The sequence below is a fragment of the Antennarius striatus genome, chromosome 4, assembly GCF_040054535.1.
Source record: "Antennarius striatus isolate MH-2024 chromosome 4, ASM4005453v1, whole genome shotgun sequence".
NCBI classification, from domain to species: domain Eukaryota; kingdom Metazoa; phylum Chordata; class Actinopteri; order Lophiiformes; family Antennariidae; genus Antennarius; species Antennarius striatus.
The window spans coordinates 14,383,588-14,671,945 of NC_090779.1; the positions used below are offsets into that span (position 1 = coordinate 14,383,588).

Below are 288,358 nucleotides of genomic sequence, written 5' to 3' on the forward strand. Positions count from 1 at the left end.
TTACCGTTTACTAGTGATCTCACAATTCCAAAAACTGTAGTGGACAGTCGAGAAGTTGAGTAAAATGAAATGTATACTTGATTTTTATATTTCTACATATTTTGTTGAAAACCGACCTATAAACAAGAAATGCTTTACTTGAAACAACATAAACTGAGGTATACTTGTACTAGATTAACAGGAAACAAACCATAATGCAAAGTTCATATAAAATTGTTATATTATTGAGTAAAGAGCTTAACACTATCTAATAGCAGTACATATTCCATACATTTTTTTTGAGTACATGACTTTGTTTTCCTGTTTGGCAAATTCTTAACAAAGAAAAAGCAGGGGGAGGGAAAAGCATGCCAGCTAATTGGAAATAGATGAGAGTTGGCAGCCTTGTGTCTATGAGGACAAATATGAAAGGTAGCAGCAAGCTGGTGTATTTTCCCAGTGGCGTATCCTGCTTTCAAGAAAGTGACAATTCTACCAGAAAGAAAGAGCTCATTATACTTCCTAAAACATCTCTTTTTGTCTGGCTTATGATTGCCACCACTGGGAGCCCTTTCCATAACTGCCACAAGGCCAGCCGTGTGCCTTAGAGTATTTTCAGGGAAACATTTGAATCTCTTAGGCCATGATAATGTTTGAAGGTTGAAGTTTAATCTACAGGCCTCACATCTTGTTGTTACAGGGATTAACTTTTTACTGTACATATTTATTAAAGAAAACCATCTGTGTCTTAATGTGTGTGTCTAAGGTTGTCCACACGACAACGCAGACCCAGCGTTTCAAAAAGTTGCGTTTTCGTTAAGGATGTCTGCGTTGTCGTGTGGATGGAAGGAGTAAACGCAGCAAAAAAAGTTGCGTTTTCAAAAAGTTCCGGCATCGTGTGGACGGGGCCTTAGTGGCCACCTGTGTCTGTCTCATTTATCAGCAAAGACAGTGTTTGCTTTAGTTTCAGTGGGCAAACAAACCCGTAGTGTTCCAGTCAACTGTAAATATGTGTAACTTGTTTAATTCTCAACAGCTATACACATTTTAGCATCTTGTTCATGCCGGGGCAGCAGTAGCTCAGTCTGCTGTCTTGGACTTAGGACCGGTGGGTTGCCAGTTCAATATACATATACGTACATTTAATCCTTACAGGCCCGTGGTGTGTGTCTGTGTGTTTTATATGCATGTTCAATATATAGGAAGAGTGAAAAGATAATTTTCCACAATGTATTATTAAAGTGTCTAGTGGTGGTTGGTCTTGTTTCAGCTGTTTAACCATACGAGGTGTGGTCAGTGCTATTCTATTCCAGCAATCATTGTAGAGACCCGTCTAGCTCCTCTACAATGGTTGATGGGAGTGCCAGAGGCTGTCAAAGGCAGGCTACTGAAATGTGCACCAAGTGTTTGTTTAGTAATGGCTGTCATTACCATGAGAGACCTGGGACAATCTTGTGAGTCGTTCTTTTGAGAAGTTTCGAAAAGACCTGATTGTAAATCGGCGAAAGATGATGTGGCAGACCCCTCATCCCCATTCAGAGATGGATTCCCCAGTACAGTATTGTACTCCTTTTTCACTCCTCTCTCAAACCATCAGTTCGTCCTGTACAAAATCGGAACATTAGTATCCTGAGTGTAATTGTATATACTGTATGTTACCTTTTCCTATTAAAGATCAAAAACAAAAACTTGTCTTGTCTTGGTTTGGTGGTTCTACTTGGCATTTGGCTAAAGACGACAGTACCAGAAAGTGTCTGTAAAATTATGACGTTTATGACTACAAAGATATTTGCACCACCACACTGTGTTTTAAAAAAAAAGGTATTGAAAACAAATTACGAGGCAACAAAACAAAAATATTTCGAGCCAGCCAGGAGTCGAACCTGGAATCTTCTGATCCGTAGTCAGACGCGTTATCCATTGCGCCACTGGCCCGATGCGTGATTCATATGCTGTCTACATATATATCACTATCATTACGGTGATATGCCATTTTCCGAAGGCAGATGGACCAGCAAGCAAAACAAATCACAATATAGTTCATAAATCGGCTGGGGACACTAATGATATACTTCTTTTTAGGTATACTTAGTTTAGAGTTCTTTTGATGCAGGGGTTAAGGAGCTTCTGGTTTTGTTTTTACTTTAAGGTGAATACCTCTTTAGAGGAGTTTGGATCCAGAACCGAGCCGCTGCTCCTTCGCGTGGAAAGGAGTCAGTTGAGGTGGTTTGGGCATCTGGTGCGGATGCCTCCGGGACGCCTCCCTAGGGAGGTGTTTCTGGCACGTCCAGTTAGGAGGAGACCTCGGGGCAGACCCAGGACCAGGTGGAGGGATTACATCTCACCACTGGCCTGGGAACGCCTTGGGACCCCCCAGTCAGAGCTGGTGGATGTGGCCGGGGAAAGGGAAGTTTGGGGCTCCCTGTTGAAGCTGCTGCCCCCGCGACCCGACTACGGATAAGCGGTGGAAGATGGATGGACATCTTTAGAGGAAGACCAAAGAGGAGGTTTATGGATGTAGTGAGGGAGGACATGAAGGTAGTTGGTGTGAGAGAAGAGGATTCAAAGGACAGGGCTAGATGGAGGAACACCCTCGTTTTCAAAGTTGACCTGAAACGAGGTAAAGTGCATTCAGTTTCTGCACTATCTGGATTTCACGGGTCATTATTTTATATTTTAATGCTAGATTCGTCCCCATGGCGAACAAAGGAAAACAGCAGGAGGCAGAGGGTCTGATTCCCGTTGGTCACCTGTCGCTGGCCGTAAAGTCAGTCGTTGTGACGTCACACTTGTTGCAGCACACCTTCGGTCCCGATCAGCTCCTCTCGCCATTCCGTTTCCTGGCAGCGTCGCAGTCCATTCACCACCATGGACTTGTGTGTGGACCGAACCTTCTTCGGAGTGGTCTCAGTTTTATGTCTGAGTGTTGCGGCAGACCTGCACGGTGAGTAGACAACAAGTAATTTGCTGTCTTTACAGTCTAATCCAATCCGATCTTTATTTGTTGAGCACTTTACCACAACCGCAGTCGACCAAAGTGCTGTACAGACGAATAAATAAAAAGAACAAACATTATAGATAAAAGACAAAGTGGCTCAAATATTGCAAGTAAAATTAAAATCTATATGCTTACAAGGGGTTCAGGGGGCCTGTATACTGTTAAAAACTAACACAGAATGTATATACTATACCTGAGTGACAATGTAATTTCCCCTTGTGGGATTAATAAATTGTACTTCTTCTTCCAACATTGTCCTCTTCTGTTCAACACTGTCCTGTCCAGCATTGTTCTGTCCTGTCCTGTTTTGTCCTGTCCAACACTGTTCTGTCCTGTCTAACTGTCCTGTCTTCTGTTCAACACTGTCCTGTTCACTACTATCTTGTCTGTTCTGTCCTGCCCACCTCTGCATGTGAGGAACATGAACATATACTCAGTCTCCTTACAAGGTCATTCACTTCAATAACAGTTAAGGTTAATACAGGAAGTGATAAATCTTGCTGAAAAGCAGGGGTCAGGTTTCATGCATAGGGGCCACGTATACAGTATACCCAACATCAACCAGAATATGAATTAATTATAGTCTAACCTAGAGAAATCTATGGTCTTGCCTACAAGTGGGCCAGTTTTTCAAATTTTATCAAGGAAAATTTGTCCCCCAGCCAATGATGTTCATGACAATATAACAAGGACATCCAATAGGCAGCTATTCACATTATTGGCACTACACCCAATGCACCTATTCAGTGTAAACCTACATGAACTCTGCCTTGTACCTACTGAAACCTTTTACCAATAAACAGGTAGTGACACAGGGTCCAAAGGTGAAATCCCAACAGGTTGGGACTTGTTATGTGTCAGGTAACTAGTTTGCTATACTTGCTTTATTCTGGCCATAAGAATTTAAAAGTATGAGTGGGTGTAAAAAAAAAAGGTCAAATTGGTTAAAATCAGAGATATCTGAGATATCAGATTACATTAACAATTATAGTAGCAATATATTCCTGGATGATTGTTGCTATCATGTCTGAACTGATGCCTTTAGTACATACATTCACCGCAACACTTTCAGCTGCCTGAATATGAACATTCATACATCCACATATGCTTCATATCCTATCTAACCCAACTTTATTATTATTATTGTGTTTACCCATGTGTTTTTAATGTATATCCACATGTCTGTAATAAAAATCAAAAAATAACAACCATTTGCCACAGTTTTAAAATAGAGTGAAGCTCTACCGTGACAACCACAGATGTAGAGGTACACTTCACCGGTTTGCATTAGCAGTGCAATAACTATTTTCTTAAAGGCTAAAGCAATTGAACTTTTGTTCATCATAAATACGATTAAAGTCATAATTATTTATAATCAGAAAATATTTAATTACTTTATAATTATTTGTCAAGAAGAAGTATTGATTCAGTCATAAGAATAAAATCATCTGTGAAACCCAAACTGGATTAACAGGTTCATATTCGATAAACACGGTTTATCTATTGCAATAGTTGTCTGTTCGCTAATTCACCAACTGTTTTCTTCAAGTCTATTGTGCCTGTTTTAAGATGAGCAAGCATCATGAGACGTGAAGAATAGGGCTTAAACATAGCGTGGTGCACCAAGCTACCTCCAACCAGATAATGCAGTTTTTTAGGATTTCATTCATATATATGTTATTGTGATCTTTTTGTGATTTTGAGAGTGTTCTAATATCCTGACAGCACCACAAGTCCACACAGAGCTAGGCAGCCTGACAGGTGAGTATGTAAGGTTGAAAGGGAAGGAGACTGGGGTCCACGCCTTCTTGGGTGTCCCGTTTGCCAAGCCACCCATAGGTCCTGCTCTGAGGCTGGCTGCCCCTCAGCCTGTAGAGAGATGGGGGGGAATGAGGAATGCCACCCATCAGCCACCCATGTAAGGCAATCATGTGCATCAGTGATTGTATATAAAATAAAGAGAAATCATATCCAATATTTTTTGGTAAATTGTGTCTTTTTCAGGTGTGTTCAGAGTATGGAGGCTGCTAAGATGGTGCTCAAAGCGCTTGATATGGAGACAGAGCTCCAAGACATTTCCGAAGACTGTCTTTATCTCAACATTTACACTCCTGCAGATCGAGCTCCTGATGCCAAGCTTCCAGTAAGAACTTTTGCTGCAGTTTAGACTTTCTCTGTACCTGAGATTCAGCCCTGGATAATCAATAATGAACTAATAATTACAGTATGAAGCAGAGTGAAAAACATCTACCACAAAATACTAGTTTTGTCAGCATCATGTTTAAAGCTCAATTTTTATTTTGTTGAATGTAGTTCTATGCCTTCAGTTAGACTGAAATGAATTTGGGCCTTATGCTCAGTTGAAAGGATCAAGGCTTTTCATTACCTTTCCAGGTTATGGTTTGGATCCACGGTGGAGGGTTTGCTATGGGTGCAGCTTCCGTGTATGATGGCTCTGCCCTCGCTGGATACCAGAATGTGGTTGTGGTTGTTATCCAGTACCGCTTGGGACTTTTGGGCTTCCTCAGGTAAAATGAGTGCTTCTGAAAACAAGCTGGGATTTCAGCCAAGTTTTGTATACTGTATACTTTTACATACTGATACATTCTGGACGGTTTATACCTTCAAAAAAGGTGATGGTGACAGGACTGGAAGCCAGTCAGAGCACTTAATATTGTAAATACACATCCAGAATTCATTCATTCATTTTCTAAAACTGCTTCATCTGCTGTCGCGGCTCGCTTGGTGCTGAAGCCTATCTCAGCCAACCGGGGGCGTGAGGCAGGGGACACTCTGGACGCAATTTCAGTGCACCATGGAACCACATATATACACTGACAAGGACATGTAAACAGACTCACACCTACAGTCAGCTTGGGACTGCCCAGATCTGAGGCCTTTCACATTCATAAACTAAAAATAACAGTGCATTTAGTTTCAGACATAAATGTCCTCGTGCAGGATTAGCTTGTAATGTACAGTATGTTACAATAGTATCCAGCTGCTGGTGCCCCTTATTACACCACCAGCAGCACAAATGGATTGATTGATTGATTGATTGATTGATTGCAAATGAGAAATGCTTATTCCAGCCCTTGCGATACTTGTGTGTATTAATTGTAGCCCAATGACATAAATACTATGCTAATAAATGTTCTTTTGACTTAATTATAGCTTCATTTTTTTTGAAGTGCTGCTCAATTATGTTAGAGCAAATGTCTAATAATGCATAAGCATGATCACGTTCTTCTAGTTGTTATCTGATCTCCACAACCACGGATCAATCAATCATTTTTTCCCAAATAATTAAACAAAAAAACTAAATGCTTGTTCTATCCAGCACTGGTGATGAGCACATATCGGGAAACTTTGGTTTGCTCGACCAGGTCGAGGCACTGAAGTGGACTCACAAGCACATCCACAATTTTGGAGGAGATCCAAATTTAGTTACCATATTTGGGGAGTCTGCCGGCGGAATGAGCGCATCTCTCATGGTAAGGATCAATCTATATTAAATTGGCAGTTGTTGATATTGTTAGTGCATATTTCCCTACATATTGCAAGCACTGTATACAGTGCCTTGCCAAAATATTGGCCCCCAAAAAACTTGTTGATATTTTGCCACATTTCAGGCTTCAAACTTAAAGAAAACAAACTGAAAATATTTTTCAAGAATCAACAACATGTGAGACACAATCATGAAGTGGAACCAAATTTATTCAACATTTTATATTGTGTTTACAAATAAAACACTGAAAAGTAGGACGTGCAAGTGTGAGACCAAATGACACACAGGTGCACTCTGTTTGTTATTGTTAGTCATTTAGGTCAACATTGGATCATTCAGAAGTCATCAGAGAACTTCTGGAGTTGTTTAGCTGAACTGAGAGAACAGGGGACCAATATTTTTGCAAAACCTACGTTTCAGTTTTAAATATTTGTAAACACAATATAAAATGTTGAATAAATTTAGTTCCACCTCACGATTGTGTTTCACATGTTGTTGATTCCTGAAAAATATTTTCAGTTTGTTATCTTTTAGTTTGAAGCCTGAAATGTGGCAAAATTTCAAAAAGTTCTTGTGGGGGGGGCAATATTTTCGCAAGGCACTGTAGTTATATCTCAAACAAAAATATTGCTGCTCATTGAACTGATGACTTTTTTTTTTTTTTTTGCAACGTGATCAACAGCTTCTCTCACCACTGTCTGAAGGCCTGTTCCACCGTGCCATCGCTGAGAGCGGCACTGCTGCATTGGGTTTCATTTTTGATTCAAAATCCAAACTCAACGATCCTCTACCTGTGACACAGGTTGATGAACAACTTCTTTATTTTGACGTATAAACTGTCTGTAGTGCACATCATTGAATTTATTACATTAACTTTGTTCTGTAATCTGTTGTCCTCAGATGGTAGCAAATATGTCCGGCTGTAGCCAGAACAGCAATGAGGAGATTGCTGATTGCATCAGAAACATGAATTTCGATACTATTATAAATCTTGCAAATGATCAGAAATTGAGATTTCCCATAATTACTGATGGACATTTCCTGACAAAGCCTGTGGATGAGCTCTTGCGGAAACATGAATTTCTCACCGTCCCTTTTATGACTGGTGTTAACGATGATGAAGGGGCCTGGCTACTACCTTCTGTGAGTGTTTACACTTCATCCATTCCAATTTGGACCATGAAAACAATATTTTAAGTGTCTGAAATGTTAATGCAGCTGTATCCATGTCTTCCCGTAGTTCCTAGCTCCTCCAAACTGGACGGAGGGAATGGATCAGGAGCAAATCATGAACTTAATGTCTATGTTCTTCCCTGATGTAAGACAGACACTGCCTGATGTTTCAACATTATTATTTTTGTTCATCATGTTCAGACAACTGACAGAATGCTCATTTGCTAAAGCCCAAAGATGCCATCTACAAGAATTTGATTGTAGAAGAATACACTGGAACCGGCGAAGATCGGGTGAAAAATAGAGATGGGCTCATTAAGATATTAGGTGATCTGATGTTCGTCATTCCAGCCATCATGACTGCTAATGCCCACAGAGGTAGTACATTTATACAAGAATATGCAAATCGATTACAGAACCATTATTTAAACTTTACGTCAAATATTCAAAAACATTATGATGTCAAATGTATCTACTTCTAGATGCAGGCGCCCCCATGTATTTGTATGAGTACCAGTATGCTCCAAAGTTCCTGCAGTCAATAAGACCTAGCTTTGTTGGGTGTGACCACGCAGATGAAATCTTCGCTGTATTGGGAGTTTGCTTCACAACTAGTCATGTAAAACTAATAAGTAAGTGGAATATTAGAGTTACATTTCAATGTTACACCAGAGATCTGGTTGTTCCCTGGTTTTCCAGCAGTACATTGCAAATTTGTTTATCATATACACATTTATTTGAGGTGAATGCTCTGAAGAAGAGGAGCAGCTCAGCAAAAAAGTGATGAGCTACTGGGGCAACTTTGCTCGCACGGGGTAAGAAGTCAGTCTCAAAATATATTACTGACAGAGAAAAGACAAACATGCCTAGAATTTATGTGTCTGTCTTTGTATAGGTCTCCTAATGGGGTTGGCCTGGCCCACTGGCCAGAGTATGGAAACGAAGAAAACTACTTAAAAATTGGGTTGAAGGAACAGACAGTCGGTCAGCATTTGAAGAAAGACCAGTTTGTCTTCATGACTGAGACCATCCCAGAGAAGATCAAACAAGAAGAAAAGGAGCACTCTGAGCTGTAGAATCATCCCATCTTTCTGCGTTCCTCATCAACCACAAGAAATCTGAAAACTGTTCAACTAACATCATGTTAACAAGTTTTTGAGTACCTTCTGAAACCTATACAAAGGACGATACTTTGGATTTTCTACAAAGTGAAAATCCATGACAGAGAATTTAAATGCTCAATATACAGTATATATGCTAGGAATATATAGGAGCACCACATAAGCATGTAGACAACAGGATCCCACACATAATAATGAAATGACTACAATATGGAATAAAACAATTTTAAACCATTTTGCCAATTTTTTATACTTTTTAGATATGACTCAATTTGGTCCAACAGTTGTTTTTTATCCAAAAAGCACAAGAAACACAAGATTCACTTGCACACCAGCCGTGATTGTCACGATGAGTCCCCAACCCAACCTGTGGTAAGTCTCAGAGGAGAACAAGCATTTGGAATATGATGGCTGAAAACTAAATCACCACTAGTTTTTGCCCTGTTTAAGGAACAGGAAACAGGAGAAGAACCGTCACCTATAGGATCTGGTGGGGCTTCCCGTTTCAAAAAGCAACGGTGTATTAGAGCCATAGGCGAATGCAACTCCATGCAATGCATAAATTACATAAATTTAACACAAATTCAAGAGTAAAAAGTCAACCAGTGTAGAAGTATCAATAATTGAAATATGTACTATCATTTTTGTAATTATCCATCACTTCCTGCAGCAGAATTTTCTATTGTATAGCTGAGCATAAATAGTCTGGGGTGCTAAAAATAGAAGAATCTGCAGCTGAAATGCAAATGGTTTGAGTGATAACATGGCGTTAGACTACCCACAACTGATTGTTTGCTACATAGACACCACCAAGATATTATTCTTTGAGATAAGAGTTATAAAAGATAAAACAGGCAAACCACTGAAAAAAAAAGACTTGACAAAAAAGATATTTTCAGATTTGCATTTTTTTTTATTACTGAGAATGCTTAAGCTGAAAAGCTCCCTGAAGTCCGTTGTGAGCAGTTCAATAGGCCAAACTTAGTTTTTCACAAAATTAGGTATATGGAATTGAAAATAGTACCAAGCAACATTATTCAAGAGGTAAATCATTCAAAAAGCTGGGTAGCAAGGGCTTACATGTAAGAAAATGTCAAACAATTTTTCCAGAAAGTTCAGAGGAAATAAAATGTGATAAAAAAATTACGTTGATGTTTTAATTGACACTTTTTTTTTTTTGCAAATGTTAGTAAAGCTGCAATTTGATAGAAAAGTGCTGGCCTGTGGTTTAGACTGATCCACTCTCGCCCAGACAAGTGCACTTGAGTAAGAAAGCTACTGGGCATCACCATCAGGCCCTGTTAAGACATACACTGACTTCGTACTTTGAGATGCACTTTGAGCTGTTAAGTGTCTTATCATGATCAGCTAGTCTAGTCTGAAGTTTCAATTTATTGAAAACTAGAGGGGACAGCTTTGCAGGTATAAAGCCAAGCAAATGTTACACCATTTAAACAAACAACCAATGCAATACATTTCAAAGGTAAGAGACACAGCTGTTACTAAATTATGTAAGCACAAAAACGGTATAATCTCATATAAATCCACCTTATGCATGGGTAATGTTATTCTATTACAGTACAATAAGTACATTTTTCCAACTTATATATTATCATCTCAGGTATTCTGACAATAAATGTATGATTAGTACGGGACAATGAACAAAAGCCTTTTATTGAAACAAAAATCCTCTTATTAATGATTAGAAAGTTGCCCACCTATAAAACAAATAATCTGTTTTACTTCGTACATTTTAGTAACACACATGAATAATTCCATCCTGTTTTTCACTGACATATGGCAAAGAGAAAGCACCTGAGATGCTGTGTGTGGTTAGTCATAATGTTTCTAAAGCATAAAAATGAGGCATGCTGCTTACTGAAAACATGTTTAGGTAATGACTCCGAATGCGATGTCAGATCAGACAGAAATGAAACGCAGCATGCAGTTTAGTTTATAGGGCACTAAAATTATTTTACTATTATATAGAATACATGGGAAACCTTTTATCTTCATTAAGCACTACCAAGTACAGACGTTTTTAGAATTATAGGCACGAAGTTTGATCTATAAGAAGTGGTTTTAAATATCACATAAATAAATACATAAATAAAAAGATTAATATGAACTGTTATCATGCTGTATGGGAGGATTGTGTTCTTATTGAGTCGAGGCGATAAAAACTGTTGGAGGCCTTTCAAAGTGCTGAGGGTTATTGAACTAGCTTAATTACATGGTAAAATCAAATACAGTGAGTAAAGATCATGACATATTGTAATAACAACAATGCCAGAAGAGTACAGCAGTGACTCTAAAATGCATTCTGGTTGGAGACGTGGTGCATCAGGATGTCCAGGACTGCATGTTGCACAGCATGGCCTCAAATTGCTCCATGTTGGGGGCATGAGCGTGGGCCAGGTGGTCTGTCAGACGACTGTACAAACTGAAAGACTTTAAGTCAAGCCAGATGAAACCAAAATGATCCTGATCAAACAGCACAAACAGCCCCGGGGTGCGCTCTGGACTTGTAAAGCCGTGCCCAGCAATTAGGCCCGTCCCATAGAAGCTGAAAGAGAAGAACATTGGTTAATCAATCAGAAGGAAAATTTCATGATGATCCTGAAATACGAAGCATGAAGCCAATGTGTAATAATAACACTGGGAGGTATTCATTAAACCTGGTTTGAACTTAAAAGAATCCTGTTACTAGAGCAAAGTCAGCTACATTTAATTCGCCTACATGCATGTTTCACGACATTTAAACCAAGTGCTGACCATCTCCTGCAGGTACGGGGGTACATCTCATTCCGGGCTGTGACCCCCATGGGCAGGACAAAAGGTTGGGCTTCATGATGATTGGTAGCAGCTCTGCTGGGACCGGGCTGACAGCTGTCTGCACAAGCATCGTTCTCCATCTCAATACATTCTGCTTCGCTGTCAACACCGCATGCTCCGACCGCTGCACCTTTGACTGCGGCAGAATTTCCTTTGGATTGCGTTGCTTCTCTCTGTACTTCCTCGCGCATCCCGAGTACAAGCCGGGACAGCTCCTCTATGTTGCGCTGTTGCTCCAAGTCTGGGAGTACAACTGGCCGGCTCAGGTCGACATCTAAAGTCAGCTGCCCTGCAGGAACATTAGGGTCTCCCTGCAAGAGGGAGCAAAAAACAATGCTGTGTCAGTAGCAGATGAATTTGGTGGGTTGAGAATACTTTTGGGTTTGAGGCATTTGACTAAGCGATCACTGTTAAAAACTGAGGCAAGATTACAGTACAAGCAAACCTTGGTTTTCGAACGCTTTACACATCGAACAAATCAGAATTTGACCAAAAAATTTGGAATTTTTTTTGTCTTAGAAGTCGAACAAAATTTGGAAGTTGAACGCGAAACGAACGCCTTTTTGGGGCAACTGTGGCTCAGTGGTCCAATGATTCAAGATCGGTGGTTCGATTCCCGCTCCCCTCCGAGTCATTTGTCATTGTTGTCCTTGGGCAAGACCCTTTACCCTCCTTGCCTCCAGGGGAGCACTCGTTGGTGTGTGAATGTGTGTGATTGTTCCGCTGGTGGTCGGAGTAGGCGCAGATTGGCAGCCAAACCTCCGTTCCCAGGGCAGCTGTGGCTACACACATAGTCCACCATCACCAAGTATGAACGAGGAGTGAATGAATAATGAATTCAATGTAAAGCGTCTTTGAGTGTCCAGAAAAGCGCTACATAAATATAATCCATTATTATTATTATTATTATTATTATTATTAGTTCTCGCTGCCAAGCACGAGAAAAGGAGAGAAAAGTCGAGAGAAAACGTGACGGTAATGTGCTTTTTTTTTTGTTTACTGTATTCAATAATTTTTCACTTAATTTGCGTTCCATTGCCTATGGTACGAGTTATGGTACCGTAAACTTCTGTCCAAAAGACGACGGTAACTCGTACCTTAGGCTAACCTGATTACATCGATTTTTTTTTTCTTTTTCTTTCTCATGTTTGCTTCTTTCCTTTACATTTCTTTGATATGTTTCATTGCTATACAATTTGATATATAAATGACATTATGACATAAAATATGTTGAAAAAAGGTAGTTTTCTAGCGTCTTGGAACGGATTAAGACCATTTACATTATTTGTAATGGGGAAAATGTATTTGGAATTCGAACAAATCGGTATTCAAACAGCCTTCTGGAACGAATTGTGGCCGAAAACCGAGGTTTGCCTGCACAAGTAAGACCAGTGGACATCCCCTTTGAGACTCAGCGTCATCTGCTGGAAGTCAGTTGTACTACCAAGTAGGTAAAATATACTGTAAATACTGTACTCTGAGTTACGTCTTGATTATTAAAAGTCGGTTTTCAAAAAAACAAACAAAAAAACTTTGAAAAATAAAAATCAAGTTAACATTGTTTGACATAACTTTATGTCTGTCTGCCATAGATATTCCAATCATAAAATCACTAGTAAACCCTTAGACACACAATATCATGTTACTGTACAATAAATAAGAATAATATATTATTAACCTGTAGCAACCCCCATTACCCGCAATGCAGAAGAAGTAGCTGAAGAGGAGACGGCAAAATTTTTTCTGTACATCAAAAAATAAAATTTAATTGTTTGTAAGCTTAAAATAAGAGTTGTATGCATTTATAAAATACAGCACAGGGATTGGTTATTTTCGGTTTAGCCTTGAGACAAGTTAATTTGACTTACATAGCTTTTCGACTTACGTCATTCACATAAGACAATGTCCAATGAATTTTTAAAAAAAATCATACAGTAGTGCATGAATTAAATGACCACGATGTTAATCATGACACATAAAGTAAAAACAAACTATTTTCTGCTCGCAAACCAACATTCCCTTGGTTGTCTTGGTAGAAAACCTTTTTTTAAATTATTATTATTTTGAAATCAAATGATTTATGGTAGAAATCTCCAAAGCATGTGATCAAGAAATATTCTTCGAATTGAAGTCACAGCAGGCAGCGCCAGAGGACAAAAGACAAGATGATGGAATCCTGTCACAGTCGCATTTATTGTACCTCCTCTTAATTTCTCTCCACCCTGGAGTCAATATTTTAACTGACATCTGTTGTTCTGTATCAATCCAGGATTACACAAACTAGCCTATTTTCCATCCAATACTAGAAAAGAGATTTTGATCAAACTAAGAAAATAATGAATAAGGGGGCAGATTCCGTGATCTTTTTGACTTTTTAATTTACCATTACAAGACTTTGAGAATGTTTCTTGATTTGACAAATTATTTTAAAGCTTGTGGATGAGTGGGGCATGTGTCAAAGGAAAAATGTGCTTTCTAGATTCATTTATTTTCGCAATGGCTGATATTTCAGTTATATGCAATACACAGTACTTTTAGTCTGACAGTTATGACATATAAAGTTTTATTATGCTAATAACTGGAATTTGGATTCAGGGTTACATCAATCTAAGTTACTGTTGAGCTTTGGTGGAGGTTTATGGTTGACTATTTGCCCTTTTAATTGATACTGCAGGTCCAAGATCCTTACAATTTACTTCTGTTTGTTGAAACAATTTGTAAGTCATGACCTGTCATTCACCAACTTACAGTGATCTTGGTGGCTCTTGCAGAATTCTCATGGAAACTGAGCATGACAATCTCCAAGCCATGACTGCCATAGGTGCCTTTGAAGAGGCCGGGGCACAGCAGGTCAGAGGGCATTGCAGGAGGCAGGTAGATTCTCCGGTATGTCAAGCAGTTACTGTCAGAAGAGAACAGATAAAAGCTGTATAGACGGGTTATCCATTAACCCACAGGGCTCAGTAATAATCCCTCAGGATAACAAGCCATTGCTGATACAGGTAGTCCTCAACCTATGAACACAATTGTTTTCCGAGAGGCTGTTTATAAGGTGAATATTTTAGTAAAATCATTATTTATTAAATTTCAATCTATAATAATAGCCACTTGAGGTAATTTAAATGCCGTTACAACTCTAAAAATGAAAGCACTTCTGTATTCCCTTAGACTTACCAGAAACAATTCCAGGAAATTAAAATAACACATAAATGAAATAAAATACTGCAATACCATAATTTAACTTTTACATCTCTACCTCCACTGGATGATTTTTTTCCTCTGGGGGTGTAGAGGCTAAGCTGGGCTTTAATCCACCGAGGCTGAGTGACACAATGATCTGCTTCCTAGTAATAAAAAGTCCAACATACTACTTTATATTCATCGAAGAGCAAAACATTCAGAGTTCAGCGCTTCCAGACAGAAACTTAACCCGCCATACATTGGTTCCTAATTCGTTTAACTGCTATGGGGGACAACCTCATCAATAGTTTCAAAAAATACAAGCTAATACCCAGGTCGCCAAAGTTTTCTTACAGGACGCCTACAGTCTACATTGCTGGCATTAACTTTCAATCTGGTTCCAACTGTCTGCAGTCTCAATGTTCACGAACATTCTCACACACATAAAAGCATTGTACGTTCATTCACTGCTTAGAAGCCTGCGGAGATGACCCATCGACAGGAACGCCACATGAAGTACGACAGCAGAGTAAACTGTTCACTTAGTGTTATTTTGATCTGACGTGAAATCTTAATGTTACGCTACTCAACGTGGGTGGCCGCAGAAGGAGGAACTATAGTCGTCTGACATGGTGGCGCTTGATTATTTGTATCTGCGAATGTTCTACAGATGAGGTTGAACTAGTTGACCCTGACAGGGAGTGTGTGATGTAAGACACATACTCGTATTGGCTGGTATAAATGAACTTCATCAGGATCAGCTCCTGCATGTGCTCATGGAAGATTTCTTCAAGTGTCCTGCCCCATTCTTCCTCCAGCCAAGTCCTGAACTCCTACATACATACGAGAGGGCACACACACACACACAGACACACAGACACACAGACACACACACACACACACACACACACACACACACACACACACACACACACACACACACACACACACACACACACACACATAAACAGTAAAATTACATACTTTGAAATTATACTTGACTCAAGTAAATAAGTTTCAAAAACAAGAAAAATTAGTCAATTAGAGCAGGTTAACAGTTTTCATTTAGTATTTGTTGATGGATTCCACTAACCTCCTGCCTGCCCCCCGGCATGCGGTGATGATCAGTCTGGTTACATTTTGTTGAAAATTCATCCTTCTTCACAGTCTAAAAATGACAATGTGACAAATTTATTCACTTCTGGCACAGAAAATCAAATATTCTTTGATACGCAGAGCATGTCAGTGCTCTCCTGTACCTGGATGTCTCCCTTGTGAGGACCCTTGTGTCCATACATACACTCAACCGTGGCCTTTTTGCTTTCCCACATGTGGATTCGGAAGAGTGGCCGTCTTCTCATGGGATCCTCCACACGAGGGTCATGGGGTGGCAAATACATCCATCCGATGATGAAAAGCCCATCCACCTGAACAGAAGATGTTAATGATACATAATCCGCTGAAGGGATCCATCTCAAACATTACTACACCATAAATGAGAAGCATCTGCCTCTGCCATTTTTCATGCACTAGAGGAAAGAAACCTGTACATTGCAGCTATTGCCTTTCATCTAGAAGCAAATGTATTTACTGGGAACCACTACTTACCACAACATTAAGCAATCCACCATAAGGCCCTATGTCAGGCTGCCATAAACCCAAGATATGTCTGTATGGGTGAAGCACTGCAACAGAAGAACACAACGTAAAGATCAGTTATGTTAAATCCATGTTTTATTATGATCTGCCCTATGCATGGTTAAAAAGTCACGCAACGTTAAAACTAAGATTCAACACAACTGCCTGACGCCTCTCAGGATTGGCCATTCCAGTAGAAGCAAAGCACTTCAACTACATTCACATCAGTCAGTCTCAAAAACACACAACTCACCAGAATGTTCTTCCTCCAATTTCACACCTCATATGAAAGCAAACCATGCTGAGAGGAATTATTCACACATTTAATGGTCACATAAGATGCAAAAACTCAAATTACAGCGTTAAGAATTGCCTTCAACACAACCTCTCATGCGGCACCAGCACATACAGTGTGTGTATACATCTCGATAATCCATGTGCTCGTAATCCGGGAGGAGCTTCATAAAGCGCCCAGACTTCACTCGTGGATTGATACCTGGACAGGTAGAACAAGGGGGTGTGTAGGAGAGAAACCACCAGCAGCAGCTTGAGCTCAGTACAAGGCAGCTGACCAGTGAACGCAGTTACGTGTCACATAAAAATACTGCCACAGCTTTGGTCAGCATGTTTTTAGCAGCTGGAATTTCGAAAGACAAGCTGAGGTATATTTTTCTATTTATACACAAAAGAAAAAGAGATGGGAGAGACTAAGCAAAAAAAAAAATGTTCCAACAGAATTGGTTTCGGTGGAACAGAAACACCACATTCATATAGTAAAAACAAAAAAAGTCATTTGTTAGTATTTAGTACCATCTTCTGTGAATATAAATCAGATTTAGGGATGTCTAGCGTGAAACCAGTTCAAACGCATGAAATGTTGGTTTGCTTATTTAATGAATGAGTGCAGGATGTGTGCATACTCCTATTTATAAATGACTCGATGGAAGAGGAATGACCTAAACAGATACTTCACTGGATCATTTCAGAGTCTAATTCTAACAACTGAGTTCATCACACAAGGGGTAGTTTGTTTTTTAGAATTGGAATTGCTCTTCTTTTTGGGGAACATTTACAGTTTTATCTGGATTCTGTGACGGTCGACCCGTATGGGAAGTAGATGTAGATGAGATTCTTTCCACTATTTGACAATAAGAATTTGTCTCATTCTATTTGATCATGACCTTCAAAAGGTCATGATAACGGACATTATTTCCTTTTAATCATGCCAAAAGAGAGAATTTCAGCAATTTTAAGGTTATTGAAAAAGCCTGCTTCTGGTCCTCGAAGAGACGTATAGATGTCCTCCCTAGTAAATCCAGCCTACATAAGAAAATATGAGTGTAACACCATCCAAAGAAAATGTGTCAGCAGCCTTCTACTAAAACCTTAACGGAAAAATTCAACTTGTGGATAAATTTGAGAAACTCTTGGCCAGCCACATCAGAAGTCAACAGGCTATTCATGCCATCCATAGGATTAAAACCAAATCAGGTGCTTGCTTCAAAGATGTCTAGAAACATTAATATACCAGTCTAGTAAACAGTAAAATTATTCTTTAATAATTTGAATATTCCTCAACTAGTCAACACATTCAGAGATATTTCCCACCAGTCAGAACTGAAGATGCCTCCAGGATGAAAACCCTAAATAGAAGGGCTTCAGATTAATCTTTCAGGAACCATGACCTAAATGAATGAGAGTCAACACGATCACATGTTAGAGACTGTGAATGACTCACTGATAAATATGAGAAAACATCTGTTTGCTTGGTAGGTTTTCATTTTTTTAAATGTTTGACTGCTTCTAACTACAATATATTCTTTTTTAAAGAACTTTATTTTGTCAACTTTCCATGGATCATCACCAGAAAGAGCATCAAATCAATTTCAAAGAAAACAATCAGACTTTCATTAATATCCAAATTCCATTGAACTGTCATCAAAATCAAAATTATTCATCATGAGTGCTTCCAGCAATACAGTCCGACCCCTGCGTCCCACCCACCGGGGGCCATACATGTTTGAGATGCTGAAATTACAGTCTTGGTTTTTTTTTGGGGGGGGGGGGGTATTTGAGAGTTTCTTTAGCACGGGTGAAAATTGCTGAATACCAAGGTGCATGAATCTTTTTCCAAACTTCTGGAGCCCATTTACAGAAGAACGGAAACAGCGTGGCCTCGATTTCAGAGCTCTGCCTTCCTTGAAATAACTACATCCATAACTTCATTCTCATAACCCTAAAGATACTCACCACTGCAGCGCATAATCATTTGTTGAAACCAGAACTGATAAGGCGCTTTTGGACCGGGTGGAGAGGAGGTTGTGCTGTTTTGGAGATCTCAATATAAATCCCATTTCTTTCCAACATTTTCTAACCAAATATCACTTTCTCACCACATTTTTTATCACCAACCACGGGTCGAGCATTTCATACAAGAGTGTGTCACGAAATCAAACCACACTGTTTTATGATTCCCTTCTCTCACATTCAAACATTTGATTTCTCACTTCAACAACACCAGCCTTCACCAGTCACCTCAGTGACAGCTGGGGGGAGGAACTGGGTGTTATGTCACCAGGTGAACTGTGAGGAGGGCGTGTCGGCTGTACAGACCTGTTCTCTTCATTCTAGATATGGGTGAATACAAATTCAAGTCACATGCAGGCTGCAAATTTAAACTTTGCAAAACGTTGGAATCGGACTCAATACAAGTCATTGTTATTACGCAAAGAAAGAGGTGATACACTCACGTTTAACATACAGGTCGTAGCTGGATATTCCTCCCACTTCCATCTTCCTCAGATCATCCTTCATACCAAACTCTGTGCAGAGACAGAACTTATTATTCATGGAATGAAAAACATCTTAGCCGTATATGCGGTGGCATAAATCCAGTGCGACTCTTCTCCACATAGATGACATTACTGTTTGTCAGCTGCTGAATGTGAGTCTACACCTCTGTGGTTGTGTGAACTGGAACTTAGTGATCCAGAACATGCCAAAGGGGCGACATGTCTGGTTAGTGTCCATGAAGAATTTAATTCAGCGGCATGAAGTGCGACCGTGTATTATCGCGTTGAATGGAATGGTCTCTTGACATAATCATATCAAATCACCTGAGGTGGGGGAAGCCTTACCGTGACAAAAAAGTATTTTCTGCACTATAAGGCGCACTTGGACTATAAGGTGCACCTTCAGTGAATGGTCTATCCTAAACCTTTTTTACATATAAGGTGCACTGGATTATAAGGCGCACTGTGGGTTTTTGAGAAAATTAAAGGCTTTCAGGTGCGCCTTACAGTGAGGAAAATACTGTAGCCAGTGAGATTAATTCAGTTGTTATATCAGATAGAGAAAATTTGGGGCAAAAATCAAAACCAGAGATTCACTGCTTTAGCTGTGATTTCTTAGTCACATCGTGGGCTGATGATGATCTACTAACGCTGAAGGCCCGCAACAAGCCTCTTCCGTCCATGTATCAACAGTTCTATCAGATAATAGTTCCCCCAGGCCTCGCAGCAGTGACGAGGCCTGGGGGGGGGGGTGTCAGCGATCAATGGAAATGCATTCACAGTGGAACACATCCGATGATCAGTAGCTGCATCGATTCTAAAACAATTAATCGACTGATTATTCGAGTCAAAATGGTATTAATGTGACTCAATCAGAGGCGTTCAGATTGACTCCGCGTCCAGCATTATTATCGTTATTATTATATTATTATTATGTACCTTCCATGCACCGTCTCCTCCATATGGTTTCAGTGTTGATGATTTGTTTGAATTTCTTGCAGACGAGGGCTACATTTGGTAGAGCTGTTCCGGGCAGCATGGACAGTATTTCTACTAAAAGCTCCGGCGGTAAATCCGCTAATGACTGCGGGTGTGGAGGTCCGGTGCTTGTGCCTCTCCTGTTGACATGACTGCTGCTGGATCCACAGGAGTCACTCGGCCCCGCGGTGGGAACGCCGCTCTCTGGGCCTCCGCCGACGTAGCTTTGTCTCCGGCCCTCGATCCGCTCCTCTTCCTCCTCGTCCATGTCTGAATCGCTGCTCTGATCCTGTTGGTTCGGCCGCTGTCGCCTCCTGCACCTCCGCGACTGGCCCACTCCGCAGAGCCTGGCGCACACAGCCATCCGTAGTCACCAAACAGGCAGCATTACATCACTACAACATGTCAGTCAGCTGCAGTCTGCTGCTCAGTCCGCGAGATCAGTCAGAAAAATTCACTCTGACGTCACATCTGCTGACGTCACGAGCGTAGTGCGTCCCTTCATAGCAGTACAGTTCTACTTCTTATCCTTTCGGCTTGTCCCTTCAGGGGTCGCCTTTTCCAGGACAAATCTCCACCTCTCTAGCTTTTCTACCACCTCGGAAAAAATAACTTTTTAAAATGCAGAATTAAAATATTATTGTAATATTTGTTCATAAACGTAAGTGAGCTAAAAAAAAAAAAATCAGAAGTCCAGCGAAAAAAAATTAGTACCCGTGTTTGTGTTTTCAACGCTGAGCTAAAGTCAACATGACCCCGCCCCCGTGAATAACGTTGCCAAGTGTGAAGAAAACAAGATATTTTATCCGCCGAATAATAAACCAAAACATTATGTACTATTAACTTTCTCAACAGTTTCACAGCCAATGAACTTAAAATATATTGAAAATATATTAAGTGTTATAATATGGAATCATTTCAACCTTAAATCCTACTCCTGACGTTGTCTATTAAGGGGGATGTGGATAGTGTGATTCAAACCTGGCAGCCTCAAAGCGAAACCGGATGTGTGCTCCGGCGGGAAATCCGTCAAATTATGAAACCGTCGACAACATAAAAGAAATACGACATAAAAGAACAAGATTCGTTAATCTCCGCTTTTTCCGTTTAGCAGCCATTTATTCTTGTGTTTTTATTAATCATGAGGAATGAAATTGACAAAATTGTCACACTGTCAGACGAGGACCGTGCTGACGAACTTCAGAAGTACTTGTCTTCCCTCACAGATGAAGAGGTGACATCGTTTTACTAATGCAACCCTTAGTATTGCACAAATTTAATGTCAGATTTCTTTTTTAATGCCCGAAAATAATGCTATCATGAATAAACTCTGACCATCCGTTCTGTTTGTAGCTAATGGCTGTGATTACCGACGGTGCTCTGAAGGGTAAGAATGTCGGGACCATGATTAAGGGCATTCTAAAGGGTAAGTCCTGCTCAGTTCTGATAACACGCTGTCATTTCTCCAGACACGATGATTATCATCTTAAATCAGGTGTTTTGTTTAAATACACGCGTTCTATCCCGTACAGGTTCCCCATCCACTTCCACTGAGGGGTCTAGCCGCAGGTTTCTCCTCTATCAACACTGCATCCCTCTGTGTGAGTCAGGGGATCTCCAGACGGAGGTGGCGGCTGATATCATTGGATTACTGATGCTGGAGGTAAATAATACGACAAAACACTAACGTGTGTGATGACAGCTCTCTTGATTTCTGCAGAGCTGAATACTTTTGGGATCTGACATCGTGAAAAAGGACTTTGGTGGTTGGGCGATGGTTTGCTCGGTCACCTTGCAGAACAAATGGCTCAATCCATTGAGGCGGTTACATGTTCAAATTCCAACTCCCAAGCCCTCACTCTTTCCTCATTCCCTGACACAATGTCTTGATCTGTTTTTTCTGTTAAAGGCAATGATTGCCTGACAAAAAGCACATTGTCAATGTCATAATGAGGACAGCATCATACAGGTGCTGTCCTCATGCTGTCAATTTTGTTCCCAATATAATAAAACTGAAAGAGGTTTTGTTGTACGCTTTATAGAACTGTTTAATAATAATTTAAACAGTTCCAAATAGGGAAATTCTCTTTACATTTGCATAGTTTAAGACAGATATAATCCTAAATACACACAATAGGAGAATAAGTGAAATGATCAAGTGAATAGCGGCCCGTACGTGGTAACATACGTGGAGGTGAACTGGTGCTCCTCCAACTACCAGTGCACACACCATACTGTGGTCTGTACAGGTCTTGATCCAGCCACCTTCTGGTCCCAAAGCTAAACTCGTGTGGCTGCTGTTGGATGGTTTGAGAGCAGGATTACTCAAAAACAACAGATTTCCATTGGTGAGAAGAGGGGCCCCTTAACACGATGATGATGATGATGATGATGATGAAGTGGTTTTTATAGAGGTTGATCTGTCCTGTTTAGACTGACAGTGGGGCTATCATTAAATCTTAGGCATTTCTTCACATATTGTGCCCACTACCATTTGTTCATGTGTCTAGCCAAACAGAGATGTACACTGCCCGGCCAAAAAAAAGTCACACACTTTAATATATTTCGTGGGACTGCCCGTAGCTTTGATTGCGGTGCGCATTTGCCGCGGCATTGTTCGACAACGTCGTACAACGTCACAGCATTTATTTCTGTCCAGAATTGCATTAATATTTGGCCAAGTTCTTGTATTGACGATAGGAGTCAAACCACTCTGCAAGGTCTTCTCCAGCACATCCCATAGACTTTGAATGGGGTAAATCTCAGGACTGTGGGGCCAATTGATGTTTCAAAATGATTCCTCAGCTCCCTGGACCACTCTTTCACAATTAGAGTCCGGTAAAGTTTGGCATTGTTTTCCTGGAGTATGATCATGCCATCCGGAAGAAAAGAAGAAAGAGAAGAAGCAGAACTTTATCTAAAAAATCCATTTATGGGATTGCCTGGTCATTCAGTACATTCAGATACTCAGCTGACTTAATTTTTTTGCTGAATAATATTGACTTGACCAACCGAAGCAACCCCTGATCATAACACTGCAATTTACATATTGAAACCCAAACAGTGACTTTTTTTTGGCCGGGCAGTGTATGTCTAAACACCATTTTATACCTTAATTGTTATACACAGACTCACACGCTGTCTGGACCTTCCCTTGCACAACTGGCTTCACTATTTGTTGAGGCCATCAAGGTTGGCAAAATGGGCAATGGGAAATCCATGGAGCTATTTCCGACTGTGCTCACTGCCCTTTCAGCCTGTGAGGCCTTGTCCTATGGTAAAGGTAAGGGCTGGCCTTTATATTCCCTTATATTAGTACTGTATTACTGTGTTTTGGCATCTGCAAGGTGCAGGTTTTACAAGATGTTTAATTTCTCTGTAGTGGTTGCTTTTTAATTTCTATCATACCTGTAGGTGAACTCAGTGGAGAGGAATACAAGAAACAGATGATCAACAGCCTCTGTTCAAGCAGGTAAGGATGTGTTTCATGGAGTTATGTGAGGGATCCTGACCATTTTACACAATCAGATGTAACAACGATGTTCCCAGTCTCCTCCTTGAGATGAAATATTTAGGCCAAAAAAATGGATCATTAAAAATTTTAATAGGACTTAATTGCATATTTTTTCCATGCAGATGGGACCCACAATGTGTTATCCACCTGGCAACCATGTTCAGGTGACACCTTTGTCTATTTGGCCATCATTTCAAACAGTTCACTTCAACATCTAGTCTTCTACCTTCCTCTGTTGGTTTTCATAACAATATCTTGGTGGTTTATCTGCTGTTCTTTCTGCTGCGGTGATGTTTTAATGTAGGGATGTACCATTGTCAGTGGAGGAGCTGCGGTTTTTAGTGGAGAAAATATTGATGATGTTCACCAAGCTAAATCTACAGGAAATCCCACCACTGGTTTATCAGCTTCTGCTATTATCCACAAAGGTGTGTATGTGTCATAATTTTAATTCGCATGTCTGGTTGTCGTCTTTTGTCTGATTAGATAAATGTGTACCCTGCACTGTGTCTGATAGGGATGTAAGAAACAGGCCCTGGATGGAATCATCAGCTTTTTCAAAGAGCAAGACACTCATCAGGAAGAGGAGCAGAAACATGGAGAGTGAGTTGCTTCCACTTTACTCAAAAACTGTTTTCACCCTAAATCCTTTTTTTTTACTCACCTAATGTTTATTTTTTTCTTTCCTAAGAAGTCTGGATCTGGAGGTTCAGTCCATTCCACAAGACCAGCTGAGGCATGTAGAGGGCACAGCAATCCTCCACATAGTGTTTGCTATACGACTTGACCACGAACTTGGCAGAGAATTCCTTAAATGCTTTAAGGTCACATTACTCTTCTGCTTTCAGTTATTTTTTGATTAATTCCTCTTGAAATCTCATAACAAAACATAACATAACGTAAGTCATATCTTAAACTGCATTCTTGCAGGCATCTTATTGGGACCTGTGCCCTTTCAGCATTGCCCTGCTGCTCTCAGTGGCACGCATCCAGCGTTACGAGGAGCCGGTGAGACATCTACGCTATTCTCTTTTTTCTCATTTGACAATCATTTATTGTTTCTGCTCTATTATTATCCTTTCCTCTCATTGGTTTGGACAGGTGTTTGACCTTTTGAAGGTTGCAATCATTAAGAGCTTCAAGGATGGACAGCTGCAGCAGGGATCAAAGCTCCTGCAGGACCTCCTGCCTGGACACTGCAGTGTGGCGCTGATGATAGTGGACACGGTCAAGAACAGGTCAGGATCTAAGTAGAGTTATAGTTTGACTTTTGGCTCAATTTTGTATACAGCATCATAAAAACGCTTAAAAACACCAGTTAGACTGCCTAAGGTTCACACAAGATTATTTTAAAAATTATGTTTGTTTGTGGGGGTTTTTTTCCAATTGTTTAAAATAGATGTAAATTAATTGTCAAGATAACAATAACAATAACAATAACAATAAATCATTACAATATTTCATCAGATCACAGTCACTGTAACTACTGAAAAGTTTATAACAATAAAGTTTAATTTTAGTCATTGCTCAATGTCATTGCAACCCTGTGTTGCCATGACAACCGAGTGTTCGGCCAAGATAAATAAAAAATTTGTTTTGTACATAATACAAAGTTGGAAAAAAATCCCATCTTACTCTTGTCGTGAACACTATTTGGAGTTTTTTTGTCAAACTAATTCTCTCCTTCCTCCTATGTAGCGTATTTGGTTGGGATCATGTGACCCAGGGACTGGTGCAGCTAGGCTTCTTCCTCATGGATACGTTCGGACCTAAACCTGGACCTTTTGGCAAGGCCACAGAGGTGTCTGCTGCCACAGCTCGGACTCCTGCTCAGCAGGCATGTAAGCTTGGAGGACAGGTGCTCTTGCAGAGTTTTAAGGTATTTTATTTGATTGAATTACCACAGCGTAAATATCTGATAATGGCTGTTATTCCCTTTACTGTGTTATTCTCACTGGGCAGTTTGTGTTTCTTTTTGGACAGCTGCATGAGTCTATCAGAGGCGAGATCCTGGAGCAGGTGCTGAATCGATTGGTCACAAAGACAGCCTCACCTGTCAGTCATTACTTAGGTAACACACAACCTTTAAGTGCGTCTGTCAGTTCCATTAGATGGTGCAGAACGCTCCCACCAGCTCATTGGTTTCTTTGTCACTGGTGATGCATCATGTGAGGACATAGTAGCTCAGTTCCTACTTACGTTATGAGCAAACAGACATGGATGGTTGGAAATTGCATAATGAGGTAGTGCTAATTTTTTACTTGTATTTCCTTCTGTCATCAGAGCTGTTCTCTGACATCGTGGTCTCGGCTCCCATGATCCTCCTGGGGTCATCCTCCAAGCTGACAGAGACTTTTGACCTCTTGTCATTCCTGCCTTTGTCCACTGTTCAGGGGTTCCTAAAAGCTATACAGGTACCAAAACACGCACGCACGCACGCACACACGTACACAATGTAGATGCTTCTGCTGTTTAATAGTACTTTTTATTCTCCAGCCTCTACTTAAAGTCAGCATGTCCTTGAAAGACGCTTTGATTCTTGTTCTTCGTAAGGCTATGTTTTCCAGGTGTGTATTTCTTTTTTCTCAATTAGATGACATTAATCTGTATGGGTAATAAATAATGCTCAGGTTATCACACTTTACACTTTGCTAGTAATAAAGTTTACATCTCATCTGTATGACTCCAATAGCCATCTGGACGGCAGGAAGTCTGCAGTAACCGGCTTCTTACTGCTGCTGAAGAATTTTAAAGTCTTGGGCAGCCTGGCTTCGAGCCAGTGTACCCAGACCATCTCCTCCAGCCAGGTAAAACATCCGTTTATTCTGTAAGCAATCCAGGCACGTGGATTTTGGGAAAAAATCCAGTTCTGTGGAAATAATGACATTTTAAACATTACGTTAACTGTCTGCCTGAACCCGTGAGTAGATCCAAGTGGACATCCATTCTCGTTACAACTCTGCTGCCAATGAAGCGTTCTGCCTGGAGATCCTCAGCGGTCTGCGGCGTTGCCTCAGCCAGCAGGCTGATGTGCGCCTCATGCTCTATGAGGTCAGAGGTCTCTCTTACCTGCCCTGTTAAGTAGATTTAGTTTGTCCACTTACAATTACAAACGCAAACCGTGGTTTTACTTAAGGAACAACCTCTTTCACTCCAATTTTAGATTTAAATTTCAGATTAATTTTAAAGAAAGTCATAAAACTTTTGGTATGATTAATATTCAGGAAGTGAGACAGTATTTCGTTCTCTTTATATTTTAATCAAAGGGCTTTTACGATGTTCTCCGCCGAAACTCCCAACTTGCCAGCTCCATCATGCAGACTCTGTTTTCCCAAGTATGTGTTTTTCTGCACATTGTGTTACTGTAATGGCCTGTTTGTCAAGTCATGTAGAACATGGACAACCAGCTTTGCTTTTGTATCTTCAGATGAAACGGTACTATGAGCCTGAACAAGACCTCCTGCCCCCAGTGAAATTAGAACCGTGCATCACAGCTAAAGGAGACCAAGTGTACCTTGAAGAGCCACTGGTACTCTTCGCTGCACTGCTGCATTATTTTGACTGTTTGTTTGTTAATGACCCACTCTTAATAGTGTTTGTTCCCTCTCAGGCCCATTTGGTTAGCTGTACGGTGCATTGCCTGCTGTGGCTGCAGAATATGCAACAATCAGCGAATCTCAATGGTGACGGCAGCGAGGAGGAAGAGGAGGAGGAGGGATACCAGTCTGAACTTCATACAATTCTAGAGAGCATGATAAGACGCATGATCAAGAGCGAACTGGAGGAGTTTGAACTGGTAGGAATTCAAGACAGGATCTTACTGTGAAAATATATTGTGTGTGTGACTTCCAATGTTGTGCTGAGTGCATGTTGATTAGGACAAGTCTGCTGAGTTCTCTATGGGATCCAGTGTCGGCATGAAGAATAATATCTACGCTGTGCTGGTGATGGGGGTGTATGAAGTCCTCATGGAGTACAGCTTTGTAAAAGCGAACTACAGGTAACAAACAACATCTTTTTTTTTTTAATCATCAGGATGTTGAGTTAACATGTTGTTAAAATGGTGATTTTTTTAATGTACTTGTCTCTGTGTGTGGCAGTAAAAGCCGCTTCGAGGATCTCATGGAGCTGTTCAACCGTTACCACAAGCTGTCTGAAATCCTGAAGGAGAAATCCGGGAAAGTTCGAGTTCCCTCACACAAAACTCCCCGCAGTTTGTTGTCCATGGGCTTCGTATCGAGTCTCCTCACAGCGCTCTTCAGGTAACTCCTTCTTGATGTTAGCTTTTACTTGGATTACTTTTGTGCATACCTGATTTATCAAGTATAAAGCATCACATATCCTTAGATTCAATTTGTAAAGTTGTACAAGTCAGATTTTTTAGTACATTTATCAAAAATTACAGATTGTACTGAGATTCAAGAGTAAAACTGACAATATAAAATCATTTAAATTTCTACAACAGAATGTCTTTCTTTTTTTCCAGAGATAACTCTCAGAGCAGGGAGGAGGCTCTCTCAGTGCTTCGCAGAAATGGAGAATTTGTGCGATATGTGGTAAACGTGGCAGTACAGAAGATCCAACAGCTGGAGGACACCAGACACACCGACGGACCGGATGGACAGAACACGGATAAAACCTTCCGCTTCCTCTGTGACGTGACAAGGTCTGACTACCTCCGCCAAGATCATACCATGCATCCATGGTTCTGTTTTCTGACCAATGAGAGATGCTCTTTATATAACTGTCACCCCAGTGTCCTGATGTGGAGATATACCAACGTCCCCAGCGTCGTGGAGGATCCAGGAAAGAAGGAGAAACGCGCCAGCCTGTCCTTCCTGTGTCTGGAGGGTCTGCTCAGGATATTCACAACCTGCCAGCAGAACTATCCAGACAGGATGACCCAACTTCTCTCCACCATGGGTCAGACACACACATCCGAACTGTGCAAACAATGGATCTTGGGTTTCTCACCTCTAGCAATTCATCACTTCTTGTGTGTATTGCAGACACCTCAGAGGGCAATGAACCAGATGACGATGCAGAGATGAACTTTTTTTACATCCGACAGTTTCAGGTGCAGCTACACAAAATGTTTTTGTTTATGCTCTACCTTCACCTTTAATGTGACGTCTGTGATAATCAGAGAAATTCTTCACTTGCTTTAGTCACATGTAGTATATAATACAGCACGTGTTGGTCTGGTTATACCTGACAAGGCATCCCCAAAGAAAACAAGGCAGTCAGAGACTACAACATCCTGCGACACCTCTGAATTCAACATTTTACCCTGACCTACATATTTTTGTGCCTATGGCTTCCTAAAAATGTTGCTTTTTGTTTTGTGATTACATCTCATCAGGTTTCAGAGATGTGTACCTAAAAAGGTATACAGTGCGCCGTCGCTGTTAATGCGTTCTAGGAACCACACGCAATTAACAAATTCTGCAATAGAGCGACAAACTATTTATCTTATTATTTACGGTAATTTAAACGTTTATGAACCCTCCCCATACTGATATTAAACCACCTTCTATCTGTATTACCTTTTCCTACACTTTTATCGACTGTTTGAAGCACTTTTGTGTCTCACGGAAGTCGGAGACTCACAGAACGTAGTGCACTTCCGGATGCCGTCAGCCAATAGATTGCATGTATGGTATCACATGACCGCGACGAGTACAAAAGTTTAAATTTGACCTAACTTAACCTAATTTTCTCATAATCTCATTTTCATCCCCTTTGCCGCCTGTGTAATGTGCCTTTTTTTTTTTTTAACCTTTCTATCTTAAACGGTTGTGAAGATATTCGGTGGACGGACGAACACACAAACACTGTCAATTACAATATATCACCGTTTCACAGGATGTAAAAATCACATTTAATGTCATTTATTACGATGTGTCCTTCTTTTGCCATCAGAGGGCGCTGTTTGCACAGCTGAGCGGAGCTGAGGAAGACTTCAACAACAAGGAGGCTCAGCTGCTGGTCAGCATCTTGAGTGTTCTCTCTCGCCAGCTGGTGCCTTCCTCCCAGCAGGTAGTGATCCTCTGTTATATTCTGCTACGTTAACGTACTCACTTGTTGCACTGACACTCCTCTACTCCTACAGTTTGCTCAGATGATCACTTGGACAGTGAAAATCTGCAAGGAGAACAGCTTTGGTGAGCGAGTGGAGTGTTTGTGTCTATATTCTGTAGGTCTGATTTGATCTGAGGTTTCTCTTCTCTTCAGAGGATCCATCGCTCTGCAAAGGCCTTCTGTCGCTTCTCTTCAGCCTGCAGGTCCTCCATAAGAGCCCTGTGAACCTGTTGCTTGAACTCTGCCAAGACATTCACAGCCAACTGGGAGATATTGATCAGGTAGAAATACACTTTGTGTTCAGAACAACAGCAGTTTAGGCTCATACCTAAAAATGAGTGCAAGAATACCAGTCCCACAGTTATGTTAAATGTAGCGGCTTTTTCTCAAGGTTAGTCTGACAGCTGGCTTCTCTGGGGTTCAAATTGAACTTGTGAGCATTACCTCATGTTGATCTAAAGGATGAGTAGATGCTGACCATGCAACATTAATATATGAAATGATTTCCGATAGCAACTCCTGATTCAGACTTCATTTTGTAGGATTAACTCAATTATGACAAAAACAGCTTCTTTTATTGGGACTTTTCTGTATGATCAGGATGTGGAGGTGGAAAAACAGTCTCATTTTGCCATCGTCAACATGAAGACTGCAACCACAGCAGCAGTGAGTTGTTGTCTTTTTTTTTAACTGGTGGTGTCTTGTAACATTCTGTGCGCGTGCAATTTTCGACATCATTTCAACCCACTACCACAGGTCCTGGTCCTGTCGCAGGCGGACAAAGTGCTCGATGAAGTCGACTGGCTGATTTCCACAAAGAAAAGCCAGTTGGCATCTAACATAACAGCCTCTGGTAAGAGAAAACAAATCAGTTAAAGGTGTGAGTTGAGCAGTAAAATGCAAGAGATGCTCCCCTATCGGAGGACGATGATACAAGCCGGCGTGTCGTCGCCCAATCCGTAGGTGAGGCCACCCAGACTGCAGGCCACCACGACCCAGTAGAGAAAGCAGTGGCGCTGCAGGTGGGGACGCTTCTGACTGCATTAAATGAACTAGTCCAGACGGCCCTGCTGCCCGGAAGCTGTACCGTTACACTGCTGAGAGAGCTGACCCGAACGTACAACATCCTCACCACCCTGGTGAAATATGTACGTATCCGGTCACAGTGAATGGAGTTTGTGAAGTCCACTGTGTGTCATGGTCATTTTTCTTTTGGTTGTTTCAGTACATCCAGGTGTGTGCAGGCCAGCGGGGCATCCTGCCTGCACGCTTTGAGAAACTGGTGAGTCCAATCTACTGTCCGTCTGTCTCCCAGTCATCATATCTGGTGTTAATCTAGTGATTTCTGTGTAGGTTAAATTATCTGGCTCCCACCTGACCCCACAGTGCTACACCTTCATCACATACGCACAGGTACAGCTCAGACCAGTTTTAAATGGCTCTAATATCAACATTTCTGCTTGAGCTCACTGGTGCTTGGCCTCAAGAGGGGGGGTAACAAGTGTGATTTATCTACTAGAGTGGAGAATCCAGTGGTGGAGGTGCAGATGACAAGAAGAAAAAGAAAAGAAATGACGTCAACACTGCTGCCTCTGTAAGAATATATATCCTTTAATCATGTAATAGTACAAATGAACAATGAACAAAGAAAATCACTGGACCTTTAAACAAAACTGTTCATGTAGTCCCAACTTTTTTGTCTCGGTAGGCAAAACTTCTGCGCGAGACAAAGGACATTCCAAACTTGATCTTCAGCATCGAGCAGTACGAGAAATACCTCATCGCACTCTCAAAAAAATCTAAGGTAAGTGAGGACCGGGGTGGCCGTCAGTGGTGTCTGTTAGAACGCTGACAAAGTTTGTGTTTGTCCAGGTGAATCTGATGCAGTACATGAAGCTGAGCACCTCAAGAGATTTCCGCATCAACGCTGCTACACTGGATGCAGCGCTGCAGGAGCAGGATGGCAGTCAGGAGGTAACGAATCACACGATGGAGCTTGTTCTCCGTGTGTTTTAGTGACACGTCAACAACAGTTTCCTCCTTGTTGAGTTGATGAAAAGTGTCATCACTGCATTTTAGGCAGGTTCCATCCCAGTGGGCTTCTTTTGGGCAACATTCCAGATTTTCCCCTCCATGTCTTACAGACTACAGAGTCACAGGATGCAGAGGAGACACAGGAACCCAAACAGAAGAAGAGAAAACATTGACTACAGACTCCTTAGATGGTCGCACCTCCAAATTCCACACTGCTCTTCGGCCTGACGCGTCGTTGATCGGCCTCCCGCTAGTTTTGCTTCTGAATTGCTGTTCTGAATAGCTGTGCTAACTCCCTTTGTCCAGACAGCCTTTGGTGGCGTTGATGATGTCGTAGATATCCATGGCTTCACCTGTGGAAAGTTTGCACACATAGTGTTGTAATGTGATTGCGTTCCTGTCGTTCACTTTATTCAAAAGAAATGTGTTTTTGTGCACGGAACATGTTCCTTAACACGTCAAACTGTCAGCTTCACATTGTTGAAGGTTTGCCCAGGACTAACTGGACTTAATCAGAATTACTTTATTATAAAGAAGCTGCTGTTATTTTAAAAACTCTATTATAACTACAGACCTACTGTAGTTCCTACTTTCGTAGTCATTGGCTACAGATGAAGTGAATCTGTTTTCCAATATTCGTAAATATTGCAAAAATAAATATTGACAAGTTCTGTCAAATGTTTCCTTTTAAAGTAAATATGGCTTCCTGTTTTGTTATCAAGTCTTTTTTAAAGTTGCTTTATAATTTTCATGTTTTTCTTCTATTTGACCATAAAAAAGTTCCTGTCATTTGCATATCAGAGATTAAAAGTGACATTATCCTCTTGAAAACAAAAAAAAATACATAAAATGCTTGTTATTGAGCTACATGTTTGACACCATCCGAGACCAAATCTTTTGTGGGTTCAGTGAGAGTCAGATACAATTGGGGTTCTTGCAAGGTTTTATAAGTCTAATTTTATGCGTCACACTACAAAGCAAAATACAGGCTAATGAAGCTGTGCAGAACTCACCAGGCGGTATGCCGTATCTTCGTTCCAGACCCGTTGGGTTGGAAGGGGTCACACAGTCCATTGTGACCTCCTTCCTCAAACATTGGTCAATGTCGACTGAACTGAAGAAAGCTACTGACTGGGGAAGGTCCTGCATGCCTAACACATAAGCAAACATACTCCTGCAGGAGCGAGAAGCACAAAGTCAGTCAGTCACAGCAGTCAGATTAATTTCCTGTTCTCTAGAGAGATAAAGAGAAGCTGTGAGCTCACCTCGTCAACAGATTTGTGATCTGAAGCGCCAGCGCTGCTCGATGGCGATCTTCGCTGCAGACGAGGTACCGCACCTCATCGTGGATGCTGATGGAGAAACGGGCATCGATGTCATACTCCTCACACAGCCACTTCATGGCCACCAGCATCAGATGTAGGTAGTCCACTGCAGAACTCTGGACCACCCAGTTCACTCTGCTGGTTATAAACTGGGAACACGTGACAACGTTTTAGCACCAGACCCTTCATTACCAGCAACAATCAACCTGATCCATTCAAGGCTGCTGAGTTACGTGAGTCACAATTTGATTAAGAACAAAGAGCATTTCTATGGTAAGACTTCATTACATCATCAGGTTTTATCCCACCATTAATGACAAAGTGGGTACTTGGCTAAATCCATATATGAACATGAATCTCTAGAATTACACTAATGAAATATAAAAAGTGCAGATCTGTATTATGATTGGGATTTGGATCTAACTGAACATGATAGAAAATCATTAGCTATTCATGCCTGTGTATTTTCGTTTCAATTGGCCAGTTACAGTATTATTCATTATATTGGCAAAATGATTTTTAAAAAAAAACAAGCCCTGTCTCGTATTGAAGAAAGACAAAAAGGGATCAATGAACATGTTTACTCGGATTCTCCTCGAAATTTACTCAACTTCTTGATCCACAATTCAGAATCTGATTCATGTCAAGAATTGCTCTTTAGCAGCGTTCAGCACCGCCTCACCTCATTCCTGACTGCTTTGGGCTCCAGCGCTCGGCTAATCCTGCATCTGAGGATAGGAGTTGCCGGCTGGGCCGAGTGAGCGATGCTTTCCAGTTTATTGAACATATCCGACTCAGTTCCTCCAGCCCACAGACGTTTGTCCACTATGTCCCACTTCTTCCGCCGAGAGCTGAGAGTAAACAGACGCATAGAGAGGGTAACAGTCATTAAGCTGGGGTAAGAGTGTGAGTGTGTGTGTGTGTGTGTGTGTGTGTGTGTGTGGTGTTTATCCTGCTTCCTCACCACTGTGAGCTCAGTCTAGTGATCCTTCGCAACTCCTGCAGAGTGATGCTCCCGTCTTCCTCCCTCTCCACCTCAATACCCAGCTTATTGGTCAGCCACTCACCCTCTTCTGTTAGATGGTATCTGAAAAAAATAACATCTCAATGAAGTTTCTAGGAAATCTTCTTTTCCAAACTTCTTTTTTTTTTTCTCCTTTCTCAGGCTTCATAAATTTAATTCACAAATTATCAAAATTATCAAAAAATTATTCACCATCATGAAATTCCTCTCTTGCCTAACCATCGGTGCCAATGTTGCAAGTCTGATCCCTTTTTACTTTATTATGGTGAAAACACAAATGAGGTGTATATTTGCTCATTGAACAGACCTGCGTGTGCCCTTTGTCAAAACATACATCTGCTTGGCCTTGGCAGACGCTTCTGCCTGGCTGAGGCGGTGGTTGAACTGCATCAGCAGTCTCTCAGCAAAGGGTTGCCCTGCACCATAAATGCGGCCATAATTGAACACCTTTGCGTGTTCTCGGCTGATGCCCACAGCTTCAGCGGTGCGGCTGTGCAGGTCTGTGCCCTGACTCCTCTTTCCCTGAAGGGTCATCCAGCCAAAGGCCGTGCATCCTGAAACACCAGAGTGAAGTCAACATCAGGTGTTTGTTCACGAGGAAACAGAAACAGTGTACCGCAAAATCCAGCATTCGTATCCAACTTATTGTTTTGTGTGAGTTACCATAGAGACGTCTGCCTTCTTTATAATGCAATGGGACTACATGGCTCATTTGGTGGTGAGGAAATATGCTTTCACTCATGGACAAGAGCCTGGTGCTTGTAACCAGATTGTGTCTAACATAGCTAGTGAAAAGAAAAGTGAATATTAAGAGCTCACCATGCATGCCAGCAAAGTGCGCCTCTCCTAGCACCGCAGCGATCCACAACTCTTGAGAGTCTACATCTGCTCCTACCAGATGATACCCGGGAGGCACCTGCACCATGGCCTTCATCTCACTGCCTACTCGATCCCGCTGTGGGTAGAACGTAACAGGGCACATGAGCATGACCGACCTACCGGCTGTTGACCAAAGCAATTGAATTCAACGTGGCGGCTGAATCTGGGACTTGTGACTAGAAAATTTCCTTGTCGGCTCTGACGCTTACCCGAGCGTTACTGGCAGTCAGCCACGTTGGCTCCACAGCCCGACGCGTCACTGTGCCAGCGGTGATGACCTGAGGTAATATGGCCCCATACTGGGCCTCCCCATCGAAGTCTTTGTGTCTATGTGAGACAGAAATGTTGTCATATTCAATAATGACTTCTATCCAGTAGATGGTTGATTAACAAATAATGATCATCCACTGATGTACCGGACACACCTGCTGACAATACGAGGGAGCTCTCCTTTCCGAAGCCACAGCACCATCTGGGAGCTGTGAAGCGACAGTAAAATCACCATCTTTGTGAAAGGCATCAGTGACGTTTTGATGCCACATAACGCTACCTAATGCGCTTATGGGCGTTCCTCCAGAATGACATCATTTTGTTGATCTCCAGAGCTCGTGTAGCATTGGTTCCACCGCGTCCTGCTGTCAGAGTACCGTCTTCCATCTTAGCCAGGAAGTCTTTTGAAAAAGGACTGCCGACATTATTGTGATTACCATCCTGAAACACACATTTATTTAAGATGATGGTGTCTGCAGTATAGCGACAATAACAGTTCTAGTTGTTATGGACATTCCAGGTAAATTTCACCTTATGAGGTAATTTGAAAAACCAGCACCCTGGAATATCTACATCGTTGTAGGGGCCGTTTCCATGGTGATAATGACACTGACTCTCCCTTGGGATGTTATGTAAATCTTTGGACTGCGAAGAGAGAACACAAATTATATCACAGAACAATCACAATAATTAGTTTTTAATTTCAAGACAGTGGGATCTCGATCTGAAGTTTTCATCACACAAAGTCATAAAGCATGAGTAGGTAAAGAGGACAACTGCACTCACCTTGTTGCTTCTCCTCTCTCCATTTTTTGTCATTCTGGCTCTATTTATCTCAGTCAGATTTTCCAGGGAATCCAATTCCTCCACCTTATGATGAATTAAGAATCACAACGCTGTCATGATACATTTTCTGTGATCCAATATAAAGTGTCACTGATTGCCCACACCATGTCACTTCAAACCTTGCGTCCTCATACTTCTGGATATTTATGCAGAAGCTACATTACCAGAGTGAATTTTGAGTTGACAGTCTGTACCTTTGCCCACACTGTGCTGTCTGTCCACAGGTCATCTGAGACATCGCTGTCAAAATACTCAGGCTGTTCTTTGCTGTTCTGCTCACAATACTCTTTATAAATACTCTCAATAGCTCTGTGGGGCAAATAAAATGATAATAAATGCATTCACATCACATGCAGTGAAGGTTTAAGTCTAAATAATAAATGTCCAGTGTCTTACTGTCCAAAAACAGCACATTATGTACCTGTGAGGACACACAGGTCCTGTATTTTCCTCCTGAGATTCTAAGTTATCCTTGCGTCCAGGCACCAGGTAACCCCACCCGTGTTTCTCTGAGAAATGTAGGGGGAAGCCATCCCATGTCAGACCCATCAGCTTAGGAGTCATCCTCATCTGCAGACTGATGAGGCTGGCTCCAGGTGTCCAGCTCCCCTCTTCAGACATCTTCTCACAAAGCTTACGATACCAGCTGAAGAACACAGAGTCTGATTTAAAATGTAGGATGTGGTCGATGGAAGTGGCATTTGGAAGGTGTTCTCACGTTGGATGTCCAGGCAGATGTTGTCTTCTCTTAGGAAGTCTTGTCACTGTTTCCTTCAGCTTCTCCACAGTCAGTGTGCTGGGACAAGGGCCTGCCATCTCTTCCTCGGAGGGGGGACCTGGGTCTGACAACACAATTTGTAGACTTAATCTCATCTTCCATTCTTAAACACACTTTTTTTCAATTGCTATTACAATGCATCAACTAAATCAGATGAACTTGTACCTTCCGTGCCGTCTTGAAGAGGGGTAGCACCTTGTGTTTGAGCAACTTTAACAGAACTTTTCTTTTTAGATGCTGCTTCTTTCTTCTGCTTGAACTCCAGCACAGTCCAGTCAAGATCCCAAAGCCAGGGATCATCTTTGTACCTTAACACAAGCAAAGAGACTTCTTTACTGCAGTAAAAACAGTTCTCGGCACTACTTTTCAATCTTGGGCTACTGTAGTACATAATAAAACAGTCCATAACATTTTCTCTTATCTTTAATGTTTTTTGAGAAAAGCTGTTAAGCTTGAAGGGTGATGCAGGCAGTCAGAAAGTAGGTGATAAACACATGCTTTTTCACCTGTCACCCTCCAGCAGCTGGCAGGCATCATCTGCCAGAATCATCAGAGATTTCTTCATCTCTCTCTGGAGCTCTTCATAAACGTCCTGAGAATCTTCCAGGTAATGCCCCCAGGTCTGGTTGACAGGAAGGTAGCTCACGCCCATCTCCAGCATTCCTGCCAGCGTCACTGGGTGAGGACACCTTGTGAAAGACCAAAGTCAACTTGTTATGTTGTGATCAAAACGTAGACATGCATACTATATGCTGGGATTTACTGACCTCTCCATGAAGAGGGGTAGCTGTTCTGTGAAAACTTCATGAGTGGCCAACACATCTGTGGCACAATACTGCATCAACTCCTGCAGGGGTCAGCAAAGCCCACATTATTTGTTAACACTTCACAGCAAATCGCTCATTTAGAAGACCTTGGAAAATAAATATATTTAGCTCCTGATTTCACACAGTCTGATATGGATTTGTAAAAGATCTCTGACCTGGAAGTTATTCCGGACGTCCATCATGCTTCCCTTCACAAAGGTTTCTCTGGCGTCCTTCTGGAGTTGGGGCCCTCCCACATACAGTGCATGGACATCAGCCAGGTTATTAATGCTGCTAATATTCACCCAGTCCCAAGAGCCAATCTTTGTAAAGAACATCATAAAAACTGGGTTTCGAGTATGGACAAAAGGTATTTAAAACATCAAGAATAATTTAAATAAACACAAAATGAGGAGGAAAAACATTAGATGCTGTAGTTGAAATAAATTGAATTAAGCAGGCTTACCATTGAGCCGTCTCTTCTCTGTCCAGCTTTCTGAATGTGATCCTTGACCACCTGAAGACCCTTCTTTTTACCCAGCTTACTGGCCATCCACAACGTGCGCTGAAAGCCTGTTAACCCAGAGATAGCCATGTGGAGGCTCATGGTGTCCATAAAGCGTACCTTGGAACCCTTTACAAAAGAAAAAATAATACTTGTTGCACTATTCAAGGGCTTTAACACAAAACACAGGCAGGTTTATACTTCTGAGCACATGCTAAAAGAATTATAAAAACATCTGACATAAAGTGGGAACAAAAAAATTAAGCAGGGTGCAATGCCTCCCTCTGTAAATACTGACCTTTAGTAGGTATTGCTCCTTGATGAAAGATCGATCAAAACTGACGTTATGACCCACTACAAGCCTCTCCTTCCACTGACCACCTGGCGGACGGGCAGAGCTGATCAGTGTCTCAAGGGGGATAAGATCAGGTAAGGTCAGCTTGTTTGACCACGAGTAGCGCTCTTCAATCAGTCGCTGACTGCACCAGGAGTACCTAGTAGGTGAAAAAAAATACATCAGACCAATGAAAATCTGATTGTTGCCTTTTTAGTGCATATCCATGTCTTTTTCTACTATAAAAACATATGTGTCTTTGACAGTTTCAAGAGTATTAGCAAGAATCTCATCCTGTGTCTAAGAAACCAACAACTCGACCCATAACTGTTGTTACATTTATTCCCTGTACAATCTACAGTATTTGTGCTCGTTTCTCACCAGTTGGTGGGAGACACAGCAACAGCCAACGTGGGACACTGTCCCTCCGCCATGCACACCTCCACATCAAACACCAGCGCCGTCTCCTCCGGGAAATCAACCTTCTGACTCTGCCCATCGTCTCCATAGCGAGTCCAGCCGACTTCCCACCTCCATTCCTGAGGCATGGACGGGAGCTCAGCAAGCTGCAGCTTGTTGGCAGCTTCGAGGTAGGGCAGACTCTGCTTCTGGGCCAAAATACGAAAGTGTTCATCAATATTCTCGCCGTACATTTGTGGAAGCTTCAGTTCTACATCAGGCAGCAGTGACGTTTCTTTCCCCCACAGTCGATGTTTCTGCAGGTGCTTAATGCTGCGCTCCACATCCTCCTCATTAAACTTTGGTTCGAGTCCCCGGAATATTTGCTTGTGGAGGTTCTTTGACAGCATCTGAATATTAAGGGGGTTCAGACGGGTCTCTGCAGAGTCGTCCCCTTGAAGGCTCTGTGGTTTGGTGGAGTAGAGTAAGCGTAGCCATGTCCAATGTGGAGATGGGAGAATCCTTTGCAGAGTGCAGCCCAGCACATGCAGCATCACTTCAGGAGAACCTCACACACAAACTGGGAGACAAACAATAACACAAACAATAAAATACAACCAAATTTAGCAACAAAATCAGATACAGACCAGTGGCTTTGTTACGTGTTGTGATGTTTGATATGGATATATCAAATACCAATATGGATAATAGTCAGTGTTCCTAAACTAAAACCAGATCAACTAAGATTATTGTGTAAGAAGAACTGAGTCAAAACAGTCAAAGTCCACTCTTACTTCTAATATCTAGCACTAAAGTACCTTAGCTTAGCCTACTGACCCATGCAAGTAGCATTTACAGACAAATACTACTTATCAAATGTTAGTTAATGATAAATTAATAGGCCACTAACACACAGTTCACCGTCTCGTTGAACACATGCTCACCTTCATGTAATCTGTCGCTAAATCAGCGGACGAACAAAAAATAATTCCTGTTCAACCCCACGACAGCACCAGCCGCATACTCACGTATTAATGACAAGCAGTACAGTATTTCAAGAAATCGCTCCAACGTAAACGAGGCTGTAAGACAACGCACAGTAGAGGAAGCGGTATCGCCCCTAGCGGTCCGGAGGACAGTACAGTTTTTGTTTAAATTCTATACAAGCACAGAAATGCTTGACACACATTTGGAGGAGCAAGTTGTAATATGATATTGCCAAAATAACTACAACCATAAAACACGGGTTATGTTAGGTATAAGTATTTTATCTGCTCTAGTCATCAGGAGGCCGCGTGGCCTAATGGATAAGGCATCTGACTTCGGATCAGGGGATTGCAGGTTCGAGTCCTGCCGCGGTCGTTTTTTATTTCATTCGCTTCACGATTCTGTCTTTTGACTGCAGGTGTCGTCGTTGTACCTGTACCGTTTTTTACGTTATTATTCTAGTAACGAGTCAAGGAGTCAAGATATAGTGATGTAGATATATACTTTATTAGATATGTAGACATATACATCATTAATTCATGTATTTATACCAAAGGAAATGAAATTGTCTTGAACTTCACTTTTTAACTTCAGCCCAGGTAACAGTCAGGTTCAGTTTAGATAACACTTTGGATAAGATTATGCCTTTACATGAACTCCAAAACACAAATTCTCTTTTAAGGGGGTCTATGCAATTCATTTCCTGTTATCTTTACAAATCTATTTCACACCCCATAAATCAACAGATTTCCTGCACAACAAACCTGATGCTGCCTACTGTAATGCAAGTGCATCAATGGAGTTTTTGGCTTATAATCACTCCTGTATATGTACATTCAATTTGGATCATTTCCTCTGTCCTTACTGGCTTTTCTTTTGCTGCTTTTTACATCCCGTTTCAAAGCGGTGATGTACGTAACTGTCAGTGTTTGTGTGTTCGTCTGTACGTTAGCTTGTCCACCAAATATCTTCGCAACCATTGCAAATAGAAAGATGAAACAAAAAGCACATTAGTCGGGCAGCAAAGAGAATGAAAATAAGATGATGACCTTGACCTTGGGAAAAGTAGGTCACGGTCAAGTTTCAACTTTTCTACTGTCAGGAGCCGGATAGGATAGAAGGACAACAGAGAAGGCCAGTGTAAGACCATAGATCAAAGCTTGTGTTTTGATCTACCTATGCACTAGCTTTGATCTACGGTCAAAGGTAGTTCATAGCTTTGACCTACCCTGAAAGGTCAAAGCTATGCACTTGTCAGGTACTACTTTCAAGGTACCCTGACCTACCCTTCACAGGATGTTGCGGTCTCTGACTGCCTTGTTTTGCTTTGTGACTGAAAAGAGAACTTTACTTCAGTCACAAAGCAATCAGGCATAATGTTTTTTTCACCCCAGAGCATTACTTTCTGTAAACTTTTGGTTAAAGTTTCACACCTTTCTTCCTCTCTTTTTTACACCTCACTAGTTTTTTTTTCTCATATTTGGTCTCTTTCCGAATGTAACTTGCAGATTCCACTGGTATTATCAGATTGACTAAATCGAAAAAGTCACGTGGTGTTTGAGGCCTGAGAAGTAAGACACTGTCACAGTTGTCACTTATCTTGAGAGTGAAATGGCATCTGGGGGATGAATTGGATGTATCAGAGTGAAGACTCTTGGGAATGATTCTTCATCACCATTGGAAATTATTTTATTGCCAGGCCTCTGTGTATGAAGATAACCCGGGGAAAACATTGTGACAATGGCAGAAGCAACGTCTCATTTGTTCTTTCATATGGATATTCTTTATTCCTTTATTTTCTTTCAGAAAATAAAGACTACTTAGTCATGTTTTGCTTATTTGTATGCTCTGTGTATGAGGTATTAATATGTCTTGTGCAGAAATGTATGTGTTGGTTTTTCCCAGTCATTAGTGGTAACAATTTGCCTCTAAGTGACTAAACTCCTAAACTTTGAGGCAGTGGGAGAGGACGTTCAGCCTCGACACAAACTTTTTCATGAGGTGCCTCCTGCAGCGTGTGACCAACTGACTACAGCATCAGCTCGCTATATTATTTCTCTCTTATAGTCGTATACTGTGTCATCTTTTAATTTATATAAAGTTTTCTGCTGTGTTTGTGTATGGTTGTGTATGAATCTTTGTGACTGCAAAAAAAAGAGAAAAGGAGTGAAGTTTAAGTTTTGAAGTTTTCACAAATTGCATCCTCTTGAATGACTGACTGTGTACACACCTTATTGTTGTCAAAGAATCAGTCGGGATATTATGTCAATAAAAGATAAGCAAATTTTTAGCCTTTTTTTTTTATTCAGTGAAATGTTGACCTGGAAGCAGTGAAATCTTTCATGGTGCCCACTGTAGTGTACACGATTCCTGTTATACTTTCATCAAACATCTCTGTAGTGAATGTATTCGCTGGAAGGACTCCACACTCCAAGTTTCACTGAAGGATATCTGAAGTTTTCCCTTAAGAACATTGCTTTAACTGGAGGACAACATGAGTTGGCATGTATCACCAAAATTAAATGGCAACCCCCGTCTCTGTGTTTGACTGCAGTTGTTCAGGAACATCTCTAAATCCTTGAAGGTTGAATCTGAAGCAGCTGAATGTCTATTTATTGTTTGAAGACATGTGAAGTGTCTTTTTTTTTCTTTTCTTTTTTTTTTACAAAACAATCAAGTTTCTTCCAAGTTCAATCTTCAACAATTACTTTTAGAAAATAATGATGGCACTTCATACAGTTTAGAACTTTTACATATGTGAACTTTAGTCAAAATTATTTAACAACATTTTAAAATCATGCAATCAAAGTCTACTATTACAGAAGTATTTAATTTGAAACTTTTGATGCCATGAATAATTTCACAATGAAACATTCAGTAAGTTCATAAATGAATATTTTTAAAGTCAACGTGGATAAAGAAGAACAAGATAAGTGATATTGTGGTCCAAAGTTCAAAAGAAGGTTACTGTCCGATATATTCATATAATAACAAAAATAATAATAATAAGGATAATTTTATTATTATTATTACTATTACTATTATTATTATTATTATTATTATTATTATTATTATTATTATTATTATTATTATTATTATTATTATTATTATTATTATTATTATTATTATTATTATTAGCCGTGGTAACAGTATTATTCCAGGAATTAATAAAATATTACTGACGTGACGGAAACCGTCTCTCTCTACTGTTTGAAGTTGCTGGACGCTGATTGGTCAACGCGCCTCGTCGATTCTGATGACGTTAGTGCGGGAGAGAGAAGAGGAGGCGCGCAGAGTGAAGGAGAGGCAGAAGCTGAAGGTCTGAGGATGGAGGTGGACCCTTCTGACAGCCGCGGCACTGACACTTTACAAGGGCCCGATGTAAACACAGGGATTCTTCTGAAAAACTCATCTGGGCCTGAAGTTGAAGGAAATTTCCCTCCAGAGTCCGTTTTGCCTCTGGAGCAGGTAAGAAACGCTCCTGGAGACCTACTAGATTTCAAACACCTCGTTACGTTTTAGCAGCTTTGGTTCTGCTCTCAACCTGCGTCCATGTGTGACATGCAGAGAACCCAAGGACTGAAGGCTCAGCACACCTTTATGCTTATTTTTTATAAACGTTCAGTGGTTGTTTAACCCTCACCAACTCCTTTGCATTTTATTCAGGGTTTTGAGGTGAATCGTCTTCGGTTCCTAAATAGAAACACATACTTATCGTTTTGGAATGTTACACAATGCTTCTCGGCCTCTTATTATGATCACTAACAAATATTTCGTGTAAATCGCTTGTGCGGATTATCCACGTGTGGTGAAATAGTCGAGTTTTATAAGAAGTAGGCCAATCGCAACTCTCATTATAAGTAGGGACTCGTTGCCCCCAGAGTGCTAAAGAGCATTTCAAATCAAGTTAAATGTAGGTTTCACCTCAGTTCACATTTAAACAGATATATATGTATATTTTACAGAGTCTGCTGTTTATGATCGGTTTAGCACCACCGTTTCTGTGCCTCATGCTGTCTCAGGTTCATGGCAGTGGTCATGGCGTTTTAACATTTAACAGTCTGATGTGACAGTGTCACTTCTTGTATTACACAATCTTACATGTATACAAATTAAAATCCTAAAGCTCAGTATTGTCGATTGTAAAATTCCACGCCAGGTTTAACTGTGTAAAACAATAGTAATAGTCAGTCTTGTGAGTGTTAAGATGTCATAGTTGTGTGAGCTATAAAAAAAAAATAAAATAAAGAATGAGGTGAAATAAAAATGTAAAAGTAAGATAATAGCCCTGCTATACATAATAGATATATAAAAGGTGCCTTTTCTACTCTCAAGAATATTTACACATGGACACGTTAGATGTGGTTGATTTCAAAATTGTCCTTTAAAAATTTTCGACAGATTTTTTAACAAGTAGACAGCCACTTTGTTCTTGTCTAAATTATGTTATATAGATATAATATAGATATAAAGATCGCAAGAGATGCCAAAGCAGTAGTCCTTTCTCATGAACATTGCCTTTTATTAAAGAGCATAAAAAATAATAATTTAATTGCTAGCTAAAACGTAAAGTGACAAAGGGGAAATATTTTGAACAAGTTTTGTTAATTATAGCTATAAATACAAAAAAAATAAATGCTGGTCTGCAGAAATTTAATTTACACAAGTGATCAGGCCTTCAAACATACACAGACATGAATGTGAGTTTTAAATGAACAAAATGTTCACTACCTAAAATGTGTCAAACACATCTGATCCAGGTCTTCTTTCTGAATATTTCAGACCCACTTTAACTCCTCATCATCCCTGTCCTTCTGGATGAGGTCAGCATCACGTGTGTGACAGGAGGTCTGTTTCTGTCTTTGGTTATCTAGCTGTATGAGTGTTAAATACCTGTCATAAAGCTAGATAACCGAAAGTAGAAATTGCTTCCCAAACATTGTGTCCAAAGGAGGCTGGTTTTGAATTTTACCCCTCAAAGGTAAGAAAATAGCTTTTCTTTGTTTTTCTTTTGCTTTTCTCGACATTTATTAATAACAAAAAACTAATTACTAATTACAAATCAACAAGCAAATTCTATTAAATGCTTTTTCAGAATGTGGCTTTAGTTTATATGTGTGGCAAAAAATTACATTGGTTTGTGATAAGATTTATTAAGTATTTTTCCATTACAGTAAGTCTTCTCATTATCTCTTTGTATACATACAAACAGAAAATAAACCCATATCGATCATCTGGAGATAATAAAAATTAAGGAAAACAAAAATATGTCAAATCGAATAGATGATTATTTTTTCATCCCTTGGAGGAAAAATAACATGTTAAGTTCATCCAATGCTTATTGATCATCCAACCATTTGATTTTGAGGCCTTTAACTATTTATTCCTGATTTTTCTTTTAATTTCACATCAGTGCATCTTTAGGATTCAGTACAGGAGTTGTATAAATTGGCTAGGGTCTGCAGTCAATCACAGGCCCTATATTGTGGAGGGTATAAGGGTAGCTGTTCATTGAGGTTCTCTTCCGCATGGTGCTGAATGTTAAACAGGATGCCCAGTGGGTGGACAGGAGCTGCATTAAGCAATATCTCACAAATTTTCCCAATTCCAAGGGCACTCAAATATTTGGGATTTGATAACATCATCTAAAAAAGATAACATATTCCAACATTCAATCCTGAGTTACAGGCAAACATTTTTGGAGGTATTTTTATTTGTCTTGCAGAGCGCAACAGTAAAGGAGCTAAAACAGTCAAATGCAATCCAGCCATACGGCCTTTAATTTTTCTGGAGTTCATCCTATTATAGAAAGATAATCTATTTTATCTGACACATACTCTCCTGTTCACCTGTTATTAAAAAAAAAAAACAGGGAAGATTAAATCCCTCATAATTTGTCAAGGATCATTTGCTGCCTGCTACCATGTGGCTACAAGTCAGTGCTTTTTTTTTTTTTTTTAATCAAAGCACACATTCTTGATATCTAATTCTTAAACTGTTGTTATTGAGATCAGGATTCTTTAATACATTTCAAGTAATGATACAAAATTTTTGATTTAACCTGTAAGATCCTTGTATAGAAGAAGGACACTAATGTCTCTAGGACTCTTAAGAATGCAGTTAAGTGGTGTAGCAGCCTACATACACAGGATTAAAAAACACACTTGGCATTAGTGTTAGGAGCTGTAGAGAATCCTGGGACCTTTGGGATACATTGTGTCTTGCCTCAATGAGACGTTCAGGGCCGTCCTGTAGACAGGAGCTGAACTTTTCAACTTGGTACTTCAGTGCTGTAACGGCGCATACGCTAAGCCTGCAGAATGCTGCTAAAGCCTGAAGAACACAAAGAGATTAGTTTTCATTTCTGTTAACTACCAATTGCAGAAGATCCTGCTGTCAAAGTGGACTAATTGCTTCATTACACCACGATTTATTGTATATGTGAAAAGGCCATGGTCCAAGTCTTTCCTGCATTTCAGCTGGTATTGTGTCATCGTGGTGCGCTTTCTCATTGAATGAGAATAAAAAACGCTTTATTTGTAGCATCCTTGTTTCAACTTGTGTGCATGCATGATGTAAAAGATTTGTTTTGTGCTTCTATAAAAAAAAAAACATCACAAGGATTTGTGTTTGAAAAAGCAAAGTTAGCCATCAGTTGTGTTGTCCATTAAGAACCTCGATTCAAAAGGCTACACTGATAACTAGTACAGAAGTACAGAATGTTCTTTTCATGTTTTATTCCTCTGTTTTCTCTCATCCGTCTGCTCTCAATACAGCCTTTCTGATTGATGACAATGAATAATCGGAGGATTCCTGAAAAGAGGGTAGAACCATAATTAAAAGAAAAACAAGGAGAGAAAAACGGTTGCTCCGGAACTGCCACCTCCCCCCCTTTCCCCCTATTCCTCATCCTTTCTACCCAAGAGACTCTAATGCCATCTGTACTGCCAACGGGGGTACGCTGCACCCGTGCCAGGAGGCGGACAAAGACCCCGCCAGATCCTGGGAGTATGGGGGTGCGCTCGGCGGAGCCATCTTGGGGAGATGTTGCTGCGACAACTAAAATGGCTGGACTGGCATACGAGGTGAGCAGCATCATGGTTTACTGTTGGGTACCAGTGGTGATGGAGGTGGTGTGTGTGTGTGTGTGTGTGTGTGTGTGTGTGTGTGTGTGTGTGTGTGTGTGTGTGTGTGTGTGTGTGTGTGTGTGTGTGTGTGTGTGTGTGTGTGTGTGTGTGTGTGTGTGTGACCGATGGGGGATGGAGGTTTAGGAGGATGAAAAAAAAAGAAAACAGTTTCCCATTTCCTCCCTAGTCACATATGGTCTCTCCCTTTTTCTCTTCTATCTCCTGCTCCAGCTAATTAGCAGTTAAGGGGTGATGTGAGGGTAGGGGTGGATGAGTAAGGGTGGTGATTGTTGGTGGTGGTTGAGGTGCTGGTGGTAGGGTGGGAGGGGGGGGCAAACGAAATTAATGAGCTGGCACCGGTTAAAGGAAAGCTGCCATCCTCTCTTGTCATGGTGCTCCTTCACTCCCTGGTGCTCACCAAGCAGCGGGTCCATCCTGTTTCTACTGGACAAACCTGGTGGGTTCTGAATTCACATATCTCTAAGCACTGAGTCCCTCAGGTGAATTTTGCTGAGGGGGGGTCGGGGTGGGGGGTTGACACTGTCATGTTTGGAAAATCACTTTTTTTCTTAGTTAATGATTTAATTTATTACATATGAACATATTTTTTTAAATAAATCAGCATTTATGTGCACAAAAATCAGCACCGAATGACAGCTGTGACTCTTAAATTCTACGTAGAAATGCTCATCAGAATTTCTGATGCTTTAAAACTGCATTTTTGTAAACACTTTAAATTCTTTTGATTGACTGTTCTTTGTTCTTCTTAATTTTTTACATTGTTTCCAACCCTCCATCAATCCTCCATCCCCTCGACACACACACACACACACACACACACACACACACACACACACGTGGATGTGACAAAAAATGTCAGACAGTGATGTAACTGAGTCACATTCATCTAAAATCTGTTACAGGATTGAAGGGCGTACCTTTTCAGTCTTGTAACCACACACACACACACACACACACACACACACACACACACACACACACATCATGTCATAGACGTGTTCAGTACCCCCGGTAGCTTTGGCAGCGACCTAGAGCAGAGAGGCGACACGTGAGCCGGTGCGTTCAGGGCCAACATGTGCAGCTGCAGCACTCGTGTGTTAATGAACAGCGCTTTGCGTTTTCACATTATCATTCAGCTCCGCTCCCCCCCCCCCCTCAATAGCTGTTTAGCACCCCCCCACTCCTCCTCCTCCTCCGCCCTTCATAAAGACCTGCTTTCCCACCATTGTGGGAAGCTGGTGCTAGGCTGGGGCTGGGGGGCAGGGTGGGAAAGACCCTCCAGACTAGACATGAGCAGATGCCTGAGACATTAGACCGTCGTGCAGATCACTGGGGTCGGGCGAGCTGCTGAGTTTTAATGTGTGTACATGTGGGTGGTTGTTTGATATGTGTGTGATGGGGGGTAGTAGTCCAGACCCTGGACTGCCACCTGACTGTTCATTAGTCTGTTCAGCCTCATCTGCATGTCTGAAGGGCATGGAGATGCTGTTGTTGTTAAATGAGTGGGATTTCACTGGCGTTCATACATCATATGCATTTAGGTGCACCTGCTCAGACCTGCACAGTCCATCACGCTGTTTCTAACAGCCATGTTTCTAACTCTGAGAATCAGATTGTATTTTATGCATGGTGCCTGTCATCATCCATGCACTCCTTTATCATTGCTTGGTTGAGCAACTGGATATGAATTGTCCTTTGTGCAAATAAAGGACAAATCATAGCTTGAGTGCATCTTAGTTTTGGGGGTTGGCACTCAGGTGGTAGAAAGAAAGACGACGTGGAACCCTCAAGACGGTCGACAGCGTGATGCGTCGCTGACAGTGACTCAGCTGAGGTACTGGGCGTGTTAAACAAGCCCATTGACGTAACCTGCTTAAAATGGTTATTAATGAGACTCATACTATACATGTAAGTATGAGTATAACACATGAAAGGAACGAGCAGAGCACATGTCAAAAGATTAGAGCCTGCCCTCTCCTTACTCATTCTTCTCATCTGTGATACACAGCACATCGCTCCAGGCAGACTCCACAATAAAGACACAAAGAAATGTTGAAGGTGGGAAGTTAATCTTAAAGATTCCATAGTTTTTTTCTGTACCATGTGATTGTTTCAGACGCTACGATAGAGGAAACACAGAGGAGGATGGAAATGATGACATTCTGCTTTTCTCTCTCAGTCTTGTTTTTAACAAGTTATCCAGATCCAGGTCGCGGGGGAAGCATTAAATGCTGTCCAATCCATACTGGACCCCTACGGCTCCTCCTGTTGGTGGGGGGCCCATGGGAGGAAATTTTCAGTTTTCACATACAGTATTTTCCCCACTAAAGGTGCACCTAAAAGCTTTTAATTTTCACAAAAACCAACAATGCACCTTATAATCCAGTATCCCTTATATGTGGAAAAAGATTTAAATAGGCCGTTCATTGAAGGTGTGCCTTATAGTCCAGAAAATACTGTAGTAGAAAAAAAAATATTTTGTATGAATGAAAAGGAGGGGTTAAAGATAAATGTAGATGTAGAGTAGATAATAGCGTATTGGAGCCTTCAGTGTTAGCTTTGCATCTACTGATGAAGTTAGCTTGCTGATGCAGGAAGGCCTTGCTGAAACAATTTTGCAGCCGTGACTGACTGAACTTAGAAGAGCAGACAGCGTGTGTGATTAGTCGGCCTGCAGCTGCACGTGTCTCAGCAGCAGCCGAAAGAGACAGCGTGGTCACACAGAAGCGGTGACTCCAGCAGATCTTTAATGAATATACTGCCCCTGAGAGAAGAGCTGAGGATGTGCAGCTGAGTGACACACAGAGAACATTTATTGATGTAAAGATAACCGTTGGTAATTCTGTTCAATCATGGAGACAGAAATCAAACGTGGATTTAAATTGAGCTGTTTGCTACACTTTGGTTCCACTGCAGGACTTACGCTGTCAACGTCTGTGAATGTTTCATCTGTAATCTTTAGTTACATGAATGCAGAAGGATGCAAATAGATTTTGGTGAACCAAAGTTAAAGGCAAATATATTTTTCTCAAAAAAATTGAAGAATTTTTAGATGTTTGCCTTTCCTTTTTTGCTGTGTCCGTTATTAAGTATATATTGTTTTGCTGTATAAAGTTTTCAATGCAGCAAATTAACAATGTGAAATGAAGAACTGACAGCAGCCAGAGCTTACCTCCAATTCTTTGTGAGACAAGTAGTTCGGCCACAGCAGTAATAAAATGTTAATACCACCTAGCAACTGGGTTACCTCTTAGGATTCTCCTCACTACGTGTGAACATTATTAATGTTTTAACGACTCCGCTGTGATATAAAAAGCCCAGCTCACGGGCTGCCCAGAGTCTTGGATCAAGTCCAAATGTGGGTCAAATGAAGCTCATCCCCATTTTTTTAATGCAACTTTGGCCACGACTAATCTAGCACAAAGCCTGACATTAAGTATCTTAGAGGAAGATGGGGAGAAGTTTCTACATCCCAGGCTTTTCAGATTACGCTTGTTGGCTGTGGCGTGCCTGCGTCGGGGTCTTGTATGCACCAATGAAAGTAGAGGAGATTTAGGTGACTGAGCCTTTAATATAGTAGCCCTTTGTAATCATAGCGGGAGGAGATGAAGTTCCAGGGTGGAGAGAATCTGGGGGAATCCTTAATGTGACCTCATTTATGCCCATTGTTTATTCTGCTGGTGCATAATGGGAAATGAAAGAAAGTAAATGAGGAAATGTTGACTCAAGAACTGTCATCATTGTCTTAGTAGAGAGACGTGTGACCTGGTCAGTGTCAGATATCAGTTCAAGTTCAAGTTCATTGGTGCAGCCACTCAGTCTGTGGCCAGTCAGGGAGCAAAGAGTGTGTGGCCACCCTGGAGTACAAGAGGAGGAGGAGATGTGGTGGGCGGGTGGATGAGTGGTACGTAGCCTTTGACCTCTGTTAGGGTTGCTATGGGAAGGAGGCCGGCCGACTCAGCAATGTAAGTCTGAAAAGGCCGAACTGTCAGAGCTGTCCAGCACATGTCAACCCCCCACCACACACGTACACGCACGCACACACACACACAGGCCAACTTGGGAATGTTACTAGTGACAGAATGCCTAATGTACATCAGACGCTGTTATATTTCATCCAGTGTATAGAGATAGACATTACAGGTGTCTTAAACATTATTGTCTCCTGTTTCAGTCTTCTGTGTGTGTGTGTGTGTGTGTGTGTGTGTGTGTGTGTGTGTGTGCGCGTGCGTGCGTGCGTGCATGTGTGTGGGTGTGGGTGTGATATGAGTCTGTACAACACTGAATTTCATGCAGTGCAACAACATTTCTCAGAAAATAAAATGACTTGGATTGCAAGGGAAGATTTAATCTTCTTCCACAAATTCTAGAAAATAAAATAAAAATCATGCACTTCACAGCTGAAGTCTTTCATTCTTTTGAAGAGTAATCAACAGAGATGGACACGTGATCAAAAAAGAGGTTGCCATACCTGTTTATATAAAGCATATTTAAAAATAAAATATTCAGTCTTGACTTTTAAAAAGTTCTTTCCTTTAAGAGAGTTCATTTGAGCTGCATGTGAGCTTCTAGGAAATGCATTGCAAGATGTTCTGTGTGCAGATTATGACTCAAAATGTTACCTATTTTGAAAAATGAAAAATAAATAAATGGTCCACACTTCCATTCTTCTGTTGTATTTTCTTCCACATTAACCACATACGCACAAATTTAGATAAAAGAATTTCCAAAACCATGTATTTTTGTCCTCTCATGTTAGTATTCACCGTTTGAGTGACCACATGTCCCAGATGATGAAAAAAACACTGATATAAATATGTGAATGTGTGCAAGTGTGTCCTCATTTAAGGTTGCATTCACTCAGGGGAGGGGTCCCAGGATTAAAAGAGAGTGTATTTGCATACGCTGCATGCTGTCTGCAGGAGAGGGAGCAGTCAAAAAAAGATATCAGAGGTGGACAAAGAGAACGAGGACAAATCCTTCATTGTGGGGCTGGTGGGAGAAAGAACTTGTCTGAATTGGGGAGTGGGTGAAAATTGATAGAGAAAGAGTTCGTGCTGGTTCCCTATTGGGATAAAAGCCTTAAGATCCCTCCATGCATACAGCGTATAAGAGAGAAACAACATGCACAAGTAGGGTCTGTTTTATACTGGGAATGAAAGAAAGTTTGTTTTTCTGAAACACTGCATACAATGTTTAAAAGGAAAAAGTCCTGCACAACAGCAACTGCAGCATTTTCACCAGTCTAACCAAAGACCTTCGAATTGTTTCAAATACATGTCTGGGCATACTTTGTACAAATGTGTTTGTATGTGTCAGGTTTTTAATCTCACGTTTTGTACTTGTTTTAACTGTTTTTATCTCGGAAATTTGTCTTGACAATAAAGCCCCTTATAATTATAATTTATATCCAATTTTCTCTTTCTTTCTTTCTTTCTTTCTTTCTTGTGGAAAATTATTGTCTGTATGCAGACTGTTAAAAGTTTATGCAAAGATGTTGTGATTGATTTACTGATGAGTCCCTCTTTTATTTATCTTCAGGATGAAACAGAACCTGCAGGCCCGTCAGCATTCTGTTCTGGAGGAAGATGGAGATCAAACCAATAAAATGTCCTCAGAGATCAACGATGATTATCAGTCACTCAGAGGTTAACAGGGTGGAGAAAGAGATACAAATTCTTTCAGCCTAAATCTACACGACATGGGTTCTTCTGGTGTCCCAGAATTATTTTAAAACATCGTATAGGTTGTCATTAGACGGTATTGTTACACAGATGTATTTCATTTTGAATTACAATTAAAAAATCCTTGAATTTCCCTATACTGCCCTGTCAATACATTATTTTATGAGCCAATTCTCATTAAAAGTATTTATTATTATAAGTCTCAGTAATAATTGGCTGTAAACGTATAACTTTGCTGTTGTGTCAGGTGTACTTGTGTCGACTACAGTCGTTTGATTGAAATAAAAATGCCGAAAATATTGCACGTCTTGTTTTTTCACTTGTTTACAATTCTGTGATCGAACAACAGATGACCACGTGATTAGTCGTAAATGATCGGGATGTTTTCGGCAGGTTCTTGTCTGTAAACTTATCGAAAAGTGAATCATTGTGAGCATTTAACTGACAAGCGCCGTGGTGGGGTTTGAATGACCCTGCATTACGTTTTAATAGGGGGGGGGCAGACAGGACGTGTGCTGAATCAGCAAAATTCATCAAATGGACAAATATATAATAAGCTTTTGCTCATTCACACATATTTTATTTATCGGGGAAATGTTGATTTTTTTTAATTTTATTTTACCGTCAACGTACAGTCAAAGTTTTGTTTTGTTTTTTGGTTGTTTTTTTTTGCTGCGCAATATTAATGATGACCAAAAAAAAAAAAAAAAAAAAGAAAGAAAAGAAAGAAAAGGAGGAAACGTGTAGAAGATTTTAACGCAGTCGGTGAAATGAATGAAGAACGAGGATGGATTGCAGGCCTGCGTGATGTTTGATTTAAAGCTACATGTGCTATTTCTGTCCAGTGTTGAGGGTTGTTGTTGTTGTTGTTGTTGTTGTTGTTGTTGTTCTGGGGGTGTTAATCAGGTTTGGGATTACAGGCTGTCCCGGTGCCACAATCCGGGTCCGGACTCCAACAGCAGATGGACAGACACGGGGTCAGCCGGGGATTAGATCTGACCGATGAAAAAGGGGGGGAAAATAGATTTTTTTTTAATGTGCCATGTTTTATAAATAGGATCTATCATTAGTATATGCTTTAAAAAACGAAGAATACGTTTGTACATGTTTGATCCTCCTTTTATATTTATTTTAATTTTAACTCAAAAAACCTGTTTTCTTAAATATTATCGCCCATAATTTTCGCGCATTCCTTTTTAAATAACGTTAAAAATAAATAAATTAAAAAAAACAACTTCATTGATCTGATGGAGAGGAACTGAAGTGTCACTGTGGTAGACGTATAAGAATATGTGGCATGAACGTTGATTTTAAAGGAGAACACAATTCTGTGCCAAACGCAGAAAACAACAATAAAGAATGGCTGCTAAACGCCCCATATGGGCTGCAGTAAACAGTAGCCACAAAGAGATAAACATTTCCAGTAATAATTAGGGAATGAAGTTTGAAAAATCTAATTAAATAAATCACTTATGTGTGAGCAGCATCTTCACATCTGCTTGAATCTAAAATCATACTCATGTAGCAGTGGAAATGGAATGCATGGAGGCCCCCGCAGGAGTCAGCATGTTTTCATTCCATCATTCCAACACTACACAGCATCTGATTTTGGTTATTAGTTCCCCTTTCTGGATGAATGGAAACCAATTAGTGAAATCAGCTTGGCTGAAATGAAAGCGTAAATGTTCTAATGATTTTGTTATACTGTTACACTGTGTGATTTTCATCATTTAAAAGAGCATGTTCTGTTGAGTTTGCCCTGTACACTTTGCAAATATGTGTTTTTTGGATTTATTTATACAAACAAATGACACAGAGCTCCAGGAAAAACCACAAAATGGTCTCATCGTTCGGCAGGGTTGAAAATTGCTCTTTGATGAGAGACTCATGCAGTAGGTCAGCTCATCAGAGACCTGTTGGTGGAGTTCCTACAGGTCAGCAGGGGTCAGAGGTCATGACATGGACAAAATCCCCTTGAGGACAATAAACAGGCTGCAAACATGCTGAAGTCAGGAGCCATGTGAGCCAGGGCCACAGGTCAAGGGCTACTAATTGAGTGGCCATTTCCTTCTATTCCCCAGTGGGCTCTGGACCCAGAGCCTGACGGGAAGATGCATGAAGAAGTATATGTTAGGTTTTTACATATTTTTAATAGATAAAATTGTTTAACTCATTAGAAAGGACACTTTTATATCTAGAAAGAATAGGTTTTGTAGTGAAACTGCAAATCTCTTAACACTTTATCAAAGCTCAGGTGTGAAAATATACAGATGAGTGAAAGACTTCCATTTATTAATCAAAAACAGTTTCCACTTCAGAAGCATCAACCAAAAGAAACCAATAGGCAGGACATTAGAGCTCGAGTTGAAGAATCCTAACGTTTTGGAGGGAAAGTCAGTCGAGGCTGTTTATGCCTGGCCTGCCACTGAATGAGCCTATGTGTGTGTGTGTGTGTTTCTTTAGCATAAGAATGGAGATGGGGCCTGTGAACTCCTCTGACACTGACCTTCCTCCCAGGATGTGAATAGTATCATTCAAGTACTATCCAGCAGCCTTTCAGCCAGACATGAGCCTTCCCCTCATCTAAACTCCTAATCAGGCTGATTTAATGTGTCCTACAAGTCCGCCCTCGCTGAAAACTCTGCTACAACTGCCTCAGAGGAGTCATTTTCAGGCGTTTGCTGGAGGCCCACACACTCGCTGTGCAGTCAGCCTCATGGGCCCCCGCACCTCGGAAGTTAGAGGAGACAGTTTGAAACGACAGGGGGGCTTTTTCTCTTTTCAATTACTGAACCTCTTTGTAATGGGTCGTTTCCTCCATAAAAGAGGTAATCCAAAATACTCTGGATACCTCAAATTATTAAACTGTAAATAAAAATTAATGTTTTAAAGAAAGCAAATTGAAATTTCTAAGGGATCCGGCAAATCAAAGAGACAGGAAGCTACAAACAACCATTCATTCATTCCATTCATTTTTTAGCCACATGCTACAGATAAAATAATATACAAGGGACAAAATAGGCGAACAAATCTACATATACTGTATAATGAATGATCCACATGATTTGAAGTTTTAGTGCTCCTCTTGGCGATTGGTTGGAGAGCCATATTGAATAATTAATTTAGATACAGAGTGAATATATGCTTCACTTTTTGTAATCAAACAATCTTCACATAATAGAACATAAAATAAATGTTTGTTTTTTTATTGTGAAATGATCACACTAATTATTTTTTTTCCAAAAACAATTAAATACAATTCCTTGTGACAAAAAGCCAATCAATTTATTTGATCGTTCTTGTTTTTGTTGAGTGGGGGAGTTTTTATTCATTTAATGTGTATTTACAGCTCCTTCCCAAATGTGTGCATAAGAACATCAGTGCAACATACATTTCCTCTTGTAGCGCATTCCCAGCCTGTTATACAGTAAATAGCAGCCAGTGTGACATTCACTGTCTCTGACAGGCAGCCTGTACGAGATCGGGGTCATCCATCAGTCCTGTTACAGGCTACTGAAACATACGGGATTATTTAAAGGATGATCATCTCAGGTTTGATGCAACAGGCAATAACATCAAGTTAAAATAAAGAGACATAAATAAATAATATAAATAGGTTTTGTTATTTGATGATCCGCAGTAATGCCAAGTTTTAGTATACATGTATGGTTGTAGACAGCTGGCAAAAATGCAACACAACGCAAAAAACTAAAATGAATTACAGGGGCGTAATTCGGGGCGTAATTCATAAACTCTAATTTTACAGACTTTTATGTGTGTGTGTGTGTGTGTGTGTGAATTTTTTTTTTTGCAGATTGTCATTTGTTTGCGAGGTTTTATAATGGCAGAATTTTTTTTTTACACTTTCTTTAGCCAGAAAAATCCCTTTGAGACACAAAAGCTCTTCTTGCAGGAAGTTGTGGATCAATCCCATTTGGAATTTCAAGTTGGCAGCACTCAGGAAGTACAAGACATCAAAGTTTCACTAGCATTAGCAGCTAAAAGTAAAAGTCTCATTATAAACTGACACTCATTGTACAGCTCATTGACTGTTTGCGATTTTAATAAACAGAAAATCAGTTTTGTCATAAAAGACACCAGCACATGAATTAGGACGATTTTAAAATTGAAGAGCAAAAAGCACAAACATAATTTAATAATGACATAAAACCACCATTGGAGGGCATTTTATTAGATCAACAATGATTAATCATTTAAAGTAAAAAAAAAAAAAAAACAAGTTTCAAAATGTAAATAATTACAGCAGGCTTTTAAAAAAACCAAACAAATAAGTTGACAGCTTGCAATGAGGGCTTTTATCCTGCACAGGAAAACAGACATGGTATCTGAAACAGTAAAGGCATTAAACTCTGCTTCCAGTATGAAACTAGTCAAACAGAGAGAGTGTGAATAATGTCAGTAAACCATGAATGTGTCTCATTCTTAATGTGTTTTATGTCACGATGACTGCTGGCTTTGTCTGACCCCGTATAAACATCGCTCTTCGCTCCACAGACTGTGCTACACATCCAGATCCAGATGGGAAATGCTCCATAAATTACCTCATTTAAATATAAAACATCTTTCTTGATCTGAATAACGAGGTGAAAGATAAAAAAGATACACAAAGTGATAACATAAGAGATGGAGAGAGGAGCAACAGTCATTGTGCGCATGGTCAAGCAACTAAATGATGCTTTTCCTCGTGAATATAGCCAAATAATAGATCTGCATTTTGAATCCCTATTTTAATATTAATTGGAAAAATGTACATTTTCTTCAACTCCAAATTACTGAAGGATGAGACATAAAAAACAATAAAATCAATAAAATGTAATCATTTACTTTTTTCTTTTATCAATAATTTGTCTTCCTGAGGATTTTGGTCCATCTCTGCAGGAATTCAACACCACATTCCAACAGGCTGATTTACCATTCAGCATTTATATGGACACAGGGGACCTGAACCGTGTCTGATGTGTGACTGCTGTGTTAGCCTTTGACCCCAGACTGTCTGGAGGGCCACAGAGACATAGAGTCAAGGTCAAGGGAAGGTGGGGGTGGAGTGTGGGGAGGGTTTGACGTGTGCAGGGGCTCTCTGTCTGGGAGTGTAGAACCCAGACAATCCCAGACGTCTATCTGAGGCGAGACAGCCATGTGGGGACCCCTTTAGGTGCTGTCGTCCTATTTCGTCTCTTTCCCCCTCGTCTCTGATACAGACACTGCATATGTCCAAATCACTGGAACGGTATCGGTTCCCAGACTGGAGGGGAGTAGGGACCTGAATATGAAGTGGGAATAGTGATCCCATGCAGTAGGGTCTAATTGCTCTTAAAGTTTCTACCTGACATTTGTTTAAATTGCATATTGGACTGCAAGTCACTTTCAAACTAATTCATACTTACAAATCAAAAATCACTGTGAACACAGAATAAATGCACTCGAGAGGCATTTTAAGATGGACTCTGAATGTAGTTTTTCAATAGATTTCGACCATTGCCCCCCAGGTATGCAAATGTCCAGAGTCCAGCTCCCTCTACAGGTAGAACATACCTGCTGGCGTTCATGAGCCCTCTGCCAACCAACGTAACCTGCACACATCCACAGTTCTACCCACACACAAGTACACCCATACACACAGTCAGAAATACTGTAGAAGACCCCCCCAGACCTCCTGGGTGATCCGCAGTGGAGCGTGTAGCCACCTGTCAATCACCAGATGCCGGGTGCCTTAAGAGAGACATTTCTTGGGGGACAACGGCAGCCCGTCCCTCCCCATACATTCTACCTCTCCTAGCAACCTTCGCCGAATGACTGGGGGGCTTTGTCCCCTCACAACAGGAGTCCACCATTGAACCCAGAAGCCCGTAGCAACCAGAATTAGAGGGTGTCAGATAGGGGTCTTTTCTGTGAAATGAAGGTGAAAGCTCTGTTCTTGTCCCCACGTCTGGGATTCATATCAGGGGTCTGAATGACATCCCCTCCTCCTTTTAAACGCTGGTGTAACGGAGCGTATGAAGGGGCTAGTGGTGAGCGGATAGGATCATGGCTAATCTGCTGTTCCTCTCCACTGTGGTCTGACAGGGACACTTTAGCAGCCTCTGCAGACAGTCTGTGGCGTGGGGAGGCCCGTGGGTACCCTGAGCAGGCAGAGCTGGGATGTTCACCAGCAGGCGTATAACAGAAGAGAAAGAGGAGATGTATACAATATACAGTAGAACATTCACACACTAGTAAGATGCATACAAAAACCTGCTGGAATTATTACATTACACTCCCAAAATCTACTTAAGCTGTCTAAATATGTTCACAGAAGTTGAACAACTTTTAACTGATGTTAATTGAAAAAGATTTTCCCACAAATGTGTTATACATGCATCAGTAAAAAATAATAATACTCAAGTAAAGTTACAAATTCTTAGCTCCTTACATGCTACACCAAAAGACAAATTAGAGGAAAAAGAATGTTTTACTTAAATCTGATCTCAGCCTTCGTTTGTGAAATGATTAATAATTTTACTTCTTTACACCTCAAAAGATTATTAAATTAAGTGACCGGAGATGTTACAATGGGAGCTAACAGCTCATCGGAAAAGTGATGAACTTCCCCGTTTATTGGGGATGCTGAAGTTGTATAATAAGAGAAGTAAGGACTTAAATAGTTTATGAACCGTTCTATGGACTTTAGTTGCTTTCAATAGAGACTTTTACTGCTCTCTTTATGGGGGAATAAACAGGGATCCCTGAATGACTCTCTAACAGCAGCAAACCCCTTTAACTATAAAGTGAGTTTCACTTGCAATTCATTTGCGGTTGGAGCTTCACTGTGGTGACTGATACATATCCACAAAGCCTTATTAATACTTTATTTTCTTAGAGATATAAAAATAGAAAAGAACATTGAAATCCACAGCCAGGTGTTCCGTGTGACCTCCCAAGTTGTATTTCTGTCGTATATATTTTACACGCTTTGAATAGATTACAAACTAATCTCACCGACAAACAACATCCCTGGGATGCGGAGAAAACATTGCTTTTCCTGGTATGCTCTTTATTATTAATGAGTGTCTCCTCAGCCCCCCATATGGGACTGTGTTTTGTGCAGCGCCCCATTCTAAATCCTTGTCCTGCACCCTCTTTCCCAGCCTTTCCTTCCCCTCCACCTGTCAATCAAAGATCATGATTGAGCCGGAATGGCAGTCAGTCGTCAGCCTTCTCTTTCTGCCCCTCCTCCCTTTTCACCCCCACCCCCCCCCCCGGCTGCCTCCTGAAGTTTTTAAACCTCAATTTCTCAATGGCTTCTCCTGGCAATCGTTCTCCGCTCTGCCCATCCAGTTTCCCTGTGGCAAGAGCCTCAGAGCTGACCGTCGTGATGTCATAGGCTTCCACTGTCTCAAATCAAAAATCATCAATAAATAGAGTACATCTGGTCTGGATTTAACAGGCCCCTGCATTTGCCCTCTAAGTGATTGATGAATAAACATGAGCAGAGTTGAGGCGGGAACTGCATTGGGGGTAGGATGAGAAGAGGCCCCCGTTTTTTTGGTTTGTACGTGAATATACATGTGTGGCGTGTATGTATTGGGGTAAGGTGGGAGGGTGTCAAGGGCACAGCCTTTCTTCTCAGCAGGGCTGCATCTCCTTTAATTGGAGCACTTGTGGTACCATTACCTCCTTTACTCAAACACGTTACTGATGACAAAAGAAAACAGCACTAAGCCTGCCTTTGTTAGTGAGGAGACGGGACGGGGAGGTGGATTCCTCCATGCTACTCATGTGTGGGAATCATCCACAGTCCCACCATGAGCTGCCGCCGCCTAAGACCGATCATACGTCGCAGCCAGGTGACCTTATGAAATAAATGGATTGAAGGGGTTGTTTATTAAATACAGAAATAAACTGTGTTCGGAATCAGTATTTATCAGAATTATCTCGTGAAAGAATACTTGTTTAATACAAAATCAATAACACCGACTTCCAGTGTCTGATTTAAATGAGTCGAATGATTGACTCCAGCATATGTGGGCATCCTTGTCCGTGACCTTGCTGAATTGTCAGCCTTTGACCCAAGAACACGATGATGAGGCCGGTCTGCAGCTCGTTGGTCACCACAGTGTCCTGAGAGAGCAATAAGGGTGTGGCCTTTAACCCCACTCTGACCTAACAAGAAAGGAAGCAGGCTGTTCAGTGGTAAATTTAGACATTTTAATTACAGTACTTTCCGCACTATAAGACGCACCTAAAAGCCGATAATTTTCTCATAATTCCGTGGTGCGCTTTATCAGTATTGGTGACAAACAAGATCGCTGAAAAAAAGCCGGCAGTCTGGCCGGCAGTCATGCTGCACCGTGTCACCAGGGGCACCCTCAGACAGTATTCAGGCCGTACTACGCCCCCTAACAACGGTAGTCAAGGGTGCCGACTCTCACTCCTGCTGTTTGACGGCAGAGCAGCCTGCTGAGAACAGGCTACGTGATCGGCTACGATAACGTAGTAAAACATTGGGAATTTTCAACAACTCTATTAATAAAGTTTGACTGACTGACTGATCTCAGTATTTCCCAACTATTGTGGCACCGGAAATAACCCACTTTAAAGTTAATTGGTCTAAAAAAGCTGTTGTCGAGTGTCAGTACTGGATTGTAGTGACGGTCTACTCTATTAGTTTGCGGAAAAACACGGAGAAACTGGCAAAAAGGTGAATGAAAGACCCTCAAAGCTGAACTTCTAGCCTTTCCTGAAATTTCAAGAGCAGTCACTGCTAGACGATGGTGCCTGGTGTGCATTGATTTGATAGCTCTGGGCGGGCAGCGGAGGGGCGCATTTAGGCTTGTGTATTCTGTCTGCAGCGACGTGCTGTGAGATTCAGGGCGGTGAGACACCGACGTTAAAGTCAGTTCTAGGAGTAAAACCATCGTCGCATTTGCCAGTAAAGTAGCAGACTGACATTGAAAACTGGTTAAAAAATAGTTTAGGACACACAGCAGCAAATAGCTGCACCTCACCTCCGACTGGACTGCCGATCGGTTGAAACAATATTTAATTAATAAACAAAGACGAACGTCAGAGTTTAAACATCTGCTTTAAACTTCAGATCAGGAAATAATCTTCTCTCTTCGAACTGAGCGCACTCAGTTTCATTGTCAGGTTTTTTAATATGCGTGTTGACGTCTTTCTGAGGCCCCGTCCACACGATGATGGATTTTTTTGAAAACGCAACTTTTAAAAAACGCATCGAAAACGATTCGCGTCCACACAACAGCGTTTTCAAAAAAATCTCCGTCCACATGTAAACGCAGCAGTGCGTTTTCGAAGACGGCTATAAGCATGCCAAACCATGTGGTGTCAGTATTGAGTCAAATTTTATCCAATAGGAATCCTCCGTGTTTTGTTGTCACAACACACGGCCTATAAATATGACGTCACAGAGGTTTTCGTCGCAGGCAAGACGTCAGCGCTTTTTAAAAAGTTGCAGATACACCGTCCACACGACAACTTAGACCCAGCGTTTAAAAAAAAATCCACCTAGACCAGCATTTTTAAAAAGTTGCGTTTTCGTTCCGGATATCTGTATTGTCATGTGGACAGAAGGCGCAAACGCAACAAAAAAGTTGCGTTTTCAAAAAGTTCCGGCATCGTGTGGACGGGGCCTAAGATGGCAAAGTGATGAAGTGATCAGGTTCCTTGATGAGGCTTAAACTCCGACAGCTATAAGCATGGTTTGGCATGCTTATAGCTGTCTTTGAAAACGCACTGCTGCGTTTACGTGTAGACGGAGATTTTTTTGAAAACGCTGTTGTGTGGACGTGAATCGTTTTCGATGTGTTTTAAAAAGTTGCGTTTTAAGAAAATCCGTCATTGTGTGGACGGGGCCTCAGAATGGCTTCATTGAAATAACAATAGGGGCCATTCACAGCTGACTAAAGGTACCCAGTCATGAATGTTCTAGCTAGTGGACGGATAGCGCAACTACAGCCACTAGTTTTTTAAATCTATTTTGATATTTTTTATTATATGCGCCTTATAATCTGGTGCGCCTTATGTATGAAAATAAATTATAAAATAACAATTCATTAAAGGTGCGCCTTACAGTCCAGTGCACCTTATAGTGCAGAAAATACTGTAATTGATTTCAACAAATGATTAAAAAATTCCATTACTTAAAATATGTTTTATTTACTGAATTTACATAAATTGGACATAAAATCTATCATGTAATTATAGCACGTCATTAACAGCTGTTAATTAATTTCTGAAGTCACATGACAACTGAAGTAGCACAAACATTTTTCCAAACAAAGTGACATAAATATTCTGTTTAGCGTTTAAATGTACAAACAGCACATCAGCACTCATCAAACTCATTCATTTTAATTTACTTAATTAAACCAGTAAATAAATAATTCATAAATGATTGGATTAAATATGATAGGGATGTGAGGATGTTATCATTGAGCAGAAGTTGGAGTATAAACAGATATTAAATGAAAAGAAGTAACTCTAGAGCAAAATGGTAATTATAAAGAATATGTTTTTACAACACTATAGTTATCTAGGAATAAACATAGATGAATCTACATAAGAGTATCTTTTAAAGCATTCATATTCATTCTTTCTTTATTTCATCTTCTAAACCCACTTCATTCGCTGTCACGGGTTGCGGGGTGTTGGAGCTTATCCCAGCTGACTGGGGGTGCAAGGCAGGGTACACTCGGGCACGATGCCAGTGCACCGCGGAACCACAGACAAACATGCAAGGGGACACACTCTCTCCTACAGGCAATTTGGAATGTTCAATCCATCTGAGGAAGAATCTGAAGAACCCGGAGAGAACCCACGCAGACACGGGTAGAACATGCAAATTCTGCACAGAATGGGACTTGAACCCGGAACCGCCTTCTACCCACTGCGCCACCGTGCCACCCACAAAGAATTACTATAGTGTTTATAAATATCAAGATTGTGTGGGGGGAATTAAAATGAATTTTTTCAGTCATAATTTCTAAAACAAATTTCACAACTCTTATTTTTTAAAATCAATAAAGATTGAAAGGATAAATAACTTTTGGTTCTGCATGAAGACACAGAATGGCTACTGTAATTCTTCTGTTTTGTTTTAATGTGGCAATAATAACGAGGGAGAAACAAACATGTATCCAATCAATTTGACAGCACAAGTGATTTAATAAGTCTACAATGTCAGAAACTTTTAAACCAGGAAAAACTGACATGTCAAAGCTCAAGCAGAAAATTGCTGTAGTGCAACTCAAGAGGGTGTGAAAACAAATAAGCACAAAACACGGCTCAAAACGATCTGCCCTCAACCACCATGATTATGTCCTGAATGTCATGTTGTGATTCAGCACCGGTCCATTACATCCGGTTTATCATTTCATTTAGTCTCAGAATTCATATTTTTGAAAAAATGGAAATCCTGTTATTCAGACAACCCCCCCCCCCCAACAAACAAACAAACAAACAGACAAACATAATAACCATTAAAGAATCGAGAACAATTCCAGGTCAAACAGGCCTGAAATCCATCAGAATGTGGGCACAGCATCAAGTCTGTTCCATGCTGAAATTTGACTCCGTTCTGGAAAGAAGAAAAAAACATTAAATAAGGTGTGAAAAACAGATTAACTTCATTTAATGAACAAATCAAATATCTGTCAGTCATCTACACCCGTACAAACTCCCATCAGTCTTCACTGGGAGTTTATATACAAACTCTCCCATTCAGAAGTCCAGCTCTAAAGTCAGGGTCTGACTTTAGAGCTGGTTTGATCTTAAAGACGACTCATTTCTTCAGGAGACATGACTTCTGTTGCACACCTTCAAGGTCACTTTGAAGATTTCACATGTGGATCTGTGCTGTGAAAACCCATATCAACAAACTGCACAGGTGAGCTTGAAATGGAACAGCACTGGGTCTGCATCATCATTTCATAACCTAGCCTAAACAAGGGGGCCGCTCTGGCCTCTGTGCCAGCAGAGGCCATGCTGCCTATAGCTGCATGGTGATTTTGTGTTCATACCATTCTACGCTATGAATAGATATGCCTAACAAAGGGTCGAAATTACATCCAGTCACATGCAGTCTCCACAAATTTGGTTCTGCTGCCACCAAGAGGACACTGCAACACATTTCTTTGCAACAAAAGCTACAACCCGTATCCTTTGTTTGCTGTGAGAATCGCATGTCTCCATGACCAAAATACTGTTGTCAGATAAACTAAAAGGACACTTACACAGCTTTGTTCCGCATGTGGTTATTGTACTGAAGGACTGGTGGGACGCTCTCTTCATCCTCAGGCACCTGCAAACAATCACAGCTTTAACACAATGATTCAGGTGGTGAATTACAACTGAAAAATCAACAAATACAAAATATATGATGCTATGTTCACATGCTTGAGTCTTAAAATGGTCAGTTATAAGCTGCTTTTCGTAACTTCATGACCAGAAGCAGCAGGATAACTAGCACGCCAACTGAAAACAGCTTCAAGGTAAAGGATGAAGCAGCAAAATGTGAGTCAGCAGGAAAATCCTAATCTAAAGTAAACCCATGATATCTACCTGGAATGTCTATTTATATATGTTCAATATTAGTAAAACAGAAAGGCATAGTTTGGTAATCATTTTTCACAGTGCTATTAAAAAACATTCGATATGTAAGACAATAGATTTAAAGATGTGCCTGAACTGGAATTTTCTGAACACATTGTGTGCTTTTTTTTGTTTTAATTTTTTAAAAATAATTCAAACAGTAAAAACTGGACAGAATGCCACTTTCAAAATGTAAGAAATCCCAGGAAAAGTGATTTAACAGTAAAAAATTAACACATTTCTCACATTTTTACAATTAGGACAAAATTTAGAATTTACATAAACTTTGACAAGGAAAATTTATCAGTTTGAACCTTTAACATCTGATGTTAGTTCTGTTTTAAAGGACATTTATGTTTAAAGGGAATTTACAGTAAATGATTGCATTCAGTTGTGTTTGTTGGCATTTACTCAATGTCCTAACTGTTGCGGCGTTCGGATTAAACTGTGTATCTGGTAGTGCATCGCGACTGGAATTTTACTCCACTATAAAACTAACACTTAAACAACATTTTGAGCAGCTTCATAATTCCTGCTGAATGAATGTCTAAATTGTGATTTGATGTCATATGTATAAAAACTTTACGACAGTAAAGCCTCATATCTCACCTCCCAGTAGCACTCATCGTCAAAACAGTTGTCATCTGCGGGATCTCCCCAGATTGGTAATCTCAAAATACAACCTGAGAAGAATACAAATAAACTCATTATTAATTTAAACAAACAGTCCCTAATCTAAACTCATTAGAACTGTTTTCTACCGGTAACAGCACAGCTATGTACACTCATGATGTACATTTGTGTTCATATATCTTTGAAGGGTGATTGCAGAGTTTATTCCTTACCCACAATGATGCCTCCACCTACACCAAAGCAGATGGCCACACAGAGGCCTGCAGCCTGGTGACCGCCCTGCCGTGTGGGCACCATGTCTCTGAACTCCCCCTCGAAGTCAAACGTGTTAACCAGGCTGGAATATAAAGGAAGGAAACTCTTATTTCAGAACACAAGACTACAACTAGACCCCTTACCCACACAATTTGTTAAAGCCTGTCTCGCCTCCTTGATCCCTCTCATCTCTGCCGTCATACACTCCTCACTCACCACTGGATATGTCCCTACTTCGTTCAAACCTGCTGCCATCACCCCAATAATGAAAAAACCTCGCGCCAACCTCTTCGACTTCAACAACTTTCTTCCCGTCTCCAATCTACCCTTCATCTCCAAAAAAACAACCCTAACCTTAACCCTGGCGGGCCGTTAATTTTTACACCTAGGCCTTCAGTGAGGTCCTACTTACTCAAACTTGATTAAATACATCCCATAATACTGTAAGCGGTTCCCACCGCTGTCACCAATGTAGCGTTCAAGACTGAGGCGTTTTTTAGCGTCTCTCAAATGGGACAAAAACCATCACTTCTGAAGAGGCGTCAGCGTTACTCCTTTTATTGTCACTGGCACAGAAGAAGCCGCGGCCACACCTTTTATAGACGTCACACAACTACGTCACATCAAAACCGACTGAAATGACCATCATTTATGACACTACAGCTAGCCTGTTTCTCATCTTACTTCTCTGGATGCACTCAGTTCATCCAACTCAATACCGTTAAATCCTCCCCCACCTCCGTCACTTCAGGCGTGCCCCAGGTCTAGTCCTGGGGCCCGTCCTTTTCATCATATACCTCCTTCCCCTCGGCAATATTTTTTGAAAATTCAACATTCATTTTCACTGTTATGCTGATGACACCCAGCTCTACCTCACGACTAAACCCTCATCCACTCTTCCGCCCACCTCCCTTACTGATTGCATCTCTAAAATAAAAATCTGGTTCACCCTAAACTTCCTTAAATTAAACTGCAACAAAACCGAGGTTCTCCTCATTAGCAACAAATCCAACATTTCCAAAACGGACAGCTTTTTTCTCATCATCGATAATTCCATCATTTTGCCTTCTCCCCAGGTTAAGAGTCTGGGTGTCATCCTTGACAGCACATTATCCTTCCAGTCACACATCAGCAACTTCACCAGGTCTGCCTACTTCCACCTACGCAATATCAATCATCTCTCGCCCCTCCCTCACGTCCCACACTGCCGTCACTTCTTGACTTGACTATTGCAATTCTCTGCTATTGCAGGCTTTAAATCCCTCCATAAAGTACAACTGGTCCAGAATTCAGCTGGCCGCATCATAACTCGAACCCCCTCCATTCACCACATCACTCCTGTCCTCCAACAGCTTCACCGGCTTCTGGTCCAGTTGTGCTTTCATGTCAAAATTCTCCTCCTATCTTTCAAGGCCATCCACAAACTCGCTCCTCCATATCTCTCTGACCTTCTTCACGTCACCACTCCCTCCAGCTCCCTCAGATCCTCCTCCTCCTTACACCTGTTTGTCCCTTCAGCCCGTCTCACTACCATAGGGTGCATAGCGTTCAGCCGCTCTGCTCCCCGTCTCTGGAACTCACTACCACCCCAACTTAGAAACATCGATTCACTCCCTCACTTCAAAGCATTTCAGCTGAAACCTGCTGTTCTTTTTTTATTGATTTTATCTATTTTTATTGATGATTCTTTAATGGACTTTCTATAATTCTGTACGGTGTCCCTGAGTGCCAAGAAAGGCGCTTTAAATAAAATGTATTTTTATCATTATTATTATAACAATACAAATATTCCTGCTTTATTTTTCTGACTCTTTATTACCTGAGAACATCTACTGTACATTTAATTCAAAAGGAGCTACGATGACCCTTGGGAGCTGGTCTTCACTCACCCCTCTGGGCCATAAACTGATTCTGATGCTGCTGCGGCGGTGATGGCTCCCACAATCCCACCAATGACTCCTGGCAAAGCATGCAGATTATGGATTCCACATGTATCCTGGATCTTCAGGTGCTTCTCCATAAATGGCTGATGGGATTTTTAAAAAGCTTAGGTTGGATACCCTGATTTCTGATAGCTGACTTAAGCATGTTCGTTACAAAAACTAACACGGAACCTGGATTTTCTAATAATTACAATATAAAAGTTTAATCGCATCATGTCATAATTGTCATAACCAGAAACACTCCAAACCGTGATGTAGATGTATCCCAGTGTGGAAATGACGCCGCAGCAGAAGCCTACAATCAGAGAGCCATAGGGCATCAGCATGAACTCTGCTGCCGTTCCCACGGCAACTCCTCCAGCCAGAGTGGAGTTCTGAATGTGAACCTGGGAATCACACATAAAACATCTACCTGTTTGTCATGGAAGAGAATAATAGTTTGATCTTTCACCGAAAAGTCATATATGGTGACTATATCATATTAATCAGACTATACATGCCATAGCTTCAAGGTACAGTCAGGTTTCTTGTTTGCATGTTGAGTTTACTCAGCAGTGGCGCAACTCATCTACATTTCACAGTTAAACAAGTTGATGATGTATTTGTGAGATATATTCTATACAAATAAACACATCTCCTAATAATGCATACTTTTCACGACAGAAGCCTTGAGACTGATTTTAAAATAAAGTTACCATGTCTAGTTTTCCATGCTTCTGGAAGAGGCTTGAGATGGCCACAGTAGTGAGCACAGTGGAGGCCAAAGCCAGGTAGGTGTTGATGGCTGCTCTGTGCTGCCCGTCTCCATGGTCTGTGATGGCTGAGTTAAAGCTTGGCCAAAACATCCACAGGAAGAGGGTACCTGAGCAGACAGAAAGGTGGCACATTAAAAAAAACATGCATTACTTCCAGATAGCATTGCAAAAGGTTAAGATGCTGAAAAGATGTCTTTTGTATGTAATCATAAAAATCACCAATCATAGCAAAGACGTCTGAGTGGTACACGGAGCCCTGCAGACGGTTGCTCAGCTCCAGGCGCGGCCGATAGAGCATCCATGAGATGGAAAGACCATAATAACCTCCAAATGTGTGGATCACCATGGAACCTCCAGCATCTCTGGCCTTCAAGTAGGAATGTATCAGAGTTGGTGGAAGTAAATACATATTTACATACAGTACATATTTACAGCTGCCCTATCAGGAAATAACATACCTCCCATCCCACATGATTAATAGTCCACTGAGTCTCCAACTGCAGTAAAGTTTACCGTGGTGACACATACTATGAAGCAAGAACTCGCTGAATAAATTTATGATCGTGTGGATTAAAGTTAAAATCATCAACTCTACTGTACAGCTGAAAAATGTTAATTTTCAGTTTTAATGGAACTGTTTCTCCATGTGATGTTAAGTCAAAAGTAGGTAATTTTGCCTCCACAAAAGCATAATTGAAATGGACGGAATTTTTTTTCTTCTCATTTAAAAATTATTGACATGGAGTTAAAATAGTGGGATTAAGATTTTTAGATTTTCAAAAAATGTTTCCTCACTCCTCTTCAATTTAATGAAAATGTTTCTTGAAATTTAATCTCTTATCGTGGAAAAAACTAAAACTGCTTTGGAAAACTGCTGTGAAAAAAGAAAGTTTTTAATGGGGTTGTTACCTGAATGTACCGAAGCATTCAAATGTGCTAAAATTTTTTGGAATATTTCAGAAAGAAAATGTAAACTATTTTACATAACAAAAAGTGCCACTTCAGCATCAGGCTGATATATTAACCAGGATTCATAGTAAAATTTTGAACGCGTTCTGAGTAATGCCCTGGACAAAAACATACAGAATGAATGACAGACTGACAATCCCATAAGGTTCCACACAAAGGAGAAGCTGCGCCACTACGTGGGAGAAACAGTAGAACCCACTGCACAATAAGATGTATTTCTAACACAGGGCAGTGAACCCTTTGGTTCTAATATGAGTCATAAAGCTCATGCTATGCTAACACATTTCACAAACAATAACACACATACAAATAATGACAAAGAGAAATTGACAGAATTTTCAACAACAAAAGGAATGTGTTAATCAGTGAATGGGATGTGAGATAAGATGCTTATGTGATAGATAACCTACAACACATACATATGTTCGGTAAGCTGTCAGCTGTGAGATTGAATGCTGGATACTGTCCTAAAATTCTTTTGCATGTAACTTATTTAAAGTGTAGTAGTGTCAGAATCTAAGAAAATAATTTAAAACAACAGACAGATGATTTCATGGCACCCACTTAACAGGTGTCCATTATTAGGAGTGAATAAACACAGCAGAACCATTCGGAATGGAGTATTCACTCAGCCATACACTGATACACTAACATCTAGTCAACAGTTTCTGAGTTTGGTGATGTGAAATAATAATATCAATGTTATGGAGAAAGATCAACATATATTATAGAATGTCTTTTCCAAACACCATTGCTTCAACTTACATGTATGAGATCTAGGATAATATATTCCTCTACAGCAAACAGTGTGATCCCGAACAGAGTCAGAACCATCAGCTGGACTGGGCTGACTTTGCCAAGCACTGCCCCATAGGCGATTAAGCAACCCGCCACGCAGAAGTCAGCATTGATGAGACTAAGGGGGGGGGGGGAGGGAGATCATTGGTTAACAAGTCAATATACCATAATGTGCCATCTGGGCTAACAATTAAGACATGAAGACAATAGTAGACTTAGTAAAGTGTATTTTGGACGAATCGTGAACTGATCTGGCTCTCCTGAAATCCTTTGTCTTTTATTCACCCTTACAGCCACATACAGAGTGACTCTTATCATATCTGTGACTGCACCACAACACAATCTCTACTTGTCATTAAAGTTTCTGTTTACCATCTGAAATTGAGACTGTGTGGGTCAAACTGGTTTTTCCACCCACTATGCATCCCCTTTTCCTAAATCACACAGGGACAGAATCATATTCCCCTCAGATATATTCTAATAAATAAAACTGAATTTGAGGTGAATAAAGTTACTTTATTTAGACTGTCAACTGGCATGATTTTATTATTACATATAATCATTGAGCCTTGATTTTCTATTTGTAGTTGTTTACTTTCATCAAATTGAAACAGAATAACTTGACAAGATCTTTTTCAATCATTTTGAGAAGAATTGAATATTTACTTTTCAACTCCAATTTTGATCTTTCCGTCTGTGAAGTCCAAGGAGTGGAACCAGCCTTGCATCAGCAGCGCCCACTGGAGACCAAAGGCCGCAATGAGGAAGTTGAAACCCACTGCGCCAAAACTGTACCGCTTTAGAAAGGTCATCAGGAAGCCAAACCCAACAAATATCATCACATGTACATCCTGGAAACCTAAGAAGGCAGAGATGAGGGAGATAAGAAGAATGAACACTAAAGGACTGAGACGCAAACCTGTCTGTGTTGAGATGATGAGAATTTCTCCAACTGGGTGTCTTTATTCTCAGTCAGTCTGCTAAAAAAGTCACTATGATGATATAAGAATCATGTTTCAATATTTAATACTTTTTAATTATTCTTCCAATTCCTATAATAATAATAATTAAAAGCTCATTGCCTTTTGAAACGATGTACTGGGGATTATTTTATAGCCACATGATATCAGAGGCATAAAATGATCTTAAAATCAAATCAATGTCCTTTGCCACAATTATTTCAGAAAGAACAAAAATATTTACCATGAGACGTCCAGTGATGGGAACCTGCATGTCACACAGACGTCTGACATGAATGACTATCAATTATACTGATTAAAAACTCCGGAGTTGGGATAGCTCACAGTATGGAGGTCCACGTCCAATGACAACATGACAACTAGAAAGTGGAGAACATGCCTCCACAAAGGCCCAGCAGGGTAAGGACACGTGTTATAAATGTACATTAACATGGCTGGCGTCAGGGTTATAGGAGCTTAAATGTATGTTTATCTTGTACAGTATAGAAATCATCCACTTTAAGTCACTGTCGCTCCTGCTGGGAGACACAGGGGTGTGGTTTTATGTTATTTACCCGAACACTTGAATGGTTTGGATTCACACAAGGAAGAAGAAAAGAGTTCAAAAGTTTTCTGTTGACGTTGACAACATCTCTCCTCATTTTCAGCGATTGTTGTTGCTCACTCCTTTATCTAGATCTAGTCTACAAGTCATGGTTCCCTCTTTGAGACTACAGTATACCCAATTTTTCATCTGGTTTCATCGAACTCAAGTCATTTTTTATACATTTTAACATTCAGAGTTAAAAAAAGAAGAAGAAAGAATTCCCAAATTTTCCAGATCTACTCCAGAATTTAAGGTGTTCTTCCCTACTACTTGCCCAACCATTATATCAAAGGTCATGAAATTATGTTTTGTGTAATACTGACAAACAATCAAATACACAAATAAAAACCAGACAGAACTAATCACACATTTTGGTTGAAAACACTCCTAACCCATTGAGGCAGGGACTCCACCAGACCTCTGAAGGTGTGTTGTGCTATCTGGCACCTAGCCATTAGCAGCACGTCCCATCGATATTTAGCTCATTTAAGATCTGAGAAATTTAGAGACCAACTCGAGACTTCAAACTTGTGTTCCTCAAACTTTCTCTTGAGTCATTTTTCTTTGTGACATTGTCATGTGGGAATTTCCATGGAAGGTTCTCTATGATCCCCAATGGTACCAATACAACAGTAGATTGCATGTGTGAAAGTAGCATCCTCATGGATGGCAGGACAGTGCAAACTTGTGTCACATGTTCCATAGGTAAGCGACGCACAGGTAACCGGCCATCAACGGGATGTAGAAGAAAACATGATTCATCAGAACAGACTCCCTTCTTCCATTGCCTCATAGTCCAGTTCTGTACTGTGACAGCTGTCAGAACCAGTGTTGATTTCTTCAGCAGTCTGAGTTACAGTGGCCTGTCATGGCTGAACAGTGAGTCTTTGCTCAACGAAATATGTTTTCAACATGAAAGAAAACACATTATTTACAGCGATATAAAAGGAAATTTCAACATATCATTGAATGATAATTGCATCCAATGGTGTCAAGAGTTTGCCAATAAATTCAAGAATCAGGGTTGATGTAACATCTGTAGTACGACAATAGAGCGCATACAGACAGTTTGTTTGTTTTCACAACAGATCACCCTTGGTGCACATGAGGGACGTGGAAATCACATGAAGATAACTCAAGGACACATTTACCTCTACTTTCCAGTTAGGTGGTGGGGAACAAAAAATAATTCTGAAAACATTGCTCATTGAAAATCAAAGCTTGTTTTTGACATAGATGTCACAAGAAAATAACTTTAATCCATTGGTATGAAAATATGATATGAAGAGTGAACCATTTCTGGATCATATTTAACCATGTGGATTCCTAAATAGATAGGCTTATGTTATTACACAAGAGAGCACCGTGACTGACACCTCTCAAAATAATGTTTCCCACTCTGTCTTGAAACATTATAGTGTGTATAATAACAGTTTGTAATAAATTAATTCTATAGGAAGACCTTATTCCCCACAGATCAGGAAAAACAAGAGTTACGCAAAGGGGAGAGGAGGTCTTGTGACTTTTCGATAAGGTCTTAAATATTTCTATGTGCACAAGGACTAATTTGTTGACACTTTGCTTGAGTTGAACTGGAAAGAAAAGCCTAAGGGATTTCAACCCCATGGGATCTGTGAACAGCTGGGTGTCAGCATTGCAGGACTAATCTCATCCACACTGTCTCTTATCAACATGGTGACTCATGTAGAATATTTAACTGCTATCGAAACATCCAAGTTATAGTGGAATACTGTGATAAGCCAAAAGGGTCCATGTGCATTGATGTTATATATAGTATATTTACAGGACAGAGTGTCAAGATTTAATTATTATTATTATATTAATGTTGAGAGAAAATAAATAAATAAAAAGACACTTACTTGGATATCTGAAGTAGAAGTCATTTTCAATGTCACTTGATATGTTTTTAGATTTTCTGTATTCAATCCAGTGTGTATCTGATTCTTCATTGTATCGGATAAAAACCCCAAACAGGATGATCATAGCAATTTGCCACACAAAGCAAACTGCTGGAAGACTGAGACGAACATTAGTATTTTTGGTTCGGTCACATAATTCCCTGAAGCTCTGAACACAGCCCATCGTTAGCCGTAAATTTTAATTGTCGTCTATTTTTTAAGAGGTATAAGAGTAACAAGAATTCTGTCAGAGTTACACCTGAAGGATCCTGAGCATCTTAAGTACAAGGGAGGATGAGCAAAGGCATATGTTTACTTAAACATGGAGATCCTCCCACAGTCCCTCCCTCCACATTTACACTTGATTTCATTTTCACATGGTATCATGTCTTAAATAAACCAAAAGTCTCATTATTTGACCCCAAATATGCTATCATAATTTGATTTGATATTTATTGAAGCTTTGTTGTGAGGGAATGAAATCCTGATTTCTACTTTATGGAGGAAAAACATATTTACAGACATAAATCAATTGTTTGTGGTTGACATACACTTAGCTAAGTCTTTTCTTGAGCAGGTATTCAAGGAAAGACCCCAGCACTCCCGTGTCAAAGTCATGTTACAAAAAGGCAAAGATGTGCTTGTGAGGCTTGTGTCTTTCCTCTGTGCAGGACAGATTATGTGAACCATGAACTGTAAATAATGTGTATCCATGCTGGGTCTCGTTAGAGAGATGCAGGACATGACAAAGCTGAATTTTTTTCTTACTGACAAAAGTCCACCGTTTTACTGCATCTTTAGGCTTAAATAGTCAGAATATATGTGCAAAATACAGAATTTTGTTATTGAAACAACTACGTTTCAATAATTTAGGGTGTGCAGTTCTTGGAAATGTGAATATATAATGTAGGACTTTACATGATGACAGGAAGACGAATGTTTTTGTCACACTTGTAATAGTAATTCCACTTATCAGAAGCATGTCGTATTCTATTATAGGTATTGGTATAGGTATTGATTTTATAACATGATAACAGTTAACCAATATAACACAAGAACAGAAATTCCCATTGAATTAAGGAGGCTACACTTTAGAAAGAAAGGAGATGCTGGGGTAGACCCACAACCAGAGGAATGGTAGGATATGTCTCATGGGGGGGCGGGGGGTGACATCTGGAACAACCTGCTTGGCTTGCTGCCAGCATGATGTAACCGCAAATATGCATAACAAGAATGGATGATCAATATCACTCACTGTGTTGACAGACCCAGGAGCTCACTTTGTCTTGTAGACCTGCTGTATATGGGGTAAACAGACTTCACCTCAACAAAGTTAATTTTACCTAAAGAAAGCAGTGCATCCCTGGGATGCGCTTCAACCAAAATTTGTGCATCCCAACATTACATTTATGCATCCCAAAAGTTATAACAGAATATACAGTAGAAGTGTACGCAAGGTTTTGCCAATATTAAAATGTATAAACAAACTGTTAATTTGAATGATTTTAACTGTTCAGTAAAAAGGAAAAAACAGGAAAATTACATATTATTTTTATCAAAATGTTACAACCTGGTGATATTTCTTAAAAAGAAGTGTTTAATAAATAAATAAAGATGTAATATTGTTTTTTTTCTCCTTTTGCTTTCACTTAATAGTTTTCTTTGCCATTAATTCATATATTCTCCTGTGGACACTGCACTAAGCTGAAAGAACCTTCTCCACACAGATTTTTTGTAAGCTGCATTTTGTCTTTGGTGCTGACATTTAGCAATGCCTCACCCATGGAAGCAATCATGTCCATTTAAAAAAAAAGATAAGAAATCTTCATTGGTTAAAAAAACTGGTCAGCTTCTTCTGCATCTTCTTCTGTACCATCCACAGTAATATCTATCTCTTTCTTTTCATTAAATTTTGATTTTTTTATTCAGGAAAGTACTCATTGTCACTTGGGTTTTCACCAACTTTTGCATCTTTTTCGGAGGCATGGTGATAATGTGAGACTAACTCCTTCACTGCAGCATGTAAAATGTGCAGATGTCGATTTTATTCATTCATTGTCACAACCGCTTCATCTGTCTATCCAAGCTGACTAAGGGCGTGAGGCGGGGGAAACTCTAGGCGCGACGCCGGTGCCCCACGGAGCCGCACAGAGACGCAGACAAACACGCACGCACACAAAACACATCTGATTACACAAACATAGATAGCAGAACAGTTCCTCGTCTATCACATAATGTTCTAAACACAAAAGCACATACAGCACATAGATAATAACTGATACACGGTAGGTTGAGTCAGGCTGACCCCATGAAGACTGTCTGACCCAAACAGAGGTTCTGCTGCGTCTGTTGAAGAATTCAGCGCTGTATCCTCACCGACTTCGTAAACCACTGAACTTCTTCAGTAAACCTTGTTCGTATTGATGATACGCCTCTCAACCAAGATCAAAGAACCATAGAGAGTTTTTGCTCTGAGTGACACGCTAACAGCTTACATTTACTTTAAATTCTAAAGTCTGTCAACTTTGGAAGAGGATTGAAATGCATGTGAACACATGGATGTGATTTGGGAAAAGTGATCTATATTTTTAATTTAATGTCATTGTGAACAAAACAGAAAAAGCTTATCTGAATGTTCAGACCTCAGCAAGAGAGGAGAATTGACTTTATGACACCTAATGTAAATTTAACTGAAAATTCCACAATTAATACACCTCACCCTCAATCATCAAAAGAGTGAAAGACTTTTTATCCCAAGTTACAACAATGTGGCGTGCTGCTCTGCCCACTAGACACGTCTTATCACAGAAGGACTAATCTGTGAGCAGAAACCATTTGAGCACATTGATGGCATTGAAACACAGCACCAGAAATCATGTTCACTTTTTGACAAGTAGAATGTCACCATTAGATAAGTGAATAATTAGATAATACAGTTATATCATAGGAGATACCTTACATCACACACTTATTCTGAGTGTGCTAAAATGGGTATTGTACTAGTTTCAGTCCATTTGGTTAAAAATTATAGGGAGGTGTTTATTGTTGTTTAGTATTTATTCATTCATCATCTCAAGTACTAGCTAAAGCTACAGTATATGTTTAGCACTTTCTTAGACAAATATACACAAAGAAGTATTATCTGAACACACACTCTTAACAAACCCAGAAACTTACTTGTGATAAGAAGGAAATACTATGAAAATCAAGCCCAGCTCAAACTGTAAAGTAAAAATGTAATTTATAATAATTAATTGTAAAATTGCAGTTAATATGTATTAATCAATGTTAAATTTATGTTAACAATATTTCCTGCTTCAAATGCTTTCAAGAGCACATTTCTAAGGATTTCAGCGTGCAACTATGTTATGAGAGCGGTTTCTCTCAGGACGCACTCGAAACAAACCAAGGACTCACGTGCTGAATTATTTTAATAGAGTAAGAGCACATAATCTGCTTGAGCTCAGACCAGAACTGACTTTCAAAACTTACTTTAGTTGTGATACTAAGATTCTACACTCATTATTTAATGTGAGGTCAGTCTGCTGTTTCTGCGCATTCATTATTTTGCACAGTGGAGTTCAAACATAATGACTGATGTGTGACTGATGTGTCAAACAATCAGCTGTGGTTGGTAAATATTTACAGATTTGTTATTCAAGTATATTTGTTTTACTCTCATAAATCAAATGAAGAAATGTGTAAAACCATTTTTGCTACTACATACCTGCCATTGATGTAGTTATATGAAGGCGACTCCCTTCTGTGTAAACCTCCTTCAGATGTTAATTCAGTGATGTGTTTTAATATACTGGTATTGTATTGAAGACATGGCGGTGGATTTTGCTTGTACAGGTATATGACCATAGAAAATGCTTTAATTACATCCTTATCTTGGAATAAATCAGCATGTCAGTAGCTAAACACACAGATCAATGCACTGAGCTGATTGTAATCTCAGTGATCTTAGCGTTTCCCTAAGCGACGCAGCTTTGGTGATGTCATTCCTGTGGATGAGGTGAACCACGGGGATGAGTTGATCTCTTAAGACAACTTATTGCAAAGTTAAAATTTGCAATAAAGTCTTATTTTATTGGGATCTTCCAACCACAAGCCCACTTATTCTCACAATTTGAGACTTGACGCTACACGAGATGTGAAATCCATCCGAGAATCCGTGTCTACAAATAGGAAAGAGGGGTGGTGACTAAACTAAACTTACACCTTCCAAAAGAAACTAAAAATTAATTTCCACAATTTGCACAAGCTGAGTGAAGTGATATTCTGTCTGAACAGCCCACATTTATACTCCAGTCACTTTTACTGCTGACAGCAAGAAATTCACCTTGATTACCAAATCCAGAGGTGCAGTTCATTAAAACTGTTTATTCTGAATATTTATTCTTAATTTACACTTGAACTTCTCCTGTCATTACATGTGGAAATGTCTTCTATGACCAAGACCCACCGTACTTAAATAATAACTAGCTTCAAGTAGTAATGCCTGTGGACACAGTCACACTGTAACCACCCACATAGGAGTTTTCAAGAACTGAAGATGATACTCAGGGCTGTGTGGGAGTGAAAGCCTGTACCCAACTGGCAGTTACTGAATTCTGACAGTGAAAAACACTGAAGAAAATAGAGTGACTCTTGACACTAGATAAACCTCCCATCATCTTTTTAACTTTAGCTCCGAGACTCAATCTCAACACACTGCTGACAGCATCATGAGTCATTTTCAGTTCTCTTGTAGTGATGGGAACAGGCAGAAGAGTAGGAAGAACCATAGTGTTTAAGATAAAAAGAGATCTATCCTTCATCCCAATGGAACCTCCTGTCATAGAAGGAAATCCATTTGAGTCCATATGACTCAGGGACATTCTAGTGGCAGCATTATAATGTAACCAAATACAATGTAAACCCTGGTCAGTCACACTCAGATAAGGAAACCGCTTGTTGTTTATCAAATAGAAAAAAATCAAGTTGTTATAGTAAAGGTAACTTGGTTAATCTACCTGGAGTCCACCATATAATAAAAGCAAATGGAAAATTATTGAAGTGGTAAAAGAGTCAAAATATGTGTGAAGGTTCCTGGTGACCTGGAAATAAAACATATGGGTTTCTGAATAACATATTTACTCAATTTCTGTAACCAGTTTTAACACAACACCACCATGAGACCATTCAATACATTCAGTGCCTTTATGCAAAATCAATGGAATATTTACCAAAGATGCTGGAAAAAACAATGAGCATGTATTACACCCAGTATGATGATACAATTTCATTCTCTTACATGATTTTGTCACACAAAAAATAACTCCAGTGGAGGACTGAACACGGATTTGAAGGTGGTAAATTAAGACAAATTTAAGGCCAAACAATTATTTGAAATGTTAAAATTTAAATTCTGACCAACAAAACCATAAATAAAAAAATAGATTGACCTTTTTCATGTGACAGCAACTGCAATAAGAGGTTACAATATTGTGCAAGTGTATTATGAACCCAAATCAACAGTAAGTTGATGTTCCAACATGTTAAACTCTGCATCAGACAGAAGATACCTCTGGATGATATCTATTACATCCTTTTCTGTGGAAAGCTCATAGTCATTCTTGTTCTTGAATGGTAAATGTCCAGCCAGCTCGCAAAGGGCAACATTGAAGGCAGATTCCTCCTTGGTGCCAAAGCTTGACACTCTGGGCCACACAGCAATGCGAACACCTTTTCTTGAAAGGCGATCCTCTTCTGTCTGTATGTGATCACAGGGCGGACATCCTCGAGTGAAGAACAGGTTGTGAGCAATATTACGCATCACAAGAAAGTCTGTGACTTGACAGATGGATTTGGCAACTTTGTCCACACATTCTGAATCTGCATAAAACAAAAAGCCTCCAGGAAAATCTAACAATCGATAGAACCCTTTTTCAGGAACCAGCAGTTTGACAGGCCTAGACTCGATTTTGAGCTCATGGTCCAGGTAATACCCGTGTAGGTGCAAGTGATTGACAGATGCAAATGCTCCAAGACTGTTGAATCCCACACGGAAACCTGGATTGGAGCTCAGTAGCACAGATTCAATGCCGGTCTTAGTGGCAAACTTTGTTAGGACCTGTGGGAGACAGAGTGAAGGATCTGGAACAAAGAGACAATGTCCAAACTCTAAAGGACTGACATTTACCAGAACAACCATCCTGCAGGCTTGCTGCAACTGCTCCCCTTCATTTGATCCCTCAGTGTCCTTTATCATCTCAAATATAATTTCATCTGGATTTATTTTATTGAAGTTAAACTGCTTGGCATTGAACTCTTGTTGAATACTCAGAATCTCCTGAGGCTTTCTTCTCTCTATTCCTCTTTGAATATTCAGCTGGGCCACATAGCCACACGGGCCCGGCAGGTTTCGTGTTTGTAAATCACCTAAATGGTAACGAAAGAGCCCCTTCTCCATCCTTTCTCTCCAGCCAACTTGGATGATCCCGTCAAAACCTTCTGTCATTAAGGTCATCCCAAAAGAGCTTCTACTGCTCCAATGCACATCTGTGACAAAGTCCCTGTGGCTGTACACAAACTGAAGTTTCATGGTTGACCTGTTGGGAAACAGAGAGGTATGAGTTTAACAATAGGATTCATTATGCTAGTTCATTTAGATGTAATCCTTCTGGAGCATCAGGGAGAGAATCAAACATGATCCCAGCAAACACTGGAGATAAAGTGAGATAAAGATAACTAACATTAATAATCTATCCACTGTTGTACTGATAAGTGCATTAAATGTACTGTTTCATCAGAAACGTATCAGTAAAAATAATCGTTCAAATACCTGTTCAACATTTTAAGAATACACATTCTGTCTAAATCATCAATTAAAAGAAAAACACGTCAAGGGCAATAAAAATCTGACGTATATATAGTTTCAGGCCAGGTCATGCTGTGTAAACAACTCCCTTCTGATGTGAATACGTCTCTCAGTCATCGATGACGCGCCTCTGATGAACAGCTGCTGCAGGAGTTCTCAGATAGCTGGAGTCTGACGACCCCGCAGCCAAATGTCGCTGACCTTTAAATGTAATCTCTGATCTATAATGTCAAAGGCAGCGTCTTCAATAACACGACAGCAGATTAAACACATGTAAAATGTTTCAACAGCCTCTTACTCAATAGTACAAATGTTCACCTGAGTCTTCTCCTAGCACCGGCTTTCTAATTTCGCCGACCTACGTCAGCATGTCAACTTCCGCGTACGTTTTCTTCTTCGTGGGTTTTTGTTTTCCTTATTTGGTCACACATCCGCTTGGGCTTTTCAGAATAAATTGATCTAAAAATGAACTGAGATACAAATCTTTGGAATGATCGTGTGAAAAGTGTTAGAAGTACTAACTGATTTATAAACAATATATTTAAATGTTTTTAAATTTTTTAAATATCATATCTATATTTTTATTTTCCTTTTTGAATTGGTAATGCTAGATGAATAACATTATTCATTCATTCATTCATTCATTCATTCATTCATTCATTCATTCATTCATTTTCTCAATCTGCTTCATCCGCTTGTGCAGGTCATGGGGAGCTGGAGCCTATCTCAGCTTGTCTCAGGGGTGAGGCGGGGGAAACTCCGGGCGCCACGCCAGTGTACCGCAGTGAATAACATTACCTTTTTGTAAAAAGTCTTATACTGTACAGTGCTTGCCCTATAATATTACCGTTTCAACATTAAAAAAAGGACATGCCCAAAAATGTATGAAGATATGTAAGTGTAAAAGCCATATCATAAACTGCGATTATGATCAAACTGTAATTGCGTGTGCTGAGTAACTCTCTGGTTTTTCCCAACCACATTCTGTAGGCTCAACTAACTAAGAGAGGATGAGCAGCTGGCCAATCCGGCCTCATGCTTATTTTAGTCACCACATGCTTCCAGAGATAAAACAGGCAGTAACTGGCAGGGGTGAGTGTCTAGCACAAATTTTGGGCTCACCAAGGATCACAGTCAACTCAATTTACTTTTGTTTTACAGTACAATTTAAATTTTGTTTTTAAATATAAATAAGAACAAGAGAGAGGATGGAAGACAGCAATGACAAAGTAAGTAAAGCTGTATTTGGAAATATAAGCTACTGATTAAAGCAACTAAAAATGACTTATGATTACTAATACCCTGCGACCTGCATTAGCGGATTAAGCGGGTTGGAAGATGACTGACTAATTACTAACATTTACTCCTGTTTCTGTGGAAAAAAAAATATTTTGAGATTTTTAAGTGTACATAAAGAGTACAGTTATAATTATACATGGCAAAATGTTTGATTTCCTGGTCTGTCATATCACTAATTCCTTAAAAAAAGATTTTACATTAATATTGAAGAGTTCTTGTAAATCAACATGTCACCTCTGTCTTAAATTTGATTTTCTCAGACAATTTTGTACCATTTCCCTCCCTATAGAGAGAAAAGAAAGCAGAAGATGAAGGTCACACTCTAAATATAAATATGACACCAGACACCAACACAGAGCTCACAGGAAAGGATTCCCAGACACACTGCAGAGTCACTGTCCAAGGTATGTCATGAATTTATGCTGTTTGCTCCATATGGATGAATATTAATAATTCCCTTTGAAAAATTATCGAAGGATATATTGATATTATAATGATTTCAATATATCAACATCAATATAATATTGAAATATTGATACCACAGGAAATATCAAAGGAAATATTCATAATTTCTCTTGAAACAAAAATGAAGTCAAGGTTATGTACACACACACACACACACACACACACACACACACACACACACACACACACACACACACACACACACACACACGGTCCCAAATTGATCGTAAGTGACTCAGTTGTAATGAGGTTGCTTGGGGACAGCAGGTCAGTGGCTCAATACCCAGTCAGGACTGCCTTGGAATAGGAGACATGTCAGAAATATGAGATCAAGAAGTACATGGCTTTCCCACAGACAGATGGAACACTGACTGACAAGTCATCTGTGAACTGTATAATCTTAACAATTAGATGAAATTGTGCAGTTATATTAAGTTCTCAACTGGGCAAAAACTGCTTCAGTAGGTAGAGTTGTTGCTTCACAGCAAGGACTTTCCAGGTTTGATTCTTTTCTTTGTAGTCTATATGTTCTCCCTGTGTCTATATGGGTTCTCCAGCTTCCTCCAACCTCCAAAAACTTAAGATAAATTGTCACCTAAATTGTTGTGTGCGTGAGTGGTTGTTCCTGTTTCATGTGCTGATGCACTGGTGACGCACCCGGGGTGTACCCCGCCTCTTGCTCATAGCTGGCTGGGATAGACTTTAGCAATACCCCTGGCCTGCAAGTTGGAAAGTGATTGAAGACGAGTTGATAGATGGATGGATGGATGGATGGATGGATGGATGGATGGATGGATGGATGGATGGATGGATAGATAGATAGATGGATAGATGGATGGATGGATGGATGGATGGATGGATGGATGGATGGATGGATGGATGGATGGATGGATAGATGGATAGATGGATGGATGGATGGATGGATGGATGGATGGATGGATGGATGGACACGTGGACACATGGATAGATGGATGGAAAGATGGAGGAATTTCTCAACTGCTTCTCCTGGTGTTTTTAATGTGACGTGCACTACTGAAATGCTAGAATTTATACTATTTAACTTGGATTTATTTATGTTTATTTTTGCCAAACATCCAGAAGATGTTTCGTTCATACATTCATTCATTCATTTATTCATGTCTTACCATTACTTAATACAAAGCATACAAAAATGTATTTTCAGAGAAACCATCATGCAAGAACAATACAATACAATAAAATATACACAAAAATAAACCAGAATAATTGAACTCACAAGATTAAAATGTTAAATGTGTTTAAAATATTACAAATATAATTTCTGTTTACAACTTATAATCATATATAACTTTGTTTCCCTCCTGCAATCCCTTCTTATGCTCTGCTTATTTGATTTCATTTCCTCACAGCAGGTCAGCCTGTTACTCCTTCAGAGAACAGAGAACACAGCCCAGAAATCCAACCTGACCAAGCCACAGATTTGGAAAATGCTGTTAAGCCAAAACTCCAAATAACTTTGAATACATTTACTGTCAAGAATGGCGAAGATCTAAAAGTAGAGATCCCAGTGGTTGGGGATCCCACACCAAAAATGGAATGGAAAAAAGATGGTCAGGCAGTCAAAGAGACATCAAGGCTGGAGATTTCAAATACATCATCATTAACAGTTCTTCATATCAGACATGGTGCCAGAGAGCATTCTGGTCAGTATTCAATCTCTGCAAGCAACATTGCTGGAAAGCATACTGGAGAGATCTCTGTGATTGTTCTTGAAAAGCCAGACCCACCCAGAGGGCCTGTGAGGATTGATGAGGTCAGTTCTGACTATGCTGTCATTTCTTGGGAGCCACCAGAATACACAGGTGGCTGTCAGTTAGACAACTACAGTGTTGAGAAACGGGAAACTACAAGCACAGAATGGCAGACTGTGTCAGCAACAACAGTCAGAAGCACTATCAAAGTCAGCAAACTGAAGACTGGAAGTGAATACCAATTCAGAGTGTTTGCAGAAAATAGGTATGGAAAGAGCACTGCAATCACCTCACCTGTTGTAGCCGCACAATACCCTTTTAGTGTGCCCACTGCTCCTGGCATCCCCTATGTGTCTACAGTGACCAAGTACAGCATGGTGGTGGAATGGGAGCCTCCAGCCAATGATGGAGGGAGTACCGTCATTGGCTATCACCTCGAACGCAAAGAAAAGAACAGTATTTTATGGACCAAGCTAAACAAATTTGTTATAACCGATGCTCGCTTTAAAACAAGTGGACTGGAGGAGGGTATTGAGTATGAATTTAGAGCCTTTGCAGAGAATACTGCAGGACTTAGCCCTTCAAGTAAGACATCTGAATGCTATGTGGCTAGAGACCCCTGTGATTCACCTGGCAAACCTGAAGCTGTTGCTATTACAAGAGAGAACATCACACTTCAGTGGGCAAAACCCAGATATGATGGTGGCAGCACCATTACAGGTTACCTTGTGGAAAAGAGGGACCTCCCAGATGGCAGATGGATGAAGGCAAACTTTACTAATGTTATTGAGAATAACTTCACAATTACAGAACTGACAGGAGGTCAAAGTTATGAGTTTAGAGTAACTGCTAAAAATGGTGCTGGTGTTTGGAGCACACCTTCAGAAAGTATAACCGTGATTGCTCAGGATGTTATTGAAGGACCCACAGCAATCATTGATCCTAAGTTCAAGACTACTACTGTTGTTCAGGCTGGTGAGACATTTGTTATTGATGCTGATTACTTTGGGAAGCCCCTCCCTTCAGTAGTGTGGCTGAAAGAAGGAAAAGAAATTGATAAAGTTACACCAAGAATGGAGGTAAAAAATACCCTCATCCATACGACTTTGACTGTCAGAGACTGTACACGAGAGGATGGGGGGCACTTTGTGTTGAGTCTCGGTAACAGTGGTGGAACAACATCGATCGCAGTTAATGTGAAAGTTCTGGATAGACCTGGTCCTCCAGATGGACCTTTGAAGGTAAAACTTGTCAGTGTAGAGAAATGTAATCTTCACTGGAACCCTCCTTTAAAGGATGGCGGTGCCAGTGTTTCCCACTACATCATTGAGAAAAGGGAGACCAGCCGTGTTACATGGACAGGGGTTGAGTCTCATGTTGAAGCTTTGAGTTACAAAGTGACAAAACTGGTACGTAGTAAAGAATATATTTTCAGAATTGCTGCTGTGAACAAGTTTGGTATTGGTGACTTCCTAGAATCAGAACCCTTCATTGCACAAAACCCCTTTTCAACGCCTGGTGCGCCTTCAACTCCTACAGCCAGCACTGTGACTGGTGACTCTATTCTGCTAACTTGGGAGAGGCCTGAGAATGATGGTGGCTCAGAGATTGATGGTTATATAGTGGAGAAACGTGACAAAGATGCTATCAGGTGGACTAAATGTAACAAAAGAAGACTAAATGAATTGCGTTTCCGATGTACAGGGCTTGCTGAGGGACATTGCTATCAGTTTAGAGTAATGGCAGAAAATGCTGCTGGTGCGGGTACGCCAAGTGAGTCCAGTGATTATATAAAAGTATGTGAAGCAATTTACCCACCCGGCCCCCCTACCAACCCCAAAGTAGCAGACTCTTCCAGCAGTACTGTATCTCTTACATGGTCAAAGCCAATTTATGATGGTGGAGCAGCTGTCAGCGCATTTGTTGTTGAGATGAAAGAAGCTGGAGAGGATATGTGGATGATATGCTCACCTAGCACAGGTGTTGAGGATACAAGTTACACTATTAAGAGGTTGAGAGAAAATGCAGAGTACAATTTTCGGATTCGTGCAATTAACACTGCTGGACTTGGAGAGCATGTGGATGTACCTGGATCTGTGATAGCTTCTGAAAAACTAGAGGCACCTGAGATTGAGTTAGACCTTAGTTTGAGGAAGATAGTAAGTGTTCGAGCCTGTTCCACATTACGTCTCTTCGTCACCCTCAAAGGAAGGCCAGTGCCTGAGATTAAATGGTTAAAAGAGGGTAGCAGCCTCAGTGAGCGTGCACAAATTGAAGTAACAAGCTCATACACAGAGTTACTGATCGAAAATGTCAATAGAAATGACAGTGGAAAATATGTGTTGACTGCTGAGAACCACAGTGGTTCTAAATCAGCATTCATCAATGTCAGGGTGTTGGACTCTCCCAGCGCTCCAACAAACTTAAAAGTCAAGGACGTAAAGAAAGATTCTGTGGTCCTCTCTTGGGAGCCACCTCTCATTGATGGAGGGGCAAAAGTTTCACATTATATTGTAGAAAAGCGAGAGGAGGCCAGGAAGGCATTCACGAGTGTCTCAAGCAACTGTGTCAGAAATTCATACAAGATTGAAAATCTCCAGGAAGGAGCCTTCTATTATTTTCGTGTCTTGGCTGTGAATGACTTTGGTACTGGAGTCCCAGTAGAGACAACTGAGGCTATTAAAGTGTCTGAGGCTCCTCTGCCTCCTGGCAAAATTACACACAGTGATGTTACCTGCAACAGTGTTAAACTGTCTTGGGAGAAGCCCGAACATGATGGAGGAAGCAAAATCACAAGTTACATTATCGAAATGCAGACTAAAGGAGAGGACACATGGACAATTTGTTCACAAAGTAAAATACCAGGAGTGACTATTTGTGGGCTGACTAAAGGAAAACAGTATTTCTTTCGAGTCAGTGCTGTCAATGAAAAGGGAAAAAGTGAACCAAAGTCCCTTTTGGCACCAGTCACAGTAAATTATACGAGTGCTGGGCCCATTATTAATTTGTTGTCCAACACATTCAGTGTCAAAGCAGGAAATGATTTAAAGATTGATGTTCCATTCAAATGTGCACCACCACCAACAGTAGCCTGGAAGAAAGATGGCAACTTGCTAAAAGAGACAAGCAGGGTAAATGTGTACACATCTGACACATCATCTCAGTTAATTATCAGGGATGCAAATAGAACAGATGTTGGCATGTATGAAGTCACTCTAGCCAACTCTGTTGGAACCACATCCTCTGAAATCTTTTTCAATGTCTTTGAAAGACCAGGACCACCAACTGAGCTCAGTGTGGATGAAGTAAGTGCTGATTTTATGTCACTGTCGTGGCAACCCCCACTTTATGCTGGTGGATGTCAAATTAGTAATTATATTGTTGAGAAGAGGGACACAGGCAGCACAATTTGGGAGATGGTATCAGCTACAATAGCGAGAACATCAATCAAAATTTCCCGTCTGACACAGGGCACTGAATATCAGTTACGTGTTGCTGCAGAGAATCGATATGGAAAAAGCCAATTTGTTGAGTCTGAACCTGTTGTTGCACAGTATCCATTCAAGGTCCCTGGTCCGCCAACCAAACTCAGGGTTGTAAATTCCTCCAAGTCTGCCATAGTGGTTGCATGGACCAAGCCAGATACTGATGGTGGCAGCCCTATCACTGGTTACCATATTGAATGCAAAGACCAAAGCAGCATTTTGTGGACAAAGTTAAACAAAAGCCCAGTGACCGAGAACCAGTTTAAAGCAACGAGCATTGAAGAAGGTCTTGTATATGAGTTCCGAGTCTATGCTGAAAATATAGCTGGTGTTGGGCCACGCAGTAAGACATCTGAGCCTGTAGCAGCGAGAGATCAGTGTGACCCCCCACTTAACCTCACAGTCACTAATATAACAAGCAGCTCAGTTTCTCTCTCATGGGACAAACCTGAATATGATGGTGGAGCTAAAATAACTGGGTACATTGTTGAGCGTAAGGAGATGCCAGACAGTTGCTGGCTGAAATGCAACTTCACCAACTTACTAGACACCTTCTTAGAAGTGACTGGCCTCACTGAAGGTGAAGTGTATGACTTTCGCGTGACTGCAAAAAATGCAGCTGAGCTCTACAGTCCACCGTCTGGCACCACAGGTCCTGTTACAGTACAACATGATGTAAAACCACCAACAATTATCATGGAAGACAAATTTAGACAAGCAGTGGTTGTCAAAGCAGGAGAGCTCTTACAAATAGATGCTGACATCTGTGGTCGCCCCAACCCCACAGTGTTTTGGCTGAAGAATGGTAGAAATATTGGCAACAAGGGACGGGTTGATATAACTGCATCAAATACCCATACCTCTTTACTTATCAGACAGAGTGCAAGGAAAGATTCTGGACAGTATACTCTGACTGTACAGAATACAGGTGGCACCACATTTAAGTCTATCACCTGTAAGGTCCTGGACAGGCCAGGTCCCCCTGCTGGACCTCTTGAAGTTTCTGGACTCTCAGCAGAGAAATGTACCTTGTCATGGGGACCTCCTCATGAGACTGGTGGCACTGAGATTATTTGCTACATCGTCGAGAAGTGTGAAACCAGTCGTGTAGCTTGGACCCTTGTGTATGCAGACATGATGGCAACAACTTGTAAAATAACTAAGCTGCTCAAAGGACATGAGTACCTCTTTAGGGTAAAGGCAGTGAATAAGTATGGGGAAGGTGAAAATTTGGAAAGTGAGCCTATCAAGACCATGGATCCCTTTACTATCCCATCACCTCCTTTGGATGTTGAGGTCACAAGTACCACCAGCGATACTATGACTATCTCCTGGAAGAGACCGGCCACTGATGGCGGTAGCAGGATCAGTGGTTACATCATTGAGAAGAGGGAGAAGCAAGGTGTTCGATGGACTCGTGTCAACAAGAAACCAGTCTATGACTTAAGAGTCAAAGCATCTTGCCTGCATGAAGGACTTGAGTATGAATTCAGAGTTTTTGCTGAGAACGCTGCTGGGCTAAGTGAAGCTAGTCTTCCATGCCCACTCACTCTGGCAGAAGATCCAAAGTTTCTGCCTTCTCCTCCCACAAAACCAACAATAATTGATACATCCAGGTCTTCCATCACCCTGTCATGGAGCAAACCACTATTTGATGGTGGAGCAGCAATCACTGGATACAAAGTTCAATTCAGAAAATCAACAAATGAAGAATGGACTGTTGGAGTCAGTAACACAGACAGAACAGAGTTTACAGTGACTGGACTCACATCAGGAACAGAATATATATTTATTGTCAGGTCCATTAACAAGATTGGCATAAGTGAACCCAGCTCTGAAACAGATCCTCAAGTGGTAATGGAGCGAGAAGAGGAGCCCAGATTTGACGTTGCAACAGAGATGAGGAAAACCCTGCTTGTTAAAGATGGCAGCTCCTTCACTTTGGCTGTGCCTTTCACCGGCAAACCTGTCCCCACTGTGACATGGGACAAAACAGATGTAGATTTGAGAATCAGAGGGATGATAGTTACCAGCAGCTCAGCCACCTCTATCACAGTGGAAGGAGCAACACGGGACGACTCCGGCAAATATATCGTCAAACTGCAAAACAGTGTTGGGTCTGCCTCGTTGATGCTGAATGTGAGGGTTTTGGATTCTCCTGGTCCGCCATCTCATGTGGCCGTGAAAGACGTGACCAAAACCTCTGCCACTGTTTTCTGGGACATACCTGAGAATGAGGGAGGAGCTCCTGTCAAGAACTACTTTGTAGATATAAGGGACATCAGCAGACATGGGTGGACAAGACTCACGGATAAATGCCGTAGACTGTCCTACAAGGTGTTTGACCTGGTGGAAGGAGGAATCTACTTCTTTCGAGTCACTGCTGAAAATGAGTACGGGGTTGGTGTTTCAGCTGAGACCAAGGAAGGAACGAAAATGGCAGGTAATGTCCAAAAATCCACAGTTATACATGAAATATATGATAAAATATCCACAAAATTGTGATAGGACTGTTTCCAAAGAATGCAAAATATAAGATTTATTAAGCACCTCATGCTTTTTAATGCTTTGCTCAATATATTTATAATAATAAAAGGAATTATCTCTGTTAATTTCAGATACAACAGACTGGGAGACAAATCCAGGAGCTTAGATTATCTCACGGCTGAATTCATCATCTCCCGATCTTCTTGTCAAGATTCTTGTCTACCACTGATTCTAATCCAAAAGACTTTTGAAACTTTTCTGTGTATTATTATAAAATCAGGTGTGGTTTTGTAGTTTGTTTTTTTTTTAAACTTGTTTTTATACTTATAAGCCCTACTAGACTTAAATTATAGGAGAAATACTGACGTCATGACCTTGTTTGGTTAAAATTATTGTGATTTCTTGTGTTATGTTAGTTGTCACTGATCACTGATAAAATGATTAAAACCATTTTACCTTGATTTTGGGACGTTATTATCACTCATAGTTATTCTTATTGCTATTGTGCAGAATGCCATTAGAGGTAGTTGCTACTCATTGCAAAATTTTATTAGCCACATTGGGACAAGCTCTCACAAAATAAGAGTAGGGCCTTTTAACTGTATGGTTGTACTGCATTATCAATCATCAATCAATCAAGTTTTATTTATATAGAGCTTAATCATGACAGCAGACATTTCAAAGCGCTTTAACAGACAGAGAAAACCAACGGAACCCTCCAGAGCAAGCATAAGCGACAGTGGCGGGGAAAAACTCCCTCGATGAGGAAGAAACTCCGGGCAGGACCCAGACTCTTTTGGGCGGCCATCCGCCTCGACCGGTTGGGTGGAAAAGAAATCAAAGGAAGATAAGAACAGCATCAGAGAGAGAGACAGAGAGAGAGTGACAGGTAGGCCAGATAGAGACAGTGTCAATATGGTTAAGGTTGCTAAAGTCAAGGCACAATTACAGCTGTGTGGATGACTGTATGGCGGCACGGAGGAAGAAAGGAAGCAGGACCCCAGCCGATGGATAGTTGAGGGGTGGTACTGGTGGGCTTGGAGAAGGTCCACAGCACATGGAGAGATGGGAGTGATAGTTGTGGGCTCAGAGGTGCAGGTCCACAGAGGAAGGTCCACAGCGAATGGGCGGATGAGGGGTGGAACCGTAAGATGACACTAAGGAAGAGAGGCAGAAGGACCCCAGTCAATTTTTAGGTGAGGGGTGATACTGGTGGATGGGAGGTGCAGGTCCACAGCAGATGGTCGACAGCGGATGGGTGGATGAAGGGTGGAACAGTATGGTGGCGCGGAGGAAAAAGGAAGCTGGACCCCAGCCGATGATTAGGTTAGGGGTGGTACTGGTGGGATGGGAAGAGCAGGTCCATAGCAGATGGGTGGAGGAGGGGTGAACCTGACAAAAACCTGTGAGGACATAGAGCACAGAGACTCCAGGGAAGAAGTTTAGTAAGTAGGGTGTGATTGGAGACTTGGAGAGTGAGATCAGAGAAGAGGAGGAGTAACAGAGATGGTTGGAGAGAAGGGGGAGGAGAGAGGAACTCAATGAGTCTGGATGTTGAGTCTCCAGCAGTGTAGGTCTATATGAAAATAAACGTAGTAACCTAAGTTGCCATTAATTGTAAAATTTATGAAAAATAATTTTTTTAAGTCTAGTGCATTACAGGCACCACGTTGTCTAGAGCAGATAGTCCTTGTCAACTAATATTTGTGAGATTGATGGGGTGACATTAATCAGACTGGGAGTAAACTGTTCACATAAGAGTCAAAGAGATGTCAAACTGTTCAGAAAATATCACTGTCATTATGTTTAACTGAATACAAATACTTTAACATTAAAAATTGGCATCTAAGTAATGTTCTATTTGGGGTTACAAAAAGACAAATACAGTACAGTAGCTAAAATTAAAGGGAGTAAAGTTTTAATATTTGGTTGGTAACAATGACAATACCATACTGAGGCATAGGCAAAAACACATTTTACAGCAAATACACACATTCATACAGGTTTCTCTGAGAAATTCTCAGACATACTGCAAAATAAAACTTTGATAACGATGAGGGAGGAAAAGGGCACATAAGGTTTGATTGTATTATACTGCTGAGGGACTGAGAAGTATGAAGACATCTTTCCTCCACATTCTTGATATCGTTATCTCTTAAAAAACATGACAATTATGGGAATTGGAAGACAATCGGAATTAATGTATTAACAATGAAATAGCAATTTTATATTCTCATTGCCCAGATAAATTAATTTGACTATTTACCCAAATTAAAACATTGTTCATTCCACCTCTTACAAAATCACCTAAATAATTTGAGCAGTGCAGAAATCATTCCAAATAAATTTGGGAATACAACCATCTGAGTATCATGATGTATGCAGCATGTTGGATTTGCTAGGGAATCTCACACATAAACTGTTTCAGATATGTGCAATAAGATCTGCAGTACAGTACAGACACAAGTCAGTGCTTCAGCAGAGGAGGCAATCTGAGGGTCAAAGGCAGCATTGATAGTGTAAGGCTTTACCTGTCAACTCTCACCAATAACTGTCAACTTCCTTCATACTTGACAAAGCAAGATCAAAAAGAATTTCTAATTAACAATTTATAATGTTTAATGCATAATTTGAGGGAAAGTATCAATTTTATTGTGGACGTTTTAAACCCCATTTCAGTCGAATTGGAAAGTGACAATGCATATACAGTATCAAAAAGTACAGACAGCTGGTGTATTCAATGACATGTACCATGTGTTTTCAGAGATAGGTGTCAACTATGAAACCCTTATGCAGAGATGGATCCAGTTCCCACCAACGTTGGGGTACTGGATAGTGGAATTGCATGAAATGTGTAAATAACAAGACAAACGCTTTGCTCATTCTGAGGCACATTTTGATCTCAAATGTGAGCGTCTCCAAACATGAAAGGGGCTATGGTAGTGTTTAAACTGAAACCACAACAATGCAAACAAAAAAGGGGAACAGTACTTATAAAACAAACCTACTGTATAGTTTTTAGAAATACTACACTTGCGTACGAAAATACATTTTACTTTTTGTAAAATGCATGTAACACACATTTTGGCCATTCCACTATGTCACCAATAGCCCTTCATGCTGCAAGGCACTTGTCTTTTTTGTGGGTAGGACTGTGTGAATTAAGAATTTGTTTAATTGTAAAATCCATTGTTTTTAGCACAACTTATTTTAAATGGACCTTTTAAACTAAAGAAAGCCCACTGATTAAAACATTGTTGATATTCAACTCAAAGGATGAGGGTCACTAAGTGTGCCAACTATGAACACTCAATATTTCTAGAGCTCCTTGTCAAGATTGTTGTATTGAGCAGAAATTACATTATGACTAAATAATAAATAATTTATTTATTGCCCCCCTCCTATTGGCTGCATACACAGACTATTTCTGCCAAATAAAGTGCTGAAATAATGTTGGTTGGCACCAAAAAGGGGGAACGTATCAGACAAAATTGAAAAAAGCTTGTTGGAAAAATGGCTCAGTCCAATCAGGGAAGGTGAAGATGACAATACTTGTGAAATACGAAGTCAGCGAGTCATTTAAAGGGACTGAGGGGAATATCTATTCAAGAGGAATCATTGGCATTTGTAAACTTTATGAAAAACAAGATCTGCACAAAATAGTAAAGTACTGTCCTGGTTTCTTTGGCAGTACTACCCTGCCGAATTTAGAAGGACATCAAAATGAGGTGGATGAGTTTTAGCCCCCCTGAGGTCCTTGGTAGTTCATTGTGTGTGCTGGTGGATATTTTCCTCCAGCCTCACCTTCTGTTTTTAAGGCCATTGGTGGTAGATGCATGTCCGTTTTATTAGATCAACATTTTTTGATGGCTTATACATTATTGGCGGCATCAAGCAGGGGGTGGCCGCAGATTTTTCAGTAAGGACTGGACCACAGGTAATGACAGAAAGGTTCTGCCTAAACTCTTTCCAGCACGGTAGCATGTGTATCCCAGCATTCCCAACACGACACCTTTGATGACTGTGCGGAACACCCAGCCGAATCGTGAGGGAGGAGCAACACTGAGGAAAAGACAGACACTCTGAGCTGCGTATGACAATGTTAAAGTACTATTATTATTTGTGCATTGTGTCAAAACTAGACAAAGATACCTCATGATTTCCTTTATGTTAAGCTGCTTCTCCCAGTTTCTTTCTATTCCAGGAACGTGACCCATACCTACAACTCCCACCACCACAGCAGGAATTTCTACAGAAAAACGTAAAATACTTTGTTACAACAACATGCATACTTGTGAAAAAGGAGCTAAACATGTGAAACTGTGAATTATATGAAAGGATTATACATACTCTGGGCATTATGAGGGGCCTCAACACAGCATGTAGCCTGGCGTAGTGTGTGTGTGAGGTAGATGTCTCTTTCAGCCACGATGGTCTGGTGAAGAGCAGGAAACTCTCCGATCATCTCAGACATTGTCTGCTCCAGCAAGTCCTTCTGTTTGCATTTCTCTACATCCTCTTTACTAAAATATGAAAGATAACCCAATAGTCATGTTGGAAGTGAAAGACATTTCTATTTTATGGTTACACTGCGGTTTTGACAGTTGTATGTTTTTTCTACTTAGCTAAGAGAATAATCAGTAAAAATGCACAGAATTAATTTTTTCAAAATAATGCTACCATTGTATTAATGTTGTTGAACCATTTTACAGTGTCTTCAATCACAGTATTTTCCGCACGATAAGGCGCACCTAAATGCCTTTCAATTTTCTCAAAAACCTTATAATCCAGTGGTCCTTATTTGTGAAAAATGTTTGGAAATAGGCCCTTCATTGAAGGTGCACCTTATAATCAGATGCACTTTATAATCCAGAGCGCCTTTTACATGAAAAAGTTTCAAAATAGGCCATTCATTGAAGGTACGCCTTATAGTCCAGTGCGCCTTATAAAGATTTACAGTATTTTCCACACGATAAGAGGTGCATACAACATTCATGTATTCATATTCATATTTGCATTGCGATTTAAGACAAAAGTAGTACTGAAATTAAACACAAAATATTTAGAGGACCAAGCCACAGAAACTTAGATTTAATGTATGTGATGTGATTTAATGTATGTCTTGAAAATAAATTTTTGGGGATGGGGGAAGGGCCGGAAAACAACCTTTCAAAACATCCTTTCAAAATTTTGCAGTTACTCATATCTCAGTTAGATATTAGCGAGTCAAACCCAGAACCTTGTCGTGAGGCGACAGTGCTACCCACTGTGCCACTCAGACTAAAACATTCAATGTTTGCTACTGATGCCCTCATTTCCCCAAGTTCAACAGTTCTTTAAGAACTCAACTCTTCTTTAAATCTAACTTTTGTTATACAGACTGGAAATCCCTAAAGAAAGAACCTTTCATTTCTAGTCCAAATTGTGGGTACTGTAATAACTCTTGTAAAAACATTTCTAGCTGAATAACATTATTTGAACTATTTACTCTAACATTTGGAAATGTCATTATTTTTGAGATGTACACAACCGGGAATGGGATAAGCCAATCATTTGGTTCATCAGCAAACCATACTAAATTTAAAATGAAAAAAAAAGAGCCATTTTTAATTTAAAAAAAGAAAAAGAAAAATGATCTCACATTCTATATGATATGACAATATGTGAATGTGAGCTTGTACCTGATTGGATCTGACAGAAAGCAAAGACCCCATGCCAGACGTGCCTTCTGCCACAAACTCAGAGCAGCAATGGCCCTCTTGAATGTCACAGGGATCGGCCTGTCCCCAAGGTGAAATTTACAGAACGGTACTCGTCCAGCCTATGTAAAGTGAGAAAGACTTCAAGAATAATAAACGAGAAAAAAAGCTCCTGAAAGTATGATCATCTTCACATCTTTAGTATGTGTTTTACCTCTTTGAAGGCCTCTCTGAACTCTCCTCCAGGAGCCATGCCCAGCTGCTCTGTGATGTGAGCTGAAACTTTGAGCAGGAGAATCTGCATCAGGCCGGACATCAGCCCATTCTAAAGATGGCAAACACAAAATTAACAAAACATGCAGGGGCCAAAATTGGTTTTGATAGTAATAGTAGAATGAATTATTATACTTACACAATATATACTTCTGTCTAGAATACGCACACACACATTAAGAGTAAAAAATTTACTTCCCCATGGGGACAATAATGTGTATTTTTTCTTCTTTTTTCACTTGGTGGTAATGCAGTACTACTGCCAGAGGGTGGTGGTAATACATCTACAGGCTGCAACCAAATAAAGAAGAACACACTACACCTACAAGGCAGCCAGAAGAAGCAGAATGCTAGCCCTTTCTAAGTCGAATATCTGTTTAGCTGACCCAATTGCACAATAATTTGAAATAATGCTTAAAAAATGACTTTATATTCAACTTAGAAATTTTGGCGAGCCAGTTTATTTTGCATGTTGATCTACTATTTTACTTTGTTTACATTCGTAAAATTGTTTGTGGCTAGTAGACCTCTCTACCTTAACCTAGAAACATTTAAGGATAAAAGTTGAATGATTATCTAAAGAATGTTCACAAAAACACATTTCTTGAAGTGATAAGAAATCATTTAAAGTACTCTTCATGTTGCTGTAATGTTTTTCTGAATATAAAACTGATATAACATGATCACTTATATGACTAACTGTTTTCGTCATTCAAAATATCTATAAAGAATGTTCTGTGAATAGACATTAATATTCAACACAGCAATAGCTTTTCTGTTACATTTTTGATAATATACCTTAATGTATACATATCTCAATGGTTTTATTTTAAAATTATGTTTTTTGTAGCTTGTTTTTGTTTTTTAAGACCTTCCACGTGCTGTCCCACTTTTCTGCAGTTAAATAAAACGCTTAATAAAATTGTATCTACATTCATTGACCATTTTTCTGCTGCAATCACTTAAAAAAAAACCTGTAAATTGTTTAAAAGGCTTATCCACTGACCAACAACAACTTCACACAGCTATAGTTTGCCAGGTGCATACGGCAGGAGTAAGCCTCGAACTTCAAACCAAAACAGGAATTCCCACACACTGACTAACTCTCAGAATAACCTTTACAGGAAAATTTGATCTTTTATACTATTTTTCCACAGTTTTTCTCACCATTCTGAAAGCCTGACCTGTTTGATGGCCTGCTGAACCTTATCCAAGTTGATTTCTTTGGCTTCCTTTAAAAGTGTATTCTCATCCATCTTCAACATAGACACTCTGTACTGACACAACTCCACCACCACCACATCTGGCTGCACAGCACGGATTGTCTGTGTGGGGAGACAGAGAGCAATGGGGATGTAAGAAAAAACAGACAAATTCGGAAACAAGTATGTTTGCAAGTATGTGAGTAAGAGAAAGTGAGAGATAGAAAGAACAAAAACAAATGGACTATTAGTATTCTAACAGAAAAACAGCTGATGTGTCAAAAAAAAGAAGACAATTACACTGCTAAGACAAGTCAATACATTACTCTATAGTTTATTCAGCATATTACATTTTAAAAGGGTTGGAGGGGCATTGCCTGCAGTACAATTCCTGCTGTAAATTCTCATTGGCTCACCATGGCCACATCCTTCTTGCTGCTGTCGCTAAAGTGGGCAGTGCCCACTAGATATAAGATGCTTCCATCAGGGGCAGTAAGACAGGTAACCGTCTCTGGAAGCTCAGGGGATGACTGGCGGCGCTGGGCTCGTAACTGCCAAAGTAGTTCCATTGCTTCGCCATCAGCTATTTAGAATCAACAAACAGTTATTAAAATATTAAATAAAAAAAATACATGAGAAAAATATAGTGGATTATCTTAGTATCTCTAATGATAAACTACAGGAGGGTTATATTATTATTTTCCAGCAATTTTGCAATGCTTATATTTTTCTTTAATTCATTAACTACACTTAAATAAAAGGAAAATACAGTAAAAAAAAAAACTGACAGGAAATATATGCATGTCATACAAGAGACATATGTTTTCTGTGGTTAGATAACTGCTTGACTTAGTGGGGACAGTCTTTAACAACATGAATTTGCAGAAGAAAATTACTTTATAGCTGATTTAATCTAACATTAGTCCAGGATTCAGCACTGATGTATATACGTATGTCAATCAAGCATACACAAAAGTGTATTTTCTTTTGTATACATTTTTCAGAAATGCATGGCAAATGCATGGCAAATAGTCTCTTAACGTGATGACATATGTTTGACAAAGCACACACAGTGAATTAAAGGAAAACAGCAACAATGCTTACAGAGGCCTGGAGGGAGAAAAGGCAGCTCCTCTTCTGCACGATCCTCTGCTGCGCCAACTGAGCCATCCTATCACACAATTACAACAAAAAAATATCGATCATGTTTTTCATAAACAACGGATAAACAAATTACTCATGGAGAATCACAGGCAGTTCCATAAACATATGTACACATTTAAATTGAAACAAGCCAAAGACAACTCAATAAAACTCGTGTGTTTTTAAAACACCTGAGAGGTAAAGTTTGTCTTGTTTTACAGTAGGGGTAAGTCAAATATCATTTGAAAAACACACACAAGACAACAAGCATGAAGCAGACCTCTGAGTTGTTGTCTTGATCCATGGTCGAAGGAGCGACAGCTGTGTGACAGGAGGTACGATCAGAACACGCGTTGAACGACGTCCGCAGTAACGACACGACAGCGTTAGGGACTTGCTGACGTCGCTTTTGCGTGGAACGACGGTAAAAACACTCAATGGGTAAATCGATCGATGAGTTTAAAAGAAAAGAATTACTAAACGTAACACAATGTCGGCCGAAGCCGTCATGCTGTCGTTAGCTTAGCTTCACAGTTTAATGTCCGAAGACGGAACTTGCCAGCATCGGGTTTATATACAAGCTAGCGTTACGCTACTTCCAGGTATGGGACTGCTACATCGGGTTGGCTAGCTGACTATCGCCCGATGAAGATAACAGCTAACTAAAGCTAATTAAGAAATTGTCAAATCATAGACATTGATTTATATTAATTTCAAAAACAACAGCTGCACTCTGCACGTACAAAACAAGTAGAAATAACGATAACTGACGAAAATTAAAAGCTACGTACTGAAGAAAGCAGCCGGTGTTTCACTCCTTGACAGTCTAGCAGAACGTGAATTTGTCCTACTATGGCGAAGCCATGTGCCGCCCCATTCCGACTCTGATTGGTTTAATTTAAAAATGACGTTACTAAAACGTAACCCGTCAAAAAGCATCAGAGCGTTGGTGTCTTGTAAATACATAGCAGCATAGTATTAACATAGTTTAGTATTCCCTCTACATTAATTCCATTACAACATGACTGAAACCGCTTCTGGAATTGGATGTCACGGCTATGGTAGGAAAAAAAGTAGTCATTGATGACGTGAATGTCATGACTTATGACTCATGGGTGAATCATGAGACATTTTCATGAATAAATGTTTTGAAAAACAGGCGCGTTGGTCTCGTAAACCGAAGATCGTGGGTTTGAACCCCGCTCCTGAGCGTCTCCCCGAGATAGGCTCCATCAGCCATGTGACCCGTGAAGGCAGAAGAAGCGGCTCGAAAAAATAATGAGTGTGCACACGAGAGTTCTTTAACTGAGACATTTCAGTGCCAAACAGCAAAATACATACATAAATAAATAAATAAATAAATAAAATTCGACACAAGAATGTCATCGTAATGTTAAGCAAATCAGTTGCAAGAGCTGTACAGATTATTGCCATAGTAGGATTTACAAATTCTCCAGCAGCACGTCACATGGCAATAGACAGCAGCAATGCATTCTGGAACATGTAGTCTTGATGGTTGAAGTACACGTTTTTTCATCTATTGTAGGTATATGAAAATGTTTTAATTTCTTTATAGCATTTCATAAAGTACAACCAAACTCGTCTTAATCCCCCTTTTTATTAAGACTGTGAGAGACTCAGTTACAGGCAGAGGTGTTTTGCAACACAAACACACTGGTGCTACAAGTCTTAAAGTGCTTTTGGATCAATTCAGTGGGATTAAGTAGTCTCATATTAAGGGCATTTTGAGCCAACTAATGTCATGACTATGTTATCGATCATTTACTATTTTCATCAGTAAGTATCAGATGTTATGGTCTTCTATCACATCTTGAAGTGGTTGATGATTATGATCAAATGGTTGTAATATAGAAAAGCCTGCCCAAACTTTGGGTAGGCCTTTGTATATTAGAGATATATTAGAGGTCCTTAATCCTTAACAGCATTAAGGACCTCTCAAATAGATGTTACAATGGGTTGACGCTCAGCACTGACAGTGACCTGAGTGAAATTTATGGAATCTTTAATGCAGGTGCAAGAAATGTGTATGGCGAAGTTGGCATCAAACCCCCTTGTCCACTTACTTATTCCCTGTAGAAAGTACTAATATACTTTATATACTTGTATTCCTACAACTAACAGACCATCTATTGTGACTACTTAGTTCTTTATGGTCAATGTGTGTACAATGTATCACAGGGGAGAACTACAGAAATACATGTATTGTGCTATACACAGCTTAGCCGTTGCGCACTGAAGATTTCAGTTAAGAAAGGTTTAACATGTATTCATCACTGCAGTGACTTGACATTACAATATTCCCGCAAGAAGCCAGCACAACACATAAGTCACACACTTTACCAGTGAGTGCAGCTCCATTAATCCTACGAGAGCAGCCAATAAATTCTCCAAAAACATTCATATTACTTGGATGGTGCACATTCCTTGAGAGTTGGTTCTGGATCACTGGACATCAATAAAATTTTCCAAACATTAGGCAAACAAACCATTTGCATCCTAAAAAGCAGTAATGACCCACAAGACAGTAGTGCTGCTGAGTCAACTATAATCATGTGACCTCAGCTGTCATTGTTATAGCAACCTCAGAAGAGTTCAAATTCCTGTACTTCTCAACAGTCAGTCAGAACCAAAGAAGCTTCTTGGTTGAGGTGAAACATTTTTAAACAATTAATAGAAGTCTAGTTGCTTCTGATTCATCCTTTAAGGATCATGTCATTCCCCATTTCTCTAGGTCCCATAGATATCTTGTTCCTAATATCAGAACAATATTGCAGTTATATGACACCTCAAAATGCCACAATTTACTTGCAGGCTGTTCTTTTGCTGTTTCTCTATATACTATTCCAAATCACCTATTAAGACGTGCAAATACAGTTGAGAAATGCTCTGAGAGACCTACACATTTCCTACTCAGTGGTGAAATGGCAATGATAAAGCCATGATACGTGTCACCCCACAAACACTGAGCCATATACAGTGTTGATACATATATAGCATTCAGTGAAATATGATGCTTTGAGCGCATACATTATTGCCACAAATATATTGTGATCATTTGCATATTAATTGTGCAGATCTCAACCACTGTATTGCATGAGCTACCTTTCTACTGGGCTGTTGATGTAAAGGGACTAAGCATTTGTATATGTTTAAACCATAAAACAGTCCTTTTCACAGATATTCATCATTAAGATGTATGTTGTTTTGTTTTTTTAGAAAGTATGTCCATCTCTCAATGCCACACACAGGTCTTTCTGAGAATATCTGTTTGACCTAACACTGTAGCACCCTGTTGAAGTATATAACTGCTGGTTTTGTTGGAGGGTGTTAAACTGTGCAGTCATCCTGAGACACAAATGTGACATCATTTCCCACAGAACTACACTTGTCACCATTAATACATACAAAAATCTTTGTTCCATTTTTTTTCTAACTCACCAAATTCTGTCTCATCCAGTCATCACAACAGTGTGTCAATTACTTTAAGGAGTAGAGGTGTCTGTGGTGACTCATATGGTTGTCATGTGAGCAGAGCGTAGTGTCAGGGAAAGAAATCTAACATTCTCCAGCAGCAATGAGCTCCCCAGGTCTTTCTGACAATCTGTCTCGACAGTTTTCTTCATGCTCTTCTTCCTCAAAGAGAGTGTGATGAATACTCAGCAGCTGGTGCGTGGGGGCTCTGGTTAGGGGGGGCGGTGGACACTCGGGGTTATCTGTCTGGGTGAGAGGCTCCCTTGTCATGGGAGAGGACTTCGGACTGAGTGGATCCTCGCTGGATGGAGGGTTTGGGCTCACTCCATTTATATAAGTAGTGGTGGGCAGGGTCATTGTAGAAAAGGCAGTGTTGGTTGACTCTGGAGAGCCGACCTTAGTTTCTGAAGAAGCAAGAAGAACAAAACAGGACAGGACAGGAAGAGAAAATCAGTGAGCCATATGTGAAAAAACTGGTCTTTCAAAGGGCAACAATAATTGTTCAAGGAGACTTTGGAGATGTGTAGCTTAAGCTGGAACTGATATTTAGCTGCAATGAAAAGCTTTTTGTTTCCCATAAAGGCTGTAATGTTCTCACCCTTTACACATTAAGATTAATTAAACATGCTAGAAGGCAGCATTAGCAATAGTTATTAAAGTTATTCTACACAGTTGTTGCAAGTTACTGTTCGTAAACACGTCAGTATACAATTCTAGATAAAGTGAGTTGACCATGTCTTAACCCAGGTTACCACATTACCACCAAGACAATGTCTGACAGCCTAGAAACAAAACCACTCAACAATGAAGTATCTTGAATAGCTGATGCTCAGAAATGCCCTGAAGACAACAAAATACCAACTAAGCAGGACAAAACAGCCAGAGGGCATGTCTCTGCAGATACAAATGTTGCCACATACTTCTTGTGGATCATCAGTGATAATTGATGGAGTTCGGTTTTGTATGAGGCTATACATTAGTTTCTCAGAGAAACCCTGCAATAGCCTACCTTTAATAAAGAGGAATTTGAAAGGTATAACAGCAGTCCATTAAAATAATTATTTCAACTGTACTTTTACACTACAATCAGGCTGCATTTGTCTATTAACTTAAAACTAATTAGTGAGTAATTAATAATTTAATACAAATATCAGTGATTTCCTTTAATATTTCAGCCAAATGATTGAGAGAGGGAGAGAGAGAGAGAAGAGAGCGAAGGAGCAATCAGGCTTACCTGTTATCGCACCAGACACGTGAACAATAGTGTGTGTACCTTCAAGGTACACTGTATCCAGGTTGTGCTCTGAGGGTAGAGGTTCTGTGGTTGTCACCCCCACCTTGGGCTTTCTAATGGCCAGCATGTATGGGTGGACGTCCAGAGAGAAGTTGCGAGTGTGCTTTTTCTCCATCCCACTTAAATCTGTGATTTCAATTAAACATTAAGTCAATTTAAATAAAAAATTAGCTCTGTTTTGTTATCCACCGACTCTTGAGAAAAATGCATTATTATTTATTGCTTTTTCCCTTACTTGTTATGCCTTTTTCTGGTCCTATAGTGGTCACTTAGAGGTTAGTGGGTCAATCAAAGCATTTTCCACGAAAACTAGTCTCTTGAGTTTGAAAACAATGTTGATGAAAGTGAACCACAGAACTTAGCTTAGCAAAATTGTTCTTTAAAATGAAACAAAACTGCAAAAATTTTGGATAATGATCTGTGTTTTTGTGACCAAGCAATCCCCTTGCAGACATAGGTATTTGATCCAATGTAAGGATTAGCACAGCTGAAATGAAAAAAATGTCACCAACTTGCTGTTTGTAGTTCAGAGACATACCTTTTGTTGCAGGATATTGTGTGCTCTTGCTATCCAGAAGTGGTGCAATAAGACTGTCTGCCACAGCCTTTCGTCTGACTGGTTTGGGTTTTTCCGGCTTGGTGTTATTTTCCAGACGTGTCATGGTAAGAGGTTCCTTTATAAATGACAAGAAACACATTAACAGATCTTTAAATCATGACTTAAGTGATTCAGGAACTTCCTGACCCTTTTAAGAGAGTATCGCTCTTTTAAAACTGCTCTACCTCAGTTTGAAGCATCTTGAACAGAAAACAGTCCATGTTAAGATGAACTGTCATGCTTTAGCAGACACATTCTTGTAATGAGAATTATTGCATGGAAAATACTGTAAGACATCTGCCCTACCTTGAATGGTTGAGGAAGAGGATTTGAACTTGGTATCCATTTAATCTTCTTGCGGGGCCGTTTGATCACCAACGGCTCCCCACCAATCTCTCCCACTCCAAGATCCATATTGGGATCCAGTGTCTGTATCCCAGAGTCCCGTACAGTGGGTGTAGAATCATGGTTGGACTGTGCAAGCGCAGCCAACAGCTGCCTGACCACATTGTCATACATGAGGTCACTTTCATTGGTGATAAAGTCCAGTCGGTTCAATGACTTGATGTGGTCCCTGTTCTCATTACAGAACATCGCTAAGATGTTGATATCACAGAACTGAGACTTCTGCCAGCGTCGCCGTGTTTTGATACCAACTTTATGCAGTTTATCAAAAACAAAGTTGGACTTACGCACCACAAACAAGTGCAACAAATTAAGCAGGATGATGAGGTTCATGGTGCAGAGAAGAGCGATGTCTACTGCTGCCATGATGCGCTGCAGCTGCACAGCAGGAAGCTTACAGTTGACCCTGAGCTTAAGCTCTGCATAGCTGCTAATGTCTGGGGGCTCACCCAGTGCACAGGTGAACTCATTCTGCCTTTGGCGGGCATAGTAAGCGCTCAGGTAGGAAATGGGGATAGAACTGAGGCAGATAATAGCCAGGTGGCGTGCCAGGTAAATCTTAGCCAGAAAGTTACTTTGGCCTCTTCTCTCCAAATATTTCTCAAACAGGTTCTGCTCTGGGCTTTTCTCCTTCTCTGCATTCTCTATGATCTCCCTTCTCTCCCGCTCAGTTATGCCAGGTCCTTTGGACTGGATTTGCTTCTCGATCTTTGGGGCTCTGCCTTCAGCAGCTCGATGATAGCAATTATCAATCTCTTGAAGCAGGAAATTGAGCTCTGAAGTGAGCCTGGTGGAGGCAAGGAATTCCCAACCCAAAGCAGGAATGTACATGATTCCTGCAAACGCCAGCAGCGCATAGGGCAGGAACTTGTGCTCAAATAGTGAGGGCCAAAGGTGAGATTCGACACCAGGCACAGCATCCCGAAGATCTGTCCAGCAGTAGCCTCTTGCATACAGTGCCTGGTCTCTGGTGAAGTTATGTGGTGTGTAACAGTATATGGACTCCTCTGAGAAAAGTATAGAACAGAAAGAATCAGTACAGAGTACAGAAAAATTGTCAGTCAAAAATTGTTTTACCAGTTTCTAAAATATTATGTTTATTAACATTAAAAATGTCTCTAAAGTGGCTTATTCTCGGTCTCAATTTATAATATATCTATAACTATAACATTTTGTGCTTTTTTTTGGAAATATCTGCTGATGTGTAAAGCCTGCAAGACAAAATTTAACATGTAAGTAGTTGTGAAAACAAATTTTTTACATTTCATCCACATTTTAACAGTGTACCTGAAAATGTAAAAAGGCAAACACACCTGAAATAATCCCCACCGTACTTTAAAACAGTAAATGCACACAACTCTGCTGTGGCAGTACTGTGTGTAAGAAGTGAACCATTCACTGTTGCGTTGTTCAAAAGAAAGCAGTGCTTGCATCTGTCAGCAGTATCCTGCAGCCACCTGACCACCTGTAAACATGCTAAAACTGCTTTTTTGAAAGACATAACATGGGATTCAGGTAGGGTGCATGACAACACTGAAAACAATTTCTTTTGAATCTGTGCCCAAACACAAATTTAACTACTTTATGATTTAACAAAGTAATTTTTTGCTCGTATTTTTATCTTTGACACTATGTCCAGTGACATCTTAGAAATGGCTAACACCTACTCTGTATTTTGTTAATCATTATTAATACTAAAACATGCTCTGCTGTATTTTCATCTCACTGGGTGTTGACTGTTGCTAGTCATAAAGACGACATACAGTATATCTGATGTAACATTATTTGTTAGCATCAGAGAACAGGACAATGTCCATGTTCTGTCATTGGAAATTGTTTGACAAAGCCTTAATCATCATTAAGGGAACACTGAAGGACGTGTCTTCATACCCACACACGTCTGTTGCTAAAGTTAAATGCTCAGTCACAGTAGGTTAATGCTGCCGTGCAGCGTCTGACTCAGCAGTGAACTAAAATCTCTCCCATCCATTGTTTCAAACGCCTTCCTCTTCCTCCCTACCTGTAGTCCATTCCAATCTCTGGTCTTTTTTAGCCGTTTCCAACTGCTCCTCCATTACACTTGTCAGCTTTCCTTTTCTTGCCCTAAATAACCTCAGGGGAGGCTCAGAATAACTGCCTGAATAACTTTATATTTGTAATTCATCTGTGCCAACTCCTTTATTCTTCTTCACATTCTTGCATTGAAACTTTAGGTGACTTTTTCTCATTGCTTTATGTGAAAGACAATGTGACTTTCAAAAACATATGATGGATGCTGTCACAAACCCAACCTGGGGATTGGTAAAGGGGTAAAAGCTGGTGTTGGTAATGAACCCCCTCTAGTGGCAGAAGACTCACCTGCAAAGTTCCTTGTGAAGACCAGGGTTACCAGCAGGATGGGGATGATGACCGTCCCGATAGTAACAACGCGATCGAAGGGCAGCTCTAGTTTGAGCTGTACCATGAGGCTGGCCAACGCTCCACCCCTCTCATCCTGAGAGGAGCCAGGCAAAATCAGCTCCTTCAGCTTCTCACCGGCGAGTAGAGCTGTGGCCATGTCTAAGTTTTGATCGAGGATGTTCTGCATTCGGAGCACTCCCTTCAACCTCCCTCTGGTCTGGAGGGGAGACGAGTCGCTCCCTACTGTAGCTGAACGCTCTTCAACACAGGGTGGCAGACCGGCTCACACACACAAATGTGTGGCCAACTTCAGCCCCTGTCTCCATACGTGGGAAAGAAGCACATCATACTTTTCTCATACCATACCATATGTTCATATGAACACAGCTTGCTCCAACTCTTTTACAAGAATCACTATATTGTGCCCCATCTCTAATGAGCCAGGCCTCAGAATGTGGCAGGATGAAGAACGAGGAGAGTTTAGAAGATGTTTTGTAACCTTCAGGGAGAGGGACTGCTTGCGAGTTGCATGGTCATGAGAAGCTTTGACCCATCCTATCCTGAAAGACACAAGCCACTCAGTGAGGAAACATGATACATGTGTGTGGTAAATATTTCATACAATCATGTTTTACATTAGCCATATTGTGGCTTTGGACTGCCTCACACCTTCCTCAGTAAATCCCTGTCATCCTGTACAATGCAGTCAGTAACCAGTGGAACGTGTCGGCGTTGTCATACGTGACTTGTCACCTTCTTTTAGCCATTTTGCTAGAAGGTTATGCAAATGACCTTCAAGAAGTGCACACATCACTCATCATCATCAGTCCCAACCTTATTGCTCTCTCCCCATCTCCCTTTCTTTTTTCCTTTTCACTCCATTCCTCCCTCTGGTCTTCTTTCACTTTCTTTTCATTATTTAAACACCTAGGTCATGTGTGCAGTCCTAAAAAAAGCTGAGTTCTCCAGGTCACAGCTGGAAAGCACACTTCACATATGAAGGAGTGGAACCTTGAGATTACAGTTTCACATGGGACAAATAACATTCTCAGGTCAGCATCATAATGAGAGGATGTCTTTAAAAATATGATCAGAGAACACTAACCGTGGCTTTATATGGTAATGCAAGAGAACAAGATGTCCCTTATGGGATTGCGCGTGATCCCTTTCTATACAGGTACTTTCTGGTGATGATGATGATCAAGACAACTTTAACCATATCCTTAAAGTACAAGGTGAAGTAAAGTTTGCATAATTTAAATTTAAAGGGGTAGCAGCACAGTTTTAATCCTCAGAGGTTGCGCTGCTGGTGTGTGAGCTGTTGGCATAGCTCCAGTCCAACAGATAATGCCCTTCAATTGGGCAAAGCTTCCAGTGTTTAGAGAAGGAAATCCCACATTCTTTTGGCTACTACAGAATCCCGTTTGGCTCTGAGCTTCTATAGCTGGACACAAAGAGACCGAGCTAAGCTCCAGGAACTGAAGGGCAGGATCTCTTTCATTATGAATGAGATGATGGATGAAGAGTGAAGAACTTTCATTGATCTGACACTCATTCTAAAAAACCACGCGTCCCAAGAAACTATCTTGAACTAATGGTCCATTTGAGAAGCACGTAAAGGGATACAGATTTGAAGTCAAGGTGATTTACGAAAAAAAACAAACCAAAAAAAAAAAAAAAAACCATCTCAGTTTTCCCACTTTTGTTTCATCAGTAAGTCCCTATGGGAACACTGCTGGAACATTTCGACAGGACGAGGAGGTCATTGTGTCTCAGTGGTCTTAGTGTAGATACTCAATGTCGTCTCCTGACGGCTCTGAGTACTAGTCACTGGTATCCAGGAGGACCAGTCTCCCACTGGAGACATCTCGTTGCAGTGAACGGCAGCTGGATGCTGATGTCCAGCCGCTTCAGCACCCGAGCAGAGGACAGCTCCCGGACAGACAGCATCAAGTGTTGGGATAAAGTGTGTGAGCGTGTCTCCCTCTGACACTCTTTCACACACACACTCTCTCTCCCTTCCTTGTGTGTCTGAGGAGTCTCTCAGATGCTCATCACCAAGCATCACCCGTTTACACTGGAAAAGACCAACATCTGACCAGCTAAAACTTCCCAGTCTTACGCCTGTAAAAAGGGGGATGAAATAAGAAAAATTGCACTTACCCTGTGTCGCTGCATCCCCCCGGCACAGTAAGAGTTAATCTGCAGTGCGGGCGAGCAGCTACAGCATGTATTGGAGCACACCGGTTTATTCCGCCTCCCACCCCTCCTCTCCTCCCCCCTCCCTGCCCTGTCTTTTCTTCAGAAACAAGGGACGATGAGATAACGCGTTAAGATCCCCCCAGTTCATCACCCCTCTTCCATCGCCGCGGTTCCCTGACTGAACGCGCGGTTTGCGCGGGGTTTGACAAGGACCGAGTAGAGACGCTAGAAAAATGAGTGTGTGTTGCCCAAAAGCCGATGTTCGACAAATTCTTGAATGTTTTTTGATGTTTCATCCACCATTGAAATATCGCATGTCAGTAATCCCATGCATGCTTATATTATTTGAATATTAGATAAATTATCTAATTAGGAATAAGACCTAGATAACTCGCCAGAAGACTACACCGGCAATAACTAACTATTGTTTGTTCCATCAGAGTACAACCTAACCAGACGCTAGCAGGCTTTCTTTTCTTTCAATGCTGATAGGTTTATCCGACCTGTCCGTCATCCGTGGATGTGGGACTACACCAAGAAACGTGCACACAGCGAATGAGAATCACGTCTTTGTCGGTTTAAATCCACAGGGTGTGGCGGGGGTATCTTCTAGGTTCAAGGCAGTTTGACTTTTTTCTGGGGGGAGATTACAGGGGAAAGTCAAACCGACTCTGCTTAAAGTTTGAAATAAAGTCCACATCGCTGCTCCGTGGACTCCTCACCGCAGCTCGGTAACTTTCTCCACCCCCCCTGTCCCCCCCACCGGCAGACTGTGCGTCCCTGGAGGGTTTTGGTGCGGTGATGTAAGCGTGCGCGCTCCCGACGGCCGTCAGCTGGTCCAGGAGCCACAAGTCAGTTCCTCAAGCCGGTTTCCACCGGTTGGGGAAGGCGCACTTCTCCTCCCCCTCTTCTCTCTCATCTGCAGAGGTCTTGGTCATGACCATGTCTAAAATGTGATGCAGTTTTCTTTTCATCGTGGTGTGAAGAATGCAAATGAATCTATCAGCACCCTGGTAAATAGCGCGTCCTTTAAATACAGGCTGATTGAAAACCATCACCTGTACCTGAACAGTCTGTTGTTGCTCCACACAGCACCTCTGCACTCAACATATTAATAACATTAAGGTTTTGATGCTATACTCAGAAATTTGTGCGTGTGTGTTTTCGTTTTTAAAAAATAATCAATTAATTATGTTGATTTAAAGGACTAAATTGTATTAATCGGTGTTTTGTAACGCCATTATTTAAATTTAGCAGCTTTATCAAAACGTTTCATTTTTATTCCATTTGAACTCCATCCCCCGATGACTTCAATGGTGATACACAGATGTGGGTAAAAAGTGAGAAGCATTGATTTCATTTGAGTAAGCCCGGCAACAGAACATCCACTCATCCATTTTCTATCAGTATACCTTCTTATTGTTTGTGGGGTGGGGGATGGGGGTGGGGGGGCTGGAGTCCACCCCATTGATGTTAGACTAGAACGGGAAGTATACACCCCAGTAGGTTACTGTTTTTTCACAGGGCCAGACAAGAATTCATGCTTATATTCAAACCTATTGGTGATTTACAGTCACCGATTGAATTATATCGCAAGATTTCAAACAGTGAATGTATGCAAACCCTGTACAGAAATACTTTAGGTTATCCACTGTATTGTCTACTAATTCAGAAATTTAATACAAATCACATTGCTCTTCCGAGTAACGAAATGAAATATGCTACAGTCATATTCACGTTGACTAAGTTTTTTTAGGCTAATTTTACATGTAAGAGAATAAATATTCATATTGACTGACAATCAACGTGAAACATTGTATTTTACTAAATAAGACACAATCTCAGTTAAAACTCTATCAGCTATCAGTGTTCCTGCACCCCCAAGTTAATTAACTCTCTTGTAATGAATAAACAGCTATCCCCACCCAGGGCTCGAAATTGCGACCATTTTGGTCACATATGGGCCCAAATTTTTATCAGTGCGACTATTAAATATATTTGGGAGCACCGGTGCGACTTTTGAAAAAAATCTGGTGCGCCTTTTCCCCCTCTTCTCTCTCACTCTTTCTCTCTATCTATATAGAACAGGGGTCACCAGATGGCGGACCACGGTCCGGATCCGGACGGCGTGATGGTTCTGTCCGGACCTGTGACCACTCCATGATAAATTCAAGAGAGTAGATTTTCTTGGTGCATTTTTACTTGCAGTTTGCGGCTACAGACGGCGGGCGCCGCTCCTCCAGTTAATACAGTAATAGCTCCACTCAGTTCAGCCAATCAGATCGTTTGTCTACCCTGCACTGTCGTACCAGGAAGTGAGACAGCTCGCTGCCACTGAGTTTACCGCTACAGCGACGCACAGGAGAAGGGAGACAGCATAGCTCCAAACGAAGGGAGGTTAATGAGGTAAAAAGCTGGTTAACAATGAGTGGACGAAATTTATGTTTATTCCTCCATCAGGCAGTTCAAAACCATTTTACCTCATATGGTCTGAACACGTAGCAAGAATTAAAAGTGTTAACATGAAGCGCCACTATGAAACAAAGCACAGATATTTTGCGCAGAATTGTCCCCTGAAGTCCGAGCTGAGGGCAAAATGACAGAGAAAAATGCAAACGAATGTTCACTAAAGGTATGGTGGAGTTTGGGGCAACATAAAATATATTTTAGTGATGTTCTAAAATACAAAACAATCCAATAATAACCAAAATGGTTCAGTCCAGGTACCAGGCTGGCCTGACAGCGCTCCACAATGTGCTATTTAAGCCACACCCAGGTAGTCCCTCGGTTTGGCCCCTGACCCGGAGGCAGACCACCGCAGCCTGCTCAGGTGAGCGTCTCTCAAACAGTTTTGTGTGGATGTGGGGAAAACGCGTAGACGCCGAGTTTGCACCCCCGAACGCACTACTGTGATAGTTTGTTTGATGCGGACACGTGAGTGTGGGCGAGGGAGAAAGGCGTGCGGAACGGAGATGGACGGAGCGGTCTCCATCGCTCCCTCACTGCCTTTTGGGTAGGTGCTCCTAAAGGCTTTGCTGGTGCTACTAACTTCTAAATCTGGGAGCACCAGTGCTACCAAGAAAAAAAGTTAATTTTGAGCCCTGCCTACTCCATGATACACAGACAAGAAGCAAGAAGACACAAAGACGCCCACAACTGGACACAATTCTGGAGAAAATTAAAACTTTAGGTGACTGGAGAAAATTTCTCTCAAATTTTAAGATTATTTGCATCTTAAATGAATGAATGTATATATTTTGATTTAGCTCATTCTCCTCTCAAGGATAAAAAGTAAAGATAAAAATGCAATAACATGGACTTAAATTATCATTTTTGAACGTAGTTTCATACCACAATGATGAACAGTAAACTACACATTTTCATACCTTCAATTCCACATTTATTGAGTTCTACGCAGTTAGTGTAATATCTTGCAGCATCATACATTATGTTCTTGACCAATGGTTCAGGTCAAGTTTATACTACTTAAATGTTGGCTAACATGATTGTTGTATGTGTGTATGATAACAGTTTTAAATACTGTGTGCTTGAACTCATTACATTACAGGCACTAACTGACAGAAGCCACTCCTCACTACAGTAAGCTAGGAAAAATAATAGCATTCCAAGCAGTAGACACTATAGCAATGTGCTCAAACAATTATGAAAATAATACAGGCAAAAGACAAAAAACGCACAACTTTATGTCTCTGATTTCTTTCTCAATCATTCTCAATCTCTATTATTCTCTATTTTCTCCATCATTGAATATAGCTTTACTGTTTTTTCTTCGTTCTGTCTTAGGATTGGATGTTTGTGCTTATGGTATAAAGAGTTTGTGTCATCCCCCTAGTTCCATTTGTCTTCATCAGTGTCTCTGTGTACTGTAGGACCGCTCAGTGAGCCATTTGGACCACAACTGCCTTCCAGGCTCTGTCTTTGTCAAAATCCTGCTGCACCTCATTGGCCACTTGCTGCTGAGGGAGCAAAACAAGAAGAGACAGGAGAGGAAGAAAATAATGAGTGGAAAAGATGACACAGGGAGTTAAATGATCTGTGAATGAGATTGGTTTGATATGATCAAACCACTAGTTTTTATATCATCACGTTTAAATCATGTCGACTTGATCATCAACTCATTATACATTTAAACATGTACATGTAAACATTAAATGCCAATTTTTCCCCCAATCTAAAATATCTATTGGAGAGACAATGAGTAAAAAAGAGAACATTGTCCATTTGTGTCCCCGATTACCTGCCTTACCTCACAGCTATGCCTCATGATGTGTGTGCTGTCTTTGTAGTCCAGGGCCCCCATGCGAAGCTGACTCTTGTAGGAGGCACAGTGCACCACAGTGGCTGAAGTTAGAATCGCCTGCACCAACAGCAGCACCATCAGAATCAGCAGCAGGATATCGTAGGATTGCTAGGACACAGACACACACACACACACACACACACACACACACACACACACACACACACACACACACACACACACACACACACACACACACACACACACACACACAAAGACAAAGTTAGGTCATTCAGAATGACATCCTTCAAAGAATGTCTTTTATATTTTCTCTGTTCCTATACTTTTTATACAAAGGAAAGCCAAGGTCGGAGGTAATCTATTCTCTAAACTGGAACGTCTTCACTTCATTGAGCTCACCTTGGCTATAGGCACATCACGCAGGAAAATTTCAATAAAACTGAACACACTGCAAGAGAGGAAGCCAGAGGCTGAGAAGAGTAGGGGAGATGTCACGCTGCTGATGACAATCAACACCTCTGCCTGAGAGACACCATAGAGAGAGAAGAGGATCTGAGAAAGGTTTGTAGAACCATTGGGGGAAAAAACCCAGACATATATTGGATAGATGAGGAAATAACACAAATCGTAATTGTTTTCCATGAAATACATTAGATTTATTCCTATGGCACCTTTCAGAAGCTAAAAAAATAAAATCAGTAGACTAAATTTTCTTTCGGCCTGTCCTGTTTGGGGTCCCCACAGCGTTTCATTCGTTTTCTATTTTAGATGAACGCTCATATTTCATAATGCAAATAAATACAAGTAGAAATAGGAATAAATTGATCATTACATATAGACAATTCTCAGATGGTTTCTACTCAGCTGCTTTGAAAGGCATGACGTTAAAAGGGAGTCCAGAGCAGCCAACAAAACCAGTGGACCTGAGAGACCTACTGGTGGCAAGTGTGCAATCCTTCATAATGTGGACAGGAGCCTGACCACACATAGCTGCCTAGATAAATATCAACAGTTAATGGAGTAATGCTCTGTTTCCAGCCAATAAAAACATAACTGAATCTAATACTTAATAAGCTTCTACAGAGCAGACCCTTTCTAAATTTCATCAGAACAACAGGAAGGGGAAAGAGAACTCAGACTCCCATTACTGCAGACACAGGACTGACAGTTTTGACAACCTTTAGCTGAATGAAGCAATCCGCACTGCAGTTTTGGCATTATTTTGGGGTTTCAGTGGAATGCACAACTGATTATCATCCATGTAGCAGTGATAGCAAGTACCTTTAAATACTTATAGATTCCTTGACAATGACGGGAAAGTTCAAAATTTAAGGCAAAGAAAACAGGACCCAGGATTGAAACTTGAAATACAGCACAATATAATTACAGTTTTACTAAACTGTAGGACTGGTTGTGCCCAATGTACCACCCAAATAAACCTCCTCCACCTCTTCTTTTGTACTCACCAGACATTTGTTGGGGTATTCTGACACCACATGACTGGCAATAGCACTAGGAAAACACTGTAAAATACCAAAGGTCAGAAAACAATCATCTTTTGTAAGATTATTATCTTTCTGATCAACTAAGCTTTAGCTTTAGCTTTAGTCAGAAAAACATACAGCTACAAGAATCCAAAAAAATGTGACAGATAGGTAGGGGCCAGGCAGCAACGCATCCATGTTGAGGGCAATAATTCCTCCAAATACTGCTGAAATTCCCACGATCACTTCGATCACCTATGGGAAACCATCATCAGTGATTGAAAATAATGGATCAGCCTGAAATATCATGGCGACAAAACTTAAGACAAAATTACTCACAGAATATGCCTTAAGGAGCCGAGTGGGAAACACTGCCGGTGTTACAACCACAGGTCTGTCATATGTCACCGCCTAAAGCATGAATGAAAAGATGGTGCGATTGAGGTAGTACACACACACACACACACACACACACACACACACACACACACACACACACACACACACACACACACACACACACACACACACACACACACACACACACACACACACACACACACACACACACACACACACACACACACACACACACACACACACAGTGACCTTCTTGTGGCAGCAGCAGTCTTCTGCAGAGCGGGCTGACAGAATCACGGTACTGGCCATCAGCACCTCCAGCAGAATCATCAGGATGAGGTTGAAGTTGATCTAAGATCAGATGAAACATAGACACACAGCACAGAGAAGCTTGAAGACAGGAAACAGAAACATGTCTTCCATCTAAAGAATATAATATGGGCAATAAAAGGATTTTTATTTTGCATTCTGTAACTTTTGAAGGATTCACATTGACAGCTGAGGGGTTCAGAACGAGTTTACATCCAAACCAAACGAGGCAGGTTGTTGTCACAGCAAATGTTGATACATAGACCATCTGGAAATCGGACACCTTGAAAATAAACAAGAAATCATGCACCCTTTGCTATCGTAAAACCTTAACTAACTGAAGGAAACTCGGTTTAAAATAAATACTTATTTACTTACTGCGGCATGTCTGTTCTTGGCAATGGCAAAACTGGCAATGGCTGCAGGGATGCCCTGTAAGGAATGTCAGCAAATGAGCTGCTGAGTTGATCTGTTTTGCAGAATGGCGGTCTCAAAATAAATCTTTACTGGTGTTTTGCCATGGCAGACTGACCTGAACTATGTGTAAAGGCTAAGTGAGGTGGAGCTTTGTCTAAATGGCCACTTACAGCGCCTGCAGCACAGCGCAGGTAGTCCATGGCAAAAGGAAATACATTCCCCAAGTAGAGAGAGAACCCGGATGTGATGAGCAGACTACCCTGTGGGCATAAACACACACACATGCATACACCAATAAGATGCTCATGGATGCTGAAGTCCTTACCAACAAGTTTCAACATACAATCATAAAACTCTCCAGTGTTGTTAATCAAAACACATCCATACACATTCATATCACAATCATCCACATCTACTTTTGCAAAGTTTGAGGTTCAGTCATATGTTTTCATGAGAGAAGAGCTCAAGACCCATTTCCATCTTTTTTTTAATATTCTAGATTAGATTATCTTTTCTCTCACCCCAATGAGGACGCTGTAGAGCCAGGCCCGGTAGCTGAAGCACGGATGCTTCAGAGGCTCTGACTGGGCCAGTTGCAGGTCGCTGGCCCTGACATCCACGGTGTAACTGTCCCGCTCAGGCCTGAACCTCTCCCTGTCTGTCCTCCTCTCTGCTACCCTGTCATCACGTCGTCCCAGCGTCCCACCACCCCTCTCCAGTGTGGGCATGTGACTGTAGGTGAACTCCTCTCTGGTGGAGAGCTCATCGCACTGCATCATAGAAACAGCTGGCGGAGAATATCAGTGGTGGAATGGAAACCCCAAGGGAGGGTTTTCAGGCTCTGGGAGAAAGAGAGAAAAGCCCCAATCACCAATCCATCAACAGGAAGGTTTATATATAAAATGAATAAAATGAGGTACTCTGACATCACAATAAAAAAAGGAAAAATAAAGAGAAATTAGTTTATTGATCAAAAGGTATCCCCCCAAAAATCCCCTTTTCCTTTTTTTTCTTTTTGTCTCCCTGAACAATAAGGACACCACTATCTTCCTCTTTTAGTCTGCTTCTTTTCCACTCACCTTGAGTCTCGAGCAGAATCTCCTCCAATATTGTCCAACGGCGGTATCCTTCAAAAATCCAAAGAAATCAAACCGTCACGTGGAAGACAGCTTGTTTTTTTTCTGTAGCTCTTCTACTCCCCATTTCCCTCCCTCAAACTTAAAGCTTTTTTTTTTTGCCTTTGCTCTCGTCTGCTTTCTTCCCCCCTCTCTCTTTCTTGCTCTTCCTTGTCTCTGTCTGTCTCTCTCTTACAGAATCAGTTCAGAAAAGTTTTTTTGAGTCCTTTGGAGCTTAGAATTAAAACACATGGCTGTTGTGCAGCTAGCCTACTTTATGCCAAAGGGAGAGTGCCTGTGCATGACAACAAGGGGAGGATGAAGGGGCTCACACTGGGGGCAGAGCTCGTGGGGCAAGCTTCCCTTTTTACACTTCCATTCGCTCATGCACACACATGCACATCAACCCACTCACAAAACGGAACAAAAGACTCTCAGAAATTAGTGCATGGCAGCACACAGAGTCTTGTGTTTAAAAATTCCATTTCAGAGCAAGGAAAACTGTGTGGCCAGAGGAAAAGCAGACACAAATCCCTGATTAAAAGTTGTTTTTTGCCTAAATAAACTGAATGTGTCCTCCTGCGGCTTTCCCCTCAGGACTTCTCTAATCGGATGATAAATAAATCGTGTTCTAAAAAACATTTTACAAACTGCGCATTCAGAGGTGAATTCAATTGGATGGCAGCACCTTGTCAGTGTGTGTCAGCATGTAAGCATGCGTTTGTGTGTTCACCTCAGGATTCTATTCAGGTTTGGAGCAGCAGAGCGGTCTCAGCTCAGCATTGTTTCTGAGGGTGGTAACCATGGCGACACCTTAACAACCGCTGTCAACCATTCCTCATTCTAATGTCTCTGCCACACACACACAGACACACACAGACACACACAGACACACACACACACACACACACACACACACACACACACACACACACACACACACACACACACACACACACACACACACACACACACACATACACACACACACACACACACACACACACACACAGAGGAAAGTATTTTGCAAAACTTTGCAGACAGATAATTTGATTTGAAAACAAATACGATAAAACATTTCAAACATGTAAAAAAATCATAGATAAATCAAAAGGAGAGCAGTTTAGGAGTTCAGTTTACATTCCGTACTCTCCAAAAATGAAGTCAATGTGAATTTGTCATTGCTTTGAAAAGCAATGACATTCAAATTTATATCGCCTTCAGAACTGCATTAATTCAGTTTTGCACAGGTTTAGATAGTATTTTGAAAACAATTTATATTCAATATATACCACAAAGATTGAAAATCAGCCTCCTTTTATTGCACTCCTAATCTTTATTCCTAAAGATTATTAAAGGGGACATACACTGAGCCAGTTTTTTCTTTCCTGGTGACCTCCAGGACAGACCCGCTCACATAAAGTAAGAGGGTAAACTGAACAAGAATCCAAAGCATTTGTTAATGAATGTCTCTATCATTAGGAATGATTTAGAGTGAATTCCATGATAGTGTTAACTATCATCTCACCCTGGTGAGATAATAAATCTCTGCAGACATGGAAAATCATAAACCTAAAACTAAAAAAAAAGTATTTCAGCTGTTTGAATTGATTTCAGAGACATGCTTTAATGTAATAAAGAAGAACTTGTCTTTTTTTAAAAGAACACTAATCTACAAATATATTTGGTTTGTTGTATTGCCAATTTAGCGTACTATGAAGTAAGCTTTGATATTGATTGTAATGTCATCGGTTGTTGCAGGTGTTCAGTGCTGGGTAATGAGTGAAAAAGTGCTCAGATATTTTATATCCTGACACTCTGTAAGTAGTGTAGATAGAATATGGTTTAATTTAATTTAATTTTCATTTGTTTGGATATGACGTTAGAGACTAAGCTGCTAAAATAAAACTAAAGTATGAACTCATTCAAGAGTTTTAACAAACACACCAAACTATAAATCACGGAAAAAATAATCCGAAAAAATGCACGGATTTACAACTTTGACTCTCCTTTTTATACTCTCTATACACTCCACTAATCTGGTGTTTTATAATATTCGTATTAAGGCATTAGTTGTGAGATATAATAAAATAGCTCAAACCTCTTCCACCCTAACAGCACCGCCTGTCTATCACCTACCCTGTTTGTGTTGACTCCCCCCTTAACACACAGGGATGCAGCACTTCCCTCTCTGGCTCAAATATAGGAAATTCTATTAAAGACTGACAATTTAGTTCCCAGAGAGGACTGGTGACGGTCACACATTAAAATATATAAAAGATTTTGCTGCAAGACTAAAACAAGTGTTGAACTAATAAAAAGTTGACCCCCTTTTATGGGGTTAAACTATGAGAACACGTGCAGGCAAAAAAACCCCAACTCTCTATAATCTCCTTCTTTGACACCTTCCCTGTATCTCTCATAATATCAATCAATCATCAGACAAGGTGGCCCATTTTCCAGGAGTCCATATAAAAAGAAATTTAACCCAAACAGAGAACGGACTCTTGAAGGAAATGCCCATCCTGGGAGGTTTGTATTACTTTTGTTTACTTTAGTGTCATCACATTTCACCATCAGTTCCTTTGGTCCCAGCAGTCACTTAAACAATTATCTGTTTTCCTGACGCAACATTTCTAGCCAGCTTACACTTCCTGAAATCACTTTTTGTGCTCACTTGCAGAAAGTAACCATTATAGTCAAGTGTAGGAATTCAGTGAGTGAATGGATCCTAACTGCTGTCAAAATGTCTGCATTGCAAAGTAATGACTTTGACAATATTATCATTATGTGTTTTCTACAGCTCTCAGTCATGACGCAAAGTAATATAATTATAGTTGTGTCCTAAATCTCAAATTAGTATGAAATTTAGTATGGATGGGGAAACAAACAATTTACTCAAAATACAGCTAGGCAAAACTAATTGGAGAATTTTAAATGGGTTTTGTCTGTTTGTCAAATGGTGTGTATCTATGTGGTACAACTCCAGGACTTCTATTGTTGTCCTGGACAAAGATAACCAAGATGCACTTGAAGATGAAGATAATGACGACAGAGACAGGACTGCATTGTGTCTGGCAGCATAAGCAGAGACAAATCCAGTGACAGTAATGTTACAGTTTGCAAACAGCCTGCAGCGCATGGATGATTAGAGATGGCTGATGAAGCTTTATGATAACAAATTGTAATTTTCTGAGGACTTTTCAATGTTATTTAAATTTATTGGCTTCTATGCAGCTGGGTGCCACATTAAAGCACCTCAGAGCTGAAATCTAACCCCGCTGTAGAGAACAAACAGAAACAGGACAGCTTTCATAATCAAACACCAAATAATAGCAATAACGCTGCTTACAAGTGTTTTGGAGCCATATTATATGAATTCAAGGTATTCTTTATATTAATCTTTACAGAGGAAAGATATATCAAGTCACACACACACACACACACACACACACACACACACACACACACACACACACACACACACACACACACACACACACACACACTTTTATAGATGGTTTTATGTCCCAGTTCAGGACTTAACAAGGCTGAGTCCACACCATTTGACTGTTACACATTTAGTAACACATGCGTATGACAAAAGTATTCTCATCCAGTTTTCATCTGTTTGTGTGAAAACAACACCTAAATGTAATCTTCTAACAGTTCAAACATAAACCAACAGTCATCCCTCCAACATGCAACATTTAGATATCTAAAAGATCAGCTTTGGGGTTTTTACAGTGATATCCAATGTTAAGACACATGAGAAAACATCTGTGGATATATACATTAACTTACATTATCAATAGCTCTGTCTTTTATGAACAATATTTACACAGTAGTAGAGGAAGGAAAAGTTATTTTCATGTCCCATGATGAAAGACACTCTATTGCATCGGTCACACCAGTCACATTTCAGGAACTTGCTGGTTGTTCTTGTTTGGCTTTGAAGAGTAATCAACACAGATAACGCTAAGTGACTGACAAATATACAACAACTATGTACATGTTCACATGTATAAGCAAATAATCAGAGCACGAGGCATTGGTTTCTCCTTGCTTCCAGGAAGGGATTCCGTGATGGCTTACATTACACTGAGGTAAGTTATCTTCCCAACAAACTGAGTCATGCATTCAGATGCTTTTGTGTTGCAGCTGGTTGCAACTATTTTTCTGTAGTCCCACTGATCCATTCAATGCAACAGGAAACACGGAGGGAGAACGACCTTCAAAAATCTGTGAGGATTTTGTCTTGAATGAAGAGCATTAATACAGTAATGCATGTTATTGGCATAGTGTAGAATAACACAGCTATCTTCTTGTGATCATGTTACTGTAGTTGAGATACCAACAAGGCAGGCAGACTTCTAACTATCTCTGCTATGATAACAAGAGGCCTATTAGCAACTGATGATGTTCACAGAGACAAAGATCGAAGCCCGATAATCTTAGAAGTCAAACTTTTCTCTTTCATTTATAATGATTTGTTACTCAGATGCATCTCAATACAGCTGTGTGTCTGTAATGTGTCTCTGATGTATATCCTCTGTCACAGTGCTCAGCAAAAAAACGGGTTCAGACGACAGATCCCTTGGAAGAGGACAGGTGGATGGACTGGATACGAATAGCCAGGGTTTTCTCCAGGTCCGGCAGGATGTCACAGCCAGGGCTATCTGGAGGAATGTCGTACAACAACTGCTTAAATGGCTCCAAGTCGATCAGGATGACCATATTCTTTAGAAAGTACCCCACTACATAGGATGCCAAGTCTGGAGCATCAAGAAACTGTAAAAATAAGAAAAGAGCAATATTTGGTTTTAGTTTTAGCAAAGCATTATCTTGATTCACACATTTTATTCAAGAATATTAATGAGGGTTTATTCAATATATAACATTCTTATCTGTTTTGCACCTTAGTGTGATTGTAGATTTCCACACACGTGTCAGTGTTGATGTTCTTGGAGCAGATGATCTCACAGTGTCTTTGCAGTGCCTCCAGCTGGAAGAACTTGGCTGCAGACAGAAGCTGAAAAAAACATTCAAGGTGCAAAAAGGTATTTATTCAATATGTGAATAGTGCAATACAGCCTGCAATGAAATCTGTGAGCCTAACCTCCATAACATCAGTGTTCCTGATGTGCAGAGCCTCTGTCCCTCCGCAGTAGAGATACTGCATCACAAGCTGAAAAGAAGGAAGACATGTCATAGAGCTCCTATTACAGAATAAATGATTATAAATTCATGAAGCGATGAGTATGACTGTGTGCTTCAAGCATCACTCAAAAAGTGTCTCACCTGAAAAATGTGATATTTGACATTACTGATTTCAATGCATGTGTTTTCACCGCAAGGTCTGTTTGCCAGAAGAATCTTAAATCTTGAGAAAGAAAAAGAGCAAATCCTAGTAAAGATCATTCATTCTGGTATTTTAATCATGTAACGGACAATGAAAACACACAATCTGACAGCAATGGGTCAGTTATAAAATGAGTTGTGAGTATTTTTTTTATGCATTCCCTAAGAACATTTAATAAACACATTTTAGAGCCAATTCCCATCAGTCACTTTATGGCAGCACTGATTGGTTATCAATGCCACATGTCAAAGGAGTTAAATGGATGCCTCGTCAAGAAACAAATGCTTTTATTGATCAGGAGGAGGAAATGCACAGCCGTCGCAACACAACGATCCAAACGCTGCATGTTTAGTGTTTGCTCATAGCTAGATATAAAAGTGCATCTTTAAGGTTGATCAAGTGTCCATGTAAATACATTTTATACAATAAATGAATTAAATTGAAGGTTGGTGTTTGTTCGAGTGAGCATACCTGTTGGAAGCTGTGAAGAGCAGGACTTTGTGGGCGTAGAAAGGCTTCCCTTCTACTAAAAAGGTCACATCTGACATTTCTTTATTGTTCAAGAAGTGAGGATCTGAAATATGAGGCACCATAAAGGCTTGATGATTTCTATTTATTATAAAATCAAAAGTAGTTAATAAGGTGAGCCTTTTAGACATTGCAAATAGACTACTCATTGAATTATACTTGATTTTTTTTCTCTTCCAATCCCTGATTGGTGATATGTTCACTTCTCCTGCATTTACTGACAAAAAGAACTGCTGACAAAACAAGTATGTGAACATCAAAATAGTGCTTTTGTTTGTCTCAATACACTTTTTTAACAGTATACTGTTGGTTTTTCCATTAAGAACTGAAATTAAAAACATGTCCTGACCCAGGCGTGATGACTGCTTCCTCTTGATCTCTGCCAGCTTGGGAATGGGGTACGGGCCGTAACACTGGGTGAAGATTGCCGCCAGTTGCTGACTGATCACCTCATTCTGACAAAGAAACAAAACATCAGAGAGAACGCTGTCAGTTCATGTAACCCAAGAACATTACATGCATTACTGTAATGACCCTCTCCTACAAAAACATCCCAAACAGAATTATCTGCACTGTGAGGGAGGAAGAACTTCAAGGCTTTTATCACAATCAGCTTTCACTTTCTTCCAGAAATCATTCCAGTGAGCCACGTATTCACAACCATCCTTCACCTTGACTTAGGATCAGATGAATATCAGGCTCATTTCCCACAGGTTGTGTTCCACAGAGATTACTTTATGTAAGCTGTTGAATGAGTGTGAGGAAGGGAAAAGCGTGTGTTATCTCCTTACTCTTGAGAAGGATGGAAGGCGGTGCCATTCAACTGCAGCACTGATGCACAACACTGCAAGCCCCATGTGTGCAGTCAGAGCGCCTGATCTTACAGACGCATAATGCCAACAAATAGCTATTAACAGCCTCCTTTTCCACCTGGAACACAACTTATTTCTCTAAGTTCCCCCTCATTCGTTAGCCAGATGCAGTGTGTGACAGGGCCAACAAGAAAAAACTGGGACGAATGGAATGTGACTAATGGTGCCAGTCACAACTTCTGCTAATCCAAAAGCTTAAGTGAAATTAAACAGAACAAGAATGCGTGGTTGAAACATAATGCATTATGGAAACACACTGAACTGAACTGAACTGAACTGAACGCTGAATGAAGGATTCGGTTTGGGGTGAGGCAGCAGAATTTCTGGCAGAGCAAAGATGAATATGTCCCATCTTGATGTCTCTAGTTCTTATTGTGCAGTTAACAGTCCCAGGGGTCCCTGAGGCCCTTGTAGAGGTGAGGGTCACTGGCCCCATTGTATATCATTCAAGACATAGACAAGGACCGACAATGCAGCAATGCCCAGAAGGCTGAGAAGCCATGAGGGTGTGTGATGTCTAGCTGTTTGTTTATGTGAGTGTTTGTGTACATCTTTATGCATACTCTGCAGTGTGGGGTTCTTTTTTTTTCCATTCCTATTTCTGCAATGACACAAAACCTCATCTTGCTGGCAGAACAGTGTCAAAGCCAAGACAAAGTAGACAAAGCAATCAGAGGTGGCAGACAGGACAATGATGTGCTGATTTGAATCTAATACTCGTACCAGGATACTCACGATCTTAAAGGTCCCATATAATGCTTTTTTAAATTCATGTCATTCAGCTGCCAGATGTCCAACTACACTGTATTCGAAATGTCTTGCCTCAAAGTGATCCGTGGCCCTCAATATCTTTTAGTGAATATTGATAAATCCTCCTCTGCTCTGTGACGGTCGGTTTTAACCCTTGGGGGCTGTTTGGTACAAAAAGTGACATTTTTATTGTTTTTATGTGTTTCTCAACCAATAAATCAGTCAATTAAAAGGCTAAATATATGAAATTTTGCCAGTAATTTTCTTTCAACTTTATTTTCTAAATTCCTTAATACCTGTCATTAGAAGTGTATAGAATGGCAGATTTTCATTGTGTACACACCTTACCCGATTTGTGCTAAAACGGTCGAATTGACTCCCATTATAACCACATATTTTTCATATACTATAAGCATATACAGTATATATATTATATCTTTATATATTATATATGTATATTATATATATTACTATATACAATAATGCTGACAAGTTTTTATGAAACTAGATCTTTATTGTCTGCAGCAAGACAATGACCCCCAAATCACCCCACAACCCAGACACAGACCCACTGTCTGTGTTGACACACCTGTAAAAACCTTCATCCAATAATTGTAATATCCTTATCAGAAATATTAAACTGTGCACTAATTTGGAAATATTCCATATTTTGTGTTTTTCCCATTGGAAGAAAAACAGGGTTCTAATGGCAAATTCCATATAAACATATATAATGATAATTAAAAATTTAATAAACTTTATGTCTATGGATAGGGCTGAAGTAATGGAAAAGATCAGATGCATTGAAAGAAAAATAACACTTTTATGAGACGGCTTTTTTGTGACTCATAGGGTAAGGTGTATAGCCATTTTAATCGGTCCCCATTATTAATGGGGCGTAGCTCTCAGCTCCATCTCTCCTCCCCCCTCCCCCCTCTGAGCTTTCCCTATTCCCTCCTCCGTGTGAGCTGACCAATCAACACTGCCCTCCCCCGTGTGCTAACATTCGTTTGTTTACTACTCGAATGCGCCGGCATTACGGATCGATCGCCATTGTCTGCAACTTTTTTAACTTTCAGTAACTTGTTTCTCATGATATAACGGTAGATTTTTCGGCGCTGAGCGTGGACCTGCTTCCTCAGTCTTTGCTGGGCAAAAACTCGTGGCTCATTGTGTAAACATGATCACACCGGCCGGTGAGATAATTACACTGTGTTTTCTGAAAATCGTTATGGACAACGAGAGCTTGTGGATAACAAGGGAGCTAAGCCAACGCAAAGTAATGGAACATGGGATTTTACCGGTAAGACCGGTGTATGTGTTGATTCATGCAGCTCTCCGATCATTTAGAAGAGCTAAAGCTGCTTTCATTCACCAAAAAAAAGACAATTATTCTGAATTGGTAATTAATGTTCCACACAATGCTACCGTAGCCTGAACAAACTCCCCCTTCGGGGATTGCCATGCCCTTGGGCATGTCAACCAATCAATATCGTCAATCACATAGCGTAGTCTGTGACGTAAATTACGTCACGAAAGGGAATTACGTCACGAAAGGGGTTTTTAGCAATCCGATCGTTTTGATTCGGTCGATGAATTCCTAAAACTCCAAATATCTACTGATACAGGAAGTGTTTGTTTACCAGATTGTAGGAGTTGGTCGGGTTAGGGAGGACCACTATGTATATGTACAGACCTGAAAAAGTGTGATTTTCATAATAGGGCCCCTTCAGAGCAGCAAAACACAGCAGTGAAGGTGGGAGGGGTGATCATCAGAAGTTATAATCATTTTAGGTAATTGATATTGAGTCTTCCTATGACCGGTCTCTGTGAAACTGCGGAGCATAATGCCTGATCAGGTGCATTTGAGTGATTGAAAAACCTTCTCAGGATCAAGATGTAGTTTCAGAGGAAGATGTATTGATTGTAGTACAAAAATGATTCATTATGATGTGACCCCTTTGAAGTGGATTCCAAAGACAGTGAGGTACCTTGCTGGCTCTGAGGATCTGGAACATGAGAGGCAGGCCGTGTGTGATGAGCTCCTCGGTGTACTCCTCTTCCTCAATGCAGCTGAACTCCTTCAGGAGACCCTGGATAAGAGGTCGGCGGTGCTGATGAAAACATGTGCGTAAAGACTCCAGCCAAGTGTGCAAAGTCCACGGAACCCCTGGTACGTAGTTTGAGATGTCATCACACATGCAACACAACAAATGCTTTAATTAACTATGTTGCATAAACAATTTGATATCATTTTAAATGCACGTGCACAAAGACTAACCGAGGCTCCGTATATCTATGGTGATGTCCACATGCCCGTGTTCTGAGCTGTGGTACATAGCCTCTTTCAGGGCTTTAAGCCTGGCCTTTCCAGTCCGGATAAGTTCCAACTGAGATGCGCTTCTACCTTCCAGCTCTGAGCCCTCTGCCAGAATCTCTTCCAAGGATAAGACGTCACCTTTTCCCTTCTCTGCGTTGGACAGCAGCGCTCGAAAGACGTTCCTAAATGAAGAAGAGCACAAAGACAAATAAGAATTCTATTTGCTAGCACTACACAGATTATTGAACTCAACGCAGATCTTTTGGATCTTATTTTGTTTTTAGTTCACTAGAGTAATGTGAAACAAATTATACACTACGTACCATACTTATGCACTAATTTGTGTATGTCATTCATATTTTACAAGACATTTGCATGCAGTATCTTATTTAGGCTTTTTCTGTTAATACATTAAGAAGACTGTGCTGTTTATAGTCTGTGCATCACTAGCAGATTTTAGTAACGTGTACATAAAGAAGACTGTAAGAGCAGAGTGTGATTTTATATCTTCTGTTCAAACGTTAGTACTCCTGAGCATGAAAGAGTACACACGGTGTGTTACTTACCTGTGTCCGTGAGCTGCTGCCAGGCTATAGGAGTTCATGTCTCCCTGCGGTGCAGTGGAGATACCATTACGGTACATGGTTCCCACCATGGGATCCGCCCCCCTCTCCAGCAGCAAAGTCACCAGCTCAAAGTTACCTGGGCATGAAATGAAATGAGGATGAGTCAAAAGAACACATCTCATCATTCTGTACGTGTGCCTCACGCTGGCAGTCAGGAGTTATCTGCCAGGTCCAGTGATGCCTGTGTGTTTTGGTACAAGGGGAAGGGGAGTCCCTCTGTTTCTGTGTACCTGCAGCAGCAGCCAGTTGCAGCGGGGTCTCTGTGTAATTCTCCATCCCGTCCTGCAGGGACCCTTCCACATTACTTTTGGCATCCAGGAGCAGCTGCAGAGGAAGTTGTGTGGAAACATACAAGGGCATGATGGGAAACAGGAGGACAGATAGAGAGAAAGAGAAAGAGAGGGGGGAGGGAAAGAACAACAGATATATTGACTAATGAAAAGGATCAGTAAATGACGACATCCCAGTAGAAGCCATCAATCAAGCGTTAATCAGATCAGTGTAAAGCCCAAATTTCTAGTTTTTACAGCTTTTAAATATGATTTTAGCAGACAGTAAAGTCTAGTAATGTTAGAGGTGCTAATAGATTTCAGACAGAACCATGCTACCTTTTAGTTCTTTTCTTTGTTTCATTTGCTGAATCCAGCTTCAAATTTGCAGCACACGTGAGACATGCTTTCAATTTTCTTTCAATAGCAAGGATGGCAAGAATTCAACTAAACATGTCGTGATACATTAAACTATGCTTTTAATCTTGACAGGTAGACAATTATGTTTTAGTTGTTGTTGGTCTTATTTAGTTGTTTATATGTTTGAATCACGTCCACTAGTAGGATTACTCCGTTAAGCTACAAGGGATAATTATTTATCTTTTTTTTGGGGTGAGGTTCAAGGAAAAACCCTCTCATTTTTGGTGGTGATGTGGATCATTTTTTTAAATTAAGAATGGTTCTTTTCTATTTTAGGTCAAAGTAATTTACAAGATTTTACTTCTAACTTCACAGATTATATCCACATAATCAATACTAATAATGACATCAATACAATTTGTGAATTCAAGAGGTGCGGTTTCATGGTCTGGGAGTCATATTAGCCTTCAGGTGTAAAGACTGGAGTTTTATGAATGTTGTGTAGTTTTAACTATAAATACATGAATAGCACAAGTTTGAGAAAACAGGCTCACAATTCTGTTTTGGTGTTTTTTCAAGTTGGTTTGTATTATTTTAAGTTATTGCCTATTTTATTTTTAAATTTGTTCCTCTTCTGAACACAGACACACAACATTGTTCATCTACCAGGTTACTTTTATCTTAGATAAATGCGGCAGAATTCTATCTAAACCTTTTGTGTGTGTGTGTGTGTGTGTGTGTGTGTGTGTGTGTGTGTGTATATATATATAGAATTATTTGAACAAGTTCCTGAATGTCAAATAATATGATATCTAACAAGATACATATAAACTGCAGTTCAAATCAATACCACAGATAATTGAGTAATAACTAATTGAAATCTAATGACATTTGCCTCTTTTTATTGTATTTCATTCCTGTGGCCTGATATCTGATGTCCTTGGCTTAAATTGTGGTGTCACATGGCATAAACAATTTCCATTAGAAGTCAATGATTAAAAACCCAAAGGGCAGATCATTTAGAGGACAAACTGCATTAGTTAAATGTGTTCAATAACAATTAGACGGCTGTTTCCACTTTCCATTTGGTGAAAGTAGTCAGATCCATTTACAAATAAATGCAAAGTGACAGACTGTTCAGACTTGAACACTGACTGAATAAATGTCTTTTTAGTTTTTTAACTGCACACACTAACAAGAAATGAGACAGGACAGTTCTGCAGTGAGGAGGAGGAATTATCATCAACACTGCCCCCAGGCTTTGATGACAAGAGTGACAATGATGACCAACCATGAGCTGAAGCACAACGAGAGGTGGTGATGATGAGAGTCACGTGTGAGGAAGGACGTCACTACCTGCACCACAGGCACATGTCCATGTAACACTGCGAAAGTGAGGGGCGTCGCCTGTCGTGTTTCGGGAAAGACTGAGGGGTGCTTGTGCACTGAGTTTGGCACCTGGGGAAGGGATACAGATAAGGGGGGAGGGGTTTGGGTAGGTAGGGGGGTGGGGGGAGAAAAGGTGAGGGAGAGAGATGGGACGCCATTAAAACTACAACATGGCCTCCGGAGCACAACAGAAGCAGCTGCAGGGGGGAAGAGGGCGGACAGGAGGCTGAACAGGACAAACTAGAGTAATGAACACGGTACCCCGGGGCAGGAGAGGACCTCCTGTAACCGTGTTCACCCCCTGATGAACACCAGAGATTGATCTGTCTCGTTACCGTCCTAATGGGCTCACTCTGATCTTCCCACCCTCCACTTTTGGCTCTGATCTGACCCCTCTCTGCTCTCTGGTTAAGCTGCAATGAAAAAGTATGATCTAGTAGCGACTCAGATCATGCCTTATAAGACTTTCCTGACTTGGGAGCAGCACAATGAACAAGTTCAGGTTCTCCGTGATCTCCTCTGTCTCAGCCATGACTGTCCATAAACCAACTGCTGCTTTTCAGCTGTTCAGTATATTAAAACAGCCGCTCCAGTGAAAACAGGGTAATTACGCTGCTATAGAACAGCTTGGACCATTTGGAATGGTACAAAACTTTGGATTTTTTCATAGACTGTGACAGTTTGCAAAGAGTACGAATAACTTTGGATGTGACACTTTTTGTTCAAATATAAATAAAAGCTGAGACATTTTTTCCACAATAATGCTGATGTAGAATTTTTTTTTTCCAATGATGTTTTTCAATGGTTGAATAAAAGTAACTTTACGTCCAAATTTGGGTTAAGCATAATTTTGTGCTTAACTCAATGAATCTGGTAACCATCATGAACAAAGAACAATATTTCTGTGCATTGGCACTGAAAAGTACTTCCAAGTTTCTTAATAGGGCTCCCAAGTTACTTCTACCAGTTAATCCCACAGCCCCACTAGTTCATCTGATTTTACTAGTCTTTTCATTAGTATGTGAAGCATTTGAAAACCGTGATGTTGAAGTTTATGAGGAACAGGACTGTTGTTAACACCATCTAACCCAAAAGTCAGTTGTATTTCATGATCATGTAGTCCATAGCTTTTACAAAAATATTTATTTATCTGTTTCTCTACGTTTACTACCATGTTCCCCCATACTGTTGTTGGGGGAACATGGTGAAAGCAGCATGTTTGGACACATCAGTGAGAAACATTCAAACAATTTTAAATGTTTAAATTTTGAAACTGGCTGCAAACCCAATCAACAAAAGGTAGACATTAACAGGTATTTATTTTTTAGTGGACAGAGCTTAGTGCATTGTGCTTTTGTCAGGGTGACATGGATGCGGTGGACAGCAAATCAACTCTGACACAACAGAATAGGACGCATTGTTCCCAAAGTGACTGATGAAGACCACGAGAAGCAGGACATCATGAGGCTTTGACTGGATCACCACTGTGATGTCTGCACTGACTCAAATTATGTCACCTTGATTCTCTGCAGACTCTGTGACAAATTTATTTTTTTAAACTGAAGCAGTCTTTATCGCTTTCCCCTCCTGACAGAGAAGAAATGACTCAGCAACAAACCTCCGCATCAGGGTTTATGTTGTAAATGCTCATATGCTTGTGGGTTTCACTGCACAAGCTGTACTTCAGTCTGCTTGTATGCTGTGATGAGGAACAGCAGTCGGTGCCTCATGATGTTCAACTCTCACATATTTACTTCTTTACATACATGGGAGTGAGAGGAGATGAGAGACAACATGATTGGTTTTCTCTATTTCAATAACAACACATAGTTTTCAGTCATTTCACTTTTGAGAATGTAACTACGTAGATGTGATCTTTCCATGTTACCCATGACACCCATGTGCAGTCCATTCTACATTCCTTCATTTGACTTTGGTCTATGTGAAATCAAAATGACAGTAAAAACCTATTGAACACTGACCTCACTGTTAATATCAGCTCCTGCATCCAGCAGCATCTGAACCATAGCCTCGTCTCCACGGACACAAGCATACATGAGTGGGGTCATCCCCTGATCAACCACACAGAACAAAAGCAAATCATTTCCATTAGTTGAAGACATTTCCTAGCAGCATACTGTTTTGAAATATCATTTAGACAAATTTTGTGATTTGATATTATGTATTTCATGTCGTCACAGATTTTTTTGTTGGTTCTGGTATTGGAACATTAATACTCATGATTCCAAAAAAACATGATTCAAGTTGTCCCCGTTAATTTATTTTTTGTATATTGCATATCTTAGAAGAAATTACATTTTCAAAAAAAAAAAAAAGTCACCTTTCTAGTACATGTGAGACATGAATATGAGGTTTCATGAGAGATTACTGGACATTTCTAAGACTCTGGACAACCTCGGCTTGTAACCATGGAAACAAGAACACAACACAATTATCTTAAACAGTTTTTCAGTTATGTTAAATAAATGAAATGAGACAGACAGACAGGAGGACAGGATAAAGGAAACTTTATTATATCCACCTCCTCGCCTTCTTTATTTATGATTTAGTCCAGCAGAATTTAAGACTACCCACAACAGTTATCTCTCACAATTCCTCTCCCGACAACTTGGGACTGATGAGAGTGACATTTTGCTATTATTAGAAGGATTAGAAATTAATTAATATCTCCTCCTCTCCTCTGAGTCATGAGGGAAATAACCAGATCTCTGCAGAGATCAGCTCAAAAATAAATACAGATTTTTCCACGTAAAAATAATGATTACATCCAGCGAAGCGGTGCTGTTTTGTAATTGTCAGTGTTTGTGTGTCCGTCCGTTAGTCCGTCTGTCTGTCCACCAAATATCTTCACAACCATTGCAGATAGAAAGATGGGAAAAAAAACACATTACTCGGGCGGCAAAGGGGATGAGAATGAGATGATGACCTTGACCTTGAGAAAACTAGGTCAAGGTGAAAGGTCAACTTTTGTACATTTTTTTTTGCACATATCCCTGGATAAGATAGAAAGATGACACAAATGGCGTTATATTCAGGAAGGCAAAGGGATGAAAATTAGATCATAACCTTGACCTTGAAAAAACAGGTCAAGGTCAAATTTTCACTTTTATACCTTTTTTGGTACACATCTCTGAAACCTGATCAGATACAATCACAAAACAAAAAGCAAACTTTTTCAGGAAGCCAGAGGCATAAAAATGTGTAGGTCAGGGTACAATTTTGAATTCAGGAACGCCGTGGGATGTTGCGGTCTATGACTGCCTTGTTTACTCTTGAAGTATTACTCTGTTGATTTACAGTATTCGAGCACCTTGGCACGAATGCTGTAGGAAATCACATGTCAGAAAAAGCCTTAATCTTTACGAATGCCTTCTGTGCTCAGAAGTCTGCATGGTGCACTAAGGTGAAGAAGCCGCAGCGTTCCACTGTAACATAATTTTCTGTTCGATGGGCTGTGTGTGTGTGTGTATCAGTGTAAATGTGCCTCCATTTGCGTTATTCAGTGTGTTGACTGTGTCTCTAACCTGCTCACTCGTGCTGTTGATACCATCGGGTCCCAGCAGGTTGACAGCTTGCTTCACCAGATCTGTACGTCCGCAGCTGAGCATACGGAAGCCCAGGTCTTGCAGGAACTTAGCTTCAATAGAGGCAGCATCCAGTCTCCTCGAGGCGCAGAAGCAGTCATCCGCTCTGAGAGGTAAAGCACACGACCCGTTACAGTCCCTTACACGACCCCTTACAGCATTTTTTTTTTTTTTTTTGGCACTGCAGGGCAGGTGAGTGCGGGGGCTTGTGTCATTTTGCACATATTACAAATGTGCAAGTTTGCGTGCAGGCTTATTTATTTGTCTTTACAGACGATGAAGTTGGTTTCACACACACACACACACACACACACACACACACACACACACACACACACACACACACACACACACACACACACACACACACACACACTCTGCAGCTGAAACACATGCACACTGATTTCAGCCATACCGGAGCTGACGGGGCTCACAGTCCACCCCAGGCAGCAGCAACCTGGCAGCCTGCCGTACATCATCGCTGTCCACGGAGAAGCTGCGTCTGTGCTCGGTGTGAACTACAGCCACGCGCACCCACTCCATCAGAGGTGGCAGCACCATAAATGGCCTGTAGGGGGCGATAAAGGCATATTCTGGCCACTGATCTTCAGTCTTGCAAGAACTCAGTGTGCTCAGACATTTGCAGAGAAAATCCACCTAATACAGAATTTACATAAATTATTTTTTGATCTTTCCCTGCATAGCAGATGTTTAAGAACAGGATGAACTTCAAATACAAGATGAAATCAAAACTGCCAAAACTAGAATGCCACAGAGAGACACTTTGAAGTGAAAAAGAGAAAAGTGAGCAAGATCATAGCATGAATAGCAGACAGATCACAGAGTCTATGATCCACAGCACTGTTCTGAAAGCCTTCAGTTTATTCTCCATTACCAAGGCCAACACCTTGATAGAATAATGTTTCATATTATGCTGATTCTGTTAAGACCTAGCTGGGTATACACACAGACACACATACATATACATACTGTATATACATATGTAATGTATTTCATTGCAACATATGTATAATTGATTATAGAAGTTTTTCAGTATGCGTTAAAAGGCATTGCCATTCATGTATCCATACTTTACAAGATTGCAGCTTAAGCATAATATTTTGCATAACATTATAAAATCCTATAAACCTAATGGTGCTACGACTGAATATTAGAATATAGCATGTGTGACAGCTCACTATCTGTTTAAAGTAAACAAAGGGTTTTAAATTTTTTTTTGGAATCTGCTTTGGAAGCTAGACAGCAGAAAACAACAGAGATCACACAGAGCAGCTTAAGAGTGCACAGACAACAGGACTGCAGTCTCAATGCGAAAAAATTGTGAAGTTAAAAATCTGCAGAACCAACAGCTCTGATCGATTCTGCAGGACCCACAGCTGTGATTTCTAAAGGTGTACATATGCAAAACACAAAGTCACAAGTACAAATCAATGAAATTATATATCTGCATCTCTCCCCTCCTCAATGTGCTCTGTGTTAAAGATCTAAATGCATTAAAGCACATACTGGTTAGAGATCCATAATGTCACATTTTGATCTCTGTCACAGCACTGACATCATGTAATGACTGTAAATACATAATTGTTCTTAGTCCCTGAGAAAAAGAAGAAGCTGTCAGACATACAGTAAATGAATCATGAAACATGATCACATTTTCTGTCATGGTTACTGAAGCTTGTGTGTTCTCAGTGTGTGTATCTCTCTCCCTCTCTCTCTCTCTCTCTCTCTCTCTCTCTCTCTCTCAGCTATTCACTTATAATTAGTACACGCACACACACACACACACACACACACACACACAAACACACACACACACACACACACACACACACACACACACACACACACACACACAAACACACACATATACATATATATATATATATATATATATATACCTGTATATATATATATATATATATATATAGAGAGAGAGAGAGAGAGAGGGAGACAGAGACAGAGAAAGAGACAGAGACACACACACACGTCACTCATTTCTAATTAGTCGCTCATCAATGCTGTTCACACTTGACGGGATCTTTTTAAGCTTCTGAGAAATGCAAACCTTTTCATTTTATTCACTTCAAAGCAGCCTGACCTACAACCACAAGACATTATAGATTCCACAGACTTCATTTAAACGGAGCCCAACACCAATCAAAAGGCAACAAATGTCAAATAGCAAGGCGTTTCCTTAAAACCACGCCAGAGACAATAGGTCACAGGAAGTCCAAGGTCTTGATGTTTCATTATACAGTAAATTCTGTATTAGGTTTAATATGCTTAAAGATATCTAAGACAAATATTTATAATTGCAATTTTTTAATAAAACCGGTGGTAAAGTAAACATGAGTTGGACACACTCGTCAGGTTTGCTATGCTGCAGGGAGTAAACTGTTGAGCCTCAGAGCAGGACTGCTCAGGCCCAACCGTTCAGCGTAGTTCCCACCTATGCTAAAAACTGGTGGGTCTAACCCCCCAACTGGTAGGAAATACTGAACAGAATGAGGAAAAATGCTAATGCAGAATATAACAAAAAAAAAAGTGATAAACTCATTGGAAGAAACTGCAGTAATTGGGTAGATTGGCCTTATTTTTGGCTGGTAGGAAAATATATAACAAACAACAAAGAATCAAGGAAAAAACACCATGGAAATGTTGCCTAGTCCTTAAGTCATTTATGTATATGTCACACAGTCATCCAGCTGCTGGCTGAATATGTCCCACGATGTCAGCGGCAGTAATTATGAATACTGAGTGAGCACATGTCTGAGCACGCCCGCCTTCTGCTGGCGCTCAGGTCACCCAGAGGCCTTGCTCAAGTAGCCAGTAAGTTGACTATTCACTTATGTGTACTTTCCTTCCAGATGAAAACATCTGGTGTGTCATTTCAGTGTGAGCTCAGAGAGCCAGAAATACAGCAAACGTCTGGCTCTCTCAGAGAACAATAACCTCTGCAGTTCTACACAGAAGTAAAATCAACCCAAGGAAGTGTATAAAGTTAGAGTCGGAGGTCAAAATAAGGTCAGAAAAGTAATAGCTAAACGAAGTTCAAAGGGGTTCTAATGGTTCTCATGGTGGTCCTTCATGGTTGCTCCATTGACAAAATGAGATGATGTGATCTGATGTTTTATGTATTACCAAATGATAATCCTGTAAGTTCAGGTTTTGAAATAAAATGTCTATTAAAATAAAATCAAAATCACAAAGATTATTTTTCTCAGCTCAGTTATGAAAAGCAGGAAACAAACATCTAGATAACAAAACTGCGGGCTTGACATGTCTAACAAATACAACATTTACAATATTTTGCTGTACACTGAGCAATAAGAGCTCTTTATTAGACTTTACTATACCATCTCTTCTCATGCTAGTGTTCTACTGTTCCATTGTGAAAAAATGTTTTATATTTCAGTTTCATGGAGTATGCTGTTCCAAAAAGCTGCTGACTCATCTTATGTCACGTTGAAGATTTATGAGAGAAATGATCAACGCTTTTGTTCTGACATTCAGAACATTGGTTCACTCTATTTGTTCATTTCAGCTACTCATTCGAAAGGATTAAAATTTAGAAAGTTTTAATATTTTCTTTTGCGGAGAAAATATTACCCACAATATACTCTAAGACTTCTTAATGAAGTATAAAGATAATAATAGTTCTTATGTTCTCACATTCTCATTTCAATTGTCAGCTGGGAACCGCAGTCTTCCGAATGCATCCAAAGAGCACATGTCTACATTTATAGGGAACTATTTTATATGTACATTTAGCCCTTGTTCATTATAATAAATCAACATGTTCTGCACAACAATAGTCGGGCCTACTGGTTTGTTTTAAATATTTTTATGAGAATCTACATAGTACATTTACATTGTTGGTTTGGGTGCTTTTACAGATTTGGTTGATGATAATAAACATTAAACATCTTCAGTTTCGGCTCAAGTCTGATCCTCACCTTTCTGTTTGTAAGGTAACCTTGGAAGGCTCAACGTTTGGGTTCTCCCACTCCATCTGAGGGCAGTGCATGAAGTAACACAGCGTATAGATGGCCTCGGGCTGCCAGTGAATGACGCCACTCTTCTGGTGGACTGGTGTCCCGTTGTTATGGTTCTTCATGTACAGTGGCTGTAAGTAGTGCATGGCCCGAGACACCAGGTCACCTACACAAACACACACACACACACACACACACACACACACACACACACACACACACACACACACACACACACACACACACACACACACACACAAACGCAAAAAAAAAAAAAGGTAGAGAGTGGTGAGAAATGAATTTAAGTGCAGATAGAAGTGTGTAAAGACAAGAATATTTTCAGCACACGTCCTGTAAAGAGTCCGTCAGGGAATCATCCTCATTCCTTCCAGCTCCCTTGGAGCTCAGCCTGTCAGGGGAACTCAACACTTTTCACAAACCAGTCTGGAAAAAGAGAGAGAGATAGCTGGAGATGCTCAGGACTGCACCGTGAGAAGAATGAATATTTATGGGTGAGACTAAGTAACTCCGAGATATTTCCTCTGCATAATTTGCCATTTACTTTAAGGTCATCCAGTTGGGGCTTGAAAATCTAAGCTTGAGAAGATTCAGCTAATAAAAAATTAAATATTCTCCAGATAGTTTTAAAAGAAAGCAAACAGTAAACAGATATTCTATCTTGTCCTGCAAATTCAGCTAATCAAAAATCCACACATGAAATGGAATATTTCAACAGCCACACTGGTATCCATAAAACCCCTCCACTTGAAGTTAACATTGTGACTGTCGCGCAGCCCTGTATTATTACAGCATGGATTCAAATCCCCCTTTGCTGAGTTTCTGTCACTTCTCCTTCCTGTTTGTGAGAAAATGTAATGAAATTCTAAAGCGGGTCAGTCTGAAAATTAAAAACAATCTGTGTCATATTGTTCCGGTATGTCAGAATGATGCCACTTGATATTCTAGTCTAAATGAGCTATACTAAGTGTGTGCCTATAGAGTGGGAACAAACAAGCGCCCTCTGAGACAAAAAAGACTTGTTTAGCATCCAAATTACACTATTTGAGGCTGCCAAAATACCATTTAGTCTGAACAATACAAGAGGTGAAAGTAAAAAGGAAGCTAAAGAACATTCATGAAATAAAAGAACCAATCTTCTAAAGTATCCTTTTGAAACAGTGGGGGTGATGAGAAATATGCTGGACATTGAAGCAATGAGCGGGAAATATTTTGACTGGAATGACCGCCTCTTGTCTCTCTATCAGCATCCTTAACCCGTCTTTCTCCAGATTGTACCAGCAGGAACACAGATGCACTTCTAATCGCACCTTCTTAAGCTTGGTAAAGGAAGCTGAGGTGTTCATCCAGTTGTCTCATCTTCTTTATGCTGGCCAGTGGCATATCCTACAGTGGAAGAAGCTACTAAAGCCAGAGCAGTTTAACACACTGATGCTGTTCCTTCCATAGGTGTACACAAAAATAAAACATCTGAAAAAGGACTGACTGGTTTTCGGTCACGTATACCAGCAAAGCATTCATTTTTGGCAAAGACAGAAGGAGGATGGATAGAGTTTAATAAGATAAAACATCAATAGTCTTTTCATGCTAAGATTCAAGCCGTTAATCAATACCTCATCCTGGGTAATTAATTCCTCGTGCCAATAAGAAGAGAAGCAGTGGAGAACCTGCAATATCCTGTTCCTCAGGTATATCTCTACCTTAAAATTCCCTTTGAAAACTGGAGTCACACAAATGTAGCCGTTTCCAGAGTACGATGTGTCTGCTGTCCCATGCAGCTGCTGCCATCATCACTTTTTTTCTTCACATATGCAGCCTTGATTAATTTAATGGTTGCCTGTGGCCATCCTGACTCAACAAAACACTGAGCTATTCTCTCCACTACTTTTGTCCATTAGAAAAACTGGCCACCAGCTACCACGAATGTTACATCATGTGTGGGACATAAACACTGTCTGCGTGGAGCTGTTGAAAGCTCTTGCCGAAAAAGATTCGCTAAGAAGGACAGAAAAAAGTAGAAGAACAAACGTTATGCTCCCCTTGGATTATAAATATTTACTTATAATTTCTTTCTTCTCTTTCTTCCTATCTCACAGTATTTAAAGAATGGGACATTTGTCGAGTGGAGGGTTGCCGCAATCCTGTCGGGATCGAGTAGCTCCTACCTACTGAATTGATTTGAGTCATCAAGTCACACTTGGGCCATTATTTTCTTTTACTAGGCTTCTTTCAATATGCTCAATCTCCAATAGCAAACTGTTAAACAGAAGACCACTATTAAATTAAAGTTTAAAAAAGTACAGATGATCTAATTTCCAAGCCTCAGCTGTAACTTCAGTAAGTTTCTCAGCTGACTCCATTTAACTTGGGTGTTCAATCACAACTTAGCATGAAGCACTGAAATCAAGAAATACATTTTCCCATAAGTTTTATGTTTTTGTAATCAGATACATGTTGAAAAAATAAAAGCATCTAGATGCTCTTAAACCTGCCACGAGCACATGATCTTTGAAAGGCATTACTCAGAGCTCTTTTCTCAGCTGCATAGAAAAGCAGTCCTGAGTCAATCACACTAGACAAAAAGATGGAGCAAAACACTGAAAAGCAGTGGATGTGGATGACGTAAAGGAAAAGATCTGCAAAAATCCTTTCTAGAACTTTGCATTCATTTAGGTAAAATGTGCATTCATTTAGGTAAAATGTGCATTCATTTAGGTAAAATGTGTTTCCAGCTGTAATGACTATAAATAGAGTATGAGAAAATCCCTTCCCAAATCAGCATTACTGTATTTTACTTATACTGTGTGTATAAATTTATTGTGAGTTTGTGTGTGTGTGTGCATGCGTGCGTGCGTGTGTGTAAATCACGGCTTTTTTAACCTTGAATGTTAGTGATAGGTTTCTCCAGAGTTAAAGACTTAAATGTATATACATTTCTACATTTTTTCCATCAGCAGCAATGTGCGGAACATATTTGAAGCAGGATGTTTTCTGGCATGACTGAGCGACGACAACACAAAGAGTCTTAATAATTGCAGCATTTGTGAGACTGTCATTTAAAATATGCTAATGTGACATTTTGGTGGAGGAGAAAATACAAAGGTAAATCAGTGGCAAACCTCCAAAATTGAGTTTAAATGCCAGCCCCCCTTCAAAAAGAAAATAAATAAATAAAATAGCGTTCCTGCATAGGATGCAAACCTCACTGCACTGGAGCTTATAGTAATTATTCATTCATTCATTCATTTTCCAAATCCGCTTAATCCGCTAACGCAGGTCGCGGGGTAGCCAGTCCCTATCCTGGCAGTCTCAGGGCGTGAGGCGGGGGACACTCCGTGCACGACGCCAGTGCATCGCGGGCTTATAGTAATTAAAATTAGTAAAAATAAAAATTAACTCTGTCTTTCTCTTTAACCTTCCAGTTGACAGTTCTTGTTAGATTTTGCACTTTGTCCAATTCACTATTTTACTTTGTCAGTGTCGTCATTGCCAACTAGTTGACCTCAATTACTCTTTTTCTTCATCAATGTCTGTGATTCGCTGTTCGACACCTGATAATTATTTACAGAATTTCTCTACAGAGCTGATAATATTGGTCTAAACTTTCTGAGTGTGTATGAAGTGTCAGCATAATGGAGCGAGTCCTTGCTTGACCTCATCAATCCAACCTGGTCAGAGCACCAGCGCTGTGATTCAGCGCTGCACCAGACCCTCCCACCACCCACTTATCTGAGAACATATGCAGTGAAGAGAATTAGCTCACTGTTTATTCTCATGTGAAGTGTTTAGATATAAAAGCAATATTTTTCCAGCCGTCTTTTGACATAGTAACACCATGGCAACAGAAACAGACCCCTTCCCCATTATTGTTTCCATATTATTGTGTACATCATGACATAATCTGTTCTAATGCAGCTGTGTTTATTATTCTGTCAAAGGACGCTGCAGCACTCTAATGCTTCAACTGCAGGGAACTGCAGAGTTGCATGCAACCAAGAAACTAAACTGCTGATCTCTTCCAATGAGCGTCTTGACCACAGCAAATGTGAAAATGTGAATTATCATCAATGGGTTGCAACATACCGTTATTGTTTTATAAAATGGACTTGTAAAACATATTTAGATTTAAACACTGTACAAAGGTATTCAGAAAACACAAAGTTGTCCATCATTAGCTGAATAATCAGTACATTGTGAGTGGAGAGGCATTGAATCAACTTTTAAAAGCCTTGTCAAGCCAATAAACAAAAATGAGATTGAACTGGAAGGCTGTAGTTAATTAGAATTGCTCTCCGTCAGAGGAACGGAGTCCCTTTTATTTACATTGACACAAACATATGCATAGCAGGATTAGGAAGCAGTAATCTATAGAAAGCCCCATGGGCAATACTTATAAGTTAACAAGTTGGCATGCAGATAACATATTGTACTTTTTTTTTATTGAGCAGTAAATATAAAGTGGAGCTGAAGTTGATGAAAATATCGGTTTTGCAGGTATTTTGTTAAAACCCAAGACACACAGGAAAACACCAATGTTATTACAATTCATCCTGAGGCAGGAAATGTTGTTAAGACGTTTAAAATTCTTGGAGGAATATACTAAGAATGTTTTATTCTTCCAACCTACAAGTAGTCTCATTAGAACAAATGAGTATCAGAACAAAATAACACATTGATCAAATCCAAAATACTGATGTATGTACAGTATTGAAATGTATTTTAAGTGTCACCCTGGATCTCACCCACACCAGGACAAAGGTATAGGGACAACTAAACAAACTAAGGGGGTACTAAAACACATACACGCACACGCACACGCACACGCACACACACACACACACACACACACACACACACACACACACACACACACACACACACACACACAAACTCACTTAATTCGGAGATGCTGCCCACTCTGGTTGACAACAAGCACTGTTCAATGGAGCGCAGCTCAGTTTGGCTGTAGGCGTTCCCCTCTCCGCCCTTCCCTGCCCGCTGCTGCTGCTGCTGCTGCTGCTGCTGCTGGTCCCTGTGAAGAATCAGACCCTCAGGTAGACTGAGCACACCTGAGAGACAAAGAGAGACCCATCAGTGGCACAGCAAAAAACAGGACTGCAGGCTGGAATTTCACCATCTGGATGCCATAACTGATTGTGTCAGTCAAAGATTTTGGTTACCCTCACTTCTTAATTCACTTTACAGGTCATTAACTTTGCCATATTAATGTCTTTATACAGACACATATTTATTTATTCAGTTTATTTTCTTCTTTCCAGACATGTTATTACAACAGATTTCACTTTCATCAGTGTTTGAACATCAGCAACAACATCCAAAAAGAAAAAAAAAGGGGTTGACGGGTAGAAGCCATTGGCTTGTAAGGTTCACGTCGCCGTCTCATTGCAGCACATTGTCAACCAATTCATACTTTGCATGTCACAAATCGATTTCAATTAATTTATTCAGGTACATTGTTGTTTTAATCCGTCCATTTAGTCCAATAGGCATGCATCTTTGCACACCTCTTTGTCAGTTCTTGAGAAGAGTCCAAATTTTGTTAATGTTCATTTTGTTATCCATTTCAAGGGTTGTTTCTGGTCAATTTTATGTTTTAAGCGCCGTTGGAATGTCTTTCTTTGTGTGGCTGAGTTGATGTTGCTCTCTGTGCCTTCCACACTCCTAATCACTGGCGTCAGCATCACGGTTTCTGGCCTTCACATCCAAACCTTTTCCCCATTTCTCCAGCTTTTGCGTGATAGTCTTCTTGAGCCGAGCATTGGACTCCTCTTGCCGGTCACTCATCCTGGCTATGGCATCATTCAGCATGATAGCCATAGCCTCCTTATACACCCCGGCCATTGCCTCTGCTGCTCGGTCGGAATCCTCTTATGCTTTAGCCTGTTGTAATCCTATTTTTCTCAGCTTGCGGTGCAGCATGAATACACAAACCCCAAAGCTGTTATCCCGATTGTCATGGTGGTGAAGATGTACACATCCTCGACCTCTTCCACATCCAGTGGGGCCAGACACATAGTTTTGAAAGTATCCCAGCTGTCTAGTATGTAGCCAGCCAAAAAAGTCCCATCTGGACAATGGTGCTCACCAGTTCTGGTAGGTCTGGTGGAAAAAATTCTGTCGATTGTGTTAAGTGACCAGCTCAACAGATTCATCTTGGTTAGCAGACTTCGTTTCACTGAGTGATGAATCTCCTCCCAGCCCTACAGAGCCTTCTGAAGAGGCCTCTTTGCTATGTTGTCAGACAAACAGTTTACCTGTTTACCAGTGAAAGGTACAAATAAACAATGTTTTTGGTCACTTCCTGCTACTCTCCCAACAGGCATCACATTCAGAACCAGCATACGCTGCATTTAAAAACTCAATGATGCCAATGAGGTAAAATATTTAAAAAGTTTTACTCACACTGTTTATAGCGGAGCAAATTTCAAAAAAACAATGAACACTTGATCCCATCTTGTTCTATTTATGTTGTTTACACTGTCCACCCTTTCTTAAAATCATGACTGTGATTACAGTCAGTCAGTTATTTTCTTAAGTTTACCACCTAACTCCACCCGTCAGACAATTCTTACAAAGGAAATAATGTGTAATAGTTCAGCTGCATGTTCATTACTCACACCTCTGTATGTTAATTACTCCTTTGTGCTCTGCAAATGACAAGCCTGACTGCCCTCTATATTGTGCTGCTGACAGTTTGTTATTCCTCTGCAGCCTGAAATGTGCAACCTTCTTAATATTTGCAGCATCAACTTTTAAAGGGACTAAGAGTGGTGACTCTGCTTAGCCCTGGAATCACTCAGAAAATAGCAGTTTTAACTTTAATGGCCTCTTTCTCATATTATGCTGCTAATTTAAGGCATATGCTGACTGTGGAGAAGACTCATCCTTCATCCTGTAGGAGCAGGCAGTTGCTTTTAAGGTGATTCATTTCCCCTTTTTCCTTGACAGTCATGAAACACATGCTAGAGACTGTACGACATTCATATTTATGACCCTCGTAAATTTGGGTATGGCTAGGCCAACCTCTGTTGTGTGATCTGGTTATGTGAAAAATATTATTTGCTCATCATCCTAAATGATGGACTACTACAATATGTCACCAAAGATATTGTCCTTTTAATTCCACTTATTCTTCTTTCTTGCTAAAACCTGCTGCCAACAGTACACCGTCTTAATCCAGAGGTTACTAATGTAGCCGTGGGACGCCAGACTTAAGCAGACGAGGGTAGGGCTACAGACTTTGTCTTTCCAACTCCACTAAATCAGATTTGCTCATTTTCTAAAATTCACTGCACTTAAGCCAATCTTTTGGATTACTTGTTATTGTACCCATTCAGCAATGTCATATTTCTTTCAGAAATCGATGCAGTTTTTGTGCTCAGTCTAAGGAAGAGGTCAAAAAAGATAACGATAATGCAAGGGGGGGGTATGCTTTTCAAACGCACCTAAACTTTACCCAATTAGTCTCTGTGCTTTGACATTTGCATACAGTGGTTATCAATAGAAGAAATGGGTCTAAACACCTCAGTGTAATGTTTCCAAGAACATGCTTTTTACTATACCCTACTTTTCTGTCGGCTATTCAGAATTTATTTTTCAAAGTGATGAAAAGTGAGGGTTAAACATCTAGAAAGATTTCTTATTACAAAGTTATAGTTATTTAGCATGGACCTACAGAGCAGCTGCTTAGAGAGGAGCAGCAAAGGAACCACCGCTGCATCTCTGTTCACGTCAGGCGACTGACAACCTGCATGTCTCTGGAACAAATAGAAGGAGACATCACCAGCTGCTGCACCAGTGTCAAGGTGTCCCAAACTGCAACCAGTTCAGAAATGGAAGTGTCTGCATGAAATCCCATGTTGAGAAAACTCTGAAACACCTCATTTGAGTGTCTCTATTGCTCACAATGTGTCGCCTAATTAAACAATTAAAAGCAGACGGAGGTTAGCTAGAAAAACAGGTATTTTTCTTCATGAAGCATCAACATACCCCACCATGGTTTACTGCAAAGGTCTGGATCCAGACACCAGATATTCTTATGAGTCTGGGTCCTTTATAAGTAGGACAACAGTGAGTGAAACCAGAATCACAAGGATCCATTAGGGTCTCTCTGATGCAAGTTTCATCATCAGAAGGTGTATGCAAGGCTTCTGTGTGGATTTATCTCGAAAATAAAAGCATGCAGAGAAAAAGAGCAGGAGGTTACTGATCAGTAAAAGAGGCAAAGCGCCAGTTAAGAAATGTTCCCATCAAGACCTAGAAAAACTAAACATGTGGTTGTGCCATTCACGTTAGTTAAAAATGTGATCAGCCCTGTCTTAGAAGTTTGTAATCCAACCTTGAAATGAACTTCAACTGTTTTTTTGTGGACTTTGCAAAATAAATCAACAAGTTGAAAAAGGGAGTATAAAGTGTTGCAGCTTTCACAGCTGTTAGCTATCCATTGTCAATTTCATGATGCCTTAGGTGAGTTATTGAACCAATTACAGGCTGTGTTCCAGAGCGGGTAATTCCGAGAGACATCTCTGATATCCAGTGTTTTATACTGTATATTGATATAAGAAATGTTGAAGCAGTGATGCTCTAATCGGCTCGACTCTGCAGTGACATCACATGACTGTAGCACTGTCCAGGCCTTAATAGGAAGTACACCCTGTTGCTTTCCACTCTCCCCACTTCCCTCTCAGATACACTCTATAGCTAAATAACCCCACTCAGACTGTGACCACAGATCTCTTCTGATGTGTACGGAATGAAGGCCACCAGGTGTGAGTTGCTTCAACACTGATCTGTCGGCATCTGTTTTAAAAGCGGGTTAAAAGTCTCTTTCCCTTTCACACTCGTCCTTTCATCATTCTCTCCATGTCTTTTTCATTCATATATTCGACTTTGATTTGAGTTGCTGTAGTCAAGTCTCGGCCTGAGAGCTTGAAAAAAAAAAGAAGGATTGTCACAAAAATGCTGATAAAAATACCTTCCTGTTACATATGACTCTTCACTGTCCAGCTCCTTAACCTTGGTTTGGGGAAATAACAGGACCAGCTGACAGCGAAGTGCTGAATGCTCTCATGATGGATTGAGGCAAGGTGACTCACTGGTTCTCTGCATCCTAACGCAAGACTCTGTCTCTCCTCAGGGAGGAACTGATGGAGCTCTTACAGGCCACCAACTGTAGTTGTTCTCCTCTCCCTCACTCAATGTGTCATGATGAGAAATCTTGTCACTACCCTCCTGGTTGCCCCACAAATGTCCCTGCATAGACTAACTGCAGACATTTTAAGTTGTATGGTGGTCATCATCATATGGAGAAACAGGTGACTGTTATTTTAGAATGTACGTTCGTGACAGATGATATGGGGCACCTGGCCCTCTTCATGTAGACCAGTTGCATTTGCCATATGGCAGCTGGGCTATTTTGTGTCGCTGAGGAGTGGCGAAGAGAAAAGAGGAGAGGGGGCTGAATGATCCTCCAGGCATGACACTGCCACTGGAGGAGAAGTAATGAGTATATGAGTTCCCATTAAGATGTCACTCATTGCAGTGCAGTCATATTCTGCAATAGGCCGCGGAACAAAAGAGATCCAGTGCATCATCAGAAATGTATCCCACATTCATTGCCTGTCAGAACTCTGCAAATAAATTATCCCCACAGAATTAATGCCCTAGCAGAATCTACCATCTTTGTTATTTTTGTTTATGAGCTCAAACCATTTAAAAGAATAGATTTATGAAAATGATGTCTTTACTTTAAACACACAGTAATGCTGCCCATCAGCGTCTAAATGTTACTAGTTGAGGTATATCTTGTTTGCTTACTTCTGCATGACTTGAAAAAATGAATTTAAATAGCACAGTTCAATCTGGTATCAGCACACATTATTACCTATTACGTATCTTCCTGGCATACCATTGGCTAAGAGGGTTGCCACTCCACCTCCATGTGGAGCTAGAACTTGCTGTGTGGTGCTTATGGAGTGTCTGTGGCGTTCGGCACTCGACCCGTGAGGTAGTCTGATAGTGCAAATATAATAACTTTTTGAGTGCGAATTCGCTATGGACCCCAAGAAAGTGATGGAGAAAAGAGGAAAAGAAAAGACGAAGAAGGGAGTTTTTTTGTCCATACAAACAAAGCAAGAGATCATAGAAAAGCCTGAAAAAGGGATGCCTTTGGTTGATCTCGCCAAAGAATATGGCAGAAATGCATCTACAATCACCACGTTATTAAAACAAAAGGAAGTTTAAGGAGTTTAAGGCATTGTGTGGGTGGCTGGAGAAGTTCAAAAGGAGGACTGGAATTCACTCTGTTGTTCGGCATGGTGAGGCAAGAGCGCATGAACCAAAGAGGGCAAAAAACAATGGGGACAGCAGTTAAAAGATAAATGACCGTCATTATTATTCTTTACTCTATTCTTTGTTTTTTACGTTATGCACAACTCTCATTTATTGTGTAATAATCTAATCGTAACATGTATTTGTTACATGTTTTGATGCATTTTTATGCTTTATAAAACATTTATGTTGGAATCTTTGTGGGTTTGGAACGGATTAGAGCATTTACATGGAAAAACGTGTCTCTACGTAATTTTATACTTTACGTAATTTCTTCTGGAACCAATTAATTTCGTAAGTAGAGGTACCACTGTATTTGTATTTGGTCTTGATCAGATATATTATCTGCCAGGTTTAATTCATCTCCTTTTTTTTTAAAAGAAGTATCATAATCATATGTTGAGTCTGAGAACTTTTTCTTATTTGTGTGCGGAGATCTTTTTGAGTCTTGTTGCTATCACAGAAGCTCCGCGCGGATGAACTCGGTTTTAGCAAGTGCTTCACTTAATTCATGTCTGTTTGCTAAACTCACCAGTTGTAACCAGTCACTTCATATTTATAGTTCAAGCTTTCTTGGCAATGCCAAAGATACTTCATCAGAAGTTAGTTACATGCATGACGCACATATACAACATACATAATCATCAGTGAAATCAATCAAGTTGTGCACAATTGCTTTTATTAGGGTTTAATGTGAAGTTTCTATTATGTTGTTGTTCATTGACTCCAGTTTAACACGTCTCAGGGTCGACTAGAGCCGCGGGGCAGGAACGTTAACCTCCATGCAGCTACTACCCTGTACTTAAATCTATTTTGGAGAAAACTCACAAAGTACTTCACCATTCTGAACACATTCTGGATTGGATTTGTGTTTCCCTGAAATACAGCACGATGCAAAAATATTTCGAGATATACCTAAAATATTTAGGATAATGAATCATTGTATTGCATCACTGTGACTCTAAAGGGTTAATCACATTTTTACTGTACATGGACCACAGCAGTGCTGCACACTTCTAGGCTCTGGCTCTGCTCTGCCCAGCCAGATGGCTCCCATATGTACAGGATACCTAGTGAGTAATCAGGGGGTACATAGCTAGGTGGAAAGTGGGAAAAAGTGTAGTGACGTGTGTGAAGATATATTGGAATGCCTTTCCTTCTCTAAATATCTGCTTTATTCATTCTTAAAAATCTTGCTGTGAAAGTTGTGCAAAGAGAGGTGTCAATAGGAAACTGTTTTTTTTAGGGAGTGGCTGAACAGACCATAACCCTTCAGAGGTATGATCTCGGTTTGACCGCAGTTTGGTCTAAAGTAGCCACAAGCCCTGAACGGCTTAGTCCTGAACCAGACATGGGTTATAAAGGAGGACTGTGTAGCTACTGTGAGAAAATACAAGCACACATTAAAATGATGGCTTTAAACAGGAAACTGGTTGAGGGAGGCAGCTTGCAGAAACTGTATGATAATCATTCACACGACCTATATCAGTAAGATTAGTCTGATGATATGATGTCAATAATAAGTTGTAATCAATATGATACTGTATTTTGTTCTTGTCCTTTAAGCAGAGGTCAGATGCAGTAGAGCCTGTTGGAAGTTTACAGTCACTCATCTTGTTCAATCTTGACAATTAGATTGACTCTTCTTAAAGGAGGTTTAATCAATCTAATTAATCATTTTGTCTCCCTGCTGCCCTCCACTTTGTTAATGCTTCAGCTCTAAGGTGTGAATGGTGTGTAATTTTCTTTATATCTTGATTAAATTCACTCCTTGTCACTGGCATTCTTAGAACCAAAGGACAACAACATATACAAGTAGCAACATGCTGCAGTCACTTTCAGTCGATTGCTTCTATAATATGGAGCGTGGCCTCTGTTGGCACCGCTTTAATCTGAGTGTCTCTCTGTTAAGTCCAATTTTGCAAAGGGTTATCGATTTCATTAGTAATATTGATTTTTTAAGTTTTGTAAATCAATACTTATAAATTAATAAGAGACACCTTGTAAAGTGACAGGGCCTCTACACAGTACAACTGGCAAGGGATGTTGGTTGTTGCTGGTAAACTAACATTCCCATAACAATAATGATCTGTTAAGGCGAGCTGCAGTCAGCTGTGAATGGCTGCTGTAGTTTCTGGGGATGGAGGTCAGTGCTGTGTTGTGGGCGGCTGATAAACAGTGTCTTAATCCTCCTCCTCTGTTCAAAGATGGTTTTTCCAGTTTGACTAAAGTAGCTTCTTTAACTCCTCTCTCAAACCATGTGTCTTAAACCTGATTCGATTTTATCCAACGACTTCCTGTTGAATAGTAATGATTCCTATTCAGACTTATTGTCTGTGGTTTCTGCTGTTTGATTTCTGCTCCAACAGGAGTATAAATACAGTGCGCATCTGTGCATTAACGATCATGACTTCATCTCATCGAGTATTTATGGTAGGCAGTTATGACAGCACCCGGAAGTGTGCTATACGTTCTGTGAGTCTTGGACTTACGTGACACACAAAAGTGTTTTAAACAGTCTATCAGCGTGAGGGAAAAGGTAATACAGATAGAAGGTGGTTTAATATCAGTACGGGAAGGGTTCATAAACGTTTAAATTACTATAAATGATAAGATAAATAGTTTGTTTCTATATTGCTGAATTTGTTAATCGCATGTGGTTTCTGGAAACTCATGAACCAAGAGGAACGAAGGTGCACTGTGTCTGGATTCTCTACTAGTCAGTTAGAAATGAAGAAAACTCTTGGATGAGAGGCGAAATGTCTTCAACCAGCAAAAAGCAAGTCCAGTTCACTCTTTTTTGCTCTGAGAATGAGAATGAAATTTTGCAGTGAATTGAATGGTCAGCATGTGGTACATTTATCTCAGACACAACATCCTCTGATGCAGGTTAGTTGTGCACCATTAGTTACCATGGTGATGTAACCTGGTAAGAAGTGAGCTAGAATCTTAATGCAGGTTAATGGACACTGGTCAGTAAAGGACAAGAACTTCAAATAAATTCTTAACGCACAAAATTATAAAACAGGTGTTTGCTAAGACTTTCCTATTCAAACACTACTAATTGTCTATTTGATCATTTCTAGTAGGGTTTTAAAGTGCACCATCACACAGAATCACCTGCTTCAAACAAGGGACGTGTTGAGGTACGTGTTTTGCTAGAGCTTAGCTGCATTTGACTATCATATCATACCATGTCCTTATCTACATTAAGCTGTTGAAATCTTATTTATCTGGTTGACCGTCACTGACTATCATCAGTACTATTGACTGAATATGGAAAAAAATATTTTTACTACAATGACACAAAATTATATTTATCACTGAAACCAGACGAAACTTATCAGTACATCTTACACACACAACTAATGAAATGACTATTCTAAATGTGTTCTAAATTTCTCTGTAGAACAAATCTCAAAAAGTCTTTCATCTGTGAAGTGCTGCAAAATGAATTAGCCACATTTTGTCTCAAAAAGATACAGAACAATTTATCCATAGATTTGTTGTTTCCAAACTGGATTCATTGCAATTTGGAATAACCGGTCCTCTAATGCTCCTCCACTGATACAGAATGCTATAAGAAATCTTATGTCCCCATACTTGTTTCTCTGCAATTGATCTCTATAAATTTTAAAATCCTCCTCTGGGCTTGCGCTAGCCATTCGCCACGTCACCATAGGCGAAGTAAATTCCAAATTGGCTGCAAGGTTTTTAACCTGTGTAGTCACATTGGAGTTCGTATTTTTAGGAAAAAAAGGATAAAACAACTTTTTTGGACTCGCGAAAATCCCCAAGCGATAACAAACTTTCTCTCTCGCTAGCGCCTCTGTTTCCGTCGGCGCAATAGCCGACGGTAATAGCCGAAGTGACCCGAACGCTCCCGATCATTAAATATGCGCTCCTCTCATGACTCATCCAATGAAAAACAAAGATTCTATTTTTACAAGTTAAACCCGCGAATCGGTGACGACAAGGCGAAGACGATCAGTCGAAAGAAATTAAGAATCCAGTGTTATACAGTAGAGTTTGTGTTAAAACTCTAATCGAACAACAATGGTGAGTGCTGTGAGGGGGTAGGAGTGGTGACAGACCGATCAGAAGGTAAATGAAAGATATTATCAATACTTTTTTCTAGTCTTAGACTTTTGATCCCTGTGACCGGCAGGAATAACCAGCGATGCATGTAAATGTGTATTCACCTCGCTTGCTATTTTTCATGCCTTTTTAAATTGAAATGAAAAATCATGTTATTGAATTAAAAACAACAAAAAACTAAACTATGGCATACCAATGGTGTTGGTGGTGGTGATGGTCAAAGTTAAAATGTCTTCTAGTCCAAGTAAAACTTACAAGTAAACACTGAGTAATATTTTGTATGGCTGTGTCTTCACACAGTGACTGCAAGTTTTCAGTTGTTGAATCTCACATTTATACCTGCATAAAGTAGGACAGAAATAAAGATAGTTAAGCTTGAACTGTTGACTTTAGTGATGATTTAGTGATTAGATTTTACCCTCAGAATACACCAGAATGCAGGAAACAACCCCATTTTCTAAAAAATTTCCCCCCCGCACCTCCTCGCAATGAGCATTGGACGTCCGCGTGCTGCACCACTGTCCTGGACAGAGTTGGGCTTTTTGTGGCTTGCTCAATTCTTTTACAATGAGCCACAGTGGCTTCGTCATACTAGCTCTTAGTGCAAGCCCAGCTCCTTCTCAAGTACCAAGCCATTACCTGCCCTACTTCAGGTCCATACAAACTAAAGGCACAGAATGGGAACCAGACACATTGCACATTAGGCTTCTTCCCAGTAGAACTTCTTCCCCTCTTGGTCTGGGAGGCAGGAACTGTTTAGGATTGACATTTTCCTTTGGATAAACTTTGCTGTGAATAGTAGCTTAGGCTAGCAACAGCTGTACTGCTATGGGCTGAGTTGATGATGGTACCTCTCTCCTCTTCTTCTACTCCTTCTGTAAATATTTATCAAGTCTCATTTTGTTGTAATATAATAGAAATGTCCTCTTTTTGGCACAAGATATCTACATACAATATAAAATAGGCCATACACTCCAACAGACAGGGATGCTGACGGGTGACCAACGCGCAACAAGGTCACAACCAGAATTACGTAATCTTATAAAATATGAGGGAAGCCAGGCTTCCTGTAGACTGTGTGTTATTCCATCCTAGAGGTAGCAGCTCTCTCACTATTATTTTCTCTTTCATCTCATTTCTTCTGTCAAGGGTAATAAGTCTGTGTGTAATATCCACGAGTCAAGCGCTTCCTGCAGGAAGCTTTCCAGACAATACTGGCAATCAGCAGCAGCAGGAAAAAAATCAGAGGTCACTGAGCCGTAATCTCCGTGCTCACCCTGCACTACCTCTCTGTGAGCTTTTGGAGAGTCTTAAAATGCAGTGCTTCTGAATTTTCCTCTTTACCGTTATCCCATATAATCTGATATGGGGAGGGAAAGAAAACAAAACGAGCATGTGTCTTCCACATTACAGTAAAATGAAGGATGTCATTACTCTGAACTGTAACTGAAAAAAAAGACTGGGTCATTGCAAATGGGTGACATCATTCTGAATTGCTGGAAGCTTTTAAAGGAAGATGTTCTCAGGAATGAAAAGTCTACACCATATAAATATGAAAAGTGCAAAATAGATGAGAGAGTAAACCCTGAAGGTCGGAATGGTGCATTTAATCGATGCAACAAGACTCTGTGCATCTCTATGTGCGTGTTTGTGTATAAAACATGGAGCGCTGGTTAAAACGGAAACAAACCAACGCTCTCATCCACTATTAATGGTGTTTACTAAAATTTGTACAGTAGCTTCTGTTTAATGAGCATTCTGCCCTGCACATTTCCATATCCCTGAATCTACACTGTTCATAGCTTGTCGTTTTTGTTGTTTCTTCTAATGGAATCACTGCAGCAACCACTTTTCCCTCCTCTATTATTTTACATTTACATTATTATTCATGAAAATGTCACATATATAAACAAAAGACAATATTAAAGGAAGATGCAGCAAACAAACATTTAGCATGAGCGAACGAGGGAATGATTCAAGGTGTCCTAGGACACACATAAACAAATACAGTATGTTAAAAAATGACTGAACCAGGGCCTGAAATAAACAGTCCAACCTCTTTCATGAAAGTGGCTTAAAAACAATAATAATAATAATAATAATAATAATAATAATAATAATAATAATAATAATAATAATAATAATGACTAAAATAAGCTTTTATTTGTCATTATACAAATAAATTGCAAGGTAAATGTGGAGAGCTAGTCCTGATCTGCTGCCACTACGGACCAAAATAACCTAATGGTCCTAAGATGCATGTTTTTTCCTGAAGATGAGGGGAAAATGGAGCACCTAGAGAAAATCCATTCAGACACAGAGAATGGGTCTGTGTACATGTAAACTGTTTGGAATGGGGCTTGAACCCATGACCTTCTTGCTGTGAGGCAACAGTGCTAACCACTATGCCACCATGCCACCAGAAATTAACGTTCCCTGACTGAGAATCGAACCCGTGCTGCAATGTGCTGCAATAATAGACACCAGCCAGGTTCCAGAAGGGCTTATTAAGTACCAGCTGTGTACTAGTCCACTTTCCAAAGTAGACCCTGAAATATAGTACATACTTTCTTCTTCTTCTTTTCCTTTCGGCTTTTGAGAGAGTTCAATGAACATTTTGGTGCAGGAAACAGAGGTGATGAGGAGGTGATGGGTAGGTTTGGTATCCAGGAGAGGAATGCAGAAGGACAAATGGTAGTTGACTTTGCAAAAAGGATGGAAATGGCTGTAGTGAATACGTACTTTCTTCCAAAAGAGGCAGGAACAAAGGGTGACCTATAAGAGTGGAGGTAGGAGCACACGGGTAGACTGCATCTTTTCCCAATAAAGAAATTTAATCCATCTGGAAATATATCATAGATAAATTCAGCATGGAATGATATAATATCATCACAGTGATATTTCAGGATACAGTGCGCCCTCGTTCCTCGCGGCTAATGCCTTGCAGGAACCACACGCGAATAACGAATTCCGCAGTAAAGCGACAAACTTAATCTTATTATTTACTGTAATTTAAACGGTAATGAACCCTCCCTATACTGATATTAAACAACTTTCTATCTGTATTACCTTTTCCCACACTCTTATCCACTGTTTAAAGCACTTTTGTGTCTCACGTGAGTCCAATACTCACGGAACACAGCGCACTTCCGGATGCTGTCAGCCAATAGAATGCACGTACGGTATCACGTGACTGCCAACCAAAAATCCGCGATGAGGTGAAGTCGCGAGCATTGATGCACGAATGCACAATGTACTTCTCAAACAAGACATTTCAGTTAGTTGATCTCCTGACACGGTTTGTGTTGGATAAACTCATCATGTTTTACAATCATTGAACAAGTCACATCACATTTTATAATAAAATTGATATATTAGCAGGCTTGGGGAGAAAATTGGTTGGACATGTGTTGCATATTGCATAATTTGAAAAACCCGGCATTAAAAAGGTAAAATATTCATGTTTAAAATTTTTTTATTTGCATGTGTATTATTGTTTTAGTAGTCAGAACCTCATATAACAATAATGTAAAAAAACTTTTTTATGTTAAAATTTTTTTGTTTTTTCTGTTTCATGGTATCATTTATACTTATTTGTGTCTTTTTCACTTTTTAATGACTTATGTTCTGCTTTATAATACTTTAAATGTTACGTTCATACAAAAAAATGCACATTACTTTGTGTAAGCTGCACATTCAGTGTTGACACCTGACTGCCAGCCACAGAATGGATCTCCATGTCCCTCCTGCTCCTCCCTGGGGTCTGTGCTTGCAAACTGCTGGAAATAATTGGATAATTGGTGCCATGATAGTAAACAGACCAGATCGCTGACCTCTTATGCCTCAATTCAGAGTCAACTGAAGATGATCTCATTCCACATTTACATTCTAAATATTGACTGTATTACAGAGGCGAGACAGGTATCAGCTTGCTGCACCCTAAATATCTGTCCAGCGAGAACTATGGATGTCTGTTTATTGTTTACTCCTATTATTTAGAAGATAAAATCATGCTTAGTGTGTGGGTTAGGTTATATCAGATTGAGAATTAAATATGTTTTTCAATGTGTATTTCTGTCAAGTTCTTATCCAACTGGTGGATATATCCAGTTTCATCAACCATTTTAAAGATTTACAACAATATTGCTCTAGAAGCAGATACAACAGATACAGTAAAAAAACACAGTTACACAACTGTAAAAAAAACCCATCAAAATACCATCACTGATGGGGTCAAAAAATTGCACCAGCAGATCATCCCACTTTGTTTTGTAGATGTTGATTCATACTATTCCCTTTTGTCAGGATGGGAGCCGTGCAGCTTATGAAGAATAAAGGTCCAAACTGCTCAGTAATTGTTTAAGTCACCTAGTGTAATTTATCATATCTGACTTGTGTGTAGCACAGACACTAACTGGAAGTGGGCCATGCATGGCAGTGAGTGATGAGGCCTGGGGCTGTGTGCTGCTTCATGCTGTCTCTCTGTACTACAGCACCTCCTCTGGGGTTTGACCCTCACTGTTAAGGCCCTCTGTTTGGCAAATATCCCTGTCAGTTTGATAATCAGAGGGCCCTCATATCAGAGTAGAGATAATTCAGTCTCAGTCTACCTCAAAAAAATTCCATGAGGGGAGCCCTGTTAAACATAACAATGACGATTATTATGGGAAATGTGGAAAGAAAAATAATGTCCTCAAACTCACAGGAGACCAACCAAGCTGTAAATCAGCCACTTGCGATATAATTCTTTTAATCAGTCTTGCAAGCTCACTTTTTAAACAAACAAGTCGTTTTACTGCTCTGACCCATAGAGAGTGGAACAGTACTACTACCACATACACCATAAACACAAACTAGCTCAACTATGGATACATAAAACATGCGATTCCAAATGACGAAAGCAGGATGGTTATTGCAGGTTGAAACTATGTTTTCCCACCTTCACCAAGAGTTACATTTGTTGGCTAACTGGCAGGAAACAGCTACACACACACACACACACACACACACACACACACACACACACACACACACACACACACACACACACACACACACACACACACACACACACACACATTGAGCAGGAACATGCATGTTCTAAGGCATCTACATTTGCAACACTGTGTATGCACACTTGCATTCTGAATCTTTTTTCTCTTCCTGCTTCACTTTCTTCTTCCTTCACTTCACTGAGTTTGTGAGGTTCATAAACACTGCATTCCAGGAAAGAAAAGAAAAAAGAGGAAGTCATTGTTGAAACTACCAACGTCAGTGTTCAGCTCTCTGCTTGGTTTCTCATGCAGGGTTCATTAAAACGTTTAAAACAGCAAAACAAAAAAAACAACAACATCTTCTTCTTTCTTCTTTGCCTTTCGGCTTTTCTCTTCAGGGGTCGCCACAGCGAATCAATTGCCTCCATCTAACCCTGCCTTCTGCATCCTCTTCTCTCACACCAACTACCTTCATGTCCTCTTTCACTACATCCATAAACCTCCTCTTTGGTCTTCCTCTAGGCCTCCTGCCTGGCAGTTCAAAACTCAGCATCCTTCTACCAATTTATTCACTATCTCTCCTCTGGACATGTCCAAACCATCTCAGTCTGGCCTCTCTGACTTTATCTCCAAAACCTCTAACATGTGCTGTCCCTCTGATGTACTCATTCCTGATCCTATCCTTCCTGGTCAGTCCCAAAGAGAATATCAGCATCTTCATCTCTGCTACCTCCGGCTCTGCCTCCTGTCTTTTCCTCAGTGACACTGTCTCTAGACCAAACAACATCGCTGGTCTCACCACAGTTTTGTACACCTTTCCTTTCATTTTAGCTGAAACTCTTCTATCACACATCACACCTGACACTTTTCTCCACCCATTCCATCCTGCCTGTACACGCTTCTTCACCTCTTTTCCACACTCTCCATTGCTCTGGACTGTTGACCCTAAACACTTAAAATCCTCCACCTTCTTGATCTCTTCTCCCTGTAACCTCACTCTTCCACTTGGGTCCCTCTCATTCACACACATGTACTCTGTCTTACTGCGGCTAACCTTCATTCCTCTCCTTTCCTGGACATACCGCCACCTCTCTAGCCTCCACCTGTTCCCTGCTCTCACTGCAGATCACAATGTCATCTGCAAACATCATAGTCCATGGAGATTCCTGTCTAACCTCGTCTGTCAGCCTGTCCATCACCATAGCGAACAAGAAGGGGCTCAGAGCTGATCCCTGATGCAGTCCCACCTCCACCTTGAACTCCTCTGTCACACCTACAGCACACCTCACCACTGTCTTACAGTCCTCATACATGTCCTGCACCGCTCTAACATACTTCTCTGCCACTCCACACTTCCTCATACAATACCACAGTTCCTCTCTGGGCACCCTGTCATAAGCTTTCTCCAGATCTACAAAAACACAATGCAGCTCCGTTTGACCTTCTCTGTACTTCTCTATCAACAGCCTAGAAGCAAATACTGCATCTGTAGTACTCTTTTTTGGTATGAAACCATACTGCTACTCACAAATGCTCACTTCTGCCCTTAGTTTAGCTTCCACTACTCTTTCCCATAACTTCATTGTATGGCTCATCAAGCTTTTCTCTGTAGTTGCCACAACTCTGCACGTCTCCCTTGTTCTTAAAAATGGGCACCAGCACACGTCTCCTCCATTCCTCAGGCATCTTCTCACTATCTAAGATCCTGTTGAACAACCCAGTCAGAAACTCTACTGCCACCTCTCCTCTACAGGTATATCATCAGGACCGACTGCCTTTCCACTCTTCATCCTCTTCAGTGCCCTCCTCACTTCATCCTGACTAATCTTTGCTACTTCCTGGTCCACAGCAGTCATCTCTTGTAGTCTTTGTTCTCTCTCATTTTCCACGTTCATCAACTCTTCAAAGTACTCTTTCCATCTTCCCATCACACTACTGGCCCCTGTCAATAGACTTTCATCCCTATCCTTAATCACCCTAACCTGCTGCATGTCCTTCCCATCTCTGTCTCTCTGTCTTGCCAACCTGTATAGATCAGTCTCTCCCTCCTTACTGTCCAACCTAGCATACAAGTTGGCCTTTGCTACCTCTACCTTCACCTTACGCTGCATCTCCATGTACTCCTGTCTACTCTCTTCAGTCCTTTCAGTGTCCCACTTCTTCTTAGCTAACCTCTTTCTCAGTATACACTCCCGTACCTCCTCATTCCACCACCAAGTCTCCTTATCTACATTCCTTCCAGATGGCACACCAAGTACTCTCCTACCTGTCTCCTTGATCACAATAGCTTTAGTTGTCCAGTCATCTGGAAGCACCTCCTGACCACCCAGACCCTGTCTTAACTTCTCCCTAAAAGTCATGCAACACTCTTCCTTTCTCAGCTTCCACCATTTCGTCCTCTGCTCTCCCTTTGCCCTCTTCATCTTCCTCACCACCAGAGTCATCCTACACACCACCATCCTATGCTGTTTGGCTGCACTCTAGCATACCACTACTTTGCAGTCACTCATCTCTTTCAGATTACACCTTCTATACAAGATGTAGTCTACCTGTGTGCTCCTACCACCACTCTTATAGGTCACCCTATGTTCCTGCCTCTTCTGGAAGAAAGTATTCACTATAGCCATTTCCATCCTTTTTGCAAAGTCAACTACCATCTGTCCTTCTAAATTCCTCTCCTGGATACATGAAGAGGAAGTGTCGTAGGTCTTTCAAAAAAATCACAAATTGCACACTTTACAGAGTCGTGCATTGATTTCTAAAACACAATGTAATAAATCTCTTCATTAAGAAACCATCTCTCCATATTTTTTACTTTTCTGCTGTCAGTGATCCATTTTTACCAGCAGAGTACATTTATGCTGCTCCACCCCTCTTGACCTACACATTGGTGTTGCATCCCATATTCCTCCCCAGCACTTGAAAGAGACGTATAGTCCACATCAACTCATCCGCATCACGCTCAACTCATTAGTTGTAATTAATGGTGGAAACGTTCCAGGCCGCCCAAGGCAGCATTGAGTTCAAACCAGCCCGGCCTGACCCCTCCCAGTGCAGGCAAGCACAAGTTGTTTTTGTGCTTGGTTTGTTGTGGCACTTAATTGCACAGCTTAATGCACTTGGCTGCATATCCCAAACTGGAAATGGGCCAACTTGCAGGAAAAAGTTTTAGATAATTTTTTTTTAGCTGGACTTTGTTTATTCATGCAGAATGATGCTCTTACATGGAAGTGAAGCAGCTTTTGAGATGTTTTAGTGACCTGACACTGTGAACTATGTCAACATTCACTAAGACCTCAGCAGTATCAACACTAATCACTCTTGTCAAACTATATGATTTATCCTTCTTGTCAGACTTTTGAAAAGCTGTCAGTAAATGAAACGCATTAAGTATGTCAGCCCACTATCCCAAATAGTGGGATAATTTTGGCCACACTAATTGGGCCAGTTAATGTGGCCCACAACCAAAAACAGAGATGAGATGTGGGGGCCACATCCTTAAAGATGTGCATATTTGTGTACAAAGATGCACATCTTTAAGGATGTGCACCTTTATTTATAAGTCTCATCCCAAGATTATGAGTCCTGCATCTAGTTCAGTAAAGCTGAGAGCAGTAACCATGTCATACTTCAACAGCATGCTATTTATGGTATTGTGGTAAAAAGTTTCAACACTGTTATTAATAAATTTGTGGTTTTGTTCAGTCTTTCTTTGTGTTGCTTTGCTCACATGTACAAAGTTCCACTGATTTTCTCTGTTTGTATCACATAGTGGCCTTCAGCAGTCTCTGTTTTCACAATAGAGACTCTCATATGCATTATATAATGCTGCAATGCCTGCCAGGGGTATTACAACCAGGCTTTGATGGAAGGTTTGAGTATGAATAGAGGGTGTATGCCTTGAACTGAAATCTGCCTTCTAGAGTTTTCCAAAACATTCAGCTGCTTGGAGAGATCACAGTTAAAAATTGGCTTGGCCATTACATTTTCCGTCTTCACTGTTTTCCTTTAATTTCTTCCAACCAAACCCCCTCTTGCACTGAAACCATGAATGACCCTTGTGTATATGTTTACAATTAGTGTACGTTTGTGAACAATCACAGTAGAGTGTGGGGTGTTGATGAAGTGTTTGAAGGCATGTGATCAGCCTTTAGAAGTGTGGATGTGTTTTCTGCCTTAGGAAAGATTACAGTGTGTGCGTGCACACAAGGTCGATAATTGTCCTTTGACTCCTTTGACGTAAGCTGATTCGAAACTGTGTAGAAGCCAATGTGAATCGTGCTGTGCCATGTCACATTAGACACCATTATATTATCCATTCAGGGCCGTGCAGTCCCCTCATTCCCACAGATATGTCAAAGTGACGGATAAATGACAGTGACACAGCCTTTAAATATGTCAAGGGGTATTAGCCACATGTTTTCATCACATACATGGGCAGCATCAACTCACATCTGCCACTAACAACGATAGAGGACTTCCAGTCCAAACTGTGAGTCTCCACAGCTTCCACAAACTAAGGAACTAAATCAGACTCTTGTTTGAAATGACCTGGCTGACATCTGCAAGTATTTAAATATAGAATCTTCTTTAATTTCATAAAAATATGGACTGAACAATAAATTACCCTAACTTAACTTCTACACAGTGAGGGTGAAAGATCAAACAAAAAGGAATGTCACAAATTTAGGCTGTTAAGACTGCAGAGGAGCATTTTACTCTATTGGACACACATTCTGTTAGTTGCTGTGGGATCTTCTCTTGATGGCAGTGCCTTTGCAACGATTTCAACACATTGCAGACAAATTCAGGCTTTTTAGGTGTCTGACTTTCTCATTTTTTCATCAGTCCACCAGCAGTTCAGCTAAAACCTCAACAGTTCAGATTGACTGATGTAGAAAGAAAGCCCTGATGACAGGGAAAAGAATGATTCCTGAGCAGTAATTTGTCTAAAATCCAGTGCGACTGCTGTCGTTAAAAGAAACTCACTTAACTGACTCCTGCAACCTGACATCATGACAAATATCCCACAGCAGTTTCTCAGTGTAGAGAGAATGGGAGATGGTGAATTGGCTGTTTTGGCTAAATCCTCCAATGTCAACATGTGCACTATATTGTATAGGGCACGACTGGTCAGTGAATAAATACAGTTACATGTTTGGTCACAATCATTGCTAGACACTCATGTGTGTATTAGCACGATATACATATTGAAATACTATAACAAAAGTGATTTTAAAGACTGTCCAGAGTTTGATGTATTACTTTCTCCAAGCTGAGTGAATCATCAGCCAGTGGCGAGCTGCACCTCCAGCAGACCCACTGCAGCCGAGACACTCACTCTTCTTTGGCAATAATGCTGACGAAAGACAAAACAGGAGTGTCACAAGAAATGCAGCACTATATGTTGTTTGGTTTATTTAGCACTAGTCCTTTTAAAATGAATTGTTTCATTATTGCTTCTGTCTCAGATGCAGTTAAACACATTAACTTTGTCTGATAAGATTCTGAGTGGGTTTGTGTTATTTCTTTTTCAACTGTCACTGGTGCTCCAGTCTTCTGAATCTATCCAAGGTCAAGTGCAGCTTGATGTACTTTTCTCACCACAGAGAATTACAATATTGTTAACCAGCCTTGTATTGCGCCTTTTATATTTTCTTAAAAATAGTTTTAATGTTGATATTCCGTGATTCTTTGTGCAATTTTCCTGGATTTACAGTGGCTATTTGATAGTGGGAATGGTGCAGGATGTTTTTGATGATGTAGTAAAACACAAGACAAATACAGACTACAATGGTCCCTCTAAACAAACAACTACATTTTCTAGTATAAGCGGATCTTTATCTGTATTTAAGATGGTTTTAAAGCATGTCAAATTCATCCAAGAATTTGATTTGATTTGGATTTCAAATGGATAAATGGGATCAATAAATTCAAACCATATTAATAGTAGCCGGTGCAGTGAGAGAAACCCAAGTCCTGATTTCATGGGTACTTTGCCCATATGCTAAGAGGTGTAAGTGCACCCCCTCTTCAACCATCATGTTCTATTACTAGTGTGATGCTGTGACACAGCCTAAACTGAGATAGTCTACTCAAACACGCCCGTGCTTGCAAACAAAGCACTGGTCAGTAGCCCTGCAGGCTGCATGACCTGGGTGTATGACCTCTCTCTGCTTGTTGGGGGAGTGAAGGAAGAAAGCCCAAATGTTTGTTGAGCTGGTCATCTGAGAGAATTGTGGAGAGAAGAGAATGTCAGTTGGTATGTGCAGTAGCTCTATCAGCTAGCATGGGCCTGTGAAGCTGAGTGTTAACAGGGCTTGTGGCTCATTTGGCAGTCTCAGCAGGAAGGCTTGGTCCTCCTGTTCGACTGAAATCATCACAAATGGCACCTCACCAGCCCCGGTGTTGTTGGAATACCACCAGAGAGGTTTTCTCCATCCTTGAGAAGGATTCACAACAAGTCCTCTAACAACTCTGACAAAGCCAGAAATGAGGGCCCCAGAGGAGGGTGTTCATCTGGTCCATCAATCTCACTGAAGAGGGAAGAGCGTAGAGGGAGAGGCTCATGCCTCAGAAGTCTGGAATGGAAATTTTGGATTTTAAACACAGGGAACATTGCCCCCCATGTTGAAGGTCACGTATGGGCATGGCCCCTATGACTCCTTTCCTCCTCATCTTTCTATTTGTCTTCAACATACCCACCTTCTGAGGGAATTCCTTGTTTGAAATAAAGCAGATTACACTCCAGGGTTTGTCAAGGTGAGAAGAGAAGCTGAGATAACACCAGGTAGGACAACACCAGGTAGAACAAATTATTAAGACACTGCTGATGGCTGAATTTGTGCTGCCACAAGCCAATATGAATGCTTTTACAGAGCTTTACAACACACAAAAATGATAAATTATCATACATTTAAAATACTTAATCGTATAAATATTGATTTACTTACGTGATAAACCTTTTTCCTGAATCTGTGTTGAAAAGTTTTAGAACACATTAAGAGTTCACTCTGAGTGGATGAAACTGACTCCATGGGTCCAATTGCCGTTAAATATTCATTTATATTTCATACTTAGTGATATATTTCATTCTTTAACCTACAGTCATATGTCATCCAATCATTTGCAGTTGATTGACCATTTCATGAAATCTTGGCAGGTTTTGTGATCTACCTCACGTGATTAGAACATAATTACAGATATTTAATTACAGATAATAATCAGGTTTAGTGAGGGTATAACACACATTTATATATTAGGCATATAGACTGTACTTTTATGAGCAATACTGTATACATATAGATTGCATACATTTTTTTATTTAAAAGTACACCCTTTGAAACAGCTGAAACACATAGAGCACAACTCATGTATCATCATAATAGATTTGGTCAGACCTATCTGAAACATGTGAGATATCATTGACTAAATTACTTCATAATATATGACTTTAGTCCTTTGAATCAACAGATGTAGGAAAATGATGGACAACACGATTTAATTAGAATGTATAACAGAACTGAATATCAGACCCTGGACTGTATATCTATAGGTTTTTCCTGGACATATGGCTGTCCGAATTTGTGATTACTTTTTCTCATCTCTGTTTTTGGTTACCACATGGTGTATTTCTTTATATATTTTTAATACTAATCTCTGACTAGCATGAGTATGCAGTATGCAATAAGCACGAGTATGCAATGCAGCATGAGCATTGCTGCATTGCTTTCGCTACCATTGCTGGTAAATCCATTTGATATACGTTCAACCTCTCACCTATCAAACCTATCATGACTACTTGAACCTTTACAATAAGTCAGTTGTATGAGCATGAAATGGCAAAAATGAAACTGTTTTATCCCAAACTTTTTATCTTTTCACTTGATTCCATGAAAGACAAATGTACAGAAAAAATACGGCGAAGACTGATAAGTTGGAAGACTCAAAATCAATGAAAACCAGGAGATAGTGCAGGAGAGTCAATAAATTAAAGGGGATCTGGAGACGACAGACCCCGACAGTCACTTCCCCATTCATCAAATGTTATAGAGGTACAAACTGCCCAGATGAGAGAAGAGAGATTTCACCTGTCACTTGCAATGACCTTGTGACATGTGAACCTAGATGCAGAAAGGACAAAATTACAATCTAAAGGTTGGTTTATAGTAGCTGAGGCCCTTTGGTGGAACATGAGATAGTGTATCAGTCTCTCGGCTCTGGGATCAGGACAGAATGACTTGTAGAACATGTGAAACGATCATTCTTCATCAGCTCCAGGTCGGTAACTACCAATGAAAAAGTAGTATTGTGGCTAGCCCAGCTACAGCCTCTCGTTCAGCGTAACTTATGCTGATCAAAAAGCATTTAGATACTACCCATATCAATAATTATAGGACCAGAAGAAGATATATAAAAATGCTTGAATGGTATTGTGCCTTGCTGCTGTCATTTGGGGATGACCACAGGCGAGCTCATATCCTGAGGGTGTTGATACGAGAAGAGCCACCATGACATCAATCGCTGGAGGATGTCCTAGTCACTGGCTGGAAGCCATCTAAGCCTCAAAGATGAATAGCTACACCCTGCCTTGTGCTTCCTGGAGAAACCGTATGGTCTCAACCAGAAGGCTGACAGACTGCTGGCTCACCCGTACAGAACATTGCACTGATTGACCGTAGAGATAGCAGTCATACAACATGAAACATGAAGAGAGGGAGCAAGGGAAGCAGAGTAAATTGTTGGATAGACATAACACAAGCGGGAAGTAATAAAAACTCCCCACCACACAAATTAATGATTACAGCATGCCGAAATTCAGGGCCCAACCCTCACAATGTCGTTGTGTTGTTTTTTTCTTTTCCTACCTCTCTTTCAGCAAAGACATTGACTAGAAGAATCAAACTACATTATAATTTTAGTGAATAACTCTGAACAGAAAGTAATTTAGTTTGTGTTATTTTAAAATTGTTTCAACCTTTACTCATGCCACACAGCTATTGTCCCTGTTACACTGAAGACAACTGAATTATGCAAGCACAGTACTAGATGTTAATGTGGCTGATGAATAGAGATTGCTTTTCTCCAGCCATCCACATTTCACCTGTGAAATTAATTGAGTGATCTAAACTCTCCAGCAGTAAGGATGATATTTAATACCAGTCATTTGATTGGTAAGGCTGCATTTGCTGTGTGCAGATGGGTAAAAACTGTAGGTGGTTTGAGAAGGACGTTTTTGAAGGTAATCGATTGTGTGGCACGTGGATTTCTAGGTTTGTGTGACTGCATCAGGGTTAAGTCTGACTGAGACTCCTGGTGTGTTTGTTTATCCCGGCCATCCCGTCATTTGAGATGCAGGCGTTATACAAAATGAAAATCGACCAAAATGTTCAAATTTGAAAATAATTACATTCAGTGAACATGTTGATGTTGTTATCCTATATGTGTTGATCAAAGCTAGACAGTTTTGTTAACTACTAGCTGGTGTTATTCAGTTAAACGCAAGCTGACAAATGGCTATTTAGGTAGCTCATTTAATAAGATGCGATCAAAACACTATATGTATTTGTTTATAATATACTGTATAGGGTAGCATTAGAATTCCATATTGTATTTGTTTTTTAGTAAACAGGATATCATTAAAAAACTAAATGCAATACGTGGAGAGCGACAGATGACATCTCTTGGAGATGCCAGACAAGTGAGACAGGTGAAGAAGAAACAGAGAGAAAGAGCAGCATTCATTCCACCAAAGCACAGGAGCAAGATCTGATTAGTGAAGAAAGACACAGGTTCTAATCAGTTAAAGCTTCTCAGTATCCACAAGATCAGTTTGGTTCACAGAAACAAGCCTTCCAACCAAAATGGTTCCAGAGTGTCAGCTGACAAAAGTACGCACCTAGAGGAAATACTTCTTTAAGCTTAAGTTATTTTATTATTTTTTTATTCAGTTTATTTCTTTCTTTGCGAACATGTTATTACATCAGCCTTCACCTTCATCACATCAACATCTGAAAAAAAAAAAAAAGGGGTTGACGGGTAGAAGCCAATTGGCTTGTAAAATTCCGGTCTTCAGAATTAACAACATCTCTCTATTTGCAATGTGTGGTAAAAATTTCAGACAGATTCTTGAGACTACATTGTGAATGTAGTCTCAAGAATTAGAAAAAGGCACTATGTTTAATACAAAACACAAACACTTGGCTCTGTAATCCAGTTCACCAAACCATGGAACCTATTTGGCCACAAAAGATTTGACAAAAGGACTGATTGCCAAATTTATTTTTACATCTTGTACTTGATGATGATAATTGTACACCTAGTCCGGTTGTGTACATTTATTAATGCTAATGTTACATTACAGCAATATCTTTGATGACTAATTCAGCAACTGAGATTGAGAGAATAGATAGAAAGTTAAATTGATCTAATAGAAGAAGACTTAGAACATTACATAATTAAAATGAGAAAACCTAAACGTAAAATACAGAATCCCAAAATAGACTATACATTATAAATACAATTAACATTGTAAAGGCTGATCCAACCACAGGGTTGGTAGATTTATTAAATATTTAATATTGTCTACATTTATGTCATATTGTGTTGTTTTGTCTGTGTCTACTTCCAAAGTAGTTACATAAACATGCCAGCAGTTCAATTCCATCCTTTGGTTTGTGGTCTTTGCCTCGTCTGTTTAATTATAACTTCTGCTATGGGCCTGGAGATTGGCCCCAGCTTTCTGCAGTTTCTGCAGTGCCACATAAATTATGAATATGATGAAATGATGACGTGAGTAATGTCTCGTTTTCCAGAATGTTGACTTCTGTGCCATGTGCATTTTTGGGACACCTCACGCATTCATGGCAACAAAATTATCTATCTTACCATTAAAAGAGGGCTGACCCTAGAACTGTCCCTGGTAAAGAAAAGAAAGAGCGCTGTCAGAGCAGGAAAATGTTGCCAGACCAGAGGGGAGAATAAACAAATTCAAAGGTGTAGGCGCTGATTCTCTTTGAAGGTGTGTACGGTTTCAGAACCACAGGTGTCCAAGGCCGTAAAAAGCTGCTGTTGGCATGAATGAGACATAAAAGGGAAAATGCCCTGCAGGCCTCAACTGCAGAAGAGGCAAGAGAAATGCAGGAAGTATTTGAAATACGTAGTTGTAGGCTCTCACCTTTAAATCCAACTTCATCAGCCTCATGCATACATGACTAATTTAGATAATTAGTGAGTTATTTCAGAATAAGTTGTTGCAATTTTACTAATATTCAAAAATAAGGAGAAATGATGTGTCTAAAAACTGAAATACATAATGAATATTTTCTGCGATTTCTTTCCATGCCTATCTAGTTCCATTAACCTTGTCATATCTGTTATTACATTTGTATGAAGCTAAGTTCTTGCCACAGAGGGTCAACCTCAAAACAAATACAGTTATAAGATATAAGATTGAATAAATCCAATAAAAAAGCCCTACAATAAATCCCATATTAAAAAAAGTATCTTAAATAACACAAAAGCAAGCCTAAACACATCTTTAGCAGATGATTTCACCAATATTTATGTCCATATATTGTTTTAGAATAAGTTTTTACATCCAGTTTTGTATCTTAATAGTGTATTACATATTGAATCTGTCCACCTCCTGTGTTGTTGAATCGTTCAGTCATTGACCCACACCTGATAATCATATAGTTCAATTGGCTATACTGCAGTGTAGCCAATTGATTAGTTTGACAGTGGATCTGATTTATATTCACTGTGTTTTGCTTGACCTCCAGGTGTGTCGCCGGTTTAAATAGATATTTATATTTACAGTTTTACATATTTACAGGGGAAAGCAGCCATCTAGACTGCATGTCATGGATCACCCTGTTATTACCACGTGATCTTTAGCATCGCCATCAAAAAATACATACAGTAGCTGTCAGTAGGACAGCTATGTCTTCCATAGCTCTAAAGCTGATAAATAGAAAGTTTCTCATTAAAACGTTTATTAAAATGCATCTAGTTTATCTTTAGGTGCAGATATAGAAACATGACAGCTGGTGGGTTTTATGAAGAGTTACACTGTGCAGTTATTTTTTGGAAAACATCTGTTGTCATGGGATTACCAGGACTGGCACTACTCTGGTAACATCTTGGCTCAAGCTTTTTGAAAACATTAATTTGCTTGTGGCTACGAGCAAGATGGGATATCAATAAAACCATATCTGAATACTTGATATGACACGGCAGGTTGCATCCGACTGTTTTATAATAAAAGTTAGAAGCACAGGGAAACAGCTACATGTCAACAAAAACCAGCCTCTGCTCACAATCACAGCAACCATCTCACTTATTAGAACATAATTTCATTTTATTGTCCTGCTTCCAAACCTTTCCTAAGATCTGTAACTGCCTGTAGCTACAGCAGTTTTCTGAAACAAAACATGTACAGTATTCTGAAATACACCAAGCTATTCCTTACTTGAACAAATACAAAATGGTGCATTACAGAATGCGTGACACCTACATCAAGTGAGATTTAATACTTAATAGTTCTCTGAAATGCACTGAAGTGCTCACACCTACAGTTGCTAGTGAAAGCAGTGGTTACCATCACTCCTTGGACATTTTCACCCCAATCCAAAGTGTCTTCTGTGGGTCTACAGCGATGACAAGCCACTGCCCATCATCCTCTAGGCTTCCTGCTCATCTCCTTTCACCTGTTCCCGAACCAGCAAGAGGTTCTCTCCCTGCCTCCCACAATCTGAGAGTCGCTGTCCTCCAGTCCTTTTCTGTTGCCCCCAGATCAGTGAGTATTCTGCACAACCAACTCTGCAGGGAAACTCCTGCAGCCAATCTCAATTGGGTATAGTAGGTATGCCATCCTCTGTCCCAGTCCTGTTGGACTGTTTCATGTTAGTTGGTTGGTTTTCCTCTGGGTGGCCTCCTCTCATCCATCAGTTCTATCACAGGGATTTTTTTTGGCGTCCTCAGACCATACGATGATGTCAGTCCTCATGGATGTTTGGACAGTATGTGGAAAATGTAGTTTCTTCCTCCACCGTCATCTCCCATGACTGAGCCGTGTGCAGGAGGCCGTTCTGAAGTATTGCTCTGAGACAAATATCTTTTCCCATTACTTTTATTTGCAATGAAAAAAAAAATTCTTATCCTTTGTATATGTCACATGGCTTCATCCGGTATATTTAATAGATTTAAAGGCTGGATGAATCCTTTCCATGTCTTACTAACCCACAAAATTTCAATGATTAAAAGACAACTGCATATTCACTCGTCTTCCCATCCTACTCAGAAACTATATTTTCCTGCCATTGTAAACCTTGGAACCTTCTTGTTTGTGGATCAAGGAATGCTGTTCTCATTTATTCATGTGGCTCTCTGCCATCTTTCCTTCATTACACCATAGGCCTTAAAACCCCAAACCAATGTGACCGCAACCCAACCATGTGGGTCTCCTCTGTACAGTATGCTGTCTCATCCAAATAGGTCCAGTGAGGCAGTGATAGTGTGATGTCATGGGGCAATTTTCATTACCAAAGCTCTTTGTGAACATGTGAAATCTGTGCAAGTTATGACAGAGATGAGCATGTAATGATTGTGAATGAACGCTTTCCCCTGAAACCAAAAACGATGCAGAGAAGGAGCAGAATAAAAAGTTATAACTGTTTTACCACATGGAAGATTCAACCCTTGTCGTTCAAATGTTCATGTCACCAGCAGAAAAACCATGAAATCTGATGAGTTTCCTACACAGATGCTTTCCTGGATATTTATTTGGTGTCAGTTGAGACTATGGCAGTACCGGGACTGAAATTAAGCACAAGAGTTTGGTTTGGAGAGGCATATTATCCGATCGACTGAAGCACAAGAGCAGAACATATTCACATGAGGACTGTTTTTGTGGTATAAAGTCAGTCTAGTGATGCTGAGAACCCTCAACCAACACCATAAGATGTGTTGCTGACACCTGTCTCCCCCAGGGAAGCCTACAGTTAGAAAACAGACTACTGCCAAACACTGCCAATCTGAGTAACAAAGATTTTTTCATTGGTTTTTGTTAAATTTCCTTCATCCTCTTCTTGTTCCTCTCATCTGTCTCCTCCTCTCCTTCACCACCAAATCACCACCACATCATAAAACTACTTTCCCTTAAGCCGTTATTACTTTGCTAATCGGCCCTGTGGTGGACGGACTGTTCAGGAGCTCTCCTCAATCTTCCCATGGCCAACCCTGGTAAAGACGGATTTGCCAAAGCTGAAGATGTGAGCAACTGTAGTCACAGAACAGGCAACAAATAGGAGAACATCAATGTGTTCATTGAAACAAAAACACATTTAAAACTGTCACTTATCTATAGGCAGACCTTCACATTTCAACACAATACTGATCTTCAAGTGTCAAAATTTCTGGTACAAAATAAAGAATGCTGAAATGTGGCTGGAGGTGACCGAATGATTTATCTACGCCAGGTCAGAGAGAAGATCAAAATCATCCTTGCAATGTAGTTCATTTTTCTCCTGTTGACAATAAGGCCTTGAGAGGCTTGCCTCATGCAATAAGTCAGGCATGATTTATTTGCTCGAGTTTGCATTACAAACAGAATACATTTAAAATCTCTGCACACAAATTTCATGGCTCATGGTTCCTGAACTTTGACGAAGCATAAAAAATATCCTCTCTGTCAAGCATCAATCCCAAAACACCACCTCACTGTACATCTCTAAGTCCATCTCAGATTCTGGGTATAAACAATTACTTTATTCCTCTGAGCAGAAATACAACACAGCTTTTATAGAAACTGGGCATTGCCCATTATAAACACACCCTTTCAGACTGGCCAACTGAATCAAACCTGTGGTTTTCCTGGTTGCTGTTTCCTGAGAAACACGCAGAAGATGTCACACCTCCCCTATCATGTCAAAAAGCTTTGCAGTTCTGATAGAAGACTCTAAAGTATGGTGATGCCTGCTTTTTGTCCTGAATGTCCTACAATGAACCAGGCCCTTCTGGTCCTCTGTAGGACACTACCCACTTCTGCAACAAATTGCCTGTTTATCCTAAAAATATTAATACTGAGCATGTAGCATATCCATATATGAAAATAATTTTCTGTGGCCCCCATCAACCTTGCATGTCAAGTTTGAAGGTGATCAAATGAACAGTCCTCCTGATTGGTAAGTTACAGACAGATAGACAAGCAGATACAGACATTAAGATGTATTGTATGAGGCAGGTCAGCACTCATCCAGTCAAAATGAGTATGCTAATGATCTGGACCTGAATCTTGTCTATGGAGAAAATCAAGTCCTATTGCATCTTGAAGCACCCCATCTCCTCAGCTGCTCCAAATATATATTTTGACACTGGAATGACATTGAAAATGTTTTTCTTGAGAACAGCTGTGCTATCACCCGTATCCATCACTGTGAGGGAGGATTAGGAGGCTGATTGGAGACAACAGCACAGAAAGGAGCAACTTTTCAGAGGTGACATGAGGAATGGAAGCATCTTCTCAAGCTGAATCTGACTATGTCAGTTCAGGCATTAAAGCTGATATCCGTCCGGAATTTAATGCTTTAGCTTCATATGCGCATTGAATTACAGAATGACAACGAAGAGCAGATTGTATTGCCTCTGGTGCAAGGGATGAAATGTTGAATGTCCGACTGAATGCATTTTGTGATTACCTGAGGCTCCCTCTGTTACTCAACACACCCCTGAGCTCCAGCACCCAAAAAAACTGCAAAATCTTGGTGATAATATTTTTCATCCCACAGTGGAAACGCTTCGAAATCACTGTCTGCCTTTGAAATGTATATGCAATGTCCAGAAGTGGTGGCAGGTCCAGGTCAATGCTGATGTTATGCGTTTGTTTTGATATTGCTGTTGGAGTGACGAGAATATAAATTAGATTGGCTACTTCTGGATCAACACTTAGGTAATGCCTGTTTGAGAATGTGATGATGACAGTGGGTTTATGGGAAAGCAGAAGCATTCACATTTTCCTGAGAGCTAAGGGGTATTTAATTTCCCTTTTTCCAGACATTTCCTATGTAGAGCAGAGGGTTCTTTGTAGTTGTTGAACAAGTGTTCTTCTGCCATTGGCCCAATGGTATATGTAAAACTTAATTCACTGCAACATACAACCCTTTTTTCCCAATGGATAAGGGCTGATCATACAAACAACAGGATTCACTCTCATGTAAAGCATTAACAGCCTATAGATTCAGATTTCACATGTTGTCAAAATAACTCAGCAAATATAAGACTAGGTGAGCAGAGAATGAACTCACATTGTTTTTATGTGCATGGGGACGTTCACGAACACCCAAACTGTTGACAATTTGGGTCAAGTTGAAAGTTAGTGCCAGCAATGTAGATTATAGGCTGCCTATAAGAAAACTGTCACAACCTGCCTGGTATTTCATATTATTTTAAATTATTGATGGGGTTGTCCCCCATAGAAAAAAATAAAATTGATTCAGCAGAGGTAGAGATGTAAAAACCAGGGGGGGGGGCAATCCCCCCAACAAATCGCACCCGGGTGTAATGATACAACGATTGATGAACTCTTGATGGAATGGATGAATTGGGCCTTCATAAGCGTGGCCATTTCTTCTTTTAGAAGCCCAAATGATAATTTGTACTCTGAGGGCTGTCTAATTATTTTTGCATTAACATGCCCATTGTACTTAACATTTAGCTATAATAATGACATTTTGTAATATGATAATTTGAATGAAAGATTCATTTCTGTCAGGCAGTATGATTAAAAGGGCATTTTCCTCTGTGATACAGTGTCTTAAGTACTTGAAGGTCCCATATTATGTATTTTTAACTTAATGTCATTCAGCTGCCAGATGTCCAACTACACTGTATTCCAAATATTTTCACCTAAAGTGATCTGTGGTCCTAAATAATCAGCTTTTCAAAATCACTCATCTGAGCTACTCACAAAACGCTTCGTTTCAGGCCTCCGGCTGCAGTATGTTAATGAGCTCTGTTGGTCAACGCCTCCTTCACCTGGGCCACGCCCCTCTGAAGGAGAGCGTTAGGCTAACGGGACACTGACCGGCGTTACGTTTGTTAGCATTATGGCGTTTGGAGGACCCATCGTGTCGGCGTACATTTATAACCTTGAGTCGGACCCAGAAGCGGGGGTTCCTTAAGAAACACCGACTGTGCGGCTGCAGCAGGACGTTTCTGAATGTTTAGTACGTGTGAACGTTACTTAGTTGGTTCTGTGTTGTTTTGTTGTGTAACCTACGTCATCACAGGACGTTAGCATCGTCCGGTAGCTACTTTAGCTTCTACTCCCGCCTCTCATCACACAGTAATAATGTCACATGTCTTATTATGTGTTTTGTACGTTGTATATGTGCAGATGTGTTGACTGCTAAAATGTTCCTGTACTTCTATAAGTGACAGTAAAGTCTGATGGTGGTTCTATAGTTATTACCGTGTGGCTAATGCTAGCTTCTGCTCACAGCTAAGTTACTTTATTTTTCTATCACATTGATTTAACCCGTTACTAAGCTGCTAAATATTTGAGGCAGTCCTCTAGGACAAAACACATGGAGCAAACATGTCTTATTAAAAGACATGTTGAACATTTTTTGGCATTCACAATCCATTTATGTTGACAAAAAGAAGCATTTATTTACATAAAACAATACATCCAATAACAATAATGAGAACACAGAGCCATCCTATCAGGAAATCAACAACAGTTGTAATACTCAGGATCGAAAACATTGTGAAATAAATAATTTTGTGTCCCTTTTCTGTAGACGGTGCAGACATCTGGCCTATCGCAGCTTTGTTGGCTGGTGCTGGGGCTACTTAGGGTGCAGAATCCGGGTCTTCATCCCAGCCTGTGTGGTCCTTCGCATACGCCGGGAGTTTCCTGAAGACAAAGGCCACTACGTTGGATGGCCACTACGCTGGATTTAGACTGAGTCTCTGTTGAACCTGGTCACGTAGCTGCAAATGACCTCCTCCTTGTCCGGACGCTCATACTGGGCAGACAGATTCTCGGGGAGGGGAATGGACAACATCTCATTTGTGTATGGCATGGGGTCCACCAAGACTTTGTCACATATGAGGTCCAACATGTCAGCTACAAAACCTGTTCAATAAAACACAAAGATAGATCTTCACTGTTATTGATATTGTTTGATTTATTTCTTTGTTTAGAAAAATTGTATTCAAAATACATCCTGGTACTTGTTACTAATTTATTTATTTGTATGGTTACTTTTTACTGTGTTTTGTTGTGAGCAATCACCAACAGAATTTCAAAACATGTTTGTTTGAAATATTAAAATATTGCAACACAAACAATGTTGGCTCTGTCTTGTGAGGTTTGACTCTGCATTGTCCCTTCAAAAGCCTTTGGAAAGTGGATCTTGTAGAGGGGTACACCAAACGTAACAAAATTAGGAGCCAAAACAATATATGACATACATGAATCTGTCTCAAAATGTTTTATACTAAACTCTTCACTTACTGTTGCTGGAAAATTCTAATACACAACACTGTTATTTTTTACTGAACTACTATCAACACATGTGCACTCACTAACACCTGTAGACAACTATATTTAGAAAATTAGTCTATTAAATAAACTAATTTTATTAAAACATTGTATGGAATATGACTTGTACATACCTTTACTTCAATAGTGGGAATGAAGAGTCCTGCAGGACAGCTGTGTACCAACAGTATGGGTGTCCACTGGGTCAGTTCGGCCCCCCACGTCCCTTGAAGCTGTAGGCTGAAAGGATCCACAAGGAAGAGGGACACTAATTTCAGGACACCATGTTCTGATTTTGGATAAGGACAGACCTGTGTGCCTTGTCGCTATGACGCCGAACAAACAAGCGACTCTTAACAGGTGCGCACACACAATACGAAACAAAGCACAACTCCCTACGTAGCCTAGCATAAGTTGACTTTATTTATGCTGACAGATAATAGGAAAGAAAATGTGAGACCAACTTACGTTTAAGCTTTATACTGTAGGTCCGGCACGCACACACGAGTTGAGGCGTGCGAGCACACACGAAACACGCAAACTTGAAACAAAGGAGACCTCCCTACATAGCCTAGCATAACATGACTTCATGCTAACAAACAATAAGAAAATATGAGACCAACTTATGTGTGTTGTACCTACTGTAGGTCCAGCACACACACACATGTGGGAGTGCACGCACACACACGCAATTAGCAAACATGAAACAAAGGAGACCTCCCTACATAGCCTAGCATAACGTGACTCCATTCATGCTAACCGACAAAAAGATAAAATGTGAGCCCAACTCTGGAGCGTTGTACCTACAGTAGGTACTGTAGGTTTAGCATGCACACGTTGTACCTACAGTAGGTACTGTAGGTTTAGCACATACACGTTGTACCTACAGTAGGTACTGTAGGTTTAGCACACACACGTTGTACCTACAGTAGGTACTGTAGGTTTAGCACACACACGTTGTACCTACAGTAGATACTGTAGGTTTAGCACACACGTGTTGGAGCGCACACACGCAAACGCGAAACAAAGCAGTACTACCTAATAAGCCAAATAGAAGTCAATCACTCATGCTAACAGACAACTTCAAAAAAAGATAAATGTGGTGAAACTTACCTGTAAATAGGCTCCAGGTCCTTGGTCCCGTATGGTTGGGAGTGATCCTTGAATGAGGATCAGTCTCAGGCAAAGCCCCGTCTGGACTGACCCCCATTGCTAAAGCAGGCTAGACTAAAGTGGTTCCACACACAAACAAACGTGCAGGCGATGTAACTGCACATAGCCATTAAAAATGAAATGCAACCACGGTCTCTTCTGTTCTTCATTGGTTGGGATTAAAAATAAACACTGGTGTTGGTTTGTACAATCAACAACTGAGCAACTATCATGTCTCCTTCTCAGGGATGCCATTTTAACAGATTACTGCCTCACGTCTGACGCAAAGAACTCTTGGGGATGGCCACGCCCTTGAGCATGTCAACCAATCCATATCGTCCAATACGATGCCTAGTCTGACGTCAAGAATGGGAAATCTAGCACAATATGATCGGTTTGAGTCGTTCACAGCCATGACTTCCTAAAACTCCAAATATCTATTGATGCAGGGAGTGTTCGTTTACCAGATTCTAGGAGTTGGTTGGGTTAGGGAGGATCACTATGTATAAGTAGAAACCCGAAAAAGTGTGATTTTCATAATAGGGCCCCTTTAAACAGTACTTAAGTACAGTCCTTGAGGGAATTCCCTAATGATCTGTACTATAATAATCCCAGACAGAATCTGAAAATAAAAAAAACCTCATTTGGCAGATTGTTATTTCCAGCTGTCTTCTTCTGAACACAACTCCTCAACCCCTCCTCTATAAGCTTTTGTCATTCATCTCTTCTGTCTTTGGACTGCACAGTGTGGCAGCACTGCTTTTAGCTGGTGCTAAACCTACTTGGTTCAAGCCTCTGACAGGCAAGCAAATAGATCAAATTGGATGTAGACAGCTTCCCTTGCAAGCGGAGGCGACCCAAATGGTTCACTTCAGAGCTCAGCTCAGCCCTCTCTCTCTACCACACACACTCATACTGACACAAAATATGCACCTCTTGTTTACAGGCTCTCAATTCTAATATTCTCCTTTCACACTTGTCTCAATAAATTCATCTGTGTGTTTGCAAAATGCGCTGGATCTCTGTATAAAAGACACTGAATTGATCATTTCACTCAATGTCTATATTCTGTAGGTGTGCATTAGGTTTCTACAGCAACGGGTGTCAATTAATATACAATACAGTGCTGTAAGAGAATGAGTGTGAACTTGCCATTTTTACAAGCAGGACATCGTGTGTTGGTGGGTTTAATTTCACCACTGGTTGGTGGTCTTGTTTCACATCCCAGAGAAATTTTCTTAGGAAGGTTACTGATCGTAATGACAGAGTGGATCAAAAAGATGTAGGGTGATACGGTGTAGCAACAAATCTTCAAACAGCCAAAAGACAAAGGTATGTTCATTTTAATCTTTTATTTAGGCATCAACCATATAATATTTGGTCTCTTAGATTTCCTCCTCCAACAGGGGTTGAGCTAACTTAAACCGGTTATATATAGATTAAAGATCTTTCTCAGTAGACAACAGAAGCCTGCTGGTATCAAATGGCACGATATGAAAGGCATCATTCTTTCTCCTGGGAAAAAAAACGACAGCCTTCACTATTTATTTACTTCCATATGCTTCAATAAACAATATTAATGCAATGCATGGAATTCATCATAAGAATTTCTTGCTTGGTGTATTTTTATATTTTTACAGTTTTGCAGGTTGGTTTGGGTGGTTTTATCTGAAAATAAACAGCCCCTCCTCCCAGTAATGTATACTTTCAATAATGTTCCTGTCCCTTAAAGGGACAGTAAAGTCATTGTAAAGTAATATATATTTTGTTTATCATTATGAAAAATTTTTTCCCCCAGATGTCTGGCATCATCCCTGGTGTCAGGAAACCCTAAAATCTGTGCTTTGTCATGTGTGGTCATGCGTCATCTGTGACGCCTGTCACTTCATCAATCAGGGCAGGCATTGCAACACAATGCAATCAGTGAAGTGATACATCAGATAAAGTCATGATAACCTGTGAGGTGAATGGACAACACAGGAGTTACACACAAAGGTAAGAACCTATCTTTCTTCAGAATGCCTTCTGGAAAGATTGGAGAGAAATGGAAAGAACGGATAAACGGACAAAATGACCAACGATCCGAGAATCTGCTGTGAGCACCTCACCCTGGATGATTTTGAAATAGATTTGAAGGTAAGATCATTTTCAAACAACCCATAGTATTTATTCTGAATTCCCAAGGTTTAGTGGGCAATTAATTTATGTCTGGAACTGCTGGAGGTATTGCACAAATGTTTTTATGACTAGATTATCATGTGATTATAGCACTCGTGAAAAGTAAACAATATCAAAAATGATAGACAGGTCAGTTGTTTGGGTCTGTCTGAATCTCCCAGTATAACTCCCAGTAACAGATGTCTGTATAGGTTCTCAGTTATCCAGGTCATGGTTATCGAAAGCTGTGTGGTGAAGAGACCCCACACCCCACAGTCGAAGAGCAATCTGGTCTTAATCTTAAAGTCCAGCAGATTGATTTAAACAGCTTTGAATCCCAGTAATAGCATTAATATCCCAACAATACATGCAAGGAACAGCTGGGATTAGTAACTGGAATGTCAATAATGGATTTTACTGATTAGGTCACTTTTTTATTGCTCGTACATGTTAGCTAGTAGGCTGTTGCTTCTAATTCTCTCATTGATATAAACATTGTGACAACCCAAGCTGGTGGTCGTCACAATATTTGTTACACCAGAGTGCACAGGTTGAAGTGAGTATCAATCTGCATTCACCACATAACTAAGTAAAGAAACTGACTGAAGCCCACAGGCTGTGAAATATAGGTTATGTAAGATTAGGCAAATCCCTACTAAAGTCTCTAGTGAGGTGGTAGGCAGAGGCTGGAGCTGTGTATGTGCTCATTTCTGCTGGCTGAGGCATTAAAGAAACATTTTTTTGTGTGTGTGCATGCATTTGTCTGGTCTTGTTGTCGTACATTTCCGTCGCTACGTGTGGGTGTATTTTTGGATGTATAGGTATATGTGTGTACATGTAGTTCCTCTTGTCATCCACAACGTGATCGCTTCAGCAAAGATAATAAACTAGCTGAACTTAAAACACCTTATGAAAAACACAAATCTGTCGATGTTTCACTAGAAATCTGACTTCAGAATGACACAGTGACACAGAGTTTTTCACACACACAATTTCACACTCTAATGATTGTGCCTTTTTAACAAAGTGAAAGGATGACAAGCATAAGCAACAAATGAATGTAATAAAATGATAAAGAAGGGTGACAAAGAAAACTGAAATTATATAAAATATATATTGAGATAAGAAATTTAAACAAGAAATTAATATACACTAATCCCTCACACATTTGCGCATCAACACGCACGGCTTCGCCTGTTCGCAGATTTTTAGTAGCTAGTCACATGATACAATATGCGCATTCTATTGACTGACGTCATCCGAAAGTGTGGTACGTTCCGTAAATCTCAGACCGCAGCGCACTTCCGTGAGTGCTTTAAACAGTCTATAAGCGTGTGGGGAAAGGTAATACAGATAGAAGGTGGTTTAATATCAGTATAGGGTGGGTCATTAACGTTAAATTCCCGGAAATAATAAGGTAAAGAGTTTGTTGCTCTATTGCAAAATTTGTTAATTGCGTGCGGTTCCTGGAACGCATTAACTACGAGGAATGAGGGTGCACTGTATTCCTTGTTTGATGCTTCATTTTTTATTCTAAAATGCTATATATTGGCTTTCTGACGTTTCATATTCAATCTTTTTGACATTGTTTCTGTGTCGTATAAATCCTAAACTATTTAGCATAAGTTCCGTGTTATAGCAACAAATATTTATTTTTTAAGATAGATAGATAGACAGATATATACTTTAATGATCTCAAGGGAAATTTAAATATTTTATTTTATTTTTTTATTATTTTATTATTATCTGTATTACCTTTCCTCACATTCATATAGACTGTTTAAAGCACTTTTGTGTCTCACGGACGTGAGCTGCGTTCTGAGACTCACGGAGCGCAGCACACTTCCGGATGCTGTCAGTCAATAGAATGCGCGTACGGTATCACGTGAATACCTGCTAAAAATCCGCAAAGAGGTGAAGCGCAAATGCACGAGGGATTACTCTACTATACTGTGATATCCACATTGTATTTCATTATATTGGTAGATTACTGTGAAGAAAATAGTTGTTAAATGGGATTATGGTTTAGACTATGTCTGTTATACAAAAACATGTTACAGGTTTCTTGTTTTTCCTCAAAAAATGAAGGTCACAAGTTACAGCATCTCTCTCCTCACTGACTGGTTGTTATTATTCCCAAGATCGACTTTAACACTGAAATGGAAGAAAAGTAGAAACCAGCATATGCTAGTAATAAAAAATGCCATGAACAAAATGGACATATACCTTTTCCTGTGGTAATCTGTACCATATGCCACAAGCTCAGAAGGGGGTTGAGCACACTCAGTTAGCCTGAGTAAAGGGTTGAAAAGACACCTACATTTTAATGATTTAGAAAAGACAGATTGACAAAAGCTTCTTGGCACTGGAAATGGATCAAATATACAAATGTTGGTGAATTCTTGTTATTTGGTACACATGTTGACTTTCTCTCACATCACCCACCCATGCCACAGTGTAAACTACAGATGTACAGATTTCAGTTCCACATGCGGTGGTATGTGTCTACCTACAGCCCAAGTTACTTCTGAGGCTGGTCAGACAGAAATGTGAGAGCACTGCTACAACATGGGACAAGTTTAACACAATGTGCCGCATGCTCTCCATCGAGGCCGTGGTAATATATGAACTTGTATACATCTTATATTTGTAATGGTTTAGAAATATGCAAAGAAAGAAAATGAAAAAGGAGGAGCGGAAATGAGACAGATGTGCAAAAATGGACAATGACTGAAGAAAGGCGAAGAACATTTTCTCACATCTTGATTAGATTGAAAATCCTTTTGCTCCTTTTTTCAGGCCAGCAGCTCTGATCGAGACAATTGCATAATAAGAACGAGAACCGGCAGTCAAACATGCATAGAGTATGTATGCAATATCACACACATATTGCGAAGGTCAGTGATTTGGGCTCTCATGAGAGGTAATGGGATACCGGTCCAATGGAACAGAATTAGTAGTGCATCAGCAGATTCAAAAATGCTACTAAGCCCCAGAATGCTCCAGTCTTAATGGTGTTTAATTGTTCACAAGCAAATCTGCATGCTGTGAAGATGAAAATTAAAGAGAAACATTCAATCTAAAAATCTTGCATCTGTCACAACATGTCTGAGATGTGCTGTCGGCATCAAATGTATTTACCGTAATCTGTTTTCTGTAAATGTATTTACAGAAAACAAAAACAAAAAAAGACAAAACTTTTAAATACATCAGCTTGTATGGTTTTCAAATAAAAGTATGTTAAAACGTTTTTAAAAAATGACCTTTTACACAATGTAAAATTTATGTTGTAATGAGTAATCAATAGTCTAACATATAACCTAACTTATAGCAAAATATATTTATACAGGGGTGGCAAGGTGGTGCAGAGATTAGCACCGTTTCACATCATGAAGGTTCTGGGATTGAATCCAGACCTGAGGTCTTTCGGTGTGGTGTGTGGATGTTTTCCCCATATCTGTGTGGGTCGTTCTCAGAGCTGTAACTCAGACCATTCAGTAGGCAAATGAGGCCATATGTCCTTTGCCTCAGTAAAACGGTCTTTGAAGAGTTCAGCATAGGAGAAATGTCCCACACTTGATTAATGATCTTAAGTGGAATAATTTAGAATGTGCTTATTTTGAAGTACTCTGTTAAAAATCTTTTTGAGGCTTGGATGAGATGATCTCCAGATTTCACGTCTCCCTTTTAAATATAAGGCAACAGTTAGCTTAGCTTAGCATGAAGATTGGGAAGAGGAAGACTCTGGAGGCAGCAGCATCGACCTGCCAGAAATTCCAAAGCTGAAAAACTACCTCCACCAGTTGGAGGTTATGTTTCCAATCTGGTTTGTTTGTCTGTTTGTCTGCAGGATAATGGAAAATCTACTGGCCCTTTTTTCATGAGACTTGAAGGGTGTAGCCTGAGCCAAGGAAAAATCCATTTAAGCATGGAATGGTCTGAATCATGAGAGGGATATAAACAATTCTTCACTTTCAGTGAGTAACACTCAGTTGACAGCAAATGGAGGGACGAAGGGGAATTAGGGACAACAAAGAAGTGAATCAGTGATGAGTGATTCAAATCAGTAATTTCGCAGTGGTTATACTCTACAGCAGAAATAAACACACCAACATCTGCACACAATCTTGCAGGAAGGGCCACATTGCTGGATTTTGATTTTGAAACAAAGACAAAGCTCCACAGACACATTTGCAGCTCTTTTTGAGACGAGAGACAGTAAAGTAAACTGGCTGTGTTTGTCAGCCTGACCTTACACCCTGGGCACTGCTGTTGGCTGAGGGAAACAAGTCCTAACCCCTCAGGCTGTTTCACAGACCGTCTCCAACTTACAAAAATAAATAATAATAAAAATGCTTGCAGAACGGATCCCTGTGGATGAAGTTTCTTATGGTTCATAATCACTAATTGGAGATGCTGCTGTTGCGCACAACCCTTTTTTGACATAAATGCATTGCTTTTGGAAATAAAGCAGTTATTTTTATAGATTTACAACATAGCATGACCTTGGCTAGAGGTATGTACCATCTGTGTGTCCTGCACACCAACTCGTAAAACCACCATGTACTGTTTTACTTTTATTTCTCCGCATATTACAGTACACAAACACAATAAAACTTTGTAATTGGTGTTTTAAAGGTACTGATAGGTGGATTTTGTTGAGTTTGAATACAGAGAGCCAAGCTGTTTTCCCATTTTCAATCTTTATGCTGAGCAATGCTAAGCGTATCTTGGCTGAAGCTTCATATTTAAAACGCAGACAAGAGAGTGAAATATATTTAACTCTTTGGAAAAAGCATATTTTTAAGCATATTTTTTATGGAATTAATATTATTTATGTACCAAAAGTGGGATTTCTTCAATTAGAAAGATAAAAGCTCCTCTTCAGACAGACAGACTGACTGGATTGCTGTTGATTTTTGGGAAGGAATTGCTATGATAAAATCTGAAGAAAATATTTTCTGGTGAAAATGGAGGCTAACTGTTAGCCCTCACTGTGATGAGGGCTAACAGTTAGCCAGTTAGCCTGACAGGTGGTGACCATGGGACAGAGACTGCACTTTTTGTTTGTTCATAACATACAAATGCAAGTCACAGATTATCTGTGAATCAAACATTTCATCTATGTAATATCATCTCTGAATTTTCTTCATCTCACATCCAAAAGAAAATAAGCAGAAAAATTTACTTATCAATATCTTTATATTTTTCCACAGGACTTAAACTCGATCACTTTCTTCTAAGGAACAATACAAATTCAGAGCGCATTGATACTAATGCTTCTCCAAACTCATCCGCTTGTTTGTCCAGAGTGTTCCTCCTGCTATAATAAGAAGTCGGCATTGCTTGTATTGGTCTCATCTGTCACCCACAGCTTCTCTGATGAATTTCTCTGTTTTGATCATTGCCATCTGTATCTCTTTCCCTCCTTGTTTCTTCATCCAAAGTCGAAATCATGAACAATGCCATCTTGGCCACAGCATTGCCAGACTGGGATCCATAGCTCAGAGTAATCAAAAACTATTTTGGTACCGCATTGGTATATTGTCATTGTCTACCTAATTACAAGCTAATGCAGAAAACCGAGGAAGCCAAAAGTTGAATTTTCTACACATGTGTGGGGAAAACAAATTAATCATTCATTGTAGAAGGTTTAGTTTCACATTTCTCCTCACTGATAACTCAAATATAAAAGAAACACTAAATGTAGACAAAAGACTGAAAACAGTGTAGAGTTATTGGGCTGGCATTGACAGGGCAAGTACGGAGTGCGTCTTCTTTCAGTGTAAAAGGCATTAAAATTAGAAAAATACACAAAATTAGTCCTAGCAGCAGCATCTCCAGCCGTGGTTTCTCTAATGGCATGATAAAATGGTGTTGTGGTTTTTATCCTTAAGAAATCTTCAAAAATATTGGTCACCCAGACATCAAGATTCTTCTCTTTTCTGTAGGGTTAGAAATAGGATGTCTGCCCTGAATGCCCTGAATGAACACTAAAACATTGGGATAGTATTCTTTCTTTGCAGGGATCTATCTTTATCGCACCATTGCGACGTGTGCATTTACTTGCACACACTGCAATGACCATTTTAAAATGAGTCTTTTCATACAGTTCTCTGAGTTTCATGACAAAAATGTGGTCATAGAAAAAAGGGTACTAGCCGATGGATGCAGAAAAACTGTATTCTATCACTTGTCTCGTCAGAATCAACTCAATCTTTTCACTTAACCTGATGTAAACAGTCCTCATTCTAGTGTCTGACCTTATATTCAACACCCGATCCTTTCCCTGGCGAAGTGCAGTCTTTGTCAATATAGTCCAACAGCTAAAGTATGAATACTGTGCAAGGGTTTTCCTTGCATAGAGATATTCTATCTTGCTTCCAGACATAACAGAGGCTGGTTGCCACTGGTACAGAGTGGTGCTGCAGTTGATCACAGTCATTCCTGTCTGCCTGCCCTCCTCGTGCCGTTTGAGCACCAGTAATCAACCTTGTACTGCAACACTGACACAAGACCTATGAATGGAACTGGACCTGCACTCCATCACCTCTGTTAATGACTTATAAATCAACGCACAACCATCAAAAAGAACAACACAGAGTGCAATTTCAAAATGCATAAATTCCTCATTGGTGCTGGTTTATAAACGTGACATCTGTGGCTGGGAAATTTGAAAAAGTATGTCTCACTTTTGAATGTTTGCTGCAGGGTGTGCCAGATCTTATTTTGGAAAATTGCACTTGGGTGAAGAGTATGTTGTGACTCAAGAGTCTCAGAAGGTGTATTATATGTACTATAAAGACATTAGTGACACTGATCAAATATGAGAAATGTGAGTGTAAAGTGAGCAATATCACAGAGAAACATTCCCACTTGATCAAATGATTTCAAACTACCCAACAACAAGGGTTTCAATTTGGATCCTTCAGGCAGCAGCTCGCAATGATGCTATGACTGTAACGTCTATTGACTGCTGCAGCCATTCAGAGAAGTACCTTTGGCTGCTCAATGATTGCTCCAGTACCAATCCACAGCAGTAGTTCTAGTTCATGTGAATCATAACACTTACGCCGTGACTCAGGAAAAGCTAAACAATGAGTTATAAGAGAAAAAAAGTTGCATGATTGCATGAATGAATAAATGCCAGCTATTAGCAAAGAGCTGAGGACATCTCTGGTTCTTCTTTGGTGTTTTGTTTTGTTTTTTGCTGGATTTTTGTCATTTAATGTATCGTGTTAAATGCTATGCCTATGAAGAGGGTTTGAGAGCTGCTGTTCATCGACAGTTCAGCAGCACAAAGAGGCCAGCAAACGCAGAGGGGAGGCTGTAAGGGAACACAGCATGTAGAGAGAATATTTTTACATCTAACTTTGAGAAATAAGGCTTCATTTTTAACCAGACAAGCGACGAGTATTGGAAATACTGACAGTTTAATTTGGTCAGTTTTTGTTTGCTTCTGCAGAGTCTGAATAAAGTGTTTTTTTAACAAATAAATGGTTGAAGATTTACCATGAACAAAGAGATAGTAGAGATAGTGTCCCTTTTTAACACTTTGTGAATTATTTCTCTTTCGTTCTATCACTAAATATACAAAGACAGCCAAGTCACACAGCTAAATTCACTCAGGACTGAGTTACGTTAAAGAACAGATCCACTCCTAGTGGGAGAATGGAGTCTCCAGCATGGGTTCCACACACCGACATAAATACTGTATCTGGGAAAAAGCTGCTTGCTGGGTTGACAATTCTTAAACTTGGGCCAACCATAACAAGATGGTGGTAACTGAGTGGCAACCTGGAAGGGAGCTCTGTTCCCTTCATTCATGTTTGGCCACCTGCCGGTGTCAGTGAGGATAAAACATCACCATGGAACAAAAATGAGCATGAAATACCAAGGTAGGTACATTAGCTGATTTTAAATTGCTTTAGGATGACAATTTTCTATGAAATAATTTCCCATCAGCAGTTCTGCCCAGAACTGAAGTCATTTCACATCTAAAGTGTGCTTAGAAAATTGTCCTCAGGGAGGTAAATATCATTGAGCTCTGCATATCCTGTTCCTCATTTTGTGACTTAGAGACTTTCTTAAGGAAATCAAAGAATCACTGTGTTCCTTCATCTGGTGGGAGTCATATAAAATGTCCCGCTATAAAGCACAGCTTCCTGTTCTGATAGTATTCCACAGCAAAAGAAGGGAAATCCAACACCCACCTGCACATCGCACTGAATCAGACATGGTCAGAGGAGCCCCTGAGAAGCGAGTGTGTTTTGCGCTTGTGTGTGGGAGGGATGCCATATGCTTGATGCAGAACAGTGAGGTGCAATAGCAGACATTTGACATAATTATGATTATAAATCCTGTGTTGAAGCCAAGCATATTAATCCACAAAACCACTCAACACAAGCTTTCCTTTTAAACCACAAAGAAACCTATGAATGTACCCTAATATATAACATACAGTATATAAAGTAATTATAACCGCAGTGAAAGAGGCTCTAATAATTGTTTGGACTGACTTTTCTATTACTGATCATTTTAAAAGTTTAAAGACATTTGCACACACATTTGCTGAGAGTTAGAAGAAAAGATTGATATTGCTATCATTTTTCAGAGTGACATATTGTATTATATTACAGGCAAAATTTAAACCCTTCCCCAAAAGATTAAACGATTTCTTTAACCTTCCAGTGAAGAAAAAAAGCAAGCCAAAAAAAAATTTGCTATCTTCTTACTAAAGTAAAAATTTATCGAAAACGTTCAAGTGGCAAAAACTCAGCTAAATCATAAACTTATTGAAAATGTGACAGACCGTAAAAAATGAAAGCAGCTTAAGTGGATGAGATGTAATATAGATATTCATAACGGCCTCTTGACAAAGATGGTTCACTAACCGTGAACCGTGTGGTTTCACTGCAAAGACAACAAATGATGCAGCTTTGACTCGGCATTCTCTGTCATGGGAGATTGAGGGTATGATTTAGAGGTCATGCTGGGTTACAATGAAAACAGTGCTTGTGTCAAAGTTATTTGCAATATGGAATTTTCTGTTTTAATTCAATCAGCCAGCTTCTAATGCCTCCACAGAAACACACCTGTACTTTCCATAACTCCAGGCTCAAATCTGAAGTAAAGTAATGGTGAAAAGAAGCAAACTTAAAATGTGTTGCAGGAACAAAATCTGTCAACACAACACATACAATAACTGTTTGAGTTGATGTGGATATAAGTTCCTAACTTATGCTTTAAGTGTAAATTTTGTTACATTATTACTAAAGTTGGATCAGTTGTTTCAAGCCACTTGGTGACTGGAAGAAGCACTTCCCTTTTAGTTCTCTTCAGATCTCCACCAACCGCTGAGAGAACGATTTGTCTCACTTGTTCTTTAACCAGTTGGTGAATATTTAAGTCATTTTTGGTAATGAGATGTTTAGAACACTGAAGCTGCACCAAAGCCAGTGAGGTTGTTTCTGGAAAACCAAACCATGTGTTAGCTAACAGAAATCGCTCATAGATTTTCATATTATATATGTAATTAGAAAAATACTGATTTTTGTCACTTTCACAATAATGTTCATTAATGTTCATGCTAATAATAACTAGTTAATGAACTACATAGTTCTGGACAACCCTACTGCACTTCATGGATAATTTCACTCACATGGCTGTGAGGATTTGTTCAATATTTTGCAAGCCTGGTACATTTTTCGAGCATTTCATGTCATTCACTTGTCCAATGCAAAACTGAGACTCTCCACTGTTCCTCTACTGGAACTCCACTACAGACCCACTGGTTTGAGTTTGATACTGAGCATGTAACTATGGAAAGATTTTGACTTTATCTGTCATTCTTGTGAATTATCTTGTCAGTAGCTCTAGTAATACCTCTACCTTGCATTATATAAAACTTCTAGACTATTTATTCAGTTTGGGACAGTGAAATCAATAGATGGGATAATTACAGGCCTTCTATGGTCACAGACACACTACTATTTTATTTCTTAGCAAGAACTCTTGATTTGCTCATTTCTGTCACACAGTTAAGATATTTTCAACAGTAGCAACAATAAAAAATAGCTTCTAAAATGCATTCCTCACTCTCCTTTTAACCGCAATGTTGTAACTGTGTGTTTAAATTATAGAGGCAGGTATAGTGAAATATAGTGCTCTTCCCATGGTGCCAGGTTTCTGTGGTGATTCAGCAACAGTTTGTTGGTCTCTCTGTGTCTGTCTGTGTCTCTTTTTCTCCCTCAAACTATAACTGAGTTTTATTTGCCCCATTTTGCATAATACATGATTGCACATAAGCCCCACAGGGCCTTTCATCACATAAACCTGTTGCACGAGGAGCCACACCAGTGCTTTTACAATCAACACAAGGGAAAGCACCATGTGTTAGAGCCATTTGTGATGTATTACTGGTTAAGTGGTACCTAAGTTAGAATACAATTGAACTGCATTCACAGAACACACAACAAGATATTTCTTATTACTTGGCAAATCAATGCAAAAATACCAGGAAGGATATTTTACACACCAGAATTACCCAATTTAGGTCGACAGGAATGAAAAACCTCCTTCCTCACCAGGGGAAAAGACTAGAACCCCCTTCTGAGGACAGGATTGTAGGAAACCTAGAAGGGAGAGCCCCTTTCACTGACACCCAAACACTCAGAATGAGGTCATAAGCCCAGGGATATACTTGTGTGTTATTACTTAAGTGTATTAAAACAACAACAATAACAAAATAACCAAACCACCGGCACATAATAACCATAACCACCGGCACAATAAGACACTGGCTTGTGTCCTCTTGCAGCTACATTAACAACAAAATAACCAAATAAAGTATAGAAAAGCTGAGAATACACCTACATTTTGCTGCTGATGCTTTGCTAAAAGGAGAAACACCTTTTCATTTGCAAAACTGTCTAGTGTACCTGCTGTAAAAAATGTTTTAAAGTAATTCATTCCTCAGCTAGATGAAGATAGGAGATAAAGTCAGAAGCCAGACTGAGATGGTTTGGACATGTCCAGAGGAGAGATAGTGAATATATTGGTAGAAGGATGCTGAGTTTTGAACTGCCAGACAGGAGGCCTAGAGGAAGACCAAAGAGGAGGTTTATGGATGTAGTGAAAGAGGACATGAAGGTAGTTGGTGTGAGAGAAGAGGATGAGGAAGATAGTGTTAGATGGAGGCAACTAATTTGCTGTGGCGACCCCTGAAGGGAAAAGCCGAAAGGAGAAGAAGAAGATCCCTCAGCTAGAGGAAGACTGGTAGACTGATAAACTTTTCACATCAGACAGCAAGGGATCCTGTGATTCATGTCTCAGGTGGGTCTCAGCAAAGCCTACATTTGCAGTCTGTTGTGCAGAACCAAAGTAGTCTTCACTGGTTTGTAGGGATCTAAATATCCTATTTGAGAAGTGACAAACTTCCCGTGGGATGTGAAACGCGTGGATAAGTGCTCAGGAGTTGACTGCTGGGTGGATCTGGTTAATCACGACTCACCGTTTGCATTCTTCCCACAGATCAGGTGTTGCCAGGACAGAAGAGAGCCCCAGATCTCAGCATCAGTGCTGACCGCCTGCTCCAGGGTCTCCACGGTTAACTTGGGGACCCCGTTATCCCGCTCCAGCAGCGCGCTGCGCGTCACCCGCGCGTACACCTCTCGGAAGAGGCTCTCCACGCACGCAGCCAGGTAGATCGCCGCGTGTTCGTGGATCCTCACCGCAACTCTGCTGTCCACCATCCACCTGAAGAACTTCCCGACGTCGAAGGTAAGTCCGCATCGCGCCGATTTACCGCGGCTGAACTTGTCCTCCTCCGTGCTCATGTTGTACATGGACAACGCGCTGAGGGCCGAGCTGATGCAGTCCATCGAGACGGTCCACGACAGAACCAGCTTTATGGCACTTTGGATCTCATATCTGGTGCATTTGGCGTAGCGCAGACTCAGGCGCTGCGCCTCTTTGGCCACCCTCACCAGGGCCCGGCTCACCAGCACCGACAGCCGATGCAGGACGTCCTGCGGTGGGGTCGCTAGACTCCTTTCCTCGTCCTTTCTCAGCGCGCTCGCCACTTCCCCGAGATTCCACGGCACATCCTCAAGCTCGGGTAGTTTGGCGCACTGCCCGGTGCTCTCCAGGATCTCGACGTCTTCCACCAGGACTGTGTTGACCGTGTCCAAACTGTTGTGTCGACTGTGCATCGAGTCGGTTAAATGCCAGTGATTGGCTCCATGTGCATCCGAGCAGCACAGCGACGCACTGGAAGACCTGAAGGAGTCGGCGGCTCCACCATAACCCGAGTCAAGCGTCAAATCCTCCAGGGTCCTCGCTGCTGTCTTGCTACTCCTTGCCATAACTGCGCTTCATACTGTAAAATTGTGCGTGAGGAAAGTGTAAGGGAATTTTTGAAAGATGTTAAGAATTTGAGACTTGTGCGAGATCTGCAGATAAATAACTTTATGTTTTAGAATGACTCTATCCAAACCCTGTCGTGTAAAGTTACAGAGCGGGATCTCACTAGAACGCATGAACAGACTCAGCTCAGCGCAGTGCCTGACAGACGGGGGCGGGGCTTGCAGGACAAGTGAGCAGCCTCCACCCAATGGGATCTCAGGATGAAGCAGCAAAGCGTTTTAATTGGAGCGCTGCTTTAGAGGTTTATTAATAATAAAAAAAAAAACTAATTGATGCAGCCCATGATAAAGCTTGTTAATAAAATGTATTTACAACAGTGAATACGATGCGTTTATAATCCTCTAGCTTTTTTTTCTTCCGCAAAGTACTTATTTCTCAAAATGTTGGAATAATTTCAGAAATCCTGCCAAATAATACGCGTTTAAAATAAATACAATTTCAAATACATAAAAAAGGATAATTTGTTATGTACAGTATAACCATTTTTTCAACAACGAATCCTGCACAACGTTTCGCTTTACAGATATTTTCTCAGGCCATGCCTGATCGTAACATGACTCAAGACCATTAATAATAAATTGAATGCATAATGTATCCTTCTCTGTTCCTCGGCAGGAGAACTCACTGAAAAGATCCGAATTACTTTCAAGGTCGTTAGCTAGGATCACTATCATTGTCTCCTCTGGTCACTTTGTTTCTCCCACATGGGCTTTCTAGGATCCATGTCTGTCCACCATAAATGACATTCATGATGGTTTCAAACAGAGTTGCTGAAATGATTGAGATATTCTTTATTCTCAACCACGTCAGGTATTAGGATTGAATTACATGCACTGACAAAAACTGCAGTCAAAACCAGTTGTATATCTTAAAATATCCAGAATATTGGATTCTTGGGGGGGGAAATGTAATATATTCGTCATGAAAATACTGCATTAACTGTAGATTTATGACATCTGCTCGGGACTATGGCTGCTTCACATCAGAGATGCAGTGAAGCTTCTGCGTTTGACTGCTAACAAGCTGTCTGCCTGGAGCAACAGCGACCCCTGGTGTTGAGATGTAAAACGTTACTGGTCTGGCCGAAACCATAAGTCTTTCAAGGCGGCAAATGTCAAAGCATGGTGAAACCAAAAAAGAGCGCTGGTCATACGAAGCCACGTTTTTTTTTTTCCTTTTCAGTTTATATTTTTTCCTTGTCAGCAGACAGGCAACCTGGAATCTCTACGAGTTGGTTTTGGAGAAACTTTCTTTTCTGTAAGAAAAGGACAACTAAGGTAAGCATCAAATAATAATTGAATAATAATCAAATATTTTTGATTATTGTAAACGGTACTCAGAAGTCATACCTCCATTACTCAACTGCCACTAAAACCTGACCCCGGAGAAAGTATGATTACAAATACGTGAAACCCATTTGAATGATTGTTAATCTGCATTTTCCCTGATACATTTTTGGTGCAATGCTGTGCCTCTTGTTAGTGTACTGAAATACATATTGCCTCCTTCCCAGATCCAGATTATAATCTGAATATGGGATTGACTGGAATATTATTATGAATATTTTTATTGATATGCACACACAAAGAAAATTGACTCTCTTGATGTTGTAAAGCATGAAAAGCATGGAAACATCCAGAATATGCATGTGCACCCACAGCCACCTCAAAATTATTAAACTCGTCCTTAGCCCACGACCCACCTGTACAGAAAATTCATCAAAATCCAACAATAGCTTTTTTTTTGCAAACAAAATGAAAACAAAAAATAAGGTCAAATGTATAACTAACTAGCTCTTACTGAAAGATGTAATTAAAGGACCAAAATGAGATAGAAAAGTTACTGTGAAAGTCATTTGAATAATACTAGAGGATAATTTAATTTCACAGTCTCAAATTCATATTAGTGCAGTTTAACGCCCTTCTGTCCAAGGATAAGTTTTAATCAAACTTAATTCAGAGAGAGTAACACTCCTCTGTGCTGAAACCACACTATCAGGGACTCAACAACTCGTGGCCTGGTATAATATTTGAGGGGCTGGGGGGGTTAATTTGGCTTGTTTTTAATAGTGACTGGTTGAAAGAGCCAGTGTAAATGAAGAAGGCAATCATCATGTGGCTAATTGACATAAGCCCTGTCTGGTAGGGTGGTATACTCCCCCTGTGTAATGTAGATGTGGAGGCATTGACCACAATACTACTCACCACCAACAGCTAAAATGAGAATGATTTGTTGAAATGAGTTGTTGTAGTTCATGTATTAATCTGCACCACCAGAACATTCTACAAACAGGAACTATTGGCAGATCTCGTCCTAGAGGTTGATGGTTTGCATTTTCATCAGACAACAATGATATGAAAACTCAGGTTCTCATAAATGTTGGAGAATATTCTTATTCATCAAGGTCATGGCGGTCCTAAAAGTTTGAATCTGAAGCAACTGAACTCCTCTCCGTCCGCAGTGTCAAAGCTGTCCTGACGAATAGCAGCGTCCCTACAATCCCTTATATATTAACTTGGTGCGTCTGCTAAGAAAAGTACGACATCTAGTTGTGACATCAGGCACACCAGAAAACTAAGTGGTCTATGGGGGAGTAAATCTATTAAAGCCCTGATCAAAATATAGCTTTTAGCATAATAATGTCATTTGTGGGAACAAGTTTCTCAAAAAATATTTAACATACATTTAACTATTTAAGATTACATCATTGAACGTCATCAAATAACATGTTAACATCATGATAACATCACAAAAAATATATAAATTAAATAAAAAAAAATTTGCAAAGAGGTTTATTGTCTATTTTTGCAGCTAGAAATTACCAAAAAATCTTCTTTATTGTTTTTTGTATTAGACACAAACATATGCTTGGCAATGATGACTATGTCTTGTTTTATGAGCTTTGAAGACTGACTGAAAACAATGCCACACCTTGTATCACAGCCAAATGTTGCCACCAGAGCAAACGCAAAGCTTTGAAACATGAATGATGGAGACTCTGAGGCCTTTAAAAAGCAAAGCCTGGTATAGCTTTCATAGACTCTTTGAAAACCCTGAATGCCAGTGTAGGCTTTCTGTTATGTATCATCTCCCCATTAATCAGACCGTATGGAGCACCAACAGAGATAATTGACCCTGCACAACCTGTTTCAGCAGCTTTTATTTAGTGAATGTAAATATAATCAAATGTTCTACAAGAGATAATTTAACAATTAGTGAGTGAGAACAATGATTTCATTTGCTCTCATGAAACAAACAGAAAGTAAGATCACATTAAACATTGGGTAATGAAATTAAGTAAGTAATTAATGAACTGGCTTTAGGATATGTGTCTTTCTCCCCCCCTCTGAAATGAACAAACAGCATTTTGTGTTTTCATGATTCCCTTTTAAAAAAAGCAGATGCTTTAATTACACCATAGTTCTTCCACAAAATGGTATCGATTGTGTTTCACTGACATCTTTTTAAATGATGGCCTGAATCAACTTTAATACTACCTTAAAAGAAATGCCAGAATTTAGTAGTTGGTTAACCTGTGTACTCATTACTATCACATTATGATGCCAACTTTAACATGTTCCTGTAGTATTATTACACAAAACAAAACAATTTTCCTGTTTCAGTTTGTAGAAATTTAAATAAATAGTCTATAACATATGAAAGCTTGTTTATTTGATTTATTTGTAGTTTTGTTCAAACTGATAAAACCTGCTTCAAAAAAGAGTCAGATATCAGGACCAGAGTTTGTTCACTGTTACACCGAGTTTACATAAATATATCAGGAAATTCAATCTGGTCACTGCTGGATGTATAGGCAAACTGCTGACTCTGCAGGATGTCATGCAATCACTGCTGACTGTGATGTTTTGTTTTCATGTAGCAGCCTGATGTACTGTGGTCATGATAACAGAATTTAAACTAGGTTCAATATGACTGTAAGAATACTCATTACCTGTGAATATTTTAATGGAGATATGAACCAAAGAAGCAGACTACAAGAGAAGAAATGGTGTGAAGGAGTCATATACGAGGAAGACACACCCCATGCTGACCCCTTGAACCACCTCACCAGAATCTGCAATGGAGAACATAAAATTGGGACATAACTTGGTTTGAAATAGTCTGGCCTCATGTTGTCAAATACAGGGAAGGCCATCAGAGCGAAAGGGAGGAACTACCACAAGGCAGGACAGCAGACATGCAGGCCAGATGCCTCTGGATAAAAAGCCAAGAAAGCCTCTGGCAGTAGGAGCAGAGGATAGAATTGGCTGACCTTAAGAAACCTTACTGAGCTTTCCTTCCATACATTTCTTGTTTAACTGTATTTTTCTGTGTAGCGACCAACAGTTCCACCCGGCCATCAAATTTAAGCAAATACAACGAACTTTCAAAAAAGGACTTACTTTGTGAAGTTCAAAGAATTCCTGACTTTCTCCTAATGTTCACCAAATTGCAGGAAAATGTGAGGAAGTTTTTGTGTGATTTGTGTGGCTAAAAGACGAACACAGACACATCATGCACGTTAAGGCATCACCATGTTTTCTGCCTCTCATCATAATAAATGTTCAGATCCTCTATTGTACAGTCTTTGCTGTGTTGTCTGATTTGCTGTCTGGTAAACTGTGTAACTCAAACTTCACCAGCAGGGGGCTCCCTGCTCAAACACTTCTATTTCACACCTCCATCGCAAAGAGATTTTTGTTCTGTTAAGAATTTGGATTTATCAGATCATAGGCTTAGTGTTTGCATCCAAGCTTGATATGGAGTTATGCAAGAGATTTTTAAATGTAGATTATGAATTATTTCGACTAAGCACAAATCATTCTTACAAGTTTTATTTTTTGTTTTAGTAAATCACTGGAGTAAATACTGCTTGTACAATGTCATAGACACAGGATTCAAAATGGATGGATCTTGCTTATGCACATCACCTTTATTACAGATGCTTGATAGATGGGTATGGGTTTCTGGGCCTTACATTTCTTGAAGTATTGGTCTAGAGATGTGTGGAAACTACAGTATGGCCTCTCACTGTTGATTTTCAGGAACTTGAACCTGAGCTGAAATCAGTGAACTGAATTATTCATACATAATGTTCTTTAGGTGTGGAAAAGTTTAAAACAAGTGAAGATGGTCTAAAACTGTTGAAGGTATAAAACTGTTGAAGGTCTAGGCTGGCCTGTCAGTGGTTTTTGATCCGCTGGAGAACCAGTATCTGCAAAACGGTATGCACAGCACCATCACAAGAAGAGACTTGTGACCCGAAAAGCATTTCTAATTCGAAACATCATGCATCACTACAAAACATCTATCAGCTGCGTCAGTGATCAAACCAAAGTCACCGGTCAACATGGAGAGATGTTATCTTCCAAGCTGGCATATTGTGCATTCAAGAGCCTGTAGCACATGGGCCTGTGAGGGCATCCATATGCTCACGCAGTTAGCACCGTCCAATCACAAGATAAATCTAGGACTAGAATTATCTTTGGTTATCATGGGGCTCCCCATGTGATACCCTGAGCCAGTGGATTGCATTTCTTTTTGTACAGTGAGGGGACTGTGTATTTATCAGCTACGCACGTGAATAGTAGTCTGATCATTGCAGTTGAAGGTCAGGAGGTTATGTAAGTGGTCAAATCAATGAAATGACCCTACTGTCTTTTTATTTCCGCTTTTTTCCTGCATGGTTTAGGGGATGTCAGCCTGCACAAACTCAACTCCTAGTTGTTTGTCATCAAAGACCACAGATGTCTCCCCTCACCTTTTTTAAGAATTAAGATCTGGAAAAATTGTTAGAGTTGAATATGCTGTCTTATGCGTTTATAATGTCTTAGATACAGTAGGTTAGACAATGGTTGAGAGTGGGATAGTGAGTCTTTAGTGAATTCATGTTAACAGTCTTGCAACAGGGGCGGCAGTAGTCTAGTCCACTAAGGCTTGGACTGGGGACAGAGGGGGACTGGTTCAAGGGCAGCGTGGAACAAAGATTTTGGAGTGTGAACAGGAAGTGCATAGGTGCCACTTCACCTCCTGAGCACTGCCGAGGTGCCTTTGAGCAAGACATCTTCCCCCCATTGGGGCACCCCATTAAGGAGCCGCCCGCCACAGTACCTCTCATCTGCATTACAGTGTTTGTGTGAGTGTGTTTGTGTGTGTGTGTGTGTGTGTGTGTGTGTGTGTGTGTGTGTGTGTGTGTGTGTGTGTGTGTGTGTGTGTGTGTGTGTGTGTGTGTGTGTGTGTGTGTGTGTGTGTGTGTGTCACTGGCCTGTACACATATATGCGTGTGTGACTAGCAAGATCTAATACTAGAGTAGGCAAATAATTTCCTTTACGTTGATTTCTTGGACTTCTTCCTCAAATGGATTCAACAAATTGGTGAAATCTGATTTATTTTAAAATTTCACATCAGTGGTGTGTGAACAACATACAGTACTGCGATATTTTGCTATTGCTTGTTTAGCCATATAGTAACCATTATATGTTTACAACATAACCTTGAGTCAATCATTACAGCTGGTTGAGATATTTTATTATGTACCCTAAATTCTCTTGTCCACTTAAGCAGTCACACGCTTTGCTATTTAATGATTTGTCACTTGTTACCAGATGATTTGCTGTTAAGTGTTTTGAAATCCACCACATGCTTGATTATCTGCTCTAAAATAGCAAATTATTTACCCAGAACCAGGGTCAGTTTAGATTTAAACTCATCAATATTTCATAGGTCGTATCGCAACAGTCCTATAAATGATACACAGACATTACACTTTACTCACTTCTTTCAACCAGATTACTGCTTGTGTGAACTGTTTAAGGTGTTGAATAAAATTACAAAGACAAATCTTAGTTTTCCAAGTATTTATTCTCACTTGAGTAGTAGTAAATGCCTCCTGACGTAGCAGAAAGAGATTTTCCACAACAATATCTCAGTCATAAAAATAAGTTATGAACCAAATAACAGTCTTTCCACAACCCAAAATCTGATAATAGCAAAACAAATTTAATCTGATATTTTCACAAGAATAAATATTTACCATAACCATTGTGGTATTTATCAGTTCATCCTTCGCACGCCATCTTTCACAAATACAAAAAAAGATATCCATAAATGTGCATTTATGTGTGTTAAATTGTTCCTGAGGAATGGCATGTCTGCTATCGGTCTTATGACTATGACCCATAGCCATTTGGAAAGGAATTTGACGCAGCCATCGAAAAACTTGCTTGCTAGGCTGGAGTTGAGGTCATAGTTCATGATTTAACACATCCTTTATAATTTGGACAAGTGAGTGACAACAAGGTAGTATGTGAAACAAAATATCTCATTGCTGTCTCTGCAAGAACTTGGTAAATGTTTTTGTATCCATCTATTACATGTGTACATACAATACCACTGGGAAGCTGATCATTGTATACCTTGACCTTTAGTGCTGTCCTCCAACTAAACCACCAGAATAACATCAGCACGACACCTACAGTATGATGGGATGTTAAACATTGCAAAACCCAAATTCATTTCATTACCAAAGAATTAAGAAACGCCAACTGCAGCGGTTGCGTTTACTTTCAGGAACAGTTAGCAAGAAAAAAAACAAACCCTTTAAAGACACATAATCCAGTCTGGATGCAAACTCACGATCTAATTAGATGAAAAAATATTACAATCAACAACATCGTCCACATTTGTTTCAATAATACAAGGGAATAACTGAAGGCCTCTGGGCAGATTTATCAGCCAGAGATGATGCAGGTAAAAATGGATGAGAACACTAATTTACAGAGAAGGACAGAGTACTTGACCCCAGTACTTGAGTAAGAGTACAAATACTTTTAATTTTCACACACAAGACCAAATGGAGCCATACAGGCCCAACCAACTTGTTTAACTGGGGACCAACTGGAACCCCTAAAGGACACACTGGTGGACTACTGGTGAGAACCACTGCTTTACAACAAACTAAATCTCTGTTTTCAACAACTCAATGTTTACAGGAAGGACGTATCCCAGTACCACAATATTTGTCTCCCCCAGACTGTCTGTCTCCCCCCCCCCCCCCAATCTGTGTGTCTCCCCCTGCCCCCCAGTCTCTGTGGCCCTGTGTCCGCCAGTCTCTGTCAGTCTGTAAAATTAAGTGACAAGAGGTCTCTAGGTGTGACTTTTGTCAGTTTTTCTTCGGCAAACACAATAAGCATTTGAAAATGTACTTTTTCTTGTCTGAGTTGTCCTTTTTCCCTTCTACAAACTCAAACATATCTTTAAAGATAAGGCCATGGGTTTTCTTCCTCCGCCTCATAAAACTCTGGCTCATCATGTTCATCAGATTCAACTGAGGCTTCTTCGGCAGTCGCCATTGCCACCGCGGTCTTGCTTTGAGCTGATTGGGTAAGGGATGACGTATTTCCGCTTTTACATAAATCCCAGTTGAGAACATGCGTGTTGCCAATTGCATTTTGGGGAGGGGGGACAACAGGCAAACTAAAAATAACGAGTATTCATGAGCGTTCTCAGAAATTAACTCGAGTAAGAGTAAAAATCTTTACCTTTGAAATGTATTCAAGTAAGAGTATGACAGAATTCTAGTATTTGAGTAAAGTAAAAATCCTCAGAATCTGTACTTAAGTACAGTACTTAAGTAAATTTACTCCGTTACTGTCCACCCCTGCTAATTTACACTAGCAGCAGGCAGAAACAATATAACTAAGGTCTCTCCGGGCTCTCCATTTTTCTCCCACCTCTGAAAAACATGCACCTCGGAGGGACTGAGCTTTCCAAATAATCCGTAGGTGTGTGTGTGAGTATGTGCGTGTTTGTCTGTGTCTCTTGTGTGGCTCCGCTGTGCACTGAGTCTACCCTGCCTACCCTGCCTCATGAGCAGGTTTGAAGATTAATGAATGAATAAATAATAAGGTGTAAATATGGTTGTCATAACCAGTCATACTAGTATGAAGTCAAATTCCAGACTGGTGTACAAAATTGTATAATAAGTTATCCCCTTGAGCCCATATACAAAAGTGCAGTTGCTTCAAAATCCATTAGGACTACCGAGAAACATGACGTTTGTATAATGTATCTACGAAAAGAAATTATTTAATCTGTTAACAACAACCACACTTATAGAACACAATATAACCCAAACAAACCCTCTAAAGGGGCATCATTGCTTCACGTCTTTCAAGCAGCAGGTTGAAGCTTTAGACCAGGCATGGACAAACTACGGCCCTAGGGCCATTAGGCTTTGTATAATCCAGTCTGCCATACTTGTTCAACTTTGAGGCACTGGTAAAAATGGGAAATGAGCAGCAATGTTCTCACTGAAATTGTATGTAAGTAAATCTCCTGTTATGAAATAGATGCAATTATAAAATAATTTTTACAATAAGCCTAGCATATGTATGCTTTACTACCCGTGAAGGGTCAACACCTTTTATATAATTGTTTTTACATGTCACTTGAATTAATACAAATAAACACCAGCAATCTGCTCCTCATCTGGCCCACCTGTCAAATTTTAGAACTCTCTGTGGCCCATTAGTTAAAAATGCTTGTCTACCTCTGCTTTAGACTCTAACATTAATTCATATTGTATTGAATGACTGTCATTTATTCTCGTCTATGATTTCCTCCAACTCTGGTTTTAGTTCTGCTGACACTGATTCTACAAATATTGATGGTAAGCTTGTAGCAAATGTGTTTGAATGCCTGCTCCCGATTGGCCAGTCCCACAGGTCCCAGCTCTTATCTGCACTTTGGTGTCTCTTCTGTAGCCTCTTCTACTTCAAACTCAACGACCTGTACAGAAAGTTACACATGACCACTGACAAACAGTATACTACAGTCTAGCATTGACATTTTTCACGACCATTTCAAGGAGGATTGTTGAGACCTTGGTCCAACATGTTTAATCAGTTCAGGAAGAATAAAACCCCACTGCTTTCCTTATATTGCCAGCTGTTGTAGAGGGACTTATTCTATGCACTGCTATCAATAACCCCTGCTTTGACAAGATGAATAGAAACCCAGTCTGTGTGCAGATTCCTTTGAGTCGAAACCCAGAGGCATTGGCCAAGCAGGCAGAGGAACGGACAGGTTTTCCATGGATAAATGCCATTATGACCCAGCTGAGATGGAAGGGACGGATTCATCGTTAGGCAAGGCATGTGGTGGATTGCTTCCTGACCGGGGGGAGACCTCTGGATCAGCTGGGAGGACGGCGTGAAGGTAATCCTGTTTACACAGAGAAGAGTCATCTTAAATTTAATCCCTCACAGTAACACATGTTAGATGTGCATTTCTCACTTCTTCAATGTCATCATGACTTGTTGTCAGGACTAAAATATTACTGAGAAATAGAATCAGCTACCAGTCCCCTCTGTTGGGATTTAATGGAGCTCCACATATCCACGTGGTTTCTTTCTCATGTAAGGCATCCTGGTTGTAAAAGTTTCATTTAAAAATACACTAAAGAAATAACTGTTTTGTGAAGAGCTGTATAAAATAATCAGATTTTTTAAACAATGCACACACAGAGATGAAGGCAATTTTCTCTTTATATGTCACAAATTATAATCCACCTTAGAATGTGTGCTCATGGATCAACCTGATGAATATAATCAGGCAAGTTTCAGCCTTTGAGGCCAGCAGTGTCCTGTTCTCTACCATTTTAATAATAGTTCAGGCAAGGTTTGCATTGTAATTATAGAATTTCTATCGGTCAGCTGCACAACCTATGTAACCACGTCAGTGGACCCAGCACAGGAGAGTACAAATGCACCAACTGATGTATCCAGTGAGTTTTAAAATATTTCTGTTACTGTATATAGTAAATACAGTAATTAAAACTTTAAACTGTTAATTACTTGAAGCGTCAGTGCGTTCTCTTTTGGTTTAATTCCTCTAACTGAAGGCTTTTTGTGACAGCATACACATGAAGGTTATTTGCCCAAAAGTATAGAATAGAGTTAGAAAAAAATTATATATACAGTAATTGTGATGACTCTCCCCTTTGTGTTATTCACCATTGTCAGCAGTCCTCTTGGATTTAACGGATGAAGGTACCTCAGCTGCTGTTGCGCAGTTTAAATCCCTATCATGCCCTGTCTCAGCTGTCCACTATTCCTGCGCTCTACAGGTTTTTAAAGAGTCACGGTGTGTGAATGCTGACAGGGGAATGTGGATCTCTTGCAGCTTGTTTTTCCAGCAACTTCTCCTCTGATCAGGGCTTTGAACCAGAATTTTTTGCCAATCAGTTTGTTCCGAACAGAAACGTTTCCGGTTTTGCGTTCCACCCATAAACTGACGTTCCTGAACCGGTTAGAGCGAAAAAATAAAGTTCTTGAACCGGTTAATAACGTTACTTGTAAATCTAAATATGTAGGTGCTGTATTTTGTACACATAAGACGCGCTTAAAAGCCTTAAAATTTCTCAAAAATCAACGCTGCGCCTTTTAACTTTAAGGGTCTTATGTGTACACTGAGTTCCAAAATCTGTAAAAATGTTTTTGTGTGACTTTAGTCATTTCTGTCTATGTTCGGCACACCTCCGGTAGGTACCGGTATCAGTGTATGCCGGTACTGTACCGCAGGTATGCTGTTAACCACATTTGTTTGGCTGAAGACCCCCGACAATGACGTCAGTGAAGAGACAAGCTCACGACGCAACATGTAAACTCCAGGCTATCTGTTCCGGTTGTTCCGGTTCACGTAAAGAGACCGGGTGGCTTTTTTCACGCTTCGCCATCTCTCTTGATCTGTGACCCCATGCATGCCCACACCACCGCTTCGGTAAAAACCCACGTCAAGCAGGTGAATTCGGAGCTTGTCATCATCCTGGAGGATTAACGAAAGAACTCCAACCGCTGGACATCGGTGTAAACAGAGCCTTTAAAGTTAGGCTGGGTGCGTCGTGGAGCGATGGATGAGAGACGTGAACACACGTTTACCAGGACTGGAGGCAGTGCCGAGTGAGTTACACCCCCACAATATGTGGTGGATTGCGGATGTGTGGATTAACGTGTCTGCTTCGACTTTTGTCCGATGTTTCGCTAAAGCCGGCATCATTACCAGACAGACACCCGGAAACCAGACGGTCAGCGATAGTGAAACTACCGAGATGTTCAATGCAGACCGAAGATGAGGACTTCGAAGAATTTATCGGATTTATCAAAAAATAAAGAAATAAACACATATTTAGAAAAATAATGTCGGTGTATTTTTTTAAAATTTAAATACGTAGTACAACACAGTTCAACCACAGTCAGCTTTTTGCTTCCGTTAGCAACCATGCACCGAACAATAATGTGCGCCGTGTGTCCGGTTAAAGTACAGAAATAAACTCCCTTATTTAGACTGCACCTCTTTATACAATGAGCCGAATGGTGCGCAAAATACGGTAACTTAAGGACTTTTAAATTGGCAACTAAAAGCAATTAGTTTATATACTATATACTATAATTACAGATATATCCCTACCCTACAGTAAACAGTACCACAGCACTACACCACTGCTTTATGACAGTTGTATCACTGTATTTAAGGCTTATGCCTCCTTCTTAGATACTACATGAAATAAGACAAGAATAACTTCCACCATGTCATTTATTGCTGAACAACAGATCTACATTGTTCTTCTCCCATAGCTCAATATTGCTACAAAGCGCTGGCAGTACGGGAACACACTGCTCTGAAAAGGACTGCAGCCAATGAGTTAATGTCTAAATCATACATTTTTAAGATTGACATAATGCAGTGTTTACCTGTTATTAAATTGTGACTGGGAGACCTCCCTTTTCCTAACTGCTGCTGATAGCCGCTACTTCTCTCTGCTCTCATCCCGCGTCCAGTGAATGACAGGAAGTGAAACATGAGGTCCATATTTTTTTCAAGAACGAAAAAAAAACCCGGTATTAACCAGTTTACAATTATTTTCTGTTCTGATTCTGTTCCGGAACATTAAAAAATATAAAGTTTTCGTTCCTGCCAAAATACCAAAAGTTTCCGGTTTTTGTTTTCATTCTATGAACCGGTTCAAAGCCCTGCCTCTGATATTACACAGTGGGATTTGGACAACACGCAGACCCCGATGGGGGTTTTATATAGTCAGTATTTTTATCTACTTCACTTGAATATTAAAGAGCTGATCTGTGCTGATAGTTAAATGTCTCTCCTGCAGTCTTATCAGAACGGTTCAAGAAAATCTCATGATGAGCATTTGCTCTCTTGTAGTGGAAATAATTTGTAATAGCTAGATCAGGATTAAAGAAAGATCTGTTCAAGCATACCATTTTACCATTTTTGGATTTGTGGTAGTATTGTTGTAATTGAAACATTTAATAATTTAAAATAAAAAAGACCAATGTGATTTCCATTGCTGCCTATTTCTCACGTTTCTTTCTTCATCCCCTTTTTAAAAAAAATTTATTTCAAGGTACTATTTGCCCATTTTGAGGGACTTTCCAGTTAAATACATCCTTGATCCCTGAAATTCACCAGAGGAAGTGTAAAGGGCAGCAAAGTGCATCATTGAAATCCATTACCCCAGTCCCTTAGTGAACCAAGCTGAGGCCTGCCGAATCAACATCGAGCGCATGAAACACATTTACCAGCAGCTTTCTTGCAACAGAGGACTAGGTAGGGACATAGGCTGGTGTAGTGATATACTAGTGACCATGACATAATTTTAATCGCCTTTATCTGCATGATCTAGATAAGGGTTCTCAGAAAAAAATTTTGTTTATCCATTCATCCATCCATCAATTTTATATAACACTTGTCACACGGGTCATGGAGGTACTGGAGCCTATTCCAGCAGGCTTGCAGGCACGAGGTGGGAAGATTTTTGAAACCAGTTTGAGAGCTCAGGGTCTGACTGGACTGGTGTACCGAGGAGATTTACCTGAGCCAGTAGCCACTCCTAGAGCCCATATAGGGGAGACTAGAAGCACCACTTTCCGAGACCTCCTGTTCTTACTTATAACAATCATTCAAATGAGCTTTTCTTGTTCAAATATTCAACATCAAAATTATGAATACAACTATTCTAATTATGAGCACAGCAAAGGAAATTTCTTTTTTCGCTTTTCTACTAAATGCGTTAAGACAGTGGTTGTGTGCATATTTTAATATATGTTGTATTTAGTATGTGTTCTCTTTTTTCAGGTATTATAAATGTACTTAATTTTTTAGCTTTAACATTAGCATTGTAATTCTCTAATGACTAGTATTCTAATGTACAAATAAACTTCACAAGACTTCTTTTGAATTGCCTGGAAAACATCATCTCATCCAAATGCTTTCAAAATTTTCTCACAGGTTTTGTTTGTATCTGTAAATGAAGACACGTTGGTCCCATTGCAGGCTTCCTGGCAGCTGTCAGTCCCAGCGATGATGCAAATGGCAGAAATGTTTGAAGAGTCAACACAGAGATCAGTCCACATGCAGGAGGATCATGGGAAAACCCATGATGTCAAACAGGTAATTTGTTTGGATGGTTAATATTGTCATTGTTTAAAATAGATTGTTGAAGTGCAACAAAATGCAAACATCCCAAAACTAAAAAATAAAGCCAAGATACAAACTTGTTGTTCACTGTCATGGCTAGATTGAAGTGTTGGACAAGTATCAAGTGATACTTGTCCAACACTATCAAGTGAATATCATGTGACTCTGAGTATCAAGTGACTCTGAATTGAGTTGTCAATGCAAATTTTGTATGCTAATTTTCGTGCAGAATAAACGCAATCCACACAAAAGCGACAAGAATGAAAAAGTCGTACTCAGAAACGGCTTTGAAACCTGGAAGTGAAGCTAATTATGTGAGAAAGGCAGAAAGCAGAGGGTCTCACAGTATATCCTGCTATAGTCTTCCTCACTGTCATCAAATAGCACACCACAGCTGTAACTAACAACCAATGTTCCGTCTAATTTTTCATGTGTTTGGGAGCGCAGTGGACCACTGTGAGCAACATCAGATGTGCGCGCTGTGGCCTCACACCAGTATCACACTTGTTCAAAACCTTGGATTATAGCAAGTTACATGGCTTATTAAAAGAATCAAACTACAGTAACAATTTTTATTACTTTACTTATAGTAAAGGTGATTTGGCCCACATGAAGTGAAAAAGACAAATCTTGTTCTTCATGAAATTGGTAGTACGTCATATGTGAGGGTCCTGCTTTGGCCATAGGAAGAGTCCTGCTCTGGCTGGTGATGTCCAGTTGTGGTCTGGCTTAGGGTCCTGTTCTGGAAGAAATGACACATATACACCTTTCAGACATAATATTTTGTTTACATTAAAACATTCACATTTTGTACAGACGTGTGCTGTTGATTGTGACACAGAATAAATGTTGGATTAATGTACATATGTTATCCCATATTTACTCGTTTTCATTCTTGAACCAATAAAGGAACCTAACAATTAATTCCTGTTACATTAAGTTACATTAAGTTACATGTATTAGCCACATCTGGCCACTAGGACACATTATTTTTAGTCGCTCTTTTAGCGGTAGAGCAATCGTCTTGAATACAGGAACGCCCCGCCATCGGGGGTTCGAATCCCGCTCCCGCCAGAACATCAAACCGAGTGCGAGTCGACGGTGGGAGGTGTCGGCTCACTTCCTAGCCACTGCCGAGGCGCCCTTGAGCAAGGCGCCGTCCCCCCTACAAGCTGCTCAATTTGGGGCGCGTCACAGAAGCCGCTGCCCGTCACTCTGCCTCCTGATGTGTATCGTTTGATGTGTACCTGTATGTACTACCTGCATGCTTACAGGCCCCCTTGTGTGTTGTGTTGTGTTCAGGGGGCCTGTACACTATACTAACCTGAGTGACGATGTCATTTCCCTTGCGGGATAAATAAAGTATACTACTTCTTCTTCTCATGCTGATGTGGCCCACGTGTGTGTGTGTGTGTGTGTGTGTGTGTGTGTGTGTGTGTGTGTGTGTGTGTGTGTGTGTGTGTGTGTGTGTGTGTGTGTGTGTGTGTGTGTGTGTGTGTGTGTGTGTGTGTGTGTGTGTGTGTGTGTTAATCTTTCACGTGACTCCGCCTGTAGGGACAAACTCCAGCAGGACGCAAAGCGGAACAGCGTCTGCAGAGAGTGGGTTCGGTTCCCCCTCGTCTGTGACTGATCCGTGACCACAGACGTGTCCATCCATTTCCTTGCATGATATCAGCTGTTGCTTTTCAGGGTTATTAGAATTAAGTTTGATGGTCAAATTTTATCCCACACTCTGTGTCCGGGTGTTGTGTACCTGGTGTTTCTGACGTAAATGACCGGCGTTTCATGAATACCGATATCGGCTGACGTCAGAGGGCTTTCTTTCCACGTGGTTTGGGTGTGACCCCCCCACTCCTGACGCTGATTGTGGATGGGCGTTGACACTTTTGGTTCGAGTCTCAAAAAACAATCGTTTCTGGGAACACCGTCAGACCAGTTCAGAAGCTCCCGACTGGTTGTTGGTTCCAGCCCGGACTGAAGATGGAAGCGACTGAGAACCAAGTGCGGAGGAAACCCATTAATCTGATCGCAGCGGTCTGCAATGACCTGGGGATCGGGAAGAACGGACAGATGCCCTGGAGTCTACCGTAAGAACTCAGCCTCTGTTTGGATGACGTCTTCCCGGAGCTGTGACATTATTTTCTAAAGAGTTAGAACTGCCTTCATGGGCTCAGATCAGTTTCATGTATGAATCAGTAGCTGGACCAAAACAGCACTGATAGAAATTGGTGTTTATTCTACATCATGTAAGATAATGTTTTTGTGATGGAGTTTAGTTGCAGCTGTTTGGTTTGTGTGTGTGTGTGTGTGTGTGTGTGAGTGTGCGTGTGCGTGTGCGTGTGCGTGTGTGTCAGAAGCCACATAGAGTCATTTACCTGGGTGATATAAAATGCACACAGCATTTTTTTTTAAAGTTAAAAGAAAACGAAAACACAAATCGAAAACTTTATTTAACCATCTAACTAACCAGAACTAACAAACTATTAACTAAACATGTAACTTTATTTAACTAACACAGCAGACACCCTGAGATTAGTAAAGAACTCCAATAGACAGCAGAAGATCAGTAGCATTGTTACCTTCTTTATTTTAAAATGGCAATACAGTGGTACCTCTATTTACGAAATTAATTGGTTCCTGAAGAAATTACGTAAGTAGAAAATTTCGTAAGTAGAGACGCATTTTCCATGCAAATGCCCTAATCCGTTCCAAGCCCACAAATATTCCGACATAAATATTTTATAATGCATAAAAATGCATCAAAACATGTAACAAATACATGTTACGATTAGATTATTACACAATAAATGAGAGTTGTGCATAACGTAAAAAACAAAGAACAAAGAATAATAATGACGGTCATTTATCTTTTAACTGCTGTCCTCATTGTTTTTTGCCCTCCTTGGTTCATGCGCTCCTATCTCATGATGCCCAACAACAGAGTGAATTCCAGTCCTCCTTTTGAACTTCTCCAACCACCCATGCAATGCCTTAAACTCCTTAAACTTCCTTTTGTTTTAATAACGCGTTGATTGTAGATTTTTGGCCATATTCTTTGGCGAGATCAACCAAACGCGTCCCTTTTTCATGCTTTTCTATGATCTCTTGCTTTGTTTGTATGGACAAAAAACTCTTTTCTTCGTCTTTTCTTTTCTTCTTTTCTCCGTTACTTTCTTGGGTCCATAGCAAATGCTCTAAAAGTTAATATATTTACGCAAAACTATCAGAACACCTACGGTCGAGTGCCGAATGCTGAGACACTCCATAAACACCGTTCTAGCTCCACACAGAGGTGGAGTGGCATCCCTCATAGCCAATGGGATGCCAGGAAGATACGTAATAAGTAATAGCCAATGGCAGAGCAGCTATGAGAATGTTGCGTTCAGGAACCTGTGGGAGATTCAAGTATCAGCCGATACTGTGTTTTTATTCGAGTATCAGCCGGTACTGTGTTTTTACATTCCGTAAGTCAAACTTTCTTTCGTAAGTAGAGCTAATATTTTTCTGCTGAGAAATTTCGTAAGTAGAAAATTTCGTAAGTAGAGACATTCGTAAGTAGAGGTATCACTGTATTTTAAATACACAGTCAATAAAGTAGGACCATCTAAAGTTGTCAACAATGGTTTATTTTCCTGTTGTTTTTGAAAATCTTTTGGGCTGTGGGTTTGCACATTCCGATGTTGACTGCAATGGTGTTGATTTGCAAAGATGACGCTCTGCAACTTGTTTTCAAATGTTTCAAAAATTTCACTGTGGTGAAAACAGATGGACAAATTCTGACAAAGATGTAAAATTTACAAGGCCTTTGTTTCCTTGTAAACAACCCCTCATGGTTTGAGGATTGGTGAATTACTGCTCTGGGTGTCAGGTTATTTAACAGATTATCTAACTTGATTAAGTAGTGTGAGGACTTAAGTTTATCCTTTACACCTTGAGTCAGAAAAGTTTTGTAAATTATTTCTATTTAAGGGAGAGCTGGGCAAAGAATTGAAATGGTGTCACATGAAAGAACAGAACAAACAGGGAATAGTTCAGAGAGTAAAGAATTTAGACTTTTAAATGTGGTGCACAAAAGTCAAACAAACAAGATAAGTGTGGTTAACAAAACTAACAATGTAGCAACTTCCAAACCAATAAGTCGCTGAGAGGCTGACGACGGGGCCTTCCTTTGTCAGACGCGCTTCCAGGCAAAAATCCCCACGATACATAAAAATACGTTTAATCCTTTATTAACAAAAAAAGAATAATCAACTCATAAAAACTGTTTATAAACTCGTATAAGTGATCACAAAGTCATAGTGATAAAAACGTTGCGTGATGTGTTGCGTTTTGCGTTGCTTGTGTTTTGCGTATTGCGGCGGTCAACAAAAATACGGCAACCCCACTCACCCTCTCTCTCTCATCCACACAGGTGAGAAGATACCTATTTAAACTATATTGACGTTCACGCCCACATCCATTTGACCCACTTATTCCTTCAATGAGATCACAAAAAACAACATCACAAACAACAACAAATACAATATTCAAACCATCATCATATCATCTCATGATACAAAATACCTGTAAATTTATTCATGGCTCCTAAAAACAAAGATGACTGATTTACAAGTTAAAACTTAACAAGGAAATGGTAACCTTGGAAAATATCCAATTCAGAATTAGAATTCACAGTCTTCTGTTAAACTCTGAAGTCAAAAGAACTTTGGATTCTTAGAGGAGCCCAACTTGCTCATCTGTGAGATTTCAGGTTATTCCATGGTTATAGTTAACTGGTGTAGAACCTGAACAAGGACATGTCCTTTGTTTAAAATCACTTAACAAAATAATAGAAAATTTAAAAAAAATCAATGTGAGCTCTAAAGAAAGTTACAAGAAGTGTTTCTCTCTTTGGCCATCATATTTGGTAAAAATCTGCATTTCATATTAGTCGAATTCCACAGGGCCTTCTTTGTTGCATGTGGAAACTTAGCAGCAGTTCTGGGAGTTGATAAACTAGATAACGGTCAGCTGTTTTTACTTACAGATCTGAATTCCAGTACTTTAAGAACACTGTCTCCAGGGTTTCAAGACCAGGTAATATGACATCAAATTATGGTATCCTTACATATTTTGTAGCCACACTATATTTTACTTTAGAATGTGGTAATTTATACATCACTACAAACATTTTAAGCTCAGTCATTTCTATGTTTCCTTTAAACTCATTTCCTAGGTGCCATAAAAATAAAATTGAGTTAATTGTCAAATATCAGTTTTTTATTCTATTTGTTTCAGGAAAAATGAACCTTATGGTCTGGGGAAAACAGTGCTGGTTCTCCCACCCACCAACTACCTTCCCATTGCCCAATGTTATGCATGTGGTGCTGAGCACACAACTCACGTGAGTCCTGTGATTTCAATTGGTTAGATGTTTTCTCTGTGCAGCTCTGAGCTGAGCTTGTGCTGTATGTGATACGGTCAGTTCTCTCTGTAAGTTGATTAAAGAGTAAGTAGATTTGTCTTGTCTTATTCGTGATGTCCTGTGCCTTCTGTAATATCTTTGTCTGCTCTATGGCCTTTGACACTTGAGACAAGTAAAAAGCTGTAGGAGACAACAGCTGATATTGTCTGTATTATAGGTTAAAGCAAAGTTTGGTTCTTTCATCCATGTTTCCTTGACATTGTCATCCAAGCAGAAGGCAAAAAGTACGAAGGAATGTCTTTTCTCGCCTGTCTAGGTCGTGCAATATTTCAAATTGTGTGAAAACTGTCAGGATAAATTATGAAGCATTCAGTGCTGTTTTCCCCTAAGGAAGCACATTTTCATAATTTCTGAAACTGGTTAATGGAGGTACAAAGGGTGGCCTCACTCCAGACTTACTTTAATCAATGGACAAACTAAAACTAAATGTGTTCTGGTAGTTGCAGATTTGAGATATTTTGATTTGATTGTTATCTGTAGTATTTTTTTATCCTGTCTGAAAAATGTAGTTATGTTTTGTTATTAGTTATTTAAATGTTGTCTACTGTAAAATGAAAGTCTTTTTGTATGTTACTTGTATGTGGTGATTTGGTGGGAGATGGGTCTTCTCACCACAGCTCAATAACCCTGTGTAATCTAATCTAATCTCCAATTTAATAAAACTGTCTGTTATAATCTTCCAATCTAGTCAATACTAATGTGTAATAATTATTCTGTATTGTAATGTAGTATTTAACACAATCTAGTAGTGTAATTTTGCCTAATCTAAACTCATACATTGTAATACAATCTAGTAATTTAATATATTTGACCTTCATTCTTTTTTATATGCTGGATATTCATCCCCTCACAGCTCGACTCCAGATCAAGTGCACTTCCTGTCTCCAGACTTTGACAGTGCTGTCCGTCTGGCAGCAGAGCCCCCTCTTGCTGATCTGTTTGAAACCATCTGGGTTGTTGGTGGGACACAGGTCTACAAGGTGAACAGCAAAGCAGGCATTAGCTTTGTCCCTCCTCACAAGTTATCCCAAACGTCTGTATATGGAAATGTGTAATTTTAGGCATCGTAATTTACATGATTTAAATATTGCAATTTCTGATGTCTTAAAAATCAGGTTCTATCCATGTAAAATACAGTAGTGATAACATTTCTTACAAATATTTACATTTGTGAATTCCTGCATGAGTCTTTACTGCATATACTGTATAGCATTTGTCTATGTTAATCACAAAGTTAGGGGTTCACATAGGCATACAACAGTGAAGTGATAATTGTGTTTTTGCACTTATGTATGGCATTTTTGAGACTTAGTGATCTGCACAAATACCCATTCATTGCAATGTTCCGTATCAACAAATAAGACAAAGACAGCACAGAGGCTTAGAATTAAATATTGATTTAGCTTAAAATCCTCCCACATCGACAGGGTTGGTTACCTGGAAACATGCCAGTGCTGTATGCAAATAGTTCTTTTACCAATTAGAATATTTCTTGGAAATGTTTTGCTAAATTACACTTGTTGCATTAACAGGAAGCATTGGCTCACCCTTGGTGTGAGTTGCTCTACCTGACTGAAATCATGGCTGAGTTTGATTGTGATGTTTTCTTCCCTGAGTACGACAAAGGACTGTTTAAACTTCAAGAAAGGTATGTGTGTGTAACTGTTGTCTTCCTCAGATCTGCACCTGTTAAACCTGCTGAACTCAGTTCATCAAACCTTTCCAAAGAGTTTCCTGCCCAGTGTTAAACTGACGCTTTGTATGTACTGTATATTAGTGTATATTTGTACACTAAAGCCAGAGAGTTTTATTTGCAATGCAGGAGATCAAAGCAAATGTTATGTCAAGGGATGCAAAAGACCAATACTTGACGATGGTGGTGGATTGGAGACTGTTTAGAGACCAATTGGGACAGCCTGATGAAAGCGAATTACAAAAAAACAGTCTGGAAATGATAATCTTGTAGAGACAGAAGTGATTTTTGAGATAGTATTCAAGAAATGTGTAGAAATGTGTTTTGTATGCAAATTAACAGAGATCCTGAACCAACATAACTCGTAGATACTTCACAATTCTGCTGAGGGACAAAGTGATATTGTCAAACAGAGTGTAACTCGGGTGTTTGGAAACCAACATACTAACTAGTTTTGTCAGAATTACAGTTTTTGAGTTCTGCATTTTGAATGCTTGCTTTAGTTTGAAGTTTGGGAGTTATATCATTTAGCCAATCTATCATTCTGGAGAATCTTCTTTACGCTCTTTATTAGAGAGGCAGTTGAATTGAGCCTGCCACTACTGATGTGATGACACACCAACCTGTAGTAGACCCCAATGAACAACAGAGTGTTTCTGATCCATGATAAAGTAAATCTAGGTTTTTACTACAAAGTGAGTATCTAGTATCTACACTATATGTCTACAGACTGCTGTCTTTTATCTGAATAAGTCAAACATATTTGATGATGTCATTGCTGCTACCGTAGTATTCTATTTTAAATAAAAATTACTTCAGTTGAAAAGAATTTTTGTCTATAGTAGATTACAACAGGAGAGTCGTGTCATTACAAACAGCCAATAATCAGTCGTCTCTAATGATATCCAATGATTTTGTTGTGTAAACCTGGATGGGATTGTGCCTTTGGTCCTGTCAAATTATGATGTTATACACAACATCAGTGTGTCTTATACTTATTTATCTCTTGTTAACAAACTTCATGGGTTTGTAGAGATCACGCTCTATCTTTATTGAGTATTGTGACTGTTCCATAGATTTTTTTAGGGTCGTGTGAAGGATTTTGTGGCATCCAGAAGTCAGGTTGCGGATTGCAATTCACTGAACAGTTGACCTGAGAGTGACTGCTAAAAAACATGAAAAACACAAAGGACCTTTTTTATAGTCCATGCTGTCTCATATTTACTCACAGTTTGTGTTTTTGGTTTGGGAGGTGTCACACTAATGAAAACATAATTGCGATTTTACATAAAATTTTCTCTGCCTTAAATGAAATACTTTCATTTAACTGTTCTCTGTGCTAATACTAAAGTTGTTTTTTATTTCTTTTCAAACAAGGTTCCCCAATGTGCCGAGTGGAATTCATGAGGAAAACGGCATTAAGTACAAATTCCAAGTATTCAAGAGAGAGACTCGCAACATGGCGTAAACAACAGAAAATCAACACACTACAGTATTTTCCACACTATTAGGCGCACTGGATTATATAGCGGACCTTCAATGAATGGCCAATTTCAAAACTTTTTTGCATAAATAAGGCGCACTGTCAGATTTTGACAAAATTAAAGACTTTTGGGTGCGCCATATAGTGTGGAAAATACTGTACGTACTTGAAAATATGCATCATTCCAATCTCCGTCCTCTCCTCGTCCCACTCTCAATAATATTGGAATATATACTCATCAGCGAGTAAATCAACAGTTTATGTCAACGCTGATCTGTACTCTTTGTATAATATCCAATAATGGCTTCACTAGTAAATTTGATTTATGATCAATCCAGAACTTAAGTATGATTTAACCAGAAGGCCATGAATAAGTATTGGTTTTGATAGTACAGTACAATGTAGACAACATCTTATTCTAAGTCAAGTCTAGACAAAGTCCCTTCCCAGCAGGTGATGCAATTGTATTTCAAGGTGAGCCAAATATGCATTTCTTTCACTGCAGTAACAACATGTTTCAGGGTTGGTTTAGCAAATGTGTTCCCATAGCTACTAATTCATCCATTTCTTTGTTTCATGGTTTGTCCCTTTCTATTCTCCAATCTATTAGTTGGGCTAGCATTATATAACAGGAATTTTAGTGAGGCCTGTTAAGAAAGTCCTCTTTCCAAAGTTTTATGTAGTGATTATTCATGTATTTTTGTCAGTATTCAGTAAATGTTTATCTTACAGATGATAGACATTCTGTCAATGTAAGCCAACTCACAGCTTTGGATTACTGTGGTTTTTATAGGGGAAACTAAACATGCCATATTTAATCTGTGATGCACATTTAAAGATCCAGAATGCACTTCTCAGGCAAACAGGACAATAACAGTGATGTGATGAGAAGGATCAAAATCACAGTGATATCATTGGGACTTGTACTCTTCATCAAATTAGTAAATGAACGATGAGATGAACTCATCAGGATTCTTCTTCGAGCCTATTCTTTCTTAGCCACCATAATGGATGCTGTTTTAGAAAGCAATGAGTTAAATACCTACTGGTTTGTTTTCTTGCAGGCTTTAATTTATGACCCAACTCCCAGCCCAGCAAGTAAGCATGGTGCCCAAACCTGACTGTTTTTTAGGCTGAATTATGTTTTAGCTCTGTCCTGTAGTCCTGAGAATCCTCCTGTGGTTACAACTGGAAAAATGTTTATTTATGGATGATATCATCACATTTCCTTCACAAACACAAAAATACCATAGTGGTGACGACATTGCTGACATTTTGTTTCCATCATTTTATTAAAATGATTACAGTATCAGATTGTTTGTCTGGTTTATGTGATCCAGTCAGTGTTTTGCCACTAGATGGAGGCATTTCATTTTCAGTTATCAATCTCAGCTGGCTATACCCTGGACAACATGCCAGTGCGGGGCCACACGAACACTCATAAAAAATTGGTATTACCAATTCACCTAAGTTGCATGTTTTTAGAGGTAGGGGGAAGCCAGAGAACCCAAAAAGAATCTCTGCAGACACAGGGAGAAAATATCACACAGAGGAAGTGAAACCCGGAACCTTCTTGCTGTGAAGCAACATCACTGCACACTGCACTACCTTGACATCAATCTTTCTCAAATATTCAGACACCTTTAAAATATGAAATCATAATGAAACCATATTTAAAACAAGCGATTATGTCTCTCATAGCATCCAGACCTGGTTGAACATGGAGTTTAGCTGATGTTACTGCTGGTTGTGGTATGTTTTCATCAATTTCAGTCAAAGTATCTTCATTTTCACTCACACATCTACTCATAATGTACACAACAAAAACGGAGCAGTATTTTGAGTCTTACAGTGAAGTTACACAAAGTGATCAGTGATATTATAAACTCTGATGTTTGAGTGAATACAGAGATGGATGGCTGCAGCCATGCAAAGCCATAATAAGATTAGCTACCGCTCACCCTGTGTCGAATTACCAGAAGAGACAGATGAAGTCATGCTTGGTAGTTGTAAAACTCAGTATTTTAGATTTTGTGGTTTTTCACCATGAAATTCCATCAAAATGAAATCAGGATATCTTTTGAAATGTAACGACAAGCTGTCCTTTCTGGTGTAAGTGGGGAGAAAGAATTTAGCTGATGGCACACAGAAATCCTTGTATGCAATGCAACTTTTATCAAAGAAAAACAGCTCAGCAATAAAAGAATCTTCAGGGAGTTTTTAAAGTTGAAAATATGTAACTAGAAGTTTCCTTTGGTATGAGGACAAGACAGCAACTTCTTTGAGTCAAGATTGATTTAAAAAATATTGCACATAAAATATTCCAACAATTTCTTTTTACTCCTGAGCTGAATTTATAGTAACTCAAAGCAAGAATATTTACTGCAGCAGTGGTCATCCATGCAGACTTCAGCTGGAAATAATAGCTTTTAATGGCAGAAGTCATGTGTTTCTGGGTGACACACACCATAAAAAATGTTGTTAAACTCACACAATTTTGTGCCATAGATAATTTACACTCCCTCGTCTGTATATTTCAGGAGTGCAGCGTGGGATGACACTGCAGTTGACAGGGGACAACATGACAGATCGTATCTCACCTGCACTGACTTGATAAACAATGATCAATTCAATGCATATGTGAGCCTGAGAATAAGAGAACATGTAAATTAGCAGCTTTCATCTGAAGCACTTGAGGTACTGTTGTAGAACTTCAGGGGTCCTCTGTTATGAATGGTTTTAAAATGAGCACAAGCGAGGCATCCATCTGCAGAGCTCACATTCATTACTGGATGCATGATGAATCATCTGGCCAGTGGCTATTGCCATCGCCACAGAGCTATGCTGAGTGATGCGGGGAGCAGCAGATGGGACGTAGAAGTTGTTAACGTATATGAACCCCCTCCCCCTGGACACAAAAGTCCTTTTCTCTTTGTTCTGGACCCTATTGTCCACATTAGAACAGCAAAGATACCTAAAGGCAGAAACTCATGGATTCATTAGCTGGAAAGCTCACTCCCATTAAAAGGCAAAAAAACAAAAAGTATGCTTCAGGGCCTGACTTTGGAACACAGGGAGACATATTATAAAGCCCTTTCTTGGTTTAGACACACAGTATCACTAAATTTGATTTTCTGGATTAAGCCCAAATAATGCCTCTCAACCCAAACTTAGTCTTGAATGCCTCTATTTGTATATGGACATTAAACTCTTAATTAGAAAGCCAAATGAGATGGAATGAACTGAAACCTGTACAACAAAGTTTGCTTCCTGCATTCTAATAAAGCACTTCTTATTCAAATTAAAGAAAATATCTTATCACAGTATGTGGTCACACTTGAAGTGATGGTAAAGTGATATTTTGGTGGTGAAATAACACCATAATCAAGTGTCTCTATCTGCAAAGTAACCATAGAAATTTGACTCATTTCCTCCCTGAGGAGCACAGCTACCAGTAAGTTGCTAAGAACAAGGTGTGAGAATTAGACACTTAGAGACTTAAAATATAATGGTTTGAAAAGCTTAGTTGTTCTTTAGTTTTCCTCCAGCAGTAAATCGATGTAAGTCACAGTCAGTACATCTACTATGAGTTTTTTAATACATGTCACACAATGATCAGCTTTAAGGACATAAATTGATGTCTGCAGAAAAGCTAACAGCTTTTCATTTATAATGAAGTCAGGTTCTGATAAATAATTTGACTTCAGTCTGAACTACCAAGTGAAAATTGTAATTTGAAAGATATTTGCATTTAGTGTGAATGTTTCTGGAGGTGGGAGGAAACCAGAGAACAGAGAGGACCCACGTAGTCAAGGGGAGAACATATTAAATCTGCACAGAGGCTAATAATGTATGCTAATAGATTTTTTCATTTTTAAAGTGTCCATTTCAACATTCAAAAATCAGTGCCCTTACCTAAAACATGCATCTGATCAAATGTAATACTCAAAGCGAATGAACCTTTAGAACCTAAACATTTATCTAAAATTGATGTTATACTCACAAATAACAAGAACAGAACACATCCAGTTGCAACTTTAATTCACTTACATGACTTGTCAGAAATCTTATTTTAAAGGGGCAACAGGATTAAAAATAGGTCTTTCTCTACGTAGCTGTAGTTTCCCACAGCTTACTTCAAAGTCTTTCTTGGTGCCATTAAGGACGGCCAGACTACCTGTCCTTACATCATACCCACGTGACCTTAGTTGCTGGATACGATAAATAACTATCTGAGTGGTCAGCTCTAAAACCGTTGGAGTGTCTAAGATCTGAGATATACTAATACCAGCACTGAGTAGGTTCTTAACACGCTCGGCCAAAATAGATTCAGTGTAGTAAAGCAGAGCTGGGCATTTGACAATGATGTCTCGCAGCCTTTCTTCGGAGCAGCCTAGGGTGTCCTGAGAATATCTCATAGTTTGACACATGCTGTCTGGATTCAGTTCGGTGACAAAGCCCCTGAGTTTGGACAGAAGTTGGAGAAGCTCTGCTGTGTTGAATCCTTTGTCCCTCAAGAACAGCAAGTTCTTCCTCAGCACCTCGGAAGACTTGAGGAGTACAAACGGGTTCTGGCTCAGCAGCTTCTGAAGCCAGACCTTCATGTTGGCCTCCTCTCCCCCAAGCTCCAGGTAGACCTGCTGGAGCGTGTTCACCATCACCTCATTATGTTCCACGGGTCGGCTGAAATTCTGGGGCGCACTGGCCATTAGCTTGGTGATTATTCTCTTGTTGAGGTTTAAGGTCTGGAAATAAGTGATGTTGTTCTGCTGGTTGTCATAATAGCTGGAGGGAGTGAAAAAGGAGGCTGGGAATTTCTCGATGATACCAATCAATTCTTTCTGATTTGGGCACACAGACATCCACAGCTTCCTCTGAGTCTGCATCTGCTCTGGGTGATAGAGGACCGCTTCTGGGTGACCTGTTAGGATCTGGGCGACAACGGCGCCCGAGGCTCCCATGTCCTTCAACAGCTCAGCTACCTCTTTAGTATATGCTGGGCTCTGCTGCAGGACCCAGCCTTTAAATTTACGGATCTTCTGAACATCTGCAGAGAGATCGTAAAGATCTTTCACAGTTTGTTGGTTCTCCGATGAGCTCAGTGTTGTACATGTCCTGATGTTTAACGGTAGAGCTGTGACACATTGGCACTGGAGGCAGACAGATCTCATGGCCAAACGCAACATTGATGCAAAGTCTAACTAAGGGGAGAAAAGATGATGAAATAGCAGTGAGTGACACAAACAGCAATAACTGCGACTTCCTAAAAACTCTACTGTCGCCTTGTATTATAGCAGAGAGAGGTATTAAGATTAACAGAGTTTTAACAGAAGGTTGGATAACCTTTAAATTTTTTAAATTGTATATACTGGTTTGATCCCCGAAGGGAAATTTTTTTAAAACGTTGCATTTTTTGAAAACGCAACTTTTGTGTTGCATTTACGCCTTCCGTCCACACGACAACGCAGATATCCGGAACGAAAACGCAACTTTTTGAAAACGCTGGTCAAGGTGGAGCTTTTTGAAAACTCTGTACCCGCAACTTTTTTTTTTATCCGGGGGGCGTGTCCCTGCGACCAAAACCGCTGTGACGTCATGCATGTGACCCATATCTACATGTACAAACGGAGTTAAAACCGGCTATTTTCTGATGTATAACAGCTCCACGTCGAAGATGCGTTGATAAACATGCTTTGCACTTAAATATTTGTTCGTCTGTTTCTTTATTTATGTTTCATAAAGTTTATATATGTATTCATTCATTCACGTTCCTCGCCAAAGACGCCGACACCAGTTCTGGGTCAGACCGGGACGCGCTGCCTGCTGGTGGGAGAAATCTGTGATGAAGGTCGACCGGGACGTGCATTTCCACACGTCCCGGTCCTCTCTCCTGTCGTTCTCTCGAGTTGTTCCGCTTATACACGTGTTGATCAACGCACTGACACGTTTACGTGTGGACGGAGATTTTTTTGACAACGCTGGGCCTCAGGTCCCACCATAACATCTATTAGTCCCTGCTGATGCCACATGTGCACCCCCTCTTTATGAAACCACCTCTGAACGTATCACGTTTCATCAGAAATTACTGCTCAAAGTCAATCGCAATGAGATAATAAAGGTATAATCGTGTCTAATTCTAACATGATTACAGTACATTAAAACATAACGTCGTAAATAGCACAGGTGTAGTAGAAATATTCACGATTTCAACTCCACTCATCTGCATTTGGGTACTTTAGCCTTCATGAACATCCTAGCTAGAACCCTACATGAGCAGAGAAAACGTGACGTCATGTGCTCACACTCAACTAGTTAAAATTAATTCACCTACTATTGATATCGACGTCTAAATATGTGGGAAACATCGATTTTTTTAATTATTTTTTTTTAAAAAAAGAGATACCGGTACCTTTAGCAGCGGTCACAGGAAGTGACGTATTGTTACGAGACGGATTTCTTCTTCTACGGTGTCGCGTGACGGACGTGCTTCACTGCGACGCCACGGATTCCAAGAGCACAACTACACTGACTAAAGATCAGATGTGACACTCAAGTAGCTGGGATTTTTTTTCTTCTGGAAAGTAAAAATGAGTTAAATTAATTTCAATTCTTAATGTATGAACATCACTGAAGAAAGTCTGGATTATATTTTCTTTTATGTATTTATAATTATTTATTTTGCATTTGGTATTTTCTCTTTTTTTATTGCAAATTTGCAACCCGCATGTTAATTCATTTTGTACTTAAATTATTTTGGTAAAAATCATGGTCGTGCAGTAGTTGGTACGCTTTCCAACCATGCAGCATATGGGGCTCTAATGAGTGTAATCAGCATAGGGCTGAATTGTACAGGACATAAGGAAATATTTGATTTATTTATTTATTTATTTATTTATTTATTTATTTATTTTTCCAGTTGCTGCTTAAACACGATGCTTCAATGCCAGCTAGTTGATTTTTTTTTAAAATTCATGGTACAAAATATAACAAAAGTTTGAAATAAAGATATCTGGTACAGACTGCAATCCGCTCATGTTCAGATCAACATACTCATTGAGCAAGCACACTACTGCAGGTAAAAATGCAACCATTCTTGCCTGAATGGAATTCAAACAGATAAGTGGCTACGTGACCTTTCTCTAACTGCCATTGAGCAACATTGCTTGGTGACTGAACACACCCATAGCTGAGAGTAAACCTGTCCAACTACACAGCAGCAGCGTGTGAACAACAACTACAGCTGTATCTGCGTTCATCTCTTCCCGTCACTCCAGGACAGAGAGTGTTTTTTTTTAAGTGTGTGGAAGAAAGTGGATGAGGAGGAAACTGGTATTAGCTGGAGGTGGGACTTCAGTGAAGGACGTTTATGTATTAAACCACACTTACACTAAGGATACTTTACAGAGTGTGGCAAACACATGGCCCTGGACAGATGAACAACATGACATCTGTAATTTTTCTGAAGACGCTGCTTTTTATTCTTTTCTACCAGGTCTGCAGTGAGGGGGCAGAGCCCTACATGAAAGCTGAGGGCAACAATGTTGAGATAGGGTTTTGCTTCGGAGTGGATTATATTGTTGTTTATAGATCTTCTGCAGACGGAGATCAGCTACTTGGCAACTCCTCAGCCTCGGCCGACACATCCATTATGCCTCCTGCAGACCTCCATGGTCGCATTCACTTCAGCAATTATCAGCACCTGCTCGGGCTGGAAATCCATCACCTGACTCGCACGGACTCAGGGATTTATAGGAGGGAATGCTGGAAATCCCAAACCCTAGTTAGCCAGCACACACATAGACTGATTGTGTGCGAAGAGGAGGTTGGAGCTGAAGAGATCACTATGAGGGAACAAGACCAAGGAACTGAACTCCTGTGCAACAGCACTTCCATTGGCCTGGAGGGAACATCTGTGCGCTGGTACCTTGAAATGTATCCATCTTATAACTTGACAGTCTTCTTCGATAGTAGCATGTCACTGGTCCCTCTGGTGGAGGAGCTGAAGGGTCTTGTGGAGGTCAGAAACAGTGGAGCAGCGCTTTTTCTTGACAAAAGCATGTTAAGGAATAGCCAGCATTTCTACTGTCTTGTAATCGAAGGTAAGGATTGTCTCAGTTTCCAGAATATATACCTGCCAGACCGCAGTGAGGGCAAGGGAGTGTTTGCTTCACCTGGGGACAGAGTGGTGATGCACTGCCCCTCTGGTGGTAGCAACCAGCAATGGGAAACACCACTGGGGAAAATTGACAGTAGTATCACAGAGAATGATCAGATGTACACATCACATGGTGAAGAAACTGGGCTCTTCTATTTGGTAATTCCGGCTGTCTCTGACAAACATACCGGGGACTATTCATGCATCTCCTCTCTCTTTGAAGTTGAGTATATTTTGGTTCTTTGCCCCAGAAAGGATGCCACTGAAAATGTTGTTTTTGAAGGAGGGGACGTATCGATAGATTGTGATGTTGGCGAAGAGGATTTCGATAGGGTGCAGTGGTATCGCCTGGAATCAGCAGGCGAATATGGCCTTATCCATGATTCAGAGGATGATACTGTTGCAGTCCCAGAGGATCTGAGGGGCAGACTGACTCTGTCTGAGAGCGGCACATCGCTGGCAATCTCCAATCTGGAACCGAGAGATCTAGGGTCGTACTGGTGCATTGCAATAGAGGGTACTCAGATGGTGTATGAGGATTATAACGCAGATGATTATGATGAAGATTATTCTGAGGAAGAAGAATGGTATGATACATACAAGTGCATCTTTAAACAGGAAACCATTTTAAGCTCTAGAATAGCTCTAGAGTCTCCAATTGATAAACCAGTGTCTAGAAACTCTGAAGCTGAAATCACAGCTGAGCAGTCTTCATCCTCTAACGTGACCGTGTACGCTGTGGTCGGAGGACTGGCATGTGTGCTGGTGGCTGGAGTGATTGTTACTGCAGTGATTGTAAAAAGAAGAAGGGTGCAGACCACACCTAAGCAGAGCGTAGCAACTTCTTCCACTGGAAAAACCACCAAGAAGGAAATTCAACTGGATGTGGATCCTGGATGCACTGAAAAGTTAACTAGGAATGATGAAAATGCGTGAACATGTATAATAGCTCTGCAGGATTTCACCAAAAACTGACAACTTAAAATTTTTGCAAATCTGTCTAAATAACAAACAATCTATGCTTTATGTTTCATGTTTATGTTTAATGTCTGCCATTACCTTCTTAGATGCTAATACACTACTTTAAACTGGAGAAAATCACATTGTGGTTGTGAATGAAGATATAATTACATTGCCACAAAGTCTGCTCCTCTGTTTTACTGTGTCGCCTTCTTTAATGCACAAACCAGTCGGGAGAGTGCAATGACATGTGTCACCTTTTGAAGGTCTGACATAGTCGGAAGGCTGTATTTTGACTTTAAGGGATGACTGAAAACCAGTCAAGCGTCTCCCTTGTCAGCAGATTGATTGACATGTTAAAGGCAGAGCATAACGGCTAAAACATATCTGGAGCTGTCTTATCAACACGGAAGTCATTGTACCATGACACCAACTCTTTAGCAGAAATGAACAACAAAGCAAACATGTTGCACAATGCTTTTCATGCATTTAACAGTCTTTTTTACTGTTGTGCAATTACTGTACAGTAAATAATTTGTCTAAAACATGATCAACTGGACTCTTGCTGTGGTACATACTTGAAAAAAGATCACCAAAGAATCAGACACTGTCAACAATTCTTGTGAAAATAAACAGAACAAGTAAATACAGTAATACACTTGGCAAATACAAGCGTTTAGGTGTTTTACTTTGTTGTGGGATAGTTTTTATATATTAAAGAAAATGTATGTTATGCGATCTCTTGGAAAAACTGCACACATGAGAGGGGATCGGATCAATACCAACTGTGGCTCCTAACTATGAAGCCAGTTGAGTGTGGAGTGAACATCACTGTCTAATATTGCAGTTTATGAAATACAAAAGGAAAAAACACAAGATACAGTACATACGGAGATTCTCTGTTATTGACTGGCTGATTGTGTTTATATTGATGCATTTTATTATACATGACAATATACAGTGGAATGAGGATGTCAGATTTTTGCAAATTTGCTTGTATTGTACCATGCTCAAGAAAATGGGATAAAAGTCATTTTTGTAAGCAATAAATTTGAATTGATACTTTCAAACTTGTGTATTGGAAATGGCTTTTCATTATCTTGTGATTTAAGCCAAGCTGCTGAGGAATATACCATGTTTTATACCCGGATTAAGGAATTTACCTGACAAATTATTGAACAATGTGAACACATCCATCCGTCCGTCCGTCCATCCATCCATCCATCCATCCATCCATCCATCCATCCATCCATCCATCCATCCATCCATCCATCCATCCATCCATCCATTTTTTGTATAATCAATCTTTTATTGACAAAACACATCCGTTTTTGATTGGGCCCAACACAAATATATTAATAAAATCAATCGAGCAAGGATACAATGCCTGGAAAGGACACATAATGGAAGCAATCAAGTCTTAATCTTCAAATGTCTATATGTCTGGAAATTTTTGTGTAATCCTCTGATTAATGCCACACCTTTTCTTCAAGCAACATGCATCATTAAGTTCAGACACTTGTCCATGAAACAAGACAAAGGGTGAAAAATGAGTTTAGCATGTAAATTCATTTTTGTGACAATATACATTAATGCAACATTGATGTCTTATTCATCCAATAATGGATCTTAGGATAAAAATAATAAAAGAAATAAACATGTGAATCTTCAGATTTTATTCTCTCATCCATCTTACAGTAATGTTTTATAGTGATGGAGTCAGTTTGTTGTTTCACCATAAAAAAAGGGCAATGAGGAGATGTTGTGTTTGAGCAATATTTGGAGCAGCTGCTGTTTTTTACTCCCACACATGTAACCTGTTTGAGCCCTGCTTAATATTTATGTTTCTCAGCAATGCCGACACATCCAAAGAGGAAATATGGTTTTTAGTGGGAAATGTTTGCTCAGCTGATTCGAATAAAACATTCCATCTTTGTTGTTGTTTTTTATGTTGAGTCAATAATGCTGATACAGAACTGTACTGTATCTGATTTTTTGAGCAATTATAATACATTATTATTGTAATATGATCTCAATTCTGATGATAGAATGATAAAACATCATGAACCAATCCTTGTCTATTTGCTGTTCTTTTCAGCTTTCCTGTTTTGAATTCTCTGTTATTATTAACCCTCAGTCTAAATTTCAAAGCCTGGGATGAAGCGTTAATAGTATTGTATTTGGACAATTAGTCTTTTCCCACATCGACAGCCTTTGACTTCAGAAATAATTTTATTATAAAATTCATTAACATTGGTACACAGGACAATGTCCGTTTAGTGTCAGATTCAATATACAACCACGACTACACGTGATATAAAACCAAGGATTTAACCTGGCTTTTCGTTTCCCCTGGAATCACAGAGAACAGAACAAGGAAGGAAGACGGCCCTTCATGGACTTGATTGATGGAGACACAGATGTGGAAAAGGAGCAGCTGTTCACTACTTTCAGATGTAATTAAGAAAGTGCTTGGTCACCCACAAAGGCCCCAGAAAGCCTCACAGAAAGTCGGGAAATCAGCACACCTCAGAGGACAGCGTGATCTAGTCGTCGGGTTCTTTCGGTTTGTTGCACTGAGAGATTTCAAACAGATCAACTTAATTGTGAAGGCATCTCTCAGACCATCTGTGTCTGTGTGGGAGGGCATGCGTATGCTCTGAGTTCACATCTGTCTTTGTTACATGTGTTTAAATTCAAATAAACTCTGAGCTATTCCAGTGACATGACAGATCTAAAGTTACAAAAACTGATAAGTGAGTCAGTCAGTAAATTGTGTTTCTGAACTGTTTGTGCTAACACAGTAACATAAAATGTATCATAAATATCTCTTGTCTTCTCATCAATACAAAAAGAAAAGGAAAGAAAACCCAGCCAGCAGAATTGCATGATAACAAATCAGCTGCCACCAGCATGACCTCTCTGTGCTCCCTGATGGCTGCAAGTCACTGCCTGTTGTGGGCTGATCCAATGTGATATGCCAACTCCCATAAATGTGCTTTTGCATTTGTACTAATGGTACCAATTATGCACCAAAAAACACCGCTACTGGATGGGATTTATGTCAGACATACAGAGGAAAAAATTGTTGCAGAGGAAGGTTTATGGGCTCAAAAACAAACAGGCCTTAGACACAGGAGGAAGATGCGCCACCCTGGGCTCCTCGTCCCTAATAGCCGTCTGCTAGGTACTCAGACATGTGGAGGTGTCTACTTGGTCTGCAGCCATGCAGGAATTTATGTCTATTATTTTTAAAGTGGCGATCCAATTGAGACACAGACCAATCAAGTCCTAAAAATTGCTTCCTGCTTGAAGTCTCGGAGGCATGCAGTGGATTTGAGTTGAAGTCTATAACTGTGAAACTTCTGAGCGAGAGGCTGAGATGTTGTGATTCTCTCTTTCAGTCAGATTGTAAAGCTTCTACTCCCCTGTGTGATCAAGCTGTTCCAGACCAGAAGGTTGATCACAGGCAATCAATCTGGTTTTTTTTAATCCTCAACCAAACACCAAGCAAAACAAACAAAGTAATTCATCAACCTTTTTATGTGTTGTACGAAGGACCATAAGGAAATATTGGCAACAGAATTTTTTTACGAGTGAAAACAGAAACTGACTTTTATAGAAACTACTTAGTCATGTAATTGGCTTGTAAGCAGCAAAACACTGAAACCCATTTGTAGATTTCAGTGTGCAGGTATGTGAGGACTAGAAAGTAACAGGACTTTTTTTTAAAATTACAATTATTTTAAATTTAATTTCAATTTTCTTTTTTTAATTTTAAACAGAAAAAAACATTTTCCTGTTTAAAAACAAGAAAATGTACATGCAATATTTAGTTGATGGGATTGATCTAACTGCTTGCAAACAGCAGATGATTTTTAACACAGCAGAGCTGAGCAACACTCCTGCAGAGACGACTTGTTTGCTTGCGTGCATATATATATATATATATATATATATATATATATATATATATATATATATATATATATATATATATATATATATATATTTATTTATTTATTTATTTTTAAAGCAAGATCTTGATAGGCAGGGGAGTGAAAATGAGACAATCTATATTCAAGGGATCTCTCATTCAAAAACAATCACACAGACAGTGCACCACATCACAAACTCAAGCCAGAACAGCTAGACCTTTGATGCACAGATGGTGTGTGTAAACTTTCTCATTTCTCTCTGCAGTAATCTCTCAGTCTCTCGCATCCCCATGTCCCACATTCTTCTTTCCTCTCATCATCTCCTGTGTCACTCAACAGATTTGTCTCATTCTGCCAACAGCCAGTCACCTCAACTTGCAAACATATATTTTAAAAATGAGGCCTCTGCAAGCCGGTTTGGAACTCCACAGCTGAATAAACGTCAGTGCAAAGCTATGGTTTACAGGGACAGTGCGCTCCCTTTGCAATTTGGAGTTTTTAGTAACAAACAGCAAGAGATGGGGTTATCTATGGATGAGTCAAATTTGCCCCAGATGGTCCATGATTTGCTGAAATAGAGGCAAGGCAGGTGAGGAGTTCTGTCTCCTCCAGGAGAGCTATCACACCCACATTCAAAGCCAAGCAGGATATTTATGCCTTTATCCAGTGTTCTCATTTGCGTGCATCCTTGAGTCTTTGACGCACATCTTTTGACAATCCTAACACAGCATGCCTTCCTGGGACACAAGCTTTAAATGCACATCCATTCAACAAAAAGCTTCAAATTTCTTGCATTTCTCCACCTAAATTTTGAACCCGGAAATCACCATGTTGTTTTATTCTTGCACAAGTTTCTCGAGGCTCACCTGCGTGATTCTGCATTATAAAAATATCCAAACAGCATCATGACCTCTGCTTGTTTTACACGCTGCAGTGAGAGCAAGGAGTTAGTTAGACCCTCCAGAACTAGCATAAGTGTCCTGTTGGGTTTGTCTGTCTGTTAAAGTGCATTGAAATGTCTTCTGATCTGATTAAGCGCTATACAAGTAAAGACTGATTGATTGATTATCACCATGCCTCCGAAAAAGATGAAAAGTTGGAGAAAAAGAAAATCACATTGAGTGCTTTCTGGAATTTAAAAAAAAACAATTAAAAGTTAATGAAGAAAAAGAGACAGATAGTACTGACAGATATTACTGAAATGTGTGGGGAGAGGGTTGTGTCAGCTTGCAGTGTCCACAGGAGAATAAAGTACAGTGTGCCCTCGTTACTCGCAGTTAATGCGTTCCAGGAACCACACGCGAATAATGAATTCCGCGATAGAGCTACTAACTATTTATTTTATTACAGTATTTATGGTAATTTAAATATTTATGAATCCTCCGCATACTGATATTAAACAACTTTCTATCTGAATTACCTTTTCCCACACTGTTATCGACTGTTTAAAGCACTTTTGTGTCTCACGGAAGTCCGAGACTCACAGAACCTAGTGTACTTCCGGATGCCATCAGCCAATAGAATGCGCATATGGTATCTTGTGACTGCCTACGAAAAAATCCATGATTCGCGCGTTGATGCGCGATGGCGGACTGTATATGAATTAAAGGCAAAGAAAACTATTGATTGAAAAGCAAAAGTGAAAAAACTGTATAACATCTTTATTTCGAAATATGTTTTTTTTAAACGACAACCAGTCTTTAACATTTTGATTTAACATTTTTAAACTAACATGTAATTTTACTTTTTTTTCTTTTTACTTAAACATTTATGATGTTTTTAATAAAAACATTGAAATTAACAGTTTGTGTAGTTTTTATATTGTACTATTGGCAAAACTCAATCCTTGCATATGGCTTCTACCGTATATTCTGTTATTAGTTTTAGGATGCATAAAAGTCATGTTGGGATGCACAAAAATTTTCTTTCTTGAGGTAAAATCAACTCTGTTTAATGCATATCACTGTTCTGCAAATGTTATAAAGGCACAATGGGTATTCAAGCAGGGTTGGTCTATAGAACTGGATGGGAGTGTGATGTTTTTTCACGTGTACAGGCCACAACCGAGAGATTAGTAATGACACTAGTAGCAGTTAGCAGCTAACTTACAGATGAAGGATGGAACAAATTCTTCAAGTTGGACAATGATTACATATATCAGCTCTTTTGTTTGTGGAATGCTGGTATTTGAAATTCCACAATGGAGCAATGCAATGCTGACATAAGTTTGTTCAGAGTAAAGGAAAAAAGGGGGGACGGTCTTCATTCGGGAGTTACTGCGCAGTCCTCAGAGAGGTAACTTCAGCAATAAATGTAGAAATGCAAATAGTTATTTTTACACTTTCATTTTGCTACCAAATAAACAAGTTATGAACAGAAACTGAAGCTCAGCGGTGAGATGATTTCATATAAAAATCAATGGAAATGTAATGTTTTCTATTATATAGTTAGACATAGTTATTTCTTTCGGTGTCCTGTCTCACCAGCTGCGGCGTCGTACTTACCACAATATCAGAGCTTTCATGGAATTCTCAACATGGAGGTGAATAAGCGTCCCAAAAGTGATAAAACACTCCTATAAATTAAATAAGACTCTTGAGTTTTGTTTTTCTAGTCCAAACCACAAGAACTTTGAAGAAAGTTCTTGTTGCTAATGCAAGAGATTGAAAAATTGTGTGTTTGTTGAATCAAATTTAGGTTTCTTCACTGGCATACAAGGGGGTGAAATGAAATTTCTTCTTTATTGCACTTACAGCGAGACAGAGCCAAATAGCAAGGCTGGGGTTTTTTCAATCCCTCACATACTGTAAATGTATAAAGACAAAATTTCCTCTACAGGCAAAATATCTGCCTTAGATACATTTCATGAAACCTGCTCTCCCTTGTGACGGGGCCGACTGGTAATCTAATCGACAGGTTACATCTTTTAAAGAAGGTGGAGGGTTGCAAAGATGCCAAAAAATGAGATATAAAACCGCTTTTGAAATACGGAGACGTTATTCTGAACAATGGAAAGATTTTGGCTGACAAAATGAAAGACTGATGTCAGGTTAACATCAGATATGGAGCGATTCATGGGACTCCAAAAAAACTCATGTTGCAGCAATATTTGTGAAGAATCTGATAGTTCTGGAAAATAAAAATTCTCCAATGAACATCTTATTTTGTGCTATTTGCGTGTTTGTGGTGAAGGCAGCAGTGTGGGTTTATCTGAACGAGGGGGCCCATGGAGGATTCAGTTCTCACACATAGAACATCCTGCTTTTTTATTGCCCGGAAGAAAGTGTGGGGGCATTTGGCTGCTCAGCGCTGTGGGAATTGATTTTGTGTAGGTAGGCGGAGGGAGGGATTAACACTGAGAACAAGAGACACTTACATCATTCAGTAGGCATTCTTGGTAACTTGTCATCCTTTGTATGTGCTTGTAGAGACAGAACTTCGGTTGACAATGGGTTTCAGCACCACATAGCCAGAAACACCTTTCTGCCTCTCCAGTTCTGATTTGAGAAATAATTTATACCTTTAGTTGGATATATTCACGGGTACAGAATGAAAACAGTAACCTCTGGCTCGGATGGGGGTAAACATCGCGTTTCCATCCCCTCTGAGAGCACACACTGTTAAAGAATGAACTGAGACAGCAATAGACAGTATTATTGTCAATTTATCAATCTCTCGCAGTAAAGCTACACTTGAGCCAGCATGACTCTGCCACAGCGGAGATAAATATGAAAGACCGCAAACAGAATCGACCCCCGTTCCCAAGAATAATGGAGCTGTCACTGGTTAAATCTGACCCTGCAATAACCCCCTGGGGGCGATAATATGGCACCCATCTCCTCACGCTATCACACCAGGAAGTGCGTGTGTGTGTGTGTGTGTGTGTGTGTGTGTGTGTGTGTGTGTGTGTGTGTGTGTGTGTGTGTGTGTGTGTGTGTGTGTGTGTGTGTGTGTGTGTGTGTGTGTGTGTGTGTGTGTGTGTGTGTGTGTGTGTGTGTGTGTGTGTGTGTGTGTGTGTGTCTGTGTGTGTGAGTGTATGTGTGGGAGAAGGTGATGAAAGACACCTTCAGAGCTGTGATAATACAACAATAAGCTCAAAAGATCATGATCAAATAAAATGTGCCTTAATGTCGACCAATAAACAGTAAAGAAAGCCACATATAGGTTTGATACTGATAGAAGACAATCATTTCTGCTGTTTAAATGTATCTTTTCATTGTCTTCAGAACATGAATGTCTAACATATTTATCTCCAGAATTTGTTTTCATCAAACTCTGAACATAATGCAATTAAACCCTCTAAACTACCTGTTCCACAATACATATTTTCTACTATTTTTTTGCTTTGCAACCTTTTAGATACTTAAATAATAGCATTTGTATATTTCCAAATGCTAATTTAATCAATATTTTTGAACAAAAATGCAAACAAATCAGTATGGCCCTCAAAACAGCACATTCGTGCACCAAACTCTGTAAAAAACAAAGAGGATGTAAAACTGGCACGTTATTTCAGATCCATATCTACATTTAATGGGTACTTCCTGGTCACAGGCTCAAGCCTTTAACCAGTTTTCAAAAAATGAATTGAGCAATTTTTGTTCAATCTTGCAGCCAGACTAATGGACAAACACAATGAAGATATCACCCACATGAAATGACATTACACCAAGTATTAATACCAAGTTGGCGCTCATTGTTGTTCTCTGATGGTTTTAGCGAAGGCTTATGAAGAAGAGCCTTGCTAATCTGACACGTTACAATAGTTACCCTCGTGAGCCTAAAAACACTTGGATTAGGTGACAAGTGGTACCTGCTCTTCCTTCTGATTGTCTCAGATTAAATTATAAACCTTTTTTATTGAAATTATAAATAATATAGAGGTCAGTGAAAGTGATGTTGACTATGGATTAGTTCCATTAGCAATGTTAAAAGAATGAAAAACATATGCATACCACCCAGTCTTGGCTGCACAGAGCCCTCTGATCTGAAACTGGAAAATATCTGGAAAAAAAACAAATAGTCTCTGCTCATACTAAAATGTAAGCACCTCTCTTTTCCCATAAATCCACTGCAATCACAACATGTCCAAACAGTCATTAGCTAAATGTTGATCCAGGAGTAGCCGATCTAATTTATATTCTAGTCACTACAATAGACTGAAACAGAAGTCCAGTTGCTTGCGATTCAACCTTATGGGATTCTTGGATGTGAGCGAGACGTGAAGGGTTCAGTCTGGAAAGGGAACCAACAAGCTGAGGATTCTGCCAACATCAGCTGGAGTAGTGTTCTACCTGGCGTTACCATCTCCATTCAATGACACCAGTGATTAAACTGTCTCTCACATGTTCCAACAAAATAACTCACTATAAAACTCCCGTGGGGGGGGAGGGAAACACAACGCCCTTCTGCCTGACTCTGTGTTGGTGCAAAGCCATGTCAAGTACCTGTCACATCACATTTACTGGATTTTCAACCTCTGCCATCTGTCAAGTTCTTTACTCTGACGTGTACAGATCCACACGAATAGAAGGGGAAAAATCACAATTTCCACCAAAAAAAACCCCCACAGCAATGGTGGAGGTTGTGATGTGTGTGTGTGTGTGTGTGTGTGTGTGTGTGTGCGTGCGTGCGCGCGCAAGTGCGTGCGCGCGTTGTGTTCCAATTAAGGGTAAAGCTCTCTATCGCTGCAGAGCGGCAGTGATGGGGTTGACGCGCTGACCTGATGATGATGATGATGATGATGATGATGATGATGATGATGATGATCACGATGATGATAATGATGATGATGATGATGATGATGATGATGATGATGATGAAGATGATGATGATGATCACGATGATGATGATGATGATGATGGCTGCGCGCTGAACTGTGATTGATGGATATGATGACGTCAAGCTGGAGCTGATGAAACCTGCCTCAAATAAAAACACGGGCAATTTCCAGCAAATGAAAGTGTCCTGAGCAGCTCGCGTTTTAGTTTGACATAGTGACGTTATCACCATGTAGGTCCTGTTCACCCGCTCTGACGCTCACAAGACGTAACCAACACGTTCCCTACGGCATAACATTGTAATCCGCGGCCGGGGGCAAGCCTCGCATCCAATCTGGGGATTCTGCTCGGGTAGCCTGTGTGGTCTCTGGGGGGGTGAGGCATGCCTCTTCTCTCACTCTCTCGCCGCTCTCTATCCATGGCGCATCTCCAGCTCTGAAAACACTCTAGCTGTGGACACCTGCGGCAGCTCCATCCATCCACACACATACACACACACACGCACGCACACACACACGCACACACACACACACACACACACACGCACACACACACACACACACACACAGAGAGAGAGAGAGAGAGAGACACGCATTGACTGATGCAGCGGACTGGAGGACTGGAACGGCTGGACTGATCTGAGCCAGGACGCTGATGGTAAGAAAGGATGTCTTTTTCTGTTTGTTTCATTTTGTTATTTTTTTATTGTTGTTGTTTATTAAGAATAAATATATTTATTTATTTATTTGCTTTTTTTTTTTTTTTTAGCAAAACGGTAGCCGAGTAAACAACATGGTCTAATCTGATACAGAGTGTCACGACGGGATGAGGATTAAAATGAATAAATATGTCAGTCGTGTCTGCAGCGACTTGAGAGTGTGTGTGGTTGTTGGCAGTTGTGACCTTACTTTGTTGGACGTGTGCTTTGCTCAATAATAGTCCACACTGACGTTTGGAGGGGATTTTGGTTTAATCGTATCCTTTTTTTTTTTTTTTAGAGATTATTAAAGGACAACCACATCGGGTTTCTTTATTAAAGAATGCTTCAAGGGTATACCTGCGTACGGTATTTAGTTGGAATAGGTATCAATCATTATGAATGTATTTCCAGGATTTTAACATTCATGCTCCTCATTATTGTTACACCAACTACGATTTTCAATAAACTCAGAAGTTGCATGTCTCTTATGTTTAGTTTTATAATATCTCTTATTCATTATCACTAACTTTACAGTATTAGTTCACTTTTCACACCTATTTAACTCTTAACCCACAATGCCTGCCTCTCTTTCTGTGTCACTACACATGCAGTGAACTACCTGCAGGCAGCATCTCATAACTCTACATTCACCCTGGATAGGATCAGCTGCAGTGCTGACCTTGTCTTCATTCTTCTATTTTCCATATGTTCAAATCATGTAGGTCAAGAATATCTTATCTCCTATCACAGGAGCCCCTCTGTTGCCCAGATGCAGCTCCTCTTCCCTCTGCAGCGCTCTACTCTGCTCTCTGCCTGTAGCGTTCTGTATGTGTGTGTGTGTGTGTGTGTGTGTGTGTGTGTGTGTGTGTGTGTGTGTGTGTGTGTGTGTGTGTGTGTGTGTGTGTGTGTGTGTGTGTGTGTGTGTGTGTGTGTGTGTGTTGCTTTCAGGAAGAGCAGGGAAAAGGAGATAAATAGCTGGAAAATAGAAAGATAAAGACTAATTAGAGACTTGAAACTCCTTGTGGTGTTGCTACTGTTGCTCAGCTCTGTTTGCTTTTCAGAATTTATCAGGTGGCTCTGCCGATAGACAGTTTTTCCTCGAAGGATCTGTGAGCACACTGCGGCGTCTTAATAGAAAAATCTTTGGCACTGTCACATCCCTCAATCACTCATATCCTAAATCCCTCAGTCCCAACCTCATCACTAGCTTCTAACCTCATTTGTTGCCTTTATTTTCCAAAGAGGCAATTGCCTTTGCTGCGCCGTGCACATGTGTCATTATCTTCAGCGCTTTTGCTGTTCACTGTCTTATCTCAGCAGCAGCACTGGACTCAGGAGGAGTGTGCACCTCATAATGTAATCTTTGGGTGATCCTGAAGTTTTTTTTTCAACTCTGTAAATAATTTTTGTAGAAGTGATAACTAAGTTGGGACCGTCTGAAGCGCAGCGTCTCCTCCCAGCTGTCAACAGAGGGTCTATTATTCCAGGTGTGAAGCAGGTAGGAGTTTTATGAGACAGGGAGAAAAGAGGACTTGCAAAATCAAATTTATTTAATACTTTGAACTATCTATCTTCATCTCCGGAGGGTGGCAGGGTGCATGTATCAGAGAGGCCCTTGAGTCCTGATCATGACTGGACTGGAAAACAAAACCCTGTCACATCAAATGATGTCCCCTTGGTCATCCAGCTGCATGGCAGAAGTAGAGTATGGATGGCAGGATCCTCAAAATGACAGATTGGTTTTTTGCATGTCAGAAACAGTAGACCACAAGAAACCTGGACCAAAGTCTATAATTATCTGTAGCCATTTGTTTATACATATGTCTTATATTCTTTTCATCAGTCTCTTCTGCCCTTCAAAAAATATGTTAGTAGAACAAGAAGCTTTAAATTTGTTCTGAGACGACAGAAAAAAACTACGGCGTTCCCATTTCTCTGTCTAAAACAGAGAGTGTTTCTCTCCCGCAATGAGTTCATTCTGTAATTTGGATGTATTCAAAGGAATGGCTTATGATATCTTCTCGATTTCTTTTCCCCTCACCCACAGAGTTAATGTCTTCAGTGTTGCACTGTTTGTGATTAATGGAACATCAAAAGCCGATCTTGGCTCAGTGTGATGCATTCCTGAGGACATGAATCTGCCAGGGACACATAAACATCACTAATGAAGAGGCAGGCTGAGAGGCAGAGTGACAGAAAGGGGGTGAGGAAGCAAATAAACAAATTTTTTTATTATTGCCAGTAATACGATCTATGTTCACCTGTCCTGATGATGATCGCTTCAATCTAAAAACTTCGGTTGGTGGGGATGTACGGTAGCTTGAGCTCAGGCATGTGTGATTGCCTGTTATCAGCTTGTAGACACAAATGCAAATTCCATTACCCTTTACTCCTTAAGCCTATTGCCTAAGTTGTCAGAAGCGTATAAAGGAAATTTTTCCACTCGTCTACATGAAGAAAATCAGCTATTTTTATCTTAGTATGCAGCTCTCTGCTGGGCTTAGAGGCTTAATTACTCATAAGTGAGGAAAAGGGAAAAAAACACAAGTGCAATAACGCAACTGTGTGCAGTTGTATCATAAAAAGAGTTGTGAATGTGAAAATTATTGCTACCATTTTCAAGAGAAGGTGCAAGGTTGAGTTCCTGTTTTTTTTGCATCGATAGAATCTCGTGAACATTACATAATTTTTATTTTATATGCAGAAAAGGAATCAAGGGGGAACACTGAGCATTCCTCTTCACACACAACTAAATTATCTCACCAATGTACATATGAAGCATGCAAATTTGTAGAACCATCAAGGCTTTTTTTAAACACTTTTGTTATACAGTATATGGCACAAAAGACAAGAAAGGAAAAAAAAGGATAACATATTGTTGCCACATGGTTGAGCAGTTTCCCCATTTGCAGTCCTAATTCTAACATAGGATGGTCAGTGGCTGTTGCGTCACGCATTCATCAGTTGCATGACAGAGACATCCGTCTCACTACCATGAAGCAAGAAAGCAAATTAACAATTATTCCATACAACTGAATGACTGTATTTTAATATTGATTAAAAATAAAAAATTTTACTTCACAAAAATATGTTGTTGGACAAATGGTGTCGATCAGAACTGGAAGGGGAAAAATGGCTGGGAAAAGAGATTTTTTTTTTACCGATTTACCATTTTCACTATTGCTTAAGAACCCATGAGCAAAAATCTGTTCCAGCAAGAACTTCTCATTGGTCAGGCTGTGGGCTCGAAACGAATTAGAGCTGCACACGTACACGGTTCAAAAAGCATCAAAATAATATCTCATTTTGTGTATCTGTGCTTTCATGGCGGTGTCAGCATGAGGGATGTAGAGCCAGAGGGGTGGGCAGGATGGAGTGCTCCTGGAAGACGGTACTGCTGCTGGTGTGTGCGTCTCTGGGGGTTCAGTACACAGCTATCCACACCCTGAGGGACTCCCTGTCTGGACCCTGTCAGGGAGCCTACCGCTGCCAAATCAGGCACAGAGGTATGCCTCGCTTGTCAGTCAAGAGTATTCCACATACTGCATTACAAGAGAATTATTTATATACAGTGTATGTATGTATGTATGTATGTATGTATGTATGTATGTATGTATGTATGTATGTATGTATGTGTATATATATATATATATATATATATATATATATATATATATATATATATATGTATGTATATAAGATAATGAATTAAATACATGAATATTTTTGCAATTATTTCCCAATTTATCTCCATACATCCCATCTGTGCCGATCCCCTGTTTTCAAAAGTAATCAAAGCAATCAGCACCTCATCATCGATAATTATGTATTAGTTATTTGTAGTGTAGTTACAGATACCACAGCCCTCTCAGTAACCACTAGCAAGCAAATATCTTACATGCCACATGTTTCCCATTTCCATAATTTAAATTTTATTGGCTTGATTTAATTCATTTAAATTCTCCTGGCTTGAAGTTATGATAAAAACACTTAACTTGACTTTTCCTTTCTAAGGAGTAGAAATAGACCTTGTGAAATAAGCGAAATCACTCCGCTTCAAACAGAAATTGAAAATAATAAACATATGATGATGATTTTGTCATGTGTTTATTTAACCTTTTGTTCTACAAATCCAGTAAATTTACAACTAAAAAAATAGAAAAATTCCGTATTATTTTCTTATTTGTCTGACAGTAATGCTCCATTTATGTGGCATGAGGAGAGTCTGGGTGGATGGTGAGCATTTGAAGTGCAAGATGTGGTCATGTTTAGACAACGAAATAACTTTCATTAAGCTTAGGGAAACATTTCCTCATTCTATCGGAAGAAATTGTCTGCTCTGCATGTATATATTTGATGCAGAAAAACACCCACCTAAAAATGACCTCCCTCTGTTACTTTAAGTGTCTGATTTAAAGAGGAATCATGTATGACTGTTGTTTCTTTCTTCAAGACACAAGGTGGAGAGCCTTGTGTGATGACAGTTTGATGCCCACTGCGTCGCCTCAGAGGCACGTCCTGCTCTTTGCCACCACACGCAGCGGCTCTTCCTTCACCGGGCAGCTCCTCAACCAACACCCAGGGATCTTCTATGTGTTTGAGCCTCTCTACCACGTCCAACAAGCCTTCACCAACTCCAGCAGTAGGCTACGCCGCATCCTGGACCGGCGAGCCCTACTCGGAGCATATAGGGACCTCCTCCTCAATTTGTACACCTGTGACCTTCACTTCATGGAAAATTACATTCGTCCAGAACCGCAGGACCATGTGACTAGCTCTTTCTTCCGCAGGAGTTCCAGTCACGCCCTTTGCTCCTCTCCCGTGTGCCCAGAAGGAGGAGATGGAACAGCCCCTGATCCCCCTGATGAAGCCTGGTGTCCAAAGAAGTGTGGGGCCCTGAACCTCACCTTAGCCTCCATGTCTTGTCTGTCAAGGGGATTTGTAGCCATAAAGACTGTGCGGGTCCCAGAGGTGGGGGACCTGCGCACCCTGACAGAAGATCCACGTCTGGACTTGAAGATTATCCACCTGGTGAGAGACCCGAGAGCCATCCTAGCCTCACGGATGATGGCGTTTTCAGATCAGTTCCGTGCTTGGAAGATATGGAATGCAACAGGACGGCAGCCTCGATACATTGACCTATCGCAGATCACTAGCACCTGTAAGGACATGGTGGCCTCTGCAGAAAGAGGCCTGCAAAGACCGGCATGGCTGCGGGGACGCTACTTACTGGTGAGGTATGAGGACCTGGCATTCAATCCAGTGGGCAAGGCAAGTGAAATCTACAGGTTTATTGGGCTGGAGATGGAGGACAGGGTAAGGACGTGGATTGTGAAGAACACCAATAGTAATGTGTCTTCTCAATCTGAGTGGAACTATAAGTTCTCCACCACCAGAGACTCCAGGGCCACGGCAGAGAGCTGGAGGCTTCGTCTTGGTTTTGACATCATGAGGACCGTACAGAATCTGTGCAATGACACTCTGGCTCTGTTGGGATACAAGCAGGTTCACTCTGAAGCTGAACTCAGAAACTTGTCCCATAGTTTAGTGGGACACAGGACCTTTCAACCAATCATATAGAAGATATGACAAAAGGTTTGAACTATCTTTTTGTCATTTATTTATTTCTACTGATTGTCTCCTTTGTGAGGATGCTGGTGAAATGAATGTACCGTATCTAGTCTGTTTCTAACAATGCTTATAATGATTTAATATGATTTGTCATTTTAATTTCTGTGGCTTTGTTAAAGATGTTAAAAGAACCAAATTTCCTTGTGTGCTGAAAAATATAATGACGTCTATCCTGTTGGATATGTTGACTGTTAGAACAAAAAACACTGAAATATTATTGTTTTTTTGATACGTTGGGTTTTTATCATTTCTGTGTTGACAAAATTGAATAAAGAAAACGTTTCAATTAAAAATCTGACCTAATGTCAAAGAAAATGTTCATCTTGAATGTGACCCAGGCAGGATAGGAGGCAAAGGAGAAAGGAAATTATATTCTTTACCTCCCAGATGTCTCAGCACAGATCATTTTAGTTTTATTGTCACTCAGGCATGCTATGATAAAGGTACATGTTTAGCGAATATTTTGGAAAAGGATTAACATATTGCAGATTCCTCTTTATAAAAATGTGGATAGAAGATAATTTTTTTTTCCTTTACTATAACATTTAAAAACTGATATTAATGGTTGCAATGCAAGTGAGCCAATGTTGTGTACTGAACGTGTTTGGACATTATTGTTAGTGTCATACTGTTTATTTTTAGACTTTCTAAAATAAAATATCATATATGTGTAACTAATACATATCAGTGATATTAATGAAAAAACTGGCATATTTAGCACTTCCACCCAGATGGAAATGTTTTTTTAATCTAATTGCAGGATTAGTTGAAACTTTTAGAACTAAATTTCACAAAGTTTTGTCTCTTTGTCAAAGAATTTGATTTTCTTTTCTTCTACAAAGCAAGAAGGGGCATTTTTCTACATCTTCCCTTATTATGTAAAAACTATTGAACTGATCTCTACATTACTTAAGAAAGGCTTTCCTTAGCATCTGGATTTATGGGATCAGAATATGTACTTGTATTTGTGACCTTTATTTAGCTACTATACAGTAGCTGTTAGGGTTAAATTACTGGAAATTTCCCCACTGTGGGATGAATAAAGGTACAGTATATCTTATCTTATCTCAAAAGCACACGTCTACATAAACGGATTAATCTTCCTGAGGTTTAAAAGTCTCTCCAGATGAATATGATTTATTGAACGGGTTTTATTGGGGGGTCCAGGTATGGTATTTGCATGATTTGTGTAGCCTCAGAGGAGGAGTACAGTCTACTGAGTGACACCCTGGTTTGATGTGTTTCTACTTCTTTTCGGTCCAAAGTTTTATTTTCAGTAATGCAAACTGAAATCCTGTTTGGTTTTCCCACTTAGCTAAATTTCAATCCTGCAGATCTGTCTGTTGGAACAGATGTTTTAGAATCAGGCGAACATATGTTGTTACACTGTTTTATTTTTTGAGTTTACTTTGAACTTAAAAGAAAAATACCAGGGTCATGCAGTGGCACCAGCTGCTGCAGTGGACTATTGCCAGGATTTGGACGGTTGCAGGCTCTCTGCCAGCTCGACTATCTGAAATTGGCATTTGTGTCTAAAGAGTGTAGCATCTTCAGAGACCAGCCAATGCATTTCCATGTAGTGTGCTCCCCAGAGGCCGCTGGAAGGAGTGTCTGAAGAGAAAATCACTATGCAAATCACAGTTGCACCGCTGATTGACTGTGATTTTCTTCCCTTACTAAAAGCAAGCATTGCATCTTCCCAGGCTGCAATTGTAGCCCGACGGGAGCTTTGAGCTTTAATGCTTATGCTGTGAAGGAAACAGCTCCAGACTGCAGGAAAGTATGTAGTGTGAGTGGAATGGCCATGCTCCATGAGCTGTCTTAAATCTGAAGTTAAAAGGTCCTGGTAATAATGTATTTTTAAACTCCTCCCCATCCTTTCTGTATAGCTGCCCTACGGCTGCTGACACCATGGATATCTCAGCGCAGTCCACAGAATTGATCCACAGACCCAGCTAAGTAGAAACAGGATTTAAGATGCATGGAGAAAAGACCAGCCGTCCCTCTTTGAACTTAATCTGCAAAGCTACAAAACTGGCAATAAAGAAAAGCTTTTATGACACCCAGGGAGAAACTCTTCATCAGTCTTCCCATCTCCACCCTGACACACAAATCTGCAAGTGGCCTTAGTCAGCCTCAGCTAATTACACATTTCTTTGCACTCAATACCAGTAAGTCCTTTATGGCTTCTAAACTGTGCTGACAAATTAAGGACATATCAACGCTAGCAACAAATATGAAGCCCAGGCTGATAGCAGGGACAGAAAGCCCACATAGAGGTCAGAATAGACGCAAAAGGAAAACATGTTTGTGGAATAAACATTGTGATAATACGATAAACTGACATCTGGAAAACTTCAACTTCTTTATTAATTTAGGGAAACATTATCATGTATTTTTAAATGTACAGCTTTTTGCTTTTTTTGTTTTTCATCAAGTGTTTTTCCTTTGTGGCCACTGGTTTCCATGTGTGACTACTGAAAAAGGAAATGCGAACACAACAGTTAGTTTCCTCCTTCAAACAGGGATAATAACATAAGATAGCGTGACAAACTAAACCTTTAACTAGCAGCATCGAAGGATCACCTTCAGGTTGAGAGGTTTAAGATTCAAAGCTGGAAAGAACTGCTGAGATAATATCTACAGTGGGAATAAGGAAAAACCCTCTTGTCTGCAGGAATTTTAAAAAATCGTCTCATCGTCACAAATATTGTACTCAGTAGTATCATACTCAGAAGTCACAAATATTATCCTTGTTATACTTAATTATATTATGGTTGTTGCCCCATCAGAGTTTCTTCCCTTCAACATCTAGTCTTAGATAAATTTAACTTTGATATTAGGGTTTCACTGCTCAGTTTGAACAAAATGAGGTCAATGGCATAAAGGACAGCAGAGGCAGAATAAACCAGCTTTTAATAATATGTGTAATGGGAGTGAATCTTGGAGCCAAGAGCAGCACTCTCTGGCAGGTAGGTCTTTTATGATCATTTATTACCACATACATGGGAGTCAGCGAACACAGAACAGAGGACGGCAGAAGTAGTCCAGGTCTGGAAAGACAACATCATAGTCAGGTAGGTAGGCTCAATACTGGGAAGGTAATCATGAAATGCTGGAAAGTCGTGCATCTAGGACGATGAACAATGAGGCTGATAATGCCTTGTGGGGAGCAGTGGAAATGGATGATTGACTGGGGACCAGAGGAAACTGCAGCAACAACAGAGTAGAGTCTGGTCTGATGAGGAATGAGTAGCTGGCAAATGGGTGAGGAAGAGGAGGCCAGGTGAGAAAAGACTGGGATTTGACATGAAAGATGTGGGGAACAGGCAGGCTGTGGGAATATGACCTTAATGGACCAATGATCTTCAGGGTCCATCGTGTCCTCCATGTGATATAATCTGACACCTGACTGCAGCTCATAATGAGACGTGGGATTGAAGAAGGTCGTAAAACGTCCTTGGAGCTGTTTTTACCACTTGTGTATGTCTCATTGAGGTTTATAATCCTGTCAATTGTTTATGGGTGATTATCCAGACAAGCAGCAAATCATAGTCTGTATATTGTAAGCTCTGTTGCTGTCACATCTGACTGTGTGTTCGGATTCAAACCTATGCCATCCGGTGTTCTGGACGCAGACATTGTTCCAGCCATATGTACTTGTCAAGTACGTATGGCTGTAACAAAGCAGAGATACAGAGATATTGCTTCCCTCCTGTGAGCGCCACAAACAACCATCTTTACAGAAAAACATTGATTAAAAAAAAAAACAGGTCAGCAGCTGTTGAGAGCAGAACACACAACATATTGACAAGCCAGTTAACTCAACTTGTGAGAAATATTGTTGATAGCCAGATAGCCACTTTTGTCTCCAACAAAAGTGTACAGTATTCTGATTTTGATGAGAAAAATACATCAGGCTCTCTTGACATTTGAGCTGAGGAGCATTTTTCCCCATTCTTGCTTTGGCAGAAAGAGTTTCTAGATTTCACTCTCCTTATTGGGAGCCAAAGATGTCATTTATGGAGAGATTAATGAGCATTTAGGACAGAATGAACCTCTGTGTGCCACAGTTTCTTCATTACTGGAGCCACACAGGCCCCGAGTGATATCAGCCTCTGTCATACCCATCATTCAGACTGTTATTTCCCCTATGCACTCAGTACACAAGCCACATGAGCTCTGATGCACCCCTGCTCTTCATCAACCATCTTTAGCTCAAAGTCTGCTCTTTAAGATTCTCAACCTTTCTTCCTATTTTTGCACCAAGATTCTTTGATATATGTTGTAGTAAATTAGTTGCATTTGTATGATATCTCTCCCTGGTACACACATCCATTTATCATGTGCATTTCCTTTTTTTTTGGTCCACTGATCTTAATGAGAGGCTTTCATTTCTAACATCAAAAGGCCAGCTTGCAGAGCTGAATCTTAGAAAAAGCTCCTCAAGGTAAATACAGGCAAGCCCCACGCCGTCAAATCAGCACTGTCAGCAAGTTCAAATGAGATGCAGTTTAAAAAAGACACAAGTGAATCTCCTCAACATGGATTTCATGACATGAGCTTCAATAACAGCAGTTACAGTCTAAGCATCATATGAATGTATTATTAGGACTGGAGAGCTTTATAAGCTGTCAGTAGGATCTAAATAATAGGTTTTCATCTATATGATAATTAAATATTCAGTTGGGCTCATCATTTATTACCATGAGATGAAAAACTCACTCCACGAGAGCATATGGTGATTGCTTGAAAGCTGCGATACTGCAAAGAATAATTAGAAATTTTTACTAGCAGATTAAATAGGCATTAGGCATTTTTAATTTTAAAAAGAGATGATATTTAATTAAGTATTGGGGCAGTCATTAGTTTTTTATGATGCACCATGAAGCAATAAAAGGTGCTTTGTGAGGGAATTAATTAATCTGCAATCTACACACAAATTGACATATCAGCAAGCATGACATGATCGACAACAAAAAGAAGTTCCTTCTAAGGCTCTGGGGTAAATAACCTGCTGCTTAATAATAAAGTCTGGTTCCTACTGATCTAGATCAATGGAGATGGTGAGCAACATTTTTATTCCATCCATTTATATTCTAATTATCCTTAAAGAGCACATTACAAATACTGCAATATAAAGGTACTTTATGTGAAGGTTCTATCCATCCATCCATCCATCATCAACCGCTTATCCGGGGCCGGGTCGTGGGGGCAACAGTCTCAGCAGGGATGCCCATACTTTCCTCTCCCCAGACACCTCCTCCAGCTCCTCCGGGGGGAGCCCGAGGCGTTCCCAGGCCAGCTGAGAGACATAGTCCCTCCAGCGTATCCTAGGTCTTCCTCGAGGTCTCCTACCGGTAGGACATGCCCAGAACACCTCCCCAGGGAGGCGTCCAGGAGGCATCCGGAACAGATGCCCGAGCCACCTCAATTGGCTCCGCTCGCGGCGGAGGAGCAGCGGCTCTACTCCGAGCTCCTCCCTGGTGACTGAGCTCCTCACCCTATCTCTAAGGGTGCGCCCAGCCACTCTACGGAGGAAGCTCATTTCAGCCGCTTGTATCCGGGATCTTGTCCTTTCTGTCATGACCCAAAGCTCACAACCATAGGGGAGAGTAGGAACGTAGACTTACGACTCAGCTCTTTCTTCACCACAACGGACCTATACAGCGACTGCATCACTGCAGAAGCTGCACCGATCCTTCTGTCAAACTCAAGTTCCAGCCTTCCCTCTTTCGTAAACAAGACCCCAAGATACTTAAACTCCTCCACTTGAGGCAAGGACTGTCCACCAACCTGAAGAGGGCACACTACCTTTTTCCGGTCGAGAACCATGGCCTCAGATTTAGAGGTGCTGATCCTCATCCCACTCGCGTCACACTCAGCTGCAAACCATCCCAGTGCACACTGAAGGTCCAGGTTTGATGAGGCCAACAGGACAACATCATTTGCAAAAAGCAGAGATGAAATCCTTTGGTCCCGAAACCGGACTCCCTCCGAACCCTGGCTGCACCTAGAAATGCTGTCCATAAAGATTATGAACAGAACCGGTGATAGAGGGCAGCCCTGCCGGAGTCCAACATGCACCTGGAACAGGTCTGACTTACTGCCGGCAATGCGGACCAAGCTCTGGCTTCAGTCATACAGGGACAAAACAGCCCTCAGCAAAGGGCCCCTGACCCCATACTCCCAAAGCACTCCCCACAAGATACCACATGGGACACGATCAAATGCCTTCTCCAGGTCCACCAAACACATGTGGACTGGTTGGGCAAACTCCCATGAACCCTCGAGCACTTGATGGAGAGTGTAGAGCTGGTCCAGTGTTCAACGACAGGGACGAAGACCACATTGTTCCTCCTGTATCCACGGTTCGACTATCGGTCTAATCCTCCTCTCCAGTACCCTGGAATAGATTTTCCCCGGTAGGCTGAGGAGTGTGATCCCCCTATAGTTGGAACACACCCTCTGGTCCCCCTTTTTGAAAAAAGGGCGAATCTCATCCACCCCCGGTGCTTTGCCACCGAGGAGTTTGGCAACCACCTCGGTGACTTCAGCTTGGGTGATGGACGAGTCCACCTGTAAGACCTCAGCCTCTGCTTCCTCTGTGTAAGACATGGCAGCAGGATTGAGGCGGTCTTCGAAGTATTCTTTCCACCGCCTAACAATATCCTCAGTCGAGGTCAGCAGCTCTCTGCCTCTACTGTAAACAGTGTTGGCTGTGCACCGCTTTCCCCACCCCCCCTCCTGGTGTCCACCACCGAGTTCGGGGGTTACCCCCGCAATAGGCACCAGAGACCTTGCAACCACAGCTCCGAGCAGCCACTTTGACAATGGAGGTGGAGAACATGGTCCACTCTGACTCAATGTCCCCAGCCTCCTGCGGGATCTGGGAGAAGCTCTCCCGGAGGTGGAAGTTAAAGACCTCACTGACAGAGGGTTCTGCCAGACGTTCCCAGCAGACTCTCAAAACACGTTTGGGCCTGCCGAGTCTGTCTGGCCTCCTGCTCGGCCAGCGGATCCAACTCACCACCAGGTGGTGATCGGTTGACAGCTCTGCCCCTCTCTTCACCTGAGTGTCCAACACACGCGGTCGGAGGTCTGATGATACAACAACAAAGTCAATCATCGACCTCCAGCCTAGGGTGTCCTGGTGCCATGTGCACTTATAGACATCCCTGTGGTTAAACAAGGTGTTCATTATGGACAAACTGTGACTAGCACAGAAGAAGAAGAAGTATACTTTATTGATCCGCACAAGGGGAAATTACAAAGTCACTCGGTTAGTTGACAAGTATACAGGGCCCCTGAACACAGCACACAAGGGGGCCTGTAAGCATGCAGTTGGTACAATCACATCAAACTACACACATCAGGGAGGCAGAGTGACGGGCAGCGGCTTCGGAACGAGCCCCAATTTGAGCAGCTTGTAGGGGGGACGTCGCCTTGCTCAAGGGTGCCTCGCTCAAGGGCGCCTCAGCAGTGGCTGGGAGGTGAGCTGACACCTCCCACTGTCAGCTCACACTCCTGGTGACATCATGGCGGGAGCGGGACTCGATCCGCCGATCTGTCTACAAGACATCTGCTCTACCGCTGAGCCACTGCCTCCCCAGAAGTCCAATAACAGAACACCACTCATGTTCAGATCAGGGAGGCCGTTCATCCCAATCACCCTTTTCCAGGTCTCCCTGTCATTGCCCACGTAAGCGTTGAAGTCCCCAAGGAGGACAATGGAGTCCCCAGTCGGAGCACTATTCAGTACTCCTCCCAGGGACTCCAAGAAGGCCGGGTATTCCGCACTGCCATTTGGCCCGTAGGCCGAAACAACAGTGAGACACCTGTCCCCAACCCGAAGGCGCAGGGACACGACCCTCTCGTTCACCGGGGTGAACTCGAACATACGACGGCTGAGCTGTGGGGCCACAAGCAAGCCCACACCAGCCTGCCGCCTCTCACCTAGGACAATACCAGAAAAGTGGAGAGTCCAGCCCCTCTCAAAGGTTTGGGTTCCAGAGCCCAAGGTGTGGGTGGAGGGGATCCCGACTATATCTAGTCGGTACCTCTCCACCTCCCTCACAAGCTCTGGCTCCTTTCCCCCCAGCGAGGTGACATTCCATGTCCCTAGAGCTAGACTCTTTGTCTGGGGATTGGGTTGTCAAACCCAGTGCTGACGACTGCCACCCAATCCACACTGCACCCGTCCCCTACGGTTTCCTCGGCGGGTGGTGAATCCACCCGTCGAGGAAACCAGCGGGTGGAACCTGTGAAGGTTCTATGTGATGGTTCTATGTTTAAGTAAAATTGTAATAGTTTTTCAGCTATGAATTTGAAAGTGGAACCTACACCTGCAGAAAAATGTAAGTCATTTTGTATATGTGATAATATCGTATTGATAATGTCGATGCATAAATACAGAGAGAACACGCAACATGCGTCAAAACAGTTCAACAACCTTCCGACGCTCCCTTTGTTTGTTTGTTTTTTACACTTAACACACAGTAGGACCCTTGTGTGTGACTTTAGCTACTTTATATATTGCTGATACACAAATTGATGTGGTGTGACGTAAAATAGAGCAGTGTCAATGTCAAGTGTAAGTACTATGTGTGTGTGTGTGTGTAGTTGAGCATCGTAAACAATAACATGATTTTCCTTGAGTGTTACCCGGTGGTTGATCTAGTCCCATTACGGGATGGTGAGGAGCTCCTCATGCTGATCCCTCTAATCTGAAGATATTATCACTTCATTTTCTTTTGCTTTTAGCTGCTTTTGAACTTGTGAGCTGCACACAGAATGAAGCACTAAATCATCACATCCCTTTTCTGTGCTGTTGCTGGCTTGCTGCGTTTATACAACAGTCCCACCTTGACCATGCTGTCTTAAAAGCCCTTTTTTTTATTCCAGGCCTGTTGCACCTTTATTCGACCCCAATGGTGTGTTTGACCACAATGAGTAATGTGCATAATGTGGTGTCAGTTTGTTCCACTTCTCTGATGCCTCTGGACGTTGTAAAAGCATCTATCTCCTGCCTGAGTAAAATCTTTGCTGAAGCTTTAGCCTGAAGCAAAGTGCTGGTTTTGTTACTCCTGTCCTTCTCATGGTGCTCTCAGTAGAATATAGTAGACCGGTCTCGCTATTGGCTTTCAGTCACAAGCTATATAGTTGAAGCTGAAGTTTTTCAAGTGAGCAACTCTCACATGCTTTAGATGTGTGTGTGTGTGTGTGTGTGTGTGTGTGTGTGTGTGTGTGTGTGTGTGTGTGTGTGTGTGTGTGTGTGTGTGTGTGTGTGTGTGTGTGTGTGTGTCTGTGTGTGTGTGTGTGTGTGTGTGTGTGTGTATGGTCTGCTCCCTACTGCTTCCTCCTCCAAATATCTCCATTCTCACCCATCCTCCACTGATTTTCTTCCCCTCTCCGTTCCTGCTCCACTTTCAGAAAACAGTAGGTGTGAAAATACCATTTTTATTTTTTTAAATCTTTCATACAAGAAGCATGAAAGCGCAGGGTGATGTGTGGGCTGCAGTAGCGCAGAGTAGGAGTAAGGTGTTATCACAAGCATGCAGGCTCAGATGGGATCACACATCATTTTGAGTCTTGGTCTGTGTGTTTGATTTGGCCTCAGTTTTACTAGCCCACTCGTTTCAGCTTGCGGCAACTCAAGGTTTTGTGGGGTTGGAACTAGAGTGGCTCATGCATATTCTCCTTTTCATGGTTTGACTGCACTGAACTGCCATCTCTCTGCTTTCGTTTACCTGCTCCCATCCACAGTTCCCATGGTTTAGAACAGATAAAGGTATACCAACACAGCAGTCAGCAGTTCTGCAACAAATTCCCAACAAGCTTTAATTTTCAGGCTCATCCATAATTCACCAACAGAGGGCACCGAACAGAACGCTACACAGCTGGATTAAAGGCTCGAGCACTGTATCGTTTCCTTTCCATTTCATTTGAATTGGTTTCATAATTGCTGAAACGACATATTTCAAATGTCCAATTTCTTGAAACGTATTGAAAAGGTAAAGAAAATATGAAATATATACAGCATGGATATCTTAATAACCGAGGAAGTCTTTCTTGCAAGTCCAAGTCAACTTTTATATCTTATGAGTTACTTCATCTGATTCATCGAGTCTGCTGAGAACAATACGTGGCTCCCTTTATAAGTGTTTTTTTGGTTTTTTTGTTTTGGTATATGATCATTTTAACAGGCATTTATAATAGATTGTGGAATCTTGCCCAGCCATCATATAGTATGCAGCAGCTGCTCTCACAGAATTCCACATGAATTCCAGTTGCGCAGCATAATATAATATTTAACATTACATTCTTCATAAAGTTATAATTCCTGGGAATGAGAGAGAAAACCGGTGCACTGTGACAATCCAGGCAGGAAGAGATCACAAACAAAATTAACAATCGCTCTTGCAAAATTAGAGCTCCACAGACTCCACAGGTAGAAATCAAATGGAAGAAAGGAAAGGAGCAAAGGAAAGATATCTCTTGCTGTGGAAAAAATATAGAATATGTTCCGACATTTCCTTACCAAATTAACCTCCTGAACAAAAAAGCCTACACTAGCTCATGGATAGAGAGAAAATATTTAAACATCTTGTGGATAACAAGTATATGTGAGTGAATAACTTAAGTGGGGTAAAGTATTTGGAGTGTGTCATAAATTGTGTCAACCAGTCATGCGCATTTGATGAAAACCCACTGGACCTCGTCTCGTCACTCCTGACTGGTTATATTCGCTTTCTAGAATTCAGAAAAAGTGTTAGTGAAGTTCAGTGAATTACAAGGTTTATTGAACAGACTAATGAAACATTTACTCTGTAGAGGGTTCTGTATTTATCTCAGGACCTTACCTAGATGAATGTCTAGCAAACAATTAACCTTGGGACCAGATAATATTAAACCTTTAAAGTTCTTGGAGAGGCTCCCTTTGTCACAGCAATTGTCCCTCACTGCAGTAAATAATGAGACCTTGGCATATTTATGACTCCAGTTCGGACGTCTGTTTAGACTCCCGTAAACTAGATAAATGGCTTTGCTTAATTTTGAAGGTCTAAGATCTATAATAGCAGCTTTGGACATACATATAAGAACACAGCATAATAACTTTAAGTGATCTAACTCTATTATACTTGCTCAACAACGGAGGAACCTTAAAAGCATAGTTACAGTGTAAATAGTATGATTAGATGGTTGAGTAAATATCAATTATAAGGTAGGGGATAATATTCAGCTTGTGTTTGTTAAACATTTTCTTCATGTTAATTTGCCAAAACAAACAAAAAAACAGTGTTTTCATGAGTTCCAAACCTGGACTTCGTCTTTTGAAAATAGGTCACAAATCAAATATCAAGTCATTGTATGTCACTGTAGCTTCAATGTGACTGGAATCGATTGAAAAAAGAGGCAAACACTCTTCTGGTAGCTCAGATTTGTTTGTTTAGTTTTTGTTGTAAACATATTGTACTCTCCAGATGCTGTTACATGCTGTATGTAGTGCAAATTTTGTGTTATATGCTGTTAGTTTTAGTTTTACATGTTGGGGCTAATCGGTCTACTTTTGCTCAGGGTTTCGGCTCCCCTGGCCTTGCCTGAGAGGTTTGGCTCCTCCCTTTGCTACCTAGCGCATTGTTTCATTGGATAACTGAAATGACAACTGAATGAACTTTTAACTTTCAGGTTAAATGGGTCATGAGTATGTAGTTCCAGCTTCTCTACAATATTTAATACAATTTTCTATCAGACAATTATTAACAGTAAAAATGATTTTATAAGAGCTTTATGTCATTCCAAGATCAGTAAATGGCAATGTCGATTCAGAAATAAAATTTCGACTTAAATGAAATTGTTCCTTAGCTTTAATGAGGGGTCAATTCTATACTCTAGGTGGTTGTAATACCTTTTCAACTTAGCGTTGACTCCAGGTGGCAACAGATTAATTTATGACAGCAACGAATGCAGGACCCACTCTGTGAAAGGTTCAGAAGAGTTACATCTCAAGTCATAAATATATGGCTTTTTGCTTGATCTTCTTCATGTGCTGTCCTGGGCTGTGGAATGATGCATATGTTTTCTGGTTTGTATGAGGTGGTAACTATCACACCCCTCTCAGGAACTCCAGGGAGAGGATGGTTTAGAACACGTTTGTTATCTCCAGCTGTAAACAAACCTGTCTCTTGGATTGGGATCAAAGAGGAATCAGCTCGTGTCCTGGCAGGGCGGAGAAAATCTGGACTCCTCCTAAACGTCCTACATATAAGAGATCTGAACTATATCCTCGAATGACTAAAGGCTTTAAGGAATACAGTATGTCGGCTGGCTCATGAGCATCATTCACCGGGTCGTATCGTCCTCTTCTCTCGTCTTTTTTTCTGTTCTTTTGTTCCCACTCAGTCTCCGTCCTCAGGGCTGACATGTCCACTGATTCTAACAAATGACAACCGTCCCCACCGAGAGCAAGTCCATCTGTCTGTGTCACAATAATTGAATTTCATAAATATAATCAAAGGGGTCTGTTATGGTGGGGCCTGTGGTGTAGTTTGGTCTCCTGTGTGTTGTGGGTGTCTATTATTGCACACAAAATAGACACCGTCTGCAACAACATGAACAAGAGTGAGCACAAGCATGATAACTGTTTGTCCCTACTGTTTTATTTTGTAACAACCAATAAAAACAGACTCTGCAGCACCATTTGTCTTAAAATCTAATCAGAAGAGGAAATTACTACTGGCGTGATGGTTTGATTGATTGTGCTAATGGAGGTACCATTGATGCTCAAAAAGCATCCTGATTATTTCATCTAATTTGAAAAGGAATTGTGCTTAAAATCACCTCGAGACAATTTGACTTCTCTAAATGGCTTAATATACTAGAGGCAAATTGCCACTATTGATCAAAAACAAAGTGGAATAGAAAACTCTCAGTTAGTGAAGACGAAAGTCAATTATCAACCAAAGAAGTACCGCAGCATTCATGCAGATTAGCATGACTAAATGTCTTGTTAAACGTATGATCTGCTGATGCAGGGGCTTCACGAGAACCACATACCAAACAGCACCTGGTTAGCCACTGCAAGAGATAAAGGTCCAGCTGAGGGGTGTTGAAGTATGCAATATCCGTGTTGAAGTATTTCAGGCTAATACGGACCCAAATTCCTATCAGAATTTGTTCCATAAGGAAACTACAGTGTATTTCATCCAAAAACCCCCAGAGTCACCAATTTAAACTATAAATTCAAAATATAATACAGGTAGTCCTCAACTTACAAACATTCAGAGATACGAACAAACCATATCTGACTATTTTTCCTGCAGTTCCCATTCCTGCCACAACCTCCTCAGTGGCAGCACCACTGCGTTCACACAGCTCCAACACTTGTCTGCCCCATCACGTTGTTTGTTGTTGTCTCTGTGAACACCTCAGAGCGTCAGGCGTCGTACCTTCGATACTTAACTTTTTTATCATGGATGATAAAGCAAAGACAATTGAAGACAGTGGTGGTGGTGATGATCTCTCTGATGACAACTCTGGCTCTGACCAACAGTAATTCCTCCTTCCTCCTCTTCCTTCGCTCTAAAGTTAAGTTACATGCTACATGCTACAGTACCATAGAATGGATTGTCGACATCAACGACTGACTCAGGCTGTTGTTGTTGGATGTGCTTAAAAAAAACTGGTTGAGAGTTATTTGAAGTGTTTGCTTCTTCTTCTCCTCCTCAAGGATTAAATTAAAAGGAGCAAAGGACTGCTATAAAGTAACCTGAATTCAAATCACAAGTGATGCTTAACAGTAGATATTGGAACTATTCATAGTAATATGATTTTAAGTTTTTATTCTTCTTTATTGTACATTAACATGACATAAGGTTCTTTTAACAGTTTTCTAGTGATTTCAAGAGTCCAGTAGTTGTAGTGAACAGACATTAAGTCAAATGAAATGACGTAGACTTGATTATTATTTATCAGTGTATTTTTTTATTTTTTTTTTAAAAAATCCCCATGTAATCGAAAACTACTTAACTCAACACGACCTGCACCCGCATGTTATTTTAATATTTGTTGTATTTATGCCCAGTAACTGTTAGCGGTAAGTCTTACGGAGTAGTACCTTCATGTAGAGTCGTAATGGCATTTAAATAATGATGAATTAATGGTTATAGGTTAAAATGGAATAAATAAGAATTAACAAACAATTCAGTTTCTGAATAACCTCTCAGAAGCAATTTTGTTTGTATGTTGGGGACTACCTGCACACAGACAAAAGTCTGTGTGCAAAAATCAACATTTGTACCAAAAGTAGATTGAGGGAACTTTCATAGCATCTTAAATGTCCCACTCAATCAGTGGCAATAAAGTGCTCCGTGAATGCTTTGATAATGAGTTCTCTCTCTTCCCTTGGAGAAAAAGTAAAGCATCAGGCTGAGAGTGAAACTCTCCTGACACCACTTGAAGTAGAAAGTGAGCTTCAACTTTATGTGACACTTGAAGCGTCGTCCTTTCTAAGCTTCGTTATTCTGTGGGTTCTTGTTATTGAGGTAAAGTAGGACATTTAGCCGATTGTCATAACTTTAAAAAGTCTATTGCTGACAACAAGTCTAAACAGAATTCCAGGCTCTCCCAGTGTCCCTGACTGCCAGTACCACATGGGTCTTACATTAGACGCAGCTGAAGAAGAACAAATTCTATCTTGGTCCGGTCAAATTTAAACAATTCAGATTAAGAATATGCATGAGGGGATGTGGTGTCTTCTGGACCAATCCGATCGTGACAGGTTTTTGGCCGCTTCTTCTTGGTTTGGTTTCTGTTTCTGGTTTCATCCTGTAAACAAACCTGCCTACATCCTGATCACCCCATAGGTGTGAAAACTTCCATAAATTGTTATTGTAACTGTGTGTGTGTGTGTGTGTGTGTGTGTGTGTGTGTGTGTGTGTGTGTGTGTGTGTGTGTGTGTGTGTGTGTGTGTGTGTGTGTGTGTGTGTGTGTGTGTCAAATTAGATGAGTTCAAGTGTGTGGAAATTTACTGAGACAGAGTGATAGAAAAGTTTACTGTATGATTAAAACTAAATATTTATGCAGCTAGCAAAATAATGAATAGCATGTATTTAAATCTCTTCACACTGAAGAATATTCTCTCAAACACTGATTACTTTATAACATCTTCACCTTGAACAACACTGAAAAACAGAGATTAAAAAATAAATAAGCAACTAGGACAGATGATCATGTGATCACCCTCCCCCTCCAAATTTCTGATTTCTGCCAAGCTGTAAAACCAGTCTGGATGAGGATTCAAGCAGCTTTTGGCTGAGCCCCTCATTCTCTCATGTTCTAGCTCTGATAGATTCCAGTTTCAAAACAATTGATCGTTTGGTGCATCTGCTGTGCTGTGGGACATGCATTTCAGGATGGGAAAGAGAGAGATCCAACATATGGCAGATTTAGTCTATGTGAAACACCTCATCCACCTCCCTGCAGTCATTTTAGGTCTGGTGGACTCGGTAGACAGCCTGCATTTTTGGACTTCTCCGATTTTTCTCTTTCACTTTTGAAGGGCAGTCCATAAGGGATAATTGCAAATACTGATTTGGTGATTAATAGGATTATTCAGATAATCAGAGTAATCAGTTTGATACCTGAAAAGTGAAAGTTAATTTATCAGTGATGACTGTCTGCTCATAGAACAATCATCAGATAAGATACAGTAAGTGCTTTCTATTAATAAGATCATTTATTCAAATAACTTACAATGTGAGACATTATTTGCAGGAATGAAATCAGATTAAAGTAGTTTAACTAACAAATGTTTGTTCAAACTACAGTAAAAAGGTAATAATTGGAGGAATGATACTGAATAATTTACAATTAAGGGAACTACAGAAAAAATAAAATGTGGGTGGGGAAATTTTGCTGAGCGATTTTCTTTAGATCAAAACAGGCTTTTAGGGCAGATAGATTGTCATCCCCTCCTAGCTACCAGTTTAGACTAAAATTGTAAGAAAAACATTTCAACGCCTTCTTAACGTAAACTTATTTTTCCAGATATTTCAGGCAATGCAAAAAACGGAACAATGGTTGATGATTTGGGAAAAAATAATACTTTTGTAAAAAAAAAAAAAAAGACTTAGGTAATTATTTTAAGAGGGTGACAATTTAATTTTTTTCCTGTGTGATGTATCCTTCCAGACTCAAGTGATGAACAACTGAAAAGAAGGTTTCTGTGTTTTTAGAGCTCTATGAACTGAAATATCGGTTAATAAGCTCATTTCATAGACCCCCAGTGTCTTCCTTCTTGCAATTGTTAGTTTTTCTCTGTTCTGCCAAGGGAGTGCTCTTGGATTTGAACACTAAACCAATAAAAGAGCTTTTACTGGCTTATCAGGCTAAAACATATACTTGAGCTGGTTGTCAGTCACAGTTCCTGTCTGTAATTGAATGAAGTGATTGGGTATACCATTAGAATAATGTACGAATATATATTCCAAAAAACAACAAGAACCTGCACTTCCTTTAGATTGTTTTGGGAAATTTTGATCAAAATGTTTGATCCCTGTGTCTATTGATGGTGAAATGTTTGTATAGTTAATGTGATTTATGTTTGGAAGTTTGCCTGTGAGGAACTATCAAGGTATTTGTACAACAGCCTGGATTGTGGGGTTATTGTATGTTGGGGGCAATTCACTGTACCTGGGAGAGTATATGGAGTGACATAGAGGGTAGTGGGGGCACTTGACCGACCGTAGAGGAGATTCCAGGAGATTGTCCGCCAAGGAGATGACAAATTAGGCTACACTGAATGTCACTCCTTTATTGTAAAATAAACAATATACTGTGCAAAGCGCTACAAAAAATTTTGCACAGCAAAATGCAAAGTATTTCACTAAAGTCTTTTTAAATAAAAGTATTTATGGGATTAAAGAATCCTAATAATGCTTGTCCACGACAATGTTAAGGAAATTTTTCCTTGTTGAATGTTGAGACTTGATCATTTTCTAAAGAATTATCATAAATTGTCAGAAATTACATTTATAACTATCATGAATGTTGTTGAATGTTGGGACTTGATCATTTTTTAAAGAATTTTCATAAATTGTCAGAAATTACATTTATCCTCTATCAAATCAGTTCAGCTATAAAGTTCTTTCACTTATCAAATCAGTTTTCAGGAACATTTAAGAACAGCATTGATTGTGGGACAAATTGGAGGTCATCATTACTTACTGATCCCGTTACAAGCTCCTCAGTCTGAACAAAAACAGTGGCTGCTTGAAATCATTCATGGGCGTTTTTCACATGATGAAACTAATCTTGCTCAAATAACAATATTCATTCACACTGCCTCTTCAGATTCCGGTTCATTTGTAGTCCAGATGAATAGAAGATTAAAATGAATTTGAATACAATAGTGATTTCTTTTATCCAGTATAAAGTTCTCATTATCATTTTAGAATAGGGAGTTCACATGCATATCACATATCCAGAATTGAGGATGGTCCAGCGGGCTTTGACCATTTTCATTATTTCAAAATAATATAAAGTGTTTACTTTAATGGATTGAACCATTAAATATCTCTTCTTCATTGAGAAATGAATTATGCTTCTGTCAGCCATGCAGCACACAAAATACTTTCCATTATTTTGATAAACACCAAAAAGCCATCATGCTGACTGATTAGCCAGGGGCTTTAAGTAATGCAGTCTTTTATTTGCTAATTTACTTAATCTTTTTCATGCATAGACCTATCCTCTGAGAAAGAGAACAATTGTGAAGAATTAAACAGCACAAAAATAAACTAATTCAGCACAAATTTGTACAAATTACATCACTATGCTGAACAAGCACATAACTTTTATATCGTCAAACGACCGTTCGACTAAGTCTCAATGGTGAACACATTGAGACTTAGAACTGAGATAATGTCTTCCTTTTCAGCATCAATTCATTGAAATGAAATACAGAGTAAAACATAACTAATAACCTTAAAAACCAAATAACGACCACAGTCCGTATCGTTTATAGCAAGGAAGCATTTAATGACTGCCTCGTAATCAACCTTTTATTCTGTAAAGTTTATACAACAACAGACACAATATTTCATATCTGTTGCTGTATAAACAAGTCCATAGGGTCCTGGCTTTCCTCCCAGCCTGGTCATTTACAGGGTGCCATAAAACACAGGAGGACATCAATGAACAATTTGGTGTGAGAGAATGAGTCTCAGAGTCTGATAAACAATCCAGATCTGATAAATACCCTCACATTTCCAGATGTGGGCCAGAAGCAACGGGACAATGTGAGCTCATGAAGCGAGGGAAGGAAAAGAACCGAAGTATAAAAGAGAAAATGATCCACATAGTAACTCCTGGCTGCTGATCCTGCTCATTCATTCATTCATTCATTCATTCATTCATTCATTCATTCATTCATTCATTCATTCATTCATTCATTCATTCATTCATTCATTCATTCATGCATTCATTCATTCGTTCATTTGTTCATTCTTTCGCTCATTCCTTCATTCATTCATTTTTGTAACTGTTTTTCCTGAGCTGGGTTCTGACAGCTGTATTTAGATTTAGTTATTATACTACCAACTCACTTATAAGAATTATTTTGTCAATCAATAACAGATAAAGTTAATGGATTAATCATGTATATCAGGATCTAATCTGATCCACCATTCAAAGTGATTTGCAGCAAAGCCAGCGTTCAACCAATTCAGTCATTCACTCATCTAAGGTTGGTCCTTTGGCCGTAAAGATACTCCATTGTTTTGGGGCTCCGTGTCTGGATTTTAAACATGTTTAAACTCTTTTGCTTTAGTTTACAAACATCTTAAATATTCACATATGGATCTCTAAAATTATTTTTATTATTATTACTTTGAAGCTGAATTTTAGCATGATTCCGTATTTTCCTACCTGGAATCTAATCTTATTCCAATCCTATAAATCCTTGTCTAGTATTTATTCATAGTTAATACTGTGGACACATGAGTTGATGTATATCTTCCGAAATGAGAAACTGCAAATTCAAAGGGTATGACAACATTTTTGCACATCCTGTGACAGTAAAACAATAAAAATCATTCTGATGTTTGTCACTTAATTTATCAGGAGTGGATTAAGGGATGAAAGCCATAGCATCTTTTGAGCACAATAGAGATGCTCAAAGGAGAAGCTGCATGGTGCTTCTGCCTCCACAACCTTGCCAGTGAAGGAGCATTTTTAGTAAAATCCCTGAGCCACAGCATGCTGGAAGTAGTGAGCAAAGAGCTCTCATTTAAGCAGAACAAATATCATCCCCTGCCAACATCTTCACAGCATATGAGTCTTAAATCTTGCCACAGGAGATGGAAATAAAACATATTGCCAAGCTGCAGGGAGAGCAGCAAACGGAGAGATCGGACTTTGAAATCCTCAATGAAGGGTTTCTCTTTTCAATTAGATGGTGCTGATGGTCTTTTCTTCTTTTTGCCTCAGATAGAATGAAAACATCTTAAATAGACATTGAACTGCATCGTTGAAAGTAAAGGAGTCACTTGAAAATAGAAAATCCTTTTTTACATAAAATCACCCATTAAATTTTATGACCGCAGAAAATTTCCTTCATAAATTTTCATTACTATTTCAATACTCCCAGAGATTTTCAGCAGCTCAGGTTCTCATCCCATCGCAACAGAATCCCAATCTCTCATTTAGTAACAGCTCTGAATATTGTCTACACACAAGTCTGTGCTGAGTTCAGCTTTAACCTTGAACTACCTGGAAATCCCCCCCACTGTGCTCCATCTATTTTCTCTTTCAGTTCGAACACTCCTTTCAGATCAAGCAGCACAGCAGTGACCCACTCTCTAAACGCTCTCCAGGGACCTTAAACATGGCCGCCTGCTGGTGATTCAAACCGGCTGACATGGAGAGTATTTAGAGAAATGTGTCTGCTGCCTGGATGTCGTCTCACATCTTCTAAACCCTCTCCCCTTCTGTAAGTTTTATCCACTGGGGAGCCTTGCTTCCCCCTCCTTCTTCACATCTTACATTGCCTTTGAAACACAAGTCTTTTCAGGGAAAATGACCTATTTTGTTCTGTTATGTTGTGACAGTTTTATGAGTGTGACTCTGTGGGGAGTAGTAATGGAATGAAAAAACTTTCAGAGGTGTGTCTTCAAATCACAGATGAGAACTGATCAAATTTTACCCTGTATGTGTTTGCGATTCTTTCTTTTTCTAGTTACTCTGCACATGTCTGCAAGCTGGTGTCATTGTCACCATTCTCTGATGCTTCCATCTGGTAAACTATGTTTGTTCACTACCTATAAAAAAGAGATAGTCCAACACTGAGTAAAACCTTTTAAATAATGTTTATTTGATTATTATGGGTGATAAGCTACAAACACCTGATCTAGACATTAAAAGCAGTTCATTTATTTTGGCAGTTCAGATATTTTTCTGTGTTGGGCACCCTCTGTTGTTTGGAACAGCAGACTGGTAGTGGTCTGGGGTCAGTTGGTTCCAGGCTGCACATAAAGAATACATACTGTAACTCACTCTTAATATACTGTTATTTTAATTTCATTTATTATCTGAACAAAGTTTGGTTTTGGAAAATTACGGGATTCTCTCCATCACATTTGCCACTCTTGATGCGTGTCAAGAGGCTTACCTCGGTCACCGTATCTATCGTCATGTGACCAGCCTACAAAATGCTTATGCAGACATGTTAATGCAAACACAAACACAAGCTGGATATCATTCATTCAGTTCTGGCAGTGGAGAGGTGCCAGTTCACCTCCCTCCAGAGCACTGCAGAGTTTCCCTTGTGCGTGTGTGTATATATATATATATATATACAGTATATATACAATTAAAAAAAAGAAAAAATGTCCCTCTCACCCTTTCAGGGTGGTATCTGTGTGTCATCCTCAAGCTCAGGTCCTCTACCAGAGGCCTGGGAGTCTGAGGGTTCTGCGCAGTATCTTAGCTGTTCCTAGGACTGCGCTCCTCTGGACTGAGGCTTCAGATGTTGTTCCAGGAATCTGCTGGAGCCACTCTTCCAGTTTGGGGGTCACTGCCCCAAGTGCTCCTACTACCACGGGGACCACATTAACCTTAACCTTCCACATCTGTTCCAGCTGTTCTTTCAACCCTTGATATTTCTCAATCTTTTCGTGTTCCTTCTTCCTGATGTTGGCATCAGCTGGAATCGCCACATCTATCACCACTGCTCTCTTCTGCTCTTTGTCCATCACCACTATGTCCGGTTTGTTAGCCAGTAGCTGTTTGTCGGTCTGGAAGCTGAAGTCCCACAGGATCTTAGCGTTGCCGTTCTCAACCACCTTCGGGATCCCATTGGGATTTGGGTACTTCTAGTCCATTTCCGGGTATAGATGTTCCTGTACACTATCACAGCTACTTGGTTGTGCCTTTCCATGTATGCTGAGCTGGCGAGCATCTTACACCCTGCTACCACATGCTGGACTGACTCTGGGGCTTCTTTACATAGCCTGCACCTTGGGTCAGATCTACTGTGGTAGATATTGGCCTCTATTGCCCTTGTACTTAGGGCCTGTTCTTGTGCTGCCATGATCAGTGCCTCTGTGTTGTCTATCAGTCCAGCTTTATTCAGCGATTGGTAGGTCTTCTTGATATCACCCACTTCCTCCATCTGACGGTGGTACATGCCGTGTAGGGGCTTGTCCCTCCATGTCGTCTCCTCCTCCTCCTCTTCCTCCTCAGGTTTCTGCTGTCTAAGGCATTCACTGAGCAGTTCATCTGTTGGGGCCATCTTCCTGATGTACTCTTGGATTTTTGATGTGTCATCCTGGACAGTGGCCCTGATGCTCACTAGTCCTCACCCTCCCTCTTTCCGCTTAGTGTACAGCCTCAGGATGCTGGACTTGGGGTGAAACCCTCCATGCATGGTGAGTAGCTGTCTCGTCTTGATGTCTGTGGCTTCTATCTCCTCCTTTGGCCAGCTTATGATCCCAGCGGGGTATCTGATGACCGGCAGTGCATACGTGTTGATGGCTCGGACCTTGTTCTTGCCATTCAGCTGACTTCTCAGGACTTGCCTTAATCTCTGGAGGTATTTGGCTGTGGATGACTTCCTTGCGGCCTCCTCATGGTTGCCATTAGCCTGTGGGATTCCAAGGTATTTGTAGCTGTCCTTGATGTCTTCTATCCTGCCCCCTGGTAGGTCCACCCCTTCAGTTCTGATCATCTTGCCTCTTCTTGATACCACCCGGCCACATTTGTCTAATCTGAATGACACCCCTATGTCGTCGCTGTAGATCCTGGTGGTGTGGATCAGTGAGTCAATTTCTCGCTCATTCCTGGCATACAGCTTGATGTCATCCATGTAGAGGAGATGGCTGATTGTTGTCCCGCTTTGGAATGGGTATCCGTAGCCACTCTTTGTGATGATGTTACTGAGGGGGTTCAGGCCTATGCAGAACAGCAGTGGTGATAGTGCATCCCCTCGGTATATGCCGCACTTGATGTTAACTTGGGCAATTGGCTTGGAGTTAGTGTCCATCCACTCATATATATATATATATATATATATATATATATATATATATATATATATATATATATAGAGAGAGAGAGAGAGAGAGAGAGAGAGAGAGAGAGACAGAGAGAGAGAGAGAGAGAGAGAGAGAGAGAGAGAGAGAGAGAGAGAGTAACAAATCGAGTAACAAATCTTAATCTTAATGTGTATTCCTCTTGTCCTGTCCGCCTCTTGAAGAGGAATTTGCCGACTCAGAGAACTGTTGACACCTAACATGAATTTCACTTTCACCTTTGAATGAGTGTTCTGATGAAGGTTGTATAATCGAAATCAAGCAACAGAATGAAACTAGTGCAGCAGAATTGAATTTCCTTTTTATTAGCAGGGTCAGAAATCTGCAAAGGGAGCAGATAGTGTGTGTTTTTCAACATATGCTACTATGACAACAACGTACATGTACTATAAATACCTATTTGTGCATGTTGCACCTTATGTGACTGTTCACTCCAATATGGATTTCATCCTTTAGCTTTCAGAAATGTGTTCCCAAGCCATCTGCTGCTTGTGTCCATAAAATCCAGTTCGGTAAATCACAACATATTTTCACACTTTCAAATATTTCTGTTTGATTTCGAGCAGCAAACAGTAGAATAAATAGCAGAGCAGTTACAATTTTGTGTAGACTAATCCTGCTTACACACAAAGAAACCAACCAAGATCGATGAAAGCCTCCTGTCAACAAAATAACAAATGAAACCTAACATTCGTGGACTGAAAGTGTATCTTTCTTTCTTTCTTCTTTTATATGAAAACAGAAGTACCATGTGTTCTTTGGGTCGTTCTGAATTCATTGTTGCAAAAAGTGTTGTATTTTTAAATATTATCTTAAATCATTACAATACTAGTTCAAAATGTAACTTCAAAATGTAATTACAAACAATAAAGAAAAGCTTGAAGATATTTTGCTCATTTTTGTTGGATAAATTTGATAAGGAAGCATGTCATTCTACTCAATCAGCAATTAGATCTGTTGCAAAGACAAAATGATTTGATTCATTTGCTATTTCTCAACACAAGTGAAAAAATTAAAAGAAGGAAGATCATCTCAGTAGGGTTCATTATTTTTATCTGTACTAATCAAAGCAAAATCCATAAATAAGTGATGGTTTCTGAATTTCCTGGCAAGTATTTCAGCTGGCACATTATTGCACACATTTGTTAACAGTGCCAAACATGTTAATGAGACGAATGAAGTCACTTTTGAAATAGCAGGTGAGGAAATAAATTTTTTGTGTGTGTATAGAATAGCTTTAAAGGATATTTGCATGTAAATAATGTTTCATATGTAACTGTATGTATTACTTATGAAGATTCACCTGCCAAAAAGTCAGGAGAAAATGAGCAGGTGATCATACAGGAAAACATTACCTGCAACATATTCATCATACAGGCCTGAGGGGCGCACCTGGAGATATATACTGGGTATTTTTTCTTGATATATCGGGTTTTGCATAAGCTTAGTGTACAGTCTAACATTCTGAAGGATGAAATACTATCCTCTAGTGGTGAAATAAGGGAGATGACTGTTGCTCAACTGAAGGCAGTGTTGTGGGTTTAAATCACCTGACAAAAGAAAAGCATGTGGCGGTGATGACGAACCGTATGCAGCACTGAGTGACCTTAAAAGTCTTTATTATAATGGCTATAAAGGAGCAGAAGGTCATTAATTGTTTGTTGATATGTAAATATATGTTATGCCTTTAATCACATTATAACAGGATAGTAGGAGCAGTGAGAGAATAAAAACGTCACAAGTTTTCAGTGGAAAGTTTTTCTAACTGATACAGATGGATTCTACACTGATGGATTCATGCCCTGATTACAGTTCCTCTTCTGCTATCTGTTTAACTGTCACACGAGAAATCAATGTTGTAAGGAGCACAGTGCTCCCCTCCCTTAAATCATGCAGTCTCCTGTAATGGGAATTTTCTTCTGTTAAGGAAAACATGTATTCAGCCTTGTACTGTGCTGTGGTCATTTAATCCTGATATGGTAATTGATTTCTATGTCTTTCTATCTCAACTCCACTATTTGTCTCAACTCCACCCATTATGATGTAACCAATGAAAAGCAATGTCAAGCATAAAAACTGTGGACACTCACTCCTCTTTGGACTTTTTTTCTTTTTGTCCCCTTGTCGACAAGTAAAGCTGTGTTGAAGAAATACTTTGGTCTCTGAGTATTTTTATGTCAGTGCATTTTTTGGAAAGAACCAGAACTAGAGTGTCTTGTGTTTTGATTGATGTTCTCTCTAGTGACAGGAATCCTGACATTGTTTCATTGTTATGATACTTCATATAATAAATACAATATAAGGACATGATATCAATCATATAATTGACCTAGTCAAATAACTGAGATGTCGGATCAGGCATGTGTTTGTAGGCATGTGGTATATAGTACAGACACATAACCAGGACAAGCTGCTAAGGTATTTAATAAAAGTGCACATCAACAGTATGTGACCTAACTGTGTGCGCCATTAAATTGTCTCTAAAGTTTATCTTAGAGTCACATATACTGCTACAATTACTCGTTTTTGTTGTCAGGAATTTCCTGTTCATTGTGTATTCAAAAGTGTTTTCCCTGTGTCTAAAATCTGCACAGGCCACATAAGAAAGCATGTCATCTACTGAATCAGGATGTTTATGCCAGCTACTGAAACCAGCCATGGGGTAACAAGGCATCTCAAGGACATATTCTTACTTGAGTCGGAGATAGGAAGTGAGAATTCTGTACTGTACAGAAAAAGCACTGATAAAGTTAATAAAAAGTGTGTGACAGACTAGTTCTTTGTTGTTTGACGTTAGACTGGCTCTACGTAGGTAGGTAGAACCCGGCCGCAGTATTCATTTCACTCTATCCGTTCAATAAACCTTGTGATTTGCTGAATTTTAACATCACTCTGTTTGAGCCGTGTCTGAAGAAAAGAAAAGTATTTTTGATGTGTGGCATTGCAAATTAATTTTATTTTCGTTATTTTCTGTATTTATCAGATAATTGTATATAATTTTATTCCATTCATCACTGCACACAGTGTACCTAAAATGACCTTATCCAAACAAAACATAGAGACAAATCTAAATTCTGTGAAAATAATAAGTGGCCACCAAGAGGAGCTGCAGTATTTATTTTTGTCTTACAGTTCAAGTGTGTAAACTGAAACATCAAGTCTTCCATCCACAGTCAATATTCATGGGGTTAAATGAGATCCTGAATGAGTGAAGAATGAGCAAATCCTGAGTGACACTATAATCATATGCCTGAATCACAACCAGGATAATGGAGCACTTGGAGCAATTTTTGTCCGATCTCCTTTATCTTAATGACGGGAATATTGTTGCTGTGCTTCCCACATGGATACATAGACTGACAGCTCAAGGTTCCCATATGAGATAATGTAACTGTTTTTGTTGTCCCTGATAGTGTACTCCGAAGAACTTAGGAAGAGAACTATCCTTTATGACTCCTCCACCTCCTCCATCAAAAAAGCAGTTTGTCTACAAAATATGAGCATATCAGGGGAGAATGTACTTGGTCTCAACCTGCAGTTCCTACTGCCAAATAGGACAAAGAGTATGTAGTGTATGAGTGTGCCCATACAAACTAGATATGTAATAGATAGTGAAGGGTTATGTATAAATCCATATAAATAATTACTATATTTGGAAGTGATAACTAGATAAAGGGATCAGGAAGTGTTTTTAAAAGACCTCTATACTATGATGTGCCCTGGAATGACCCCCTTGAAAACATGCTTTGTGAAACTGTACTAACACCCAGATAACAGACTCAGTACTGGCTGAAAGCAGTCTTAAGGACAGGTCCATTAACATATCTGCTGCATTCCTACAGGAAAGGAATGTTGTAAGAAGACCCCATTTTAGGCATCCCCATGAAGTAGTATAAAGGCTGAGGAATGTCTTTGTTTCAGCGCAATCAAGCCTGGAAAGTTTACCTGTGAGACTTCTGTGCCCAAAGTACTTTGTAATAAAGCTTCGAAGACTTTTTATTTTGTTTCCAGTCTTTCTTTGTGACCAACATTCTCATTACCCAAAATCAAATGAACATGCGGAGGCCAGAGAAAAGGATCGCCTCCAACAATTGATAGATGGATGGATGGATGGATGGATGGATGGATGGATGGATGGATGGATGGATGGATGGATGGATGGATGGATGGATGGATGGATGGATGGATGGATAGATAGATAGATAGATAGATAGATAGATAGATAGATAGATAGATAGATAGATAGATAGATAGTGTTGAAGTGGAGCCAAATAATATGGTCCTAAAGACCCTTGGTCCTCCAGCTTCGTGTTCGTTTTCTCTTGGTTGTGGACAATTTCTGAACAGAGTTAAATAAACAAAACACTCAGTGAAATGTCGAAGCTTCAAAGTTTATTTTTCAATTGCAAAGAGAATATTCTCGGCACTTTGTCTCATGGGAGATTACTTCCTGCAGAGTGCGAGGATGCACTTGCAGCACATGGATTTTATGCACATCAGAAGGCGGGGTTCACCTGGTATCACAACAGCTGCAAGATAGCAGGCAAGACAGTGGGTTACATTCAGGTGATGTCATGATGCCCCAATTATCTGAGAAGAAAGAGGAAGACGGCCTTGCAGACGGCCTGGCAAGAGGTGATAAGCAGACAGGTCATGAAAACTATCGTAGCTATACGCCAATTATCTAAGAAGATATACGCCAATTATCAGAGAAGAAAGAGGAAGACGGCCTTGCAAGAGTTTCTGCTCGACTAGCTGTGCAAGCAATTTAGCATAAGTCAGCAGTTCTAACTGTCACGTGATGTGACCTAAGATGAACTTTAAGCTCAGTAACTTTCCACAGCAAAATAACATAAAAAGATATAATTCCAACATAACATAAAAAGATATAATTCCAACAATCCCCCTTTTGGACTCGAAAGAGTCCAACACCTAAAATTAAATGTAGAAAATCTGTAGAGCAAAACCTGCTGCCGGGAGAGAACCTTCCGCAGGGTTCCATAACACTAGCATGACATTGAGATGTTGGGAAAAATAGGGGTTTAATGGACAGAGTTAAAGGATTACTTGTGGGGGAGTAATCCCTTTGCAGAGAAAAGAAGGAGCCCAATCCAGAAGTGGGGGGCTGGAACCCATGTTCTGTGGAATACCAAACAGAGGACCAAGAAGCACACCACGGGTCATTAAGGGAGTTGTCACTGTGACCGCAGATGTAAACATCATAGTGTCGCCATGGTGCGCCAGGACCCCTGCAGTTAATTACTTTGCAGAGATCAAAGGTATAAGAAGCTGTAGCCCCCTCAGTGTAGCTAAGCGTTAACCCACCATACTGTTGTAAACATTTGTCAGGAGAGGATGCAGCAGTGACAGCCAAAAGACTAAAAACAAGGAAATACAGCATGTTTTTTTTGTTTTTTTTTTTTAGACTGAAGATAACGGTTGTTGCTTGTAGAGAGGGAGGTCTTGCACCTTTTCCTCTGGGTTGACCCCTCTGGATACTGGCTCGTCCGGACGCTGGTTGAGAGCGATGCTCGGGAACGCTGCACCGTGACCGCTGGGGTCTCTTCAAAAGCTTAGGTCAGTTACTGAACGTAATTGCCTGCTCTCGGGTTGCTTTGTGACTTTACGCCACGTTGAACAACCACTCACTCGATGTCCTCAGTTGGAGCCGTTGCTCGATGTCCTCAGTTGGGGCGGATGCCCTAGTGGTCGTCACCACTATTAGCAGCTTTTGGAGAGGGGAGAGCGACTCCCGTTGGGGTCTTTGCAGGCCTGGTGGACGTCAGATGAAACCACGTGTCCCCTCTTCCTAGAAGCCGAACTGCGGTTCCGGTTCTCTCAATGACTTGATGGGGACCTGTCCACCTAGGTTCAGACCATTTTCGTTTGATTACTCTCAGCCACACCCATTCACACACATTCACACTTTTTGGTGGTTTCTCCTGTGGTTCTGTGAGATGGGAAAAATTGACTGTTAGTTCGCGGAGGCCTTTTGGGCCTTGGAATCCGGGAACTGGTTCCAATGGAGCTGTGGGAGCTGGAAAAGGTCTGTTAGTGTGTGCCTCAAATGGGGTCCAACCTGTGGATGAATTCAATGACATTCTGACATTCAACAGAGCCACAGGGAGGGCCTGTAGCCAATTCATCTTTGACGAGGCCATGGATTTTGACAATTTTTCTTTGATGTTGCGATTCATTCGTTCGACCTTTCCCTGTGACTGAGGGTGATACACAGCGCCAAAAGTGTGTCTCAATCCCAACATACTTTCCACCTGTTGTAGATGTTTGTTTTTGAAATGAGTTCCATTGTCTGACCTGATTTTTCTCGGAAAACCATGAGTTGGAATGTAATGGTTAACCAAATGTTTCACTACAGAAGCTGCTGTCTCTGCTCTGCATGGATAAGCCTCAGGCCATCCTGAAAAAGAGTCAACAATCACTAACAGGTATCGATACCCATTAACCGATTGGATCATGTCGGTAAAATCCATTGAAATTACCTGACCAGGTGCTGTCACTTCCTGGTCCTGCACCCCTGGAGGTGGTTTAGTTGTTGGCAGGCAATTATGCCTATTGCAAACACTGCAGTCCTGCAGTTCACTTTTCACAATTGTTCTCATGAACGGATGCCACCAGCCACAGAGACGTCTCAGTGTTTCGTCCGTGCCTACGTGGCATGGTCCATGGGCTTCTTGAATCAAAACTTTCAATTGTTTTTGAGGCGGCACAGGTTTACCTTCTTTGTTCCAGATTCCTTCATCATTCTTTTCACCCCCTTTTGCCTTCCACAAACTCCTTTCTTCTGGGCTAGCTTTCACCTGCCACTCTCGGATCACATCATTCGTTATTTTGCAATCAATTTCTTTGTCACTCACCGAGAGTTGGAGTGCTGGCTGATAACCTGCCACCTTTTTAGCAGCTGCATCTGCTGCGGCGTTTCCATTTGCAATCAGGTCATTTTTTCTGGAATGACCTGGACACTTGATAACAGCAACAGCTTTTGGCAACATCAGCATTTCCTGGAGATGCATTACCTCTTTCAGGTGTTTAATTGGACTTCCTGTTGCTGTCTGATAATTGTTCCGTTGCCATTCACTTAATGCAGTATGTACAACCAAATGAGCATAAGCAGAATCAGTGTAGATATTTACAGTTTGGTCTTTTGCGAGTCCTAGAGCTTCTGCGACTGCTAGGATTTCAGCTCTCTGTGCTGACTGTGGTCCGTCCAGTCTGACTTCCTTAACTGTCTCAAAATCGTCGTTTTGATGTTGAACTATGGCAAAACCTGATTGCAGGCAATTACGTTCAGTAACTGACCTAAGCTTTTGAAGAGACCCCAGCGGTCACGGTGCAGCGTTCCCGAGCATCGCTCTCAACCAGCGTCCGGACGAGCCAGTATCCAGAGGGGTCAACCCAGAGGAAAAGGTGCAAGACCTCCCTCTCTACAAGCAACAACCGTTATCTTCAGTCTAAAAAAAAACAAAAAACAAAACATGCTGTATTTCCTTGTTTTTAGTCTTTTGGCTGTCACTGCTGCATCCTCTCCTGACAAATGTTTACAACAGTATGGTGGGTTAACGCTTAGCTACACTGAGGGGGCTACAGCTTCTTATACCTTTGATCTCTGCAAAGTAATTAACTGCAGGGGTCCTGGCGCACCATGGCGACACTATGATGTTTACATCTGCGGTCACAGTGACAACTCCCTTAATGACCCGTGGTGTGCTTCTTGGTCCTCTGTTTGGTATTCCACAGAACATGGGTTCCAGCCCCCCACTTCTGGATTGGGCTCCTTCTTTTCTCTGCAAAGGGATTACTCCCCCACAAGTAATCCTTTAACTCTGTCCATTAAACCCCTATTTTTCCCAACATCTCAATGTCATGCTAGTGTTATGGAACCCTGCGGAAGGTTCTCTCCCGGCAGCAGGTTTTGCTCTACAGATTTTCTACATTTAATTTTAGGTGTTGGACTCTTTCGAGTCCAAAAGGGGGATTGTTGGAATTATATCTTTTTATGTTATGTTGGAATTATATCTTTTTATGTTATTTTGCTGTGGAAAGTTACTGAGCTTAAAGTTCATCTTAGGTCACATCACGTGACAGTTAGAACTGCTGACTTATGCTAAATTGCTTGCACAGCTAGTCGAGCAGAAACTCTTGCAAGGCCGTCTTCCTCTTTCTTCTCTGATAATTGGCGTATATCTTCTTAGATAATTGGCGTATAGCTACGATAGTTTTCATGACCTGTCTGCTTATCACCTCTTGCCAGGCCGTCTGCAAGGCCGTCTTCCTCTTTCTTCTCAGATAATTGGGGCATCATGACATCACCTGAATGTAACCCACTGTCTTGCCTGCTATCTTGCAGCTGTTGTGATACCAGGTGAACCCCGCCTTCTGATGTGCATAAAATCCATGTGCTGCAAGTGCATCCTCGCACTCTGCAGGAAGTAATCTCCCATGAGACAAAGTGCCGAGAATATTCTCTTTGCAATTGAAAAATAAACTTTGAAGCTTCGACATTTCACTGAGTGTTTTGTTTATTTAACTCTGTTCAGAAATTGTCCACAACCAAGAGAAAACGAACACGAAGCTGGAGGACCAAGGGTCTTTAGGACCATATTATTTGGCTCCACTTCAACAATAGATAGATAGATAGATAGATAGATAGATAGATAGATAGATAGATAGATAGATAGATAGATAGATAGATAGATAGATAGATAGATAGATAGATAGATAGATAGATCAAAGCAGTCACAGGTGTACAGGATGGTGTTATCAAATTCTGAAGGTCATCCCATACACTGCTTTTTTTTTAATTTTCTGTGCTAACACTTTAATTGGACAATCAACTTTTACCCTCCTTATTATTACTGTAATTACAAAGAGACAGAGGATCTCCACACACAACTGCCCGAGTCATTCATTGCGTCTATTCAAAAGAAAGAAGGAAAGAAAGAAAACATTATAAGTAGGAACCTTTTAAAGCGGAACGGAATATATTGTTCTCGTTTCTAGGGGATAGGTGGAACTTAGGTCCGCCACAGTTTTACGATCGTGTGGAAAACATGTGTCTAGTAGTTGTAGCTTCGGTTGCGAAGCATTCCGTTAGTTGTGTAGGCTGACAGGAGTCATCCTCCATCTGTATGATGATGATGAGACGCTTAATGTCTCACAGTCGTTACGTTAAATCATTAGTAAAAACTTTTAAACAGACAAACAGAACCAGATACTTGTCAGACAGCCGTCAGTCCTCTGAGAGTATCAGGAGATTTATCTCAGAGAACACAGAGATCGCTGGAGAGCAGAGTCTGACTCCAGAGATCAGACTGAGACTCTTCACCCCACAATGTAGGTTTTGGCGAGAAAATCCACAGCTGTGGCCTTTTGATGACCCTTACTGGGCCATCTACTGGCCGGGGGGACAGGCGCTCTCCAGGTATCAGTTCTTGGTAAGAGTTCATTGTCGCTGCACCTTCTTTGTATGGGTTCCACCTGGTCCCTCTGGCCGCCAGGTACCTGCTGGATAACCCCGGGGTCTGTCGTGGGAAGACGGTCCTCGATCTGGGGAGTGGATGCGGAGCCTCGGTCATCGCTGCAAAACTATGTGATGCTGCTCATGTTGTGGCGAACGACACGGACATTAGTAAGGGTTTATGTATTTCTTTTTAACTTCCATTTTTATTAATTTTGTACCTTTGAATTTTTTCCTTATTCATACAAATATTTTTTTTACGTAGCAAAAAAAAAGGAACAAAAAGGCAAACATTTCCCATAATCTTCTTTTATATAACCCGTTACTGTTGCCATGACCCGTCTTGTCTCATTTTGTCCACAACTGCTGACAAGTGAAGAATAATGACGTAACAGTTGAGTGTGTGAGAGACACAGATATCAAATGATCAGGGATCACTATTATATACTGTATTATATACTGTATGCTCGTTAGTGTCTGACCACACATGAAAATGGCCCACATGAGACTATAAGATTTCAGTTCATACGATTCTGTCCTGGAGCGTAGCAAAAGCTCAGCTTTATTTAAAATGTAAAAAGCTCCGAGAAGAGAACAAGAAGGACATTTTTAAGGACACACCGTTTAAAGAATCACTTGCAACATTTCTGCATGGATGTTATGTTGTATTGTGTACTTACGCAGTACAACTACAAATTTATATGCATCCCAGATGTTTCCAACAATTTTAAAACCCAGATATTCAAATAGAGTCAGCTTCATTTATACAGAACACAACATTTACCAAAGTGTAACACAAAGAAATAAATAGAAATCAGCTGCTTTATCATCATTATACAGTGCAAGTACCATACAACAAAATATCTTTCACATGGCTTACTAGTGAGGACTGCTGGTCGCTGCAAATACTGATACGTGGGGTGAGGAAGGATGGGTAAGTGGGGGAGGTGAGAGAGAAAAAAAGCAACTACACCATGCTTCCTATGAGAAGCATAATGAGAACTGGCAAAAGAACAAAAAGCCCCTTGTTAGACCTTGAACATTCCTCACACAGACAGATTGTCACAACGATATCTCATTATCCATCCACACAAAGTAACTGTCAAATACTGCTAATGCTCATTTTCGCTTCCAATGCTGCATGGGGAGTTGCAGTTACTGTGGACATCTGATTGCACTTGTAGCTGAATTCCCCATACGTAGTTCATGGCAAGTTCAAATGAAACATACTTCCTTATCTACTGAATTCAGAGAAGAAACAGCTGCAGGACGGTGAACAGCTAACACGTCTTTGTGTAATCCAATGCAATCCAATCTTTATTTTTTGAGCACTTTACAATAAACACAGTCGACCAAAGTGCTGTACAGACGAATAAATAAAAAGAACAAAGATTAAAGATAAAAGACAAAATGGCTCAAATATTGTAAGTAAAATAAATTAATTAAAAACATAAAACATAAAAGCAAAAGCCATACAATCAGAGCAATAAAAATAAAGATAAAATAAAAACCAGTGTCTATCTAGATGTTAAAAGCCAAGGAGAAGAGGTAGGTTTTCACAAGATTTAAAAAAAGATCAGGAACCCAGATCTGGAAGGGGTGTTCCAGCGGTGCCACCAAAAACCATCACTTCAGTTTTCTTTTCGTTAAAATTCAGAAAGTTCAGAGCCATTCAGGCCTTAATGTCATCAAGACACTTAACTAATGCAGTGATAGAGTATGCATTCTTCTTTTTGAGCGGGACATAAATTTGACTGTCATCCGCATAACAGTGGTAATGAATCCCATGCTTCCTGAGTATGGAGCCAAGCGGGAGCAGATAGAGAGAGAAGAGAAGAGGGCCTAGAACTGAGCCCTGTTGGACCCCACACAAGAGAGGAGCAGAGGAGGACACTGAGTCACCAAGGCCAGCACAGAACGTTCGATCTGCCAAGTACGACCTGAACCACTCCAGTGCTATGCCCCTGATGCCCACCCACTGTTCCAAGCAAGAGATCAGGATTTCATGTTCCACTGTATCAAATGCAGCAGTTAAGTCTAAAAGCACGAAAATAACACAGTCACCAGAGTCAGTAGCTAAAAAGATATAATTAAAAAACTTAAAATAGTTGATTCTGTACTGTGCAGACACCCTCCCTTTCACCATCATTTTTAAACACTCAGTGAAACCTTTTCTATTCACTTGTTCATCCCTGGATTTCTCACCTTAAAATTTTAGCACACACTTGCTAATGTGAGCAACGTGAAAAAAAAAGATCTTGGTGAACATTGTCTTGTCACATGACATATAATGCATTTACAAGCTAACATGCTGTCAGGGAAATTTTTCCTGCTAAATGAGAGTCGCTAATTCTCAGAAGAATTCTAAGTTACGGACACGATGTGATCAGTCATTCCTCTTTAATACATACCAGTATGGGGAGCAGAACACTCGAGAGAGATGCTCCCACAGTTGTTACACCAAATTGTTCTTTTATACCTGTTTCAAGCCCATCCCAGCAACATATTTTCATTTTACTGCACACAAATGTTCACCTTCTGGTTTTCCCCAAGATTTCCTCACTTCTTAGCCCCCCCTGCAATCCAGGAAGGGTCATCACCTGTTAGGGTCAGTGGCATGCCCTTGCTGTATGTACTCAGGGCATTGTAAAATCATGTTGAAGATGCGCAGCCTTACAGAGCTCTTTGCGTGTTCGTCTAGGGAAAACGAAGTTAAAAATTTATTATGAAAGCTTTAAGGTAGTTACCTGGTTAGCACGGCAACCAAGCAAGTTCATCAGAAAGTGCAAAGAATAGGAATATACTCCCTTCTTTTATATATCAGAAGGAGGTGTCTTTTTCCGCAGAAAGCGGTCAAAGCGACCCTAACTCCCCTTTCTGCAGAAAGCGGTCACAGTAACCTTAACTCATCTTTCTGAAGAAAGCGATCACAGGTAGTCTTGATATTTTACAAAAACATCTTTGGTCAAGAGGACATGGTTTACACAATTCACCTATAGCGGTTTGCGTGAATCCCAACAATGTCAAACCCCAAATGGCACAATGACTCTGAGAACTTTAATGCAAACATTTCTCACAATGTTAAATATGCCTATCTGTGTTACAGTCGCAGCCACTGCCATTCACATGAACTTTGAGCTCAACTGCATAGAGCCGGCTGTTTGTCTCACGGATAATATGATTGGTTCACAAGTGGAGCGATTTGACCTAATCCTCCTGGGTGACATGTTCTACGATGAGGCCCTCGCCAACAACCTTCACAGCTGGGTGGACAACTGCATCAAAACCCACGGATCAAAAGTCCTGATTGGAGACCCTGGAAGAGCCCACTTTGAGGAACACAGAATTCGACGACTTTTGCATCAGTTGGCTCAATTTGAGTTGCCTGATTCTGTCAAAGAGGAGAACTACGGTCTGACCTGCAGCAGTGTTTGGCACTATTGTCCCCAATTATGAGGCTCGTCTGTGCTAACTAGTCTGAATGTAATTAATATGTCACTTGAACTCTCTGGGATTGTTTGAGATTATTACCTTATTGTGGAACAAATTTTGAAAATGAGTAGGTGAAGGCACCTGTGCCTTTTAAAAAACTTTACAAATAAAGAAAAACATTTATTTCCTTACATTCTGAATAATCAGGGTTAATAAATTATTTTTCAATATTGTTGCTCTTGATCTATTTTTTCGTATAGTCATAACAACTTTATATCATGTTCATTTTTATAAAAGCCATTGATCAGTCAAATTTTGATGAAAGTTGTCAAATATCTGTAGTGGAAGTGTTGCTGCCTGCATTACTGACCAGACAAAAATATAACCCTGCTTTGCAAAATCAACCGATAAAAAAAGTTTAAAGTGTGTGTGTGTTTGTGTGTGTGCGTGCGTGTGTGTGTGTTTGTGTGTGTGTGTGTGTGAAGAAAGGGGTATAATTGTCATTACTACTGGAGCAGCTCTTTGTCCTGCAAAACTCCACTTGGACCCTATTCTCCCTAAGTCTTCATTCTCCAGGCTACCTACCTTCAACTGAACAACCCAATCCAATCTTTATTTGTTGAGCTGTTTACCACAACCGCAGTCAACAGGCAAATAAATAAAAAAGAACAAACATTATAGATAAAAGACAAAATGGCTCAAATATTATAAGTAAAATTAATCAATAAAACATAAAATATGGATAAAAACAAAAGCATATAATCAGAGCAATAAAAAATAAGATAAAATAAAATCCAGTGTCTATCTAGATGTTAAAACCCAAGGAGAAGAGGTAGGTCTTTACACGAGATTTAAAAACAGAGAAGAGGCCTGTCTGATTTGCTGAGGCAGATTATTCCACAATTTAGGTGCCACAACAGAAAAGGCACGGTCCCCTCTGAGCTTCCGTTTGGTTTGAGGCACATTCAGGAGCAGCTGATCAGATGACCTGAGAGAGCGAGCAGGTACATAGGGGTGTGGAAGCTCAGAGGGGTAAGGCGGGGCAAGAGCAATTAGGGATTTAAAAGTAAAAAGAATTTTAAAATGGATTTAAGCCTGGCCCTTAGTAGTCTTAGCTGCAGGAGTTTCCATGGAACTTTCACGTTGAGACACTGGCCTTGACTCCAGGATGAATAAGTATATGAATGTTCCCAGACTTACAGAAAGGCATCAGGCCTCCTTTTATTGGGACACCCCTACTGACAATTACTTATCCCCCAAAGTCCTTTGCAGATCAAGAAGACACATTAGTCTGTTGTCTTTCAGGATTCCTTCATGGGAGAGTCCAGAAACCAGCAGAAGGAGGGGATACATGACCATCTCTTATGTCTTGAGTTTTATGTGGTCGCTTATTCAATAGAAACTCAATCTGAGTTTAAAGGTTTAAGGAGTTCCTTCTTTATTTTGGCACACAGCCACCAATTTCCTGTCACCATGACAAGAAAGATCTCTTAGTTCTATCTGCTTTATTTGGCCTACACCTCTTATGGGGCTGCGTGTGAGAGCACACTTCTTACTGTGTGCACTAATTTCTCAGTAAAACATCAAAATACTTTACAAAGTATAACCACATACTGTATTTCTGAACAGATTCAGGAAATATAAGTTCAACTGTCAAAGGATTTAACACCTCATGGTTTTTAGAACAGGTTTCCATAAGAACATAAGAATCAAAGAACAGCATTCACAGAAAACTCAACAATTCTGTGATCCTGGCAACAGGCATAATTTCTCTGTAAGAGGACTTGCACTTATGACAATACCTCTTTTTTTCCTTTCAGCTTATGACAATCTGTACATTTCAATTCCTCCAGTTTCAGATAAAATTCAGGGTGTTGGGTGGACAAGAGCTGTTCTTTATTACCTCTGCTCAACAGGCTTTGACCACTCCAGCTGGAAATTAATTTTTCTGTGAAGCTTTTACTTTTATAATAAACCTTACAACTGTCAAGGAAATTCTTCTTGCTAAATGAGAGTTGCTAATTGCGGACACGGTGTAATCAGTCATTCCTCTTCAATACATACCGGTAAGGGGAGCAGAACACTCGAGAGTGATGCTCCCACAGTGTTACACCAAATTGTTCTTTTATACCTGTTTCAAGCCCATCCCAACAACAGATTTATATTTTACTGCACTCAAATGTCCACCTTCTAGTTTCCCGGACTTCCCTCACTTCTTGGCCCCCCCTGCAATCCAGGAAGGGTCATCACCTGTTAGGGTCAGTCACATGCCCCTTGCTGTATTTACTCAGGCCATTGTAAAATCATGTCAAACCCCAAATGGCACAGTGATTCTGAGAACTTTAATGCAAACATTTTTCACACAACCTGATGGCCTGGCTTTAGTTTCAGTTTACACCATGTAACTAACAATTTCACATTGTAAAACCGCTTTTGTGTTGTTATTGGTTAGCATTGATTCAACAAAGAATATCAGACGGAGGAGCACATTATTTAGAAGCTTTTACTTTTTAAAATTAGTGGCAGTAAAAAATGAGTAGAATAGTAAACATTCATGACAATATCAGATATCAGCCAGGATGTTTCAAACAACCTTCAATTCATCTACGTATAAAGCAGTTCACATTAACTACATGGCTAGAAAAAGTTAAATATGATCAAAGTAATTTTTAAAAAAGATACCAAGTAGAAAACTGCTCAAAAACATCACACTTTCTTAAAAAAAATAAAAAAATCTTGACACAAAAAATGTGAAATATAAATGAAATACACAGTTCAGTCTCTGCTGCATTTCTTTTAGCAAAATATAGTTTTAAGAGACAGGAGGAATTGTACATTTCTGAAGAGTTTGGAACCTTTTACAAACCTGTAAACAACTTATTTTTGATTTTGAGAACACAGATGACCAGAAGTAGTGTATATAAAAATAGCACAGCATCAGCGTATTCCTTCAAATACATTTTGTGGCAGTCTCATAATAACATTCTGCTCACTGCATTATTCAATGAATGTCTGTGTCTTCTCCTTGTATTTCTTCTGAAAATCATGGAAGACACCAGAGGTCTTGGAAACAGGAGTCTTAGATTGAGGACAACACGTGTCAGACTTCACTGGTAACCATGAATCTACAGTTCAGTAAATTGATACCAATTAGGAAAAATGCATTTATTCAGTAACTACACAAATATATGGTAAGAATAATTAATATATGTTTCCACTGAATGTTACCTTTTACCCTTGCAGTTGTTTTTCTGAAGCCCTTGTGTTTTTCTTTATGAAGAACAGCCTTATCTAGAAAACAAAGAAAGCTTAGCTGAAATTGGACGTCAAAAATTATGTTCTTTAAAACTAAAGCATTACAAAACACACACTGAACTTCTAAGAGGAAAAGTCCTTTTAAGTCTTCAAACTCATGGCCTGGAGTTAGTAAAACATTCATTGTAACACTGATTTGATTTTTCAATCCATCTTTTGACTTTTAAAACGTCCAATACTAAAACTGCTGCACTAACTTCAAATGCCAATATCATGACTTACGTGGAATAGGGTCACTGGCGTCCTTATTCTCATTACAGCTATCACTGAAGCAATAGGTATTAGGCAACACGTTGAATTTCAGGACGTTCTCCTGGAGGGGGATGTCAGAATGACTTTCATTTTTGCCATCAGTTCTCTTTAGATCCAAAGGCTGTTTGACTATAATTGCTTCCGGCATTTTTATCTGCTCTCCTCCTTTGAGCTTTCCAGAGAGTAACCTCTTCCTCTTTAGACTAAGGCGGCAATTACCGCTTCGTTTCACACTCCAGGAGCCCGTATGTTTCTGTGTTTTGAGTTTCCTTCTGTGACTGGATTTGATTGGATGAAAAAGTCTCTGCCATTGTTCATAAATCGATTGTTTTATTGAATTTTTACCCTTTGGAATATTTGCACTTGATTTTTCCTTCAGGGTACTGACATTCACAGAGAGAACTTCAGGAGGCATTAGCAACCCTTCAGTCCTTGTGGAAGAATTTTGTCCCTTTCCATCGTCAGTCAAGCTGCACGTTTGTTGTGGCATTGAGCCAAACAATACCAGTTGTACTTTTTTTACATTTGAGGACAAAATTTCATTCTCAGGATCCACATCAAATGGGGAGTTGCTTTCGCTTGAGCTTAGTTTCCTGCGCTTTATGTCAACTCCTTCATGGTTACCACTCAGGCTAAACGCTGCAGTAATTTGAGGATGTTGTTCTTCAGTTTCCACATCAGTTAATGTAAAATGAGGCTGTCCAGATCTCTTTGCTGGGTGAGATGTTTTGTTGACAACTTCACTTCCACTCCTGGGAAATATTTCAGTGGCTTTCTCACTACTGACTGATGGATGTCCTTTGGATTCCATTTCTGGGTCAAACTGATTTTCAGTGTTATTGCTGAAGTGACCTTTATCTTCTTTGTCATTTGTGAGTGCAATGCTTAACTGGTTATAATCTAAACGTATCTGGGAAGTGTCTTTTGCCTCCTTGTCAGAATGTGTGTGATATTTGTGGCTATTTTCTGTAATGATACTGGTTTGCGTTACATTTTCTTGATTTTTTTCTTCCACATGGACTTTGCTGCTTGGAATCAGCTCATCTTCCTGTTGTCCTACCATCTCTTCTTTTTCATCTATATCATGAAGACTTGTAAGACTTTCTTTGCTCCTGCAGTGGCATATACTCAAAGAAGGCATGTCCAACCCACAATTTAATTGCATCCACCTCTGAATGCAGCAAATCTCTTCTAAGACATGTTCTTTCTCCAGCTCTCTGTCATTCTGTGTGGCATTGATTGTCTCACATGGTTCATCGTCCTTGGGGTTATTTATCACTACCCCTGGCTGATGTGTCGTATTGCACTGTAATTGTTCAAAAATAACTTTGGCTTCTTCTGGGGGTAAAACTTTGATTGCAAATGAGCAAAATGAATCACGGGAATCATCACTTTCCATCTCAACAGGAGAGGGAGATTGTGCTTTAGCGTCTTCATCAGTTGAATTTTGGAGGCTTTCAACACTTGACTCAACTAGTTCAAGATTTGATTGTGACTGGACATCTTTTGACATCTCACTTACAATTTTTGCAGGACTGTCACTGGCTTTGCAGTCCTGATCTGGCTGTTTCTGACAGCTAGACATATCCATATGATGCTTCAAAGACCATGGTAAGCCAAATTCTTTCTCAAAGTCATCCACCTGCTCATTGACATTTAACCATAGGGATTTGTAGGGTTGTTCTGAGTAAACTTCATTGTCTCTGAGGATATGGTAGCTTTGAGGTTGCCTTTCAAAGCCAGTCTTTACTTGTGTCAGAATAACAGAGTCTGATGTTATATATTTGCTACAGAATTTTTTAACATCATGGATTAACATTGAGTACCAGCGATTTTTCAAACTTTTTATCAGGTTTTGAACTTGACCCTCCCAAAACAGGATTGACAACATATGTCTAGAATCTGGCATTGCAGAATCTCTGAGCTTCATCTGAGCCTTTTCTTCATCCTGTATAACTTTGGTTAGTTCTTCAATCGTCCACGGGATGGTTGGGACTGAGGAAAGGTTCGGAAAGGATTTTGGATCACTTTGATCTACATCGTTGTCTTTATCACCATTTTGATTCACTGCCTCTTTTGTTGACACCAACTGTTGAATAGTTGGTGCACAATTCTGGTCCACCTGCATGTCGATTGATTGTTTTGCAGAAAACTGATGCCCACTTGCATCTGGAGGTAACATATCAGTACCACTACTGGATGTTTTTGAAGGCATGGACATATTTTTATCAATCAACTCAGAGGCTGCATCATTTCTGACAACTTGGTTTGTTTCCTGTGACAACGGTGGGACAACAGCAACAGCTCTTAAGCCGGTGCCCCCCGGAGATGACTGCATGGAGTTTTCGTTTGCAATGCTTACTGAGATCCTTTTAATTCTTTCAAGCATTTCAAGATCTTTTTCCACCAATGATTTGGTCTTACTTGTCTGTGGTGAAATTTTCTCAGGCCATTTCATTGACTGGGATGCTTCATTCACAGATCCAATCATATTCCTTCTTGAGACATTGCAATTTTGAATAAAACCTGCACTGGTTGTGTCATTTCCATTACCATTTGACTGCCTTCTCTCTCCACAACCATCTTGTGCTAAAACATCACAGGTCACGTTTGGTATGGCTTTTTGCTGCGATGCACTAAAGCCATACTGGGTTCTTGACTGAAAACTGTGGGTGGATGCTCCAGAATTCAATCGTGGGGTTTGAGGTACAATCAAATTAGAATTTGTAGTGACAGACAATTTCACATGTTGCTTATTCTGATTGAGATCAGTCATTAGGACTTTGCTGACAAACTGCTGCTCTCTGTAAGGTGAATTGTTATTCATCAGGAGATATCCTTGTGAGGTACTGGAACATGGCATAAGCAGATGACCACTTCTTTCGTTTATCTGGTATCGGCGTGTTTGCTCTTGTGTATTCATATACCCATTTGTTTTTGGCATGATGTGATATGCAGTCTTGTCCACTTGCCCACTGTTCAGTGGTGAGTTAAGAGGAATCTCTTGTTGATGTTTTTGACTCACAGTTGAAGCAGGTGAAATTTGTTCCTTTAGTGAGTTTGGAGTAATGAACTCATTTTCCTCAGACTGAGGAACGACAACAACATATGGTGGGGGTAACCGAGGAATTAATGCATGATGAGGGTCATTCTGTTTGTAGTACTGGTTATGAGATATCTGTCTGTTGTGTGTAAATGTAGACACAGAATTGCTGATGCAAGTCTTCTGTTTTTGTGGAAGTGAGGTAGCTGTTGTAGTGCATGCTACAAATGGCACGACGTCCGTTTCATTATTTTGAAGCAAGTGTTTGAGAAGCCGATATGTTGTGGGTTTATTCACATTATCAACATGCATTTGTAGTCTTTGTTTCCCACGGTCTTCACTTTGTTGGTTCCTCGGTTCAGTCATATGTTGTTGAGGGTAAATGCTGTTTGCTTTTATCATGTTAGATGTGGGTTGGTGGCACTGCGGCGCAGTGGGTAGCGCTGTCGCCTCACTACATGGCGGTTCCGGGTTTGAGTCCAGCCAATCAGGTTGATTGGCTAGTCCCAAATTGCCCGTAGGAGTGAGTGTGTGTGTGCGTGGTTGTGTGGCTCCACGGCACACTGGCGTTGTGCCCGGAGTATACCCCGCCTCACGCCCTATGCCAGCTGGGATAGGCTCCAGCTCCCCATGACCTGCTACGGCGGATACAGCGGCAGGAAACGGATGGATGTTAGATGCGAAATGACTTGATGGATGGATGAATGCAGAGTTTGAACCAAATTCTTGCTGAGTAGCAGCCTGAAGTCCATTCTTATTATTTGGGTATCCAGTTGGCAAATTCAGAAACAAGTTAGCGACATTTCCATGTATCACTTTGATATTCCTTGTCTCCCTTGCAGTTAGCTGCTGAGAAGAAACTGCCTGATGATTAACTGTTGAGGTCTGCCAATATGCAATCTGTTTTTTTGGGTAAAGTCTTTCTTGGAAGTTGAAACATAACATTTGTTGAGGCTGTATGCTTTTGTCTGTTGTGTTCTGATGGTGTGAGGTATCTGCCATCCCAGGCTGTTCCTTCCACACTGGATTATAGGTTAGCTGAGAAGCATCTTGATATGATCGGTGGGGTGGTTGAACTGCCTGCCACTGTCTGTTAGTCTGAGTGAAAGGATGCATATTTATCCTCCAGATAAATATGCTTGGAGAGGATGGAGAAGGGAATGTTCCTGAAAGAGGAATTTTAAAAGTATTAGTCACAAGATGCAAACTTAGGCAGGTACAAAAAGTTACGTTTAGACAACAAAATTAAAATATTCAGATCAAAGTATTTGTGTGTATTGTTACAATGGTTCGTGTTACACGTAGTGTCAAATTTGATGGTTATGAACATTCTTTGAACAATTACGAACAACAAATATTATCAAAGCACAGTAGGGTTGCAGTAATTGATTATTTTAGTAATTGCTATTTCAGTATTAAAAGTTTTGGGGGGTTTTTATTTAAATTTATCAAGTACCAGTAACCAAGAAGTATACCTTGAGCTACATGCGCTCATTTCTCATGAGCAATAATAATATACAGAAAAAAAGGCAAGTCATTAAATGAACAACTAACTGCTTCCTTTAAGTTTTATTGCTTAAATTGCAATAATATTGCATCAACGTCCTGTGCATAAAAAACAGATTTAAAAAATCCCAAATTATTCCTCTGAATCTGGAGGAAAAACACAGAACTCCACGTTTAGCCTTTTCTGACTTCATCATTATCCTGTACCAATTCTAAGAAAAAATTTTCCCCAAAAAAGTGCATTTAAATCATATTAGCAAATTACATTATGGGTTTCGAACTTCCAAGTATCTTTTCAAAATTAGTCCACATAAAACTTTGGCACCATGACAATAATCATTTCCTTTAAGTTCTGCAACTTAATTCTCCAAACAGAAAGTTGTATGACATGTTTTGGAAGGCATACCCACATCCATAACTGAGGAAGATATAATACTTGCCAGGAAGCCACCACACTGACTTACACTCTTTACCAGCCATTGATATTACTATAATTAGAATGTTTTTTTTCTAGCCTTAATGTCAACTAGAAAATTTATTAATTTATCTTACATACTGCTGTTCATGTAATGTTACCACTCTGCAGATTGGATGCATGGACAAGATTTTGATGCTGCAACATTTACAAAGTATTACTGTAGTAAGTTAATACTTCACTACTCCAGACCTGCTCTTCAGACAGTTGAGCCACAAACACACAAGCAATCAAGCAAAACAAACTGGGTGTGTCAGTATGAAAAATACTACATATGGTATAAGTTCCAGTAATTTTACACAGCCACAGCCAGTCTTATTATTCCCTAGCTATTTTGGCCTTCTGGAGACAGTTCAGCCTCATTATCCCACCTTCTGGTAACTATTCCTTCTTTTTCACTTCATTTTAAATTACTTCTCAGTGGAAACTCAATCTCTTCCGGGAAGACTGGTGTTACAGTCACAAAATTTACTAAAGGTTGTTAGGGTATAAAATATACTCTCTTATCCTTCTAAGTCACCTATCTGACTCCAAGACACTAAGACAACAGAACACCCTAACAGAGGAGCGCGTACAGATGTCGAGGAAGGAGACACCAGACGACAAGGTTTGATCCACAAGTCTTTAGTTGTTCATCATCAAAAGATAACAGATATCTGGGGCTTCAAGTTACAACTCTAACACGAGGTTAGCAGTCGACGACGAAAACAAGAAGACCGAATCCCTGCCTGAAGTTGTCCAGTGTTATACACATCGAGATGAATATGCATGAGCTTAAGGCTTGAATGATTTGATTGGCCCTCTTCTGTTGCAGGGGAAAGGAAACATCCGCTGATGGCTGCAGTTCCTTTTTGTCACGTAGCGACAGTTTTCTCCGAAACCAACGCTCGCGCCGATTCCTGTGTATGAGACATGTTCCAACCACAGAAAGTTGCACAACCGTCATACCATCTGGTGACCTAACTGTGCCTTCCGATGCACCTGTGACCTTTACATGACCTGTGAATCTTTTATTCTTTATTTAATGTGAATGTAAAAAGCACAATGACAGCAAAGCATGATTAGTTAACTCTTCAAGGTTTACCCATACAGGTATGGAGAATACCATTAGTAAATACTAATAAATAAATAATAATAATATAATAAATAAATAATAAAATTTAAAAAAAAATTTAATTTTTTTTAAAGATTTGACATTGTTGAACCTGTGTTCCTGTCCGGATATGGCAGGGTTTCAATTTCAGACTTAAAATAACGAAGTGCTATAAGCCCCATTCACTTCCGGTCAAACTACATCCACTTCCAGTTTAAGCCCCGCCCATTTTGAGTACAGATACTGTTACAGGAAATGTAGATGAACAGATACAGATAGTGATGTACTCGCTCATCCCTAGTAAAAAAAAAAATCACGTTCCGGGAGGAACTTGAATGAATAAATAAATATATACACATATAAACTTTATGACTCATAAAGAAAGAAACAGCTGAAAAAAATATTCAAGTGTCAAGCATGTTTATCAACGCATCTTCGACGTGGAGCTGTTATACGTCAGAAATTAGACGGTTTCAGCTCCGTTTGTACATGTAGATATGGGTCACATGCATGACGTCACAGCGGTTGTCGTCGCATGGGGACACGCCCCCTCCCCCCATAGAAAAAGTTGCGGGTACATGGTCCACACAACAACATTTCACCTTGGCCGGCGTTTTCATAAAAGTTGCGTTTTCGTCCCGGATATCTGTGTTGTCGTGTGGACGGAAGGTGTAACCGCAACAAAAAAAAGTTGCGTTTTCAAAAAGTTCCGGCAACGTGTGGACGGAGCTCCTGCATCACGTGCTTCAATAGTACTGGGGAACTCTACTGTAGAATAAAATCAACTCAAAATTAAACTGTCTCCTCCTTGGTGCAATGCCATTACTGACACCCACAGAGTTTGTTCAGTATTTGAGGACTCCACATTATATCAGCGTGAAATTAATGATTACCTTTATTTAAAAAAAAACAACACCCAAATTGTTAATATCAAAATAATGTGTCAATCTAAGAGACAACTGGGAATAAAACGGTGAGAAAACACGAAAACTTCTCAAAGTGGCGTTTACGTGTTTTCAGTTTTTTGTGAAGGCTCTCAGGTATCCAGCTCATATCTGCTGAATTAAATCACAGCAGACACTAAAACCCACTATGAGTACGGCTGTGGGGTCGGTCCACAACGCTCCACGGCCACCCACCCATCACTGCAAACTTAACTTACTCAGTCAGTTTGTTCCATCTTCTCTTGTTGAGGATGTTCTCACTCCACAGTTCACGAGTGGGTAAAGTTTCCCTTTTCACTTCGTTTATCCATATTTACATCGGTCTGCATAAAAGGTGAAACATCTACGCCTTTCCCCGGCTGAAGGCAGACTAAAAGTCCGATGCGTCCACACGTCGTGACGTGACGTGACTTCTCCCATTCCCAGCTCTCGTCCCCGTCGTCTTTGTTCGGGATGGTTCAGCCTTGCAGCGTGACGTCACCAGCGGGAGGAGCGCCTGCGGATAACGGGACGGGAATCTGAAAGAGCAGGGGAAGAAGAAGTTACGACAAAAATCACCTTATTCCTTTAAAGACCCCCTGATGAAATCACTGAGGAGGATAGACTTATTTTTTTAGACCTTCAAAAAAAATTAGATGACATTTATCGTCGCAAGGCGGAAGGTGCATTAGTGGTTAGAAATTCTTCTTTTCCTTTCGGCTTTTCCCTTCAGGGGTCGCCACAGCGAATCAATTTCCTCCATCTAGCCCTGTCCTTTGAATCCTCTTCTCTCACACCAACTACCTTCATGTCTTCCCTCATTACATCCATAAACCTCCTCTTTGGTCTTCCTCTAGGTCTCCTGCCTGGCAGTTCAAAACTCAGCATCCTTCTACCAATATATTCACTATCTCTCCTCTGGACATGTCCAAACCATCTCAGTCTGGCCTCTCTGACTTTATCTCCAAGACCTCTAACATGTGCTGTCCCTCTGATGTACTCATTCCTGATCCTATCCTTCCTGGTCACTCCCAGAGAGAACCTCAGCATCTTCATCTCTGCTACCTCCAGCTCTGTCTCCTGTCTTTTCTTCAGTGACACTGTCTCTAGACCAAACAACATCGCTGGTCTCACCACAGTTTTGTACACCTTTCCCTTCATTTTAGCTGAAACTCTTCTATCACACATCACACCTGACACTTTCCTCCATCCGTTCCATCCTGCCTGGACACGCTTCTTCACCTCTTTTCCACACTCTCCATTGCTCTGGACTGTTGAGCCTAAGTACTTAAAATCCTCCACCTTCTTGATCTCTTCTCCCTCTAACCTCACTATTCCACTTGGGTCCCTCTCATTCACACACATGTACTCTGTCTTACTGCGGCTAACCTTCATTCCTCTCCTTTCCAGGACAAACCTCCACTTCTCTAGCTTCTCCTCCACCTGTTCCCTGCTCTCACTACAGATCACAATGTCATCTGCAAACATCATAGTCCATGGAGATTCCTGTCTAACCTCGTCTGTCAGCCTGTCCATCACCATAGCAAACAAGAAGGGGCTCAGAGCTGATCCCTGATGCAGTCCCACCTCCACCTTGAACTCCTCTGTCACACCTACAGCACACCTCACCACTGTCTTACAGTCTTCATACATGTCCTGCACCGTTCTAACATACTTCTCTGCCACTCCAGACTTCCTCATACAATACCACAGTTCCTCTCTGGGCACCCTGTCATAAGCTTTCTCCAGATCTACAAAAACACAATGCAGCTCCCTCTGGCCTTCTCTGTACTTCTCTATCAACATCCTCAAAGCAAATACTGCATCTGTAGTACTCTTTTTTGGCATGAAACCATACTGCTGCTCACAAATGTTCACTTCTGCCCTTAGTCTAGCTTCCACTACTCTCTCCCATAACTTCATTGTATGGCTCATCAGCTTTATTCCTCTGTAGTTGCCACAACTCTGCACATCTCCTTTGTTCTTAAAAATGGGCACCAGCACACTTCTCCTCCATTCCTCAGGCATCTTCTCACTATCTAAGATCCTGTTGAACAACCCAGTCAGAAACTCTACCGCCACCTCTCCTAGACACTTCCAAACCTCTACAGGTATATCATCAGGACCGACTGCCTTTCCACTCTTCATCCTCTTCAATGCCCTCCTCACTTCATCCTGACTAATCTTTGCTACATCCTGGTCCACAACAGTCACCTCTTCTAGTCTTTGTTCCCTCTCATTTTCCACGTTCATCAACTCTTCAAAGTACTCTTTCCATCTTCCCATCACACTACTGGCACCTGTCAATAGACTTCCATCCCTATCCTTAATCACCCTAACCTGCTGCACGTCCTTCCCATCTCTATCTCTCTGTCTTGCCAACCGGTATAGATCAGTCTCTCCCTCCTTACTGTCCAACCTAGCATACAAGTCATCATAAGCTTCTTGTTTGGCCTTTGCTACCTCTACCTTCACCTTACGCTGCATCTCCCTGTACTCCTGTCTACTCTCCTCAGTCCTCTCAGTGTCCCACTTCCTCTTGGCTAACCTCTTTCTCTGTATACACTCCTGTACCTCCTCATTCCACCACCAAGTCTCCTTATCTACTTTCCTTCCAGATGACACACCAAGTACTCTCCTACCTGTCTCCCTGATCACATTAGCTGTAGTTGTCCAGTCCTCTGGAAGCACCTCCTGACCACCCAGAGCCTGTCTTAACTCCTTCCTAAAAGTCATGCAACACTCTTCCTTTTTCAGCTTCCACCATTTCGTCTTCTGCTCTGCCTTTGCCCTCTTCATCTTCCTCACCACCAGAGTCATCCTACACACCACCATCCTATGCTGTT

At 40.3% G+C, this 288,358-nt stretch overlaps 15 protein-coding genes, 2 long non-coding RNA genes and 2 other non-coding genes across 31 annotated transcripts; 8 read left to right on the forward strand and 11 right to left on the reverse strand.

The window, feature by feature from the left end:
- Positions 1 to 1,841: 1,841 nt before the first annotated feature.
- Positions 1,842 to 1,914, reverse strand: trnar-acg (transfer RNA arginine (anticodon ACG)). The gene has a single exon. It is a non-coding gene; the product is annotated as a tRNA-Arg (tRNA).
- A 413-nt stretch (positions 1,915 to 2,327) lies between these two features.
- ces2b (carboxylesterase 2b) lies at positions 2,328 to 9,015 on the forward strand. The gene is made up of 13 exons (XM_068313069.1): positions 2,328 to 2,599; positions 2,689 to 2,923; positions 4,703 to 4,895; positions 4,982 to 5,120; positions 5,372 to 5,505; positions 6,318 to 6,471; positions 7,168 to 7,287; positions 7,386 to 7,628; positions 7,726 to 7,803; positions 7,889 to 8,036; positions 8,141 to 8,290; positions 8,401 to 8,473; positions 8,554 to 9,015. The coding sequence occupies exons 2-13, from the start codon at positions 2,848 to 2,850 to the stop codon at positions 8,732 to 8,734; spliced, it is 1,689 nt and encodes a 562-aa protein (XP_068169170.1). The 5' UTR covers positions 2,328 to 2,599; positions 2,689 to 2,847; the 3' UTR covers positions 8,735 to 9,015.
- A 654-nt stretch (positions 9,016 to 9,669) lies between these two features.
- On the reverse strand, positions 9,670 to 20,684 carry fbxo31 (F-box protein 31). Its single transcript, XM_068313714.1, has 9 exons — positions 20,164 to 20,684; positions 19,183 to 19,254; positions 16,403 to 16,479; positions 16,054 to 16,221; positions 15,888 to 15,962; positions 15,518 to 15,627; positions 14,363 to 14,516; positions 11,555 to 11,925; positions 9,670 to 11,345 (listed from the first exon to the last, which is right to left on the reverse strand). The coding sequence occupies exons 1-9, from the start codon at positions 20,564 to 20,566 to the stop codon at positions 11,123 to 11,125; spliced, it is 1,653 nt and encodes a 550-aa protein (XP_068169815.1). The 5' UTR covers positions 20,567 to 20,684; the 3' UTR covers positions 9,670 to 11,122.
- A 555-nt stretch (positions 20,685 to 21,239) lies between these two features.
- Positions 21,240 to 32,080, forward strand: fanci (FA complementation group I). 2 transcript variants are annotated; one of them, XM_068313480.1, is made up of 37 exons: positions 21,240 to 21,436; positions 21,556 to 21,628; positions 21,735 to 21,865; positions 23,332 to 23,485; positions 23,617 to 23,674; positions 23,839 to 23,880; positions 24,021 to 24,144; positions 24,234 to 24,319; positions 24,408 to 24,540; positions 24,647 to 24,724; positions 24,818 to 24,954; positions 25,415 to 25,595; positions 25,700 to 25,787; positions 26,000 to 26,130; positions 26,213 to 26,283; positions 26,409 to 26,523; positions 26,645 to 26,767; positions 26,983 to 27,051; positions 27,144 to 27,245; positions 27,327 to 27,512; positions 27,595 to 27,716; positions 27,817 to 27,978; positions 28,203 to 28,382; positions 28,473 to 28,639; positions 28,726 to 28,793; positions 29,639 to 29,755; positions 29,829 to 29,880; positions 29,951 to 30,078; positions 30,398 to 30,463; positions 30,554 to 30,650; positions 30,761 to 30,945; positions 31,023 to 31,079; positions 31,151 to 31,210; positions 31,317 to 31,391; positions 31,506 to 31,601; positions 31,670 to 31,771; positions 31,942 to 32,080. In XM_068313480.1, the coding sequence occupies exons 1-37, from the start codon at positions 21,344 to 21,346 to the stop codon at positions 32,002 to 32,004; spliced, it is 3,972 nt and encodes a 1,323-aa protein (XP_068169581.1). In that variant the 5' UTR covers positions 21,240 to 21,343; the 3' UTR covers positions 32,005 to 32,080. The 2 variants fall into 2 exon arrangements, with proteins under 2 accessions (XP_068169581.1, XP_068169582.1); XM_068313481.1 differs by having other exon boundaries at positions 24,411 to 24,540.
- Positions 32,044 to 40,089, reverse strand: polg (polymerase (DNA directed), gamma). Of its 2 annotated transcripts, none has more exons than XM_068313483.1 (23): positions 40,026 to 40,089; positions 38,980 to 39,577; positions 38,563 to 38,758; positions 38,226 to 38,393; positions 37,936 to 38,082; positions 37,721 to 37,800; positions 37,460 to 37,642; positions 37,119 to 37,261; positions 36,894 to 37,017; positions 36,597 to 36,821; positions 36,370 to 36,484; positions 36,116 to 36,199; positions 35,861 to 35,974; positions 35,610 to 35,770; positions 35,485 to 35,538; positions 35,269 to 35,386; positions 35,000 to 35,135; positions 34,488 to 34,734; positions 34,121 to 34,243; positions 33,839 to 34,007; positions 33,097 to 33,305; positions 32,845 to 33,005; positions 32,044 to 32,184 (listed from the first exon to the last, which is right to left on the reverse strand). In XM_068313483.1, exons 2-23 carry the CDS (start codon positions 39,549 to 39,551, stop codon positions 32,120 to 32,122), a joined length of 3,594 nt encoding a protein of 1,197 aa, XP_068169584.1. In that variant the 5' UTR covers positions 39,552 to 39,577; positions 40,026 to 40,089; the 3' UTR covers positions 32,044 to 32,119. The 2 variants fall into 2 exon arrangements, with proteins under 2 accessions (XP_068169584.1, XP_068169583.1); XM_068313482.1 differs by having other exon boundaries at positions 39,942 to 40,032.
- Positions 40,090 to 40,286: 197 nt separating this feature from the next.
- On the forward strand, positions 40,287 to 40,359 carry trnar-ucg (transfer RNA arginine (anticodon UCG)). The gene has a single exon. It is a non-coding gene; the product is annotated as a tRNA-Arg (tRNA).
- Positions 40,360 to 44,828: 4,469 nt separating this feature from the next.
- LOC137594176 (uncharacterized) lies at positions 44,829 to 52,974 on the forward strand. The gene is made up of 3 exons (XR_011035216.1): positions 44,829 to 44,965; positions 46,761 to 47,069; positions 52,674 to 52,974. It is a non-coding gene; the product is annotated as an uncharacterized lncRNA (long non-coding RNA).
- Positions 52,975 to 63,045: 10,071 nt separating this feature from the next.
- rhcgb (Rh family, C glycoprotein b) lies at positions 63,046 to 74,516 on the reverse strand. Its single transcript, XM_068312449.1, has 11 exons — positions 74,225 to 74,516; positions 71,445 to 71,637; positions 70,746 to 70,896; positions 69,231 to 69,378; positions 68,952 to 69,118; positions 68,505 to 68,642; positions 68,203 to 68,339; positions 66,271 to 66,395; positions 66,035 to 66,108; positions 65,068 to 65,135; positions 63,046 to 64,412 (listed from the first exon to the last, which is right to left on the reverse strand). The coding sequence occupies exons 1-11, from the start codon at positions 74,445 to 74,447 to the stop codon at positions 64,379 to 64,381; spliced, it is 1,458 nt and encodes a 485-aa protein (XP_068168550.1). The 5' UTR covers positions 74,448 to 74,516; the 3' UTR covers positions 63,046 to 64,378.
- Positions 74,517 to 79,458: 4,942 nt separating this feature from the next.
- Positions 79,459 to 81,505, reverse strand: gdpgp1 (GDP-D-glucose phosphorylase 1). Of its 2 annotated transcripts, none has more exons than XM_068313766.1 (2): positions 81,447 to 81,505; positions 79,459 to 80,859 (listed from the first exon to the last, which is right to left on the reverse strand). In XM_068313766.1, exon 2 carries the CDS (start codon positions 80,850 to 80,852, stop codon positions 79,767 to 79,769), a length of 1,086 nt encoding a protein of 361 aa, XP_068169867.1. In that variant the 5' UTR covers positions 80,853 to 80,859; positions 81,447 to 81,505; the 3' UTR covers positions 79,459 to 79,766. The 2 variants fall into 2 exon arrangements, with proteins under 2 accessions (XP_068169867.1, XP_068169868.1); XM_068313767.1 differs by having other exon boundaries at positions 81,427 to 81,455.
- Positions 81,506 to 82,217: 712 nt separating this feature from the next.
- Positions 82,218 to 91,052, forward strand: LOC137593760 (titin-like). 2 transcript variants are annotated; one of them, XM_068312731.1, is made up of 4 exons: positions 82,218 to 82,357; positions 82,717 to 82,831; positions 84,284 to 90,550; positions 90,726 to 91,052. In XM_068312731.1, the coding sequence occupies exons 1-4, from the start codon at positions 82,337 to 82,339 to the stop codon at positions 90,758 to 90,760; spliced, it is 6,438 nt and encodes a 2,145-aa protein (XP_068168832.1). In that variant the 5' UTR covers positions 82,218 to 82,336; the 3' UTR covers positions 90,761 to 91,052. The 2 variants fall into 2 exon arrangements, with proteins under 2 accessions (XP_068168832.1, XP_068168831.1); XM_068312730.1 differs by having other exon boundaries at positions 84,281 to 90,550; positions 90,726 to 91,051.
- A 129-nt stretch (positions 91,053 to 91,181) lies between these two features.
- On the reverse strand, positions 91,182 to 99,947 carry trabd (TraB domain containing). Of its 3 annotated transcripts, XM_068312734.1 has the most exons (10): positions 99,703 to 99,946; positions 99,192 to 99,232; positions 98,873 to 98,939; positions 98,185 to 98,351; positions 97,751 to 97,891; positions 96,508 to 96,618; positions 96,276 to 96,415; positions 94,945 to 95,117; positions 94,747 to 94,843; positions 91,183 to 94,656 (listed from the first exon to the last, which is right to left on the reverse strand). In XM_068312734.1, the coding sequence occupies exons 1-10, from the start codon at positions 99,875 to 99,877 to the stop codon at positions 94,485 to 94,487; spliced, it is 1,284 nt and encodes a 427-aa protein (XP_068168835.1). In that variant the 5' UTR covers positions 99,878 to 99,946; the 3' UTR covers positions 91,183 to 94,484. The 3 variants fall into 3 exon arrangements, with proteins under 3 accessions (XP_068168834.1, XP_068168835.1, XP_068168836.1); XM_068312733.1 differs by having other exon boundaries at positions 91,182 to 94,843; positions 99,703 to 99,947; XM_068312735.1 differs by having other exon boundaries at positions 91,184 to 94,843; positions 99,192 to 99,317; positions 99,703 to 99,830.
- Positions 99,948 to 100,510: 563 nt separating this feature from the next.
- panx2 (pannexin 2) lies at positions 100,511 to 107,396 on the reverse strand. The gene is made up of 5 exons (XM_068312736.1): positions 107,059 to 107,396; positions 104,602 to 105,707; positions 104,236 to 104,371; positions 103,638 to 103,823; positions 100,511 to 102,807 (listed from the first exon to the last, which is right to left on the reverse strand). Exons 1-5 carry the CDS (start codon positions 107,285 to 107,287, stop codon positions 102,488 to 102,490), a joined length of 1,977 nt encoding a protein of 658 aa, XP_068168837.1. The 5' UTR covers positions 107,288 to 107,396; the 3' UTR covers positions 100,511 to 102,487.
- Positions 107,397 to 112,694: 5,298 nt separating this feature from the next.
- Positions 112,695 to 117,540, reverse strand: mlc1 (modulator of VRAC current 1). Of its 2 annotated transcripts, none has more exons than XM_068313390.1 (12): positions 117,234 to 117,540; positions 116,676 to 116,995; positions 116,325 to 116,414; positions 116,116 to 116,169; positions 115,919 to 116,020; positions 115,678 to 115,779; positions 115,408 to 115,479; positions 115,207 to 115,323; positions 115,051 to 115,107; positions 113,984 to 114,106; positions 113,570 to 113,731; positions 112,695 to 113,276 (listed from the first exon to the last, which is right to left on the reverse strand). In XM_068313390.1, the coding sequence occupies exons 2-12, from the start codon at positions 116,931 to 116,933 to the stop codon at positions 113,199 to 113,201; spliced, it is 1,215 nt and encodes a 404-aa protein (XP_068169491.1). In that variant the 5' UTR covers positions 116,934 to 116,995; positions 117,234 to 117,540; the 3' UTR covers positions 112,695 to 113,198. The 2 variants fall into 2 exon arrangements, with proteins under 2 accessions (XP_068169491.1, XP_068169490.1); XM_068313389.1 differs by having other exon boundaries at positions 112,695 to 113,279.
- A 2,336-nt stretch (positions 117,541 to 119,876) lies between these two features.
- Positions 119,877 to 191,205, reverse strand: btbd11b (BTB (POZ) domain containing 11b). Of its 3 annotated transcripts, XM_068313797.1 has the most exons (17): positions 190,195 to 191,205; positions 142,280 to 142,453; positions 137,328 to 137,532; positions 133,766 to 133,918; positions 133,291 to 133,456; positions 131,728 to 131,817; positions 129,713 to 129,814; positions 127,958 to 128,051; positions 127,668 to 127,803; positions 127,063 to 127,283; positions 126,773 to 126,951; positions 123,509 to 123,614; positions 123,103 to 123,205; positions 122,571 to 122,652; positions 122,389 to 122,457; positions 122,188 to 122,301; positions 119,877 to 122,060 (listed from the first exon to the last, which is right to left on the reverse strand). In XM_068313797.1, the coding sequence occupies exons 1-17, from the start codon at positions 191,045 to 191,047 to the stop codon at positions 121,851 to 121,853; spliced, it is 3,057 nt and encodes a 1,018-aa protein (XP_068169898.1). In that variant the 5' UTR covers positions 191,048 to 191,205; the 3' UTR covers positions 119,877 to 121,850. The 3 variants fall into 3 exon arrangements, with proteins under 3 accessions (XP_068169898.1, XP_068169896.1, XP_068169897.1); XM_068313795.1 differs by having other exon boundaries at positions 123,103 to 123,614; XM_068313796.1 differs by lacking the exon at positions 129,713 to 129,814 and having other exon boundaries at positions 123,103 to 123,614.
- A 16,237-nt stretch (positions 191,206 to 207,442) lies between these two features.
- Positions 207,443 to 215,554, forward strand: zgc:153031. Its single transcript, XM_068313844.1, has 6 exons — positions 207,443 to 207,692; positions 210,632 to 210,681; positions 210,883 to 210,988; positions 211,923 to 212,049; positions 212,602 to 212,717; positions 214,140 to 215,554. The coding sequence occupies exons 1-6, from the start codon at positions 207,586 to 207,588 to the stop codon at positions 214,228 to 214,230; spliced, it is 597 nt and encodes a 198-aa protein (XP_068169945.1). The 5' UTR covers positions 207,443 to 207,585; the 3' UTR covers positions 214,231 to 215,554.
- A 2,392-nt stretch (positions 215,555 to 217,946) lies between these two features.
- Positions 217,947 to 220,683, reverse strand: mterf2 (mitochondrial transcription termination factor 2). Of its 2 annotated transcripts, none has more exons than XM_068313478.1 (2): positions 220,655 to 220,683; positions 217,947 to 219,446 (listed from the first exon to the last, which is right to left on the reverse strand). In XM_068313478.1, the coding sequence occupies exon 2, from the start codon at positions 219,429 to 219,431 to the stop codon at positions 218,313 to 218,315; it is 1,119 nt and encodes a 372-aa protein (XP_068169579.1). In that variant the 5' UTR covers positions 219,432 to 219,446; positions 220,655 to 220,683; the 3' UTR covers positions 217,947 to 218,312. The 2 variants fall into 2 exon arrangements, with proteins under 2 accessions (XP_068169579.1, XP_068169580.1); XM_068313479.1 differs by having other exon boundaries at positions 217,947 to 219,442; positions 220,655 to 220,674.
- A 12,449-nt stretch (positions 220,684 to 233,132) lies between these two features.
- On the forward strand, positions 233,133 to 239,998 carry si:ch73-62b13.1 (Carbohydrate sulfotransferase 1-like). 2 transcript variants are annotated; one of them, XM_068313703.1, is made up of 4 exons: positions 233,133 to 233,735; positions 235,826 to 235,981; positions 237,116 to 237,284; positions 238,232 to 239,998. In XM_068313703.1, exons 2-4 carry the CDS (start codon positions 235,943 to 235,945, stop codon positions 239,356 to 239,358), a joined length of 1,335 nt encoding a protein of 444 aa, XP_068169804.1. In that variant the 5' UTR covers positions 233,133 to 233,735; positions 235,826 to 235,942; the 3' UTR covers positions 239,359 to 239,998. The 2 variants fall into 2 exon arrangements, with proteins under 2 accessions (XP_068169804.1, XP_068169805.1); XM_068313704.1 differs by lacking the exon at positions 235,826 to 235,981.
- Positions 239,999 to 271,051: 31,053 nt separating this feature from the next.
- etfbkmt (electron transfer flavoprotein subunit beta lysine methyltransferase) lies at positions 271,052 to 275,137 on the forward strand. 2 transcript variants are annotated; one of them, XM_068313343.1, is made up of 3 exons: positions 271,052 to 271,437; positions 271,514 to 271,644; positions 274,580 to 275,137. In XM_068313343.1, the coding sequence occupies exons 1-3, from the start codon at positions 271,145 to 271,147 to the stop codon at positions 274,927 to 274,929; spliced, it is 774 nt and encodes a 257-aa protein (XP_068169444.1). In that variant the 5' UTR covers positions 271,052 to 271,144; the 3' UTR covers positions 274,930 to 275,137. The 2 variants fall into 2 exon arrangements, 1 of the variants encoding a protein (XP_068169444.1); XR_011035208.1 differs by adding an exon at positions 273,246 to 273,503 and having other exon boundaries at positions 271,295 to 271,644; positions 274,580 to 274,694.
- A 2,124-nt stretch (positions 275,138 to 277,261) lies between these two features.
- On the reverse strand, positions 277,262 to 285,954 carry LOC137594541 (uncharacterized). The gene is made up of 4 exons (XR_011035262.1): positions 285,752 to 285,954; positions 278,443 to 282,681; positions 278,134 to 278,196; positions 277,262 to 278,030 (listed from the first exon to the last, which is right to left on the reverse strand). It is a non-coding gene; the product is annotated as an uncharacterized lncRNA (long non-coding RNA).
- Positions 285,955 to 288,358: the final 2,404 nt, after the last annotated feature.

Bases quoted from the DNA above. Each gene is read 5' to 3' on its own strand.
- panx2 (XM_068312736.1), bottom strand. From the start codon at position 107,287: ATGCAGAACATCCTCGATCAAAACTTAGACATGGCCACAGCTCTACTC. The intron at 105,708-107,058 runs GTGAGTCTTCTG...TACTTTTCTCAG, and splicing joins CTTCACAAGGAACTTTGCAG to AGGAGTCCATATACTGTTAC. The intron at 102,808-103,637 runs GTAAGCCTGATT...TTGCTTCTTCAG, and splicing joins CGTGTCTGGTGCGATAACAG to AAACTAAGGTCGGCTCTCCA.
- fanci (XM_068313480.1), top strand. From the start codon at position 21,344: ATGAGGAATGAAATTGACAAAATTGTCACACTGTCAGACGAGGACCGT. The intron at 27,246-27,326 runs GTACTCTTCGCT...GTTCCCTCTCAG, and splicing joins TGTACCTTGAAGAGCCACTG to GCCCATTTGGTTAGCTGTAC. The intron at 27,513-27,594 runs GTAGGAATTCAA...CATGTTGATTAG, and splicing joins AACTGGAGGAGTTTGAACTG to GACAAGTCTGCTGAGTTCTC.
- ces2b (XM_068313069.1), top strand. From the start codon at position 2,848: ATGGACTTGTGTGTGGACCGAACCTTCTTCGGAGTGGTCTCAGTTTTA. The intron at 5,121-5,371 runs GTAAGAACTTTT...TTACCTTTCCAG, and splicing joins CTCCTGATGCCAAGCTTCCA to GTTATGGTTTGGATCCACGG. The intron at 7,629-7,725 runs GTGAGTGTTTAC...GTCTTCCCGTAG, and splicing joins GGGCCTGGCTACTACCTTCT to TTCCTAGCTCCTCCAAACTG.
- etfbkmt (XM_068313343.1), top strand. From the start codon at position 271,145: ATGATGATGATGAGACGCTTAATGTCTCACAGTCGTTACGTTAAATCA. The intron at 271,438-271,513 runs GTATCAGTTCTT...TCTGGCCGCCAG, and splicing joins GGGGGACAGGCGCTCTCCAG to GTACCTGCTGGATAACCCCG. The intron at 271,645-274,579 runs GTAAGGGTTTAT...TCTGTGTTACAG, and splicing joins GGCGAACGACACGGACATTA to TCGCAGCCACTGCCATTCAC.
- mterf2 (XM_068313478.1), bottom strand. From the start codon at position 219,431: ATGTTGCGTTTGGCCATGAGATCTGTCTGCCTCCAGTGCCAATGTGTC.
- zgc:153031 (XM_068313844.1), top strand. From the start codon at position 207,586: ATGGAAGCGACTGAGAACCAAGTGCGGAGGAAACCCATTAATCTGATC. The intron at 212,050-212,601 runs GTGAACAGCAAA...TTGCATTAACAG, and splicing joins GTGGGACACAGGTCTACAAG to GAAGCATTGGCTCACCCTTG. The intron at 212,718-214,139 runs GTATGTGTGTGT...TTTTCAAACAAG, and splicing joins CTGTTTAAACTTCAAGAAAG to GTTCCCCAATGTGCCGAGTG.
- si:ch73-62b13.1 (XM_068313703.1), top strand. From the start codon at position 235,943: ATGAAGAGGCAGGCTGAGAGGCAGAGTGACAGAAAGGGG. The intron at 235,982-237,115 runs GTGAGGAAGCAA...TGGCGGTGTCAG, and splicing joins GGCAGAGTGACAGAAAGGGG to CATGAGGGATGTAGAGCCAG. The intron at 237,285-238,231 runs GTATGCCTCGCT...TCTTTCTTCAAG, and splicing joins CTGCCAAATCAGGCACAGAG to ACACAAGGTGGAGAGCCTTG.
- btbd11b (XM_068313795.1), bottom strand. From the start codon at position 191,047: ATGGCAAGGAGTAGCAAGACAGCAGCGAGGACCCTGGAGGATTTGACG. The intron at 137,533-142,279 runs GTGAGTTTGTGT...GTGTTTGTGTAG, and splicing joins GGGCAGCATCTCCGAATTAA to GTGACCTGGTGTCTCGGGCC. The intron at 128,052-129,712 runs GTAGTGACGTCC...CTTCCTCTGCAG, and splicing joins GACATGTGCCTGTGGTGCAG to CTGCTCCTGGATGCCAAAAG.
- trabd (XM_068312733.1), bottom strand. From the start codon at position 99,877: ATGTATTTACAAGACACCAACGCTCTGATGCTTTTTGACGGGTTACGT. The intron at 99,233-99,702 runs GTACGTAGCTTT...CCTGTCACACAG, and splicing joins AACACCGGCTGCTTTCTTCA to CTGTCGCTCCTTCGACCATG. The intron at 96,619-97,750 runs GTCAGGCTTTCA...TGCCATCTTTAG, and splicing joins TTCAGCAGGCCATCAAACAG to AATGGGCTGATGTCCGGCCT.
- fbxo31 (XM_068313714.1), bottom strand. From the start codon at position 20,566: ATGGCTGTGTGCGCCAGGCTCTGCGGAGTGGGCCAGTCGCGGAGGTGC. The intron at 16,222-16,402 runs GTAAGTAGTGGT...TCTTCTGTTCAG, and splicing joins GTGGATTGCTTAATGTTGTG to GTGGATGGGCTTTTCATCAT. The intron at 15,963-16,053 runs GTACAGGAGAGC...TGTCATTTTTAG, and splicing joins CTCACAAGGGAGACATCCAG to ACTGTGAAGAAGGATGAATT.
- rhcgb (XM_068312449.1), bottom strand. From the start codon at position 74,447: ATGGGCTGTGTTCAGAGCTTCAGGGAATTATGTGACCGAACCAAAAAT. The intron at 71,638-74,224 runs GTAAGTGTCTTT...CTGCCTTCTTAG, and splicing joins CTTCTACTTCAGATATCCAA to GTTTCCAGGATGTACATGTG. The intron at 68,340-68,504 runs GTTTGGAGTGTT...AAATCCCATCAG, and splicing joins TGGGATACATCTACATCACG to CCATTTATGGAGAAGCACCT.
- mlc1 (XM_068313389.1), bottom strand. From the start codon at position 116,933: ATGATGCAGTGCGATGAGCTCTCCACCAGAGAGGAGTTCACCTACAGT. The intron at 116,170-116,324 runs GTAAGTGGCCAT...CATTCCTTACAG, and splicing joins TGCGCTGTGCTGCAGGCGCT to GGCATCCCTGCAGCCATTGC. The intron at 115,480-115,677 runs GTCACTGTGTGT...TTCATGCTTTAG, and splicing joins ACTGCTGCTGCCACAAGAAG to GCGGTGACATATGACAGACC.
- gdpgp1 (XM_068313766.1), bottom strand. From the start codon at position 80,852: ATGAAACTTCAGTTTGTGTACAGCCACAGGGACTTTGTCACAGATGTG.
- LOC137593760 (XM_068312730.1), top strand. From the start codon at position 82,337: ATGGAAGACAGCAATGACAAA. The intron at 82,358-82,716 runs GTAAGTAAAGCT...CCCTCCCTATAG, and splicing joins TGGAAGACAGCAATGACAAA to AGAGAAAAGAAAGCAGAAGA. The intron at 90,551-90,725 runs GTAATGTCCAAA...TGTTAATTTCAG, and splicing joins GGAAGGAACGAAAATGGCAG to ATACAACAGACTGGGAGACA.
- polg (XM_068313483.1), bottom strand. From the start codon at position 39,551: ATGCTGCATGTGCTGGGCTGCACTCTGCAAAGGATTCTCCCATCTCCA. The intron at 37,262-37,459 runs GTGAAAAAGCAT...GCTTGTGTTAAG, and splicing joins CAGCTGCTGGAGGGTGACAG to GTACAAAGATGATCCCTGGC. The intron at 36,485-36,596 runs GTACATAATGTG...TTTGCCCCACAG, and splicing joins GGACCTGTGTGTCCTCACAG to AGCTATTGAGAGTATTTATA.